This window comes from Mixophyes fleayi, chromosome 5 (genome assembly GCF_038048845.1).
Source record: "Mixophyes fleayi isolate aMixFle1 chromosome 5, aMixFle1.hap1, whole genome shotgun sequence".
Taxonomy (NCBI): Eukaryota; Metazoa; Chordata; class Amphibia; order Anura; family Limnodynastidae; genus Mixophyes; species Mixophyes fleayi.
In genome coordinates this window covers 176,830,294-177,118,651 of record NC_134406.1, presented here as the reverse complement: position 1 = coordinate 177,118,651, position 288,358 = coordinate 176,830,294, and the positions used below count along the sequence as shown (strand labels likewise).

Here is a 288,358-nt window from a genome sequence, read left to right as displayed (position 1 = left end):
CTCCTCTACGCAGTCCAGGTACATTTATTGGTGCGAATCAAACAAGTTGATGGTTTTCTTATTATATATATTGTGGTGACCCACTCCTCTACGCAGTCCAGGTACAATTATTGGTGCGAATCATAAAAGTTCAGGGTTTTTAATATATTGTGGTGACCCACTCCTCTACGCAGTCCAGGTACATTTATTGGTGCGATTCATAAAAGTTCAGGGTTTTTAATATATTGTGGTGACCCACTCCTCTACGCAGTCCAGGTACATTTATTGGTGCGAATCAAACAAGTTGATGGTTTTCTTATTATATATATTGTGGTGACCCACTCCTCTACGCAGTCCAGGTACATTTATTGGTGCGATTCATAAAAGTTCAGGGTTTTTAAGATATTGTGGTGACCCACTCCTCTACGCAGTCCAGGTACAATTATTGGTGCGAATCATAAAAGTTCAGGGTTTTTAATATATTGTGGTGACCCACTCCTCTACGCAGTCCAGGTACATTTATTGGTGCGATTCATAAAAGTTCAGGGTTTTTAATATATTGTGGTGACCCACTCCTCTACGCAGTCCAGGTACATTTATTGGTGCGAATCAAACAAGTTGATGGTTTTCTTATTATATATATTGTGGTGACCCACTCCTCTACGCAGTCCAGGTACAATTATTGGTGCGAATCATAAAAGTTCAGGGTTTTTAATATATTGTGGTGACCCACTCCTCTACGCAGTCCAGGTACATTTATTGGTGCGATTCATAAAAGTTCAGGGTTTTTAATATATTGTGGTGACCCACTCCTCTACGCAGTCCAGGTACATTTATTGGTGCGAATCAAACAAGTTGATGGTTTTCTTATTATATATATTGTGGTGACCCACTCCTCTACGCAGTCCAGGTACATTTATTGGTGCGATTCATAAAAGTTCAGGGTTTTTAAGATATTGTGGTGACCCACTCCTCTACGCAGTCCAGGTACAATTATTGGTGCGATTCATAAAAGTTCAGGGTTTTTAATATATTGTGGTGACCCACTCCTCTACGCAGTCCAGGTACATTTATTGGTGCGAATCAAACAAGTTGATGGTTTTCTTATTATATATATTGTGGTGACCCACTCCTCTACGCAGTCCAGGTACAATTATTGGTGCGAATCATAAAAGTTCAGGGTTTTTAATATATTGTGGTGACCCACTCCTCTACGCAGTCCAGGTACATTTATTGGTGCGATTCATAAAAGTTCAGGGTTTTTAATATATTGTGGTGACCCACTCCTCTACGCAGTCCAGGTACATTTATTGGTGCGAATCAAACAAGTTGATGGTTTTCTTATTATATATATTGTGGTGACCCACTCCTCTACGCAGTCCAGGTACATTTATTGGTGCGATTCATAAAAGTTCAGGGTTTTTAAGATATTGTGGTGACCCACTCCTCTACGCAGTCCAGGTACAATTATTGGTGCGATTCATAAAAGTTCAGGGTTTTTAATATATTGTGGTGACCCACTCCTCTACGCAGTCCAGGTACATTTATTGGTGCGATTCATAAAAGTTCAGGGTTTTTAATATATTGTGGTGACCCACTCCTCTACGCAGTCCAGGTACATTTATTGGTGCGATTCATAAAAGTTCAGGGTTTTTAATATATTGTGGTGACCCACTCCTCTACGCAGTCCAGGTACATTTATTGGTGCGATTCATAAAAGTTCAGGGTTTTTAATATATTGTGGTGACCCACTCCTCTACGCAGTCCAGGTACAATTATTGGTGCGAATCATAAAAGTTCAGGGTTTTTAAGATATTGTGGTGACCCACTCCTCTACGCAGTCCAGAAAGATACCTTTTTGCAACGTTTTGGACTAATAACTATATTGTGAGGTGTTCAGAATACACTGTAAATTAGTGGAAATGCTTGTTATTGAATGTTATTGAGGTTAATAATAGCCTAGGAGTGAAAATAAGCCCAAAAACTTGATTTTTAAACTTTTTATGTTTTTTTCAAAAAAAATCCGAATCCAATACCTTAAATCCGAACCGAGACCTTTCGTCAAGTGTTTTGCGAGACAAATCTGAACCTCAAAAATAACGAAAATCCGGATCCAAAACACAAAACACGAGACCTCAAAAGTCGCCGGTGCACATCCCTAGTTAGAACAGCCATACAATAACATTTTATGAAGCAAATTAATCTAGCTGCTGCAATCAAAACAGGTATTAGGGGTGCAAGTCTGGTTAGGAGAAGAAAGGAGGGAATAGCAATAGTTAATATGTGATTACTGGAGTGCATAAATTAAAGTATTGGCTTGAGTAATATATCTGTCATAGTGAGCTGGTGAAGTAGAGTTTATTGTCATATTTAAAGAAAATTTTTGATTATCTGCATTGCACACAATAAATCTAATGTGGATCTATGTGATCTGTCCATATACAACAGCAGTGTCATATTCTTGTATGGATATTTCAGGAGGTGCATTCCAAGAGTATGACAATGTTATCTGTCATCAGCACTGTATATCATAAAGAAGGGAAAGTCTCTATAATGGGGGCACCCTGCAGGTCCATAATACTCAATTCAAATGTATAATGTTTTATTTCATTTATTTAAAAATATGTCCAAACTAAATAAAATACTTTTTTGATTGTATATTTACTAGCAAAATGTTTAATAGATAGATAAATAGAATTAGAAAAGTGTATTAAAAAATTGTCAATTCAACAATTTATTAGGCTTCTGTTATTGGGTTAAACTGCTATATTCTATGGTGTCACTGTTGTATTCTTAGAATTAGGTGATGTGTTATTCCTCTTAATTCACTATCTATCTGTGTGATGATACTTTTATTATGGATGTAGCTTTGTTGCTGAGAGTATGTATACTTTCTCTCTGATCGTGTCCCTGTTTGCAGGAATTTTTATGGTTGGTTTAAAATTCCATCACCTCTTCTTATTACCAATTTAACCATTTGGTAGAGCAATTTGATAGCCTCATACAACGTCACTGATATTGAGGATTTGTTAGGACACATTTATTTAGCAATATTCTAGCTGTGGCAGTATTAATTTGACAGTGAAACATTTTAATTTAATGCTGTCTCAATGATTTGTTCCATGAATACATGTAAAAGGTTTGTTGTTAAATTACAATTCAGTAGCCATCATTGATTCGATTTATTAACACAGTGGATATTATTAGTATGTATTTCTAATGTTCTCCCATCAATGCTTTTCCCTCTGTTTCTTCTGTCCTTTTGCTTAATGGATTAGAGATATCTTTCTGCCTACAATTAACACTTGTCAGCAGTACCCCAGTTTATTTCTTGCAGGGTATGTTGGCTGTTTTACATGATAGCGATTATGTTTAATTTATTAATTTGGTAATCACCAAATCTGCACTCATTTTATTGCAGTTTGTAATATCAGACTTATATTTGTAGCGCTGGAGCAGCAAGTTTATTTACTGTCAAAGGAATCCCAGTTCATTTCTCACTAATGCCATGCAGTAGCTGTTCTAGTAACTTGTAGAAGAAAGAACGGAATAGGGCGCCAAATAGTGTAGTGTTTTTAGCAGGGCCTGATTAAGGGTTCTGGCCGCCCTAGGCTAATACGGCCGCAGCGCCCCCCCCCCCCCCCTCCTCCGAATATATAGGTGTATAGGAACACTCCTGAATATGAATGTTCAGGTGTATTCTCCAGCATTCAAATTTAGACAGATTGTGCCATTGTCTCTTACCTGTTCTTGCTCTTCTCTCTTGCAACTTTGTTATCCTCTCGCTGGCTTCTGGAAAGTTGGCGGCCTGTTTTGAAAATGCAAAAATGTATTATAATGCAAACCCTGAATGATTAGGCCCTTTAGTTAAAACAAAAGCTAAAAGTACCCCATTGGACAGGCATATATAAGCAATATCTGAATATTTGTTGTCAATCAAATACAAACCTCTACCAGCCCCATCTCACTAATATTTAGTATTCTAGTGATTGCTGAGACCACCCATGTGACCACCACACAATCATGAGAATCTGCCCCCCAAAGCTGCTGTATTTTTTAAATACCCCCTGCAGCCATTTTCCTTAACCACAACCCCCCCACAGCCATTTTCCTTAACCCCTGCTGCAGCCATTTTCTTTACCTCCCACCCTGCATCCATCCCCCTTGCAGCTATTTTCCTTACCTCCACTCTGCTAGCTAGCTATCCCCCCCCCGTCACATCAAAACTCCCCCAGTCACATATATCAGCCCCCCTCCTCTGCCCTCCTTCATACATATCAACCTCTCTCCCTCCCTATAGATTTTCATGGCAGCCCCTCCCTCCCACCCTATAGATTTGTATGACAGTCCCACTCTCCCTCCCTATACATATGCATGACAGTCCCCCCTCTCCCTCCCTATAGATATGCAGGGTAGTCGTCCCCCCTCCCTATAGATATGCAGGGTAGTTCCCCCCTCTCTATAGATATGCAGTGTAGTTCCCCCCCTCCCTATAGATATGCAGGGTAGTTCCCCCCCCTCCCTATAGATATGCAAGGCAGTTCCCCCCCCCCTCCCTATAGATATGCAGGGCAGTTCCCCCCCCTCCCTATAGATATGCAGGGCAGTTCCCCCCCTCCCTATAGATATGCAGGGCAGTTCCCCCCCTCCCTATAGATATGCAGGGCAGTTCCCCCCCTCCCTATAGATATGCAGGGCAGTTCCCCCCTTCAATTACCTGTAGTTGTGCCAGCGTCGCTCCTCTCCTCAGATCAGCAGATAGGAAGTGAAGACATCCTGCTTCCTGTCTGCTGCACAGCAACAGGCAGCCTGGCGATTGGCTGTGTGTTGCTAACCACTGACCATCATTGCTTTTGATTGTCGAGCCCTCCACCCCCCCCCCCCACGCGGCGACCCCCCCCCCCCCGCGGCGACCCCCCCTCCCCGAAAAAAAAAAAAATACCCACAGGGCAGCGCCCCCCGGGACCCAGCGCCCCAGGCTGCAGCCTGGTCAGCCTAGTGGTTGATCAGGCCCTGGTTTTTAGGATGTACTCTCCAGACAAGATGATAATAATATAAGTGTACCGGATTTATGAAAGATTCAGGCACGTCTGTGTGTCAGAACAGGAATGCCCAATCTTTGCCAAGACTCCGTGATATGTAGTGGGACAGAAGAGAAATAACCAGGGATAGTGTATTATCGTTTTATAATGCAAATGTGCACACCATTCCCCACCAATAGTGTTTAAGCATACCAGATATAAATATAAATTGCGCTTTTTGTATGTAAATTGGATGTTTTTACACTTCTTGATATTACTGGGTACCTCAAGTAAAAGGAAATGCAGGAACCATATGGTGTAGTAATTTTTTGAACAATTTTAAATCACAAAACCATGTAGTTAATGCACTCACAATTTTAAAAATACAAAGAGCTTTATCTGCAATGTTATAGATGTAAACAAATGTGTGCTGGGGTCAGATGACAGAGCACACTAGGTTAGTCCCAACCATTGCTGCCGCACAGATGAACAACCAGGGAGAACATCAAATATGGTCAGTTCCAGATAAAGTGATCGTCTCAAAGCATTTCGTCTGCTACACAGACTGAGTCAGACAGTGCTGTTCCTTGGAGTTTAGAAGTTTTCCAGTGGTAGTGGTGCTGGCACAGTGTTGCTGTATGTCCAGCCTAGAAGAAAAGGACTAAGCGCTCCGCAGCCTGTCGTCACTAGTCACTCACGGAACAGCTGTTACCTTCTATACATACAGGCTGATGCCAGGTCTCCCACACCTTCAGTAATTGAGTGCTAATCAAAGTGGTAAAAGGAGACTGCCAGCGATACCTCCCTGCATTAGGGACAAAGTCCTATGTGCAAAATTGTATAATGTAATCCAGGCGGCGGGTCCACCTATTGCCGCTTTAAAACCGGCAATCTCACAGTTGTCATTGTAAGTGACGTCATTTCTTGATGGAGACATTTTACAAAGTTGCATTTTACTACTGGTAGCAATTAAGCGTGGGGGGAATGTTGGCGGTCAGTTATATGGTAAGTCAATATTTACTGATTGTCGGTCTTATAGTATTCGCAATTTGTACATCGCTGAAACATTTGTTGGGATTGTGAAAGCCAAATTAATGACTACCACCACAACTAAGTACTGTAGAATTCAGTGATAAAATGCTGCCATGTTTAAGGAGACAGCAAAAACAAAAAGAGAAAAAGAGTGAAGAAGTAGGTTAAAGCAGTACATGTGAAAGATTAACTTGTAATGTGTGTAAAATGCAAAAGGACTGGATTGACAATGGAGGTGTGTGAAAGGATAAAGTGATAGTAGATGTGAATGTGAAAAAGAAATTACGATGTGGAAAAAGCTGGTGTGAGAATGTGGGGCAATTCAATTTCATATTGGTAATTAGCTGTGAATAAAAGATTTGATTCTAAAAAACGAACCCTTTGGGGTAGTAGGGCCCTGAACTGGAGACCAGACATCAGACCTTGCAGGGACAGTGGGCAGTGGGCTGTGTTGGAACAGGTTGCCAGTTTATAACTGCAGGATAAGGGAGATGTTACGCAACAGGATCCAGGCCTCTCAGTAGGGACATGATATTATTGCAAAGAGAGCTGCAGGGATGGCCTTATAGCAGCTGTCAGTGGCAATTATTGTGTTTTATTGAAACTTATCAGATTATTCAACCTGATTATCAGGGATAATCTCCTCTGGCTGCTCCCTGTTTAGATATCTATAATATAAATGTCAAGTGGCGTGTGTTAGTCTGTCTGTGTGTGGAAAAAATAAAACCAAGCTGCAGCGCCACCTGCTGGGTGGAGTTATACACTGACCTACTAAATTCTTAGTGTGTGTGGAAAAAAAATTCAGAAAGGGCTGAAATTTGGTATACTAAGATGTTTTTAATTTGTTAATTTAATTTGTTATTTGTTAAAAGTGTTTATAAAGATTTAAAATATATATATATATATTTCTTGAAGGAGAAGTGACAGTTGGGAGTGGTTGGTGGTTGCTGGGGGTGACAGTGGGGAGTGGTTGGTGGTTGAGGCCTGGGCTATGGCCCAAATGCATGACAAGAACCTTTTTAACACCTTAAGTAGCTTGATTTGACTAGAATGCATGAGTATCATGCACGGGTTAACTTGTGTTATCATATATTCCAACAATCATACAATATATTACCTCTATTTTGTCAGGAAACTGCTCCTGAACCCCTTTATCTGATACAAATCGCCCTCTGCGCACACGTGACTTGGAAGCTTACTGTAAGGGAACATACAGGATTCCAGCCCAAATCTCGCACTCACCTCTTACTCTAAGGCTACAGATTTACTGGTCATCATCATCATCTATGTATTTATATAGAGCCACTAATTCCGCAGCACTGCACAGAGAACTCATTCACATCAGTCCCTGCTCCATTGGAGCTTACAATCTAAATCCCCTAACATACACACAGACAGACCAAGAGAGACTAAGGGCAATTTAATGGTAGCCAATTAACCTATCAGTATGTTTTTGGAGTGTGGGAGGAAACCGGAGCACCCGGAGTAAACCCACTCAAACAAGGGGGAAAACATACAAAATCCACACAGATAAGTGCTTGGTCAGGAATCGAACGCATGAGCCCAGTGCTGTAAGGCAGAAGTGCTAAACACTAAGCCGCAGTGCTGCATTTCCCAACACAGACACCCACTTCCACACCTCTCTGCCAACTGCCACCAGCTATGTATAAGGCTGGTGCTCTAGTAGCTAAACAGTTAACCCTTCACACTCTGGGTTCTAAAGAGTTAAACCCAGCCATGTCTCTCTTCTAAACCGGCAATGGTTTTGTTTAGAGCAATAAGGACATGAACTATTACATTTTTAGATTTAATATACAAAAAGTACACTGCTTATAGGATAATAAAAAAACAATAAACAATTGACATAACATACACAAGCAAAACAGTTTAAAATAAAAGGGATTGAATTCAGAGTATAACTTACATGAGATGTATAATCTGTGCCATGGGAAATTGGCTTGGAAGATATACAGCTTAACAATGTGGATTGATTTTCCCAAAAGACTAACACATTGTCCCTTCACAACACAGGTTTTTTAAGCAAAATGAAATGGGATGATCTTCACAGGGGCAATATTGATGCTAATGTGGGGGCAGGAAAGTCCCCTGGGTGCCACTATAGTTTGCTCACAAATATTCTAAAATGTTTGACCTTTAGTAATTCTACACAAATTTAACCCAGAGACATAATTCCCTCTTTAATAAACCAGTCATAATCTCCTGCACACTTAAATACCAAACATGTTAGAAGTAAAACTGACATCACTTTCCCAAAGACATGTGATTATAGCTGATCCCTGGTACCGCTATTAAGTATAATTTACAACCCGGGTGTGGGTTTTGCCCCTCAATATGGAGTGGCACACAGGTTTCCCAAAATATGAAATATGAAGGCATTTCCTTTGAAGTTCATATTTCTATATACCTAAACAAAGAGCCTTAAGGTTTTACCTGGGTCTCCAAGACTATCAACTTGGCCTATGGCTCTCTAATTTACACCTAGAGGTTCTTTTGAGTTTGCAATACCTATTGAAAGGAAGTCAATTAGGAAGTTGAATGCATGATCAAAACAATGGATGTCTAGGATCTGCATATCTTAAGCTGCCTCCTCACAAAGGGTCTTCTAAACCTAATTACCTCCTACTGAGCTAATTGACCAAATGTTTTAAAAAGGAAAATCAGGTTCACTTCCATGTATCAATGCAATATTTTATTTAGGCTCTGACATTTAATATTCTATTTCATCCTATCAGATTTCTGCTCTCATCCTGACACTGATTAATGGCAGTACTGTACTTGTTTTTGATGTGTCTCATTGCTAACCTTGGCCTTTATCAGCATATAGTATAATGACCTGTTGTGTAACTATTCTTGTAGTACTAGAACATCCATGAGATACTAATCATTTTTTTTATATATAATCAATGCAGTCTGTATTCCTCACTTTCAGTGCTTGCCACGTGCATCCTTTGTGCAATAGGGTTCATATTTTCCTGCTGGATTAAACATCCCAATAGTTTATTTCTCATAACATTTTTTTATTGGATTTTTTGCTGCCAACATGCATGACTAAAATTAAATACTGATGAAAATGTTGGACAACACTACAGTATAATATATGTAAGTCTAATTATTAACTACAAAACATATATATAGTCTGAACTCATAATTTTGTAATAGTCTGGGTTTAAATAACACAATGTGTAAATAAAAAAGTGGATTACATGGATTATTTTGATTTAAAGAAACAAATACTCTCATAAAAAAAATCAAAGCATTCCTGGCAATGTCCCTCTGTACAACAGTGATCAGGAGCTCAGGACTAGCCAGTATTCCATAAAATTATGGCTTCACTGCCAGTTGTTTTATATGTCTGCAGTTTAGTTGAAACATCTGGAAAGAAATCGTAAAGTGGGATGTGATCAGTGCTGGCATCAGTTACATGGCACATATAACTCTCTCTCTGCAAAACTTACTATGTAATGAAATGTATTACAACAATTTGTAGCGATTTATGCTTAAGGCATTGATATTTCATGTCAGCTATCTGTGTAGTTTCAGAATAAGTTTCTCCATAGATACCTATTGTTGGCTATGTATTAAAATCCCATTTCACTTTTTATTGCATAAAAAAATCTTTATTGATGCAGTTTATCAACATAAATATTGCAGATAATAGTGGGTCTATAGCAGTAAGGGTTAATTAACTACTTTGCTGGGCTAGCAAAAGCACAATGGAATATTTCATTGTTGGTGAGAACTGAGGTAGATGGATTGGTGTATTAGAGGTAAATTTATCAAGCTGCAGGTTTGAATAAATTAAGTTGTTGGCTATAGCAACCAATCAGTTTCTAGCTGTCATTTTGTAGAATGTACTAAATAAATGATAGCTAGAATCTGATTGGTTGCTATAGGCAACATCTCCACTTTTTCAAACCTGCAGCTTGATAAATTTACCCCTTAGTGCTTTAATTGCCTGAAGAAAGTTGTCTTTGAAACTGTAGTGCGATAATAATTGTAACACAAATGTCCAAGTTACCCTGTCAAAGGCTTTCACTTTGTCCAGAGCATGTGCTAAGGAAGAGATTATATTTTTATTAATATAGTGTCTATTATTCTTCTTGTGTTGCCTAATGCTTTTCAAACAGAAAAAACGAAGGCTAGGTACACACTGAAGAATTTTCCGGCCAACGTGTTATCTCAAAGGATTGTACCTACGACTAACGGCCCAATCAGTTTGACGATTCATGCATACTGTCAGAATCACTAGGTGGAATTGTTGATACCTGCCAGCAGTTGGCGCTACTGAGTACTGAGGCGCGGAGTCTAACACACCCCTGGTTTTCACCAGGAACCCCCGCAAGGAGGTATGGACTTCGCTGCAAGGGACGTGCAGGTCGCGGCCCTCAGTATCAGTCAGCTGGCGAGGTAACAATTGAGGTAGCGGTGAAAGCCCACCAGGATGCAGGATGGAAGAGTAGTCAGCAAGCCGGGTCAAAACCAGAGGAACGGATATAGCCAAATCAGAAGCAGGAGAATGGTCAGGAATCCGGGTCAATACCAAATATCAGTCTAAGCCAGAATCAGGAACCAAGGAGAAGTCAGGAACAAGCCGGGGTCAGAATCCAAATAACAGCAACACAGGAACAAACAAACGCTGGAGCAAGGCTGAAGACCAAATACTCTGGCACTAGACATGTGTCAGAGGCTGCCTTATATACCCTAAGGTGCCTCCTGATAGGGTTGGGGAGATTTTGGCGGCAAGACATGCTGGCTGCAGACAGGTGAGCAGAGATAGCGTCCCGCTGCTAGGCAACAGGACGTGGTTGCTTGGAAGGTGCAGTGAGGAGATGGCGCCTGACACATACACACTGACACAATTTACCTTCAGATTTGTGCTCTTCATCTGGTCCTCTAGTCTTCAGAGAATGATAGCACAATATTAATTCATTCATTATTGTCACATTGTCACACTAACTAAAACCACCTTGTTATAGCTATCCACATTTCCTAACAAATTTCGTTCGGTTTTGTGACCCTGAAACAAAACATTCTGTCTCAGAACGAACAAATTAATTATTCCTTCTACAGCACTCTCTACATTTATTCAACTGGAGATTCATTGCTAGCATCTACTATGTAAACTCTATTAAGATTAGGGGTGTGCACCGGGCACTTTTAGTGTTTTGTGTTTTGGGTTTTGGGTTCTGATTAGCTTGAGGTTTTGGGTTCTGATTTGTTTTGCCAAAACACCTGACGAAAGGTTTTGGTTCTGATTTAGGGTTTTAGGTTCTGATTTATTTTTAAGAAAGCATAAAAAGCGCTAAAATACATTATTTTGGTTTTTTTTACACTCCTACGCTATTATTAATCTCAATAACATTCAATAACAATCATTTCCACTAATTTCCAGTCTATTCTGAACACCTCACAATATTCTTTTTAGTCCAAAACGTTGCACCGAGGTAGCTTTCTGGACTGCGTACCCAATTTGGTACCGGGGCCACAATACCTCCTCCAACTGGTCTCAATTCCACTGCACATATGGCTGCTCCTCCATCCTCTGCAGCATATAGAGGGTGGAGTTCTAGCATGTCAATACCTCTTGTTTTCGATCATGACAGTGCATTTTAATTATTTTTGGATTTGCCCCCAACACTTAATGTAGTTTAATATCTGATACGCATGTATCTGGACTGCGTAGTGGAGTGGCCCCGGTACCCAATTTGGTACCGGGGCCACAAAATATCACCCTCAACAGGTCTGAATTCCACTGCACAGATGGCGGACACCGGATGGACATCTAAAACCAACATAGATGTTAAGACCGCAGTTCCTCTTTTTTGGGACTGCACAAACATTTAACGTAGTAATATAAATGGAAGTTACTATTTTTTTGAACTACAGAAAGAAAGAACGTAGCAGTAAAAATGGCAGTTACTCTTTTTTGGAACTACAGAAAGAAAGAACGTAGTAATAAAAATGGCAGTTCCTCTTTTTTGTAACTACAAAAATAAAGAATGTAGTAATAGAAATGGCAGTTCCTCTTTTTTTGAACTACTGAAAGAAAGAAAGTAGTAATAGAATCGTCAGTTACTCCTTTTTGGAACTACAAAAACAAAGAACGTAGTAATAGAAATGGCAGTTCCTCTTTTTTTGAACTTAACAAGAATTATATAATTTTGTTTATTCAGAAATGATGAGTCTCTCTATTAGAGTGTAATGCCCCTTAAAACTCCTTTAAATAAAATAGTACGTATTCTAGGAGACCCTGTTTATACATTTAACTTGGTTCTGCAAAAATATGCATGATGATCACTGGACAGAGATCTGTAATAGAGCAGTGATTAAAGTGCCCTGATTAAAGGTCATGTAAGATCTTAAAGCACTCACAATTATATAGAGACTGTATTCTCATTAAAGAAGCTGCCTAACGTGTCTAAAAGTTGGCACTTATATAGCGCTTGCTTCACTGGGTGATGTGAGCGAGCGGAGTGTGTTAATATGGAGAGACCCTATCTAAACATTAATATGATAGAACAAATTGCAGCGCTGTATACGCTGTGTGTAGGTAAGGTAGGGATCTCAAATACCATGACACTCTGTTTAGCCTAATCCCTAACAATGTAATATCACGGAAAGCCTATTTGCTTATCAAGGGCAATGCCTAGCTTCTGCTAAATCAGACAGAATATGCAGCGCACATCTAACACCAACATAGCTGTGTCGGTGACATGGCCTGCAGGAATATCTCTGATGGAGATAGAACTAAGCCCCAAAGAGCACATAATGCCAAAAAAAGAGTTGCAAGATGGAATTGTCCTTGGGCCCTCCCACCCACCCTGATGTTGCTGAAATAGGACATGCACACTTTAACAAACCAATGATTTCAGCGACAGGGCCTACCAAACTACTGTGGCTGAAATGATTGGTTTGTTTGGGCCCCCACACAAAAAAAGCTATTCATCTCTCCCTGTACAAACTAAACTGGCTCTACTGAGGCAAGATGTCATCCTCATCCTCATCCTCTGATTCCTGGCCCCCTTCAGTGTGTACTTCCTCATCCTCACACATTATCAATTCGTCCCCGCTGGACTCCACAACCACAGGTCCCTCTGTATTATATGGAGGGCAGTGCTGTACTTGATTGAGGAATTGATAATTCATTTTTATGAACATTATTTTTTCAACGTTCTGAGGAAGCAACATCCTTCGCCGCTCACTGACCAGGTTCCCCACTGCACTAAAAACTCTTTCCGAGTACACACTGGAGGGGGGACAACTCAGGTAAAATAGAGCCAATTTGTACAGGGGCTTCCAAACTGCCTTTTTTTCCTGCCAGTAACAATATGGACTGTCTGACATGTCTATTTGGATGGTGTCAGCAAAATAATCCTCCACCATTTTTTCAATTGTGACAGCATCCAATGCAGCGACAGTAGACATGCCTGCAATGGTTGGCAGGTCCTTCAGTCCGGACCAGATGTTCTCAGCATCCCGGCCAGCGGGTCTTTTAGGAAAACTGAGCTTTTTCCTCGCAGCCTTAGGTGTGTAAGAAAATGAAGGTGGAGCTGTTGGCATGTCACGGTCCTCTTCAGAGGACAATTTCCTGACCAGCAGGTCTTTGCACCTCTGTAGACGTGTGTCCGCTGGAAACAGAGACACAATATACGCTTTAAACTAGGGATGAGCGCACTCGGATTTATGAAATCCGAGCCCACCCGAACGTTGCGGATCCGAGTCGGATCCGAGACAGATCCGGGTATTGGCGCCAAATTCAAAAGTGAAACTGAGGCTCTGACTCATAATCCCGTTGTCGGATCTCGCGATACTCGGATCCTATAAATTCCCCGCTAGTCACCGCCATCTTCACTCGGGCATTGATCAGGGTAGAGGGAGGGTGTGTTAGGTGGTCCTCTGTGCTGTTTAGTTCTGTGCTGTTTAGTTCTGTGCTGTTTAGTTCTGTGCTGTTTAGTGCTGTTTAGTGCTGTTTAGTGCTGTGCTGTGCTGTGCTGTGCTGTGTTCTGCAGTATCAGTCCAGTGGTGCTGTGTGCTGTGCTCTGTCCTTCTGAGGTCAGTGGTGCTGCTGGGTCCTGTGCTGTGTCCTGTTCAGTCCAGTGGTGCTGTGTCCTGTGCTCTGTGCTTCTAAGGGCATAGTTATTTCCCCATTATTCCCAAGTTTTTAAAAATAAAAAAAAAGTAAAAAAAAATAAAAAATTTAAAAAAAAAAAAATATATATAATAATTATAACCAAATTTGCAAAACCAATCCAGCAGTATAAGTCCATTGGTACTGCAATATTACCAAGTTCACACATTCTGCAGTATCAGTCCAGTGGTGCTGTGTCCTGTGCTCTGTCCTGCTGAGTTCCGTAGTGCTGCTGGGTCCTGTGCCGTGTCCTGTTCAGTCCAGTGGTGCTGTGTCCTGTGCTCTGTGCTTCTAAGGGCATAGTTATTTCCCCATTATTCCCAAGTTTTTAAAAAATAAAAAAAAAGTAAAAAAAAATAAAAAATTTAAAAAAAAAAAAAAATATATAATAATTATAACCAAATTTGCAAAACCAATCCAGCAGTATAAGTCCATTGGTACTGCAATATTACCAAGTTCACACATTCTGCAGTATCAGTCCAGTGGTGCTGTGTCCTGTGCTCTGTCCTGCTGAGTTCCGTAGTGCTGCTGGGTCCTGTGCCGTGTCCTGTTCAGTCCAGTGGTGCTGTGTCCTGTGCTCTGTGCTTCTAAGGGCATAGTTATTTCCCCATTATTCCCAAGTTTTTAAAAAATAAAAAAAAAGTAAAAAAAAATAAAAAATTTAAAAAAAAAAAAAATATATAATAATTATAACCAAATTTGCAAAACCAATCCAGCAGTATAAGTCCATTGGTACTGCAATATTACCAAGTTCACACATTCTGCAGTATCAGTCCAGTGGTGCTGTGTCCTGTGCTCTGTCCTGCTGAGTTCCGTAGTGCTGCTGGGTCCTGTGCCGTGTCCTGTTCAGTCCAGTGGTGCTGTGTCCTGTGCTCTGTGCTTCTAAGGGCATAGTTATTTCCCCATTATTCCCAAGTTTTTAAAAAATAAAAAAAAAGTAAAAAAAAATAAAAAATTAAAAAAAAAAAAAAAATATATAATAATTATAACCAAATTTGCAAAACCAATCCAGCAGTATAAGTCCATTGGTACTGCAATATTACCAAGTTCACACATTCTGCAGTATCTTGTGCTACATATAATGGAGACCAAAAATTTGGAGGATAAAGTAGGGAAAGATCAAGACCCACTTCCTCCTAATGCTGAAGCTGCTGCCACTAGTCATGACATAGACGATGAAATGCGATCAACGTCATCTTCCAAGCCCGATGCCCAATCTCGTAGTACCGGGCATGTAAAATCCAAAAAGCCCAAGTTAGGAAAAAGTAGCAAAAAGAGAAGTTTTAAATCATCTGAGGAGAAACGTAAAGTTGCCAATATGCCATTTACGACACGGAGTGGCAAGGAACGGCTTAGGCCCTGGCCCGTGTTCATGACTAGTGGTTCAGCTTCACCCACGGATCTTAGCCCTCCTCCTCCTCCCCCCCCCTACAAAAAATTGAAGAGAGTTATGCTGTCAGCAACAAAACAGCAAACAACTCTGCCTTCTAAAGAGAAATTATCACAAATCCCCAAGGCGAGTCCAAGGGTGTTGGTGGTTGTCAAGCCTGACCTTCCCATCACTGTACGGGAAGAGGTGGCTCGGGAGGAGGCTATTGATGATGTAGCTGGCGCTGTGGAGGAACTTGATGATGAGGATGGTGATGTGGTTATTGTAAATGAGGCACCAGGGGGGGAAACAGCTGATGTCCATGGGATGAAAAAGCCCATCGTCATGCCTAGTCAGAAGACCAAAAAATGCACCTCTTCGGTCTGGAGTTATTTTTATCCAAATCCAGACAACCAATGTATGGCCATATGTAGCTTATGTAAAGCTCAAATAAGCAGGGGTAAGGATCTTGCCCACCTAGGAACATCCTCCCTTATACGTCACCTGAATAACCTTCATAGTTCAGTGGTTAGTTCAGGAACTGGGGCTAGGACCCTCATCGGTACAGGGACACCTAAATCCCGTGGTCCAGTTGGATACACACCAGCAACACCCTCCTCGTCAACTTCCTCCACAATCTCCATCAGATTCAGTCCTGCAGCCCAAGTCAGCAGCCAGACTGAGTCCTCCTCAATACGGGATTCATCCGAGGAATCCTGCAGCGGTACGCCTACTACTGCCACTGCTGCTGTTGCTGCTGTTAGTCGGTCATCTTCCCAGAGGGGAAGTCGTAAGACCGCTAAGTCTTTCACAAAACAATTGACCGTCCAACAGTCGTTTGCCATGACCACAAAATACGAAAGTAGTCACCCTATTGCAAAGCGTATAACTGCGGCTGTAACTGCAATGTTGGTGTTAGACGTGCGCCCGGTGTCCGCCATCAGTGGAGTGGGATTTAGAGGGTTGATGGAGGTATTGTGTCCCCAGTACCAAATCCCCTCGAGATTCCACTTCACTAGGCAGGCGATACCAAAAATGTACAGAGAAGTACGATCAAGTGTCCTCAGTGCTCTTAAAAATGCGGTTGTACCCACTGTCCACTTAACCACGGACATGTGGACAAGTGGTTCTGGGCAAACGAAGGACTATATGACTGTGACAGCCCACTGGGTAGATGCATCCCCTTCCGCAGCAACAGCAACAGCTGCATCAGTAGCAGCATCTACAAAATGGCTGCTCATGCAAAGGCAGGCAACATTGTGCATTACAGGCTTTAATAAGAGGCACAACGCTGACAACATATTAGAGAAAATGAGGGAAATTATCTCCCAGTGGCTTACCCCACTTAGACTCTCATGGGGATTTGTGGTGTCAGACAATGCCAGTAACATTGTGCGGGCATTAAATATGGGCAATTTCCAGCACGTCCCATGTTTTGCCCACACCATTAATTTGGTGGTGCAGCATTACCTCAAGAGTGACAGGGGTGTGCAGGAGATGCTTGCGGTGGTGCGCAAAATTGCTGGACACTTTCGGCATTCAGCCAGTGCCTACCGCAGACTAGAGGCACATCAAAAAATCATGAACCTGCCCTGCCATCACCTCAAACAAGAGGTTGTGACGCGCTGGAACTCCACCCTCTATATGCTGCAGAGGATGGAGGAGCAGCAAAAGGCCATTCAGGCCTACACAGCCACCTACGACATAGGCAAAGGAGTGGGGATGCGCCTCAGTCAAGCGCAGTGGAGACTGATTTCCGTGTTGTGCAAGGTTCTGCAGCCATTTGAACTTGCCACACGAGAAGTCAGTTCCGACACTGCCAGCTTGAGTCAGGTCATTCCCCTGATCAGGCTGTTGCAGAAGCAGCTGGAGAAAGTGAGGGAGGAGCTGGTAAGCCATTGCGATTACACCAAGCATGTAGCTCTTGTGGATGTAGCCCTTCGTACGCTTTGCCAGGATCCGAGGGTGGTCACTCTTTTAAAGTCAGAGGAATACATTCTGGCCACCGTGCTCGATCCTCGGTTTAAAGCGTATGTTGTGTCTCTGTTTCCGGCGGACACAAGTCTACAGCGGTGCAAAGACCTGCTGGTCAGGAGATTGTCCTCTGAAGAGGACCGTGACATGCCAACAGCTCCACCCTCATTTTCTTCCACATCTATGGCTGCGAGGAAAAAGCTCAGTTTTCCCAAAAGAGGCACTGGCGGGGATGCTGATAACATCTGGTCCGGACTGAAGGACCTGCCAACCATTGCAGACATGTCTACTCTCGCTGCATTGGATGCTGTCACAATAGAAAAAATTGTGGATGATTACTTTGCTGACACCATCCAAGTAGACATGTCAGACAGTCCATATTGTTACTGGCAGGAAAAAAAGGCAGTTTGGAAGCCCCTGTACAAACTGGCTCTATTTTACCTGAGTTGTCCCCCCTCCAGTGTGTACTCGGAAAGAGTTTTTAGTGCAGCGGGGAACCTGGTCAGTGAGCGGCGAAGGAGGTTGCTTCCTCACAACGTTGAAAAAATGATGTTTATAAAAATGAATAATCAATTCCTCAATGAAGTACAGCACTGCCCTCCAGATACTACAGAGGGACCTGTGGTTGTGGAGTCCAGCGGGGACGAATTGATAATGTGTGATGAGGAGGAAGTACACACTGTAGGGGGAGAGGAATCAGAGGTTGAGGATGAGGACGACATCTTGCCTCAGTAGAGCCTGTTTAGTCTGTACAGGGAGAGATGAATAGCTTTTTTGGTGTGGGGGCCCAAACAAACCAATCATTTCAGCCAAAGTTGTTTGGTAGGCCCTGTCGCTGAAATGATTGGTTTGTTAAAGTGTGCATGTCCTATTTAAACAACATAAGGGTGGGTGTGAGGGCCCAAGGACAATTCCATCTTGGAACTTTTTTTTTTTGCATTATATGACCAATCAACAGTCGTTTGCCATGTTCAAAAAGTAAAACCAAATTTAAAAAAATACAAGAAATTAAACCAAAAGTAAAATGCCGTGTCATAATTTAAAACAAGAGGTATTGACGTGCTCTAAAACTACTGTATTGTTGTTTATATTTTATAAACACTACACTTGACAGCTTGAGTCTTTCAATAAAAAAGTCACTGTCCATTGCACGAATATTTGCAACAGGGACAATTTTAGGGTTAAGAAAGTCAACTAATAACACTTCGACGCTGTCTGTCTTTATAAACACTACACTTGGAAGTTGGAGGAGGTATTGTGGCCCCGGCACCAAATTTACTACCGGGGCCACTCCACTGTGCAGTCCATATTTAGGTGTATCAGATATTAAACAACGGTGACAGTTGATGCCCAATTTTTTAATTATATTGTGGCCTCGGTACCAAATTGTGTACCGGGGCCACCACACTACGCAGTCCAGATACTTGTTTGGTGGAATTCAGACCAGTTGAGGGTTTTATTATTATATTGTGTGGACCACTCTATCTATACCACACTACAACTCTATACCACTCTATTTCATACTTTAATTCTATTTCATACTTTAATTCTATTTCATACTTTAATTCTATTTCATACTTTAATTATATTTCATACTTTAATTCTATTACTAATTACCATAAAGAGGAACAAAATAAACCAATTTTACCAAAAGTATAATATGACTTAGACTTACAAACACTACACTTGAAAGATCGTGCCTTTAAATGAAAAAGTCAGTCTTCATTGCACGACTATGTGCAACAGGGACAGTTTTTTGGGTTTACAAAGTCAAACAATAACACTTTGACCCTGTCTGTCTGGGATCTCAATGACGAATTGTCTGTACCATGTTTGGAGGAGGTATTGTGGCCCCGGTATCAAATTGGGTACCGGGGCCACCCCACTATGCAGTCCAGATACTTGTTTGGTGGAATTCTGACACGTGGAGGGTTTTTTAATTATATTGTGGCCTCGGTACCAAATTGTGTACCGGGGCCACCACACTACGCAGTCAAGATAGATAGATGCGTATTGCGTATCATAGATAAAGTACATTCAGTGGTGTGGGGCAAATTGAAAAATATTCAAAATGCACTGACATTATCAAAAACAAGAGGTTGTCACACGCTAAAACTCCAACATGTATATGATGGAGAGGATGGAGGAGCAGCCGTATGTGTAGTGTAATGCAGATCTGTTGAAGGTTTTTTATATATTTTATTGTGGTGCCCAGTGCCCACTCCTCTACGCAGTCCAGGTACATTTATTGGTGCGAATCATAAAAGTTCAGGGTTTTTAATATATATTGTGGTGACCCACTCCTCTACGCAGTCCAGGTACAATTATTGGTGCGAATCATAAAAGTTCAGGGTTTTTAATATATTGTGGTGACCCACTCCTCTACGCAGTCCAGGTACATTTATTGGTGCGAATCATAAAAGTTCAGGGTTTTTAATATATATTGTGGTGACCCACTCCTCTACGCAGTCCAGGTACATTTATTGGTGCGAATCATAGAAGTTCAGGGTTTTTAAGATATTGTGGTGACCCACTCCTCTACGCAGTCCAGGTACATTTATTGGTGCGAATCATAAAAGTTCAGGGTTTTTAATATATTGTGGTGACCCACTCCTCTACGCAGTCCAGGTACAATTATTGGTGCGAATCATAAAAGTTCAGGGTTTTTAATATATTGTGGTGACCCACTCCTCTACGCAGTCCAGGTACATTTATTGGTGCGAATCATAAAAGTTCAGGGTTTTTAATATATATTGTGGTGACCCACTCCTCTACGCAGTCCAGGTACATTTATTGGTGCGAATCATAAAAGTTCAGGGTTTTTAATATATTGTGGTGACCCACTCCTCTACGCAGTCCAGGTACAATTATTGGTGCGATTCATAAAAGTTCGGGGTTTTTAAGATATTGTGGTGACCCACTCCTCTACGCAGTCCAGGTACATTTATTGGTGCGAATCATAAAAGTTCGGGGTTTTTAAGATATTGTGGTGACCCACTCCTCTACGCAGTCCAGGTACATTTATTGGTGCGATTCATAAAAGTTCAGGGTTTTTAAGATATTGTGGTGACCCACTCCTCTACGCAGTCCAGGGACAATTATTGGTGCGATTCATAAAAGTTCGGGGTTTTTAATATATTGTGGTGACCCACTCCTCTACGCAGTCCAGGTACATTTATTGGTGCGAATCATAAAAGTTCAGGGTTTTTAATATATATTGTGGTGACCCACTCCTCTACGCAGTCCAGGTACATTTATTGGTGCGAATCATAAAAGTTCAGGGTTTTTAATATATTGTGGTGACCCACTCCTCTACGCAGTCCAGGTACAATTATTGGTGCGAATCATAAAAGTTCAGGGTTTTTAATATATTGTGGTGACCCACTCCTCTACGCAGTCCAGGTACAATTATTGGTGCGATTCATAAAAGTTCGGGGGTTTTAAGATATTGTGGTGACCCACTCCTCTACGCAGTCCAGGTACATTTATTGGTGCGATTCATAAAAGTTCAGGGTTTTTAAGATATTGTGGTGACCCACTCCTCTACGCAGTCCAGGTACATTTATTGGTGCGAATCATTAAAGTTCAGGGTTTTTAATATATTGTGGTGACACACTCCTCTACGCAGTCCAGGTACATTTATTGGTGCGAATCATAAAAGTTCAGGGTTTTTAATATATATTGTGGTGACCCACTCCTCTACGCAGTCCAGAAAGATACCTTGTTGCAACGTTTTGGACTAATAACTATATTGTGAGGAGTTCAGAATACACTGTAAATTAGTGGAAATGCTTGTTATTGAATGTTATTGAGGTTAATAATAGCCTAGGAGTGAAAATAAGCCCAAAAACTTGATTTTTAAACTTTTTATGTTTTTTTCAAAAAAAATCCGAATCCAAAACCTTAAATCCGAACCGAGACCTTTCGTCAAGTGTTTTGCGAGACAAATCCGAACCTCAAAAATAACGAAAATCCGGATCCAAAACACAAAACACGAGACCTCAAAAGTCGCCGGTGCACATCCCTACTTTAAACCGAGGATCGAGCACGGTGGCCAGAATGTATTCCTCTGACTTTAAAAGAGTGACCACCCTCGGATCCTGGCAAAGTGTACGAAGGGCTTCATCCACAAGAGCTACATGCTTGGTGGAATTGCAATGGTTTACCAGCTCCTCCCTCACTTTCTCCAGCTGCTTCTGCAACAGCCTGATCAGGGGAATGACCTGACTCAAACTGGCAGTGTCGGAACTGACTTCTCGTGTGACAAGTTCAAGCGGCTGCAGAACCTTGCACAACACGGAAATCAGTCTCCACTGCGCTTGACTCAGGCGCATCCCCACTCCATTTCCTATGTCGTAGGTGGCTGTGTAGGCTTGAATGGCCTTTTGCTGCTCCTCCATCCTCTGCAGCATATAGAGGGTGGAGTTCCAGCGCGTCACAACCTCTTGTTTGAGGTGATGGCAGAGCAATTTCAGACTTTTTTGATGTTGCTCGAGTCTGCGGTAGGCACTGGCAGAATGCCTAAAGTGTCCAGCAATTTTGCGGGCCACCGCAAGCATCTCCTGCACACCCCTGTCACTCTTCAGGTAATGCTGCACCACCAAATTAACGGTGTGGGCAAAACATGGGACGTGCTGGAAATTGCCCATATGTAATGCCCGCACAATGTTACTGGTGTTGTCTGACACCACAAATCCCCAGGATAGTCTAAGTGGGGTAAGCCACTGTGAGATGATTTCCCTCAGTTTCTCTAAGAGGTTGTCAGCGTTGTGCCTCTTATTAAAACCTGTGATACACAATGTTGCCTGCCTTGGCATGAGCAGCCGTTGTGGAGATGCTGCTACTAATGCAGCTCCTGCTGTTGCTGTGGAAGGCGATGCATCTACCCAGTGGGCTGTCACAGTCATATAGTCCTTCGTTTGCCCTGAACCACTTGTCCACATGTTCATGGTTAAGTGGACAGTGGGTACAACCGAATTTTTCAGAGCACTAAGGACACTTGTTTGTACTTCTCTGTACATCTTTGGTATCGCCTGCCTAGTGAAGTGGAATCTCGATGGGATTTGGTACCGGGGACACAATACCTCCATCAACCGTCTAAATCCCACTCCACTGATGGCGGACACCGGACGCACATCTAACACCAACATTGCTGTTATTGACGCAGTTATCCGCTTTGCCATAGGATGACTAGGGTCGTACTTGGTGCTCATGGCAAACGACTGTTGGACCGTCAATTGTTTGGTGAAAGACGTAGCGGTCTTACGACTTCCCCTCTGGGAAGATGACCGACTACCAGCAGCAACAGCAGCAGTGGCAGTAGTAGGCGTACCGCTGCAGGATTCCTCGGATGAATCTCCCGGATTGAAGAGGACTCAGTCTGGCTGGTGACATGGCCTGCAGGACTAAATCTGATGGAGATTGTGGAGGAAGTTGACGAAGGGAGGGTGTTGGTGGTGTGTATACAACAGGACCAAGGGATTTAGGTGTCCCTAGACTGCTGACGGTCCTAGCCCCAGTTCCTGAACTAATCACTGAACTATGAAGGTTATTCAGGTGACGTATAAGGGAGGATGTCCCTAGGTGGCCAAGATCCTTACCCCTGCTTATTAGAGCTTTACATAAGCTACATATGGCCATACATTTGTTATCCGGATTGGGGTAAAAATAACTCCAGACCGAAGAGGTGCATTTCTTGGTCTTCTGACCAGGCATGACGATGGGCTTTTTCATCCCATGGACATCAACTTTTTCCCCCCCTGGTGCCTCATTTAAAATAACCACATCAGCATCCTCCTCGTCAAGTTCCTCCACAACGCCAGCTACATCAATAGCCTCCATGACACCTTGATTATCCAAATCTGGATCTACACTGTGGGTCAGCCTTCCAGCATATGCAGAGGGTGTGCTGCAAATGGTGGATGGAGTCACCTCTTCCCGTACAGTGATGGGAAGGTCAGGCTTCGCAACCACCAACACCCTTGGACTCGCCTTGTGGATTTGTGATGTCATCTCTTTAGAAGGCAGAGTTGTTTGCTGTGTTGTTGCTGACAGTATAACTCTTTCAAATTTTTTGGAGGGGGGGGAGGAGGAGGGCTTAGATCCTTGGGTGAAGCTGAACCACTAGTCCTGAACACGGGCCAGGGCCTAAGCCGTTCCTTGCCACTCCGTGTCGTAAATGGCATATTGGCAAGTTTACGATTCTCCTCAGATGTTTTCAATTTTCTTTTTTTGGTAATTTTATTGAACTTTGGCTTTTTGGATTTTACATGCCCTCTAGGAGATTGGGCATCGCCCTTGCCAGACGACGTTGATAGCATTTCATCGTCTATCTCATGACTAGTGGCAGCAGCTTCAGCATTAGGAGGAAGTGGGTGTTGATCTTTCCCTACTTTATCCTCCAAATTTTTGTACTCCATTATATGCAGCACAAGAGAGCGTACCCCTAAACCACACACACTCGGCAAAGCCTTTACAAATTATCTGCGGCACAGGAGAGTACCACTGGACTGGAGTTATACAGCAGTACCTAGTATTTTTAAAATAATTTTTTTATATTTTTTTACAATTAGTTTTGGATAATTTTTTTATATATTTTTTTTAATTCTTTTTAAAAAAAAATTTATAATTTTTTATTTATTTTTTAAGAACTTTGGGATAATTTTTAAATAACAATGCCCTTAGCAGAACAGAGCACAGGATACAGGCAGCACCACTGGACTCAGCAGGACAGAGCACAGGACACAGCACCACTGGACTCAGCAGGACAAAGCACTGGACAAAGCACCACTGGGCTCAGCAGAACAGAGCACTGGACAAAGCACCACTGGGCTCAGCAGAACAGAGCACTGGGCAAAGCACAAAAGCACCACTAATCTTAAAACAAGGACAGGAGCTCCCTAACTGCAACCTCTCTCACGAGTGATCGCAGCCAGAATGAAGATGGTGGCCGCTAGCGCTGAATTTATGACATCCGAGTTTTGCGAGATCCGACACGAGACTTGGATGTCATAGCCTTGGTTTGGCTCCGTTTGGCGCCCGGAAGTTCCCGAACAGTGCTCGGATCCCGTCGGATCCGCACTGTTCGGGTGGGCTCGGATTTCGGAAATCCGAGCCCGCTCATCTCTAATCAAGATCGTGAGCATGAGTGCATATACACTACATGATGGGTCGGTGGTTGGTCGGAATATATTAAACAGTACGACCAACCAAATGAAACGATGATCTGCACTTTGGGACAACTTTATATCATCGTGTCACTATACACACTCACACAATATCTGACCAAACGGTCGGATGTCGGCTGAATGGAGGTTCCGCATGCAATCATCGGGCCAGTGTGTACCTAGCCTAAGTTGTAGAGAAATTGTGTGCACTAGGACCAATAATAGCAATTATAACAATTAAGATAAAAAAAATTCAAACTTTATTTCTCTCTTAATTAAAACATTTCATTTCATTCTTAGACTGTCTGTGATTAGAGCTGGTGTGTAGTTTTAGCATTTTTTCAGGTATATTAAAACTGTTGAAGTGACGCATATAGTTTAAAAACTATTTCCAATACTATACACCCTCTAAATATTTTAATCAAAAAATTTCACTTAAAACAAAAATTTAAAAATCAGAGACCATGTCTGAGGATAAAATGAAATGTTTTAATAAAGAAAGAAATGTTATTATTTTAATTGTCATATTATCACCTTATTGGTCCTAGTGCTCTGTTCTCTGAAACTTTTTTTTTTCGCTTGCTTAAATTTATTTGAAATAGTTCAGTGGTAGCAGTCGTGTCAATACAGTATGTTGGCAATATTCAATTATAATGGATTACAAATTATATTAAATCCGGTGTAGTAGTACTCCTTCTAGGAACGAATGATATTGCTGGACTCTCGTCAAAGCCAAGCTCATCAAGATGCATGAGGGCCGGTAAAAGTGGATTTATTCTATTGGCCAGAATTTTTACAAATATTATAATTAAGCCATGAAATCAGACGGTAGTTGGTGCAGTCAGAAGGATATTTGTCAGGTTTAGGAATAACTGTGAGTTTGTTTCTGGTGGTTTCAAGATGATAGTACTTGCCTTCTAGGATGCTATCAAAGGTTTGCTTTAGATAGGGAATTACAGTGAGAGCAAATGTGTTATAAATTGACGTAGATTAACCATCAGGGCCCGGAGCTTTTGAAGGGTTTTTGGTATTTTATGCTACAGAGCAGGTGTAGATGCCGGATGATAGTGATGACAGACACGACATTGCCTTTGTTTAATACCTTTCAGACATGCGTCTCAGTAGGTAGAACAGAACAAATTACATACTGTAGATTTATTTCCAATATGCATTGTATGAACTGTACGCATTGCTGAGTTATTTTACAATAATAGATGACATTTAAAAAGAAATAAAAAATATGGCTATTGAAAAAATATATAGTCAAATTTGTTCTTGTGTTTGTTTGTTTTTAGTTGTTTTGTTATTAAATTGTTATCAGTTGTTATTTTCATTTTTGATCTTATAAAAGTGATGCACATTCTGATGTGAATCCATTGTAAATACGCATGTAGTTAACGTAATGCTTTTGCTCCTCAAAACTACATCAGTCCGTATGTGTGTCTGCGCTTACAGAAAATACCCACTGTTTCTACAGAGCGTATTTCCATCCCTATTCAGATCGTAACATATTTTAAGAAAAGTTTGGATTTGAACATGTGCAGAACTACGCAAAAGTTGTGTACTCTTTTTAAACACAGAAATTATGCCCAATTACATTTCAACTTAAGTTTTATTCATTATATATTTATTATTGTTTATTTGCATGGTGCCAATTTATGACACATCACTTTTCAGAGCTTATCGAATCATTCACATCAGCACATTTGGATTTTACAGTCTAAATTCCTTACCACACAAACATACGTAGGTATACTAAGGTTCATCATTTTCAGAAGCCAACTAACCTGCCAGTCTGTTTTTGGACTGTGGGAGTAAACTGGAGCAGAGGTGAGGGGAGCAAGTATAAAGGGGTGAAGGAGAAGGAGAGATTGTGCGTGAGGCAATGAGACAAGAAACAAAGGGTATATTTCATAAAGCTGCAGATAAAAGAGCATGTCCGACTTGTCAGTGGCCATGTCATGTTCAGGGTCACCGAGCTTTCTACATGTCAAAAAATTATAACTCTACCTGGGTGACATCCACTTTGACAAACTCACCTCCCCTACACCTTTCTTCTACTCCCCCCTCCCTCCCCCACTTTGTCCCCTGTGAAGATACAGGGTTAATGTTTAACTCTTTTACCACACCAGCTACTTGGTTAAACATTCTGTCGAGAGGGGAAGCCAAGCGTGCTTAAACTTTATTTTCAATCAGTCTGAAATGCTGATTGCGTCAGACCCCCTCTTTTAGCTATTCCGCTCACCCATTTCCTACTTCTACCCAATATATTCCCGCACCACCTGACTGTCAACAAACACACCAATTTTGTATTTTTTTTTTCTCTCGGTCATATCCTATTATTGGGATGCTGTCATTTTTCCAGCATTGGGGTTATCAAGTCGACATGACAATAGCGGCAGGCTAAATGCCGACACTTCCATTATGGTGACAGTTTCAAAATATGGACTGTGTGATTGTCGACATTCACAATGTCAACAGTCACACTGCCGACATTAAAAGAGCAAGGCTAGTGGGTCCAGTGGCTATATAGCCGCTGCACCTGCTGGCACAAAACAGTTATAAAAAAAAAAAAAAAAAAAAGTTTAAAACTACCCCCCCTTCCCACAACACAGCTAAACCTGTGCTGATTGCACGTATGGTGGCTGTATAGCCGCCGGACCCACCGGCATTGCTCTTATAATGTTGGCAGTGTGACTGTTGACATTGTGAATGCCGTCAATCACACTGTCCACATTTTGAAGCTGTCACCAGAATGGAAGTGTCGGCATTTAGCCTGCCGACATTTTCATGTCGACAGGAGAACTGCCGACATTTCCATTAACTACATTTCGCACCCAACCCCTGTTATCACAGATTGTCCCATTAACCCATTCTATCCTATCTGTATTTGTTTTAGCAAAATGACTTTGTTATTAACAAGAATATTATCACTCACCACTCATCAATTTTTCCTCACACCCAATAGCAGTCTACTCGCTCCACCACAATACCTTTCCTCCGCTTCCTCACTTATCATCTACAAACATTGGTTTCTGTACAACGCTACTCTGACTGTGAAGATTCACCACCTACAAGTAGTCCATGGCTACGGATGACTAATTATAACTTATTTTTTACTAGGTTCACTAGGTGGAAAACAGAGAGATAAGAGAGCACTCTGCTCACAAGATTAAATGCTACATATTGCATATTGGTCCAGCCAGATTGCAAGTGCAAAAAAGTGTGTTGTGGGCTATATGATCCAGTCACACAGCAATGTTAGCTTGGGAGTCAGAGGGTTGTTGGAGTATAAAAAGAGAACACATGTAAGTTTTGTGTGAATTGTGTAGAGAAGTGGTAATTTGGTATAAAAAAATTGAGGGGTGTTAATCAGGTAGACTAGGCTAGGGAGTTTAAGAAGAGGTTGAGGAATCTAATAAGTTTGAGTTAAGATTTTTGCTTGATAGAGTTTTGACAACAGAGGCTAATGTAATGGAGGAGACCTTGCAGGTGATAAGTTGTTGATCCAAGAGGGGGCAATGAGTGTTTAGGAGATCGTAAACTGAGCACTGTATAAAGAAGACAAGATTAACACTGAGCAATCCTGAGAAGAGTGAGTCCAAAAGGCCAAATGTAGGAAGTTAGAGAGAGTAGTTTGGAGGAACAAGAAGAATTTGAATTATCAATGGGGATGTTGAAATAAGCTATGATTATGGTGGGGATGTCAGTGGGTAATTAATGAGGGTGCCACTATATACCTACTATACAATCAGTGTACCAGCATTATGGAATACAGATAAGCTTAATTTGTTTCTACTTATTGTGAGTTTGCATTTTATACCAAATAAATTATCGTTGTCGCAAAATACTACACCACATGGTAATTTTTATTTCCATTTCCCATATTTGGTGAGCGGAGGAGTTTAATTAGAAGAACAGTGGAGCTGTTTGTGAACGACTAAGCAGCTGTTATATAGTGCCATATGCGGTGACCTGTGCTGAATGAGATGGAGACCATACGCAGCTGACTATACAGATAGGCGCTTCTTATTATTATATTTGGTACGCATATTTATGTACACACATCGGGTGACCCTTGGTGACACCTATAAGAACTATATCTTCTGGGTTTTCTATATCACTCATTTGTCATTTGGAGTTCTATACCTCTCATATTATTAAACTGGGAATCCATATGCAAAGTGCAACCTTTCTACAATACTATTTGTGATATATTCCCAAATACCACACCAGAAGGCACCATCCTTCTCTTTCCTCTTCCTTTATATATATATATATATATATATATATATATATATATATATATATATATATATATATATAATGTGTGTGTGTAAATGAATCAGAGTAGTTGATGTGGGCTTCAATGATTGTCCAAGCACCTCGAATATGTAACAAAAGCATAAGAAACTCTGCGGAGCATAAAGAAGAAAAAAACAACTCTCCTCAGGATTCCTGTTAACAGTCCCTTAGGGAGAAATAACCCAAATATGTTGAAATGAACCTTGTAAAACGGATCATAATCTCCACATCAGAGAGTGTATGAAGTGTCCTTAATGAAGTTTCCACACAAACATCTCTTCTTTTCGATTTATTTAAAAATACATCCAGAATCTATAGATAAAAATGGACTTCTTACCGGTTTGAAGTATTTACAAACCCTCCGGAGGGATTAGCAATCAATAGTACAAATAAACCGTGCTTCCAGTGGGTATGATGAGTATAGTAACTTCTCACCACTTGCTATCGCATCCAGTAGGTTTAACCTCTTAGGATTCTGGTGGAAACAAGAAGATGAAGAAAAGTTCCCCTTGAATAAAGGTGCTTGCAATAAAAACATCAGCACCCACAACTCCAATAAACAGCTGACGCGTTTCGTCCCGTCAATCCCAAAACTTTCTCAAAGCTGATGTAAGTTCAAACACAGCCCTTATTTAAAGGGCCTATGGGTGTGGTTTATTCAGACTCAAACATAACATTTAAAGAAACCATCCTTTTCATTGCAAAAAAGTAAAATCCATAAGTAATCATATAAATATTATTACATAGATCAAAATAAAAACAATTAAGAACATATTTTAACACTATAAAAAAATATAATAAACAATTAGTCTGAGAATAAATGAACACAGATAAATTGATATGAAGTATATAGATAAATGTAAAAACATAAAAAACAAGCAAATAAAAAATATTAAAGATCTGTCCCTTGGGAAAGTCTAAATATTAAATATAAGCCAGTCTATACACTTAACACATGAAAATAATTAATCCAACCCGATTCTATAGTCTAACATAGATGTACAATTCTGATAAATTTCAGTTAAAACCTGCCTATCCCCTCATCTACCAAGGCACCTGCCTAGGGTGTGGTGCGTGTCATCGGCTCTGACAAAGCCGACACACTTAACAAGTACAAATTAAGCCCGAAACCAATAATAGTGATAGTATGAGAATATGGACTTACCATATAGCAGGCACTAATTCTGTCCGGCAACTGTAATGATCTACAAATGCAAAAAGAAATAACGTCATTATTAATAGACACAGTGCAAATTCCGCTTTTAAAGCGCCAGTGGCCGGTCCCACCGCCTGTATTACATTATACAGGCAGTGGGGCCGCCGATTGCAGCTTAAGTGTGTAGGCTTTGTCAGAGCCGATGACACAACTACCACCGCCTGTCTATTACCCAAAACCCAAATGGGCCATACACTGGAACTATACACATACAAATAGTCCCATAACCTTCATGTATTATAATCACCTCATTAACTCTTTAGTCTAAACAATTGAAGTCCAAAGCCTTATTCAATCCTCTTGGAAACAATGTAGCAAGCTTTAGTATTCAAGCGGATTCACCAAGACATAATTTTTGTAATCTGTCATCTCTTCTCATAGTGGTTTTAATATGTTCTAGACCAGTCATTCCCAACGTGGGCAATATCGCCCACCAGCCGGTGAATGAAGTTGGATGGGGGGCGATGAAGAGTTAAGATTACTTTGGGGGGGGTGATTTTATATGACTTTGGGTGATAGGTAGACTTTGTATACACACTTTTTTAGAAACGAACGAAATTCAAACAAGAAATATTAAAGAATAATCAAACATTGTATTAAAGTCAATAGACATCTTTTGCTACGGATACGTAAGATAATCCGATACGGAACGAGCAAGTTCAGTACCTACTCTTTCATCTGTTGGGATAATAGCAAAGATAACATTAAAATACTCATTTGTAGATGGCAGAGTTTTCAGTTTATAAAATTCATTATAAGATGGCATACCGTATGCTGTGTTTCTGTCACTTCTGTGAACCCCCGAATAGCCCACGTCATAAGTGTTAGTTGCTTTTTACCAATCCGACAAAGTAAATCCGAGGAAGTAAAGTGAATAAAAAATTACACCTGATTCAATCCCTTTTTTGTTAGAACTCAGTGGCGCACCCAGGGGGGGTTTCTAGTAGCCCAGAAACCCCCAAAATAAAAAGAAAAAAGAAAAAGAAGAGACTTAATACATTAAAACACAGAGGGGCAGCTGCTCTCTGCACTACAGGTGTGTTTATTACTTACAATGTAAGTGTGTTTATTACTTACAATGTAAGTAAGTTTATTACTTACAATGTAAGTAATAAACACATGTAGTGCAGGGAGCAGCTGTCTCTCTGTGTTTTACATGCTAGCTGTATCCTCCGCACCTCCACTGTGTTTCCTGTTTGTTTGTTTTTTTTGTTCAAACTTTATTCTCAGCATGTTTCTTACATGATGTGAATAAAGCATGAAGAGGATAGGGAGAATTGTGTATTGGAAGGCACTCAGCGATCTCCTTGTTAAAAATAAAAAACTGTTACTTTATTAATATACTTAAAATGTAACTCCTAATTGAATAGCGAAATATTTAAGTGACTAAAGTGAATTAAAATAGCAAATTGAATTGCTATGCCCTGCTACTTATTATCAATATATATAAAGATAATCAGTATATAATAGTCACTCCTATTCTAATTATATTTGACTACCTAAGATACCATTACAACTGAAAATGTATGCTGTGTGTACTAAGGTTATCTTGATTGGAACCAGTGGTCATATGATGTGAATAAAGTTTAAACAAGAAAAAAAACCTGCTAGAGCTGCTCCTCGTTGTTCTGCATGGAGACAGCACACAACCTGCACAGCCTGAACAGTTTCTTCTGGGGACTACACGGTGAACCCCCCCTTTCCCTAATATAACCCACATGTATTACATGTGGATTTATTAGGGGGCCTGGAGATGTAGCACACTAAAGCAGTGCGCACTTTTAATGATTTGTACTCTTAATGGGTTGTAGGTAATTATTAGCACATTACAGTATATGTCATTTATCATATATATAGTTTTTGTGCCATATATTAACGCTTTCGTTAACACTTTCGTTCACGGGACAAATAAGCCCCGCCCACAATGACGACATAACCCCATATTTATTATTTCGTTCAGATTCAATGAAAACATTTTTTTTTCAGCTCCAAAAATGGTTGATTTGAAGAAAAAATGTAGACAGTACAGTGTAGTGTACCTAAAATTTGGATTTACTGAGTCGCCTTCCAATAAAACGTTACCAATGTGCCTTTTATGTCACAAAACTTTCAGTAATGAAGCTATGAAGCCGTCTAGATTGCAAGATCACTTAGTTAGGGTGCACGCTGATAAGAAAAACAAGGGATTATTATACTTTCAATCACTCCAGGACCAGTTTTTGAAAAGACCAGTATCCGGTATGTTTTCAACCAGTTCAAAGCGAGACAATGATGGCTTGCAAGCCTCTTACAACATAACTTTATTGGTAGCGAAATCTGGAATGCCACATACTATTGGCAAGGAATTAATTTTGCCATGCATTGCTAAAGTGTTACACACTGTTCTTCACAAATCTCTGTTTGATACATTAAAGAAGATTTCATTGAGTAACAACACATTTCAACGTAGAATAGATGAAATGGCTCAAGATGTCGAACATTCTCTCTGTGAAATTTTGCAATGGTCTCAATTTTCCCTGCTACTAGATGAATCCACATTGCCAGGGAACGAAGCGTTATTGCTAGCTTACATACGCTTTGTAAAAGGGGATTTTTTTTCAGGAATTGTTGTTTGCTAGAACACTGAAAAGTGAAACGAAAGGGGAGTCCATTTTTCACTTTGTGGAGACATTTCAAGAAAAAGCTATACCCTTAACAAACATAGAATCTGTAGCAACAGATGGAGCTCACGCCATGGTATGTCATCGAGAAGTCATAGCGTTCCTGAAGAAGGCTGTTCCAAACGTTCTTGCTGTGCATTCATCAACAGCATTTAGAAGCAAGGCACCTCAGCGAGAATCTTCACCAAACTCTACAATTCGTCATTGCTGCGGTCAATAAAATTAAGTCTAATCCGCTCAACAATAAGATATTCTCGAAACTGTACGAAGAAAATGATGAGGACTACAATATTTTGTTGCTGCACACGGAAGTTCGCTGGCTATCCAGAGGATCTTGCCTAAAAAGCTTTTACACGCTCTTTGATTTTGTGTTGGAATTTCTTGCAACAAAAGATGCAGATTTAAGAGCAAATTTGGTAAACTCCAAAACAAAAATTGCCTATCTGACAGATTTATTCGAAAAATTCAACGAAATGAACTTACAGCAGTAAGGAGATAACTTGAATCTGATCAAAACAAAAACAATAATTTTATGCTTTGTCGTTAAGTTCAAAATGTACAAACAAAATATGGGCAGCTCAGAACTTTCGCAATTTTCAAGATTATCAACCAATGACCTCGCCAATAAGGACCTCGTTTTATTTTGCGAACATTTGGAGGCCCTTTACAAATATTTTCCATCTTGTTTTGAAGATATCCTCACACTAGAAATACCAAATTGGATCTTGGATCCTTTTTCTGCTACAGAAGAAACTGACGTCAACCTGCAAGAGAAACTTATTGAACGGACATCCAATGAAGAGCTGAAATTTTAATTTAAAGATGGTTATCAAATTTTTTGGTTACAAAATCAAATACCTACGTTGTATCCTGAATTATGGAAGGTCGTAAGGAAATATTTTATTGCATTTCCATCGTCCTATTTGGTTGAAAGGAGATTTAGTGCAGTCGCAAATCTTGTGACAAAAAAAAGGAACAAGCTGCACATCACAGAACGTGGCGATCTGCGGTTATTATTGACGTTGATGAAACCAAACATAAAAAAATGGTTGATGACCATCAGGTTCAATCATCACACAAATTTTTTTTGTATTTTGTAATTTCACTAAATAAATTGTAATTGGTAGTCGTACGACATACCCTTTGTAATTTTTTTAATTTCCAGTATTGTGCTTTCCATCTGAAATAAATGATTGATTCAAAGAAGCAACTGTCTTTACCATTGACCAAATAATGTAGCTTTATTTTTGTTTCATCACAGAACCTATGCTTTGAAAAATGTATTTAGTCATATCAGGCACCATAATTAGATAGGTATTTCAAAAAAATCAACTTTGAGATAAATCATAAGGGGCGACTAAAAAACACAACATCTCCTAGGGGGCAATGGGCTCAGAAAGGTTGGGAACCTCTGTTCTAAATCTACCAGAGTTAAACATTCCGGATTCCCTGCATGTTCATTAGAAAAGTGTTTAGAAACACTATGTGTTTGTAATCTATTTAAAATGTTTCGCCTATGCTCACGGAATCTCAACTCAACTCATACACTGTCTGATGTGAAGATTAGGATCTATTTTATAAGGTTCATTAGAACATATTTGGGATATTTCTCCCTAAGGAACTGTTAACAGGAATCCTGAGGAGAATTGTTAATTTCTTCTTTATGTTCTGATGAGTTTCTTATGCTTCTGGTACATATTTAAGGTGCTTGGACAATCATTGAAGTCCACATCATTTACTCTGATTCATTTACACACACACACACACACACACACACACACACACACACACACACACACACACATATATATATGTACATTTCACGTTTTTTGTATTCCATGTGGAGTGTATTTATGTTAGGATTTTAATGGTATATGATTTGTCTATTTTTATTTATACAATCCCTTCATGATAATTTGTGAGGTCCATGTAGGTATATTAGGTTTTATTGTATTATTGTGTTTTTTTGGATTAAATTATTAGTTTCATATCCTTTATATGAGCATTTTGATAGACATTTATTGCATGAACACTGTCATTTTATATGGGGTGTAATTAATCTCACAGCGCTTTTTGTTTTGTTCTTGTATACATTTTTTGAGGGTTGATGGACCCCTTAAGAGCTGCAGTGTAATTGTTACCCCCATATTTATTTTACATATTTATTTTTATACATGTATTTGGTCTTTTGAAATTCTATTTCTTAATAAATCCGCCATCTGCTAGCGCCGAAGGTGTCCCCGTTGGGGTTATAGTATTTAATTATAGCTCTTTTACTTAAAAATATTTCATATATTTGATTGGCTGTATAAAACCATTTTTACATTGGAGTCAGTCTGTAGAAGAGCGTCTGTCTTTTGCTCAGGTTTGCTGCCAAGGTCAAAACTTGTCAGCCCTCCCCTACTTACATCTAATGATATACTTATGTAAGGGGTGAGGTACTGTATTTCCTATATATATATATTCATGTTCCAACTTACGAACTACTTTACCTCTACCTGGCATGGTATAAAATGGGGGAGAGGTGCAAAAGACGAAGAAATAATTTGTTTCTTAAACCACTGGGCTCTCTGCAAAGAGCAAGAAATTAAATGTCAGAACTCTGATTCACGCATGAATCATAGATTCAGGTTTGGAGGCATAAACTCAACTGAGCAAATTTATACATATTTACTGGGACAACGCTATAATTTTATAAATCAAACTACGGGAGATTCACTCATGGACAATCTTTATTCTAAGCAGTGATAAAATAAAACAAAAGAAAATAATACTGAGCTATAGCATGAGAAAGAGGAGATTGGAGAAAGATGTCACAGCAGAATTAGATTCTTCCTTTTGTTTTGTGTTGTTTTAATCTTTATCTCCATTTAGGGCAAACAAGGTTTGTTTAAGCTACCTTTTTTCTTGTCTGTTGTTTTAACTTGCTATTACTTAAGATAATAACACCTTACACATTTTTTGGATTCTATAATTATTTACTGTAGTTCGGAGCTGTTCTGTTAAACAAGTTTGGTGTCGGGTTGCAGGTAATTATAATAATGATCAGATTGGCAGCTGTGCTCACTGTTCTCCTGTGTAATGCTGTCCCTCCTGCAGTAGTAGGTTTAGTAATAACTGCGTAAACTCTCCTGGTGTGGTGAAATGTCAGATCATGCATTAGCTAACTTCTGGCAACTAACCCTTGCCGGCCTACTTCTTCTTGTGCTAAGGGGGCTGGGGAAAATATAAATAGCTTAATGTCAAGGGTTGGAAAGGAAAGCTTAAGCCAGTCCAGTGGTTCTTCTATCCCTCAAAATGGTCCCAATGTTTAAACTCCAGCAGCTTTGAAAAAATAATCCATAAAAAAAAAAAAACATTCCAAAGCAATCTAGTTATAATCTAATGCTCTGTACAAAAAGCAGGAAATCCTGTAAAGAGTCTGTTAATAGGGTTGGACTAGCCTATTGGTAAATAGTGCGCCCAACAACCTAAGGGCCCCACCTTTTACTTTATATCCTAACTCCATTTCATCTGAGAAGGTTGGAGTACAGACTAGTTAAGCACTACTAATACAATCACAGGATGGCCATCTCTCCTCTCTAAACTGGTTACCCCTTTCAGCAATACAGCTATTTTGTGAGCCCCCACTTTCCCCAGTAGGGACTTCATACCCAAGTTTGAGACTATGTCTTATTATCATCTCAGGTCTGATTGCCTAAACACTTTAAACCAAGTATGTTGCCCATACACGGCCAATGCTGCCATTTGGCCTGAGTACTGAGTGACATGATCTCTGTAGAGCTTTGGCGCAAACAAAAATGGTCATGTTGCATAATATCTAACTGTTCAACCCCTGGGCCAAAGGTTGTATTGATTCCAGAATGCATTAGACCCTGCTGGTGCCTATAGCATTCATCTTTCGACTGTATTTTCCAACATGGGGACCACATATATAGCAATATCTGTTTGGGAGCCACACATATTTCTATATATTCAACTAATAGTCCCAGATGTTATGTGATATTGCAGCAAGTGCAGCCAGTTTCAGAGATATGGGAATAGCTTCAGCATTATAACAGTTTTCCCGTTACTTTATTATATGTCAGTTAACCCTTTCACTGCCAATGACGTCTTGTGTTGCCTAACACTTAAAATGCTAATGATATGGAAACTATATGACCTGGCACACACTCCCCCATAAATCTGTGCTGCACCCATAGGTACTCATTCTGCATAAAGACATTGATATATTTGTCATTAAAGTATTGGGTAGTGCATGCTAAAACATGCTATATGATTATTTTATTTAAAATAAAGAAAGTGTTATAAAACAATTAAAAATGTAAATTGAAACATTTTTAAAAAGTAAAACTAATACACAGATAAACACCAAGGGTAGAATTATTGCTGTTGCGGGGAGTGCTATGGCTATAGGCCTCAGATATGATGGGACCCATCGATGGCAGTCCAACCGCTACAACAGTCCCCGCTCTGCTTTCCTGAGTGTACACAGCTAAGCCCTATTTCACCCCTCTTTGGGCTTTTTTTTTTGCTATAGGGTCTAAACCGGCGGTTCCCAAAGTGTGCGCCGCGGCTCCCAGGGGTGCCACGGCGCTGTCACTGGGGTGCTGCGAGCCAGCCATAGGAAAAAACAAAGAGCACATAAACTTACCAATCCGCACGGCGCCGGGACCCAGCAGACTCCTCTCTCCCGCAGCTGTCACCGACGTCGATATTCAGTGACAGCTGCGGGAGAGAGGAGTCTGCTGGGTCCCGGCGCCGCGGGATTGGTAAGTTTATGTGCTCTTTGTTTTTTCCTATGGCTGGCTCGCGGCAGAGGAGTGAGAGGGAGTGTGACAGCGGGGCAGACAGCATGAGAGGGGCAGTGGAGGGGGGACAGCGTGAGAGGGGCAGTGGAAGGGGGGACACAGCGTGAGAGAGGCAGAGGAGGGGGACACAGCGTGAGAGGGGTAGAGGAGGGGGACACAGCGTGAGAGGGGCAGGGGAGGGGGACACGGCGTGATGGTGCAGAGGGGGGGACAGCGTGAGAGAGGGCAGAGGAGGGGGGGGCAGCATGAGAGAGGGCAGAGGAGGGGGGGACAGCGTGAGAGAGGGCAGAGGAGGGGGGACAGCGTGAGAGTGGGCAGAGGAGGGGGGACAGCGTGAGAGAGGGCAGAGGAGGGGGGACAGCGTGAGAGAGGGCAGAGGAGGGGGGGCAGCATGACAGAGGGCAGAGGAGGGGGGACAGCGTGACAGAGAGCAGAGGAGGGGGGACAGCGTGACAGAGGGCAGAGGGGGCAGTGTGTCTGGATGCAGAGGGGGCAGTGTGTCTGGATGCAGAGGGGGCAGAGTGCCTGAGGGCAGAGTGTCTGGATGCAGAGGGGCATTTTTGCATATATATATTATAGCTACCCTACCACCCCTTTCATTTGACCTCCCTCCCTTCTACCCTACTTCTTTATCATCTTATGTATTTCCTATACAACATGTTGTGGAACCATAAATTTTATATTCAATGTTTTAAACTCTATTCCATTTGTTTTTCATTTCTACTCTTTGGAAAATAAAATGTAAAGTTAAAAAATACATATTTATTTTAGAGGGCTGCACAACCTGCAATAGCTTGATAATATAGTAATCATTAACTTTGTAACAGATATATAAATGTATTTAACAAGTTGAATGTTAGTTTATGGTACTATATGTAGGAGAGTATAATTTATGTTGGTCACTATTAACAGGAAACATTCTAAAGTTATCATTGGGGGAAAAAATCAACAAAACATATTTATCAAAATATTAAATACAGTCAAAACAATCCCCATTGCCTTGTTTTGTGACAATTGTAAAATAGAATGTAAACATATATAGAAGAGAACTGTGTCAGCCGCTACCCAAAACCATGGCATCTAAACTTTACCTATCAAAACCAATTTAGTGTACAACTTTTAGGCAATAAATTAAAAAACTTAGAGATGAAAAAAACAATTAATAGTAAAATGTGAGACATACAGTAACACAATACTAAACACTCAGAAATACAATTGTAATGAATCACTTAATTTAAGGATATACATATATCCTTATATAACATTGACTATTTCATAAAGGTAACCAGATCTATAATTAGATCTTTAAAAGATGCAATAAAAACACTTCATAGTACAATAACGTTGTGATGATCAGGACGACAGGTGGCATTGCAGCTACATCTGCAGCATCATCTTATAACTAAAGCATAGTGGATGATGCAACACTCTTAGTCAACATTTGCTGCATACTCAGTACTTCTGCTATAGGTCGGGAGAATCAGGACCAGAAATCCTCACCTGCAGCATCATCACTTTGACAACACAAGCATACTAGATTATGCAACACTCATACATAACCCTAATGGCACACTGAGCACTTCTGTTAAAGATCAAGACAATCAGGGTTAAGAAACCTCAAAATTTATGCAGCCTTTATAAAGCCCTCACTCATACAAAGCTGTGCATGAGCACAGTTTCAAAATATGTTTCTCGGTTGGTGGTTCAGAGAGTATTATTTTGTTTGCCTGTTCATTGACTTCAGCTTCATCATGACTCACAATTCTACCTTCTCCAACCCATTGACTTTAGCTTTCTCCTTACGACTCATCCTCTAAGAACCAAGATGTGGTGTGTCTCCGACAGCTACCTGGCTAGTTTTCTCCTGGGAGCAATGTATTTGAACTCACAAGAATAGTGTTCTTTAATAAGAGCATGTTAGAAATTCAAGGTTGATGCACCCTTCCAGCATATGGCCAGTTGGCGTAGTACTCCAATAACCTTCAGCAAAATTAGGGGACATATTAGAGAATCTAGTGGAACCATTAGAACCCACCTGGAAACATTTAAAAACAGTATAATCACTACTATAAAAATACATATAACTATATACATAGCATTATAACAGTTAGTGGCAAGAGGAATGCGGCTTAATGATTATTTTCAAGAAGCATGGCTGCTCTCACGGAGAAACACATGTATTTTGACCCAGAAGTTTGTCTAGAGAGGACAACTAGCGATGGACGAATCTGTAGTCAACGGGTTGGAAAAAGTAGTACAGCATTGTAGGGTTGGAAATTGTAGATTGTTGATGGCAAAGAAAAGGTCAAAAACATGTTAATACTATGTTAGTCTTTAAACATGGCAATGCTTTAATCCAAACTTTGCTCCGGGAAAGGTAGGATGAGAGTAGAGGATATATATGGTTTACAAAAGATTACAGAAGTGCTGAGATGTGCTTTGCAATCAAGTGTTATTTCTTAACCGCAATCATCAGTTGATTCCTAATAGATTTGGTTCATCTTACTAGGACTTCATCTTGCCACATCAGTGAATTTTAGACTTTAGATTTTTGCACAGTTGCAGAAGTGGTCTTCAGTTTAAAATCTCAAGGTGAAAATCTATACCATGGAAGGGGAACAGTTTGTTGTTCGAAAGGATGTGTGAGCCCTGAATTCCTATGAAGCCCTATTAACTATTATTAAAGAGCACTATTCTACTGAGTTATATATCAGTAATCATTTTCATTACTATTTGTTATGAGCTTTAAATGGTATTGCTCTATAAGGTGTTTAGGTTTTATTGTATGTTCTATAGATCTGGTATAGTTAAAATGCTACATTGGAATATTCAATTATTGTTTAAATCTAATTTTTAAATTGAGTGATTCATTACAACTGTGCTCATGAGTGTGTAATATTTATACATTACCACCTTAATATTTGCAGCACTTACCAATGTAACCATGCTATGTATACTATCTATCTCAGCTATAGACTCGCACCTTACTTCTGTCCTAGTCTTTGGCTACCACACATAATCTGTTTCCATACATATACTTTAACAGCAGGTAGATTTTGTGCTGAGTTGACACTTATAAACATTGATTCAACATGGAAACCTTGTACTGCTGTTAGTCCTCATACCTGTAATTGGTCATATTTAAAAACCCAATGATCCACTGATGTGGCTAGAAACAATTACTCTTTGTTCCTGACCACCCAACCTCTGTACACAACTTTTGCATTTGTAGAGGGAAATCTGATATGTAAATGATTTCCTTGGGTGAGAGGGACACCAGGGAAGACCTGTCTCGGGTTTCTCCTGGCACCTACCACCAACCGATCTTGAGTAACCTGGATCTAACAGAGGCTGTCAAGTTTAATCCAGTTTACAAAGACTTAATCAACCTATCAGTGCTGTGAAAGTCTATATAGACAAGCACAGTCTGCTCCAACTAATAACACATAAATTACAGTACTTTTCTTGTCCATATTGAATACATTTTAACATTCAAAGTTTAAGTTGGAAAAAGGAAAAAGTATGTGAACCCCTAGGCTAATGGGTGTCAGCATTTAGCTAACCTAGAGTCCAGTCAATGAGATTAGATAGCATGTGTTCATTAGAGTTGCCCTACCCTATTAAAAACACTCACAAATTTGAAGTTTGCTGTTCCCTGGAAGCATTGCTTGATGTGAATCATTCCTCGAACAAAATAAAACTCAGAAAACTTAAGATTAAGAATTGTTGACTTGCATAAAGCTGAAAAGGGTTACAAAAGTATCTCTAAAAGCCATTGAGTTCATCAGTCCATTGTAAGACAAATTTAGAAAGTTCAGCACTGTTGCCACTCTCAGTAGGAGCAGCTATTCTGCAAAGATGAATGCAAGAGCACAGCACAGAATGCTCAAAGAGGTTAAGAATAACTCTAGAGTGTCAGCTAAAGACTTACAGAAATCTCTGCAATTTGTAAACATATCTGTTCACAAGTCTACAATATGAACTGAATAAGAATAGTGTTCATGGGAGGACACCACAGAAGAAACCACTGCTGTTCAAAAAACTATAGCTACACATTTGAAGTTTGCTAAAGAACATCTGGATATTCCACAGTGCTACCAGCAAAATGTTCTGTGGACAAATTAAACAAAATTTGAGTTGTTTAGAAGGAAAACACAACACTATGGGTCTAAGTAATTAAGGAGAGCAAAGCAAAAAAAGGAGTAACTTTGCACTTGGGAAAAACCATGTTGGAAGGGGAGGTAAATTTAAAATGTGTGGACAGATTTACAGATGGGGTAGAGCATGTCCTAGATCAAATTAATTTAAATTTAAATTTCAGTGTAAAATTAAAGCTATCATGTATTTGTGTGCCACATGAAAAAACAGCCAGTATTTTCCTTATGTGCAAAATAATAAACAAATTTGCACCCTTTGCATTGTAACATGGTTTGTCCAGGATCACATTTACTCCTTTTTTGCTTGCTCTCCTTAATGACTCAGGCCCTATGTGTGGATAAAAAAAAAGGCACAGAACACCAGCATCAAAACCTCATCTCAACTGTAAAGTATGGTGGAGGCAGCATTATGGTTTTGGGCTGCTTTGCTGCCTCAAGACTTGGACCGCTTGCTCTCATTGATGGATAAATTAATTCCAAAGTTTAACTGTCCACCAACTGAAGCTTAGCAGAAGTTGGGTAATATAACAGGACAATCAACCCAAAATACTCAAGTTAATTATCAACTGAATAGTTCAACAAAAGAAACTTAGGCTTCTGGATTGGCTCCATCAGAGTCCTGACTTCCCGACTGAGATGCTGTGGCATGACCTGAAGAAAGTGGTTCACACCAGAAATCCCAAGAGTATTGCTGAACTGAAACAGTTTTGTAAGGAGAAATAGTCCAAAATTTCTCCTGAATGTTGTGCAGGTCTGATCTGCAATTAAAATATATGCTTGGTTAAGTTTATTGCTGCCAAAACAGGGTCAGACAGTTATTAAATCCAAAGGTTTCCACCCTATACTGTGAATATATACATGGTGCATTCAACAAACACATACGAAGTTAATCCAGATCCAAAAACAAAACACGGGAGTCAATGAACATTTCTATTGCTATGGTTTTTTTTTTCAGGGTTTGGGCTAGGTCTATTATCTCCAGCAAAGGGCAATCTTAATGCTTCAGCATACCAAGTTTCTACAATGCTATGCTTACAACTTTGTGGCAACAGTTTGGGGAAGGCCCTTTTATATTTCAACATGACTGTGCCCCAGTGTACACAGCAAGGACTAATAACACATGGTTTGATGAGTTCGTTGTGGAAGAACTTGACTGGCCTGCATGGAGCCCTGATGAGAGTGCGAGCCAGGCCTTCTTGTAGAACATCAATGCCTAACCTCATAAATGCTCTACAGAATGAATGAGAACAAATTCCCACAGCAACAATCCAAATTATTTTGGAAAACCTTCTAAGAAGAGTGGAAGCTGTTATATCTGCAAAAGAGGGACCAACTCTATATTAAAGTATATGTATTAGAATACTATGTCATTACAGTCCCTGTTGGTGTAATGGTCAAGCGTCCATATACTTTTGTCCAAAATATATATATATATATATATATATATATATATATATATATATATTTAACACACAGCAGATATATAAACAGCGCTAATAACCTCAACGTAACAACCAGTATAAATAACTGGTAGATGGATATACCAAGATATACACAATCAGTCCCGATAAAAGCACATAGCTCGTTTAAGAGCGGCAGCCTTGAGTCACTTGGGTCCAGATGGTTAATCCGGAGGGATGTGGTAACTGCGGATAGATAAACAAGTATGGCGCTCCAATGTGTAGTATTGATAGTAATATGGGAAGATGTAATAAAATGCGTACCATATAGATGAAATCAATGATCGTATGGTAGAAACGGAGTTCCTCTTCTGAGGTAATGTCTCCCCCTCTCCAATAATAGCGATAATGTGGGTCAAAAAATAGAGAAACACAAATAGTGTAATAGAGTTTATGTACTGTATCACCACATGTGATAAACCTCCACCAGGATCAAATGTTAGCCACGCAGTATAAGCTGTTGGTGTTTTGTGGAGGTGTACTCATAAGATTAACCCATTTGGTGCCGGGCTAACATTTGATCCTGGTGGAGGTTTATCATATGTGGTGATACAGTACATAAACTCTATTACACTATTTGTGTTTCTCTATTTTTTAACCCACATTATCGCTATTATTGGAGAGGGGGAGACATTACCTCAGAAGAGGAACTCCGTTTCTACCATACGATCATTGATTTCATCTATATGGTACGCATTTTATTACATCTTCCCATATTACTATCAATACTACACATTGGAGCGCCATACTTGTTTATCTATCCGCATATATATATATATATATATATATATATATATATATACACACACACACACATATACACGCATGGACCCGTTGTAATTTCTGTTCATGAGAGAGGTCAGAGGAGAATGGCCAGACTGGGTAAAGCTGACAGGAAGACGAGAGTAGATCAAAGAACCATTCATTACAGTAGTGGTGAAAATTGAAAAAACATTGCCTGGTCTGACAAATTTTGATTTCTGCTGTGTCATGCAGATGGTAGGGTCAGACTTTGGTGTAAACACCATGAATCCATAAATTCATCCTGCTTTAGGTCAACAGTCCAGGCTGGTGGTGATGGTGTAATGGTGTGGGAAATGTTTTCATTGCACACATTAGGCCCTTTAATACTCATTGAGCATTGTTTAAATGCCACAGCCTACCTGAGTATTGTTGTTGACCATGTGCATCCCTTTATGGCCACAGTCTATCATCTTCTAATTGCTACTTCCAGCAGGATAACGCACCATGTCACAAAGCGCATGTCATCTCAAGCTGGTTCCACGAACATGACAATGGGTTCTGTTTACTCCAACGGCCTCCACAGTGATCAGATCTCAATCCATGAGGAGCACATTTGGGATGTGTTGGAACTGGATATTCTCACTATGAGCAGTCAACAAATCTGCATCAACTGCATGATGCAGGACCAGAATCTCTAAGTAAAGTTTTCAGCACCTTGTATATATAACTGTAGCATAAAAATATATATTTTTTTAAAACAGATGATGCCTTGTTTGTGGGCCCTACAACTGTGTCAAACTGATAATAAAGTACACTTATATATATGACACACCGATTATTATTTTTATTTGGCTCATCAGACCTTATATATTTCTTATCACCTGCTTATTAGGACATTCACAAACCCCTTTAAATCAGGCTTCAAGGCAGTTTTTACATTGAGACACAGTAATTTTCTTTGTTTTATCCCATATGAACAAATAAGCGACTCCTATAATGAAGAATTTCACTCATTTGGCAGCATTATAACTCCAAATAAAATAAATATATTTCTGCAAGTTAAATATACATTATAAGCTTTCCCATATGATTTATAACAAATGCTTCTTTCTAGTGCTAAAGACCACCTCACAAATCTTTACGGAACCATAGATAAAAGATATCATTAACCGCACCCAGCCTGATGCCTTGCTGTCAATCTTGACGTAGGCCTCTGCTTTACTCCTCACATTTAGTCTCTTACCAATCATTTTGCCTCCATGTTATAAAAATTGATCAAATATGCCCTTTTTACCCAATGCAACCAAAACTTCTATCTGTTGTTTCCTCATCTCCCACCTCGATTATTATAACTTCCTTCCACCTGGCATTCCCTTCACCTATTTATCCCCACTTCAGTCCATCCTAGATGATGCTGCAAGACTGATTTTGCACCACTCTGTGACTCCCCATATCCTCTAGACACTCAATCAAATTGCTTAGCCTCATAGAACAAAACCCTCAAAATCATCACCCCTTCATGCAACTCAAACGGATTCTCAAAATACCCTCTCTCACGTCCTCTCTGATCTACCTCTGACTTACACCTTACCATTTCTCTGATAAACTACCCATCACTCCCAGCTACAAAACAAATTGACAACTAATAAGAATAAGAATAATTGACTGAAATCATTAAGAACTTTTAAGAAATAGAAAAATCACTGGGGTTTACTCCGCAGATAGTTTATTTACATTTCTCTTTAACATTAATATAATGTACAGTTTTGTTCAGAATAGCTCAATACATTATTTAATTCCCTTTTGCAATTCATCTTTAATTCATGCAATTGTACCAAATTCTGGGGAAAAAACATGCGCGTATTCTGTTGGGATGCATTTATGAATAGAAACTTAAAAAAATGTAAGTCCTGTCCTTTCTCAGTGATAAAAATACTATATAGATATGTGCCAATAAGGTTGCAATTAAACCAGTTATCAAAGCACATATGGTGCCATTCATCTGAACCAAGCATGATAATTCTATATTCTCCTCAAATACTACTCCTTCTATGCATCAATATCAAGGCAGTAGAAAAGAATTATAGTATTACAGTGAATGCTCCTATCTTGGGTGAATAATTAAACTGATGTTATAATGTTTATGAGTGAGTTGTTTACTAGTCTTATATCAAGGTAATTCTTAAAAAGAAATGGGGATGGGTACCCTTCATGAGTGTCACCTCTTGCTCACCATACTGTTGGTTTGAAGACAAATAAGCAGCAAATAAAACATACTTGGTGATTTAAAAGAGAGAGAGAATAATGTGTTATTCTAGAATATCTGTCCCATGAACTTGACGTGGGTTCTTTATGTGATGTTAACAGATGGAACAAGAAGTTGCAGGTGCTTATGGCAGATGCTGATCTAACAGGCTTAAAAATGAGTGTGGTCAAAGTTGAATCCTAAGAAACCATGTTGAATTCTTACGTTTCTAAACTGAGACTCTGGATATTTCTCTGAAATATGCTGCTCGTGAGTCTACAAACAACAATATCAAGTAAATATTTGCGTAATGTCAGTAATAGAATTCATGCCATTTTATCTATTGTGCTTTTGAAGCTGCTGACGTATATGTGAACCTGGTCTTCATCATGTGGTATTGACACAACAAATAATTCTTTAGATATATATTTTCAGGCTATGCAATTCAAATTTCAGAAATATTTCTTCTTTTGCTCAACTTTATTGCTTCATGGCAGACAATATGTTATTACCTTTGTTTGAGATGAGAAAGGAAAATAATACAATCCTCTTGGTTACATTCATTGCCTCTTTTAAAAAGACTTAATTTAATTTATGGATCTAGTCTATTTTAAATGTTATTGTATTGAACATGAAAGAAGGTATCCACCCAGCAATTAAATATATGTGCTAATTATTAATTAATGCACAGCAATGTTCTGTGCTCACACCCAGTGACACACTTGGAAAACACATTTAATTGAAAAACACAGATTAGGAAATGCACAGAACATGATATTATTTTTGATTAGCTAGTATTATTATTATTATTATCATCATTTATTTGTTGGGCGCCACAAGGTTTCCGCAGCGCCGTACATAGTACAAACAGTAGACCATACAGGGTTAAACAGTACAGAACGATAAACACAAAGTACCAATGCTTCAGTAACTCCAGGACAGCCATATGGAGTAAGGACAGAGCAGAAGAATAGGTATGGAGACACGAGGGAAGAGGGGCCCTGCTCATAAGAGCTTACATCCTAAGGGAGGGTGGACAAATCAGACACGAGAGGGAGCTGGTGATGCCAGGGGAGAGAAGAAGGGGCCAGGGGAGAGAGGGAATAGCGAGCAGAGTAGATGAGGGGTTAAGTGGATGGTTGATAAGCTTTGAGGAACAGGTGAGTTTTAAGTGCTCATTTGAAGGAGCACAGATTGGGAGCGAGATGGATGGAACGAGGGAAGTCATTCCAGTGCAGGGGGGCAGATCGGGAGAAGTCTTGGATTCTGGAGTGGGAAGTGGTAATTAGAGTGGAGGAGAGGCGGCGGTCATTAGCAGAGAACAGGGACCAGGTAGGAGTGTGAATGGTGATGAGGTTGGAGATATAGGGAGCAGTAGACAGGGAGAGAGCCTTGTAAGTGGTGATAAGGAGTTTGAAGAGGATTCTGTAGGGGATGGGGAGCCAGTGTAAGGCATGGCAGAGAGGGGAGGCAGAGGAGGAGCGGCGTGAGAGAAAGATGAGTCTAGCATCCGCATTGAGTACAGAGCGGAGGGGGGCGAGATGTGAGAGGGGGAGGCCAGTGAGGAGAAGGTTGCAGTAGTCGAGGCGGGAGATGATGAGTGAGTGGATGATGATTTTGGTGGCGTCTTGTGAGAGGAAGGGTCGGATGTGGGCGATGTTGCGCAGTTGGAAGCGACAGGCTTGAGCAAGGGATTGGACATGGGGGGCAAAAGAGAGAGAGGAGTCGAGGGTGACACCCAGGCAGCGGAGTTGGGTGACAGAGGAGATGGTGGTGTTATTAACAACGATAGTGAGGTTGTGGTGGGAGGGGAGTCTAGGGGGAGGAAAGACAATGAGTTTGGTTTTAGAGATGTTAATTTTAAGAAAGCGGGAGGACATCCAGGCAGAGATGGCAGAGAGGCAGTCAGATACACGAGAGAGGAGGGAGGAAGAGAGATCAGGAGGAGAAAGTTTAGTACAAACTGAAAAGCTGCCATGGATGGACTGATATGCTGCATCCAGTCATTATATTCAGATATCATTTTAAATCCAAATTGTAAAGCGCTATGGAATTTGCTGGTGCTATGTAAAATAATGTTGATGATGAATTTTGCAGTTCTTAATTTAGTAACAGCAACACTTGTCACATGTTAGCTAAACATGATATGATGTTAAATATTCCCTTTTGCAACTATAAAGCTCCAAATTGCCCAGCTTTTAGAAGAATATTTTGTGTTGAATCAAGACCACTGCATCAGTAATATGACTCTCTGGGATGCTTACAAAGCACTAATCAGAGGGCACTTATTCAGCTTGCCTCCCACAACATATGAGACCGTAATAAGAAAATTCTCGAACGTAATCCTCAACTTCGAGACCTTACACAAATCCATGCATTCCCAACAAATACTTTCACGCCAAGAATCACGTTCTACAGTTATACTCCTGGGTAAGAGATTACTACAGAAGACATCATCCAAGCCATAAAGCACCAGAAGTCCAGTAGAGCGCCAGGTCCTGACAGTTTTTCGTCAGCCTACTACAAGACATTTCCACAGATTCTACTCCCAAATCTCCAAAAACTCTTTAATGAAATTTTGTATGATAAAACCTTTTCCTCGCAAATCTTAGAACCTAAACTATCCCTTATCCATAAACCGGGTAAAGATCCAAATCTCTGTAGTCATTATTGCCCTATTAACCTGATAAATAATGATGTGAAGCTATTCTCACACATTTTGGCTACTAGACTAAATGAAGCACTCCCATCTTTAATCCACAATGACCATCTAGTCTTCATTCCTGAGACAGGCAAGGGACATTACCAGAAGGATTATTTATCTGGTCGAGAGAATAAACAAATGTAAGAAACCCTCCTTGCTCTTGTCCCTGGATGCAGAGAAGGCTTTTGACCGGATATTGTGGCCCTTTATGTTCGCTATTCCATCTAAATTTGGAATCAGTGGGGACTTTCTGAATGGCATTATATGACATTATATGTTAAACCATCGGCTATATTGGCAGTCAATGTCTCAGAGCTTGTCCAAATACGCAATAGTACTAGGCAGGCTGCCCTCTATTTCCTCTCATATTTGCTTTAGTCATAGAACCACTAGCAGATCTCATAAGGCACAATCCAAATATTGGAGGTATAGAGAGCTTATAAATTATTATATTTGCTGATGATATACTGCTCACTTTAACTAACCCACATATCTCCCTCCCAAATGTATTTCCAACTTTTATATCATACTCGTCTATCTAGGGTTAAAAAAATAAACTATTCTAAATCTGAAGCATTGCTGTTAAATATCGCATAAACCGATAAATCTTAACTGTGACAGAACTATCATCTTAATTGGCATTCTAAGAAGATTGGAGATACTTGAGTATCAATTTCACAACCTCCTATTACTCACAGTATAAGGAGAAATTTCTGCAATCTTTTCTGCTGTTCAAAAAGGACTTGGTTTGGACACATTTCTGCATCTGATGAACATCCTCCCTCAGATTATATACAGGTTGCAGTTGATACACTTTTAAACAAGTACAGATTTCCAGCAATAAATTTATTTCGGTGACCAAGCCACCCAGACTTAGTTTTCCACCCTTATCAGATCATCTAAAGACAGAGTTAGAAGTCTTCTGGATATTTCTAAGTACTATTATGCCAGCCATTTGTCTCAACTAGTAGCCTGGTTTTCTCCTTCTTTCACATCTAGATGGCTACAAATTGAAACCCTTATCACTGGTGTAGTTTTCTTTGCCTCAAGTTTAACCTCTACTATACTTTCTAGAATAGTGGTAGACCTTACCAACCCTATTGTTCATTTTACCAGAGCTCTCTGGGTATATGTCACTAAGAAATTTGAACAGCCCTCTCCAATAACCTCACTCTGTGATATTCCTGATTTTCTACCAGGATCTCCCCCCTATGTAACCACCCTTGGAGGAAAGTCACTGGGGGACCTAAACTGCTACATGACTTTATGCATAGAATGAGGTGGAGATATTTGCAATCCCTTTGACAAAAATATGATATATCACATTCCAATGTCTTTCAATAGTCACAATTATGCTCCTATCTGCAGTTTCTTCCAAGGTTACAGGTATTCAGGAACTTTACCCCATTCAAGCGATTATGCTATTATAAACCCTCAAAGATTGGTATGATTCTGATACTCTATCATTTAATTCTATCTCCTACTGCAGAAGCCTTGCTGATACATAAGCTGGAGTAGGAGAAAGATCATGAAGATTTGCCATATGGAGAAACCAATAACCATTAAATCATAATAACCAAGCCAGGTTAACTTTAAAACATGAATTCAGTCGAGATGGTGTGTGGATAAAAAAAGGTATGGCCATCTTCTATACAAAAGACAAACCTACTGAAACAATGAAAATTGAAGGGGCTTTGGTGCCTGTGACTGAGGCTCCACCCTAAATCATATAAGCCAAAGGAAAAGCTACTCTGTGTGGGGCATTTGCCCATATATCTCCTGTCACTGCGCCAGCAACTTGTAACTTGATTTTGGGGGACTCACAACATGAGGTCCCCTCAATTAAACCACAAATATCTAACTATCCCGAGGTACATTACTGTATTTCTGAATATTGACTAACATTGGTTCTGTTAATTGCTTAGAATTAGTTGAGTAGCTGCACATATTACAACATAATTACTATCATCTTACAAAAACAAAGAGCACCTGAACAAGTTTGTAACAAGCTAAACATATGATTTCTCAGGTCTGCAAATTTCATTGTCCTGAATATGTAATTTAATCTTGCATAACATATAATGCATAGAAAGTTATATCTATCAGGTTTAATGTCTTATACAAAACAAGGTTGGTGCTCAGCTGGAATGATTTTAAAGGCATTGAGTCTCATTTATTAAGGGACGTAAATGGCGATTTTGTGTGTATAAACCGCACAATTACTATGCACATACCCAGAACCGACCAATATGCCACAGAACGCATCCAAATTCAATTAATCTTCGAGCACAAAGGACACTTACTACAGACTATGATTTCAGGGAGGGACAGAGCAGGGAAGTGCTGTTTGCCGAATTTATGAATTTGTGAGGACCCGGAGGCTGGATAATCTGCAACCCTTCCTAAAAAACATTATCCAGCTGCCGGGTTCTTGCATTGTCCCCTTATTAGCATCAATGTAATTGTCGCCCTTTAAATTGACGTCAATGTCAGTGACAGTATTTATACTTGCCCTGATTGTTGCCTGCCAGTGTTTTATCAAGTTGGTATTTGCTGCATGTCAACATTAGACCATTCACTATCTTCATGTCGATCAATCTTTTGTTGGAACTAATAGATCACAAAAATAACTACCACTGTCCCCTACAGTTAGACAGAAATGTTGAACCAAAGGGGCAATCCCACAGTAAATGTCAAAATGAACACAACATGTTCCCACACATAGGACAGATAAAACGGTTTCTTCTTCCCATTTTATTTAATCTGAATAGTGTTAAATATACTCTCTGGAGGATGTAGAACTGCATTTGCTGGAGTCTAACAGAGACTGTCAACACCTTCCACTGCTCCCTTCGGAAACCAGTTGTTCCTTCCAGCAAATTTTGATATCATCACCTGGGTACACCTCCTCCAATCATAGTAGATGGTCACCAGGAATTTATTGTCGAGAAAAACCTGGACTCCAAAAAACTGCAGAGTCAAGAACACTTTAGTTCATTGAAAGGGATATGGTCCAGAGGAAAGATCACGGACCCTTCAGAAGCATTTGCATGCTGAAAGACTAAGAAATTAATTGTTCAAACAATTCCCAGGGAAGCCAGGATATAGGTGTTCCTTAATCTCTCCTCAAGGGGAGGGTACTATCAACATCAGCGAAGGAAGAGAAGCGCTCATCTCCCACACCAGCACAGACAACTACAACCATGGAATTGCAGTTGCGCGCCCCAGCTTCCTGTCAACAGCCGGAGTGGAACATGACAGCCTCACTGTCACTACCGTGCTAGCAGCTGTTGCCCAGGAGTCGGGGCATCATGTGCGGTCCTTCGCACCCCAGTTCTTGCCAGGGTAACCAGTAAGGATGTCATGTTCCACTCCAGCTGTTGACAGGAAGCTAGCTTCCTGTCAACAGCTGGAGTGGGCTTCACAACAATAACAGAAACTTGGGCTTCACAACAATAACAATAATCGTAATAATGAAAAACGGTAAACTCTAGATAAAAGAAAATGCAATTAAAAAATAAAAATCAATAAAATGCTTAGGAAAGAAATTAAATGTAAAAAGATATGTTACCAATAGTACAAGATTATGGGCCTGAGTCATTAAGGAGAGCAAAGCATGAAAAATGAGTAACTTTGTACCTGGACAAAACCATATTGCATTGGAAGGGGAGGTAGATTTAAAATGTGGGGACAGATTTATAGTTGGGGTAGGGTATGTTCTAGAGCAACTTTAAATTTCAGTGTAAAACAAAGCAATCAAGTATTTGTGTGCTAGATGAAAACACAGCCAGTATTTAACTTATGTGCAAATTAATAAGCTAATTGGCACCCATTGCATTGTAACATGGTTTTTCCCAGAGAACATTTACTCCTTTTGTTATACCTTGCTCTCCTTAATGACCCAGGCCCTATATGTTTACAATTTGTTTTTCCGACTTTGCTATGGTTGCCTAAAAAAACCTTTTATCATTTAAATTTAGGGGCATAACTTCCAGGCTCTAGGCCCTGCAGCAGGCCAGAACCTGGGCCCCTTATACCTGCCTTCCTTCCTCCAGCTCTTCCAAACATCAAGAGATAGGTGGTTTTCCCATTCTAAATTATCACAACATGGCTGAGAGGTGACATTAGTGCACATTGACCTGCAATATTCTATAAAGGGAAACCCTATATCTACTACACTATGCACACACTAAGCAGTTTAAACATTGTGCACTTACTAAACTTTCCAACTGTCAATGACAGCAAGTGGAAGTCCAGTGATGGCAGAGCATGTAGCAGAGCGATAGTAAAAGGGAGCCACACACTCCTGCCACTGATGCATGTGCCAAGGAAAGGTGGTTCTGTGGGGTGAGGAGGGTGGTAAGGGGAGGGCAGGCCTAGCGCTGCAAATTGCTAAACATGGCTCCAGGGGTTTGACCATGCTCAATTGGGACAGGGCCATGTCCCCTTTCAAAAAGGTTCCGATTTGTTGGGAGGTCTGAAACTGGGTAGTGCAGTACACAATGCCTTGATACTCATTTTGACCTCTATAATCTAATTAAACTGTAGTTGAGAGCAGTGTACTTATGGCTACCAAGCTACTGATGATTGTTTATCACAAGGGAGTAATAAATTAATTTTAGCATTATAGTAATAACATTTTGCATTACACCACACACTCAGAAACTCAATTTGCAATTACCCTAAGACTGCAAATGATGCTATTACCACCAATATTTTCAGTGTTATTACCATTAATGTAACGATGCATGAAAAAAATTTTGACAGTCAGATCCAGGGTACACACTAATCTGTCCATGCACACTCAAATTCACAATCTATTGATCACTCTGACAAAGGCTTTAAATATGTAACAGCTTTAACAAACTCCAGAGTATGGAGACAACAAGCTGCATCCACTGTCTGTCATGTGTTAAAATATCAATGAATCTAGAAACAGCATATGTTATAGTGATCAATACTATTTTGACAAGGTCTGACACTACATTCAGGACTGTATTAGACACTGTCGTTAATTGTGTATGCATTTATTTTGTAATTGCAAAAGCAAAACATTGCAACAAAAAATGCTCATGTTACCAAGACTTCAAATCTGTTGTGACTATTTATTTTACACAGATAGCACCTACAAGACAGCATTATGTGATTCAAAGCTTAACTTCTCGGCTTAACAGTTGTTGGTTACTTCCTGGCATTTGCTAAACAAAGCAGTAACCTGGATATCCTATTGCTCATCTTATAACACTTTCAGCGTTTGCAAACAATACTTCTTCTTCTCTCAACTATTTTTTGTGGCTGCACCCCTGGAGCACTTTTCTTATCTGTCTACACTCTCTCTCTTTTTGTGACTTAGTCACCGCTTCTGGTGTCAGATGTCAAGTCTACACTGATGAGATACAAATGTGCTTTCAACACTTATCTTTACACCTGCATTCTAAAAAAAGACTGAGTACCTTTCCATTTTACATTCAACAGTAAGACATCATTAATTTTATAGATATAACAAATAATGAATCCTAAAGAAGAACTCCACCTGAAATACATATTTTTTAATATAAGCCCCAGCAAGCATAACCAAGGAGCTCACAGACAGGCATGGCCAAAAGATTTGAGAGTGACACAAATATTATTTTTGCACAAAGTCTGCAGTTTTTATGATGGCAATTTGCATATACTCCAGAATGTCATGAAGAGTGATCAGATTAATTGCAATTAAATTTCAAAGTCCCTCTTTGCCATGACTTTATCCCAAAAACAACATTTCCACTGCATTTCAGCCCTGTCACAAAAAGACCAGCTGACATCAGGTTAGTGATTCTCTTGTTAACACATGAGGGAGTGTTGACGAGGACAAGGCTGGAGATCACTCTGTCATGCTGATTGGAATTAGAATAACAGACTGGAAGCTTTAAACGGAAGGTGGTGCTTGAAATCATTGTTCTTCCTCTGTTAACCATGGTTATCTGCAAAGAAACACGTGCAGTCATCATTGCTTTCCACAAAAAGGGTTTCACAGGCAAGGATATTGCTGCTAGTAAGATTGCACCTAAACCATATACTGGATCATCAAGAACTTCAATGGGAGAGGTTCAATAGTTGTGAAGAAGGCTTCAGGGCGCCCAAGAATGTCCAGCAAGCACCAGGACTGTCTCTTAAACTTGATTCAGCTGCGGGATTGGGGCACCACCAGTGCAGAGCTTGCTCAAGAATGGCAGCAGGCAGGTGTGAGTGCATCTGCACGCACAGTGAGGTGAAGACTTTTGGAGGATGGCCTTGTGTCAAGAAGGCTAGCAAAGAAGCCACTTCTCTCCAGGAAAGACATCAGGGACAGACTGATATTCTGCATAAGGTACAGGAATTGGACTGCAGAAGACTGGGGTAAAGTCATTTTCTCCCCTTTCAAATTGTTTGGGACATCTGGAAAAATGCTTGAGAAGGAAAAGTGAGCATCCTGTGTCCATCAGTCCTGTGTCATGCCAACAGTAAAGCAGATTGAGACCATTCATGTGTGGGGTTGCTTCTCAGTCAAGGGAGTGCGCTCACTCACAATTTTGCCTAAGAACACAGCCATGAATAAAGAATTGTACCAAAACATCCTCCAAGAGCAACTTCTCCCAACCAGCCAAGAACAGTTTGGTGATGAACAATGCCTTTTCCAGCATGGTGGAGCATCTATAAGTGGCTTGGGGATCAAAACATCGAAATTTTGGGTCCATGGCCAGGAAACTCCCATTGAGAACTTGTGGTCAATCATCAAGAGGCAGGTGGACAAACAAAAACCCACAAATTCTGACAAACTCCAAGCATTGATTAGCAAGAATAGGAGGCCATCAGTCAGTATGTGGCCCAGAAGTTGATTGACAGCATGCCAGGGCAAATTGCAAAGTTCTTCAAAAAGAAGGGTCAACACTGCAAATATTGGCTCTTTGCATAAACGTAATGTAATTGTCAATAAAAGCCTTTGACACTTATGAAATGCTTGTAATTTTACTTTAGTATACCATAGCAACATTTGACAAAAATGTCTAAAAACACTGAAGCAGCAAACTTTGTAAAAAACCAATACTTGTATTAGACTTGAAACTTTTGCCCATGACTGTACACAGGGCTTCCCCATTTATGTATGTCTGGGTGTCACTATACTTTCAAACATGATTGATTTCACAAGAACTCAATTGTCTGATTTCCCACTTATTTTATTATTGCCACATGCCAAGCATTCTGCACAAAGAAACTGGCTATCATAAACACCATGAGACTTTGTCAATGGAGTCCTGCAACATAGCCATTGCGATTTCCACTACTATTATTCTGGTCTGAATATGGGAAGTGTGTTGGGCATTCCAACTTGGTCAACCAACCATGCATTCACATGCTTGGCTGTCTGGCTGAAGATAGGCTCCCTATTACTCTGTGAACCCCGCACAGTGGGGAGAGAGAAGGCAGGGCTCTATTTGTGTTGACAGGTGGATTAAATAATGAAACTTTTTTTTTTTACAGAGTTTTACTGCCCGTTTACTAAAAACGCCTTTACTATCAATTATTATGTCATGTTACACATTGCAGTTCACAGCAATTGGAAAATAAGTGGGAAAAACAGGTAACTGCTACTGCATACTGTGTGATAATACATTCATATGCTGATTCATGTAATAGTTACCTCATTTGTGTAGGCTCAATTCTAATGTGTACTGAAGGAGGAGACCGCACACAGTCACTGGCTGCTGTGCACGCTACATTCTAAAAGCATTCAATACACTAACTGTCAATATCAATGATTTATGCTGATTTTGGATCACAACTGTTTGTGTAGCTTAAAATCGCTTACGGTTTTATTTTTCTATTAATGTTTTTTTTATTAAAAATGACCATATTATTTGGATAGGGGATTCCCTTGCTGCATGTATGAAATGTTTTACTTTCAATTGAATAAAAAAAAATGGAAATAAAATAATTATATTTGCATATTAGTAGTCAATGGTAACTTTCTGCTATTGTTTTGGATGATTCAGAACTGATGTTATTTTGCACTGGGTTCCTAGAGACAGGGGTTAGGTTTCAAACTTTTGTTGTTCTCTGTGAGGGCCCTTCCTTGGACATATAGAGCAAGCAGTTTTGTAGTAAGGAAGTATGGCACCCAGAGCAAAAACGTACCTTCCACTCACCTCCTGTGCAGTAAGTTATTGTCTGGCCGCTGTAAGCATGGCTAAGTGTGTGGATGATATGAACAGGCTATTATTATTACACTATACAGTAACCCCTAGTAACAAACATACATTGGTAATTTGGTTGATTTTAATATCCATAGAATAAAAACATAAAGAATAATAATTTTAGAATTGTGCAGGTGCAGCTGCTGCATCACACCTTTGAAGAAGAGCTGAAAACCATTCATTGATCTACCCAAAAGCAGTGACTATGGACTTCCAACCCTTACAAATTGCTGATGTCCTGTCCTAATGTTTTATAAATTGCAAGATTGTCCTCATTTAAGCAGCCTGGTCATCCTGCTTATTATTAGTTGTAAATAAACCGGCATGCAACTGATTGCACATGAACTGCATCCCAAGTGGCAGCACTCCCCAAAACTGTCCTCACTACCCAACTCAACGCTTCTATCTGTAGGCCGCCAGCTGGCAGTGTCCCCTCTGCTTGGCACCCAGGGCCATTGACCATATGTTCGCCTTTTCTGGCAGTCCTGCATAACAGACAATACAACCAAAGACAAGTTTGTGTGGTTTTTCAGATAGAGTTATTAAAGGACTCTGAGAATATGACCACTCTAGAGCTGTCAACTCTAGTTCTAACTAAGACAATGAATTTGGTAAATGGGGCCTATCGTCACCAGTCCAGGCACAATAACTCAAAGGCAATGACTAAAAATGCTATTACATTTGTTCTCCCTAGAACAAGTCTTCTTCTAACATTGAAAGGTATTGTCACAAAAACACTGGTTTTAGAGACAATGAGGCCCTAGACATGAATGTGGATGGGGACTTCTACACATTTAATACTTGCAGGTAGCTCGGCCACATTGCACAGACCCTACGATACATAGACCCCAGTACTGCTGTGGATCATATCTGCAATTATTCCTTACTGCCTTCGATGGGTAACTTTGTTATAAGTTTACTGTATCCAGGCCCGGCGCTCCCATTAGGCAAGGTTAGGCACTTGCCTAGGGCGCCGGGCTCTGGAGGGCGATTGGAGGGCGCCACAGAATACTAAATGACTTTAAAACTGTGCGACGACCGCTGACCATACCTTTCACGGCCGCCGCACAGCATTGAGATGCACGGGGGAGGGGGGAAGAGGCTATTTTGTCACCACCGCCGCCTCTCTGCTCCGTCTCCTCCCCTCCACTTACTAGTGTCAGTGAGTGGAGGGGAGTAGACGGAGCAGAGAGGCTTCGGTGGTGAGACAAGGTAAGGAGAGACGGGGTGAGGGGGGAGGAGGGAGCCGATTTTTGCGGGGGGGGGGGGGCGCCGATTTTTTAAAAATGCCTAGGGCGCCATGGATCCTAGCACCTGACTGTATCAGTGCCAACAACATATGCATGCACATCCACATCAAGGTTCAGCTCCAGTTCCATGAACAACTAGTAATATAGGCTCTAAGAGGCACTTACAGTATGATGGCACTAGGAGGGAACAGAGGGGTTCGCTTACTCAGATGGTGGAGTAAGCAACATGCTAACTTTCATTTAGTTACAAAAAAGCTGTACTACTGCATCAGAAACTTGGAGTCATTGCTTAAAATTAAGGCTATGTGCAATTCATCGTTAGCCCCCTCCAAATACCAGGATTGAGTCAACATGGAATGAATTCATGTTGTCCATTGCACCATTCACACCAATGAGATACAATAAAACATTATAAACTCTACTACAGTTACTGCACCTATCACAGGTCCTTATAGACAAAGGCAGCAAATTAAACATAGTGGCTGCAATAAACAATAAATGTTCTAACTCACAAGTTGTGTTGTTTAGTGGATAATTATTTGGAAAATTAGAAATACATATAACGTAGTGCATGTTTTTATATAAATATATATATATATATATATATATATATATATATATATATATGCCAGAATTTACACTTGTTTACTTGGTTGCATCAAAACACTAAATACAATTTTCTTTGAAGACTCAATTAAACAAGCTAAATTCCACTATTATGCATCTAAAGGGCTTAAAAAGGAGAGTAAAGTTTGTTTTATCACCGGCTCTGCCACTGAATTAAACAGGTCTTAACATTTGACCTTGCCAGGCAAAACAAACTTGCTATTACCAAGGAAAACTAAGCAAGCCTAGCTAATTAACTGATCCTGGGCTGGCTTTTCCTTACATGACTGAACTCCAGGAATGCACTGCTTTGCTGCTTCTCACAAACAGGAGGAATTTCAGACCTCCCATGATAGAAAGCTATGGATTTCTTTACCTCTCCGCTCCAATCTTAACATTTTATTTTTATAAAATTACTTTTAACTTTGTATTGTTTTTTTTAGTTACAGGAATGCACATTATGCAATAAAAGTCATTTAGGAATGTGCAAAATGTGTGACTCCTGCAGTGCATATGCACTTACTAACTATATTGTCACAAATGCACCAAACTATGGGAAAAATAGGCTTTTTCCTATTTATCAAAGCCCCTGAGCCAGTGAACTATAGCCGTCAGTAGCCTTTACGGGGCCTCTGGTGAAGCTTACACATGCAGAGCATGGGGAATTCTATTTATCAGAGACATTGGTGGCACAAGTACCACTTCTGTCCTATAGCTATCGCCATCCTAGGATGGTAATAGGCAGGAGTACTATAAGAAAAAATTGTTTTATTAGTACACTTTTTAAATAAAGTCATTTTTATTTTTTCTATTTTTCTTTTTAAACTTTGGGTCATTCCACATCAGATCACCCAAAAAAACATGATTTGTCCACCACCCGTCTCAGATTTTTTTTTAAATTTTTTTAGTTAAGAGAGGATGTCAAAACAACTATTTCTGCCAAATATCTCGACTGTCTGACAATTAGTTGATTATATATTGATTTTTCAATTTATTAAATAATTTACTAATCGCAGCTTCTTTATCCAGTTTATTTTAAGTATTACAGGTGTTTATTAAGGAATCAACACAAAATTTGGATTCCTAAGGTAACTCTTCCTCCCGAATTCAAAAATCCAAACAAAATTACTTTATCTGCCTCATGTTTTGCGTTACGGCAAAAACGCACGTTTTTCGAATATCATTAAAAACGCTAGATTCAATTGAAATTAGGGATCCCATTTTTTTGGGTTGTTTAAAAAAGGTATAAATTATTACCACAAAAAAAATCAGCCGGGTACTCTCTTTCATAGTGGAGAAAAAAAATAATGAAGTTGATGCTCGATTACTGCTGTACAGCATACATAATTTACACATTGTTAAAAACCATACCAAAAAAGTGAACTAAACTGAGGCAATGGGATAAAACTCCCATACAAGGAAATGAAACAAACATAAACTGATGGGAAGGGGATTCCCTTTAGAGAGACCAAAACTAAAACTTTCCAGAGGGAGACACAGAAAGAATCAATTATGGCAGCTGCTCATTTGGTAGTCTTTTACATACGGACTGCCATATTACTATTTACTCAAAAACCATTGGATTATATAGCTGAGACCACTTTACATTTCACATTAGGGATCCCATTTTTTGGGGGGTGTTTAAAAAAGGTATATATTACTACCACACAAAAAATCAGAAGGGTCCTCTGTTTCATAGTGGAGAAAAAAAAATAATGAAGTGGATGCTGATGTTCGATTACTGTTGTACCGCATACATAATTAACACAAGAAATCATGACATTTAAAACCTTTAACATAACTTAAGCCCTTAACTGAAGTTGAGTCAACAATCTCATTATTTTTCCCTTGTTTGGAACTTGCAACGGTCTGTAATTTTCCTTAAAGTGTCAGCAGAAAGTGTATACTGCCTTCCAGTACTTCCTTGGATAGTAGGCATTTCCGTTACACAGAGGACGTGAATAAAAGGAACAAAGCACTTATCTCTTGAAGGCCAGGACAGAACATTTGTTGATTGGTTTCATGAAGTGTATCAGCACATCTTGGGCCTGATTCATTAAGGATCTTAACTTGAGAAACTTCTCATTTCAGTCTCCTGGACAAAACCATGTTACAATGCAAGGGGTGCAAATTAGTATTCTGTTTTGCACATAAGTTAAATACTGACTGTTTTTTCATGTAGCACACAAATACTTGATAGCTTATTTGTAAACTGAAATTTAAAGTTGATATTTGTGTGCTACATGAAAAAACAGGCAGTATTTAACTTATGTGCAAAACAGAATACTAATTTGCACCCCTTGCATTGTAACATGGTTTTGTCCAGGAGACTGAACTAAGAAGTTTCTCAAGTTAGATCCTTAATGAATCAGGCCCCTTGTTCCTCCTCATTACATTGAATGATATACCCAATGTACCAGATGTTATAATACACTGCTGCTATGTATGTTCCAGGTTGCAGATCACTTTTGTCCACATTTTTTGTGACTGTGGTCATAGTGACACTAACTTTGGTTCCTCCTGTCTTTATGTCGTCGGATGACAATCGATATATGTGTAGCTCATCATTACTAATAGGCCGAAATCTGTGATGAGAAAGTGTTCCTGTCACAGTGTTTGCTGTTTCTAGATGGCTATGCAGGTTGGTTTCGCAGTCTTGTATTTTGTTTTGTGACACGTAAAAAAACTTTATGCCATGTACATTTTCATTTGCCCAGGTCCAAAGGCATCAAGATGTGATGGGTTTCCACTGCTTGCAGACTGGTTCGTGTGGCTAGATGTTTAACTGTCCCTCCAATGCCATCACATGGACTCTTACCATGAGATGTGGCAAAAAATTTCATTCTGCTTGAATGTTAAAGTCATCCTTATTGAAGCATAAATTAAAAACGTTTTTACAGTTCTTATATTGTGCACTAGCACCATCACTAAATTCACATACTACAATTTTGACAATAATATCGCTAAGTGTTTCATAGCTACCGTAATGAAGGCATGACCAGTTATAGCTACATGGTCATGGGTCTCGCTAATAACGCACAGGCTCACACAGTTTGAAGTGTCACAATCATCTTGCGTAAAATACACAACAAGCTGACAGTTACCCTATTCTTTGGTCCAGTTCAATGACATAACTTTCAAGCTTTTTCTGGCTCCTTTTTTGTGAGACAAGAAAGGATTACAGCATGTTTTCTGAAATTCTTCATATCTTAGCAGCAGAAGCTTTTCGTGATGGTAGCAAACTGAGGTTTCAGGATCATTGGTTACTGCATTTGAAACTTCAGTTCTCAGAATCAAAAGTTATTTGTCTTCATCTGTAAAGTGGTCCCAGCCAGGCGCGGCGCTCCCATTAGGCAAGGTTAGGCACTTGCCTAGGGCGCCGGGCTCTGGAGGGCGCCACAGAATACTAAATGACTTTAAAACTGTGCGGCGACCGCTGACCATACCTGTCACGGCCGCCGCACAGCATTCAGATGCACGGGGAGGGGGGAAGAGGCTATTTTGTCACCACCGCCGCCTCTCTGCTCCATCTCCTCCCCTCCACTTACTAGTGTCAGTGAGTGGAGGGGAGGAGACGGAGCAGAGAGGCGGCGGTGGTGAGACAAGGTAAGGAGAGATGGGGTGAGGGGGAGGATGGAGCAGGGAGGAGGGCGGCGATTTTTGCGGGGGGTGGGGGGGGCGCCGCTTTTTTAAAAATGCCTAGGGCGCCGTGGACCCTAGCACCGGCCCTGGTCCCAGCTATGTACTTCAATGGTTTTTGAGTAAATAGTAATATGGCAGTCTGTATGTAAAAGACTACCAAATGAGCAGCTGCAATGATTGACTCTTTCTGTGTCTCCCTCTCTCTTTCTCTGGAAAGTTTCAGTTTTGGTCTCTCTAAAGGGAATCCCCTTCCCATCAGTTTGTTTGTTTGTTTCATTTCCTGTATGGGAGGTTTATCCCATTGCCTCAGTTTAGTTCACTTTTTTGGTATGGTTTTTATGTATGCTGTACAGCAGTAATCGAGCATCAACTTCATTATTTTTTTTCTCCACTATGAAAGAGAGTACCCGGCTGATTTTTTTTGTGGTAATAATTTATACCTTTTTTTAAACAACCCCAAAAAAATGGAATCCCTAATTTCAATTGAATCTAGCGTTTTTAATGATATTCGAAAAACGTGCGCTTTTGCCGTAACGCAAAACATGAGGCAGATAAAGTAATTTGGTTTGGATTTTTGGATTCGGGAGGAAGAGTTACCTTAGGGATCCAAATTTTGTGTTGATTCCTTAATAAGCACCCGTAATACTTAAAATAAACTGGATAAAGAAGCTGCGATTAGTAAATTATTTAATAAATTGAAAAATCAATATATAATCAACTAATTGTCAGACAGTCGAGATATTTGGCAGAAATAGTTGCTTTGACATCCTCTCTTAACTAAAAAATTTCAAAAAACTCTGAGACGGGTGGTGGACAAATCATGTTTTTTTGGGTGATCTGATGTGGAATGACCCAAAATTTAAAAATTTAAATAGAAAAAATAAAAATAACTTTATTTAAAAAGTGTACTAATAAAGCAATCCTCTCTTAACTAAAAAGTTTTCGTAGAAATCTGAGATGGGTGGTGGACAACCCTGGTTGAACTGACGTGGAATGACCCACTTATTATTTATGAATCTGGGAATGGAAATCCAAATCTGTGCTTCCAGTTCCAGTGTGCATGCTTGAGCCGGCAGGGACCCTGCACTAGCCTAAGACTCCTCTTACTGCTGCCAGACGGAATCGACCAGGATTCTAAGCTCAGCTGCCCAAGAGACCTTTTCTTGATAAATAGACCCTTTAGCTTTACAGGGCGAGATTTAAAAGAGCTTTAAAGATCACAACGGAACCTGTGATGATAAAAATAAACGATAACAAGAAAAATTTAAAGGGGTGGTTCCTGTTGAGCAGAATGGACCTTGAAGTGATCTTTTCAATCTATCCGCCATGCGCAATTTTGGACAGACTAGTACTCTCGCAGATTGTTGGCGTGCACCTATGAAAGTGTTACGTGGACAAATAGGTGCCTTTGCACATACAGAAAAAGGCCAGTAGATTGCATAATTATTTACACTAAAGAACTTGATATTTACCACTAAAATAAGGTAGCCACACTGGTTTCTACATGCTGAGGGCTCATTTAGCACATAAAACGGTGGCTGTACTCACGCTAAGCAAAATAGTAGTTTTCCTGAATACCATCACTATTCTTGACAGTTGTAGTGGTGCAAGTATAACATCCGATGTTGACTCACATTAGGACGTGTATCTTTGCCTGTCCCACAAGCCTAATGCAAGTTCTAAACTTGATGCTGATGGCCACATTTGTATGCCGGACACATCTATATGCTAGATTTCAAATTGCATATGTCTTCAGCGTGCGCACAAAATTTACACTTTTACATTTAGCTCTAAATTGGGCCCAGTATGTCCATTTTTTTTATTAAAAAAAACACTTTCAATTACAAAATATTCTAAAACTCTTTTTGATTGTTCATAAAAATAACAAGAGTTTGTTATGAGTTAAATAATGCACTTAACATTCACACAAATACATAAAAAATATTAAAAATGTTTATATTTCCATTAAACTTAGCAGATGTACCTTGTCATATTAGTCCCCCAAGGTACTTTATGAAATCTCTAGGGAGAAATACATTAGTTTGCAACTAGTCTATTTCTCCCTCCTATTTGTCCCGATTTTGGTGGAGCACACCATTTGCAGGCTACAAAATTAGTGGATCATAACCAAAGGTGGGTGGAGTTTTAGCTACATTTGTGGGTGGAGTTTGGGTGGAACGGGCAAGGCAATTTTGTCCCAATTTTGTGATTCTAAATGTTGGGAGGGATGGTTAACGATATTGCTTCCATCTTGTACCCGAGGTAAGCACATGTTCAGGTTGCACATGGCAAATTATATATATATATATATATATATATATATATATATATATATATATATATATATATATATATGTTGTTTTTGTAGATTTTAAAACCTCCACCACCATTTCTGAGACAAGTTTGGTTCACAAGTTATTGATAAAATATTCTGTGGAACGGTTTTGAAAATTTTACTCATTTCTATTTATTGCAGTCTATGAATTATATTTCATTTTATCTCGATAAAGAAGCAATATACATTGCCTTCTTATATTAATAAATCAAATTTGAGAAAAAAGCTTCCCTGGGTAATATAATATACACCTTACTACATGTGATATAAAATAAAGTGGAAATAGTCCTGTTTACATACAAGCAATTTTTCCCTTTTAAGCCAAGAAAGGGCTCCAAGGATTATGGTGGAACAGGACGGGACAATGGAGAGATAAAAGAAAAAGTGAAACTTAAAGAAAGAAGAATCAGAGATACCTGAGGATTTACTTGTATTGTTTACCCAGTAAGAAATAAGTTGATCCTCAAAGGTTAAATGCATCTGCCTCTCACCCTCTGAGGTTATGCACTCACGACCCCTCATAAGGTATACAATAACCATTCCATGCTGTTCTTCGTTAGCCTACAACAGTGACGCTAATTAGTAGAGTATATGGTGACATTATTTCATTATTGGCAGGGCAGCACTTGTTATATGTAAACCCAAACAGCTGCTTGTGTTCCACATGAAGGGACGACATTCTTCTAGAATGCATCACAAATTGTCCAGAGACTAGAAATAGAGCATTTGTTTTCAATTAACTTTAGCTACAATTGCTGACATCAAGAGACTCGGACACATTCTTTCGACCCCTTTGCCTGTGATTGACTGGAGAGTGGCATGTGTAGCGAGTCTTGGTGTAGGTAAGCAAGCAGTCATTTGCAGGAGAAATCACAGGAATCAACGGGATAGAACAAATTGTTGGCTGGCCCTACACTGACATAATACATTGGAGAAACACACCTGTAATCCTTTTGATTACCAAGCTATACATAGAGAGTTTCATGCAGTGTTGGACGTATGCCCATTTTCTTACATCCGTATGCAGATATGGCACTTTTGCCTGATTATGCTGGGAGAGGCAGAATGGGGGATGGAAGGTTCATGCAAACACAGACCACATACAATAAAGGTATGTTCGCATAATTGCAAACTGATGTAGTGCTGCACTGAGACGCACAAATATCTGCCATTAGCTGTATAACTAACAGGTGCAGGGCTGCCATGAGAAATCGTGGGGCCCAGTACAATGAAGCAGGCAGGGCCCCCTGATGACCCTGGCCCGTCTTTCCGACTGGGCACGATGGCCAGGTGCCCGGGGGCCCAGGGGGAAAGGGGGCCTAAGACAATGAAAAAAAATCCTGTAGAAAAAGAACCCGAAAAAAAGCCTTACCTATTGTGGTCACGATCCGGCTCCCTCCCTGGTCCCCTCTTCCGTTATGTAAAAAAAAAAAGTGATTATATGTATGTATATATATGAAGACAGCAGTGGAGGCGCCGGGACTGGAGGACAGTGGGCCCCCTGGTGAGCCCGGGCCCGGTACAAGGGTACCCCCTGTACCTTCCTGATGGCGGCCCTGAACAGGTGCCTAAGGAATGGTTCAAATAAATGTTTAAGATCATGATGATCACTAGCCAATTCTGACTGGCTGGTTGCAAATTCACCTCTGAAGGTAATAGATATTGTCTCCATTTATTGTTCATATGCTACATGATTTTTTGAGCATATTTTAAAAAATGTTTTTGCTACTTTCATTTGTACATGAGAAGGTTTTGTTTTTATTGAAATCAAACCTAGGGGTAAATGTATGAATCTCCGGATTCTTCATCTCCGGCGTGTTCAGCCTCTTCAGCGCTTAAATTTAAAGCGGCACTGCATTGTAAAGGGAAGTTTCCCTTTACAATGCAGCGCCGCTTTAAATTTAAGCGCCGAAGAGGCTGAACACGCCGGAGATGAAGAATCCGGAGATTCATACATTTACCCCCTAATAGTGAATGTGATTTTCATAATCAAAGCAAAACTTTTTTTATGACCTGGTTGGGTGTAAGTACACCTTATGTAAACCTGGAGCATATGAGACTGTTGCAGATCTAGATGCACTTTGAGATGCCGTCAACTCAGCATTTGGGAGTAAACACTTTATTTTTGTGTGCAGCAAAATTTCACTTGGCTGGTTACAAGTAGAATTGGGCATAACACCATATATTGCCTGCTAAGCACACACATAATATATCCCATAGATTGTAAGCTTTTTACCTCTGCCTGTATTACCCAGTATAGTTTTATTACTGTGTTTGTTCCCAATTGTACTACAGAATTTGCTGGTGCTATATAAATAAATGTTAATGATGATGTTGATGATAATATAGCATCCCATCCAGGGACTATATAATTAATAGTGTAGTTTCGGGGAACACCAGCATGCCTTCCAAGCCATATAATATATTTACCATCCAGCATAGGTGAATCAAGTACTTCTATTACAGCCACCAGTTGGATCATACCATATCTATATAAAATATCCATCCACTTATGCCAAAAGTAGAATGTATCTGCTTTCTTGAGAGCAAAAAATGTTTCCACTGGTACAAATACTGGAAGTTTGAGTGCATTTCTTTTAGTTTAAAGAGCAAGATGAGGAATCTTTAAGGACAAGTTTGGAACTCAATGCAAGTATGCATTAGGGCTTAGGCTAGGCCTAGAATTAAAAAGATTTAGAACTTGGGCTGAAAGTTGGGGCAAGTATTGAACTTTGCACTTGAATTTGTTACCTTTACACTTCACTTGAATGAATAGACTATTGTCTTCCTAGGAGACCAGGGGGCTGAGGCAGATGATCTTAGGGCCACTCTAATCCTCACTCCTAGTAGGTGTAATGGTGGACCCAGGGCAGTTGCCACTTTTGACCCTTTATTAAAACTGACCCAATGGTATGATAAATGTGTTCCCTTATGCAGCTGATGCATAGATGCATTTGACCTGTGAACAAAGTAATCACCATACCAAGTTAATGTGATGTGAAGAATAATGACAGACAATTTCCCTTTCAGATTTTTTGTCCCAAAAAAACATGCTAAACACAGCTACGACTGGCACCACAATGAATTATAGAATTACTAAAATCAGTTCAGTGTATAAAGTATGTATTCATCTATTCATAAACATTTCCAATGATTCAGCTCTCACTCAAATTGAATACTAGCTGAATGAACAAGCACAAGGATGACTATCAGAGAAGAAAAGACACCAATGCAAAGAACAACAACATAAAGTACAATTTGAAACATCAAGAATAGATTCTGCTTCTTCCGAAGTTAATAAGTCAAAAGCAGAATGCATTACTTCTAGTTTGCAGTGTTCAGAGAACATGTCCTTAGTTCTTGTATAAGCTTTCCTCTCTTACCACCTGCTGTATTCCCACACAAAATTAAGCAAAATGTATAATAAATATAAGTATATGTCAACCTATTTATAATACCACCTTGCTATAACAACAGTGTTACCCCATGTTTTAATCTGGCATTATAATTGGGGAGTACTGGTAATACAGTAGCTTGCCTATTTAGAGATAATAATGGGTATACTTGATAGATAGCAAAACCAGCAGTGGTAGTATTTATATTTTTATATATGAAAGCCGGTGAAAACTAAATGTCACAAATCCTAACATTTAAGTGCTCCCTCACAATTTCTTAATTTTGTACAGCAAACATAATGACTGAATATAATCCCCCTGACACTGGGCACAAGTTGTTTGTTTAACAGAGGGTTATGAAAACAATTTCTATTTTTCTAGACACTTTCTTCCCCTTTTGTCAATTACTGTTTGGCAAACCTTGCAGTGACAAAAGGTTGTGTTAGTTAAATCCAATAGTCAGGCATCATTCCAAAGATTAGAAATGAAAAGCATTTTAGAAAAGGGATTCCAGACCCACACATGGAAAATACATATAATTTAACCCCATCATACAATTCTGCCTGTGTGATAGCTGTTCTCTCCAGGGTAGACTTACAGTTCTTGAGTCATAAACCTGTTTCGGGTATGACATGACTGGGGGTTAAAATATAAAAGGCAAATTGCTGTAACTCACTGTGGGCAAGTACAGGATTGGTTAATTTGCCAGGAAGACAAATCACATCTGCCCATATGCTCTGTCCTAGTGAAGGTATCCTGCTACATAGCAAGGGGTGTCATAATCAGCCAGGCTTGATGTCTCTAGTGTCAGGCTTCAGGGAGCGAGCACTAAATGTAGGGAAACCACTAACCAGTATTAGCGTCACTGAACCAGGAGGTGCAGAGTCTAACATACCCCTGGTGTTCACCAGGGAACCCCGCAAGGAGGTTTGGGCTTCGCTGCACAGGGTATAGAGGTCGCGGTCCTCCAGGACAGTTACCAGTGTAGCGATTGAGAGTGGTCAGAACGGTCCAGGTCAGAAGCCAAATGGAGACAGGCGGTACCAACGGAAGATCCACAGAGAAGTCAGACAGACCAGGGTCAAACCGGAAGGACAAGAAGCGGAATCCAGAAGAATAATCAAACTAGCTGGGGTCACAACAGGAACAGAATCACAATTCAGATGGGAAGTAAGGGAAGCCGGGTCAGAACCAAATACAGGAGCAGGAATACAAATAGCTGGAGAACAGATGATCTGACACTCTGGCACCCTAATGGCGCCAGAGCCAGGTCTCAATAGAGGCTGCCACCCTGGGATAGGAGGAGGACAGGGGCGGTCAGCGTACAGGAAAGTGACCCGTTGCCTAGCAAGGACGAGAAGTACCGGGCGACCGTCCCCGCTTCACAGGGAGACAGCGGGGATGGTGCCTGACATCTAGTACATGATTAAATCAGCTTGGTAGACATCATTTGTGCACTGACCAAATGCCCTAAGCTGTAAATTCCCTTTGTAGTCACACAGGACAATAGTTGAAATGATGCTAAGTCAAGTCCTCATGAACCACATAGGAAATGTATACATCAAAGAAATATTAGGCATAATTCATACATACATCAGACTCTATATGTATTTATACACAGTGCTATAGGCATATGGTATATGTTGAGCTTAGAGATCAGCTAGATAGCAAAGACATAAATTATCTCAAATGTTTAATATGTTATATTCATGTTTGGTATGCACTGTTGTACACGTGTATGCTCTGCACATTGAAGGTAAAATTATGTCTCTATGATGTTCTAAAGAAAATATATTTAATCTCAAAAAGTTTCTGAGTAAACTGCTTGGAACAAAATGATACCTCCAAAGATAATAAAACTCATTCAGCCTATCCACCACACCTCCTCCCATTAGGTCACAAAGAGTAGGGTGGATGGGGGGAAAATTGTGTTTAAAAATGAGAGCATGGCATGAGAGAATTGTCATATCCAGTGATCAACTTGCTGTTGCCGATTTGTCCAATATTTCTGCTTACCCCAGTATAGAAATCAAGAAATTACATGATAATTATGTTTCTTCATTTCTTCTTTTTATTTTAATAGAGACTTGCTTGCATAATTTTATATAACTCTTTTTAATTATGTTATCTTATTTTTTTACACTTTAAGCATTGTGGATAATTTGCTATATTAAATTCCATTTAGTAATGTTCTACCTTTGTGTTCTTCACAAATTCATGTTCTCAACAAATTCATGATAGCTTTATTATAAAAATGCTACTGAAATACAGGGGATTGTTTGAGTAACAATAACTCTGACTAAATGAAGTTGAATTGTAGTGGGATGAGAACTCTAATGGTATTTTGAGTTAAGGGAGGAAGTGGCAATTTAAAGCGGCAATGTCGGGACCCCACAGGTTAAGTGTTTAAACACTTAACCCGACATTGCCGCTTCAAATTAACATTAATAGAAGTCGTGATGACACTAAACTGTAGTGCCGGACAGCTCTGCATTCGAAATCACTTGCGGTCATAATGCTGCTCCATCGGTGATGTGCACAGTCGGTTTTCAGGTAAGTCTATTAATATTTATAGGGGTTTTTAATACATTCATTTTTTATTTGTAGGGCTCATGGGTGTCGGATTTTTTGCAATCTAAAAACCATACCCAACCCATCCCTTCATGTCCTAGCATCACTACATAAAGGATCTTTCTTTGCCTTTCCTACCGGTAGAACAGGTGGTACACATAGATTAATGACATGCATAAAAATACCTCTCCCTTACCAGCAGTCCCTCATGTTTTATTCTGGCCTACCTTCATTAGGATAGATGGATCTTGGAGTCTTCTTTTTAAGTTGTTGCAGGCTGCTGAGAGATCAGTTGTGTGTCCTCTATATACACAATGCAGACACTGTGTTATTTCGTTGGTTTCTAATGATCTTCCAGTGTACCCATCCTTTTTTCCAACCCTATTGGAAATTCATCAGCAGCTGTATTAAGGAGAGAAGGGACTGTAAGTTTGCCATACTTGGACTACTGACTTCCGAAAGCAATATTGGTGTCTCTTTTGGATAACAACTGGCCAGTACTATGAGTCTCTTTCAGAGTCCATGCTTTGAAAAAAACAAACTAGACATTATCTCTTTATCCTTCTAGGTCCAAACAGTTCCTATGATTCCTGATTGAAGTTTCTGTCACTGTCTCTCAGAATGCTCGCCACTCTTAAGGAATGGGTCAGAAATTTAACAACATTGCTGCCAATTATGGTGCTTCAGATTATGGAAATCCTAGGCCTGATTAATTCAACAGGTGTGATTCTGTGGGCAAAGCTTCTACAAGATATCTTCCAAAATAGGACAAAATTATTATTATTATTATTATTATTATTATTATTATCGTAAATTCGTAAGGCTCTGCAGCGTTGTACAGTAGGGAAAACAGTACATCATAAAACTGGGACATACAAGGCAGACAAAATAAATGCAGACATGAAAACAAAGGGTATGGAGGACCCTGCTCAATAGAGAGCTGTCGAAGTCAGCAAATTGGATAAAGTCATTTCAATTGATATCGAGCAAACTTAATCGTCTTTGTCTGAAATTATGCGCAGAGCACGCTACGGCGTGGAAGGGCGTATCCAGCCACAACAAGTGGCAATAACAGTTTTTACACTTTAGTATACATTCGCACCAACACACACATTTGTAAATAGTACACATTAATCGTAGTTGCAACACAGTTATTTATGTCGAAATATAGTAGTGTTTATGTATAATATTATAAGTTATATGCATATTAGTGATACATATGGTTCAGGTTAACAGAAATGTGTCATGTCTAATATCATAATAATCCCCTTTACTTCAGCAGCTGTTCGGTGCATTCGGCGAAGAGATCGCACATTGCATACTCTAGTTATTGATGTTAGGGAATAAACCTTTAATATGATATTAACTGTCAAATGCTAATGGACTTATTGTAATTAGAGTTTGGCGGGAAGAACAGAGCAGTTTGGCGGGAAGAACAGAGCTCATCCCCTGGAGAGACCCCCACCTTTGGATTCCTTAGCTTGAATCAGCCTATGATGTGTAACCCCCTGGACCCTCCTGATGCCTGGACCAATAGAAGCAAGCTATACCACCTGCATTGTTTCACTGTATCTCTGTTTGCATATAAGCAGTAGCTCTCATGTAGTGTTCAGTCACCTGACCACAGATTTCAGGACTGAATGACTGTACACTGGATCTAGAGTGCCTGCGATAAGTAACGGCTGTACTTATTATTATTTCGCTTGAATTATTCTGCTACTTTTCGAGAATAAATATTTGTGCGTGTGGAAACACAAATCGAGATTCGAGATGGATCACTCTAATATATAGAGTGATTAACCTCAGAATTATAGGCTGACCTGTAGCAACTAGCCCACTATTATAAGATTCTCTGCAGGGCGTATTTACTACACTGCTTGGTAAACCTGCTAAATCGAGATGGATTTAAGGAGAATGTTTACTATTACATGCCTTCCTTGACTTATTTCAGCTGGCACACATTAGTCTAGGAATTAACTGAATTAATATATGTTGAAAAAATGCCTTTAAACTCAATTATTTATTTGAGTCTGGGTTAATTAAATTGAAAAATTCAATTGGGAAAATGAGAGTAGCACAATGTGTGCCTTAGTAAATAGGTCATGTCAAAGGTATGACACTATGAATTGTAGGATATATATATATTAGAGTGACCCACTCCAAGGACAGTGGCAGGTGGGACGTTTGACTGGGACTGTACACCTGTCAAACCGTAACGCAGGTTTCATAAGGTGAAACCTCAGGGGAGGCAGAAACATCCCGTGGAGCACAAGGCTTGTCATTTCCTCTGATGGGTCCATTTTGTACTATTCTGACATTTGCAAATGCCCTTCAGGGTGAAGAAAACAGATTGCCCTTTCTACAAAACCCACCGCTATAAGAAAGTCTCTACAAAAAATTAGCTCCAGAAGCAATTGTTTTAAAACAACTTTTATAGTCCCTTTGTTGACTTTATGTATTTTTGCCCACAAAAGAAAATAAATTTGATGTGGTATTATTGTCTGTGGTCATCTTTAATACCTAATTAAAAAATATTGCATTGAACCGCATGCTGGAATCATAGTTTCTAATCATCAGTAAATTTACCAATAGTAAATGTTTTATCTGTCAGTAATGTGTTGGATCAGAATAGGGTTATGAATCTCCTATTTGACACCTTTTTTTTCTCTATATGCTACGATTTTAACTTTTGATATATAACTATATAAATAATGTGTCAGCAAATAATGTTATCCATTAGTCATTTTTAGAAATGTATCAGTAAAAATTGCTTCATGTATTTTAATAGCATTCACATTTTCATATCCAGCTGTATTTATCCACTGCTGTACTACAACTCCTACATTATATTTTGTGACTTTGGCTGTTTGAACTAGCAAAATATAGGAAACACGCTGGGAGCAGTGTGAACTGCTTGATCTGCCTTCACCTGGAGCAACGCCAGGCAGATAGATCATTGTGTTACACAGGCCTAAAAACCTCCTTCTAAAATGGAACCTCGTGGCTAATTGAACCTATCCCCGAAGGTGTCTGGAGACGATCAGTATTTGAAGAATAATAAAAAAATACTTTTTAACAATTTCCGGTGGGGATTCCACTTTCAATATGAATTTTACTAAATCCTCTAAATCCATAGCATTTCAAGACAAATCTCTCCAGCTACAGAGAGAGTGCTGCAGCATCAAAGGTGACCCGCAGAGGTCCTGGCACTTACATACAGTCAGTGACTTTGATCACCTTTGGCGCTGCTCAACTCTTGCTAAATATAGCAAATAGTGAGGGAAAGAGAAAAGATGTTTCATACGTTTAATCACATTTTGCAGATCCAAAATAAAAGATTTCTGATTTAAAAGGACATATTGATCATTTGGACAACAGAATCAGAAGGATTAACCTCAGAATTATAGGCTGACCTGTAGCAACTAGCCCACTATTATAAGATTCTCTGCAAGGCGTATTTACTACACTGCTTGGTAAACCTGCTAATTAGAGATCATTGAGTTCTATGGCCCAAAAAAACAGTCCCATATGTTATGTGCAAAATACATTACTACCAAATTAAAGATTAAAGGGTCTGATTCATTAAGGATCTTACTTGAGAAACTTCTTATTTCAGTCTCCTGGACAAAACCATGTTACAATGAGGGGTGCAAATTAGTATTCTGTTTTGCACATAAGTTACATGCTACATGAAAAAACAGTCAGTATTTAACTTGTGTGCAAAACAGAATACTAATTTGCACCCATTGCATTGTAACATGGCTTTGTCCAGGAGACTGAAATAAGAAGTTTCTCAAGATCCTTAATGAATCAGGCCCTAAATCATAAAGAAAAAGGCGAGAGGAATAAATTGATTTTGATGGCCCTGAACTTCAGATATTTCCAGAGCTTGACATTTATTCTGATCTATGGTATTCTTAGAGTAGGATAGAAATATTAGCACAACAAAGAGTATTACAATTTGCAGTAATGCAATGCAATTGAATTGTTCTTGAATTGGAGTACCATAATTAATATCACTAGTATACTGGTTATTACATTTATTGCCTACTGGCTTCTAATGACTAAGACACATATTAACCCTGGTTTGAGAAATGCTCTATCCTGTTACATTTATTCATTTTCTTTCACAAATGTATAAAAGCGTATCTGTAGAGTCTGTCGCACTTGTTGGTCTGGTGATTATCACTCAGACTTTATGAACACAACGTACTGCAATTTAGTAGTACTGCCCATTCAGGACAGTTGTATATAGCTGCAGAAATTCATAGATTTGTGCACCACGAATAATACTATATTACCACCAGTAAGTTGTTTTTTGGCCCACTGGAGAGTAGCAGCTAACACTCCTATTGCTCACTGTGTGATAATTGCTCTGTGTTCTTGCATTTACTGATTGTCTTTACAAACTCATATAGAAGTGACTGTGGTCTATTGGACTTGCTAGTCTGATCATACTCACTCAGACTGTGTGCACACAGTACAGAGCTATTTAGTAGTACTGCCAATTAAGCACATCTGTATAGCAGCTTAAAATTCATACGCGATCTTGAATTCCTACACTACTATTAATATTATATTCAATTTGACCTTGATATGGTTTATCTAGGAAATTATGACACTGGTTATGCTTTGTCCACTAACCTTTTGATCACTGGCCTATCCAAAATTGCAGAGGGTAATTAGATATTACAAAACATAGATCCCAATTGTAAAATGCTATGCAATTTGCTGGCGCTATATAAATAATGATGATAATTATTATTTGGACAATATTGGAGTCACTGTCCAGTGTTTTAGCACCCTTTTACAATATATTCATTTGTTTGCTTTTTTTTAATAACGCTACTTAACATGCTGAAACATAAAAAGTGTGGCAAAAATGTAGATCCAAAACATTGATGATAAAAATGTAATCAACTAAAGCAACTTTAAACGCAAAGCCAGGATGAGTAGTTATAACAGATATCCATTTAGCATATGAGGTTAATTAAGGAAGATAACTATCAAGCTGAAATGAGCCACAAGTTGCAAGGAATAAGCAGTTTTACCCATCTGTCATATTAAAATATCGAAGAGCCACCTCCTATTTCCCTTAACAGCAGCACCTGAACATCATATGAATATATTGCCCTTATTTAATGTCCTTGTTGATATTGACACGAACTCAGAGGCACCAACAAATGTAGCTGTTGTTCAAAAAGCAAAACATTTATTTACTGGAGTCACTAATGTAGATAAACCACACTTGTCAATAATTGAAAAGATTAAGTGCATTGGCAGCTTAAAGTGTACAATTAACTATTACTCAAAAGCTAATGCAAGGTCCTGCATAATGTAAGGTTCAGTATAATAATGAAGTTAAGGATGAGGCAGAACAAGAGATGGTAGAGATGATAATGGATCGGTTAGTTTTCTCCACATCCCTTATCTTCATGGCAGACATTCTCCCATGTTCTTTCAGCATACACACTCTGTATGTCTCTGTATGTTCTTTCAGCATACACACTCTGTATGTTCTTTCAGCATACACACTCTGTATGTCTCTGTATGTTCTTTCAGCATACACATTCTGTATGTCTCTGTATGTTCTTTCAGCATACAGAACTTCTGCAACCCTCAATGCAGCTTTGCTTGATGTAATGATAATTTAATTTACAATATTTAATATATTCTTTTAGTGTTTATTAATAGTGCTCTTTTGAAAACTGTTTTTCTTATAGTACCTATACCTTTTTATAATTAGGGTATGTTTTCACTATAAAAAGTTATCAAATGTATTTATCCCTTTGGAATATGACATTTTAATTTATTACATCATGGGATAAAATTGGATTGACTATAGCATCTCTATAATAACAACAACAACTTTTTCTTAATTAATTACACTATGGATGTAATAAAGACATGATAATGGATCAGGCTCCTGCAATTTTGTACCAGGTTACTATCCCCAATGCAGGCAGCCACCTTCCCCAATTCACCAAACATACAGTGTTTCAAATGTACTCATTTTGTTAGCACACAAAATCAGTTCTCACTTTAATCGACTCTAAACAGGCACAGGCACATGGCTTGGTACATGTAATTTACACGTTAGGGTAGGAGGATATTTCCATTGTACAAGTTGATAACGGTGGTCCCCACTAGATGAAATAGCACTTTCAATATGCTAGGTTGTGTGCTTGTTGAGCAACGGCAACCCCTCGAATACTACATCATGCACGCATTCAAGTCTGTTGGATAGGGCATAAGGACATTAAATGGATACAGCAGAATTCTAAAATTGTTTATGCAGGTGAACTGGCAATTATTAAAATCGATGTAGTTTTAAATTCTTAAATTAACACTTAGTGCTAGCTTACACCGATCAGCCATAACATTAAAACCATCTGCCTGATATTGTGTAGGTCCCCCTTGTGTCGCCAAAACAGCTCTGACCCATCAAGGCTTGGACTCCACAAGACCTCTGAAGGTTTCTTGTGGTATCTGACACCAAATTCAAAATGTTAGCAGCAGATCCTTTAAGTCCTATAAGTTGCGAGGTGTGGCCTCCATGGCTCAGATTTGTTTTTCCAGCACATCCCACAAATACTCGATCAGATCAAAATCTAGGGAATTTAAAGGCCAAGTAAACACTTTGAACTCTTTGTCATGTTCCGCAAACCATTCCTGAACAATTTTTGCAGTGTGGCAGGGTGCATTATCCTGCAGAAAGAGGCCACTTCCATCAGGGAATACCACTGCCATGAAGAGGTGTACTTGGTCTACATCAATGTTTAGGAAGGTGGTACGAGTGATGCAAGTAACATTCACATGAATGCCAGGACCCAAGTTTTCCCAGCAGAACATTGTCCAAAGCATCAAACTGCCTCCGTCAGCTTGCCTCTCATTATAGTGCATCCTGGTGCCATCTCTTCTCCAAGTAAACAACGTAGACGCACCCAGCCATCCACATGGTGTAAAAGAAGACGTGATTCATCCCACTAGACAAACTTCTTCCATGGTCCAGTTCTGCACTCATGTGCCCATTGTAGACACTCTCAGAAGTGGACATGGGTCAGCAGGGGCACACTGATCCCGGTCTACAGCTACACAGGAAGCTGCAATGCTCTGTGTGTTCTGACACCTTTGTATCACAGAGAGTTGCAAGAAGCTGCAGCACCAATAACTGTTAAGGAGGACTGTGACCTATAACGTAATCAGAGCAAATTACTCATATAAATTTTGGAGATGCTACTACTAAACTAAAATAAATATAAAGGCAAATAACAAAGTTCATTATTGCACTACAATAACAAAACTTTGTTATTTGCCTTTACTGTTATATCACAGCCAGCATTAACTTTTTCAGCAATTTGTGCTACAGTAGCTCTTCTGTGGGACTGGACCTTGATGGGTTAGCCTCCGCTCCCCACACGCATCAATGAGCCTTCAGCATCCATGAGCCTGTCGCCGTTTCACCGGTTGTCCTTTCTTAGTCTACTGTTTGTAAGTACTAACCACTGCATTCTGGGAACAACCTACAAGACCTGCCATTTTGGAGATGCTTCCTTGATCACTTTGCCACCTGGGTCCCTCACTCTCCTCTGACCTGCCCTCCCTCATCTTGGGGGACCTTAATACCCCTATAGACAATGCCTCAGACCCTGCTGCCTCCAAACTTCTCTCTCTCTCCTCTTCCCTTGGTCTCTCTCAATGGACCTCCTCTCCCTCCCACCACAGTGGCCACTCCCTTGATCTGTTTTTTTCACACCTCGGTACTGTCTCCGACCTCATTAATTCACCTTTTCCTCTCTCAGACCACCATCTCATCTCTCGACCCCTCTCGTCATCCCCATCCCCCAAGGTTACTCTCACCAGGCGTAATCTTGACACAGTTGAGCATACCACATTTTCCTCCTCCGTGGGCTCGCTCTTCTCTGCCATCACCACTCTTTCTTGCCCGGATAAGGCTGACTCCTTTTACAATCATACTCTTACCACTGCACTTGACTCTCTCGCCCCGGCTGTCACGATCAAGCTTCACAGGTCCCCGCCTCAACCGTGGCACTCAAAACTTACCCACTATCTTCAAAACTGCTCCCGCAGTGCAATCTTTCTTTAAGGCTCTCCTTTCTTTCCAATCCTCCAACTTCCGTTGGGTTTTTGTCACCATCAACTCCCTCCTCTCCCCCACTCTCTGCTGTCGACTTTGCTACCCACTTCACCTCCAAGATTGAGTCAATACATCATGACATCTCCCAGCAGTCCCTTCTTACCCCACCCTCTCCCCCTTCCCTGCCCACTCTGTCCCCTTGCCACCCTCCTCTGTGGCTGCTATCTCCTTTCTCCCTTTCCCACTTGCTAGCTCACCCGTCTTCTCTTCCTTCACTTCGGTATCTGCAGATGAGGTCCATACCCTTCACTCTTCCTCACCCCCCTCCACTTACCCACAGGACCCAATCCCCACCCATCTCCTCCGCTCCCTCTCTCTTGAGGCCTGCTCCCACCTTGCCCACCTCCTCAACCTATACCTCTCCTCTAGAATCTTCCCCTCCTCTTTTAAACATGCTCTTGTCTCCCCCATACTCAGGAAACCATCCCTTGATCCCAGCCTCTCTATTTAACGCCCTATTTCACTTCTTCCTTTTGCCTCTAAACTCTCAAATCTATAGGGTCTCTGTAACACCGTCCTCCTGGTTTTCCTCTTACCTCACCAACCGCTCCTTCTCTTTTCTACACATAACTCTACCCCCTCTTCCCTTACCTGTTGGTGTTCCCCAAGGTTCCGTTCTTGGCCCCCTGCTTTTCTCCCTCTACACCTCCTCCCTTGGTGTCCTCATCCGCTCCTTTGGCCTCCAGTACCACCTCTATGCTGATGATACCCAAATTTATCTTTCATCCCCTGACCTCTCCCCTTCCCTTTTGTCTCGTGTCTCCTGCTGTCTCTCGGCCATTTCATCTTGGATGTCCCAACGTTTCCTTAAACTCAATATTTCCAAGACTGAACTTATCGTCTTCCCCCCTTTCCAGGACTCTCCCACCTCCACCCCTCTCTATTTCTGTTAATGATATTGACCTCGTTTCTGTCCATCAAGTCCGATGCCTTGGGGTCATCCTTGATTCCTCCGTCTACTTCAAACCTCATATTCTGTCCCTCTCAAAATCCTACTCCTTCCACCTTCGGAAAATATCCAAGATACGCCCCTTTCTCACCACAGAAACCCTTGTTCACTCGCTTGTAATATCTCGCCTTGACTACTGTAACCTCCTTCTCTATAGCCTACCGGATTCTCACCTTGACCCTCTTAAGTCTATACTCAATGCTGCTGCCTGCCTCATTGTTCTCTCCCGCCACTCTATCTCTGCTGTCCCCCTCCAACAGTCATTAGGTTGGCTCCCCATGGCCTATAGAATTAAATTTAAACTCTTCACCTCACCTTTAAAGCTCTTAATCAATCCTACCCTCCCTACATCTCCAATCTCATCTCTACCTACTCTCCTAGCCGCCCCCTTCATTCTGCCTGCGACCGTCGCCTCACTACTTCACTGATCACCTCTTCCCACTCCCGTCTTCAGGATTTGCCCGGGCTGCTCCCCAGGTGTGGAACGATCTTCCACGTTTCATCAGGTTGGCATCTATCTATCAAAGGCTTCAAGCGTGCCCTTAAAACTCATTTCTTTATTCAAGTCTATCAGTCCTCCTCCTAACTCCCGTGTCCCGGCTCTCTTCCCCTGTTAGTACCACCCTATTTGTGTCTCCCCCTTTCCTTTAGGATGTAAGCTCTCAGGAGCAGGGCCCCCTTTCCTTGTGTGCTTATTCTACTATTCCATCACCCTATGTACCTCTTGGCCTGCTTCCCTAACTCTGTTTTCTTAAGCTTCGGCCTACTTCTTGCTGATTTCTACTATCACTTCACTCATTGTCCCAGAAATAATTTGATTTGCATTACCATGTTACCTGTGTCTGTGTGTGCATATTTATATATTTTTGTTCTTCATATTTTGTTCTTTATGTATCATGTTGTGTCATGGGTCTCTGTTTTCTGTATATGTCATGTATGGTGCTGCAGACCTTTTGTGGTGCCTTATAAGTTAAAGCTAATACTAATAATAATAACTGACTTCACTTTCAGTGGTTTTAAAGTTGTAGCTGATTAGTGTATAGGTGTCTGTTATCAGGGTACAACTATAATGATCAGACATCTTTATTGGAATGGAAATGTACAGCAGTAGACTCTATTTGCCTATGATGCGTAGTTTAAATAAATTAAAAATTGATAAATGATCAGAACATGGCAACTGGCAAACGAGCAGGGTGCTTAGAATGAATAAAGATATTAGGGTAGTTTTATCAAATCTTCTAAAATGGAAAAGTGGAGGTATTGCCTATTGTTGCGATTCAGGATCCAGCTAGCATTTATCTATTACATTCTAGAAAAATGATAGCTAGAATCTGATTGATTGCTATGGGTGCAACAACTCCACTTGACTTTTTTATATAAATAAATGAACACAAATTCTAGATTTATTATTCAGGGACAAATGCAGCATTGCGCAAGAGGCATTTTTGTGCCATGTGGCCAGATTTTTGTGCCATGGCCATCATGTAGGGGAGTGGCAATCATTTTAGACAGTGGTAGGCTGCTATTCAATCGCTTCCCTTCAAATACATGGGCAGTGCTGCAAGCACTATTGTTAGATGCATGTAAAAAGTAAATACTATTAACCTTTAATAAATATTTCAATCCAAACAACCCTGATATTAAATGATAAGCTGCATGTGACAATCCTTTGACCTACATGCAGACTACAGTGAAGACTGATGTCACTGGGCATTGCTAGCTGGCAGCATAAGTGATTTACAGTTACAGAATCAAATACTGACCTGGGAACACCAATGTGGCAGTGGATGCTCTGTTAAGATTGCCAGGGAGGTCATATGGAGGAAAGGAGGAAGCTTTGGTCGAAGATCCCGCTCATGAGGTGAAAGGGATGTGCCTCAAAGGGCGAGTGAGCATTCCCCCCTGTAAGAGTGTGCATTAGTTCCCTGTAGGCCACTGAGAAGGCCATTCTGCCATTGTATTGTTGGTTCAACAATCTGGAGATAGGAGCTCCTAACAGCTAAGCTTTGCCCAGCTGAATGCAGATCAACAGAAGGACCCATCCATTGGACCAGTGTGGTGGGCCATGAAGTACAAGCAGAAGTTGCTGAGCAGTGGAGTGAAGAGTGAGGAGATAGCTCTGTTGCTATGGCAGAGGAAATTCCTAGTGGTGAACAAAGGACTACTGTATCGCGAGTCCCAAGGGAAGAATGGAAGATCCCGAGTGCAGTTGGTGTTGCAAAAAACACATCAGGCTATGGCACTTAAGGCTCTGCATTGCGAACATGGTCAGCAAGGCACAGAAAAGACTTCCAGGGCCATTGCAGACAGATTCTAGTGGCTGAGGACAGAGATCTGCTACTCTTGTAAAAACCACCAGTAGTGTGCCACTGGAGCTAATGTGCATTGATTACCTCTCCATCGAACCGGATAAAGGGAACATTCCTAGCATGTTGGTGGTGACTGATAATTACACTCAATATGCCCAAACCAACACCACCAAAGACCAGAGGGCTTATACAGTCACCATGGAATTGTGGGAGAAGTTCTTTGTGAACTACAGACTACCAGTTTGGATCCATTCTGACCAAGGTCAAGTCTTTGAAAGCCGCTTGATCAAGGAGTTGTGAGAAATCTGCAGGATCAAGAAGTCAAGGACCTTTCTACCCACAGGGGAATCCACAGCTGGAGAGATTTAACTGACCCCTTCTCAAAATGGGAAACCTTAAAACCTAGTTGAAATGCAAAATGGGGCAGGCATATATCCCAGTTGGTGCATGCCTACAATTGTATGAAGAATAGACCACAGGGTTTTCCCCTTATACTCTGATGATCGCAAAAAGGCAAAAAAAAAACATAGATATTTGTTTGGGGCTCTCACCAGAAGATACTCCCAGGCCCTCGAGGTTACTATACATAAACAGGCTGAAAGAGAAGTTAAAGGTGGCATATATGTTAGGAACTCCAGCAGCCAATAGCACAAAACCCGGAGTCTGCTCCAAAGGTCTGGTTTTCCCTGTTGCCCCTAGTGGTGGGGACAGACTTGGCTGCAGACAAATGGAGGGTCATGAGATGGGTACTGGCTGAGGAGAACCCAGGAATGAGGAGTAATGGCAGACAGTGAATCCGGTAAACGAGCCAAGGTCAGGGGTCACTTGCAGAGAATAGTCAAAAACACGCCAAAGGGTCAGGGTCACGAGCAGGTCAGCAGAATCCGAAGTAAAGGCCAAAAGATCAGGGACACAGGCAAGAAGGCAAAATCCAGTAAGCAGGCAAATAGTCAAAACAGCAATCCAGCAGAAACAGTGAGCAGGTCAGCACTAGTGCACTACACAGACGCTATAACCGGCAGGGAGGCGAAGCCCTCCCTGCCTTAAGTACTTCATGTGGCCAATCAGAGCCCAGCTCTGATACAATCACCGGCCATTAGCTAGTCCTAAATAATTGCTAATTAGCCCGCAGGCTAGCTAGGGGGGGTTTTGCGCATGCGCCCGGCTTCTTCTCATTGCCAGGAAGCAGCGCTAAAGGCAGAAGCGTCCAACCGTTGTCTGGCCCAGAAGTGACGTCCCGGTCGTCAAGGTGATGGCCGGGACGCAGGGCAAAACGGGAAGTGAGCTGCAGCGGCTGTAAGTACCGCCGCGGCTCATGACAGTACCCCCCCTTGAGGAGGGGTTAGGAAACCCCGATTCCCTGGTTTTCTGGGAAATTGCTTAAATAATTTTTTAATAAGTCTGCCCGCATGAAGGCGGTTTCTTGGAATCCAGGCACGTTCTTCCAAACCACGGTCCTTCCATTGGACTAGAAAGTGAATTTGCCCCTGGACTTTCTTGGAATCCAGTATTTTTTGTACCACAAATTCTCGATGTCCTTCTACATTCACCGAATGAGGCCTCTGAGGGTGGACCCGACTGAATTTACTGGAAAACATTACATGTTTGAGTAAGGAGCAGTGGAACGTATTTTGAATCTTCAAAGAGCGTGGGAGTTTCAACCTAAATGCCACTGTAATACACTTGTTTGATAATGGAAAAAGGACCAATAAACCTAGGACCCAGTTTTTTACATGGTTGCCTGAGCCTGATATTCCGGGTAGAGAGCCACACCTTCTGCCCAACTTTGAAAGAACAGCTCCTACGGTGTTGGTCCGAAAAAAAATTTGATCGAAATGAGGCTTGTTCTAAGGCAGCATGAAATTTTTTCCAAATGCTCTTCAGTGCAGTAGCTGTGGAATGTATGCCAGGAAGCCCAGAAGAATTAAGAACAGCCAGGGAGTTAGATCTGGGATGAAAACAGAGATTACAGTAAAATGGTGAAACACAAGTGGAGGAATGGCAGGAATTGTTGTATGCAAATTCCGCCCAGAGTAATAATGCTGACCAGTTGTTGTGAAACTCAGAAGTACATAGATGTAAGAATTGTTCCAGGGACTGATTGACCCTCTCAGTTTGTCCATTGCGGATGATATGCTGAGGAGAGGCTGATATTTGTTCCAAGGAGAGAACAAAAGGATCTCCAGAATTGAGCCACAAACTGAGAACCACGGTCAGAAACACTATCTACCGGTAAGCCATGGAGTCGGAAAATCTTTCCAGATGCCCCAAACAATCTGAAAGGGGATTCATCAAATAAAATGACTTTACCAGAGTACCCAGCAGTCCAATCCCTGTACCTTTTGCAGAATATCAGTCTGTCCCTGATGTTTTTCCTGGATAAAAGTGGCTTCTTAGCTGGCCTTCTTGACACCAAGCCATTCTCTAAAAACACCTGCCTGCTGTCATTCCTGAGCAAGCTCTGCACTGGTGGTGCCCCGATCCCACAGCTGAATCAACTTTAGGAGATGGTTCTGGCGCTTGCTGGAAGTTCTTTGGCACCCTGAAGCCTTCTTAACAACTATTGAACCTCTCTCCTTAAAGTTCTTGATGAACCGATAAATGGTTGATTTAGGTGCAATCTTATTAGCAGCAATATCCTTGCCTGTGAAGTCCTTTTTGTGCAAAGCAATGATGATTCATTCTCGAAACTTTTGGCCATGACTGTAGACTGGCAGAGCAGTCAGCAAGGATGTTGGGAGAGAGAAACAAGGCCTATTATGACCAGCAAGTGAGAGAGCATAAACTCCAAACAGGTGACAGAGTACTCATTTGCCACCTAGGCATACCCAGAAAACAAATTTGACACCCCATGTGGCAGTGAAGTTGGTGTTCCTTATCAAATGAGACCAGAAGAGACACCTGGGACAATAAAAACCTATCATCGTCAGCCCTCTGTCATTGAGACCATTGAGAAGAGTGGGAACAACATCCTCTCACAAAGAGTGGGAGTTTGATGTGGAGGTTCATTCCCCGGAGGAGTTAAGGCAGTTTCATAGGAGAGCTCTTAGAGGCATCAGGAGGAAAGAACCAGCAGTTCAAGAGGAACAATCCATTCCTGAAGCAGTGGTGGTGGAGTTTCAGCTTGTAGAAGTATCAGGGCATATGGAGGCTCAAGTCATGCCAGAGAGGGTGCAGACCAAATCACCAGGGGGAGATGAGGGGGTTCTTGATGCCTGTACCCAACCAAGAAGGTAAATTAGACCGCCCATACTTACATTGATACATACTTACGAGTCCCGAGGTAACATTGTTGAGGTACTAAGAGTAATCTACCCTGATTTAGTATATCCTTGGCCATACTACAATATGTACAACCCTTGTGCGAGTGTGGCTGGTCCTGTAGGAAGACAGGATGTATTAACTCATCCTCGCTTTTTAGGTGGTGTACCAGCACAAAGTTATTATTGTCCTGTGCTAGAGCACCAGGGGGAGAGTATAAGACCGAGTGTGCCAGGAAACTGAGACATCAGAGCTATTAAAAGATATGCTGAGTATTTGCAGAGGAAAGTCTTGCGTCTAGATTATTGTAGAAATTCAGCTATCGAGCAGACTGTGGAAGATTACACAGCAAACTGTGCCTGTGTGTGGAGAGGGAGATTCCCGCTATTAACAAATTGCATATTAGATGAGAGAGACAGATAGCAAGATCAGGCTTGGCGATAGTCCACGAACCAAGAGTGGCTGAGCCCTTTATCTTCATCCAGAGGGCTAGAGATAAGTAATAGCTCACCAAACACTGACACCGTTATTGCTGCATTAACAAAAGAACACTATACCTCTACTTTCACAAGTTAGACGACCTAACATTATTCTGTACATACATCAGAGTCTGTATTACCTGTCAAAGAGACAACATTTCACCACCCCTTTCAGAGTGCTAGGTAAAGGGGTGTTACATTTATTTATTCAGTGATCGTCTGGGGGTGCGCTCTTGTCTATCCTTTATACTCCTTCTCATAATTCTTCTGATGTTTTCCCTCCTCACAGTTCTCACTTCTTCTTACACTTTTTCTGATGTTTCTCTCTCTTCTTCATCATCATCATCATCATTTAATTATATAGCACCAGCAGATTCTGCAGCGTTTTACAATTGGGAACAAACAGTAATAAAATACATACATACACTGGGTAATACATACATACAGAGATGTAAGAGAGCCCTGTTCGCAAACTTACAATCTATAGGACAATGGTTTGATACACAAGAGTAAGTGCTACATCATATTGAATATTTGTCCAGCTAGAATGTAAAGATTACAAAGTATTTAATGGCTGTATGCTCAGTCACACAACTATGTTGGTCAGAGGGTTGTTGTCATGTGTTAGATGTGTAGAGGGTGGTAATAGGGTAACCTAGGGAGATTAAGAGGATGGTAGAGGAATATTATAAGCTTGTCTGAAGTTGGTTTTCAGAAAATGCTTGAAGGTTTGAAGACCAGCGGAAAGTCTTATTGTGCAAGGGAGGGATATCCACAAAGTGGGTGCAGCGTGAAAAAAGTCCTGTAACCGGGAATGGGAGGATGTGATGAGAGTGAAAGAGAGAGACGCAGATCTTGTACAGAACGGAGATGTCGAGTAGGGAGATATTTTGAGACAAGTGAGGAGATGTATGTTGGTGAAAACTTGTTGATGGACTTGCAGGTTAGTAGAAGAATTTTATATTGGATTCGTTGAAATACAGGCAACCAATGTAGAGACAGAGTGGTTCAGCAGACGAAGGTCGATTTGCAAGGAAAATCAATCTAGCCACTGCGTCCAAATAGATTGTAGGGGGTTGAGGCTGATTTTGGGAAGACCAGTAAGGAGGGAATTACAATAGTCGATGCGGGAGATGAGTGCATGAATTAAAGATTTGCAGTGTCCTGTGTGAGATATGTACATTTTTTTGGAAATGTTTTTTTAACTGTATGGTGCATAATGTAAATATAGAGTTGATGGGTGGAAGAATGGATAGTTGTAAGTCAAGGATTACACTTAGGCAACGAGCTTACGGGGTCAGATTTATGGTCGTGTTATCAACAGAAATAGAAATGTCAGGCAAGACACTTTTGTTGGTGGGTGGGAATATTATTAATTCTATTTTTAAAAGATTGAGTTTGAGTTGGCGAGAAGACATCCAAGATGAAATCGTAGAAAAGACAGTAAGTAACACGGGACACAGATGGTGAGAGATCATGAGAGGATAAATTTGTGTATCATCTGTATAGAGATTATACTGAAATCCAAAGGAGCGTATTAGTTTTCAAGAGAAGTGGTGTAGAAAGAGAATAGCAGAGGACCTAGGACTGAGCCTTGTGGTACTCCAACTGATAAAGGAAACGAAGTGGAGGTTGTTCCAGAGAAATTAACACTGAAAGAGCGATTTAGATAGGTAGGATGAGAACCAGAATAGGACAGTGTCTTGAAGACCTATGGATTGTAGCGTCTGTATGAGTGGTCAACAATGTTGAATGCAGCAGAGAGATCCAGGAGAATTAGAAGAAAGTAATCGCCTTTAGTTTTAGCTGTGATCAGATCACTGACAACCTTGGTCACCACAGTCTCTGTGGAGTGTTGAGAGTGAAAGCCTGACTGAAGAGGATCCAATAGGTTGTTTGCAGAAAGGAAACATGTGAGGTAAGTGTAGGCAATTCTCTTGATTAGTTTGGAGGGGCATGAAGGCTAAGAGATGGTGCGGTAATTTGTGAGAAAGTTTGGGTCAGAATTTTGGGGATTTTTTAGAATAGGAGTGATCACTGCATGCTTGATTATTGATGGAAAGATACCAGTAGAGAGAGAGATTACAGATTTTAGTTAGAGGTGAAATGAGCACACAAGACAAGGACTTACCAATTTGTGAGGGCATGAGATCAAGACAGTAGGTAGAATAGGAAGATAAGGAGAGAGTAGAAACTTCCTCTTTATTTGTGGGATCAAATGGAGAGGGTGTCAGAGGATGCTGGGAAGGAATTGAGCCGATTGCTAGTCGAGGGAGATGATATAATTTCAAGTCTGATCTTATCAATCTTGTCCTTGAAATAGGGAGCAAGATCCTGGTCACTGATCGGAGGGTTTAGGGTGGGAGGATTGGGAAGAGATTTAAATGTGTTAAAAAGTTGTTTGGGGTTAGAAACCTGAGCATAGATGAGATATTGAAAGTATGCTTGTTTAGCAGTGTCCAGAGCATTTCGATAGGAATGGTAGATAGCAGTAAATGCGCTGAAATCATTAGACATACAAGATTTACGCCAGTGACGTTTAGCGTTTCAAGAAAGTTTTTGTAGATTTCGTGTTACTTTAGTGTACCACGGCTGACAACAAAGTCTATGCGGAGTATGAAGAGTCGCTGGAGCCACTTGATCAAGGGCAGTTGCTAGGGTATGGTGAAAATGTGAAACTGCCAGATCAGGGGAGGAGAATGTAGAAATTGGGGAGAAAAGGTGTTGGAGAGAGAGGTGGAAAATTGTTGAAATTCAATATAGTTAACATCCATGCGGGTAGAAGGAGGCTTGGAAGAGTTTGACAGCAGGGAGGTTAAAGAACTGGGAGGATTTAGAATTAGAAACTGAGCATAGTCTAGAGCAGTTTTGGCTAACCTGTGTCACTCCAGGTGTTGTGAAACTACAAGTCCCAGCATACCCTTCAGCAATAAGATGCTATATATTGGCAAAGCATGCTGGGACTTGTAGTTTCACAGGTTAGCCAACACTGGTCTAGAGAAAACAAGATCAAGACAGTCGCCATCCTAATGAGTAGAGCAGTTTTGAAGCAGCATTGGAATGTGGATTAGCAATTAGGATGGTAAAATCAGCCATGATGGTGGTGGGGATGTCAGAAGATAAGAAGTGAGAAAGCCATGCAGAGAAATGTTCAAGAAATTGTTGATGAGATCACAACAATACGCATAGAGAATGGCTTAAAAATCCTCACAGTATGAACTTCAAAAGATGTGAACGTGAGTAATGGGACATTTGGTAGAACTGTGAACGTGCACTGTGGGGAGAGAAGTAGTCCAACCCCACCCCCTTGTCTGCCTCCAGGTCTGGGAGTGTGGGTGAAATGAAGGCCAAAATGTGAAAGGGCTGCAGGTGAGTCAGTGTCTGATTGCGTGAGCCATGTTTCTATTATTGCCATAAGGTTGAGGTTGTTTGAGAGGAAGAGGTCGTGTATGGAGGTAAGTTTGTTACAAACAGAGCGTGCATTCCAAAGCGCCCATTTAAAGGACTTTGGAAAAAAGGGTAGACAAGTGATGTGTTTGAGGTTTCCCAGATTTCAGTAGTGTTCAGATATATGTGTGTAGGAGAAGTGTGGGGTCGTGGATTAGGCGATATATCACCAGCTAATAGAAGCAGGGAGGAAGAAAGATAGGAAAGATGATTGTAATATGTGTGTCCTTTTAGTTTCTGGCGACAGGGAGAGGCTGTTATAACTATCGACTTTAAATAGGACAACAGTTCATGAGTGTTAACTAGAGGTGAGTGATGTAATGAAGGGGCAATGTCGACAGAGGTGTATGTTACAGGATTGGTGAAGGAAGATATAATTCTAAAGATAATGCCATAAAAGGAAAGCAATAAAAATAATTTGGCAAACATTGGTATTTAGGAGGAAAATAGCAACAAATGCGGGAATTAAAATAATTTAGTTGTAACGTCCTTTGCAATCAGAAGTAGCAGATTAAGGCTGCAGCAGATGTAGATTATTTCTAGATGTTTTCAATTGTTGTTCAATGTTTGTTTAACTGTCTTGTTAACTGTATTTTCTAAACATTTTGTGAGATAAACACGTAGTCCAGACTAAATGGTAAATTATAATGAGGCCAATTAAAAAATAAATTACATCTGTGCTAATTGGAAAGCTGATCAGAGAAGGAGGAGGAGAACTTTTGGGCTTACTCAGGCGATATGAGAGCCAGGGCAGTCATAAAATTGGTTCAATGAGCAGCAACTAAACACAAGTTAAGCAAGTAACAAAGTCCCATTACATACTTTAATATTTTTTTAAATGTCCCTCCCCTTCTCACGCTATTTGTAACAATTTATGGGATGTTTCTCCCTCCTCACACATTTTCTCCCACTCTAACATTTTGGGGTAAATTTATCAAGCTGCAGGTCTGAAAAGTAGAGATGATGCCTATAGCAACCAGTCAGATTTTAGCTATCATTTTGTAGAATGTACTAAAAAAATGATAACTAGAATCTCATTGGTTGCTATAGACAACATCTCCACTTTTCATACCCACCAGAAACTCACAACCTGATAAATTTACCCCTTTGTCTTTGTTCATTTAAACAATTTCTCATATGTCTCTCACTACTCCTCACACATACACTCATCGATTTTCATTCCTTCTCCCTCTGTTTTTCAGTCTCTTTGTACAAAGCAACCTTTCATCCTGTATTCTGTACTTCGGATCACAAACACAACACGTCATGATGCAGGAAAGCTAGACCAAAACCAATATGAGAAAAAACTGTGTGGAAATGCCAAACATGTTTTGAAGCAAAGCTTTAACATTACTGCTTTTAGAACACTTTATACAACTGTAGTTAGTTAGTATGCCATAAATTGTAGAAATAGTTCATTTTCTACTTACACATCCTATTTTAGTCATATTTTGCCAGGAAAAATTAATAGAGAAGTGAAACTTAGTTAAAACTGGTGAAGGATGAAATACATCTATTTTAGTAAAAAATTCCTCTTGAAAAATATTTCATAATCATATTGAGCAAAACGTTGCATAATAAAACGTGTCGATTACTACCAGAAATGAGGATTCATTATTACTGTACATCTACCCACTCTTTTCTCCCTTCCGTTTCAATTATATTATCGATAATTAGAAAATAATTTACATTTTTGATTTGTCAGCCTAAAACTTTCTTGGTTGAAGACAAATCACTCATATATTACTTTGAAGCCAGCAGAGTGGGTCAGTGATTCTTATGACTTGAGTGGGGAAAGGGTGGGTGGGGTCAGGGAGTGTTTTGACAAGCGATATTAAGCTGTATAATTTATAATCTTCTCAGTTTCAAGTTCAAGTGTTTTTATAGTGCAATGTTAAATAATCATAATTTTATAAAACATTCAGCAAGAAAATTAGCAAATATTTACCATTCATCATCATTTATTTATATAGCGCCACTAATTCTGCAGCGCTGTACAGAGAACTCATTCACATCAGTCCCTGCCCCATTGGAGCTTACAGTCTAAATTCCCTAATATAGACACACACTCACACACAGACAGACATACAGAGAGGGAGACAGAGACTAGGATCAATTTTTGATAGCAGCCAATTAACCTACCAGTATGTTTTTGGAGTGTGGGAGGAAACCAGAGCAAACCCACGCAAACACAGGGAGAACATACAAACTCCACAAAGATAAGGCCATGGTCGTGAACCGAACACTTGACCCCAGTGCTGTGAGGCAGAAGTGCTAACCACTAGGCCACTGTGCTGCCCACATTATAAACTTGATGAAGCAAATGCCACTGAGATCATACGACTAGTAAAAATGGACAGGTCATTGCACTGTGTGAATTTATAATACTAATATAATAATTGAAATAATAAACTATTGTGTTAGAAATACCGTATTTCCCCATGTATAAGACGCAACTTTTTCCACAAAATTTTGGGTCTAAAAACTGGGTTAGTCTTATACAGTGGTAGTAGCGCTTACCTGTCAGATGCTTCCTCTGTCCCGTAAAGTCTTTTTTCTTCTGTCTATTCTGATCCTGATGCTGGAAAGTTGCTTACCGTCCTCTTCACGATGACCGGATGTAGTGCGTGAACCGCAGTTGGAAGGCACACTTCCAGTTTCTGCTTTTGGCGTTTTGTCCAATCAGGACTTTGTCAAAGTCCTGATTGGATATCCGGTCATCGCGAAGAGGACGATAAGCAACTTTCCAGCATCAGGATCAGAATGGACAGAAGAAAGAAGACTTTACGGGACAGAGGAAGCATCTGACAGGGTAAGGCAGAACTAGCAAGAGCATCTCCTCTCTGTACCCGCTGCACAATTACTCTGTGAAAAAATTAAGGATAATGTTTTTTGAGTCACCAATTACTCTGCAAAAGACTATAAACATTATCCTCAATTTTTTCACATGATTTATACAGGTGCTTCTTATACAGGGGAGCGTCTTATACATGGGGAAATAGGGTAAGTTGTCCCAAATAGTAAATGAGATGTGGGAGATGATGTGCTTGTAAATATTACTAGATTATATGGAAAGAAATGAGCGCTTATGCAGGAATTTAATTGGGGAAAGTGCTAAGTAAATCACTTTAATTAATACTGTGAAACAACTGTGTTAACATTGTTAATATTGAGCATTGGGGTGTGTGGAACATATCCCCTTGCCTAGAATAACTACCTTCCACACATATACTGTATATCTGAGAGGTAGTTAAGAAGACTAATATTCCCAAGAATGGATACCATACTGGAATGGTAGTTTAATATAAAACTATTTTGTAGAGGTATCTGCTGCTGCCGAAGGGAACTGTAACTGTATAAAAACACGTGAAGTAATAAGCAACGTATTTTAATAGGTTGCAAAGCTTTTCAAAAATACTACTTGACTTGACAAACTGCTTTACCATCTGACCAGTGGTGTATTCACCTTGTCAAATGCTTTATTCTGATCCTCTCTTTTTGTTAGTGTAATTGTGGGCATTTCTAATGTAGTTTAAAACTTACAATTATTATTAACATTGTATTAACAGTTAAGGAACAAACAAGGTAATAAAACAAGACTGGGTATTACAAACAGACAGAGAGGTAAGAGGGCCCTGCCTGCAAGCTTACAATCTACAGGGCAATAGGAGTTTAATACATAAGGTTAAGTGCTACAAATAGCATACTGACCCAGCCAGCTTTCTAGGGGAAAAGGTGCTTAGTGGGCTGTATGATCCAGTCACACAGCAATGTTGGTAAAGAGGTCAGAGGGTTGTGTATAGAAAGAACTCATGTAAGTCTTGTGTGAACTCTGTAGATGGGTGGTAATAGGGCAGAATAGTCTAGGGGGATTAAGAGAGTGGTAAAGGAACTTGATAAATTTGCCTGAAGAGGTGTTTGTTTTTTCTACAGAATGCTTGAAGGTTTGAAAGCTAGGAGAAAGTATTGTTCTGCAAGGGAGGGCATATCACAGAATGGGTGCAACCTGAAAAAAAGTCTGTACTGGCAATGGGAGCAGTTAGAGTGAGTGGACAGGAGATACAGATCGTGCGCAGAACAGAGGGATCTATTTGGGAGATATTTTGAGACAAGTGATGAGATGTATCTTTGTGCAGTTTTGTTGACGGTCTTCTATGTTATTGGTCAAAGAGAGGGAAAGAAATGGGGCACTCAAATGGACAAAATATAATATAAATAAATTCTAAATTCTGTTAAATACTCCTTTATTATATTTAAAACATTCTAATAGCGAAATATAAAAATTGAATAATGGATCAAACTGATTGAGAAATAAAACTGATAAAATGGACAGTATTAATTGTCCAACCGCGATACTACTCCTTTGACTACTGGACTATCTTTATTTCCATAAATAATCATAGGATTAGTTCCAGTGGTTATTCGATTCCCTGGTCGTTTTATTTTTTAACAATGCCTTGCAATTAACCTCTTATAATTGGAAAGTTTAATAGGACTTCTCTCCTTGCTTATTATAAAACCAGTGCCATATATGTGACAAGACCAAATGGATTAAGTTTTGAGAAGCCCTCTTGTCCAAATATCTTAGAGCCCCAATGTTATCAGAATAGGAGCCCTATGGTTGTTGTAGAGATTGGCCCTGCAAGATGTATGAGCGTATAGTGCAACTGCCGGAGGAACTATACCTCCAACCTTAATAAAATATTATTGTTCCAATAGCTGCACTGAGTTGGCTTGATTCTCAAGCAGCATTTATGTGAAACCATACTGACTAAGTCTGCAATACCCCTCATACAGGCATGATCAGTATCACTTATTCCCTCTTAATATATCAGGACTGAAATTATAACATACTCTGAATGCCTAGGAGACATTGTTGGTAATTGCAGTGTGGTTCTTATGGGTTATTTTCATATATCCTGTTCCACATAACAAAGGAAAAATTGATTTTGTAACCAGGGTATAGATTATTGCCCTGTGAGCGGCACTAAAAGAGATGAAAACCATGCGTGGCTACATTCATACTATGATTCATACAGCGCTATCAATACCCTGTATGGATCTGTACAGGCTGCATTGGAGGAGTCTGCACTATTAATATCTATAGAGAGGTTGCACAGGCTATCTAAATGAAACTGCCAGAGGATAATTGTATTAAGGAGTAGTAAACGCGGCCTCTGCAGACGCGCGTTTCGCTAGGTGCTTTCACTAGGCAAAGTGAAAGCACCTTGTCAGTGCAATAGGGGCTAGCCATATGTTCAACAAAGTGGTCTGAGAACAGGACCAGTGCAAGGTAGAAGGCAGGCAAAGGAATCAATGTAAAAAACACTAAAGTATTGCTAGTTCTGGAATAAGGCTTCGGGGGGCACAGGGCACATAAGACAGGGTTATCATTTAAGAGAAACAGGCAAAACTGTAAGCACTACTGTTAGGTACACGCAGCTCTGCCTTCATCAGCAGTACAGTGTGAAATAGGACATACCTAACTGTCCATTCAGTCGGAACCAAATCATGACTAAACAAGACAGTCACCCAAATGTGGGACTGCCCCACTAGATTCAGGATACTTGGCAGACTGTCCTGCTCTCTCCCACCTGGGTACATGAAATTTAGAAAACTCCAACCATCCCTGGCATTTAATCACTAGCTTTATCACCCAGATTTATGCAGTGGCCTCCCTCCAGCCCCAACATTAAAGAAATAGTATTCCAAATAAATAAATAAACCTATTTCCCTCCCTACAAACAGCCCAGCAATAAATTAATAGCATTTCCGTTTAATAGAATCATTTTCCACAAACATCCGCGGCATTAAATAATTAAAATTCACATTTAATAAATAGCCCTTGCCCCCCAAACTTAGCCCCACATTCAATTTATTTACTTCCTTCATATCACACAATATATTAAGAACCTCCAATTCCACACTTTAGCAGCCCCCCTCCTATCCTACACACACTTTAGTAGCCCCCCCTCTCACACACACACTTTAGCAGACACACAGACTTCAGCAGACATACACTTACCTTGTTCCTGTTGCACACTCCCCTCACTGCACACATGGGACAGCAGCTGTCATGTGACACGTCCCATGTGACCTGTGTATGGAGACTGCAGCCACAGAGATAGGAGGAGGGAGAGACCGATCAGTAGAGGGATCTGCGGCCACAATTAACCTAGTACCACACTGAAACCCCCCCTCCCCCTGCTGGCACCCGGTCTGGTGGAGGAGCGCTACACGTAATTTTTTTTTTTTTTTTAAAAACTGTAAAAAGATACTAGTCGGCCTCCTGAGGCAATCAGCCTACCAGGAAAAGTCCCGGTAGGTTACATTGCCAATCCGTCCCTGGTTGCAGAGATGGCAAAGGATGTTATGCCATGAGTAAAAAAGCAATTGGCATATATTAGGACTTAAGAATAAAGGGCAAGCAACTATGGAAAATAAACTTGCAAATAAAATGCAAATAGGAAAATAAAAAAATCTAATTACAATATCCAGGGCAGTTAGAGAAGAAGTGCTGTGTCAGGCTATAGTAGATGAAGATTATTTCTGGATGTCTTCAGAGGTTGTTCAATTGTTATGTAACTCAAGAAATTATGTTAGACCTTTTCCAGATTTAATATAACCCTGCAAACAACAAAATTCAAGTGCAAAACAAATAGACAATTTTTAGGAAAAAGTAGTGAAAAAAACCCTCAAAAACCTACAATATCCCAGTTACATAAGTGCACATGCCCCTAAACTAACTTTGTGAAGCACCTTTTGCTTTTATTATAAAGGAATTGTATCTATGAACTACGCAAACCCGGACTTTGCAAGTCTCTCACACTCTTTGCTACAAAAAGGTTCAAGGACCATCAAATTGTAGAAGGATCTCTGGATGCAGCCAATAAAACTTTAAGGAAATCATATAAGAACAGCTAATCTTTATTTTGGGGTTAATTACAATTATTTTCACTGCTTGCAGGTCTTTGCTAATTTTGAAAAGGTTTTTGAATGTCATCAACTATGAAAACAGCTACAGTCCCATTATGAAAGGGTGTGCACACTTATGCAACTATTTGACCTAAAAATGTATTTTTTCACATTTGTTGGTTGTAAGGTCACAATAATTGTAGGAAAACACCTGCAATTTAATACGGGTGTGTAGGCTTTTTATAATCAACTGTAGATGGGCTGAATAGTGAAATAATAATTTCTGAACCAATAAAAACCTCCTGTGTTCAAGGAGGGATATATTAAAAGTATGCAGAGTTAGTGCTTGCAAAGGATCTGGCTTGTAACCTAAAATAATTATCATGGGATCGTTATGTTCCAGTGCGAGGGGAAGTGGAGAAACATTTTCATAAATGCTGAAATGAAACAATGATTTGCAACATGCATCCACTTCCACATTAGATCTGTATGCAGCAGTACGGGTAATAATTGCAGGTCATAATCCTCTGTGATAAGAGATATTTAGTAAAATATATTAAGTGCAAAACTTTCTTGGATGGTAAATAACTTTCATTCCAGTACCTCAACATTTATAAACAAATCAGCAGAAAATTAACGTCAAAATACAACTTTAATATATTGTAAAAATAAATAAGTCAACTTTGTAGAATGTTTCTTTAAAGAAAAATATATAGTTTTATTATATTTGTTTTGTTATTATTCTTCTTCTAAGTGCTTTGGTTAATAAGTTTATATACCCTGTATGCATCACTTTAGCTACTCATTTGCATGAAGAAGGCTAAGACTTAGCACAATCTCTTTGGCAGAAGCACCTTGAAAGTGGTGGACATCTTAAACTTTATGCATTATTATTAGTTTCACCTTTTGCTGGTTATACAGTGATTGAGCAACTTTCATTTTTGTCCTTTTATGAGGAGGCTATGTCACTGACTTAAAGGGCTCCGGAGAAAGAAACATATTAATGACAGAGTGCATCAAAATAAAACACTCAATATTTTTGAAGCTAGGTTAGCTTTTCCAATTAAATTACAATATTGAGTCATATTTAATTCAACACAGTACATTAAAATGCCTCCTATTGACCATTTTCTTTAAAAAAAAAATTAAATGTACTTTTTAAAATTACACAACACACAGTACAACAAAAAGTAAAGTCAGTAATAAAAATTTTACTGGAACATATGTTAACACAGAATTTCTGTTTTTAAGTGTAAAGCTACCGTCTTGCACACAAAGATGGACAGAACCATTTTCCAAGACTAATATGGACACAATAAATATGGAGTTTTACATACAAGATCTGTACACAAAGTTGCCCCACGTCCATAAAAAATTACATTTAACAGTGCAACATATACATATATCATTTTATAATTTAATTATTTTACTCAACATGAGATATGAACATACGTACTAAACACAAGCAACTACCTTGGTTATGTACATATATAATATTTATAAGTATTTATACTTTATTCACTGATATGTACATATTTATACACAGAAAATTCAGAAAGGCACAATTGTCTATACAACATGTACAAAAATGACGGGAGCAGACAAAAACAAAAAATGACAATTATTGGTCGAGAGTTAATGATTGCACAAGTGTAAGTAATGTTTAAGAAAAAATGTGCTTTAAAGTAAGGTTTTTAAATAAACCTTGAAGTGTCTCTTCATATCCACCACCCGCAAAAAAGTAAAAAAAAAAAAAAAAAAAAAATGGAACCAAAGGTGAAAATGATAAGTTACTAGGTTGCTATAACCAGTTTGCCTTCATCATCACTACTGCTGGAATCGCTGAACTTCATTGTGGTCTGTCTTGAGATCAGCTCCGTTCTCTTCTGATGTCGAAGGGGTGGAAGAGTATGACCAACAGGAGACCTGTTTGAAGTTTTAGAATGAACCTTTAAATAAACATCTGATTTGGCAGCTGTTTTCATTTGACTGGAATTGATGTTAAGATTAGATTGTAGCTGTCTTTCTCTCTCACAATTCAGGTTGCAGGTTGCGCCTCTCACTTCAGCAACAGCAGCATTGCTTGATGATTTTGGGGCTTCCTGCATTTGTGATGATTCAGATTGCTTTATATTTTGTACATCTGCCCCTGGGAGGTTGACTGGACTCTGGACAGATGCTGGAGATTTATCAGGAACTACTTGGGCATCAACGGATAATGGGCTGATAGATGGGATTAAAGTAGGCAATGCTATGTTCAGAATTTGGAGGCTTGGAATGTGAGCTTGTGGACTAGGGTTGCTCTGAGGAGCAGGACTTGTTGTTAAAACTTGCAAACCAACCGCATTTAGAGTAAGTCCTGAAGGATGAATCTGTGAAGCAATGCTTGTGTTTGAAAGACCTAATATATTGACGGTTTCCATGCCGAGTGACTGAATGGGTTGTAAGCCTGATGCACTAAGACCAGGCATGTTAACTTGACCAATTGGAATACATGGTACGACACCATTGACTTCAGCTACTCCTATCTGGCTTTGGGTGCTGGGTACTTCTGCCGGCTTATCACCATGAATACTTGCAGTTCTATGAATTACCCCCACAGCTGGTATAGTGAGTTGCACTTGTGTAGCCGGGAAGGGCAGAAATGTGGAGTATGCAGTTAATCCAGCTGGAACAAGCTGAATACCTCCTACTGGAATCATACTGTAGGGTGACCTTACAGGCTGCTGTGAATGCAAAGGCAAATGGCTAAATAGATGTGTTTGAGCTGCTGATATCTGACTGAACTGTTGAGTTAAGTTGGGTGATTTTTGCTGGTGAATGTCTCCGTCCATTACAGATGACTCCATTGTCTGTGTGCTCCGGTCTACTGGGGAAGATGGTGTGTTTACCGACGACAAGACCTGTAACAAGCAGGACAAGAAAAAGAGTTGATAAAGTGCACTTGTTAAATCATCAGAGATATCACAGCTTATATCATCACAATGATGGTTAAAAGTTCAAATAAAAATAACCAACCTGAAACCATATGCATGAGGCCTACATTAGGAAAAACAAGTCAAACAAGTCAGATGTATGAACCTTGTTTCATACAGAAAGGCATTTCAATCAAATCCTGTAGAGAATCACTCTTGTAACATGGTAACAACCAATACTGTATCGGCACTCCTCAAATTAAAACTCCCTCCTTCGGGACGCCTTGGAAATGTGCATTTCTTTTTATTCTGAGTTGGAATCATCGGGAATATATTTTCTATTTTGAGGTCTATACACGGGCACATATAGGCTTTGGTAGTTACAGGACCAGGAAAAATTGTATGATTTTTTTTCCCCTAAGCTAAAGGAGACACCATGCGGTTACAATTGGTCTTCCCTATTTGCAATACACATTATATCTAATATTAACTAGTACAATTATTACTATTTCACATGCATCCACATTGTTTAACATGGAAGGTCTGATCCAGGTCTTCCAGGCGTTTAACAGGACCTTTCCACTCTGCACAGAAATCCATGTCTCTTCTTGCAAATGTAGAAGTGCATAGCAGTTTGACATTTAACACATGAACTTTGGGCGCGTTGGGGTTTATGTGTCAAGGCAAGTATGGGTAAAAGAGCAGTGCATTTCCAATCCTTTCTCAACATCTATATCTGGATGACCATCCTTTAAGTGCATGGTGGGTGGAGGAGTCAGGGCAGAACGTGGTCACATGATAATGAGAATAATCACCATCAGGTGCAGTGTTGTATAACACCCTGAGCCTTATTCTCCTTCACCTCAGCTCCATTTTTGAGCAGAGTTGTGTTATATGTAATCATAGATTTGTAAATATGGCGCCACTCAGTCCCAAAAAGGGAGTATTTAGTGCTCTACAAAATATATGTTAGAACATAGCAACCCATACGTGCAATGATCATGGGGACAGGAAGAGCAACCATGGTTATTGCAATTTATAGCAGTACTAGCTGAAGTACCCGGCATTGCCCGGGTTTAAATCTTCAAGTTATTAAGTTAATCAATGAGGTGGATGTAACGGTCAACCTTTTAAAAATAATCAGCTTTTCCAATACACCCATGAGGTGGCTAACCAATGTCGATTGTTTTTTATATTAAATGTCATCCAAATCCATCCAGTAGAAGGCCCAGAACAGGCTTCAAATGTCAAAGTTCTGCTCAGCATCTGATCAGAACTCTAAACCCCCCCCCCCCCCCCTAAAAACTGGGCAGGTTCCCACTGGATCACCTCGCATTGGTTTCCTCCCAATCAGTGCAGGGGTGTCCGAATGCAGGCTCAAAACAGACTCCCCGGGTCAAAGTTCTGCCCAGAGTACACCAACGGGAGGGTCTGACCAGGGCCTTGTCACCAGATGTCTGTGGATTACCCCCTAAAGCCTGGCCAGGATCCAATTGGATCACCTCATATTGGTTCATCCCAATCGGTGCAAGGGTGTCCGAATACAGGCTCAGGGCAGGCTCCCTGGGTCCAAGTTTTGTCCAGGGTACACCAACGAGAGGTCCAACCGGGACCCTAACTCCCCTAAAACCTGACCAGGATCAAATTGGATGTTCATTTCATCCCAATCGGTGCACGGGTGCCCGAATGCATAGCTGGACAGACAACCAATGATTTTACATATAAGATGAGTACAAGAGTCTGTTAACCTGTTGCTGTCTGCCACCTTTATATATATATATGTACGGTGGGTGTCAGCCATAAGATGTGATGTTATCTTTTATGTGTGTGACAGCCTGTAAATCTGACTCCAGCTTTTAATAGCAGGCATGGAATACAGTGGTGATAACCATACCGAGTTACTTGCCCCACGATCAAAGTGAACACTGTGTGTTAAATGCCAAAGTGTGATGTACTTCTTAATTTGTAAGATTAAATCTGTTGATGTCCTAGGGATTACCTTGCAGAGTACACAGACTCAGCTAACTGCATGGTAGACCTGAATCCGGCCTCCCATATAAATGATTACTAAAAGACCCATGCAAAATGGGCCTAATGCTTCATATTACATATAGGAGCCAATGTGCATTGGATCCATTAGTACTGAAAATAGGGTAGACCTATTGGAGGCTTAAGTGAGTGTCACGGTGGAAAAAGCGTACCTCAAACCTTGATAAAAGTACCTAAACCTAAATATTAATAAAACGGATATTAATGAGAAATAAAAGACATATAAGCTCTGAATAATAAAAGACTTGTAAATGGTTGCAAATCAATAAAATAATCAATAAAAGGTTGAAGTAGATACATTTAAAAAAAAAAAAAATATTCTAAATATCATATGAGGGACCCAAGACAAATGAGCAGTCCACAAAACCTGTAATGAAAATTAATTGCTCAACATCATGTTAAAGCAATAATGAAGATAATTCAGAGACTGATTTGGTTCTACTCTATTGCTCATTAGGCCAAGAATAAATCTGGTGGTAAGATAGTAGTTCGTAAACCTATGGCTCAATAATATGTCCAGAGGTTAAATGACAATTAAAGTCCCACCAAAATGACGTACACAAATTAAAGGTCATCAATGCCCATGATTCTGGGGTTGCACATATTCAATAAATGTTACTATGGGAAGAATTCAGGAAGTCTTTATTTCTATGTAAACCACAAAAAGTAGAAGTATATTTAATCCAATATGCTAACAAATAAAAAACCCTATTACAATTTGTTTACTTAGACTGAAATAAAGACATTAAAAAGTATTTTTGTCCAGCCACTGCAGCATAAAAAAGGCAAAAATTGTTCTGGCGACTAAGCGGCAAACTACCTTTGGTTACGTCGTTGTTACAGTTGTATAAAGCAGTGTGCAGGGTCAGGGTAACTTTTACCTCAATGCAAAAGCAAGCTCAAAGTTCACATAACACTTGAATTTTATAGTTATAACATTTTATTCTAAGCTCATGTTAATGAAATAAAAGCTTACAGACCCCAGATGGATGCATTTTCCAGCACAGGAGTAACTTTATGAGAGTGGAGTGGTAGAGAGAGGAGATGTAACTGTAAATGGTGATGCCCTCATTTACCACTTCCATATCACAGAGAACTGAAATAATTTATGTTACTTTACACACTGAGTTACATAATACTTGTCATGCCCAGTTCCTAGAAGAATAATTACATTATTTAAAAAGGCCTTATAATCAAAATTGTGCATCCCTTATATGTATGTGCCTTTTGTTTCATTACTCGCATAGGCTGTGTATTCTAGTGAGCAGGGTTCACTCCTATTTAATTAAATGCTCCCATTTTGTCATTGCATGTTCAAGTATCCATGTATGTAAAGAGCCGAGGAATATGTTGAATTTGAAACTAGATAAATAATGCATAATATGTATGCTGCAAAATATGACCAAATTGTTTTCTATTTGTGTAAAAACAACTTTACTTTATATATATATATATATATATATATATATATATATATATATATATATATATATATATATATATATATAAAAAATTGGCCATTGAAAAATGCAGTTCTTACTTTAGCTTTTCTTCTTTAACCCAATGGGTTTTGATGCCCAGTGTGGTGCAAAACAAGAGATGCCGTAGCTGTATAGTCACCAATTAGATGAGTGTGTTATCTGTAGCCTAAAGAGCCTATACACAGAACAATCTGTCTGCTTGGCCTGAAAATTAGGACACAAACAACCTAAATGGCCTGTGAATTTGCAGGTTGCATGGATGCCTTAGAGCTGCCTTTAAGGTATCCATGCAAACTGCAATTTCACAGGCCATTTGGGTTGGCTACACCATTCAGCCACTCTTCTCGGGGCTCAGTGGTTTGTGTCACAGCTTCAGCTAAAAACATGGATTGTGTGACACTGGGGAGTGGACAAGAGGAATAGAATCAAGTCAATCATATCCAATTGTTTTCAAGCTTTCACACACCCTCTGCAGCCATTTTAAAGTGGTGAACGAAAATATTCTGCCACTTAGGTGGTAATGCATCTTTAAGCCAAGCTAGTTAAGGAAATAAAGCAAGCTACATCACCAAAACCTAACCGCTTCACTAGAGACTTAATGGCTGTCATACCAAGTCCGTAAGTAAAAAAAATAACCACTTTACTGAATATGGGATGCTATTGTAAAAGCCAATGTGTCATTCATAGTTTAATTTAGATGTATTTATATTTATTTACCAACCACTTACAAAAAGGAGAAACTGTTCTTGTTGATGCACTCTCCCTAATTGGATGCATTTACCATTTTCTAAAATGTTAGCATTGTTCAATTGCCAATTCAGACACATGCCACTAATGCTATTTCCAGGACATGCAAAAAAAATGTAATGAAAAAGCATGGAGACTGTCAGGGCGATATAATCTGGATATCCTCTAGTTACAAATACAAACTGTAACTGTCAAAATAGTACATTCAGTTTTTGCAAAGCTAATCTCATACTTTAGCAAGAGAGCTGTAAGGGCAAGAAACATTCTCAGCGACAATGTATCATTCACTAATAATGCCCAAATAATTTCCCAACAGTGAGTTCTTAATAACCTTGTAAAGGTCTGCCTATTTTCTCTCCATGGGACATTTACAATTTCAGTAGCTTAAGCGATACTAACAAATAATTTTACAAGCCCTTGACAGAAAAGGTTTTCTAACATTAGTTGATATTATTAAAAACAGGCAACCTGCAACCTTAATCACTTAATGGACTGACATCTCCATGGGATCTTTTTATATTACAATTGGTAAAGTGATATTTATTTCCTAAGAGGTAAAAAAACTTTTAATTGTGCAAATTTAAAAAAAGAAGTGTTGATTCCTGCATATTGTGCAAGATCACAATACTGCATAGACATCTTCACATTTGCACTAACTTGAAGCAAATCTTTATCTTTGATCTTTTAGAAAATCATGTCCAAACAAAAAGATGAAAGAAATGATAAATTGCAAGGACTTGGTGTTTGCATAACCTTGTCTTATTATATATTGAAATGTTTTCCTTATTACATTTAAAACTATGTAACTTACATGTGATACGGTCAGATTTTTTCCTTCTACCGAGCCATCCAGACCCTCTTCAGCATCTGGATAATCCACAGACATCTGGTGACACAGGGATTTAGGAGATGATGTTTTGCTTAGAGGAGGTGTGGTCTTTTGCACCAAAACCTCATCACCTTTCTCCTCGTAATTCAGTGGTTTGCAAATAGTTGAAGTGGTCAGTGCCGTCATTCTGGTGATCAATGCCTTGGGAAGAATATCCATTGAGTTAGCTTGAGCAAAACAATGTGGAATTCGAACATCTTCATCGGTGCTGGATGCTTCTTGCTGGTTTCGAAAGGGGTAATGCTGGGGGCTTGCAGTAACGGATGGGGTAGCTGAAAGAACTGACTCTGCTTGGCTGTCTTCATCTTCATCCTCATTATCATTGTCATCGTCCTCTGCACCATCTGAGTCATCTCCATCGAATCCTGACCGCTCACCAGTATACCTTTGCCTTTCACCTGCAAAAATAATAATAACAATTGTTAAGTCTACAAACATTTAGAAGAGAATATATTTTCAGGAAGGGCCTATTTTTTTTTTGTAGCTTCTAGGTATCATTTAATGTTTCTAAGGGCATGTTCCACCAACATGTAGGACTAGACATGGCTCATGCATAAAGTACTTTTTTGGCAAAGATTACATATTAATAGATATGAATCTATCTTTTAACTTTCACACAGTTGGCTTTCTTTTGTAATACATGCTCCAAATTTCAGCCCACAATTTGCTGATGCCAAAGACGTATTTGCACAGTGCTTTGTTTGCATATGATGTAATGTAGATTTTGTTAATCATATTTTTATGTAATGTTTGCAGAAGAGAATGGACGAAATATAAAGAAATAGGGTTTGATGAAGCAATAAATGGGTTGTACACCTTTAGATAGGCACCATTACCTGAAGCTGGAACACACTTTATGGGAATGTTGTTGCTGTAGCTTTGTATTCTGCTCTTTGAAATCAGACTGGACAGGCTGAGCTCACCTGTTTCTGAAGCAGCAGCTACATTCATATGAACCATATGTTCCACTTTCAGGCATCATTTAGGGTCCCCAGGGAGGAATCATCCTCACTATTTACTATATGGGAGATATGGGGTTGTCCAAAACAACTACTTTAAGCAACAAGTTTACTTTCTGCATTCATAGCACAATTAAAAGGTTGTATATGAATGTGTATATGAAGGTGGGAATGATGTAGCATAGTTGCCATGAGTGTTACATGGCATGTGTAGATGGTGAGAAAGGTTAATATAATATCACATATAAATGAAAAAACTGATTACTAAATCGGAATAAGTGCATACTGTTCAAATCAAACAATTCGACAACAATCCTAGAATGCATATGCACGGCAAATGACTTACAATCAGATTTAAAAAGAGTGAATTGTAACGTGTGGGCCTCAATTGTGTAATGATGTGATTGTACTGAAATGCAATTGTTTATTAAAAGGTGTGGACAGATTTAGTGAATGCGTGTTTCACATGAAGGGAGCCATTACTTATCAGACAGGAAGTTACTCCTTGCAGAGCAGCTGCTGTCTAGAGAAACTGTGAGAGAACTTTTATACAAATGTAATGTTTTGTATCTTTATCATCATAGCCTTACCTCATTTGCATTTAGCAGTCACTTACTACATTTTCGGTATATTAATATAGACTATGGATATCTAAACAAATTCTTGGACTACATAGGAACCCTTTCACAAGCAACACTATCGGCAATGAAACATGCAATCTGTTAGAAAATAAAGAAGACTATAAATAAATCAGGATAGGAGAACTGCCAGTACTAGTATGCAGTGCAACTTTAGCAATAGACTTTGATTACAATTAGCAGTATGGGACCACACAGGTAATAGCCTTTATCAGAATATAACGCTTGATAAAAAAAAAAAAAAAGATTTCTCTAAACTGCATATAGCACTATAACACTTCCTATTATATTTCTCTTCTGTTAGGTAAACTGATACTTGACAACCCAGATCAACAATCATAAGAGCACCCACATTGCAACTCTAGATTAACAGTGTATGTGTGAAGATCTATTGCAGAGTAACGGAAGCAATGCATATTGCATTGCGGTTTGCCATCAGCCAAATCATGTTACAAAAACAAAATGGCTCATTGTATGTTCACTAAAGACCAGTAAACATAATAAAGATTAATAGATCATTGGCAATTCATCATTCTTCACCCATACTGTCAATGTGCTAAATCTCCTTCAGTTTTATATATATATAATAAAAGTTCTTCCACAGCTCTTAAAAAATACTTATTTTTAGATCTGAGGAAGCACCAGTTCCTGGGAAATTAATGCGGTCATATGCTTAAAAAATGAAAAACTTCCTAACAACAAGTATTTATATAAATTCAGGATGATGTAACATGTATCACTACATCTCCAAAACATTCAAATAAATCAAAGATCATTTGTTCACAGAACAATTAAAAAGTATTCTGGCTTCTGACATATCATAAAATAAAAACTGCATACTGCAATAAATTGTTAAGCACAGAACGCAAAGCAAATTTAATTTGGAACCCTCTAATTTAAAAATAAAATACAAAAATATTAAAAACCAACTATTAGTGCAGTACAAAGTCTCAAATCCAATTCAATGTCTTGTCTGTCCTCACATGCGTTACTGGGATTTTCAGCTTACAAGGACCTCAGGGGGGTGTAACAACTGGAGCAGTAGAGATTGTAAAGTAGCACATCAACCATACAATGACAAGTAGGAATGCAACACTAGTAGACAAATACTATCACTAATTGTTTAGCTTTGCACTACATTGTAACACAAAAGACACAGAGACTGAAGCTTAGTTTAGCACTGCTACCTACCACTGAAAAAAAAATGTTTAAAGATGCATAAACTCCTATAAAGTAATATCTGTATAAACAGTGAGTTCTGGTGTCATCACTTCAGTGTTTATTAGTAGACCTTGTTAATTATAAGCAAGGCTTTATGTAACACACACACACTTTTAGGGGCTTCCTGGTAATTTGGTTAAAACAAACAAAAAAACTCCTGAAATCTTCATCACACGGATTTGAATGCTGGTTTCATTGACCCCATCAGCCAAACGCAACTTAAGTTCTCCCTGCGATACGTTCTTTGATCCATACACAACCCAAGAACTGGTATTGGCGAGGGCCCTTTCTGCACTGCTGCCGATACAGGAGCTGTTGGATGCTGCACCGTCAGGGCTGAAGAGTCCTTCAAGCTGTGGCACTGCAGTCCAGTTAGTACCTGTATCATGGAATGGTGTGTATCTCACCCTCTCTACTGCGATTCTGTCACCCTCCCGTCTCACCCAAACCCCAAGCACAGTTCTCTATCTACTGCAACCTTGTTCCATGGGACCCTCTTTCATGTAACCCTTCACTCTTTAAAATAAAAATAAAAGTAAACACCCAGTTATATCAGAGTTTTCCATCTTTTATGGTTTATTTCAAGAACAATGAAAAAATATACATATATCTTTTGTGAAAAAAAAGAAAAACAGACACAGAATTCTCCAAAAACAAACACTGAAAATACACCCCCTTTGTAAAATATTATGATTAGATACCACCACCTTGGATTTCTGCGACCCCGTGCTTTTATAAGGTCACAGAATTGTTCAGTTATTTCTAATATCCATAGAATTTAATATAGGTGCATTATCCCATGTATTTGAGATCACAGTGTTTACTCTGCTACTGTGGTTTATGATCTGAAAGAAAGTGCTCACTGATAAGGAAGTTGCCTCCCCACAGGCACACGTGACCTTCAGTCTTCCTGCTGTTACTGAATTTCATAGCGCATGATACACAATGCATACATAATCCATACACGGAGTTAGTGTCTGCCCTTCAACTGTCTGATAAGTTTACATTTTTCAAATGCACAGGATTTAGCAACACCTTCTCTCCACTAGAAAAAACAATATTCTGTATACTTTCCTTTGAAGTCTAATTTATTGTAATATTAAATATATTGTAGCATATGGTAATTACATTAAATTCCTGTTATTCAAGATTATTCTGCAAAATGTTGACATGTAGTAAATGTAGACTATTAGGGGCATATTCAATTGTTGGCGAAAATGCCGAAAATCTCGCGGCGTGCGCACTACTACCGTTATTACGGTAATAGTAAGCTGGATTTCAGCTCGAGGCTCAGGGAGCTGCGAGCTGAAATCCAGCGAGAAAACTACCGTAATAACGTTTTTTACACGCACTATTACTGTAATAATGGTAATAGTGCACGCGCCGCAAGATTTTTAGCTGTAACGCCAAGAATTGAATATGCCCTTTATAGTGAGACTTGAACAGTGTTCAAAGAATAATATGGAAAAAAAACCCACTGGAAAACAGAGGATGTAGCAAGAGAATGATAGTTGCCTTAGTTAAAACTACAAAATTAGCCTTTTATGTGATTCATAGCTTTTTGAAATGGGCTACTTGTTCAAGTTATGTCTATGGAATGGCACTGAGCAAATAGCCTGTGACAAATCCTCCCCTCCCAATCGCTTCTGCTCCCCTGAAGCAGCACAGCTGCCTATGTTTGTGGACAAAGCTAATCTTAAAAATAATTCTCTCTTTGATCCATGGCACCAAGTAAAACTAAATAGGCCTTTGGTTCTGGGTGACTGGCAGCAGACAGTTGCTCACTGCACATCCCTTTCAAGTCAGCTTTCAGATTGTACATACTGCTTGTCATCCCAGGCCTCAATCTCACAGGGAAAGGACTTGCTTCCTTCAGCGAATCAAGCATGAAAAGTTCAACATAAAAGTAGCTCTACCTCTTTATATCACCTATCACCTTGCCACTAGCACACCCATTCCTAATGTTGCACAAACAATAAGACGGACACTTTCAACTAGGTGAACTAATGACAAACAAATTGTTTAAAGCCTGCAATGTCACGTTTCAGGCAGACACATAGTTTAATGAATTGGAGGTAAAAGCTTATCAAGGAGGTAAATGTAAAATAAATAATACTAATAATAATAAAAATAATAATAGAAAAGAAGATATATATATAATTTTCCAATGAAGAATTGCCATAGCTTGACCTGTAAACATACAAAATAGCTAATCTCCCAGATGATATCACACTGTATCAGTATGGGGTGTCATTTTCTTCTATCTTAAATACTGACCAAATGTATAAACCTCAATCATGCCCAGAAATCCCCCACATTACATATTTCCATAATTGCTTGTGAAAGAGGAGCTGTCAACAAGGAGAGCCACAGGTTTCCGAACTGAAAAGTGATAATCAACTGTGTTGCAGCTCTGCAAAAATAATACAATTAAATAAAAAAAACAACTAAAACACATAGCAATAAAAAGTCATACCAAGGTCTCATTAGGCTCCCCATCACTATCTTGAAATACACTGTGTTTGTTTTTACTTCTTTATGTGAGGAAAAGTGTTAATCTTTTGTGTTGTCTGGGTTGTCATTTGGCTTCTGTGCAAACTGACCTCTAGCATTTCCTTTCTTTTAACTTATTCAGCTTCAGTGACCTCACAGCCCTCTTCAACAAACAGAGCCGTGAACTCTGACCCATACAAACCCATTGGTACTAATTACAACTTAATCTCCTTGAACTGGTAGCATATTCAGAGGTGAAATACATCTTGCCAATGACAATGACAAAAAGACAATATTGCTGTTAATTTGCTGTGTTTCCATGTATTTCTACAAGCTTGCATATTATAATTATTTATCATTTGTATACCTTCACCATATTATGCCGTTCTTTACAGAGCTTTTTTTGAGTTTTCGGTCTAAACATGCCAATATGTTTTTGGACTGTGGGAGGGAGCACACAGAGGAAACTCACGCAAACATGGGGTGAACATACAAACTCCACATAGAAAGTGCTCAAGTCAGAACCCTTAGCCCCAATGCTGAGTAAGCAATGCTAACCACTGTGCAACAACACTGCCTAGAGCTTCACAGGTGAAAAAATTATAGCCTTCTTTATGCACACAAAATGCAAATATTAGGCATATTTTAAAATTACAATGTGCTGTTTACAACTGTACATGAATCCTACAGCTGCGGTCTGTTTTCTCAGTAGAGTCTATTTGGAAACTTTGTTCTGACCATTTATTTGGTGGATTTGATGAGGGAATCAAGCGAGCATATTGTAAATGTGTTGCGCATTATGTTTTTTAATATTAACCATGCACATAATTATAAATGTGTTCTGCAAAATAAGCAAAATAAAATTGATTAAAGTATGCAGTTGAATCACCAGCAGTTTAATCAACTTTTGATTCTACATAAATCCACTCATTTATGAATATAACATTTACATGAGAGACTGATACAAGCAAACTGCAGATTGGTTTCAATGGCTAAGGGCAAATTTTGCACCTAAATGAAATATTAGTAAAATGGCCTACTGTGTATATGAGTGATTTGTGCTTTGTATTATAAATATAGGGCCTGAGTCATTAAGGAGAGCAAAGCAAAAATAAAGCTATCAAGTATTTGTGTGGTACATGAACAAGAAACTAGTATTTTGCTTTCATGCAATAAATTCATTTGCACCCTTTGCATTGCAACATGGTTTGTCCAGGATCAAATTTACTCCTTTTTTTTCGCCTTGCTCTCCTTAATGGCTCGTGCCCACACTCTCCAAATGAGTTATTGAACAAGGTGCTGGACCTGTTTAATAAATTAATATGAACAGATAGGTAAGGCAAACACAATGTACAACTTTTGCTTTGGGAAAAATGCACCTAAAAAGTCTGCCAAAATATACACTGTAAGTTACTACAATTTTAAATTAAAATGGAATTACAAGAAATGTAAACAGAGTTATTTGGCAAGTTTAAACGTATTGCAGGTGAAACTCGCAGAAGGGAATTCCCAAAAGTTACTCCTGAAGTCTACTGCAATTGCCTTTATGAGTCTGTAGAAAATGCATCTTGATTGTTGCATCTAAGAAACCACGATATTGGGGGGAAAAAAATCATATGTCTGAACATGTTGAATATTGCATTTTCATACCAAGACCAATTACGGTTAATAACCAAACATGAGAGACATTTCAGCAATTCCATTCAAAGTGAATGAAAGGAAGCAAAGGGTAATCCATCTTGAGTAACTATATAAATGCAAAGGTTGTGCTCAACTTTAGCTGCTACAAGTTTATTTTTTTTATTATACTTGGGGATAAATGTATTAAGTAATGAGATCTACAAGTCGACAGATATCGGCGATTTTGCAGGGGATATTTAAAACAGCAATCCCTTTCAAGGCAGTTTTGCCTTGTAAGCCATTGCCGCTTTAAAATTTCATGTACAAAATCGCCAATACTTGACGACTTGCAGAAACTGATGCTTAATACATTTACCCCTTGGACTAATTCACCAAAGAGAAGGAAAGAGGTGTATTCATCACACTGAGCTGTACAGCGAGTGGCCATTCAAATATTTTTTCCACTTTATCGGTTTCTAGTAAACCCTGAATAGTACAGACCATTCATTAGGAAGTAAAAGTCTAAAACTCTGCAGCAAACATCAAGATGGCAATGACTATGTTTTTACCCATCAGGAGATGTGGATTTTTTTCACTTAAAAATCCATTTGGCAAAAATGTTGCAAAATGAATATATAAGGACTGTCACTACAGCTGTAGACAAAAGTTATTCAGAGATAAACAAGTTTTCATCTTTCCCCTATAATCGGGTTGGGTACGCTTTACCGATGTCCACTACTCCGACATGGAGAAGGCCTACAAAGAAAATCTGAAATTATGAAAAACCGATTGGAAAATAAACAGACTTCTCTCTAACACCGCGCTGGAGATCTCCGATGGGAGCACCATGCTGACAGCAAGTGATTCCGATTGGAGAAATGTTCAGCACTGCAGGCTGACGTCATCGCGACTTCTGTCAATAGAACTTTAAAGCGGCAATGTCGGGTTAAGTGTTTAAACACTCAACTTTAGGGCTCCCTACATTGCAGCTTTAAATTTCTATTGACAGACGCTGCGATGATGCCAGCCTGCAGTGCCGAACAATTCTCCAATTGGAATTACTTGCTGTCAGCATGGTGCTCCCATCGGAGCTCTCTAGCGTCGGGTTGAAGGGAAGTCTGTTTGTTTTCCAATCGATTTTTCATCATTTCGGATTTTCTTTGTAGGGCTTCTCTATGTCGGAATAGTGGTAATCGTAAAAACGATTACCACCACCTAAAATCGGCATGGGAATAGTTTAAGTATATTTATTGCTGTCAGTACATCCTACACAAATGCAATGTGGTTACAGGTGCTTTTATTATCAAGATAAAGGTCCAACTATTTCACTCAATATCTCAATGAGAAGACATTCAAATGAATAAGATACAAAGAACAATGTTCCACACAAATCAGTTATGAAATAACTGCAAAGAAATGTGAAGCGTCCTGTTTGAAATAGTGAAGGTGTCAGAAAAGTAATGTATTAGGGTGATTAACTGTTTCTGTTTGTAGACTTCAGAGCATGATTTAAACATAGTTTGAGGTCCATCTTTTTTGGAATCTGAGGTGCTAACTTATGCACGCCAGACGCGAATCGCCATCTAGGAAACAGTTTGACCACATGCCTGTTATGTAGCCTTGAAATATCATTATCTGTATAGTGACTTGCTGAAGTTTCTACTTGCAGGTTAATGTGTTTCATTTATTGATTTACAGAAAATCTCATGTCAGACAGCAATGCGTCCAGCTGGAGCTCAGGATTATGAAGCACACTATCTACAAGTTGAATCAAGTGTCTATAAATTCCATGACACATAGAAATAAAGCATGCAACATGGTAAAATACCTATGCATGGTGTTCAGTTTTTCACCATATAATGCTACTTTACCAGAGTATTAAAACTTCTAGGGAGTTTACCGTTAACCACATTTCTACAAAAACATTCGCTTAAAAGGTGCCCTGCAGGCCTCTAAGAAAAGCCTTTGAAGCATACACACAGGACACGCGGGTTTTGATCTTACATGGTTCAAAAAACACACAAGTACATATAATCAAACTTCAGGAAACGATCCGAATTTAGCTTGACAGCAGAAGTGACATATTTTACCAAGCACTGATATTTCTTTCCTTTCTTCATATCCAAAATAAAAACATGCTAAGAACCGTTCTACAAAGTTGTCAATAACTCACTTGAGTGGTAGATAAACACATCCAAAAGTAAGAACATCTTTATAAATACATTCCCAACAAGTAAAATCATGTAATGTTTTGTGATTCGTACTGTTAAATGCACACTTGTGCATAAGCCAACAGTCAAGCTATAGACCTGCAATAATTTAATTTAAATAAACTAGTTGGACTACCAATAAATGTACGGTGGTTGGCACGCATGGCAGTTTTGCAGCGTTTGAGAACAGAAATACCCTGAGTTCTGCCAGTATTCTATCACAGTTGTCTAGGTTGTTTTTCCTAAACTGCTGAAGCCTTAGCTTCAGGCCACATGTCTGCAGCTACAAATAATGACTTGATTGTGTGCCAGTGTGGATGCAATAAGAGCTGCAAGAAGTAAATAGTTTAACTCAGCAAAAGCACTAAAATAATTGAGATTTATGAATTTGTCCTTTAAAGCAAAGTTGCTAATTTAAATAATATGAAAAACAAAACTTTACAAATAAATGACACACTTTGGCTACTGCGAAAAAGCATGGTAAAAAAAGACAGCACTGTCCCGTGATTAAGGGATAGGATGCTGTGGTTCACTCCATACTCATTATTGGCAAAGGGTGCCACCTGCTGGGATAGTTAGAGAATGAGAGTCCGAGATCCGTTTGTGTGTTCTTGTGACTCCTCTCAGCATACATCAAATCGAACAACAATAATGATTCATGCAAACGGAGGGTCCAGAAAATTAGTGTGGAAAATAAACTTTAGTATGACTAAATGTAAATGATTACAGTTATGAAAGCATGGCACTCTGTCACTACTTCTATATACACATACAAATGGCCCCAGTGTTTCCCCATACTGACATCTCCCGTCCTTTAGCAGTTCTCCTCACAGTGACTGTAGGAAGAGGCATTTTGTTATAATGTCTGAGTGCATTATACGATCACTGAATAGCAGGATTTACCCTTTTCCCATTCTAGTGTTTGAATAAGAGATCTCATACCTTTATGTTCAGGGAATCCTTTACAGCCTACCCCTTGTCTGTAAAAGCAAATAAACGTTTAATTTCTTTTTCTTATGGGAAAAGAACATATCTACTTATAAATATGCACTACTTCAAACTCATAACTACACTTTGTGAATTGCCCCAAGCTTTCGGTAAAAGTCAATTTAAATACGAAAAACTACTGGCTCTTTCAAGCTATTCTGTACTGTATACTGGTGGTGCTGTATAAATCAATGACATATATTTCCTCTGCATTTTGAATATCACATTTGCAGTAAGTGTTTTTTTTTTTTTTTCAACACAAACATTTATATCTTTTGTCAAATTTCAGTTGCTCTTTGATATGAAAGAGCACACAATATATTAGGATATACCAAGTGCAATAATACTGGATCTCTGAATTTAAAGTAAAAATAAAAAATAGAAAAAAGGAGTATGCTCATTCGTTATATATTGGCTTTATAAAGCTGTTCATCTACCCACACAAAATGCGCAAAAGCCACTTCCCAGCATCAGTTATAGTCACTTAGCAGATGAGGCTGGGGTACAAACCACGAAACTAGATAGTCACAGTTGCATTTTGTCATGCTAAATGGATCACCTGGCCTGACAGTTTAATTCATATATTAACATTCCTCACATTGCAACCCTGTACTTTGGTGACACAAGCATCAGAAGATGTGTAGCAGATAGCCATGGGCATGATTCCACACACAAAAGGTGAAAGCATACAACTATTTACTAATGCCCAACAATGACAAATCCAAACACAAAGAACACGGCAATAAGTAGCCTAGATCCTGATAATCATGTCCTAGCCCCACATTTGTTCCTTTTCTTTTTTTTAGAAAAAATTGGCCCATCTCTTCAAATAAAGGTACTTAAACCCTTTTACACAACTGAATGAATTTGATTGCACTGAATTATTGCAGTCAAAAATCACTCATATCCATCCATCTACTAAAATGTCAATAAGCCTAAAAAATAAGCGGACTTAATATCATAAGATGTATGATAATGTCCCACATTGACAGAAAACAGCTAGTTGTGCAAGATTCTATGGCCTGGAGCTGAGAAATTTGTTTAAAACTATTCTGTCTTACTCTCTGTCCCATAATTCGTTAATAGATACATTACTACCTACAGTGATTAAACCTCTTTCCCTCACATCAATTAATACATTAGTCTAGGATGGGGGGCCTTACCTCATTTTTCTGTATCTTATGTGTCTTGCTAAATGTAAACAAAGCTTAATCATCTCCCTTTAAATCATAGTTGTCACCTGTCCCTTATTTTTAGGGACAGGCCTAAGTTTTAAAGATTTGTCCCTGTAAATGTTGCTCTTTACCAGTATGGGCAAACTGCACAGTAGAAATCATGTTTTTCTTACTTCCTGGTGGTACTTGTTTAATATTTATAGGAGTATTTAAAATGCAAAACAGCTCAGCTACATCTCGTGATGGACTTTGTAGTGTCTAAAGGTCCACCCAGACGGTACCACTAGTCATGTACTTAGACACATCTTCAATGTTGGCATCTGTGGTACAGCAGGACCTGGATTGCCTAGTAGCCGTACCTCTGTCACTGTCCTTGTTCATCAAACCCTGTGTGCATTCATTTAGATTTTCTTAATAGTCTTAAAATAAAAATGGTCTCTCCATGGAACAAAAATGATTTCTTAATCTCAGTAAGAAGTTAACGAAACAGTCACCCATCTGTAATAACATATCAGCAGGCATTCTAACAACTGTTACAAGCTATAACAAACACATCTGACAATAAAGCAGGAAGTGCTGGGGCCGAAGGTGAAGGTTCAGTGTCGCTTATGAAAATGTAAGAGGACCTATCGCCATCTTGTTAATGTGTCACAGCTCTTGCAGTGCTGGCTTTATAAAGGGTTCTGATCCTAGTATGGCAACGAGCCTACTCTCAAGCTCAGAGTAGAAGGTTGATTACAGCAGTATACTTTTGGACATTTGGATCCAAAATGTTACATATGTCTGTGTAGACTGAGCCACACTCTAGCTCATTGTTAATATTAACAGCAACCATGAGTGAAAATGTTAAAATGTTCATTACCCACCCAAAACTCAAGTCATAACTTTACAGTCAAATGTTGACATATACCGCTTACACTATAATGAGAAATGCTTTCTATTTTCGATCAAATTTATGTTGCAACTTCTGGCATGATGTGAAATTGAATCTAGGTATGGTTCAATGAAAAGTTTTCCTGAAACAAGTTGGATGTATGACCTTTGTTTCATATAGAAGTGTATTTGACACCAATATCTTCTTGCACCAGTTTTACAGAAATACTTCAAATTAAAACTTTCATGCCATTAGCATATAGATGCCTGGTTTAGCAACATTATGACATCATCCACTTCAAATTTACCTACACATGAACATGTGTTGGCAGAGTTAACATACTCTGTACTGCTCTTAACAGCCACACTTAAAACTGGTTACACACAAATGTGCAGGAGATGAAGAATTAAAAAAGCAGTTACTCTGACCCTAGTAAAAAAAACACATTCATATATCATGTGTAAAAGTGAGCTGGACTCCAAACTGAAAAAAAAAATATTTCTGACCTATGACCCTAAAGACACTGTAACTTTAAAATAGTTATCACTTAATTCTGGTTAGCACAGATACATGTATATATCACTTTATGCTATTCTATTGTGCAGGCTGCAAACAAACTCAGGGGCTTAGGTCTGCACCCACTTTGCCTGCTTTTTGGCCTTGCCATGCTCTTAATTATATCACACCCCATCCCCAATGTCGCCATACACAATCCTTACCACTAGATCAAACTCACAACATATTATATTGTGGAGGTGATTATCACATTTTCATAACAAGTCACAAGAGACCTCTTGGAGAAAATCAGGGGATTATAGTGAAGACAAAGGAAAAATAGACAATGGCAACTGTACAGAATTGTGAAAGCACTATACTTACTAGGACTGATATAGAAAAATATATCAAGTTTTATAACAGGAATATTTTATGCAACTTCCTTAATATATATATATTAGACAAAATAAAATTGGTTATTTAAGGGTTGAACTCTAGTGCTACATCCACTCACACAACGATAGTAACCATTTCTTGCTCCAAACATATCTTAAAATATTAAATTAATTTACATTCTGTCAAGTACAGCTATCCCAAAAAAACATCACTCATGAAATGAAAAGTATAGCACAGTAATTGATTACGTTACTCATGAAAATGTACATACTGTGAACTGCATGTAGCCATAAAAAAAGCATAATTTATCATAAAATGAAATTATTTCATTACATATTTGTTTTAATAATCCTTTCAACTAGCAATATTTGTGAAAAAAAATCTTTTAGATTCATTACATTATACCTACATGAAGCAGGAAGGAGCTGGGGGCCACAGGTGTATGTTTGGAGAGTCACATGTTGTCAATCATAAACTCTACCAAGCTAGGCCACTCACACAATACAAATACTGAACTTTATGTAGGGGTAAATAATAAAGTGTTACAAATAAGTATTTTGATATGGACCCCCTATATAAGCCAACGATAACATATGCCTGGAAATAGAATTGCTCCCACGTGGCCTATCAGCGTATGACCCTCTCTATACGACAGTGGTTTAATGCTTCCCAACCTAGTCTTCTACCAGAAGGCCTGTGTATTCACTCACCTTAGAAAATGGACTCTCCCCATAACACTAAACCATGGATGGACCTGGAATGAGCCTTGTTCCCGACCCACCCCATAATAGGCTTGCTGTGGACCCTTAGGAATGCCCACCCACCTCCCACTTACAGATCCCACTTGCGGATCTGGGATAGATTAATATGTTGACATGAGGATATGGCACTCCCTACTCGTCATCTTTCCCTTCAAGTCCTCTCCAAACTCATTCCTGGACCTTAAACTCAATACTTTGTGCACTAAGGGACTGACCTCTCAAAGACTTATATGTTTTGCCCTTCTCCAGGATTGTTTTGATATCCCTTCCAAAAATGTGTTTAAATACAACCAAATTTGCCACTGTGTAGGGTCAGTCATTAAGCCCCCTCGCTAACTGTCTTTACCTCTGCCCCAAGTGCTTGACAGGCTGATGAAGGGTACCAATAGGGGAGGGATAACTTTCGGGTACCAGTATCTCCAATGTCTCAGACCACCACTTAAGGCCCCTCTTAGACATGTTGGTAGTTAGACCTTAAACGAACCGTCAGCAGTAGACGACTATACATACTACTTTCCATCGTTTATCTTAAAAGTATCATACCATACTGAGAAGCACGTCAAACTAGTTAACAGGCTATATCTCACCCAGGCCAGGTTCGATATCATCTGGCCCTCCCAAACAAAAGTTTGTTACTGTCAGTGCGTTCAAGTGGCTGATATATTTCATGACTTTTGGACATGCCCACTTATACAACTACTGTGGTGGGAGGTGTTTGATCTCATATCTATAATTTTAGGGTGATCCATTGACCTAGACCCAGCCGTGGAGCTGCTTCATCTCTATTCCTCCTCTGTCCCTAAACATGACCGCTATCTACTGGGACATATCCTGATGGCGACTGAATTGGAAGACTCCCTACGCCCTCCCCCCACACACCCTGATCAAATTCATCTCAAAATCCAGTACAGCTTTCAAATGGAGACAATAGATATGCCCTACTCCACCTCTGCTTCAGCCCCCATCATGAAATGGTTCAAGTGGCACAAGAATATCATGGATAGTGCAGGTGCAACTAGAGGGGCCTCACAAACTCCTTCGCCCTTAGCCTTGCTTGAATCCCCCCGAGATGACAAGTAACCCTCCTACAGATATCTCTATGAAGATCTGCAGTATTGAAACCTGCACTACAATGTTTATGTACTTTTCACTCTTGTCTACTTAATGTCTTGTATACTATGAATGTTTATATGTTGTAATACTCACTGAACAACTATTCCAACCCCCCTGCTGCGAAGACTTCCCCCTGTGTACCTCCCTTTGTTTGATTCCCTATTATCTTCTGTATCCTCCAATTTACCTGCAAAATTTTCTAATCACATTATTGATGGAAAAAAAATAAAAATACGTATTTTGCTTTAGAATAAAAGGCAATGTCATGAATACAATATCTCATCCACTGACATTTTTAGCCCTATTGACTAATGTATCGTCAATAGTGCAAAAAAATAACCCTCTACAATCATGTAGCATGTCTCAACTGTGTAGTAAATGTTGCATATCTGTATACTGTAAAATTTTTATATCTTTTATTTTTGTTATGCACGTTTATTAATATATTTTGGCAATGACTTCTTTCTCTGATGGTTGATTTTGCCCCAACAAAAACGAAGAAGCTCTGCAAGATAATTTTTTTTGACAAAAAATACTAATTGCCCCCTGTTCTTTGACTTAATATATTTACAGCTTTCCATCTTCCACCCAACCACCTCTCCTTGGACCAGTTATTTTACTTTCACGTTGCAGTTAATTTTTGAAGTTCCACTGTTGTAATGTGCAAATTAAAATGTAAGGTTACTAGCAGCAAGCTCTTCGTTAAATTGAAAAAAAAATACAAAAAGCAGCTTTCCCACTCTACGGTATGATAAGCTGTACTTACTAGAATCGTCTGTATCCTGATCGTCTCCTGGACCAATTACTATTCCCATATCCATACACTTCTTGCTGTGAGCCTTGGATTTCATATGTTTTGTCAAATTGCCTAAAACAGAAAAGTTATATTCATTACTTAATGGACAGGATTTTTGTCATCGACTTTATATGCCACAGTTCAAAACACTATTATAACGTTAAATAAGCAGATACATTGACTGAAGAGGGGCAAAGTGGGAGATGGCTAGGCCACAGAGGAGGGCTATATAGTAAGCAAGGCGAGAGATTATAAGAGAGTGAATAAGAGTTTTGGTAGTTTTCATGGTGAGAAAGGGACATATCTTGGATATATTCTGGAGGTGGAAGCAGCAGGATTTGGAGAAGGACTGATTATGAGGTTTGAACGAAATATTAAGTTTAAGTTTAAGAAAGTGTTGGAACATTCAAGTAGAGATGACAAAGAGACCGCAGGAGACAAGACAGTTGAGGGAAGGGGAGAGGTCAGGGGAAGAAAGATAGATTTGGGTGTCATACACCTACTGAAGGCCAAAGTAGCCGATAAGGTCACCAAAAGAGGAAGCGTAGAGGAAGAAGAGCAGGGTGCCAAGAACAGATCCAAGGAGAACTCTGACAGGTAAGAGAAAAGTGAAGATGTGGAGTCAGGAGACTGAAAAGGTATGGTTGGCAAGAACTGAAGAGTTTGAGCAAGGAGGTGTATTGAGGACAGCAGAGAGGTCAAGAAGGATGAGAAGGGAGTAGTGTCATTTAGATTAAGCAGAAGTAACACTCTGTCAGCATTAATAGTACTGCATACAATTGGTAGCTATGTTTTCACTAGATAGCTGATAATACAATGGTCTAGCTGGACTGATGTTGGCCTATTAAATAATTAAAACAAGACAGATCAACAAGTGAAACCTATCAGCTGCAGAAGGCTGTTATAGACACAAGGGTATTGCCAAATAGAGTGAAACAGATCAATAAGACAGTGAGAACTTGACTTTCTATTTTTTTTGTATCACTGATTACAGGACACAGCCTTCTATTCAAGTACAGGACAAAATAATAAAAGCAAACATTTATTTGATGTTGGTATGCCTTTAACTTCCGTAAAGTAAATACAGAGAGGATTGCATACCTTTTGTTTTGAAGGAGAAGTTACAGTAGTTACAGTGGTATGGTCTGACATCTGTGTGTGTACGAATATGTTTCTTTAACATGCTAGGCTTTTTGCATCTTATTCCACACTCTTCACAAATATATTTTCCTCTTCCTCTGCCCCGAACATAAACATACTCTTCATTCGATTTGTACCTAGTAAGAAATAATAACATTCTTATTAACATTTAAAAAAAAACAAAAAAACCAAAACCCTATGAAAACCCAAAAAACATACTATGATATAGGTCCCTGATCGTGGTAGCTGCTGGCTCATACAGGTTTCTTCCTGACTGCTCACCCTTCCTCTTTCTTCAACTTTTTTCAATTCAAAAAACATCTAAAAATTAATCCCACACCTCATTTACAATTGTCAAATGTACAATAACAAACATATTAACCCATTCATATAATAAATCTAAGCAATGTTAAAGGACTTTAGGAGCATTTTTTTCCTCTTCGAATCACACACTTGCCTTTTCTACCAGAATGTCCACTGTCCAGGAGGGTCCCAGATTTCAGATGGCAGGGGGAGGGGGTATGGTGACACAATTGTTCGCAAGTATATAGAATCATAAAATAGCCTGTATTCTGTTTTTGGTTGTTTTATATTGTCCGTCTCTAAAATTCTACACTAAAAAAATTACAGAAATACTTTTTGCACTCATTTATGTGTTTTTAAAGATTTACATTATGTGTTGATGCTCTCTCTATATTTTTTGACTTTCTAGATTTTCTGCAAACAAATGTTCTAAAGAGTAGAAGCTGCCTACTACATATATGAAATTAAGTATACTTTATTTTCCACGTTTTTACATATTGGTGTTTCACCTAGTGCCAATTGCCTCATTGCGTTGGCTAATTATATATATATATATATATATATATATATACACACATTGCAGACTTCATTCTACCTGCAAAACTTGCTAGTAAACTTAATATGTAAAGATAATTCAATTCATATTTGTATTGGAATTACGCTATGAATGTTTTTGCAGTATATCTGTATGGTTATTTATTACAATATCAATTATTGTGGGTGATTCTGACAACTAGGTTACACAAGTAAGGCAAATCCTAACACCAAATATGCATTAAAAAAGTACCTACCCTCCATCAAATATTTTTACTCTTCTTGGCTCACGATTTTGAAAAGATTCCTTATCCTGATCAGTACTTGTCTCCAAACTTTTTTGGCAATCCAGCTGAGATGAGCGAGATGACTACCATGAAGAAAACAAAACATCAAGCTTATTGTAGCAAATACATGATCTCTTGATTTTAAATACACTATAGCAATTATAGTGACAGTCAGGAATATAGTTCTTGTGCTGTAATGTTTATTTAGAGGATTATCACAAGTCTGTAGAAATTAATAGCCTCACTGTCACAGCAACCATGTCTAGCATTAGAAAATTAAAAATAAAAAATAAAAAACATCACAATCTGTTATGAAAAATATGTATTTGGGAAAATAGGTTGTTTACAAGACAATTAATACCTCTAAAAAGCCTGTTGGTGGCGCTGTGTATTACAGAGACCATTTAAAATTAGGTAAAGCTTTGAGTGACTACAGTATCTGTTTTTGAAGCCATGGGGGTTCTTGTTAGAGATACTTAAAAAGAGTCAATGTGAAAGCCTTGAAAATTGTACTATTAACTTGTTGAGTTGGTCCATGTCAGATCTATACAAATCACTTTGAAGATAAAGAATATTTGTGAAAAAGTGTATACGAAACCTGTCATTATTTGTGATATCATTTGTTCTTAACACATAGTGATCTAAGGCTTCATACAAATGGGTGAAAGTTAAAAAGTTTAAAGGAACATACTTAAAGACAATGAAATGAGCTTTTACACTGAAATTTCCCCCAAAAATAATAGAAGCTGAATGGACACAATGCACAAGCGTTCAGACAAGAGTTTGCACAGTGTCAATTTCGACACAGCCCGCAGCATTTAGAGGTATTAACCTAAATATGTGGAGTTCTTTAGAAATTTATGTACATAGATCACTATGCTGAAGATAAGCTTGTGAAATATTAATGAACATGCTTCAAATGCTGTATTAGTGAAAAAAAAGTACAAGGCTTTTGTCCGACTATTAACTAGCGCCGATTTCAACGCCCATCAATGTCATATGCTGGTTCAAACATACAGATGAAACGGACATGAAATTAGGCAGAAAGAAAGAGATCATATAAAAGCCCAACACTGCAATCTTTCAACACAAGTATGATATAATATAAAGGAAAGAAAATGTACATTTGCATTCAAAGACTTAATTTTTGCTCTAAGAAACCCAAGCTTTAAGGAAGTACTAACAATTCAACACATCCCTCTCAATGGCATGTACAGTGAACAAAAACTAAAAGACCATCATGACACAGTGCCTTGTCACAACCAAAATCCAAGTCTCCTAAACATAGCTAGTCAGATGCTAATGTGTTTGTAGCACTGATATAACAAAATTATACTGCTAATCCGATGTTATGTCACTGCCCATCCCATTTCAATGTTTAGTCAAATAGAATGCAGCAATACTAAGTAATCTTATATCTAAATTATGCCTTTATAAATTACAAGAAAAGATGAAGGAGTGAAATTGAAACACACAAAGAATGTATTTATTTGTTCTTTTCAGTAAATTTACTGGTAATAAAGTCTATTTGTGCTTTTATACTTTCCGGTTTTTATTTTCCTGGTGAAAAGAATACGCTTCATATAACTATGGTATTTCAACCTTTTTAGTATATTGGAGAAGTCATTAATTACAGTTTTACAGATGTATTTCTAAGGATTTTTTTTATAAGAAATACTGCACTATGATCTGTTTGTATAAGAAATACTGCACTATGATCGGTTGTTTCTTTTTTTGTCCACATATGACACGCTGATTCACGAAAGGAGGATTCACATGTTTATAAGAGAAAGAACTTTTTCTGGAAAATATCGCCCTACAGAACAGAGAAAAATTGAAGGTAGTTTATATATTTTTATTGCTATATAAGGACATATCATTTAGCTTCATTCTCCATCATATTTTTGTGTTTGTTTGTGATTAGAGAATCAGCGTGTCCCCAAGTGAGACAGACGGAACTAGCCGTCAGAGGTGTACATATGTACTGAGTAATACAGTCGTGTTCCTTTGGAGTGAGAGACATTGGAGAGCCTGCTAATCAGATTACATCTGCAGCAGAAACGAGAATTTGGATTGAACTGCTTTAAATTTAATATTATACTTCTGGAGTAACTTATTTCGGCTCCAATTAAGGAACTGTGCCAGGATCTGGGTAAGGAGTGAATGCCAATACATACATTTACTCACTTATACTAAAGAGGACATAATTTATTTTGAATCTTATTATCCCAAAACTCGGGTAAAACAATAACAGCCACTATTTGAATTATTTGGATTTTTGATTTGTAAGGATTAGATTCATTATATTGTTGTGAACATCTGAATCAGTACTAGACTTTTATTTCTAGAACTGATATTCCTAAACGCATGTGTGTGTGGCTTATGGTTTTCTTTTATTAGTAATTAAGCAACATTTTAGTATTATTTTCTTAGGTCTTCAAAAGGCTTAGTTTTTATTATGTGTTCTAATTGTAAATAAATTGATATATTTGTGAAATACTTCTACTGTTTGTGGCTTCCGTTTCTTGCCATCTGTGTTCCAATTTTTTACTGATGTTTAGTAGGCTGCTATAGCTTTAGTTTTTGGAGTAGTCTCCGTTTGAGAGACCTATTGGTGGTCTCTTTATTAGCAGCAGCCTGAATGTTCCGTTATTACTTCATTTTTCAATTAGATCTTTTTACTGATATTTTATTTAGCTTTCTACAGATCCAGTCTGCGCCTGACTATTAGTTTTAGCACATTTGGCAGAAGCTTCTAAGAGCAGGAGGTAAATGTATCATCCTCCGATTTCTGCAAGTCGCCGTGAATCGGAAAAAGGCATGTTTGTCTTTACAAGCCATCGCCGCTTTAAATTTTCACTGCAAAGTTGACGATTTCCGGCAGAAATCAGAGGGTGAAACATTTACTCCCAGGACACCTCAACTTCCTAATGGTTTCACAAGCCACAGTGTCTATTGGTAAGATCAGCATAGAACGTCAAGAAAAAAATCAACATGAGCAACAGTGGGCGGAAGTGCATACACCGGGATTGCAATATTCTTGCATTACTTCTAAGTTCAAGATAAAACCAGTGGCGGATCCAGGGGGGGGGGGCGATAGGGGCGATCGCCCCCCCTAGCAGACACTTGCTGCCGACGGCTGCACAGTATGTGCAGGTCCGTCCAGCCGTGACAGTGTGCTGCCCGACTGCTCTGACTGTGTTTAAAACACAATCAGAGCAGCCGGGCAGCACACTGTCACGGCTGGACGGACCTGCACATAGTGTGCAGCCGTCGGCAGCCTAAGATTTTAGAAAGGGGCGGGGCCTAAATCGCCCACCCCTAAATCGCCCCGGGTACAGTACTTTTCTAGATCCGCCCCTGGATAAAACAGACGAGTAACTGCAGATAAACGGACTGCAAACTTCAACCTGAGTCGGAAGCAACCAGTTTATTAAAAAAAACGAAAAAAACAAAACGGTCTGATAAGAAATTCACAGACCAGGACATAATAGTTGTGTTGTAGTGTATAAAACTACTCATCAGACTTTGCAGAGAACGTTTGCGAGTTAAGTGGTGCAAAGAGTGCAAGCAATGGATTACTGAGCAGTAGAGGAAGGAGTTATGTTCAGTTAAATCATCCCTTACCATGTTCTTGACAAATGGATGGGTGCATGTGTGGCTCCAAAGTAAAAAATGCTATAGCCCTGAATGCTTGCTCCAACAGTGGTGTGTTCTGGGGGTTTTTAATGTTGCAGACATCCCCACTGAAGGCAAGGCTAAATCTTAGTGCTGCTTAATGGTAATCATCTTTACCCAAGGTTGCAGCATTTTTTTGCTGATGGGAGGAGTGTATTTCAGGATAACAATGTCCCCATCTACAATATTTGTGTGTTTACTCAATTGTTTGAAGAGCATGATATCTATATGTCATGGCCTTCTAATCAGATCTAAATCCAATCAAGCATTCATGGGATATTCTGGAATGACTACAGAGACAGAGTTTTCACCCACCATCACCCAGGTGGTAATTGAGTGACTTTTTTGTAGAAGAATGGTGCTGCATCCTGCCTATACAATTCCAGACATTGGTAATACCAATGCCATGGTGCATACAGATCATAGAGTGGTTGACATTTGTGAACAGACCAGACTTCCAGAGCTGCAAGGCTCATCCAGAATGTTTGATTATGGAACACATAAGGATTCCTAACAGTTAAAGATCTTATAGAAGAAATCCCTATGAAATCAATGTACAACATTTACAAAAGAAACCAAACTGGTGAAGTAAATCGACCAAAGAAGTTCTATTGCCTCCATGCATACATCTATCCAGATAAAAATTAGACAATGACTTTCCTACTACCCTGTTTAATACACCTGAGGATTGGTTGACGCCAAGGTTACTTTTTGAGGTTCAACAAAAGCCTTCCAGATTGTGATGAATATATTGGACACTAAAAGAAATATCTGTTTCCTGGAAAGAAACAACAAAGCTAAGGCTTCTACAAAGAGTAACAAAATGATGAACCCAACTTCAGCATGGTCCAACACAAAATGTACATGTTATGACTGTATGGAGCAAACATTATGGAAATGTCTGCAGACTTGTAGGTCTCCACTCTATCAAGCTACATGTAGTGCTTAGACACCAATGGATGGAGGAAATCAAAACAATTTGTGTAGGCAAATTAGGAGATGCCATTACAGAAACTTGAGTACTCAAGGATGTCAGAATATTATTCAACTGGGTTGACAGAAAATAATTTATTATATATTAAGCAACATATTTTAATTTATATTGCTTAATCTCCTGTTTCCTGGTCCATTCTGCCAGATCCTGGTGAGACAGGGCTGACACAGGGATATAGCTAGATCTATGACCTGTGCAAACTACGGACCTGTGTGAAGAAATGGACCCTCTGTGCTTCTGGAATTGGTTCTGTTGGGAGTCTATTGGCCCTCTTGATTTTTTATCAAACGACCGTACAATGGTACTTGGGACTCCACTGAAATAGGACCACAGGTCCCACCCCAAAAAAAAATCTTACCAAGAGACTGGTAATTAACAAACACGCAATGTCATAACAAAAGATGGCTAAAAGAGAATGAATAGAACAAAAACAACCCAAAGACAGTGGTGCCCAATACAAGACTATTCTTTGGACATTTGCCATGGTACTTTTCATAACAGAAAGGAAATGGAATTGGAACCTTCCCTATGACTACATTGAATAGTAACATGGCTATGCCTATTAATTGGTCTGGTGTATGAATCTGCATGGACAAACTCCTCCAAGTGCTCTCAAAAGTGTCATTTTGGCTCAGACTTTAATAATACCATCCACAATGTATAATGTGTTTACAGCAAGCTGTGGTTTATGGCCATTTGTATTGGAAAGTCTACAAAAGGTGCACACATGTGCCTCTTTAGCAATTTATATTTTTGGTGTGTACAAGTAATGTACAACACAGGATTAACAAGGTGCCTCTGTGCTGCTCACAACTGTGTAGTACAAAAAAGGAACCTTACATAACAAAAGGCATATTAATCTTAATTTAAACTTTACTAGCAGAAATACTAATTGTAAATAATATAGTTTGGTCAGGTCTGCATATAAACATACATTGATTGACAGGTCCCAGATTCTTGTATGACCATTTACTTGTACATTCCCCCGAACGTCAAAAATTGTCAGCCCAACAAAGAAGTCCATAACAGTAAAACATATGTTTTAATGAGTTCTCAGATACCTGCTGTTTGTCTCCACCAATTTATGCATGCCCTCACAAGTCATATAATCTCCCACAATTAGAAAGCATATTTTTAATGCATAAACAATTACCTTTTTTGCATTGTTTTTCCATTTGCTCGAATATACCACAATGTCACTCTTTGATTGTGAGGTTTTCACCAATGTAAAGATGAACTTCTCACACTTCTGTTTAGAATTCAGCAGAGAAAGTGCCACTTTGGTGGGTAAACAAAGTGGATTTGGGTTATTAGAACTAACGGTCCAGGAAGCATAGGCAGAAGTCTTTTGGTCATGCTGAGGAAGGGGCATGGGCTTTCGCTTCAAAAGGTAACACCATGTAAAACTCGTTGAAGTCTTGAGACTTGGAAAGGATAATCGATGCATGTCACCTGCATTAACCACAGATATTGCTGCTCCAAGTTTTACTTGACCTTGAATATGAACGGTTTTAGCAGTAAGAGGGGACAGTCTCTCTTGACTATTGTATGCAGACATTAAAGAACATGTCTGAGTGTTTACAGGAGAAGGTTCTGGTGACATTCTTACAGTGGGACATAGTGGTTCTGGAGATTTGTTTCTTTCATATTCTACTACCTCTTTCTCATCAGAAGCTGATGAGGAATGGTTGGTCAGCTGTGCTCTACAAGAATGATTTTCAGGACTATATTTCTCTGGGGAAACATTGTATTCTAAGCTTTCGCCTGGATCTGTAGTGCAGTACTGTCTTACTAGCATTGGCTTTCTTTGTTTTCCAGGTTCTATAGTCTTCAAACCCAACAAATGTACTTGTTGACTACTAGTATTGCATGCAGCTCCGCTTTCATCTTTAACACGCTTTTGTTGTTTTTCCATTGCAATATCAAGGCTGTTTGCAGGTGATAGCATTCGCTTACTTGAGGCAGAAGTCTCTTGCTGAGGAACAAGGCCAGTTACGGACACCTTTTGCAGTATAGATCGTGGAAGACTATTTTTCACAGAGTTTGGCAGAGGCCTGCTGGGCTCCTCTTGAGACTTTGGTAATGGGTCTCTAGTAGCTGTGACAGGGACTGAATTTGCTTTGCAAACAATCTGATTTCCTTGATCTTGTGTCACTAAAATCTCAGGGAGAGATGAAAGTGCAGAAAACCCATAATATAAAGAGTTGCTATAGTTATGTACTGGCACAACTACTGAATGAGAGGTTTGATAATTATTATATAATTTGTGTTGCTTTTGTGCAGCTGTACAAATATTGGACATACTATCTGTAACATCAGCCTTTAAATTTCTAGATGTGCTACTAAGGATATTGTCGGCAGAACAACTACTTGGCAAAATTATAGTAATAGGTTTAGTAGAACTGAATTGGTTCTCTTGGATTTTTTGACATTCTAGTTGATATTTTGGAGCAAACATAGCTTTATTTTCATACTTATTTTTGGGCACATTTTTCTCTATATCTTCTCCTTTTGTTGTATTTTTCATACTAGAAGGGAAATCACTGTTAAATAAGGTGGTGGTAGTTATGTTTACTGAAACTGTACTGTCAGTAAGCTGAATATTTGCAAACTTTGAATTTTCAACTGAAAAGGGTTGGTCAGTTACAGGTCTTTGTCTTGTGATCTCTGTAGGGCATAAGTTAACTTCTGTCAAAGATCGGTTTATAGCATGTAAACTTTGCTGTGACAACACAGAATTTTCTGACTGAAGAATTTTGGATTTAGCTGTGCAAACACTGGTTTCTGAAATATTTAAAGATATTTGTTTAACAAGGGGCCCTCTCCTCCTTTCTAACAGAGGAACATGTCCACTATGTGTGCTACAGGCAAGAGATGATCTTGAAGTCATTGTATTAGTAGGTGACATAGATCTTGATCGAGACATACTTCCACAGTCAAAAGATTTACTTCTAGAGTCCATGACATCCATAGAAGGTTGTGTACAGTTTATTTGCTCTGAGGCAGCTCTTCTCATTTCCCTAGGAACACCAAATGCATTTAAACCAGTTGGGATTGTAAGAAACTCAGGTTTGTTTATGGTATTAGTTTTTGAGAAACCGTCAGACATTGAAAATTCTTCTTTTTCAAATGAAGCTGAAAAACTTGAAGCACGGGATAAACTGCTCTCACGACTCAAGCTTCTTGAAAGTGATGACTCAAAACTTGATTCAGCAGATGAGTTGTCAAGGTCAGCCAGCCGAATCCGTTTCTTTTTCGGAGGAAGTTTTTCTGTCGGTAGACTGGAAAGGCTTCCACTGCGCTGTGGCCAAGTAAACTTTTCTTGCAGTTCTTGATCACTTATTTGAATCTCTGGATCTTTATCTGGTTCTTCTGTAACCAAGATCTCTGGAACCTGAATATTATGTTGCCGTATAAGACGAGATTGTGAGATTGTAGTTCTTTCTGTAAGTACCCCAAGCTGGCTTTCTTGGACCTCCGTTTTAGATACTTCAACTGATCCACTTGATGAACTTTGAGAAGCAAAAGGAGATCTTTCTTCATGAATGATACCAACTACATTCAAAGGACTCTTCACATTACTTTTTTGAAGTTCATATAATGGTACATGTAAAACTTTTTCAACTGAATCTGCTTTCTCAAATGAATTGGGCCTGCTCAATGAATTTGTATGCTGAATTACAGATATTCCAGTCCCCTGACATTTCAGTTCAACCTTTTCCTTTGAAACCAAGTTTGTGTTTTTCTCCACTAAAGGTATCTTAATATCAGTACTATTTTCAGTGCCCCGTGATACTAACTGCATTTGAGGACTTAGTGTTGAAATAGTACATGATTGTGAACCCAATATTGTAATAGTGGATGAAGTTTTTACACTGGCTAAACTCTTAAGAGGTTCCTTATTTTCGGGAACAGGATGGCATTCACTTTGTTGAGGTTCGTCGTCATCACCAACACTTTTCATCTTTCTCCGTTTCCTTATTAAAAGAGGCTGTTCCAAAGTTCCTGTCGAACTAGCAACTCTGTAATGAAGAATTTGAGGTTGAGAGCTGCTTAATGGTGTGCTATGTTCTGTTTCACGAGTCACTGTTTTGCTCTTTGGTCCATGCAATTCAGAACAGTAAAACTTCTTATGATTTTCAAAGTTTTCTAACTTCCTATATCTGTTTCTACATGTTTCACATTCAAACATCGTGCCTCGGCCTTGATGTGTTTTTTTAATCTTGTCTAAACTAGACCCTTGCGCAAAAGATTTACTTCTAGGCAGCAACACATCCTGTAAAGATTTGTTTGCCGGATAACTTTCATCAACTGACCGTGCAGGTCCTAGGCCACAGGGTTCGTTGGCTGAGGAATCTTCAACGGCAGCTTGCCTAACAAGTGTGCGAGGATGAACCGCTTGATTAGGTGTAGATGGACCTGAAACAAACACATCATCATAAAGTGAACCTATTTTCTCATCAAATGATTGACTGCCTCTAAGAGGATGAGAGGCTGGAATTACTGGGGGAATGGCTGAATACCCTGTTGTGGGCATTGAATTGCTTCTGGTAATTGGCAAACAGTCAATAGAAGGATATTGTGATGGAACAGAAAGAAAGAAAACTTGCTTGGATTTTTCGGTTGGTGTGAATGGGGACTTTGGTATGTCAGAACTAGAGCTAGTGCGCCTTCCTACAGGTTTCAGGTCAAATTGGAAGGAATCCTTAAATATGTAAGACTTTGGTGAATCTATGCTGCCTCTTCTAGACAATGAAGTTCGCCTTGGCTTTACACTGTCTAGTTGCTTGTCATCAAATACTGCTTCATTGTCTGATATTAATTTTGAAATGCGTTCTTCAAGAGTTTTTGTTCCCAATGGTGGGCGCATTATCCCTGTCGCTATAGGTGGTTTTTCAACACACGAATGTCCCATAATTGTCCCGGTTACACCTGTATGTGACAGAGAGCTTGCATTTTTTAGGAAGTCTTTTTCAGAGGAGGGCAAAAGTTTTATGAAAGGGGAGGGTGAGGCCATTGCTTGATCTGCACTCTCTGACCGGGAGAAATAACCAGAGTCAGTGCTCCCTAAGCTTCTAGGGCTCAAAAGACATTTGCTCTGCTGCTCTTGGGCACAATCGGTAGCTTGTTGCCTCTGCAGCTGTGCATGAGCATTTAAATTCGTTGGCAGTTTACTTTCAACATGATTTAGTTCACACATGTTATGAGAGGATTGCTCTACTTCACTTAATGAACACATTCGCAAGACATTTGAAGACTTATTTTTTATTTTTAGATCTGTCATTTGTGCTATGAAATGCTCAGAAGTAGACTCTAAGACTTTTGGACTATCAGCTCTTAAAGGAGAAACATTAACTGGATAAACAACAACTTTTGGCAATCCTGTTGGTTTTGCTTCTGTATGTTTATCATGCACAGAATTGTCTTGCAACATAGCGACAGGGCTATTGGAGGAAGACCTTCTTCCTTCTTGTGTTAAGGTGTCAGTCTCTGATGCCATTTTTACAGTTTCTGGGAATTCCAGACTAGGAACATTTTGATCCTCTTGTCTTTCTTCTGATGTATACTCCTCATCACTTTCTCCACTTTCGTCTACATCTGAACTAATAAAAAGTGCTTTATCTGAATCCTGTGGAAGAAGCATACCTCCTGAATCTGGCCGCAAGCCTAGTCCAAGCTTAATGGCATGTGCGTGAGACTTTTTGTGCTTGTACAGATTACTTTTTGTTTTGAATGAAAATCCACATGTCACACAAGGGTATGGACGCTCTCCAGTATGTGAGCGAATGTGCTTTAGGAGGACGCTGGGTTTTGCACAAGCCCTGTTACAATACTCACAAATATATTTACCTTGCTTTTTAGGTTTTTGATCCTTTAAAACAATATTGCACATTTGCTCCCCAGTAAAAAGTGAAGCCACTTGGGCTACACTATATGTGGAGTTTAAAGTCAGATTTGAAGGATTAGATAAAGGAGAATTTCCTGGCAACGAAAGAACCTGAGTTACTGAAGAAGATGAAGAATTAACTATTGAAGACGTTACAGCTACATGGTAAACTTGTTGGTTTTTAATAACATCTAGAGCGCTAGAGTAAGTGGGACAAGTAGGAGGTTGCTGCTTTTGACATTGTTCTTCCTCACTACCTGTATGGACCTGGGTATGCGGGCTACCTTTTGCTGATGTGCAAGGCTGACCACTTTGAGCACTACGATGGTAATGGAAATATTTAGCACTTGATTCCCGTTGAGAAGACGATGACGAACTTGAATTTTCAGTATATGTTACTGAGGGTGCTGGAATCTTCTGCCCTTGTTTTTCAGTTTGGGTACCACAAGGAGCCCGGGATTGGTTCAAAGTGTTGAGCTCTGGCTCCATAGCTTTCAATAAAACATCAAATGCTGAATTTGCACATGAATACTGCTTACTGGTATTTTCACATTTCATATTTACACTTTTCTGATTGCTTGGTATATAACTGGAAGTAGAACTTTCCTTCGATAAAGTCATTTTGCCACCAAAATCATAACCTATGCTTCTCCCGTTGCATAAGTCTGGTGGAACGGACAGATTTTTTGCCTGCATTGAAATGCCAGACTTCACAGATCGAGCAGTGACCTCAGCACTTGTCCCTTTGCTTTGCTTGGTGTTTTGCTTTCGGATTTGAATTGGCAAAAGGTCCTTATCTTTTGAGTGACCAGATCCTGAAGAAGTAGTGCTGGGAGAAGTGTAGACTTCTATATCATGTCTTTGCTTCTCCTTAGAAACATTCCTTAGTGGTGACTTCGGTATTTTCTTTAAGTGATTTTCTATTACAATTTTTTTCCTCTTAACACCTTTAACGTTATCAGAGCAACCTCGGGAACCAACAGCAACAATTTCTGCAAGTTGAGAAAAAAAAGTTACTGTTTGTAAAAGATTTTGCCAGCAAATAACTGTTAAAACTTTAGGCAAGAAAATAGATATCTGGTTGTTTTTTTTTCTCAAGTTGGCTTTATGAGATTTGTAACAAAGAATTAGGTGAAGATTCAATTGCAGGTGATGTGCTACATTGCCAGCCATTATGGTAGGAATATCTGCTCAATTTTCTGCACATCTCTACAGGGTGCAAGGAAAAATGAGCAGAGACTCCTGTCATAACATCAGCAACATGTGTCTCCATGAACATTCCAGAGACACAAGTCACACTGAATTGAATCTTTCCCCAAGAGTAAAAACAAAAAGAAAATAATATGTGTTTTAAACTAATAGTATACACAACCCCCTTTCAGAAGCATCATAAAACAGAAAGCACACTATGGGCCTGAGTCATAATATAGCATTTACATGAGAGACTGATGCAAGCAAATTGCAGATTGGTTTCAATGGATAAGGGCAAATTTTGGACCTAAATGAAATATTAGTAAAATGGCCTACTGTGTATATGAGTGATTTGTGCTTTGTATTATACATACAGGGCCTGAGTCATTAAGGAGAGTAAAGCAAAAAAAAGAAAAAGAAGTAACTTTGCACGTTGGCAAAACCATGTTGCATTGGAGGGGGAGGTAAATTTAAAATGTGGGGACAGATTTATAGTTGGGATGAGACATGTCCTAGATCAAATTTTAATTTCAGTGTAAAAATAAAGCAGATGCTCCCCATGGCCGGTCCCATAATGGGCTACTTTGGGCCGTGTCACCTGCATTTTTTTCCCTTTAAAATGTTCCTAATATGCTGCTGAGTTGATTCTTACCCCCTGGGCTAAAAGCAGCCAGTATTTTCCTTACATGCAAAATAATAAACTAATTTGCATCCCTTGCATTGTAACATGGTTTGTCCAGGATCAAATGTATTCCCTTTTTTGCCTTGCTCTCCTTAATGACTCAGGCCCTATGTGTCACCATACCATTTAATGCTTATCAAATACCTAGGATACATATATTTCATTGTATTGACAAATAACACATGTTCGTATATAATAACGATTAGGAACCATAAATAAAACCTGAATGAATAAACAGACACTTGTTAGATGGTTGCATTATAATAAATACAGCAATTCTGTACAACTTTTACAAGGTCAACACCAACAGTACATGGAAGAGAATAGTTGAATTTATTCTAGGTTAATGTATCAAATTGGTTGAAATCAGTGATTAATACTAATGTGCTCCTTTGGTGTAATCCAAACAACACTGTTGGCTGCCTGAGAGTTTAGGTTTGAAAACCATTAATCTACCATCAAGGACCAGATTAAAACAGAAAGATGTAGCCCATGCAATGGAAAAGATACTTCAGTATGTGCTAATTAGATGGGTAAATTCTCTGCTGCTCTAATTTTTTTTTTTCCTCACAGACACACAATACATTTTTTTGAACCCATCCTCCATCCGTACGCTGCCCACCTCATTTATGAGGCCCTTAAAAATATGACAAGCAGGGGCAGAGCTCTCCAGGGAACAAGAGGATCATAGATCAGCTATTGGTAGGGTATCTGGCCTCCTGGCTTACTCATTAATCAGATAACCAAATCCCTGGAATTTCAGGGCAGGCGGCTCCTCCATTTTAGGTGCTCCCATATAAATAACAAGTACCGATACTTCTAAGTATGTACACTTTTCCGTCATAAAGCTCCGATGGACACCACTCAAATGTCAAATGAGGCCTGTGTATAAATTTGTTGATTTGATCTTTATTCAATATATCCACATATTAAGCTCAACAAACCAAAGAGAGGAGGAATAGAGTACCATAATGAAACCAAAATAAGTAAAAAAAAAAAGCAAATCAGCTAAGGAATATATAAAGAAGAGATTTGATTTCTGGTTGATTTTGGAAAGGCACGAGTAATATGGCAAAGGGGACATTTAAAGACAGGAGATGTTGTTAGAGATGAGCGAGTGATGAGAAAAGTGAAATAAATAACAAAAATAGCTAGTGAAAGAGAAGAGACTTAAGATCATTAAGCTGAATGGAGACCTGTGGAATAAAGTCTAATTTTGTCTTGGTGTTTGTCAATCTGTTTGATTGGTGTCCACAAGGAAAATCATTATTTACATCAGTAAGGTAAGTGGAAACAACCCAAAAGTGAAAACCCATTAACAACTTCCAAGTCACAAAAATATATTCCAGAGATATTGCTTTCTCACTCTTGCCGATTCTTTAAAAAGATCCCATGAATATGGTGATGTAGATTTCACAGCAGACCTAGCCTAACATAGGACATGTGAATTAATTAAAACTAGCTTTAAAGTTTAGTTCTTTCATAGGCAAGGATATATGCCTAAACTTGAGTTTTACTGTATGCACTTAAAGTTTCTAGATTAAAGTCCATTCCTATGGGTTAATGTATAATTGCCTTTAAACTATAACATAATATGGAATACTTCAAAGGGGACCAATCTAGATCAAATATGTGACTTTGAAAATGGTGATGATGGGACTTTCAATATGGCCTCAATTGAGCAGTTATCTAAGGCACTGTACTCCACCCAAATCACAATTTAACAGCCATCATTGCATACAGAATTTAAAGTCTCGTCTCTTGGTATTGAGAACAACAAGATTCTTCTAGCTGGTAGAATTACATATAAATTTGATGCCCACCCCCTTCCATAAATAAAGACACAGCCAACCAAAAAAGTTTTAAAAACATGATTGCAATAAAATAGAAGGAGCTGGGAAAGCAGGAAGGAAAGAATGCAATAGTCTAGTATAGACAACAAAGAACTAAATGCTTGCAGGAATTATGTATCCATTATAAAACACCACCAGCACATTTTATGTGGAGCATCTGCATGAAATGGCATATTGTGCATTCTAAATACATACAATAAAATCCACAATAAAAAGCTAAACAGGGACTCTAACATTGAGGGTTGGAAATAAATTTGATCATAAAAGTCATACATAATGAATTGTTTATACACAAACACGTCAGTAGATTTTTAGACTGTCACTAGACCTTCTTTCTGTGGGAGTTTATCCATGAGTTACTAATTACTTATTTTTTGCTTATATGTGGATATCTTTTATGAAACTAAAACAAATTATTAAAATAGAAAGACAATAGAGTCTTATTTGCTTCCTACCAGAAACATATTAGCATAAACTATACTATCTACCTAAACTGCTTAGATCAATAAAGAAAAATATTCTGTATTAAAAAACAGCATTCTGTATTCAAATGAGAAATGTCATTTTTGTGGAAATACAATGCAGCTAATTTGTCAGCAATGTCTATTTTGAAATATCCTTATTTTCACGATATCGGTAAACATTCCTTGAATGTAGGCACAATATTTTTATTGATCAGAATACTATTTCTGTAAGGGAAACTAGACCATTAATTTTAATTCATAAAACGGCATCCTAATGGAGAAGCTTTGCATTTTTCTTCTGTTACATTAAAGGAAAAGCAGATTGCTAAGCAAGCAGATACAAAAGCAATATTCAATGTATACACACAAAGAAAATATAAGCATGCTCTGTGATTTCAGTGTATTATGTAACGTTCCAAAGCCATATTATATATTTATGCAATAAATAGAAAATACCTGTTCTGCTCAGGTTCAGATTCCTTCACGAATTCTCAGTGCTTCCAGTACTAGCTTACTCAAACCCACGCATTATTATAACAGCTACCTTCTTCCTTACCAATGCTCCCATCTCTTGTTCGTTTTTTAATGAATCTCAGCATTGAACATAATGAAACAGAGCAATAAACAGCTGCACTAAACTACAAACAAAGAAGCTGTTGTTTAAAAGAATAGGTTTGTGGTATAATAAGCAAATAGGGGAAAAAAAAGTCTTTAAACACAAATATCACAAAAATACAACACACTGAAAAAAAAAACCCCATGGCAATGTATAGCAGCTGCTTCCATTTTTTTTATTTTGTTATTTTTGTAAGTCGTGTAGAAGATGAAATATGTTCCTTTTGGTACTAAATCATACGGTGAACAAATAATCCAAAAAATTAAGCATGAAGATGCAGGTGCATTAAACTCAATGTGCATTTCAAAGGCAAAATAGGACAAGTAATTCACTTTTGTGTAGAAGATTTGGGCAAAAATGCTATAGAACTTGCAGTATACGGTTATCCAGCGCTTGCAACATTGAATTATAGTTTCTCATACAGAAAATATGTACAGAATAATGATCCAAAGCATGCAAGCATATATATATATATATATATATATATATATATATATATATATATATATATATATATATATATATATATATATATATATATATATTATTTACATTACAGGGACATGTTCTATTTAAAGCAAGTAATTCATATTGCATATAACATTTATTTTATTGAGTATATGATGGCAAGGCAACATTTTTTGAATTATTATTTTACACTACATTTGAAATCTTCAGATTATTGAACATTATGTGTAAATTATCTTAGCCATTAGCCACAGACTCCTTCTGAACAGCAGTTCTCCCAGATGGACCAATAACGTAAAGAGACAGGTTGGCTGCCGCTTCCAGATTAATATAGGTTAATACAATGGTTGGCCCATAGATTGAGTTTTGCTTTGTTTATTTTCTATTGATTAATTCAGGGGCCAGCTCCTCTGTGAAAACATCACAAAATTTTGGAACTATGTGGGGGGGCATGTGTAGAGGGGCCTTTCCTGTTCGAAGAGGGCTTGAAGAACGGCACCCCAGAGCACCTTTTTGTGTTTTAGAGTACTTTTTTGAAGCATTGGTGGTATCTGAGAGCACTTGTCCAGTGCTTTCAAGAAATTGCTAAATTATTAAAATGAATAATATAAAAACAACAAGAACAAAAGTAAAAAAAAAAGAACACACAAAAAAAAGTAATTCGTTGGTTTTAGTCTAAGCAAATATATTGGTAAAACACTCCATAACGTAAACATATAAAACAGCGCTTTTTTCAAATCGCCTATATCCGGGCGAAAATGTCTTGACAGGCAAGTTTTGCCTGTCAAGACATTGCCATTTAAATACATTCAACCACATATGTTAGTTGTTAGGAGGTAAAAATAATGTAGCATCTGGGTATAGCAATATTTGGGTTCTATGAAATAACTAGTGTAATTAGTGTACCCATACGTTTCAAGTTTGTCTGTTCCACAAGCTTTGTACATTCATATCTGACGCTAAGCTGTTGCACTATGTTTGATTATGTGGATGTCCAGGGACCAAATAATAATAACCTGCATGTCATTTCATAGGTTTGTATGTGTATTTGTACATAAAATATTAGACTTATCATTTTACAAATTTAAACAGATAAAAAAAATCAACGGGAAAAGAAAATATGGCAAAATATTACCTTTTTGTGGTTCTTCTGGACTAGACAGCTTTTTTTGTGCTTCCTCTATTTTATCTACAATAAAGCAAAAGTATTAAATGTTAAATTTAAGGCTGCAAAGTACTGGGAAAAATAATATTGGCAAAACATGACAAGATATAGACACATACATTTAAACAAATAAGGAAATAGTAACTGGCACATGGTTATTAAGCTTAAAACTCTCCATAAACGAAACGTTCGAGCTGAAGGTTTGTAAATCAGCAAGGGTAAAAGGAAGCGTCAACACTAGTATTTCATTGCTGTAGGCCATCATTTCAAACAAATCTTGTAATTGACTATTTATAAGGGACACACTTTATAGCAGCGGTGGACAACAGGCAGCCCTCCTAGCCTTCACCTGAGTACCCGGAGGAAACCCACGCAAACACGGGGAGAACATACAAACTCCACACAGATAAGGCCATGGTCGGGAATTGAACTCATAACCCCAGTGCTGTAAGGCAGAAGTGCTAACCACTACACCACCGTGCTGCCCAATATGTCTGAAAAACAGGACCCATTCTTTCCAATGTCACCATACCCATCCATGTTTTTACTAGTCTTTGGGAAAGTACATACAATACATATATATGCAATGTATGTGTATTGCAGTGACTTCCCAATGCTAACAAAAATGCATATTTCACTTGCGGTTTTATTAGCGTTAAAAAATGCAAATGTTGTGACAGTGGTTACCTGGCTAATGTGTGCACAAAGGATAATGTTTTTACCATAGTGACCAGTATTGAACTCCTGGCAGATAAATTGTAAGTTTGAAAATTGTAGTACAACAAATACACAGAAATTATATTTTGCATAACTTTATAATTGACTCTATTTTATTTATTTCTACCAAAGTTAAATTGTTTATCTTGCTATAATGTTCCTGAAGGAATGAAGATTCCATTTCTACATTTCATTTCTTACATTCAGGGTGCACATTTTATCCAGACTCCAAAGATTTTCAAATGATTAGAGATGGTCTTAAACATGTGATCAAGAGTAGCCAGTAGGTGGCAGTCCAGTGAGTAGTTGATTGTAAGTAGTTTTCTCAAAAACAGCATTAAGCTGGATAGACTTACTGTAAACTCAAGTGTATCAAATTTCTATAGCACATTAAATACCAATATGTACCAATAATTTTTCACAGTAATACTAAACTGTACACAATCTGTATGTTCATCTGTAAATAAATGCAGGTAATACTGCAAAGTTTACTGAATTACTTACAGCGTGTAGATATAAAGATAAATATATGTTAATATATGTTTTGCTAAATTTCTGTAAGCAAATATTTTTGCTCTGCATTTACACTATTCTCAAAGTAGATCAGAGATTAGGGTGTCTTCACCCTAAACTAAGCTGTTCTGGAACGGATAATGTTAAAAAATGTAATTGTTTGGGAAAGTCTGTTGTGCAGGGGGACATGGATTAGCAATGTTTTTATTAGATTAAATTTACACGTAGAGCTCCATGCTAATGCAGATTACTAAAGTGCCCTTATCATCATGACTTAACATTTTCTGATCTAATCATTATAAAAAATAAACTTGTGTTTCACGCTTACTACTTGTCCCAAAAATGGTTTATCTTTTACGCTACAAATCCTGTTTCACTCCTTTTCTAACTATACACCTTGTGTAAAACCAATGACTGCTGTCTACAAATATAGGAGTCGTCATATAACATTTGCATTTTCACAGTGTAAAATATTAGACCTCTGTGATTTGAGAAGACAATTTAAAAGCCAAATACACAACCAGTACTGTATACCACAGTCACCTACATATCTTTAGTTTAGTTTTAAATACCCAATACAATACTATAAGCTGATAACAGATCCACATTCAAGATTTTGTCCCCTATAGAAGTAGGCCTTTTATCAATACCTAACAAAAAGTACGTCTAATTGTCTACTAGCCCAAGAGTCTCTCCAAACAATCATCAATATATGAGGGTGTGTGTATACCGAAGTGCATGTAAGAAAAAGAGGGTTTCCCTTACTTAGCTCAACTAACTGCGGTCAAGTAAAGTTGTGAAGACAAACTCTGAAAATTGCTAGATTCATGACAGGATTGAGTTATATAACTCACATGTATTCAAAAATATTAAGCTGCAGAAATCCGTCACACCTCACAAAAACCCATCTGGCATCAGCACTGAACAAAACAAAAAAACCTTTCTATTTGGCAAATCAGACTGTCCTTAGGTGACTGCAAAATAAACACCAACCGATAGATTCTCATACTCATTTAATATTCAAGAATCTGTAATTACTTAGCAGGGAACTTTTTAAATATAAAGTGCTGTCAGTTTTTAAATAAGTGATGTTATGTTTTAAGAATGCAGTGGAATAGCAAAAATATTTTTGTGGCAAAGGGGAATGTTGATTTAATAGCAATCAACCTGTCTCTAAACAATGTGGGAATGTATATAAAACAAAGCAGTACCATAAGAAAAAAAAAAAACAAGGATAACTTTTCTCTCACACCTACTACAGTTAATATTCTTACACGTCTAACATGAGACGGACTGGATTAAGACCCCATTAGCCCCCGTCCCCCTACATCTCTTCTAATCTGTCCATGTCAAAATGCCTTTCCCATGACATTCCCTGACTCCTTTACACCATACCACTCTATTTACAATACTTACCCCTAAACATTATTTCTCCTGTTTCCTCCTCTTATTCAACATGACCCATATATAGCTATAAAAGTATAGTCCTTCAAACAGCTAGCATTCCGCCCACTCATGCACCCCCCCCCCCCCACACACACATAAGCATAGAACTCTCTCGCTGCCCTCATCCAATGCACAGAAACAGTGTCACTTACAAATAAAAGAGAAAAAAATTCCCTGCTGCCCCTGTTGCATTTGGACATCATCATATTCCCAAAGAGAACTCACCAGCCCCATTTCATAATTATGCCTCCTTCAACCCAACAAGCCCTGACATTAAAGTAACATAAATCACATTTAACAAAACAGGCCCATTTCCCCCTCAACGAGCCCCAATCTCAACTTGATAGCCTTCACATTTAATAAATCAATCTACTTCCCCCCATAAGCTCAAACATTAAAATAGCCCCACATTAATCAATAATAAAGATCCTGAATTGCATTAACAGCCCCTAAAATATTGTAATAGCATCTCTAACCCCACATTACATTAATAGCCCCAACATTTAATAAAGAACCACGTCATAACTAATTCACTTGCCAACATAACATTAATAACCAACTCCCATGTAAGTTTAATACCCCTCCACAACAGCCCCCACTTAACATTAATAATCCATCGCCACATAACATTAATATCCAATACACCAATACCCACATACGATTCCAACACATAAGATTATTACCCCTCACACATATTACTACCAGCAACATCCACACATATGAACTCTGCCAACACAGTTGCCTATTCTTGAAAAACTGTAGGTGACAAAATTGTATGCAGAGAGGAGGCAAGAATGAGTCTACACATTCACACATGAGGAATATAGTGTTTTAGTATTAGTGACAGGCAGAGAGTGTAACTGCTCAAGGCCTAACAGCCACCTGTTCAGCACCAGCAAAAACACAATTGTTATTCCGCTACCTTATGTATCATGATGAGTATTACACACTTCTTAGATTGTAAGCTCATTTGGGAATGGGCATATTTACCCTCTGTTTCATGTCATTGCATGTAATGTATTTGTGTCATGTCATGATCCCCTCAATGTACAGTGCTGTGTAACATATCAGAGCGAAGGTGAAGAAGAAGAAGAAGAAGAAGGCGAACAAGAAGATTGTGCTATGCTGACTCTATCCCTTAGAGAAGATTACAAACAACTGAAATCGTGTTGATCATTTCTGAAGTTGAGGAATAAAAGCAATAAAGCACCGTCAGCAAAGTGGCACAGTATTAAGAATTGCTGCACCGCAGTGCTGGGGCCTATTCCGACCAGGGCGCACTCTGTACGCAGTTTATACGTTCTGCTTGTGCTTGTGTTGATTCCTTACAGGGGCTCTGGCTTACTCCTACAGTCCAAAAACGTAATGGCAGGTTAATGTTAGTGTGTTAAGAGAATTTATACTAACCTCCATGGGGGCAGAAATTGATGTGACTGGTTAATCAATTCTCTGTAATGTGCTGCATTGTATATTGGTGCATTCTAAGCAAAGATTAATAAATCATTGCTCAGATTATTTTAACCACAAAGATCAAAGGAAATTTGGAGTGCTGTACCAACAAGTTTATTGGTCGTTTGCGGACCACAAAATAAATATAAACTACTGATGCCTGCAGAAAGTTAATCTGTAACAGAGTAGTTGCAATAATGGACAATGTCACACACACTAATATATATATATATATATATATATATATATATATATATATATATATCTCTATCTATATCTCCATAGATAAGTAAAAGTATGCAATGCTAAACTGTACACTAAATGCACATACATACTAACTATATCTTCCTGAGATGTGGATAAATCTCATAATAAATAGCAGGCAGCATAATTATTAAATATATGTAAAAAAGAGGACAAAATGTAATATTACAGACCATATATTGCATTACAGTGTGTTATTTCCTCTGCTGTGACGGTAAGGTATTGCCTCAGTAAAGATCCTATAATCTCACTCTAGCTCCTAAGCACAAAATATGGAAAAAAATAACTGACACAGTACTAGCACGTAGCATAGGTTCTCCTCTACTACAGTCGACAGGATTACAATCATATTATAAATATATGCAGGGCAGGAGCGAGCACTGTATTTCTTACTGCTGAAATATCTTAGAAAGAAAAATGTGTAAAGTGGCATTATCGGAAAGGTCTGGCCTATACAACATGGCTAGCTGCCACATCTATTGTGATGACACAAAGGAGCAGAACTGAAGAAAGTAAGGACTGACAGTGCTGTATTATATTTCCACACCTGGTAAAGGCTGGTGCAGTAGTGCTTATGTGCAAAGCATATGAGGTCACCCTGTGTGCACACAGATTAGTACTGAATATACTGCAAGCAGTCATGCTGATGCTAATCTCATTGCAAAGCCTAGACAGCCACTTAATGGTTTTTTTTTTTCAGAGCAGCTCTTCTAGCCAACAGAGGATGCTGGATTCTAGGAAATACGAATGAGTCACCCTTCTAAATTATTTTCCCCTTAAATTATTAGTCCAGAAAATAGCAATTGCAGCAAAAATGAAGATTTAGTAAATTCCTGAAGTGCATTTGTATTGGGCTGCAAAGTTATGAGAAAGGTCAAACAGCAGCTAACTACTCTGCTTCTGATATGAACGAGGTCATAGGAAAATAATTTACACGCTTGTTTCTTTGTGCCAAACTGGGCACACAAACACCACACATAAAAGTGCTCTACATATTTCTGAACATGCAAGTGCACTAGCATCCCTCATCACTGCTGGCCAGTCCTGAACTAATAGTATTATTATTGTATAGTGCACCCATATCATGCAGCACAGTACAGAGAATATTTATCATTCACACCAGTCCCTGTCCCATTGGAGCTGACAGTTAGAATTCACTAATACCACTTTCATACTGCCGCCCCGGCAATATCCCAAGTTGTTAACCCGGGATATTGCCGGGGCACAGGGCAGTATAGATAAGAAGATTCCTGGGTCGGGCGGGTTCATACTGCACCTGCCCGACCCGGGTTTTAGAAGAAAAAAAAAGTGTAAAAAAATGTTTTAATTAAAAAAAAAATACATAACAAATGTTTACTTAACTTATTTTCAGCCAGCGGTGTCTCCGGTGCGTTGCCGGCTGTCAGGGGGACCTCTGGGTACTAAATTGACGTCATTTCTAGTCCGTTAGAAATTACGTCATTCTAGTACCCAGAGGTCCCCCTGACAGCCGGCAACGCACCGGAGACACCGCTGGCTGAAAATAAGTTAAGTAAACATTTGTTATGTATTTTTTATTAATTAAAATCATTTTTTTTACTTTGCCATTTTTTTTTTTTACAGTATGAAAGGTGAGACCCGGGAATTACACGGGTTGCACCATTCATACTGCAGGCGAGCGGGGTCCAACCCGGGAATTACCCCTTGCAAAATCCCGGGTCTAAGTCCCGGGATTTTAGACCCAGGATTTTGTGGTTGGACTATTCATACTGCACCAAGACCCGGGTTTTTCAGCGTGCCTCTGCAAAAACCCGGGTTTTTGGTGCAGTATGAATGGGGTATAATACACACTAGGTTCATTTTAGTCACCAACCAATTAACCTTTCAGTATGTTTTTGGGCTTTGGGAGGAACCTGGAGCAACTGGGAGAAAACCCAAGCAAACACGGGGAGAACATACAAACTCTACACACATAGGGCCCTGGTTGGAATCAAACCTATGACCACAGCACTGTGAAGCTGCATTACTAACCACTGTGTGACAATGCTGCCCCAACATTTATTCCTGTAAACTTTGGTGAACTGTAGTATTTACAGCATTTACCGAGCTCTGGCTCCCCATCCCCTTGCGGCTGTGATCTATGCTATCACAGCAGAGCCTTCTCTCTTGCATAATGTTTATGCAAATACTGTTCTTCAATGAAAAAATGTGTGTTACAGACTTACTGGACAGCAATATGCAGTGTTGCCAACATCCCCTGCTAATTAAGGACATTTAATACGTACAGGTTCTGAGGCTGATCGGAGCAGGTTTTAAATAACAGAACATGTAGGATTTACATATGTCAATAATCAGAGTGAGAAGTTGGCAATCCTGGCAATAAAAGGCAATCCATACTTAGTTTCTTTGGACCTAATTTCTGACATCTCTACAAGACCAACTGATGTTAGGCTAAACACATTCTTGGACTAGTTTCAAAACAATGATGTCAGTTTTATATGCCTCAGATGTAACATGCACTATGAGCATGCATTTAATCATATCTATATTCTATAATAGTTTTAAAAGAGAAAGTAAATTACATCCAATAGCTGCATTTTCATTTCTCTGCTTAGCTAGTTACTTGTGGGTGTGTTCAGCTAAAGGCAACCTTAATTCTCACCCAACTCTAAGTATTTAGATAAAAATACATAAAAAACACTAGACTAGACCATACTTGCCAACTCTCGGAAACAAGTTTCCAGGAGAGGAGGCGTGACTGGAGGGCGGGACGAGGCCAAACGTGTCATTTTGGTCCCGCCCCCCGCAAAAACGTAATTTACGTCGCGGGGCCAAAATGACACGATTGGCCTTGTCCCGCCCTCCAAAATGGCGTCAATCACTGAGAATCGCGTGAAATCCAGGATGCGGGAGAAATGCCATTCCTGGAGAGTTGGCAAGTATGGACTAGACCAAAAAGTTAAAATGAAGCCTTACCCCATTCATATGCATGAACAGACAAATAACTTTTGCATCCCTTAGTCAGCACAAATACAATCTTAAAAAGTGCTTTTGTGGACTTGTGGAGACAGGCATACGCCTTGGATTGACACATTTCCCATCACCTGGTGGCTGGGGACCAGTGACTGAGAAGGAAAGCAGAAAAGTGAGCTCAGCCATAGCACTAACGACAAGTAAAAACTGCTGAAATTGGGAATCCCATTGCACTAGAAATCCCACCGTGGCAGGAGCATAACATATGTGCAGATAGAGCAGATTGGAGGCCAGCCTCCTGCGAAACATCACTCCACAAGAAGACCGGTGTGCAAAATACAAATATTTAATTCGCTTATATCCAAGTATCAGAGCTTATTGCAAACGTTAAGTCCTCATGTTCTGCTAAAGCAGAGCATGAGAACCATGAGATGTGTTATTGATGATACCAATTTTTTGTGCCTTAACCCCATCACCACTGAGGATATTCTCACCCCTGTCCTGAGCTTATTTTGGAGCTTTTTGGGCTGGTCACATTTCAATATCAATATCAGTCATTTGTTTATGTAGTACCAACACAAATTATTCCTTGTTTCTTTTCATTAGTCTTTGAAGTTTCAGAAAATACCATTTATTTGCTTATACCTCTTGATAAGAGGCGGTATTGCCAGAATGTGAACAGAAAACAGGATTCTACATACGTTTTCATAATAAAATATTAACTTGAGAATGGTCGTGATTTTTTTTTTTGCTAGTTTGCACATGAATGAAATGCATAGAATTTGTAGGAATAACATGGGCAGCCCATTTCTAAAAATAAGAAAACCTACTGTATCAATTGAGGGTAACCCTGACTTTGTTGAAACCACTGGACTTCTTAACACTTTTTGCAGTGTAGGATGTTGTGATCAACAGGAACATTATTTTAAAGAAGACACTATCCTCTTATAAATAAGGGGTCCTCATAGCTTCTAAGAGCCCTTACCACATGCCTTGGCTGCTTAGCATTTTCTGCACTGTAGGGTGCTATTGTCTGGTGATCAACGTGTGACCACCAAACAATAACTAAGGGGCCACATATGCACCACTGCAGATAGAGGCCACAATGTTATAAACAGAGATAGAAATAGTTATTGTCCCTAGTGTATCCACTTGGTAGGGAATATAGATTGTAAGCTCCACCGGAAATGATGTGAATGATTATTCTCTGCAGGCGCCATATAAATAACTATTAATAAATAGAATAGTTGTTTAGATTATGCGGTGTCAAGCCAATAACCACAATGGTCACAGTTATCTGCTAGCACACTACAGTTGCATACTTTTTGTGTTCACTACATTTCACATTAGAACCCCATATTGTAGGAGTGGTTCCATTACGTATTTATGGCCAGTAGGTACATCAGTTTGCATACTGCACACTATTGCTTTGCCTTATTTATACATTTATAATATCCATTAAATGCACTGTATTGCTTTTTCCCCATTTAACACTTGTGATGTTCATTGTGCCACAGGTGGAACAGACAGGGGCTTTCCCAGGTAACCTTAAAAAGGTGAAGAACACATTCATTCCCTGTGAAAGTCCATTTAAGACTGATCCAAGTGGAGACACTAAAGACAAAAAATCATAAGTGAATCTACAGTCTGTGCAGAAAGCGCCTCATTTAGAGAATGGTGGCTTTAGCAAATTCAAACATACACCTAAAAATTCACAAAAATGGGACTTGTGTGTATGTTGAGTCACATATTTCACAAGATATGTCAAACCCAAAACACAGCAATATTTCTATGTCAAGCCTAAAAATGCATATACTGCTGCCTAACGAAAAACGAGGTGCGGCTTCACCGTGTTATAAATGCAAAAGTCGCATACGCAATTAAAATATAATGTAATGAGGATCAAATGCAAAAGAGATAATAAAAATAGTGCCTTTACAGTGTTATTTCAATTTTTTTATATAAAATGTAGTAGAATACAAATATGCTAATATCTGTTGCTTACCACTTTCTAAATCCAATAGGAATCTTCTCTCATGCAGTTATCCCAAATAGCCAATAAGAAATCAGAATAGAGGGCCTCAACATAATATCTAACAGCATCACTAATGAGCTGCAGGAGTCGAAACACAAACTGAAAAAGCGGCTAGATATTGCTTCTGGTATAGTCAGCATCACATATCTTTACAACAGGTATTCAGTACAGAACTTGAGCATAATCCCGCTCATATTCAAATCCGAGTGGATCTCCGAGATGTATTTTGGTTTGAATCTGGGTGTAAAGTATGTTCTGCCTAAACGTTACTGGCCTATGATAAACACAATAGAATTGAGGATATACACCTGCATGTGTGCAACATAAATTCATATCAGAATGCATGCAAAATAAAGTTTTGGGAAATACATGAACTCTTAATATAATAATAATAATAAATAATAATTATGTGTTTTAAAAAAACATTGTGTTTTTCACATTAAATACATAAATCAGGATGTTCATAATGTATACTACACATACAATGAGTTTTTAGTCTCTTACTTGCATACACATTTGCCTTGCTATCTAGTGGCACACATGTGTAGTTTTCCAAACAAAGACTATGCCGTACCAGTCACTACTATCAGTCGGCACATACACCTGCCCTGTAGCGGGTGCAAATGATACGGTTAAAAGAAGCGCGCTTAAGAGAAATCCAAGTCTTTAATCAGCCGCTTCCTCTGAACTCCCTTGCTTTTGTGTGCAGATATGATATTGCATGCAATTGCATTCAATGGCATAAGTTCCATATTGGAGTATGCGCAGAGTGAATTCACACAAGATATGTAATGCAAATAGACTAATGTCCCAAAATTAATCAGGCCTGTTGAAGTCGTATAATTGGATGAACGAAAGTATATTGGTTTAATATTGGTTTGCCGTGCGTATTGCACGGTAAAATACACACGCACACACTCGCATTACAACAGTTAGTTATATAATTTCATATTGGTTCTGTTACACTGTAATTCAGGAGCAGATAGTATTCGGTTTATTATTAGTCTATATATATATATATATATAGTGATTATATGTACATTGTAGTGTTATTAAAGGTTTAGGTAATAGGAAAGGTGTCATGCCTGATATCATATTGAAGCCCTAATCATCAGCAGCTGTCCGGTGCAGTCGGCGAAGAGATCGCACATTGCATACTTTAGTTATTGATATTAGAGAGTAAACCTTTGTATGATACTGGCTATGAAAAGGAGCAGACCCCCTGGAGAGAAGACCCCCACCTTTGGATTCCTTAGATTGAATCAACCTATTACCTGTCTGGCCTGGACCCACCCAACGTCTGGACCTATAGAAACAATCTACGTCATCTCTATTGTTTACAATGAAACACTGACTGTATATATATTAGCTGCATCTCACTGGGGCCTCAGTCAACTCTGACACAATATTCTATACAGAATATTGTCCATCGGGTCCCGTGGGTGCGCAGCGTGCGCAAGCGATTGCATTGGTATGTACTTATCTTTTGGTATTGGCTGTGCTGTACTGTACTTTATCATAATATAATAATGTATTGAATTGTTGACTATTTACATCTGCTAAAATAAATTACTTTGTGCTTTGGACACACATTCAATTGATTGGGCAATGCTTATTTTAAAACGATAAAATTACTTTAATAGGCCTTATATTTCAAGGGTACACTGCCATATTTATCTTCTCCAAACAAGGGCAGAGGGGTAGAAAGGCGAACACAAATATGCAAAAAAAGAAAAGTTCAGTAAATGACAAAAACAAAATGTAACCATAATTTTACCAGTTCATTTAGTGCACTCTGCAACACATAACAGCTTTGTATTATGTCCATTTAGCAGGTTATCTAACAATGCATATTGTTTATGGCTTGCTTTGTTTCTAGCAACCTATGATCACAAAATGCATCCTTTGGCTGGGAAATCTCTGCATCTGCAGATCAGCTGCTGCTATGACAGGCTGTCAAGGAACATCTAATAAAAGAGACAGCTGTGACTCCTAAGCATTGTCCTTAAGCCCTAGAATTCCAGATATGTCACAAGCAAACAACAATCCTGATTCTGATATTCAGAGATAAGCCTTAGAGACATCTATAGCAGCAGCACAAAAGTTGCCAGTTTCTATGAAGTCATTTAATTTTTTATAGTACTTAAACTTAAAATCACAATGCAGAGATCTCTACTAAATTTACAATACACATGAATAGTTTTTTTTTTCTTTTGGCATCTAAATGTAAAGTAAAATAAATAAAAAACAAATGTAACCATATCTTGTGGAAAATCTAGACTGTTTAAGACCATAACTAATGTGCTAAAATGTTGTGAATACAGTCATAGTTTTTACTTGTCCAAGAGTGTATTTCAAACTAATTTAATAAGTGTAAGCGGGTATGGGCTTTTTACTCCTCTAAGTAAAATACTTAAAACACCTGGGTGAACGGCTTATATTTTTGCACTGATACACAGGCAAATATTTGCAAAGCGACCTGGTACATTCTAGTAACTCTACCACATAAAGTAACTGTACATCTACTGAGAATCTTATACAATTTCCAGCTCTTCCTGCATGGGAAAGACCAGCGAAGTGCATATATGTGTAACTACTATGTAGCTACCTCCAAATTAACTCTATGGAGTTCTTCTGGTCAACAGAGGTTCATTATATTTTCTAACTGAGTGTTGAATCCTTCCTTTGTAAATTTCCCATGCATGTGAATGAGAAGTTTAGAAATCAGCAACATTTGCTTGGCCTGGTGATTAGTTAGAGAAGGACATCACGTGATAGCTACATGAATTGGAGACACTGACAGATCAGGCCAACGGTGCATATGCAGAAATATGTATAACTTACACTTTTATTTTATCTCCGTGAACGCCCCCCAATACTTTTTATGTTTTACTTTTGGGTGGAGTTCTTTAAGCTCAACAGCTTTTTGTTAGCAAAGATTATATTGTCACATGGGTGTTTGAGAAACGTTCTGCATTGTGAAGCTCCTATTGTGTCAGTAATTGGAGATTTTGCTAGTGTAGTATCTCATCCATCCAGAGGTACAAGCTGTTTCCTGGATTTTTGCTACGTCATCAGTTTTATAGTTAAACAGTCCTGCTTTATTCACCAACAATTAACAAGCTGAACCTTTTAGTTCATCTTCATAATTCTGACTCTCCCTACAATCAGTGCCCGATTATTATAGATACCAATGCTGGGTATTCTATTACAGTTGTAGTTCCTGTGATCCAGCCCCATTCTGTTCCTGGTCTTACTACCAGTGTGCAATCCTGTGTTCTAATGGCGTTGCTACTAGTGTGTAATCCCATGTTTCTGTCCTGTTCCTATGTATAGTTCATATGAGCAGAGTAGTTCATTCCTCTATTTCCATCCTATCCAGTGGCAGATATTGCTTTCAATTTCCTGCCTCTACCCTGTTAAAAGACTGTTCACAGATTTGCTTCTAAAGCCGCAGCCGAAGAATTCCCAAACCACTGTCAAAATGAATTACTGCATGATTTCTAGATTATTAAAGAATTCTGCATGTTCATGTGAGTCGGACTCCCTTCACGACATGACCTGGCCCAACATGAAGTCCAGTTTCCTGGGCCATATGCTCTTTCCAGATACTGTACCAGAGTCATATCATGTTATGCCGTCACAGACATCACCAACTTCTGTTAAATTTTCTAAGAAATTTTCGTGTGACAGACTGCAGATTCAGCAGACTTTCCTGCAGCAAAGCAACAGATTGTCAGGAGAGTGCCCTCTGGAGTTTCCAACTGAAAAGATATGATGGGCTTCATGGACTTGTGCTTAAGAGGTAATGCTAAAGTATGGGCAGTCTCAGCGATTCATGCACGAATGGACTACAAGTGTTATCCACCAAGACTTTAAAGTCGAGGTGGTTTTCTACAGACTTTAGTTTAGAAATTTGGACTTTATTTAGTCAACCTGTTCGCTTCATCCATGAGAATTCTCCTATCCTCACTTTTATTCCAAGCAGACCTGCTTGTATCAAAAAGAACAAGAGGAAGAGAAAGTCACTGCAGACCAGTGCACTGGCGTTTAATTCATTGCAGAAAGAGGATAATGCTTGTAACATACAGAATTCTTCTAATTCCTATACCTGCAGATGTTACATGACTGTTCTAGATCTTAAAATTAATCAAAAACTATCAGTCCCTGAGCAACTGGCATCTATTCAAGGTCTGGTAAAGCAGCCTTTGGTCCTAGTCTTTGAGGAACAGGTGTCAACTCCGACTTGGGGTATATTTACTAATCTGCGTATTTGAAAAAGTGGAGCTGTTGCCTATAGCAACCAGATTCTAATGATCATTTATTTAGTACATTCCACACAATGACAGCTAAAAATCGGATTGGTTGCTATAGGCAACATCTCCACTTTTTCAAGCTCGCATGTTTAGTAAATATACCCTTTGAGCGCACCATTATTCACCTGGTCTCCTGTAGAACTCCTTTTGCTTGGGCAAACCCGGCAACAACTTATGCTAACTCAGTCTCCTACTTAGCTGTTGCCCAAACAACATTAAAGGTTTGTGACACATGGTGGCAGGTGTTTCACAGTCAGCATGAAAGTGCCTCAGTTGTATGCAGCTTTCTCAAAGCTGAAGTGTTTAAAACAGAAGTTGCCTCATATAACAGAATTCTGATGCTTGTGGCACCATGGGAATTTCAAAATGCCACAGTTTTTTAAAATGTACTAAATGGTTTCAAAAGCTTGTGGCTGGCTGTAAAAAACTGCTGAATAAAATAAAGAAGAGAAGGGAATGTCAAAGAAAAGATTAGTACCTCTTCAAATGCAATATTAATGAACATTTTAAAAACAACAACAAAACCGCCCAAAAGGGGGCGTTTCCTTTTATACTAATTCCCACTGGCATGAAGGACATATTAGCACCATTTTATCAGAGTTTTGCTCACTACTGCTTCAAACAGAAATAAATGACTTTGGCTGCGTAACAGCAAAAATGACACTTGATTGGACCTTCCTTTTTTATTTTACATTCTGTTGGGTACAAGGGGGATAACCTTTAGTTTAGCAAACTGAATTCAATATGCTTTTTTTGAATACACAAGGTTTCCTTTCATAACATAGGCATCAACATATTTCATATTTTGTACACGTTATAGCATACTTGCCAACTCTCCCGAAATGTCCGGGAGACTCCCGAAATCCAGGTCAATCTCCCAGGAGAGCAGGCAAGTCTCCCGCATCCTGCAATTCCCTGGCCAAAATAATGCAATTTGCGGTGAATCACGTCATTTTGGCCCCGCCCCCACGACAAAACACCATTTTCCCGCTGGGGCAGGGCCAAAATGACGCGATTGACCGCACCTCGCCCCCTCCAGCCCTCTAGTCACGCCCCCTGACAGGGATCTCCCGGACATCACTGCCTGAAAGTAGGCAAGTATGCGTTATAGAAAAGAAAAAAATGCAAAGATCTTTGATTTAGATTATAATTTCATCAGCTACTTCGTTATAGACACGTCGAATTCTGATGCTGGCCTAAATTTAAGCCCACGCATAGATTAGAAAGTGAAAGCAACCTCTCAAGTTTTTATTTTTGTTTTATATACAGTAGAGACCTTGGTGGGAATAGATGTGTTTCTCTGACTGCAGGCACAAACAGATTACTGTATATGAGATCTATGAGTAGATGACATATCTATTATATTTAGTGTAGGCAGTACTTTTCATAAAGGGATTTCTTGGTAATACAACAATTGTGACATTACTGGTAGGCCGACATGTGGTAACTGGACTGATAAAAACTGCATTCATTAGGAACCAAATCAGTGAATTCACTAGTCAAAGCATGTAGCCACTATATTTAATGGATTTTTGTTACTGCTTATTAGGATTTATGGCACTTTTTACATTTACATTTAAATGACGCCATTCAGATAGTATTTCTTTTAGCCATAAACATTTGTTTTTACAAGATATCACAGACGAGCAATTTTGATACATATGTGTATATTTATTTTAATTACTATTGTTTTAGAGGCAACATAAGCTTTCCCCAAGAAAAAAAAATGTAATGTCTGAGCTCATTATTCCATTTCCTGTGCTAAATTGCAATGGTGAGCAAGTCAGTCCTCAAACTTTATATTAGAGCAGGAATCTATGGAATCACATGAGAACAATCAGTGGATGAGTCACTGTAACAAAATAATTATGGATTTATAGATTGTTCCTATTGATCCTGTGCTTAGAGGACAAAGTATTGGAAATTTGCACTCAATTGGGAAAGACTTTGTTCATTCCTGGTTTTTGATATAAATGACAAATTTATGTATTTCTACATGAAAGATTGAATGGTACTTACACTTTCAAACAAGTGATTTCCTTTAAATATATTAGGCCCAAGTGTACATATTTGCAGCACAACTTGTTACATGTATTAATTTAGAAGAGACGGCAAAGACTGGCCTTCAGTGGAGTAATACTGTCTAGCTTGGTTGAAATACCTTCTTTAACAAGTGTTGGCTGTGACCATGATTCTAGCTGATATAACCACCATAACAACACCACCACCACCACCGATGACATATGGCAGGATAGATCAATAGATTCATGTTGTTTACGCCACATGTCTCTACCATTTGCAGATGGCAGCAGAAATCAAGATTTGTCAGACCAGAAGACATTGTTCCACTTTCCATCTCTCCAGTTTTGGCGAGCCTGTGCCCACTGTAGCATTAGTTTTCGGTTGTTAGCCGACAGGAGTGGAACCTAATGTGGTCTTCTGCTACTCTAGCTCATCAACTTCAAGGCTCAACGTGCCACATTTAACAGATTTAACAGTAACTGCTATTTTAATTACAATTAGATCTAGTTTGCTTCATGGATCTATATTTGTGATAGAAAAAAAGTGGTTATTTATTCTCTGGTGCCTTGTTAAAGTCTCACCTGATATTTCTGTGGGATGTGGTCAGACGTCTAGCCTTCGCTATAACCCTATCGCCAGTTCACCGGTTGTCCTTCCTTTGACCTCTTTTGGTAGGTACTAACCACTGCATACTGGGAACGCTCCACAAGACTTGCCGTTTTGGAGATGCTATGACCTAGTCATCAAGCCATCACAATGTAGCCCTTGTGAAAGTTGCTCAAATGCTTACGCTTGCCCATTGTTTCTGTTTCCAACATATCAACTACAAAAACTGACTGTTCACCTACTGCCTAATATATCCCACCCCTTGACAGGTGTCATACCTTGAAAAATCATACTTTCTTCCTCTGGGATCTATAATAATTATATGTTGTGGAACATCTAAATACAAAACCTTTTAGAAGTTCCATGCAAATCTATACAGATTTAAAAGCTCCGATTTATTTTACGTTACACGGGTATATATGATAACACAATGCGCAAGGGCATTTTAAGCTATTCCAAACGTAAGCTTTTTTCCCCCTCTATATATGGGGGGGGGGGGGGGCGGGGGAGGAAACACGACATGAAAAACCATACCAACTCACACATCTATTTTTAGATGTCTGCTGAATATTACCATAGTAGGCATTTAAATCTGCACAGATAAGCAGATTTAATATATATATAATAAAAATATACACACAGTGATTATCCCTGGATCTATTAGCTGGAATTGCCTTTGACGTGAATTTCCACATAAGGGTCCCCCCTATAATTTGGAGTACCATGGCTAACATATAATAAATTACACTTAAAAACAATTCCTTCCCCCACACTGCTCCTGGCATTCCCCTTGTCAATACTTTGTTTAGCAGTGCTTGTCACAGTGACTGTAGGAGAAAGGAATGATCACTAACTTGTATAGAGCAACCATATTATGCAGCGCTTCCCAGAGAATACTGAATCATCACACTAGCCCCTGTCCCATTGGTTGGAGCTTACAGTTGAAATTCTCTACCACACAAACACACACACACATTGAGGTCCATTGTCAGCCACTTAACCCATCAGTATGTTTTTGGACTGTAGTAGGAAAACTGGAGTATCTGGAGGAAACCCACACAAACATGGAGAGAACATAGAAATGCCATAGATAGGCATTGGTTGGAATTGAACGGAACCCATGGCTCCAGTACTGAGAGACAACAATGCTAACCACTGTGCCACTATGCTGGTGATATGTACGAGTGTATGACACAATTGCTAAACAGCAGCAATTGTTTTCTTTATCCTCCTACCTTCCAAAAGTGTTTGAGTTCTAGATCCCCAAACCTTCAAATCATATATATCAAATGACTAAACTAATATGTATGATAGATGGTAGTAGATCAAAAATGAAACAAGGAATATATCTACTTATGAGCAGCTTATATTTCCCTCTGGTGACTCTTGATAAAAACAAATAAAAATCTGGTGTAAAAGTATGGAGCGCATATAGATTAACAACAAGAAAGATCGAAACTAAATACAAATAAATTAGAATTGTTTCTACGCGGACGCAACAAATAAAAGAACACACTGTGATTTATAGTAAAGAAACCAATCTAATTTAAACAGATTGGTCAGTCAGGTCCTGTGACCTCCTTATAGATTTTACTGGAAAACGTACATCGCATACAAAACAAAATCAATATTAGTATTTAAAATAAAGAAGCCATTAGCAAGATACAACTTCACTAACTAGCCATGATTTGTCACCTTTCTATATGCAACAGTAATTTTTATGGGACATGTCAACTACAGGTTTATCAGCCAATTCAGCTTATAATTTATGGAAGGTCTTGATTACTGTGCATTATTCCACTCTCAAAACATATCCAAATAACTACTGTGACCAAGACACCTTATTGTTTTCAACAAAAATGGCAAAATCTCGGAATTTAAATAGACGTTACTTGTACACACTTAGCACGTACCAGACTTTTCTTTGCACAGCCTGGCACTAAAGGCTGCCCACAGGCAATAAAAGGACATCACAGTGGCTATATGTGTGGCTAGATCACAGTGCAAACAAACGTTCTTGTCTTTTGTTTAATTTCTGGTGAGTTTTAGCGAGCTACATCATGACCTGTGTAACCAAACTCTCTGTTTTGTTTGTTCAAATGTCACTGCCTGCCTGTACATAATGTGGAATATGGCTGGGTTTTAGAAGTGAAGGATAATAATAATCACAACATGTATGAACAAAGATTTCAATAAATGTATAACATAAAATATCCACCCAAATTCTACCGGTGAGCCCTTTTCACATTGATAATCAGAAAAGTGGCTTTTCCAAATAGCTTTCCAGAAACATTGCACAAAAAAATTAAAACCAGATTATTATTATTTATCAATTATTGTGAGTTTTCTATTTGGAATAAAGCTGTTAAAACTAGATTTTCATACGGGTTGCAAATGTGCAACAGATGCTAAAGTTAACATTATTTGCACATATCATTTAGGTAAAAATAAGCTCATCTTAGACTGGGAGATTTCAAATCAGCATACAGTCAGAGCAATAAACAATGTGTTTGTGGATGTATGTATGTATGTATGTATGTATGTATGTATACCAAGCAGTGACTTTTAAACCAAAGATGAGTAACATCACAGAGGCTGATTATGATGTAGGTCAGTCACATGATCAGCCTAGACAGCTGTTACATCTTAACCTGCCTGCATTTCACCACAGAATGCAAGGACTTGCATGCTTCCTTATAGGGGACATAATGAATACTCTGTAGAATTAAACCTAACTCCAATCAAGGGGCCTAAGTCATTAAGGAGAGTAAAGCATAACAAAGTAGTAACTGTGCACCTGGGCAAAACCATGTTCCATTGGAGAGGGGTAAATTTAAAATGTGAGGACAGATTTATAGCTGGGGTAGGACATGTCCTACCTAGATCAACTTTAAATTTCAGTGTAAAATTAAAGCCAGCAAGTATTTGTGTGTTACATGAAATAAACAGCCAGTATTTAACTTATGTTGAAAATAATAAACTAATTTGCACCCCTTGTATTGCTTTGTTCCAGAGAATATTTACTCCTTTTTTTTTTTGCCTTACTTTCCTTAATGACTCAGGCCGAAGGTGTTCAAGATTTTTACCACATTTCAACCTTCTAGGTTCTTCCGGAATATTGTGTGTATGAAGGAAGAGGGGAGTCTCTAATATTGTGGAAAAAAATAACAAACTATTTTGTCTTTCCTATTTCATAAGTTCATAAACTAATTGAGTGGTAGAAAGTAAACACCCTTTCTAGGTAGATTTCAGGTACTTTCTTATGGTTAGTTTTTTGTTGTGGGAACCTAACTCCTTCCAGCCTCCTGTGATTACTGCAGAAGGCAAATGTGAAATAGATTAAGTAGGTGATAGATTTAAGACAAATGATCTCTTTAAACTTCTTAGAGCTGACTGATGCACACAGGTCGCTAATTACAGAACCAATATGGGAGTTGTGCTACATGCAAAGCTATAGAAACACAGTCACTCTATATAGTTCATTTAAGTTTTCTTAGCTTTCTATTAGATCTGTGCAACAACTCAACAATGACAACAGTAACAATGAACAAGTGCACATAAAGGTTCTTAACTTTGTGCAAAACAAATGTTAGCTATTGCCATGACAACGTGTAGTCTTACGTTTTAAATTAATTAAGGGAATAAATCATTAATATATCCTTTGCAGAAAACTAAATTGAAAAGTTTTATTTACTGTTTTCACCAAGTACCAGAATTAAAATAAAGCTATGTACAATCTATTCTTGTCATCTACATTGTTACAGGCAAAGTGTAGATTCTGGCATTGCAACGGATGCCTGGACTGTTTTGAGGCAGCCTATGAAAAGCTATTACATGAAAATCATTATCCCTTATCGCTCCTTGGTGCACTCAGGAGACAGGTAGTAGTTTGCCCCTGAGCATTGCTGTCGGTCACTCTACAAAATAAATACATACAATTTTTTTATTTGAAAAAGTCATTAGGGATTGAGTACGAGTTTTACTTAAGCTTTAGAAAGGCTATAGTTATGGCACCTCTAACCCTACCTTAATCGATCACCCCAATTCAAAACAATGAAAAAACTGTAAACACTAGCCCAATGATAAACAAATTTCAGGGGCTGCATGGCCATTCACTGTCTTAGCCCAACTCTAACCTTAAGTGAAACCTTGGCATTTACCAAAATAACCTGTTATCCCATAAATGTAAATGTGATAGACAGCATAGCTCAGGAGCATACAGCCTGTGTCCACAGTGCTCCAGGGGATGAAACATTTCATATAACAGCCTTGTATTTCACAGAATATGTCACTTTCACACTGTGCCCAAAAACAGTCCAGACAAACTGTATAATATATATATATTTATTTATTTATTATTAGTTCACCAATATTATTTCACAACTATTAACTACTTCAATTAAATTTATGTTGTTACACATTTCTAAGTGGTTTTAGCATCAGAGACTTTTCTTTACATGTTGGAAAAATTAAGTGACTATAGGTGCAGGACTTTAAAGACCAAAAAAGTATTTTTGGTACATAACACCCTCTATCTATGTTACTTTGAGGATTCATCAACAGCACGAACACATGTTCAGTTTACAAGACAAACATTTCATTGTGAAGTGTTTTGCCTGTCACTTTGCTTGATGAAATGAAGAATGTATGGGATGGAGAGAATTGTCAATGCTGATGAAATAAAAGATACGTACAAACAATCAAGAGGCTGTTGGCATGTACCACGCAAACACTAAGAAAATACACATTACAAAGACAACATGACAAGTTTAGACAAGTATCACATGCAGAACCACTTTACTAAAGTTGCCTCGTGAATAAAAAACGTGTAAGAACTCTCCCACCAGAAATGAGAATGTATACTACAGAGGATAAACAACTCTCTTCCGATACACCTACAGCATGTAACAGGAACACCAAGCATATGCTTCTTCATTTTTTTATTTTTTATTTGAAATTCATGCCCAGTTGCACACTGCCTGCCTGAAGATGAGGGGGCGGCAGGGGCTGCGTGGGAGAAAACCACAGCAAGCTGCCACGTACTCTCACACAGAGCTCTATTTTGCATTTGGAAAACAACAATTAGGTTTACTGGGAACATCAAAAGGTGAGAATCCAAAACCAAACAACTGGAGCTCAACCAACAGATCACAGAATGTGCATATTAAGTGTAAATATCATACAGTGCCTCTCAATTGAAATATTCATACAGTCACATAAAATGAATAACTGCATTCGCTTATAGAAGTTTATGAGCATTAGGCGTTCCAGCAGGTCTTTTAACTTTTATAAATGTATTGTTTTCCTGCACATTCAGCAGTGGAGTATTTAAAGACTGATGTGTGATCGGTAAAACAAAGTATCAATGTGAGAACGAAAAATGAATTTTCAGGGCTTAACTATGATATTTATTTACATTGTTGTTATGTAAATACATTTTAAAAGAAAAACAATACAGCTAAAGAGGTATTTATTTATTATCGGAATTAATGGCAGGATGGCAACACCAGTATAGGCGCTCAATCTCGGTTTAATCCTAAAACTGAAACGTGGGTTCTCTGGTTATGATCAGAGGTATGGGGCATAATCTGCGCTCAGTTTGCCACGTTAGCTTGTTGACCTATATCGGAAAAATATGTATATTTTATGTAGCTAAATGTGCTAGCCAGTCTGTGTTATCTTGTGTGTAACTGACAATCGGAAGAGTTCATTTACGCCGATGAGCAACTGAGGAATAAACAGAGGTAAGTGTGTGATGGTATTTCCTCAGTTGAACTACTGACAGACAATTGTGTCTGTAGCATATAGTAATAGCCTCTTGTGTGACATGGTTAATCAGTCTCCTTCCGTGATCGTGGATGTAGCCAGAAATTCCTGAAGTGTTTGCCTTCTTGATTTGCGTGTTTATGTGTGTATCTAATTACCTTAATTAGGCGTTATGTCTCGCTCGTGTGGAATTCTCAAGTTACTGTCCTTTGCAGGATCTGAATATCGAAGGCAGCTTCAAAAAGTAACCACGTTGTTCCAATTTCTTCCGCTAGGTCCTTCTTAGGACAAGAGGATAAAAGAGAAACGCAACAGGCATAATGAAGTTCTGCATACATTTAATATTCATACAATATGAAGTTACACTTGCATTTTAGCAGTGAATGTCAAACATAACAGAATGTGCAACACTGTGTCCGATTGGATACCTGGTTACTTGGTTTTGCTCCAAAGGAGTTCATTTGTAGATACTTTTAACAATGTAGTAATAGGATTTACTTTGTAAGATACAGATTGCTTGCTCTCTATAAACCAACGCGTTTCATCCTTGGCAACAAACTTTCTAAAGGGATTCTCAATCACAAAACTTTGAGAAAGTCCGTTGCCAAGCACACTGTATCTTACAAAGCTAATCTTTTTAGTATTGTCAGGATTCCCAATATGAAGACCACTGAGAGAGAGTAAGTGGTTTATTAATAACACAGGTACACAGGTTTAGGATGCAATAAACGGTAAGGCAACAAGGACAGAAGGGCATGGCAGTTAAAGCACGGATAACTCAGGAAGCCACAGATGTAGAGAATGGACAATAATAATATAGTTCAAAGAGTAAGTGCTGAGAAGCCGGATGACAAGTTCTGGTTCAGAGGCTGAAGAAGCAGAATAAACCATGGTTGTCAGGATACCTCAATAACCAAAGAGGCATGAGGCACCAGATGAACCATGAATGATAGGACTCAGGTTACTCAGGAGACATGAGGCACCAGATGAGTCATGGGTGTTAGGACTCAGGTTACTCGGGAGGCATCGGATGTGTCACAGGTGTCAGGACTCCAGGATTTTCAGGAGGCACGAGGTAGCAGATGATCAGCAGACAGATAAAGTGTAGTGGTCGGCAAGGCTGAGTACTCGGAGGTCCAGGTAGTCAGACAGCCAGGAGACTGGATCAGACACGGAGGTGTAACAACTACAGGCACAGGATCTAGATAGCTGCTACAGGCTGTAAGTGCTGGATTGCTAGTGAAGCATTACACTGCAGACACAGTAACACAGGAGAGTCAAACAAGCCAGGGATCAAAGACAGATGGTCCACCACAATACTAGTGAGAAGGTAGGGGCGAAGTCACAACAATGCCGGGTCAGGGGACACAGTATGAGGTGCCAAAACGAGAGAGACAAGCAGAGGTTAATGCCAAGAAAGACTGCTGGGAGAAATAGTCTTTTAAAGGTTAGAGACAGGTGCTTAGCATTCCAGAGTAACGAGATTAGCTCTAGAATGGAGAACAATCCAAGTACCACAATACTGCAGGCTGGATACATATAATGGCACAGTCCAACAAAGTTCTTGGCAGACAGGAGCTGCAGGAGGCAAGCATCATCCTAATGGAAGATACTGCAGAGCAGCCGGAGGCAGATCGCGACAAGTATATTGTTAAAAGTATCAACAAACAAACTATGTTGAAGCAAAACCAAGTAACCAGGGAGCCGATTGAAGATAGTGTTGCAAATTCAGTTATGCTTGACATTCACTGGTAAAATGTAAGTGGAACTTCATATCGTATGAACATTAAATGTATGCAGAACTTCACTATGCCTGTTGCGTCTCTCTTTATCCTCTCTTTAGGAGGACCTAACGGATGAAATTGGAACAACCGTGACCAACGTAATTTGATACACACATACACCCACAATCCAAGAAGTTAAAAACTCCAGAAAATCCTGTCTACATCCACGATCACGGAAGGAGACTATTTTACCATTTTACACAAGAGACCATTACTATATGCTTAGGAGACATGAAAGGAGCTACATCACTGTTACAAGCAACAATTCTCTGCCAACAGTTCAACTGAGGAATTACCATCACCTCTGTTTAGTCATCAATTTCTCATCTTCCGATTGTCTGCACAAGATAACACACATGGCTAGCACATTCAGCTATATAAAATATCCATTTATCTTATATATGTCAACAAGCTAACATGGCAACATGAGAGCAGAATATACCCCTTATCTCTTTATTATGCCCACATCTGCAACTTTCAGATGCAGCATTTTTGAAATGTTGTTTACGATGGTGAATTGTATGAAAAAGCATTTCCTCGATTTTCAGAACAGCTTGGTTTACTCTGAAAACTATTCATGAGTTGCTCACTACATGCTGCCATCATTAAATGTTCTTTACTTTTAATATTTGCAACACTGTACTGCACAAGAAATATGGCAGCTGCCAGTCAGCAAAAGGCTAAGTTTTATAGGACAACTGTAATCCAATATAAAGTACCTATTCCTCACACTTAAATAAATTATTTAAATAAATAAAAGGTGTTCAACTGCAAAGTTGGCCGTACACAGACGCAGCTGCTCTATCCAAGCACTACAAGACAATGAACTCACACATGATCAGGTGCAGTCAGAGTGAATTTGTGATTCTTCTCTATCAGATGATAACAGGTGTCCCAGTCTTTTTATACCTCCACACGCTGTAAGTTACGGCTAAATATGTCTATAATGGCCTGTCAGTATAGTAACGTAAATGGGCACCTTTAGGTTATAGTTGCACCTCTGTACATCTCAATTAAGATGGCTTGTATACTTAAGCCCTTGGACTGTACTGTACAATCTTGTTTTCATTCTAAATCAAGAATCTGCATTTATTTCAGTCTGAAAACCCAGATTTGTAAACAGAAGTAAATATAGAAGTGTTAAAAAGAAGAGATTTACAGGTACAGGAACGTTAAAACTGGAAGAAGTCTAAAGAAATGTCATAATTGTTTAACTACCTATGGTCACATTTCTTGCCATTGTAGATGTTGAAGCATTGCTAAAACTGTAAAATCATAGTTGCCTACTCTCCCTGAATGTCTGCGAGAATCCCGAATTTCTGGGAGTCCTTCCGGACTCCCGAGAGAGCAAAGAAACCTCCCCGATCCTGCAGACTTTGTTGGTAAAGTGGGTGGGGCTTAGTGATGCGATTAACGCGTTATTGTGGCCCGCCCCTTTATTGTAATAGGCTAACATTTTAATGTCCATATAGGGACTCGATTCGCCGGGGTTCGCCCACACACGCCCACCTCACCATGGATCTCCCGGACTTTACAAGTGTATGTAAAATATCTTAATATAATTGCTGCCATGTAAAAATGAATGCAAGTTCAATGTTTAAACAGTGGCGTCACATACAATAGTTAATTTATATTAGGTTTGCAATGGTAGCAAAACATTTTTTTTTCCTTTCAGCCAAGAACAGCAGAACTGTTTTAGTCTAAAGTATTTACATGAGCCATTTATACAGATACCAAAGTCTTTCTTTCAGTGTCCCTATACAAACATATATAGTAAGGAACGCATGGACATCCTCACACACATATACACATACATTCAATATCCCAAACATAGGTATGGTATGTAATTAGCAGAGGATTATGAGCCTTGCCTTTGTGCGCTGTGTGCCTAGTAAGTTCAATGGCTAGACAGCTGTGTAACAAGCACATTAAGCACTGTTAAAAAGCGCCCTTTGAGAAGATTGCATACTGCTAATTGTAAGATTTTTCTTACAGTAATCACATAATGTTCAAATTGTATGCAGGCGATCCAAGATTTACTCAAATTGATATCTGATTTTACTCAGTAGTGGAGAAATTAAACAAATTAAGGACAAAAGTTATGGAACTAGCAGGTATTTGTTCACTTGAAGGAGAAGCCACATGCAACTGTTCACAAAGAAAAATAAATAAGGTTTTAGCGATATCTATGCTCTACATGCTTACGTTGAAAAAAAATTGAAATAAAAGCAAAATGTACATAGTACATCAAAAAGCATTCTCAGATTGTGATAACAAAAGAAGATCTAAAATAGGACATAAAAAAACTTTCACTCACTCAGTTTTAAAAATATTGGCTATATTAAAATACATTGGGAAACATAAGCTGCTTTATAAGAGTAGCAATACTAATAGAGATCAGGAACCCACCAAACAGCTAATATTCCAATAAGACTGTACCCACATGCTGTCACATCGCTGGAGATATCAGGCAACTGGTCCGATATTATAATATTTTTCGGATTTTTCGTCTCAAAAATTAGAAAGTGTGATGTCCAATAATTAATCCTACCAAAGTCAGTCTGGTTATCCTCAGGCATGATGGAAAATACATTTAGATGGGCAATAGGCAGCAGCATAGGAGAAGCCTTGTAGGTGGGAGTGTGAGGTGGTGTCAGAGTGCAGGCGAAGCCAGTAAAGATCTAAAAGAATGGAGGGAGAATATTTTGTGACAGGTTTTCTGATGTATGAATGGTTGTGTTGGTTTTTTTGTGACGGATTCTTATGTGGGGGTGAATACTTTGAATCGGTTTCTAAAGGATATGAAGAGCCAGTGTAGAATTTGCAGGGTGGTGTGGCAGATATGAAGTGGCGAGTGAGGAAGATCAGCCTTGCTTCGGCACTTAGTGTAGACTGAAGCAAGGACGAATCAGTGAGAAAAGTGCCAGATAGGAGAAGGTTGCAGTGGTTGAAGCGGGAGGTGATGTGAGAATGGATAAGAGTTTTGGTCATATCTAGAAATATTTTGAATTTCCCATGTGCAGAGCAGCAAAATCAGCTCTATGTGGCAACCTTAAGAAGTATGTGTCACTGTTATGCATACTTCTGGCAGTTTTGCATGTCTTTTATATAGTTTTCTTTTTTATTTACAAAAAAACCCCCAAACAAACAATAGTGACTAAAACAATAGTGACTGAACCAATAGCTGTGGTGAACTCTATTCAAATAATATATGTTTACATTATGTTGTAATTTTACGAGGATCTTGGTTATTGGGGTGGAGGAATGAGGCATTTACATTAGACAGAGTGGTGGGAAGCACTTAGGCATTTTTTTTTAAAACAGTCTCTTCATGTTAAGATCCTTAATATTGGGATATAAAACAATATCCAGGAAGTTTTAGTAACCGTAGGTTAATTTGTTGCTTCATTTAGTTGATTTCTGCTTATATAGTTGGTCTTCTACTAAGTCTCATATTCAAGTCCAAATTTATAATAGCCAACATATTCAAAAGAGAGGAAGCAATGTCCAGAGTCCATCAGGTGTAATATTGTAATGTTAAATGGACCAAGTACAATGAGTTTAAATGTCTTATTTAATAAAGTACTGGAGCCTGGTACAAACTATAACTACAGAATTGTTATTTACATTATATTGTGCTCTTCCATTCCCTGTAAACATGCTCTATTTAAATTACCTATTTCTTATCTTGTATTTTACTAGCATATAGTGCCGTAAAATATCCCCAAAAGCACAATTATTGCAAATCCTGTACTATCCAAAACAAAATAAGATATCCACCTTGCTTTTTTAGGTCTATCATTATAGTCACTCCTACCCCATCCAGTTCAGTTTATCTGTTCATTTCCAATATTCAATAAGATAATGGCAGAGCAGTGGCCTGGCAGCCATTCTACTTGCACATGTTGTCTGTTTCTCCAATCAGACTTGGAAAATCCCACATCTGGTTTTCCACAAGCTATTCACGGTATCCTCTCTTGGAATTGTACCCCACATTGCTACAGTCATGCACTGGACCCCGTGCCGCCTGAATCACAGCCCAGATGGAGCACTTTCCTTTTCAGGCCATCGAGTGGTTCCACTTGCTCTCCCAGTCAGTGCTGCACACATACGGGACCCCTGCCTTCCAATTTCGTTTGGCCTACCTCTGTTATTGTACCGGATAGCATCCTGGTTCCCGACTGCACATATGTGGACTTCTCTGCAATCAGATTCCCTAAATGGTACCCTCACAGTTCCACTGCTGGCGCCCACTCCTGCAGACTGTCAATGAGACTGTCACTCATGCCGATTCCACTCCACAGGCAATTGGAGGGTCTGCGACTTGGCTCCACAGGCCTGTCATTTACTGACCGTTCACCTACACAATTGTTGGTTTGACCACACACACCGCCCGGATACGCTTATAAGGGACCCACCAGTTATTGTTTCTCACATATTTCTCTACTGATGAAACTTCTACAATTACAAGGGAATAGTAGGGCAACAAAGGTAACAAAGGAATAAGGTGCGCCATTTTGACTTTTTTATATCTCAGGTCTCAATTTGTCAAGTTTTGATTCTACATCTTGCGGGCATCGTGGGCATGTGGCTGGAACACTAAGAAATAACTTATTGTATAAATTTATTTCAAATAGTGGCGCAGTGTACCACTGTATATCATTGCAGATGTTCTGATTTTTCTATTGGAAATGTATTTATTTATGAGACAGTATGTCATGTTGATTGAAATTCGTTTTGTAATTTTTCTAAAGGAAGTTCCATGCTAATTAGACCTTTTCATCTGAGTGACCAACACATCTTTTTGGCTTGAATGCACAGGAGGGGATCGATAACCTTTCATCCTGTGTCTTTGAGAGATAGGAATCCTATTTGAATAATGTAAAAGCAAGTAATTTAGGAAATTACAGATTGATGTGATTTTGGTTAAGTTTAAATTGCGCTAAATCCATATTTAGAGAACATATTACATACTGATGCTAAATATTGAATATCTCGGACCTTGTGGTGCCAGGTAGAAAATGGGAATTGGTTTACCCCCTGCCAAAATGTGTCTCAGAAACAGTATATAAAGCTGTATTTTGTATTTTAAATGTAGTATACCATCTGAACTTCTGGAGATCACTAGTACCTCTAACTAGTGTGTAAAGGTTCACATCAGGACCCTTGAGCAATAAACATCACTGCTTGAAGATTCTGCCCAACGCCTATTGCCTGCTGTATCCTGTGATCAACAGATAAGGGCTTACACTCTGATCTGTTCCCCAAATATCTTGTGTTGAACCCAGTGTCTCCGAGTGAACATTCTGCCCACTACACAGCAGTCCTGATCTATAGGTATGGTTAGAAGGTGTGAGTCAAACAACAGCATAGAGGCATTCTAGCACTACACAGCAGCCCTTAGATTGTACGCTCCTTTGAGCAGGGTCATCTCTCCTCCTGTCTTCACCACTTTTAACTCTGCTCTCCAGCTACCTTGCCCTCCTCCTCTAGGACCTTCTTCTCCCCGTTCCCTCTTGCTCCCTCCTCTCCACTCTGGGGGTTTCCCTGTCATCCGTGCCCTCCCTCTTGGGCTCCGCCGTATGCAGGAACTTCCCCTCTCCCCTCCCTCTCTAGCTGTGCTTTGAGCTCACTGAGTTACTGTGCGTTTTGTTTACTGTATTGTGCTGTCTCACCTTTGTATTGTAGTTTTGTTTGTCCCTGTACTGCGCTACGGATACCTAGTGACGCCCTATGAATAAAAATTAATAATAAAAATAATAATAGCAGCTATACCAGCTACCTAGAAGTAAGCGGTTCTAGGTTTCGTGAAGGAACCTAGTGGGAGCAGCAAGATTCTCCTACAACTATTGCACAGTTGGCATTCACAGTCGGTGAGTGTATGGTGGCAAGGTGACACCAGTAGGAGTTGTCAGTAACAGGAGGTTACTGATGGTGAGAAAGAAACCCAGATAAACCTTGTAAGAAGAACATTTCGCAACAGACCGTGTGGCAAAATAAGCCCATACAGTCACAGGCCACCATCATATTCATAATACACAATGTGATTTTTTTCCAGTTTTGCCCATTATGCTTATTTCTCCAGTGCCCATGTTTTCTATGCCCTCAAACTCAATAGCATCATCTGCTTCTATTGCAATGCCATCTGGTGGTCATTGTTTATACTGCAGACTATATTTTACCAATCTATTTTGAAATGAACTTTCTCTTGCATGTTCAATAGATGTTTTTGCACCACTACCAATAAGCCACTGATCTGGTCCAGCTCTATGGCTGCATAAACTTTCAAATGGGGGAATGTGACCAGTGACAACCTCCAGTACTACAATACATCTTTATAAATCAGCATTAACTCCTGATTGTACTTAGTTATGTAATTTTTCTCTTCTTAAATGGGCAGTCAAGAAAAGTTTCTCCAAAAGAAATCTGGGGAAACTGGAAGATACTACCCAATGCCCTGACCTCAGACAATTCTTGAATATCTCCACTTCCTCTATCACGATTGAAGACAATCTCCCCATCTCATTCACCGTCCTCTAACATGTCTGCTCCTGCGGAAGCTCAAGCTCTCCACCCTGTAACTCAGGGAAACCGAAAACATTGGTGCTGTCCTCAAAATCCTACCAACAAAACAGGAGCTCCCTACGAAACAAGACTTTGAACTGTTGGAAGCCAAACTTAAGGAGGCTGTTCACAAAAAGCTTGCAAGCTGACTTTGCCCACCTTGCTTCCAGGTTGTTGGTCCAGGAGGAACATAAGGCATCGGAGGAGCAACATAATCAACTTCAAGACTCCTTGTTGCAACAGGCAAAATAAGTAAAACAGTTACAAAATAAGGTCAATGACCTCGATAACAGAGGGTGCCAGAATAATGTATGCATCAGGGGCATTCCGTAAGATATCCCAACACAAGGGCTGATTGACTATCTCACAAAAATCTTTAACGAAATCTTGAATCAGAATCCAAATGAGTTCATAACATTTGACAGAGCCCACAGAGCCCTAAAACCTTGAGGCTCCCCGACAGAGACCCAGAGATGTAATATGTCGCTTGCACTACTATGTTCAAAAGAGATTCTTAAGAGAATGAGACATCTAGATGGAATATACTATGAGTGTCAAAAAATCCAAATATTTCAGGACCACTCCAGGCACACTCTCCAGCTACGCCGCATGCTTAGGCCATTGACTGTTTTGCAAGCATATCAAGCACAGATGGGGGTTCCCATTTAACCACCATGTCACACACAATAGGAAAACAGATGCTTCAAGATCCATCGGATCTAGCTCCCATCTCTTCAGCCCATGATGTACAGAAAGTTCATCTCCCGGAGAAGCAGGACCATATTACCCACTTCCATCCTCAGGAAGACGAGTCATGGCAAATTGCAGGGATCTCCAAAAAATCTGCAAAGAGGTGACAAACGTCTCTTTGTGATCGAAACACATCAAGTTCCTGTTTCTTGACAGCACTTGAAGAGACTTCCCTTTTATTGCTCTCTCCCACTTTTGTTTTTCACGCACTGAAGGTGGATGAGATCACACTCCTATCGAGACTGTTGCTTGACAGATGGTCTGGCTGTTTTATTGTTGTATGTATTTGCATTTTATCCCTGTCCCCTGAAGCCAGACTCAGTAGAGGATGTATATCTCCTTGTATTACTTTGGATAATAATAGTTAAACCTTTCAGGTTGTCACTGTCGCCAACCCTAGTGACAACACCCCCCCCCTCCCCCTATCCCCCTATTCTTCTCTCCAGGCAACTTTTTTTTGTAAAAACACAGATTTCGTTTGGAGAGAGGGCACTACTACGATCTGTGTTTTTCAACAAAATTGCGATACAAGTCTCCACTCTAACAAAAAGGTATGATGGTTGTGGGAGATCTCAACTGGGCTTTATATCCTGAGCGTGGTGTCCAGACATCGCTGCACTTACTTGTGTAAGGTAAGACACCCCCCATACATGAGCACCAGCTGGTCTACATATTGGAGGCTCAAACACCCTACTGAGCGAGGCTACACTTTCTTCTCACACCCACACAGAGTCTACTCTAGAATAATTATCTATTTCTGTGCCACAGATGCCTTCACCTGGCTTCTGCAACCACTATAGGGCAGGCAACATGGTTGGATCATGCCATTTCCTTAACTCTACACCTAAATTAACCCTATGGTAAACATTAACTATGTAGAATCTGCTATTGATGACTATATTGAACGCAATAACACTCTTGAGGTCTCTAAGGTGTCTATATGGAAAGCTTATAAATATGTACTACGGGGTAAGCTTATAGGTATAGCTTAAGCTCCTGTATGGAAAGCCCAGGGTCCCACCTGTTTTTCAATTTCTTACAACAAAGCGTACAAAGATAAGTTGATTCCCCTGCTGGTTCTAACCTTTAAACGCCATCTCTAACGACACCATCTTTTCGAAGCAGGCATTGAAAGCAGACATTGCGGTCATACCGAAGAAAAGGAAGGACCCGTCCCAATGTTCTATTCATAGGCCAATATCACTGCTTAAAGTGGATGTAAAGCTATTTGCAACACTCATTGGGAATAGATTAAAACATATGGCACCAAGAGTGATCTATTCATACTAGGTTGGGTTTTCCCGGGTCGCTGGGTTAGGGACAACATAACAAAGGTCACTGATTTACTCCATATAGCTACCTGCTTCGCTATCCCCTCTATGTTACTGTCCACAAATGCTGAAAAATCTTTCGACAGAATAGATTAGACATTTATGCAGTGCCTTTTGGTACACTTGGGACTAGGCGAGATAGCGCTCTATAGGATTTTTGCTATCTATAAACACCCTATTGCTCTGATTAAAATTAATGGCGCTCTAATGGATCAAGTGACGATTGCTAATGGTACCAGATATCAGTGGGGAGGGTGGACACCCCTCATTGTACTCTGTATGGAAGCGCTGGACAGATCCTTCAGGGCAAATCCTAACATCTCTGGTGTATGGGTGGGCGATATTGATCACAACTAGCAATTTTCACGGATTACAATTTACCTGTGGTCACCAACTCTATAGTCCCTATGCCAAACTTTGTTAGATAATTTTAGAAATTGGGTACAATCTCCAATTTCAAAATCAATTATTGGAAGTTTGTGCCGCTCAATGTCTTCTCTCCCCCCACCACAGTGGAAGGTCTCCAACTTGCATTGGCTTCTAAATGGCATCCAACCCATCTTAAATGCATAGAAATACTTAGGTGTAGTCATCCATAAGGATATCCCTCAACTGTATGGTGCCAACTTCCAACCCCTTTTGAACAAAGTTTGTAATGATCTGAGAGATTAACGGAATAAAAACTTCTCCGGGTTTGGGAGAAACAATATTGCCAAAATTAATATCCTTCCAAGAATTTGTTACCTTAACCTACAGATCTTCCCCATTGACATTCCTCGTTGTTGGTTCCTAGACCGACAACATTTGATAAGAGACTTTGTGTAGGGTGAGAAGAGACATTGCTTTAAACACGACACCCTATTCAGAAGCAGACACTTGGGTGGACTTCAGCTGCCTATTTTCTTACTTACTATATTATTTTGGGTAGGATCCTACAGTGGACAAGATCGAAATCTGACAAGCAGTGGGTGGCGATCGAGGAATATTCTCTTCACTCCCACGTAGCGATTTCAACTTGGCTTTGTAATTTACCGTCTATAAAGACATCCAAAAATTGGTCCTACCATCGCTAGGTGGGTTAAACTCTGACCACAAAAATATATTTCCTCCCCAAACTCACCCTTGACTCCATGGTTTGCCAATCTTGCACTCCAGGATAACCTGATGGTGCCTTTAAATTGTGGTCTCCTGAAGGAATCACACGTGCAGGCCAGTTGGTAAGCTCTTTGGGTGTGTCTTCTTACTGTGATTTCCAGACTTAACGTGGACTACCTGATTCCAAAATCTGGAGCTATCTTCACATTAAACAATTCCTGACCACAGGAAACACTTGTAGGTAAATCAGTAGAAACCTAATGTTTGAATGGATGTGTTCATCTCCAACCTGCCCTCCCCACCTCCTGTCCAGCATATATAAAAGTTACATAAATAAAATCTCTGTACCTAAATTTAGGGATTGGGAGAGAGACTTAGGTCAGTTTTCTCTAGAGATGGACACTGACCCCCGTGTTTTGGTTTTGTTTTTGAATCTGGATTACCTTTGTGTTATTGTTTTGCAAAACCGCCATTGCGTGTTTTGGTTTTGTTTTGCTATTTTTGAAAAAAAAATAAAAATTGGTCTAAAATAACCTAATTTAGTGCTCCACCAGTTTCTTAGATAAGTGAGGTAATTCTAAAGCTAATAAATTATGAAAAAAACAGTTTAATCCCTGGTAGGCCGTCCTTAATTCGTACACTTGTCTGCAAATTATACAGACAAACCTGTTGTCTACCTCCTCCATCTTTGATTATATGCAATGTAGCCATCGTCTTTGGGTGTATATTACACCCTCCACTTGTAGTTGAATATAAAAAAAGCAGCCTGCATAGGCTGTGGAACTAGAAATTCGAATATACAAAGAAATGGACAAAGGCAGTTTGGTATCTGTCTGCATCAGATTCCCTCTCCACTAGGAGTAAAATAGAAAACTATTCAGCCGTTCTATAATCTAGAATATAAATAGAAATTGAGAAAGGCAATTTGGTATCTGTCTGCATCATAATCATCAACATCCTCATTAGCGCCCTCGTCACCTCCACAAATCTCCCCCTCATCTTCTTCTATTTTCAAAGTGGCATCCTCAATTTGTGTATCACCGGCTACACTCGGGCTGTTCAGGTACACATCAGCAGAACTGCTGAAAGGGCCCTTCTTTATGGGTACACTAACAGAATGCTCACGATTAGACATACCACTGTTGGATGGACTCTCCACAGGGATTGGTGTCATTTGTGAATCAGAGCAAACATTATCCTCTAATGCCTTACTGTTATCTTGCAGCTCGGCTTTGACATGTAACAGTAGTTGTGCACCAATTGTAGGCTCGGTAACTTTTTGGGATCTGCCACTAATAGCCAAAGGTGAAGGCCTCATTCTCTCTTTGCCACTGCGTGTGTAGAATGGCATGTTGGCAAAAAAAAATTTAGCGGCACTTAACTTTTGCTCAGTAACACTTCTTTTTTGCTTCAACACAGTGATTTTTTTTTTTGTTTTTGGGACTGATTTCGAAACACTGTGTAGTTTGACATCGCCTTGCCCAGATGACATACTGGGAACACTAACATCAAGACTGGTGACAGAACCTGGTTGCTCATTCTGCTCACATGTGGACTGCTTTGAATCCATTCTGAGCGCAAAGCACTTGTAGTGCTAAAAATTATTTGGTAGATACTGCTGACAGATAGTAATTTTGACAGCCAGAAATATTTAGGCAAAATAATGGGGGACACCCAAAAAGCACTTTGAGTGCCAAATATTTAAAAAAACACAAAAAAACCTTCTATCCTCCTCTCTTCTCTAGCAATTTTTGGTAGCTCAATTGGAATCAGAATATTGTATTCTCTGTCCCTACTCTAATCAGCCTGTGACTACACCCTGCTCTCTCCCTCTGTCAAATGGCGATGGATTGCTGTGGGGGCGTGTATTTATAATCTTCAAGTATCGCGAGAACCGAGCCCCGACGACGTCACAATGACGTTCGGCCTCGATTTGGATTCCAAACGGGCGGGAGAGTCGGATACCCAAAGTTCGGGTGGGTTCGGTTCTCGGGGAACCGAGCCCGCCCATCTCTAGTTTTCTCTAACCAGGCCACCTAATATTTTTCAGAAGATTCAAGCTTGTTCCTTTAGGGTGGCTGTAACAGAGACCTATTATAAAATCTTATCCAGATGGTATTAATGTCCTGACCACCTAGCAAAAAATTACCAGGGGATTTCTAACTCAAGCTGGAGATGTAATCACTCTTTGGGGACTCCCCTTCACATTTGGTGTGACTGCTCCAAGATCCGTCCATTTTAGGATCAGGCAATTTCCACTTCAAAAGACATTCTGGGTGATTAGGTCCCAGGCAGCCCATGTTTTTGGCTCTTTAACATGACAAATGTTCAGATTTAAAAAAAAGTCACAAGTACAGTGTCTAAACTTAGCAGCTAAAGCCATTATTCTGGTCCATTGGAGAACTCGCTCCCCTTCAACCTTAAGAGAATGGTTTACTAGGTTGGAATTCTATAGAATAATAGATGAACTTATCCTGTCCAATGCAAACAAATTTGAGGAATATTACACTATCTGGGGTTGTTGGCTGGAATTTCTCTCAAACTCAAGAGAAATATACATTTTTTAATACTTCCCTCCCCTGTTAAAGAACTGAACTTTCAGTGCTCTCTATTTCACCACAACATTCCCCTTGGATTCTCTTCTTTAGAGACTGGACCCTATGCCTCTTCTGTCCTCTCCCCTTCCCCCCTGCACCTCTATTCCTCCCTCTTGCTTTCCCCTGCATTCCTGGAACCCCCTTTTTTTTTTTCTTTTATAACGGACTTGATTTGTGCCGAGACTTTTTTGTTTTAGACTTTGAAATGATCGACTACAATGTCCAGCGTGATTTATCAATTAAAGTTTAAACAACTGTGTCATTTCACTATTGAGAGTTCTGCCTACTAATTGTGATGTTGCTTATATGTACTATTTTTTATGGACTCTCATTGTTCTTTGCTTTTCTTCTGACATTTTGACACTTGTTCTTTTATTTTTTGTTGTTTGTGTTGTGATCATTATAACTTACCAAAAAAAAAAAAAAAGAGAAATGACTGAACTCTTTAGAGGCACAATAAATGTATGCAAAGATTCATGACACAAAGAAACAACTAATTCACTATTGGTTTCTACTTGTAGAGAACCTCTTAATACATGAAACTCAGATTTACATTAATGGAACATTCATTTTCCCTGTTGAAAGATCTGTCTATGCTACTGTCAATAATCAGTCTATGCTTTTACAGCATTGGGTCTTGGCCAAGTAACCACGTGATAAAGGCAGAAAATTAACAGGAAGGAATTGATGAAGCAGAAAATCGAGGAGTCACAGTGTACCCATTTTTATGGCGCACAAAAGCAACAAATAAATTAATCTCAAAGACTCCATTGGGCAAATTTATCAAGCTGCGGGTTTGAAAAAGTGGAGATGTTGCTTATAGCAACCAATCAGATTCTAGTTGTCATTTTGTAGAATGTACTAAATAAATAACTAGAATCTGATTGGTTGCCGTAGGAAATATCTCCACTTTTTCAAATCCGCAGCTTGATAAATTTACACCCATAAGTGCTAAAATTTATGCCCTTCAAGAGTTCTTCAACTCCTAACAACTTTAGTTTATTGGCCTCAAACGTGTTCCCCTAAAGCTTTTACTAAATATATTGCTTAACCCTTCTGCATTCCCTCTGTTCTTCAGCAACATTTTACTATCATTTAGAGCTGTTGTATACAGTTCTGCAGTGTGCTCGCTGCATTGGATACAGATGTAGATAAGCTTTGCGTTCTATCCATTCTTCCTGATTAGATGGATAGACCATACATTTATAAAAGTTACAGGAAAGCACATTGAAGCCAAAATATGAATCTGAAGGTGGAAACTCCCTTTAACTCCTTCAGTGCTAAGGACAAGTGGGACTTCTCCACCACATATACCTCAAAAGTGCCAAGAACAAGTTCCACTCATCTTCAGCACCAAAAAAAACCTACTTAACCACTATGATTTATTGCTGGTGGGTGCCGGGTAAGGAGGGTACTTGATGACATCACTGAAGGGGTTAAGCTAGGTCACTGCACTACAGAAAAAATCTGTAGTGCAGTGGAGGAGGTAAGGACTCTAAAAGTGTCTTATCTCTTGATCATGGCACCTACACACAAGGGCACCCTTGTTTGAAAGGGGCGAGTCCCATCTTTCAAATAATGTAGCCCATTAGATGTTATTGTCTGCTGATTAGTGTGATCACCAGACAATAACCCTTGCACTATCAAATCATTAAGTCCAGAAATAGGGGAGGATCTCCCCATCCTGGCTTCAATGAACTCAGGAGCGCGCTCATTTAAGAGGGATGTCATAAAACATTAAGGAGCTCAGTATGGGAGGAGATTTGGGCATTGCAAAACCTCTGAGCTCCTTAATGTTTTCTGTAGTGTAAGTGGCTATTGTATAGTGATCCCCAAACAATAACTACTAAGGGTCCACATCATTTTAAAGTGTAAACATCCTTTCCCCTTGTCCTTGGCACTGAAGGGGTTAAGGGTAGTTTCCACCTTCAGATTCATCTATTGGCTCTAAGAAAATATGGGGACACAAAATTTTAAAAGGATAGCCCCCTCTTTCAAATGATGTGCCCCCTTAGTATATATTGTCCAGTGACAGTAACAACCTAAAGCAGCGGCTCCCAAAGGGTGCCGCGGACAGATAGAGAAACTAAAAAAAAAACAAAAAAAAAACCCAACATCCTCCCGCCTCACTGAATGTTGGGCGTAACGTCATCACACTCGACATTCAGTGACAAGCGGCAGGAGTGAGGAAGATGCTGGGTCCCGGGTGTCGCCGGATTGGTAAGTTGTTGTTTTTTTTTCCCCTCTTCCTGGCCCCCGCAATGCAGAGGGGGCACAGAGTGTGAGAGCGGAGGCTGCAGAGGGGGCACAGAGTGTGAGAGCGGAGGCTGCAGAGGGGGCACAGAGTGTGAGAGCGGAGGCTGCAGAGGGGGCACAGAGTGTGAGAGCGGAGGCTGCAGAGGGGGCACAGTGTGAGAGAGCGGAGGCTGCAGAGGGGGCACAGTGTGAGAGAGCGGAGGCTGCAGAGGGGGCACAGTGTGAGAGAGCGGAGGCTGCAGAGGGGGCACAGTGTGTGAAAGCGGAGGCTGCAGAGGGGGCACAGAGTGTGAGAAAGGAGGCTGCAGAGGGGGCACAGAGTGTGAGAAAGGAGGCTGCAGAGGGGGCACAGAGTGTGAGAAAGGAGGCTGCAGAGGGGGCACAGAGTGTGAGAAAGGAGGCTGCAGAGGGGGCACAGAGTGTGTGGTGAAGGAGGGCACAGTGTGATGTAGCTGTAAATTATTCTTTGACAGAAATATAATTGAAAAAAAATATATAAAAAAATATTCTTTTCCCTTGGATTTATGTGTATTATTTTTGCATACAACTAAATAAGTATTTCTGTCCTGACCTAAATACTTAATATGTTTTTCTGACCAAACTACTTAGAAAACGGGACTGCTCGGTAATTATTTTGGACGGGTGCCTTGAAAAAATTATGAAGACTCTAAGGGTACCGCGAACTGAAAAAGTTTGAGAACCACTGACCTACAGTACAGAAAGCATCAAGAAGTTCAGGGATGGGGAGGATGTAAAGGCCAAGATCACCCCCATCCTGGCTTCAACAAACACAGGTTACCCTCAATTAATATGTTAGGTTGTTTACCAATAGGCTACCAAAAGGGAGGATCTTTATATCATATATGTGGCAATGTCCCCGTATCTCCACGTTTTGGAACCAAATTGTTGTATTAAGTGAAAGGATCGTAGGCTAGCTTGTAACTCCAAATCCCCTTGTTATGTTACTCTATTATCTCGTGAAAAATCTCTCCAAGCCAACTAATTCAACATATTTACAATGCAACGTGACTCCAGATAGCTAAAGATTGAAATAATTCACGTTCACCATGTAGCTTAGCCGTTATGCCTCGTGTCTGGTATATAGTCTCCAGGCATATTACCTGCCTATCCTATAATCGAGTTGGCAAAAGTGTATGGGAATCATGGTACCCCTTTCATAATTCCCCCTTACCAGGGTCCCTATAAATTTCCAATTTTTAGATTTTCTTTCCCAGATAATTGCGAACTCCGCCTTCGGGTTCTAATTTTTTGCATTGCAGGCTGCTCAGAGGATTAGTTTTCCCGCTTCCCCTTCTCCACCCTTCTTTCACTTCACCATAAACTAAAAAACATTTCAACAGATAATGTCTGTAGACCTTATATTTTCTAGATTATCATCTGTAGTGCTGCCAGCGTATTGTTTGATGGTTTGTTTTCTCAAATTTGTGATCTAGAACCATGTTTTTACTAATTTTATTTATAAACAACGAGTACAAAAGATGAAGATTTATAAAAAAAAAAAAAAAATGTGCTACCAATATTACCAATATTTCATTCAAAAATTTTTATCATTATATTCAAGTACAGATTTTATATGACAACCCAGGCATAGAATCCTGCTTTTTGCCATTTTGGAAAGGTGGATTGATGACAAAGCAAGGACCACAAAAGTAGTTCAAGATGGCGTTTAGAACAACAACAAAAACAACAAAAAAAAACCCACACAATTGCTTTTTCAACTAAAAAAAACAAAAAACACTTTGTTGCCATTTTTGGTAGTTTCTTTTTGCAGTGGTAGGGTGTATAAGCAGACTTCGTTGTTTTTTTTTTTTAGAAAATATAAAAAAAAGACTGCTATAAAAAGAAAAAGGAATAAGTTGTGTAGTTACCGCAGAAAAAAAAATTCTGCTATTGATGTTGGAATGTGACCAGCCCAAAAAGTTCCAAAATAGGCTCAGCACAGGGGTGAGAAAAGTCTCAGCAGTGAAGGGGTTAATTATATGAGCACAAATATTGCAGTACCTAGGAGTTTTCACATGCCACTAACTTTAAGCAGAACAAAATACATTGAAATTTTAGCAATTATGCTTAACAATAATCATATGGATTTATCAGCCTGTGGATTTTCATCAATTTAGCACACAAAGATGGTAATCTCAGTAGACTAAACAAAGCACTGTTTTAGGAAAACATGTGTACACTTTATTAATCCCTCCAATACATTAGGTCAGCTTGGTGTCACCTCCATTTGCAGTAAACTGTAGACAGCTGTATTATTAATAAGACAGTCTCCATCTATTTCAGTAAAACAAGCTGTTGACAACATTTGTATTCTGGATTAATGTGCAGAGATCCAGTTAATGCATACCAATAAATTGAAGTGCAAAGACACATCTGCAGGTATCACTGAATTACATTATTGTATCTGAGATAATCTTTCAAGAATAATTCAATCTCAATATAGACAGAGCTTTTTAACATGTTTTAAATTTGTGTTATTTCGATTTGAATGCATGTTGTTAAGAAGACACATTTGAGAGAATTAGTAGGGTTTATTTATCTTTACATGTCCGTGTTCAGGGAAATTTATTGACATATTGTTGAAAAAAACCTGGCTCAACACGCTTGGATGGTCAATTTGAAGTATTTATTGTTCCTGTACAACAATGAAACCGTGTAAATAAATTGAACAATTTACACCAGTGTTGGCTAACCTGTGACATTCCAGATGTTTGTGAAACTACAAGTCCCAGCATGCTTTGCCAATATATAGCAGGTTATTGCTGGAAGGGTATGCTGGGACTTGTAGTTTCACAACACCTGAAGTGTCACAGGTTAGCCAACACTGATTTACAATTTTGGGGGGAATTAACAAGTACCAAAAAGCTGAGACATTGGGGTTATTAGCCAACAAAAAGTCTATGCCCCTTTACATGTGCATCAAATGTGCTCTGATGCTGAGAGCCCTAAAAATAATGTGAATAAATGGACCTATACACACACACAGAGCTCGCTTTGCGCCAATTTCGTTGTTCTTTTGCAGCACTTCAAAGCTTCAACTAAAATATCAATGGAGATCTATGGGAAAGCGCCTGCCAAAGAATCGAAAGTCCAACACCGACTGTCGCCTTGCCTGCCACCAACAAAAACGCTCAGTTCAAGAGAGGAAAACACCAAAGTAAGTTGTCCCGAAAAAGTGAAAATGGATATTCTGATCCCCAACCTTGGAGATTGTGCAAGTATTGGGGACACGCAGAATCAGCTCAAGGAGCATCAGTAAAATATATTACATTATAATGTAAGTTATAATGCAGTAAGAGAATGGTTACATGTCCCATGTCGGAAGAAGTTTAATTATAAACCTCAGAAATTTGCCATTTGAATACTGTTTTGCCCATTCTGCAAGAATGCAATCAAGGGTTTGTCACTAGCTACCAACAACACCATCATATAACAATTAAACACTAGCATTATACCATCACCCACATCACAGATATGCACCAACCCCCACCCCCTACAACACATGTATAGTACACAAAACTTAGATCATCATATATCCCTCTCCACTTCTAGCTCCTACTCAACAGTCTTGGAATATAGACCTACAAACATACATCTATCCATCTTTCTTCGATATCATCATAATCTTTCAGGTTAAGATTTTGTAAAAAGAGTGTGTTGATTTTAATTGTTACATAGTTATTTTTTGCTAATTAGTGTTAATGTTTGTTAACTTTTCTATACAATACCTAGGAGTACACAAAACAGAGTTTGCAATCAAGGGAGTTGTTTAATACAAAGTTTCAACTTTCATTTATTTTTACTAAACAATTACAAAAGATCAATATTTAAACAAATGTATAACAATATTTTTAAAGTAACATATTTGATGAATCAATTTTGTTATACTATCAGGGTAGTTCCTCAGGAGAGAAAAATATTGGATAAAATTTGTCGTTTATTACAAGTCCTTGATTCCTAGCAGCCGTCAATTTCTTGCAGAAAATACGCCCACATTTTTTTCCCTCTCTTTGGTGTACAAAGTGACATCTCAAAGTTTATCAACAAGGGAAGGAGCTAGTTGTATAACAATACTACATACTATTTACTTGAGTATGTCGAATGCACATTCTACTAAACAAGGTGCATGGCTTAAATGTTTATTAAATACATAAAATCCTATTTAGGATATGGCTGAATTATACCTGCAGATACAAATCAAGCCTCATCCAACACAATTCCACAATGTTTCTCTTCCATCAGGAAGTGGCTTTGGGCTTGAAATATTTAACTTTCGTGCATTATTGTGTTATCCATTGGCAAGATAAATGCCAGAAGCTCCTACTTTAATGGCAATAAAATTACGAAAGCCACAAACAATTGCCATTAATACAATCTGACATAATGTCTTGTAGTTTTAAAATGTTTAACAACTTCCAGATGGATCTGCTTGCCATCCAATCTGCCAAGGAAATTTGGGAATGGTGTTGCGCTCTCCACACATCCTCCATGGGCTCTGACATTTCTGTTTTTCATGTATGGGGCAGCATGGTGGCTTAGTGGCTAGCAATTCTGCCTCACAGCGCTGGGGTCATCGATTTGATTCCCGAACAAGGCCATATCTGTGTGGAGTTTGTATGTTCTCCCTGTGTTTGCGTGGGTTTTCTCCGGATGCTGCGGTTTCCTTCCACACTCCAAAAACATACTGGTAGGTTAATTGGCTGCTATCAAAATTGACATTAGTCTATGTATATGTTAGGGAATTTAGACTGCAAGCTCCAATGTGGAAGGGACTGATGTGAGTACTCTTTACAGTACTGTGAATTAGTGGTGCTATATAAATAAATGATGATGAACCTACATGGTAATGTGACAAGTCTTGTCATATTCGCAGAGTGAAAATAGAGGGTAGTAAATCTTTCTCCAGTAGCCAGATATATAAATTGAAAAAGTAATAATTCTTTCAAGACCAGTATTTCAGTATTTAAAATACTCAATCTTTATATGATCGAGTGTTTTAATGCAAATCACAGAAATCTCCATTGGTTTCTAATATTATTTTATTCTCCTGTAGGAAGATTATAATATGTATTTTACATACACATTACAATAATATGGGTAATAAAGGTTATAATATTAAACTACCCTAAGGTGACAATGGCCTAATTTTCAATAGATGTAGTAGTTTTCTTGATGCTATTTTTATTGAGGTTTGGTTGTACAATCTCCAGCAGGTCATCAAAAGTGACAAGAGACATCTGAGTATAATCATGAAATTTTCCATAAAGCTAAGAGCCAAGGGTTCCTTGCTGAGGCATTGAGACCAAATTTGTGAACCCAGTGCTCCAGGGATCTTGTGTGCTCAAAAACCAAACTTCACTGCAGTCAAATATAGCATAAAAAAGGTGTAAAAATAAATCTTCCAATGCCCAGGAAAATACTCACTATACTCCCCACAACAGTAAACCCCTTCCTAGTACCCACAATTCCACATCCTGATTTTTGAAGGAAGTAGGGGCCTGATTCATTAAGGATCTTAACTTGAGAAACTTCTTATTTCAGTCTCCTGGACAAAACCATGTTACAAAGCAAGGGGTGCAAATTAGTATTCCGTTTTGCACATAAGTTAAATACTGACTGTTTTTTCATGTAGCACACAAATACTTGATAGCTTATTTGTACACTGAATTTTAAAGTTGATATTTGTGTGCTACATGGAAAAACAGTCAGTATTTAACTTATGTGCAAAACAGAATATTAATTTGCACCCCTTGCATTGTAACATGGTTTTGTCCAGGAGACTGAAATAAGAAGTTTCTTAAGTTAAGATTCTTAATGAATCAGGCCCTAGGTCTTTAAACCGAACGTTTGCCACATGATGTATGTACTTTACCTTGGACTATTTTCTAAGATCTTTGTACACTATGCTGCAGGGAAGCTTTGAGATGCATTATTGAACGCTATTTGAACACATTATGAACAACCAATAAACTCACTATTTAAGCAAATTTCCGCACTTTAACTAGTGCTGTTTTTCAACGCATATGGGTACAAACCCTAAAAGACATGTGACCTATGTCTAGGCAATGATAAAAAGTCATATGAATTTGTCTGCAGTAAGCATCTTACCACTGTGTGTCACCAATCACTTCAGAAAGATACAGAAAAAGTCACAACCCAAAACATTTTTTGGTAAAAAAAAAAAAATCCCCGTGGCTTTCTATCATGAGAGCAAAAATGTAAAAACAGAAATGATCTATTTCAAGAGTCTATACATTTCAGAGAGGGTGTCAAAATGCACACTGTTTGTGGTTTTATTGCACGTTATAAGAGAAATATACCCTATGCACATAAGTTTTACTTTTTAAACAAAGAATAGCGTATAAGAAAAAAATGGCAAGTTGCGTTTTCAAGAACCACACGGCTAACAATCGTCCACAAATGTATTTGAAAACTATATAATACAACAATGAAATTCTGTATACAAATTGGTTATACCACATTCATTGCATTAAAAGAATAGCTGATATATACACATAGGACTGATAAGACTATGTTCGCCAGAAAACGACATTGACCTGTTAAACATTCAAACTGCTTATTTTATTACTTTTAAGCAATGCTGAACATAAAACATAGCAGCAGGAAAGATTGTAGCATTCCAATGTAACATCTTCACAGACAATCCTACTACTTATCTTTTTCAACATCTAGAATATATCTTGATTTATACGTTTTGACAAAGGAATGACAGCAAACATCTAGAGCGAATCACACAACATACTGAAATGGTAAAATAAAGAGTAATTTATGGCATTCATTGTTTCTTTTATTATAAATATTTCACTCATTTACTATTCATTTTTGCTGGTGCCAGTTTATACAAATGTTACTAATTTTTTGCAAGTGTTAAAAAGGAATCTAAACAGATTAATGCAGAGGTGGACAAAATAAAGCAAACTATATGAGCTAGCCAGTCAAATCTTCCCTGGCTCTTTCAAATATCATGCTGGAACCTAGATGTGCATCTTTCATTTCAATAACAATCTATGAGCCCGCGGACATCACTGCAATGTTCAGCTGCACTCATTTCAGAGTACTATGGTACCCAATCATTGTGGATTTTCCTGCATACCTATATGTGGTGCGAAGAAAAATCTTCCATATTTCCATCGCCGCGGACTGCCTTTGCGTCCATTCCAGAACCATCCGTGGCACATTACAGAGAATTAAATCCCCCCCTAGGACATCAATAAATATGAGTTGACACTAGTAATAATAGGATACCTAGCTATTGGAATTTGTTCAGCCCTGGATTAAAGTAAAAATAATACCTAATTTATTGTTTATGCATATGGGTAAAGTCTACCTACTGTCTGCAGCAACACACATATGCTGTATACCACTACATTAATTTGTATTTTCAAAAACTATAGACGAACACAAGAGAAGGATTAAACAAGAATTTAGTCACAACAATTTAGAGTCTCTATAAAAAGGATCACCCTTGAGGTTGTAAATATTTGAAATGTAAATAGCAGTGTTGCATAACCATGTAATTTTTCAATCAAATTGTGGGCACTCATTTCCCCAGGAAACACAAATGCCAAGCCAATAAGGAACTTCTATTTTATGTGGTTTAGTGGTTTGCCAAGATAATTGTCATTACATGCTTGCTTCATGTTATAAAACGAAGAATTACAGAAATGCAAACATAAGACCACAAGTGTGCATGCCAAAAGATGTATTATGAACACAAAATGCTTGTAATGAAAAATAATACGTCTCCAATATCCTGTGCTCAAAAGTCTGTCGTATACCCAGGAAGCAAAATATTGGTCCATCTGTTAAAAAGCAGCTGCTTGTTTCTTGAAAATACGTGTGGATTAAAACTTCCTTCTTTAAACATGAACACAGAATGAAGGTGCAGCTACTTTAAATAATATTTTTCAGTTTGCCTGATCCATCAAGCACTGCAGCAAACTAATGTTTAACAGAAAATCAAGAAAAGAATATCACACAAGGTTTATATTATAGCAATGAAATTCCATAAACTGTATAACTGCATTTATTTATATTGTACAATACATTAACACAAGTTAGTGAGGTACGTATGGTATACAATATTTTTAAACTCTGCCACCTTGTTAAAAAAAAATGAGATAATCTGACCAAAGTACATTGCACTCTACAATTCACACTGCCAATCCCAATCAAAACATTGAGATGGTGACATAATTTACTGCATGTCCATCATATGCTGATGCATACATACCATACAGACCAGTCAAGTTAGAGGTGTACATGCCACGTTCCGGACAGGAAAGCAGTCCGAATACAACAGCACTGACAATGTGTACACTGCACAGTTTACACAGAGAACTGTCAGAATCATATGTTTACAAAGAAAACAATATAAACGCCGACACAATAGCAATAATTTTTGCTTTGTTCTTGGAAAGATTACCACATGCATAAAAACTCAAGTGACTATTATACCTTGTTATTCAAAGCTCTATTGCGATATCTCTATAGAGAAAGACAAATGTTCTCTATATATTTGAATCATTTAATCCTATAAGTGCCCCACGAGAAAGTAGACATCATATTCTAAGTGAACAACTATCCGTTATCCTAAAAGTTCACAAAAAAGACAATACAACAGGCATGTGCTTTAGATCTTATGATCATGGCAATATGAAAGTGAAGTTTCAGAGATGATTTCCTGCACAGACCATTAGAGAGGTTGTGGGACCTGCCAAATTGAAGGATGGAGACATAGGTGGTCAGATTTTGTTATTTGATTGATCTTGGCTCATGCCAACCAAAGCCATTTGTTTACATTTGGATGAAGTTAGCTTTCAAGAGTAAGCAATCGCTATAGCAACAGCAAGCGTAGGAACTAGAACTTTACAAACAAGTGGCCCGAGTATAAAAATATATGATAGGTGTGACAAAGTGAACTACATTATCCCCAAAACATTGTGTTTGCACCTTAATAATCTAAAAGTAATTTGAAGTTGAAACTGTGAATCCCTGAATCTTACCTTCACTTCATTTTTAAATATATTTTAGTAAAATGATCATATTAAGGAATATTTATGCTGTTGAAAAGCATAACTGCATTGATGTCCATAGCAACCAGATGTCTGATAGCTTTAAGGTGTTTTGGACTAGGGACTTATTATGTACACTGTGTATTAGCCAATCACCTCCACCTAAGAATGAAAATTATGTATACAGCATTTGACAGCAGAAAATAACCTATGGACCTATTGAGCCTGCTAGTTTTTTTTAAGCATTTATTTTACTGAATTTGTCAAATTTGCCAATGAAACAAATAGGAACATACAAACCCCCTCCCCCCCCAAAAAATTAATCAGTCTCCTAGAGGAAACAACATAGAAAAACCACAATTCCAAGATGCATATCAAATGCAAAAGAGCCACTGGCTCAATTACGGCTAACCAAAACAATGCAGGCAAATAGTCATCAACAGATTACACATTATAAATGCAGGGCTGAAAGCAAAATGAAATCAAAATCACATGAGAAAATCAATATATATATATATATATATATATATATATATATATATATATATATATATATATATATATATATATAGATAGAACATCATAACTAGATGAATACACACAATGATTATATATATATATATATATATATACACATGGGTGAAGAGAAAGTTATTTTTTCTTCCTAATATAGTCCATCTAAGTCTTAACAAGTTTCAGCCCTCCCTCTTGTTCAAGAAATATTCAAGAAATCATCTTATTTTAAAAAATTAAGAGGTGTCTTCCTGAACTCTATTAATACTTTATATCATTTAATTTATATCATATCACCAAGTTTTGTTATGTAGCCCATGCACCATTTTAGTGGTCCTTCTCCAATTTCTTTTTATTGCATTATTTTATTTTTTGGGAGATAAGGCCTCCAGAACTATATAAAGGTGGCAATATAAAGCAAAGCAACTGGGCTTTCACACTTCTACACTACACTGCTTAATTACCTTCATATCATCTTAAACTACAACTTCAAGGGGGGTATTAAATTGTCACCTTTACCCGCAATTCAATTCCATTTTTAACGCTACGTTTTTTTTCTCATCAAATGGTCCTCTAGCTCCAGTAGAAGGTCTATTGAAAGTATAGGGTGTGCGAGAGGCAGCCGCGTTAAAAGCTATTCAATTGTTTTTTTAACGCTGTCGGTAAAACAGGCAAATATGCTGTTTTATCTCGCACCTCCTTGGGGTGTGTTAAAAATAAAAAACCTCTGAAAAGTATTGGAAATCATGTAAAAAATGTGGAAAGAAAGTTAAACTTATGTTTATCATTAATGCCATACTTGTGTAAGTTGCTTTTCTTGTGAAAAAATATGGAAATAAAAAAAAAAAATATATATCACTATTTAATTAGATTTATGTATGTTTTTGGTACAAAATAGAATGTAGTAATGTGTTTTGACATGGTATAGATGATTGTATGGTAAAAAAAATAGTTCAATAAAAGAATATGCTAAAAGAAAATACTATGATGTAGATATTATCAATATGTATCAATATGTGTAATGCAATCTATTGTATGGAAATGTGTGCAAAACCTTTTAACTGTGTAATACATGACAGCGTTAAAACTCCCCTTCACTCCCCTAAAATCTCGCAAACACAATTTTTAACGCGTGGGGGCAGCGTTCCCTCTTTTTTAATTTAATTGCACAAGTTTTCCCGCTGCGCTAACTCAAACTGGTTGCCATTGCCGGCAAGATTTCATACTTTAGTCCAATTCTTTTTTTCTTTAAATCACTATAAACACTTATTTCACACCTTCTGGTATATCAACAGTGTTATAAACTTTGAACATCTGTAAAAAGACATACCTTACCTTGTAGACTAATATTACTGATGAATATATTACACAGAATATGACTCAGGACTGTTCCTTGAGGTACTCCGCTAGTTACACAATTGGCTGCAACATTCTGGGGCTGATGTAGAAATGGTAGCAAAATGGGAGTAACTAAAGAAAAAATAAAAGCACTGAAAACAAGTGCACGCGCTCACATGCAGAGCCATACACATACTGAGATGCTTCTGCCTCTGCATCAGCAGCATATGTGCCTGGTTTATGATAAGCCATCTTCATCAGTAAGTATTTGCACCTGCCATACAGCAGGTTGAAAGGATACGCCTCCTAACAGGCAGCACGGTGGCTTAGTGGTTAGCACTTCTGTCTCACAGCACTAGGGTTATGAGTTCAATTCCCGACCATGGCCTTATCTGTGTGGAGTTTGTATGTTTGTCCCGTGTTTGCGTGGGTTTCCTCCGGGTGCTCTGGTTTCCTCCCACTCCAAAAAATACAAACCATACTAGTAGGTTACTTTGGCTGCTATTAAATTGCCCTTAGTCTTTCTCGGTCTGTGTGTGTGTATGTTAGGGGATTTAGACTGTAAGCTCCAATGGGGCAGAGACTGATGTAAGCGAGTTCTCTGTACAGTGCTGCGGAATTGGCGCTATATAAATAGATGATGATGATGTGTGTGTGTTTCAGCATGTATGCATGAGACTCATTAGAGTAAACATACATTAACTGCACTCTGACAACCTTAGAATGTTTTAATGTGCATATTATACACACACGTGTGGAAAAACACACAGAGAACCACCCAATACTCACAAGCCTTCCCCCCTTCGGCCTATGCCTGCTCCCACTGGCTCTCGAACAATACAATACAATGTAAGAGACAGCTACAGTTTGAAGCACCACATTTTGTATTCAAATATGACTGTACAAAATAATTAAATTGTCCAGGGACAATTTAACTCTGTTCCTCTCCACCTGACTGCTGTTAGGTCTCCCTTGGATTCCAGCATGCATGACAAACATCTAATAGGGGAGGTTATATCAACTACTATTAGATCAAGTTTACACTACACACATATATAAACAACTTCTTATGACTGTGTGTATATCCTTATACTAGTTTCATTTTCTGGGTTTTACAGATTGCAAAAAAGCTTTTTCAGAATAGCCTGTTTCCCTATCGAACGCACATAAGACAATTACAAAATTACTTTTACAATACTAAAGATCAAAGAAAATTGTATTTGTCCTGAAAAACTAATGAAAGAAAATCACCAGGGTAGAAAGATAAATGTTATTCGCAAAGGAAATTGATGCATAACTGGTCTAGCTATCAAGGTAAAAAACAGAACTGAAGGCTTTAAATGTATGATGTCATAAAAATTCTTGAATGTACACATTATATATAAATAAATATAATAGCAATAATGTATCCCCCTACTATGAAATAAGGATATCAGAAGTTACAGAGTTCTGTAACCATATAAAAGCAGGAGTCTGCAGGTCATTGAACTTTGAGAACTTCTAATATCCTCTTTATTTTACTGTACTGTTCACTCCTAATACATTAGTCTCAATTTGAAAGAAAGCAATAAGCTTGTATGAAGCAATCTTCACAGGCAGGTTCCCTTTACATTCAATGACAGGTATATACACTGCAAATGAGTCAGATGACGCGAGGGAAAACACATCACTGCCCAGCAAATAATTTCCATGTATCTGAGAAACTGCCTGCAGCCCATATTGTAAACAGATACAGAACTAGGAATAGTTTTGCCTTCACATTACTTGGGTAAAAAAATGCAATACGAATCTTGTCCTTTGCACGTTAAATGGTTTGCAGAAAAATAACACACACGGTTTTAAAAAGAAAGAACATTTATATAGCACTGATACCTCGCTATTCATTTACTTTGGATAAAGTGCCAACATCCAGCAATGACAGTGTTAACCCGTGCTCAGCCCTGGGACTCCACGCAAGTGTTTCCTCATATAACTGCAGAGGACTTTCCAAACTCTTTCACAATATCACAGAGCCAGCTCTTACTTCCGCATAAGCCATGTACCGAGGAGAGCCAGCTGAGAGCAGCCCGAGAAGCAGCGGTACACGGCGGTAATAAGCCGGCAGCGGAGGCAGAGACCTCGCATGGCAGCCGGCTGCTGTCACACACGGGAAGTAACTAATCACATTGTAGTTTCCTCCACACACACACACTGACAGGTGAGGGGAAATAATGTCACATTACTAGTAATAACAAGTCATATTACCGAGCAGCTGAGGACTGGTCATCCCCCTCTATCTGTGACACGACACCCCGGGATTGCTTTGCCACATCGTATTAGGATCGGCGTGTGAAAGCCTCAGACGTAATCTCTCTCAGGCTTAGGGAACCTAGGAATCCACCCCCGCTATCTCTCCATAGCAACTGTAGCTACACCAGGGCCACCCCCTGCCTGACGAAAGCAGCAAGAACATGGGAGTCAGCCAGGAGGACACAAATGTCAGCAGTCAAAACAAGTCCCCTTTCCTTCCCTCCACCCCTTTCTCTCTGCAACCTTAACCCATGACTAGACCAAACCAGCTAGCAAAACACACACACACTAAAACAGTGACACTCATTTTATTTATTTTTTTGTAATCTTTATTTTTCATTTTCAAAACTGACATTACATAGTAAGGAAATATCAACTGGCCAAATATAACAATCAAAGAAACAATTATTTTCCCTTATACACTACTTCCAAGTCATTGTAATTAAGGTAGTACAAAAAAGATCATCATCATCACCATCACCATTTATTTATATTGTAATGGAATAAATTATTACAATATAGCACCACTAATTCCGCAGCGCTGTACAGAGAACTCACTCATATCAGTCCCTGCCGAATTGGGGCTTACAGTCTAAATTCCCTAACATACAGACAGACACAGACTAGGGTCAATTTGTTAGCAGCCAATTAACCTACCAGTATGTTCTTGGAGTGTAGGAGGAAACATGTAAAACAAAAATGACAAAGGGTATATGGTGTAAAACATTGTGTTAGGAAGGGAAAGATCCACGGGGGGGGGGGGGGGGGGTAATGTTCCAGGAGCGTAATGTACCTTGTTTTACAGTCTCAAAGAGATTAGCATAGCACTATAGCCTCTTAAACATAATAAAGTCATCTTAGGATCAGCACAAAAAAAGGGAGGGACTGCGTATGTGTTTTTTACTGGCAATATGATTGTAAGTGGAAGCTTCTCTAAACTACAGCCACTGAAACCACAGGTTTCGTTTATTGTTATAAGTTTGGACCCAAAAGGGGCATATTCAATTGTCCGGATTCCCCGCCGCGTTAGAACTACTACCGTTATTACGGTAATAGCTGGATTTCAGCTCGTGGCTCAGGGAGCTGCGAGCTGAAATCCAGAGAGAAAACTACCGCAATAACGTTTTTCCGCACACTATTACCATAATAACTAATAGTGCGCAGAGAGCGAGGTTTTCGGCGTTTCCGCCGACAATTGAATATGCCTCAAAGTGTCAGTGATACTCCGTTCACACTGCCTCAAAAACCCGGGTTGTTTACTGGGCAAGCTTCGACGACCTGGGTCAAGGCTGAGTGTGAACGGGTCCCCTGCCAATCCAGGAATTAGACCTGGGTCTTTTTGAGGGTTATTCCCGGGTCCGTGCCAGGTAGCCTCCAGTCTGAACCTATTGAAAACATTAAAAAAGAAAAAAAAAAAAACTTGCATCACAAGAGGAGCCAATCAAAGTTCCTCTTGTGATGGAGCCAATCAAAGCTCCTCTTGTGATGGAGCCATGGAGACCTGGGTTCAGTGTGAACCCGGTCGACCCAGTGAGGCTCTGTCCCTGGTCAATATCCTGGGTTCATATACCTGGGATATTGCCAAGGGGGCAATGTGAAAGTGGTATGAAACGGTACTGGTTCCAACCCACAGGTTGTACACCTCTGTAGTAGTACATACTCACTGTAGCGAAAAGGCATATATTTATTATGTGTTAAATAAACCATCTATTAACCCATCCAAAAAAGTGTCTTACTCCCCCCTTCATTATAAATACTCCCCGTTTGCATTGCTTTAGGTGAGAAGTCCTGCTAGGGCAGGAGTTGGCAACCCCTGGCATGCGTGCCAGACGTGGCACGCATACCACTTTTAGCTGACATGCTGAAGTTCCGCAACTGCAGCCAAAGATGGCGAAATGGAGCAGCTGCGCATGCACAGCAGCTCAGTTTCAGTAATCTTGGCTGCTTTAGTGAAGCAGCTCCAAGGTTTCCTTGAGGAATGAAGACTTTGAGACTTTATATGAACTGGGGGCACATCTATGTTGCATAATGTGAATTGGGGGCACAACTAGGCGGCATAATATGAATGTCTATTTGTTGGTCCCATTAATATTAATACTAGCATGATAAAATAAGAAATTATATATATATATATATATATATATATATATATATATATATATATATATGTGTGAATGGAATTTGATAGTTTTACAATCAAAGCAGTAGAAGAAGTGGTGATATAGAATACCGCTGTATACCAGCCCACTTTGACCACTGTGTCCATCTACCTATCTATATCTGGCACATCGGGGCTTGAAAAGATTTTTTCCCAGCACACTGATAGAAAAAGGACACCCCCATGCTATGGCAACATTCTTATCCCCACAGCAACAGGGGATGCCATCTGCGGCTGGACTGCCAGGCAGGCTACCACCAGCTAGGCTGAATATTGTGGAATTCTTGATGCTATTCTGGTCTTTGGGGGATCATGGCTGCAACAGTATAGGACTTCTCTGATGGAGTCCTGCAGTGTTTAATTATAGCCGCATGACAAACGCAGAGGAGTCCTATAGCGAATGGAATCCACGTCACCCTGCTTTCAGTCTAAAAAGACAGAGGGACAGCATTGACAACCTAGTCAACCAAATGTGTACTCACAACCGTGGCTTTCCAGCCAAACATGGACCATTTGTTTCTGTAAGTACTAGTAAAGCCATCAAGTAATTCACTAAGATACCCTTTCACCTGCTATACCATACACATCATTACACATGATTACATCTCCAACACACTGTTAGGGCCCTGCTTATTTGGGCGCACCATGTCTAGATAAAATAGGCTTTACATTACAATACGTGTCAAATGTTTGCCTAATAACTAAATCTCAATCTCCCTTTTTTACCACCATTCAATAAATGGGCATTTTTTTGTATATAATGTATTTGTATATACAATGCAACATGCATTCAGACATATTAACAAAATAGACATTGAAGATGTTGTCTGGCTTATATTATTTATCTTCGCCAAGTTTCTTAGTTATTGCTGATAATGATAAATGATCACTAAATAGATACTTCTATTTTTATTTTATTCTTTTAAATCAAAGTATAGATTCTTCAATTTTAACATAAGTTTAACCTTCACTGTCAATAATCACACAAGGAAAACATGCATTATGAGGTTCTAACAGAATTAATGACAGCAACAAATTCCTCTCAGAGTATAATAAACACTATTTTTGTGTAATTTCCTAAAACCATTCACATGTGACTGAACAAATTGTGACAGCTCTGAGTCTTCTTGTGGAACAACAACAGATCAACAACAGCTGTTGGTGGATTCTTCTTGGACTTCCCTCCTCCTGCAACATATGCAATGCACATACTGTGAAGCTTTATTTCAACCTTTACAAAGTATTGTTGTGTCTGCCATAGGTTAACAATCTTTTCAGGATATTGCGCTAAATCTCTGCAATCCGTAATTACCTGCTCAAACTTTGCATGATGTTACACCTATACAGACAAAACACAGGGTATTATAATCATGTGTGTCACTGTCAAAATAATGGGTGTCATCTAGAGAGCAAAATAATAGTATTGCACATAGCAAACATTTTTTTCTGTTGTAACATCACGCGACTACTCTGCATTCACTGTGCATCGTTTAACGAAGCTGCAGTATGGACCGTACAGCAAGACGAAGTCTGTTGCACAGAAGTAATTTTTGGGTGGACGAATGTTTCAGGGTTGGGTGTTCCCTATACAAAACAGTTTACTTGCAATGATTTGTGTGCCTGTATCCCTGTATTATGTTCACAAGATACTTACAAGAGGAAGGGAAAAGTGTAAACTTGAATTTGTCTCAATACAAGTGGATATTAGCCCTAAAAGGTGCATTTTGTAAGCCAGACAAATATGTATACTGTTCATGCACTGACATAATATACACAATTTGTAATTGTATCTGCTAGGTTTTGTTTGTTTTTTTTGGCACTTTATTTAATCCTAAGAATCACCACTCCAGATTTTTCCTGATGGCACATCTCATTTGTTAATGTGCTTTGGGTGGAGAAAACTTCCAGAGACGGAGTAAAACCAAGTGGTATTGCCAAGAAAAGTATATTCAGGAAGACCTTTGCCTGATAAATTGTATAATCAGACAATCCACACAATTCTTTATTGGCAATTAACATCTAAATGTATAAACAGAAGCAAAAGAAATCAGAATGTACAGTCAAACAAAAACAAGAAGATTGTGTGTTCCAGACATTCTTATTTGCATTGTGTGGCAGTCCCCCCTTCTTCAACCAACAAATAACAAGAAAACTGTTTATCTGTATATTAGGCACACACTGTGCATTGTGCATATGCAAAAAGTATGCATAAACAGAAAGCATATACCCAGTGGTCTACCAGGGTGTGAGGTGGCCTGGCTCAATAGACTGCCGGCGGTCACTGTTTATCATGACCGGAGAACAGCAGTGTTAAAGATCTCCCTTCCACCAGCTTTGCACAGATTCAGGAGTCCCAGGAGGCCAAGTACTCCAGCGGAGCTCACTGGACTGTGCCCCTGAAATTTGGCCCCAAACCTCGTGGAGCCATATTCAGCTCAGAGTTGTCAAAAGCAATATATTCTTGTTGTATGTATCTGCTTAAAGGGACAGCTCTTCTAATAGCTAACTGAGCTAATAAACACTATTAACGTTAAAGACCTGCTTGTTTATGTGGCCAACAGATCATAAAGCACAATTCAATTCATCCCCCTGCTACCCAGCATTGAGTCCATCGTTCCTGAGTCATCACTCTGTGAGCTAGCCAGCAGTCCCGATCCAAAGCAAAAGGTCAGGAGGGATTCAGCCAGAGCAGCCAGCAAAGAGGTGCTGTAGCAGCTACATATTGACCAAGTAGCCCGAGTGGCTCCATGCACCGGTGAAACCAATTATTCTCTTTACAAATGGGGACACTATGGTGGTGTGCAGACGACACTCACAGTGTGCTTGGCCAAGCGGCACCCATAGGTGTAGTCAGTGATTTACTGGAAACCAGAAAAACCTCATAAGTCTGGTGGTGTGGGCTGGCAAAGCAAGACCATTTTGTCACACATAGCTACAGCAAGAATAGTTTTAAGTTTTGTATGATTACGTCTTCTCTTACAATGTTGCTCACTAATTTTCTGTATTTTAAATTGCACTATATTTTTCTACAAATGTTCTATAAATCTTAGGTTTCCCATGGAACATATTACTTGTCTTGACAATTACAGTGACCTTTAGGTAAGTTTTGCTCTCAAATTCTCACTCCCTATATGACCAAATATTAGTTAGGGCTATTCGATTGGTAGAGACAACTTCATAGCTGTGGCTGGCTTACATGTTAGTAATTATATTCAAGTAAAGCTGGCCACAGATGCTTCAATGTCAGCATTCTGGACTGATATTGGTGTGTGTGTCCATAAACTTACCAAGATCTCCTAAAGTGATACAATCAAAATCAAGCAGATAATTTCAGGCTTCCCCAGAAATCCAGAGGACAGATTAACACCATCTGATAAATTTTACAGGCAAATGCTATGATCTAGTTTCTTATCCGATTTGGTTGCTCATGTATGTTGTCAGATTGAAAATGAATACAGTGGCTGGAGACTTTGGCTAAGTATTAAGTTCGAACTAGTGTGTAAGTGTTGCTTTCTCTATTTTCTGTTTGACATAGCAATGCAACAAATCTGTTAGAGCAAATAAAAAATGATAGGTATTAAATAGCTATTTATTGGCATATAACATTCATAGTTGAGCATTAGTATAATTATCCTTATTGCCAACATTTATTCAATAGTTCCTCTCGCAGTCTTGATACCTCCTCCTCCTCTGCAACAGTGCTAAAATACACTCCATCACTCAGGAAGTAACTAAAACTCTGGTCCACTTATAATATACCAAACTCCTCACTGGCCTCATCCTGAATGTTGGCTACACTAACCTTCCTCTTCCATCTCTCCTTATCCTCTCCAGCACTACTGCCTACCCTACCCCCTTCTTGGGCCCTTACACCCACTCCCTCTACTGCCTCCATCCACCAGAACAACTCTTATCCTATGTGCACCTTTTGTAGCTCCGTACCCCCTCCTGCTAGTATGTAACTGCTCACAGGCAGGGTCCTCTCTACCCTATGTCTCATATTTATTCACCGCATACGACACTCATGTCATGTCTAAAGCTGAATCTTCTGCTAACCGTTCACTCACACTCCTGGAATTCATGCAGCTATGTAATCCAGTCACACAGCAGTGTAGGTTTGGGGGTTAGAGGGTTTCAGCATAGGAGAATAAACATTTTCAGAATAGCCTAAGGAGTTTAAAAAGTTGATTTGGGAGTTTGGAAAGCATTACGTGGGTTCCCAGGGAGCGTGTGAAAATTGGAAGGGTAAGGGAAAGTCCTGGTGTATGAGGGTTGGAATTACACAGATGCAGCCCAAGAAAAGTCCTGTATCCGGGAATGGGAGCAGTTAATGAGCGTAGATGAGGCGCGCAAATAGTGGGCAGAGTGGAGGGGTCGCGTTGGGAGATATTTTGAACAAAGAGAGGAGATGTATGTTGGTTTTTATAGCTTGGTATGTTAGTAGAAGTGTTTTAAATTGGATTTGGTTAATTCCAGGCAACCAATGTAAACACTGACAGGATGGAGCTGCAGTAAAAGAACGTTTTGCAAGGAAAATAATGCAAGTTACGTATTTGTTTGTTCTTATTTAACAGTTTTCAACCACTATTCTCAAACACACTTACTATCATATTACACATCAATGATATCTATGTAAAGAATATTTGTAGAATATCAGAACGCACCGAATATACCTCCTCAAATGCCATACTTACAGTAGATTGATCACAAATGCTAAAAATGCTGTGACCCCCTATGATGCTGTGCCTTGCTCTGCATGACTCAACTGGGAAACATGTCAATGTGTCTTAGTCAGAGAGGCTCACACTCTGCGTATCACAGTGTGACATGCAGAGCACACTGCAAATTTCCAACTTGTCAGCAGACAGAGCTCAGACCGTAGATAGTATCAGCAGCCAATTTATAGGCAGCTGAGATAGGGGGATATAAATTAAAGGCAAAATGGTGAGTTTTGGAGTTTGGGGCAAGGCACAGTGTATAATAAAACCCAAGTGAAGTGGTTGTCTGTCTGGGGAAGTGTGTGTCCAAGTAGATTTCTTTGTTTTTTTTGGTAGTAGATCAGTTATTTCTGATACACTAAATACAACCACCTGTGGACCTCATTCACAACAGAAATGGCATGCGCTGTGCAAAATACCTTAGTTTGGACCACTGAACTGCAACAAAGGCGCAAAATGCATCCCAATATATTGATAGGATGATACCCCATCTCCAGAAGGTCAGAGCTGGTGCCCAAATCAAGTGGTTTTGTACTGTGTGTGTCCAGCAAAGAACACTTTTAAAATGAGCCCCCCTTTCCTTTTATCTCATATCAATAATTCCACTCCATAAAATCAAATGTCATTGTTATACTGCTCACTAAAACTAGGCAGAGCAGTGCATATACTTACACTTTACCATACTCCTTCCATCAACCAATGTAAGCCTCTGCTTCTCTGCCAACACAGCCATCTTACTCCATCATAACCATGGCCGTTAGCGGGAATCTAGGCACACCCGTGCAAATCGTTGTGCACACTACCACCAAAGAGGACTTTTGCTGTGTCGCACTGCTTTTCATTATGTAGGAACTTTTTATAGTACCATTGAATAACCATGTCCAATAGTCAAGTTGAGGCCACTTATCTGCTTAAAGTACAGTGCATATGATATGTATAGATACACCTAATCAGCAGCGGAATACTCCTTACTGCATCTGGAAAGGTTTAAATATGTGTCTAGAATTTACACCATTACTTTACAGTATATAATAATGAATGTAGCTAGAATGTCAAGTTAATGTATAATAATCTGCATACAAAATCCCTTGAAAATTTAGAGTTTGTGTCAAAAAATGAATTCTAAGTGTTCTTTTGGGCTGCTATCACTTGTGTTTATATTTCTAAATTGCAGAAATACAAACTGCTATATTTTGAATTTACCCTAATACACAGTTGCCTACTCTCCTGGAATGTCCGGGACACTCCCATATTCTAGGAGTTCTTCTGGTATTCCAGTCGAACTAGTGCAGCCTTCCGCATCCCACCCACTTTCCTAGTGAAGTGGGTGGGGGCGGGACTTGATGTCACTATACACAGTGAATTGCATCATCCTGGCCCCGCCACCACATTGTGGTGCCGCAATTCGCAGCATTGTACAGTGAGAGACAGGCCCATAATGATGTGATTCACACGACCACAAGCCCTGAAGTGATATGGAGACATAAGGTAATCCACTCTAAATGCAAACCTACTGTATATGTCTTTGTATTATGACCCATTTCACTTAATATACATGGTCTGCTTCACTTGTTATTTATTTCTCAACTTCAGTTACATGGGCTAGATTTGAAAATAGATGTTAAAGAACGCACAGGAAATTGCATCTAAAAAATGTAAATAGAATACATCAGGTGAAATGTGTCATGCTGGAAAGAATGAAACTTTGGCTATGACTGTCTAAATATAAACAAGGCAAAAAGAAAGCGTCCTCACCACTTTGCAACAAACATACAGTATATGTGTATGCAGCAAGACCCTAGTTCCACTTGTAAGCAATTTTGAAAGACTTCACGTCTTGTGGGAAAGCACAACATACCTAGCAGCAGGTTGGCTCATCACACGCACTACCATATCATGCTTTATTTGCTTGGAAAGTACCTAGAGATCATGCATTAAGTCATAGTGAAACAGTAAGCTAGTTTCTCCTTTTAGTCAGCTGTGATAACTGAAAGTAAAGTTTAGAAACACGTTTCAAACACTTAAATAGGCTTGTCAACTCCTAGAGCAACAGAACAGCAAAACAGTGGAAGGTTAAAAGCACCAACTTATCAGATTCTACCTAGTTATGAGGATATTTCAACAATTTAACCAACTTTTGAGAGGTTTAAGAGAACTTCGTATATATTATTTGTTATAAACACCACCACCCCTAAACAAGCAGAACTATGATTTACTTATGACTATGATTCTAGTCGCCACAGCTGCAGTTTGTTCAATCAGTTCAATTTTTCCGTTGTGGACGCCCCATAAACTGCCATTGGTTGCCCCCACAACTGGTAAAACTGCAGTTACAAGCAACATGGGAGGGGGTCCTGGGCATTTTTTCCTGTGGTTGTGCAGTTTTGTGGAAGTTTGATTAACAAAAAATAATATGGCAATAGAAATTTATGGTTCTCCTTTAAACCCCTTTTAGGAACACAGCTGAAAATAGTTAGAACATCTAATAATGGAATTATAGATTATACGTATATATAACATTATAATTGTTAAAATGGAGCTTCTCTCCCATCTTGATAGTGGTGTCCCCTGAGATCTAGAGGAGACAGGAACTGGGGCAGCCTCCAGCTGTTCGCATCGCTCTACTGAGCATGCACAGACAGGAAGTTAGGCTCTCAGCAGGTTCTTCCAGTGACAGTTAAACTGTAAAAGACATCATAACTGGAGTTGCATCCCTTTTGTGTTAACTTACTTCTATAAAGATATATAAAGTGATCAGAGGCACAAAATATATATGAGCAACATGTTCTCCGACATTACGCACAATATAAGTTTACCATCTGCATATATTAATGTACTATAAAAGTGTTAAGTACATTAACTGCATAAGCTTGTCATACTACCTATCTGTGCAGTCAGTATCAAGTGTGAGCAACTGTATATGTGTATATATCATCAATAAGTTCTGAAATAAAACCAACAAATGGGTTAAGTCTAAAAGCTTATTGTGGTTTAACACCTATAGTCATGACCAAAAGTTTTGAGAATGACAAGTATTGGTTATCACAAAGTTTGCTGCTTCAGTGTTTTCAGACCTTTTTGTCAGATGTTGCTATGGTATACTGAAGTAAAATTACAAGCATTTCATAAGTGTCAAAGGCTTTTATTGACAATTACATTAAGTTTATGCAAAGAGTCAATATTTGCAGTGTTGACCCTTCTTTTTGAAAAACTCTGCATTTACGCTGGCATGCTGTCAATCAACTTCTGAGCCACATACTGACTGATGGCTGCCCATTCTTGCCTAATCAATGCTTGCAGTTTGTCAGAATTTGTGGGTTTTTGTTTGTCCACCACTCTTGAGGGTTGACAGCAAGTTATCAATGGGATTAAGGTCTTGGGAGTTTTCTGTCCATGGACCTAAAATTTCGATGTTTTGATCTCCGAGCCACTTAGTTATCACTTTTGCCTTATGGCCAAGTGCTCCATCATGCTGGAAAAGGCACTGTTCATAACCAAAATGTTTTTGGATGGCTGGGAGAAGTTGCTCTTAGAGGATGTTTTGGTACCATTCTTTATTCATGGCTGTGTTCTTAGGCAAAATTGTGAGTTCATCCACTCCCTTGGCTGACAAGCAACCCCACACATGAATGGTCTCAGGATGCTTTACTGTTGGCATGACAGGACTGATGGTAGCGCTCACCTTTCCTTCTCTGGTCAAGAGTTATTCCAGATGCTCCAAACAATCTGAAAGGGGATTCATCAGAAAAAAAATTACTTTACCCCAGTCCTCAGCTGCCCAATCGCTGTACCTTTTGCAGAATATCAGTCTGTCCCTGATGTTTTTCCTGGAGAGAAGTGGCTTCATTGCTGGCCTTCTTGACACCAGGCAATCCTCCAAAAGTCTTCGCCTTACTGTGCGTGCAGATGCACTCACACCTGCCTGCTGCCATTCCTGAGCAGCCTCTGCACTGGTGGTGCCCCGATCCCGCAGCAGAGTCAACTTTAGGAGACGGTCCTGGCACTTACTGGATGTTCTTGGGCGCCCTGAGGCCTTCTTCACAACTATTGAACCTCTCTCCTTGAATTTCTTAATGATCTGATAAATGGTTAATTTAGGTGCAATCTTACTAGCAGCAATATCCTTGCCTGTAAAGCCCTTTTTGTGCAAAGCAATGATGACTGTTAACATTGGTTACCTGCAAGGAAACATGTGCAGAGGAAGAACAATGATTTCAAGCACCACCTTTCTTATAAAGCTTCCATTCTGTTATTCTAACTCAATCAGCATGACAGAGTGATCTCCAGCCTTGTCCTCGTCAACACTCTCGCCTGTGTTAATGAGAGAATCACTGACCTGATGTCAGCTGGTCTTTTTGTGGCAGGGCTAAAATGCAGTGGAAATGTTGTATTGGGATAAAGTTCATTGTCATGGCAAAGAGGGACTTTGAAATTAATTGCAAGTCATCTGATCACTCTAAAAACTGAGGCAGCAGACTTTGTGAAAAATAATATGTGTCATTCTCACAACTTTTTTAGCCATGACTATACCACCAACGCTGCCGACGCCTATACATATAACAGGACAAGTGTCCCAATAACAGGTTCCTGCCAATAATAATTGCTGCCAAATCGTCTTCTTTGAATGAATATTTCTAGCTAAGTAATGTTTAAACTGTCACTATACAGTATTGCAATGGGTTAGTTAAAACAATTGACAACGGTTCATACTATGCACAAATGAAGTCAATTTAACAAAGTTGTTATCTGCCATAGCCAAGCTACATCTTATTAAAGTACTCTTTGTGCTTCATTTACTTATCATGCAGAGCAATGTTCAGCTGCAAATGAGTAGGAAGGGGGTGCTTAAGACGGACATAAAATCTATAAAGTAAAGCAAGATCTTAAAATGTGTAAAATCTGAACACCATTCAAGTAGGGGATTGGCTAATAGGAACTTTTCATTTGGAAGCAATGGGCTATGCTACCTTAAAGAGAAGTGGTTTTAACTATATAGTAATTAGATTAAAAGAGACAGCACTCAATTTTAATTTACATTTACCCATTCATATCTAGAAGGATTTCATCTCTTCATGACCAGACACATTTTTATATTTTGGTGATCTGCCAATTACACTGGGGATAGCTAATTTTTATTCCGTAGTATACAAGTAAATTTCCAGGTTTTGATTTTACATGTATGTTTATATAACTTTTACATTTGATATTGTATTTCCAGCACATTGAAGGTAAATTTTGATAGATCTCACATGGACATTAAGGTGATTAGAATGGGTGCTCTCTGAATCTCACAGCATAATTTTAAGAAAAGTGAAATCCGTTGTGGACGCCCCATAAACTGCCATTAGTTGCCCCCACAACACAGGGATTTCCTTGCAATGATTTCTACTGATCATACATGTAAAAAACATTATATCTGATTTGTTTCCACTTAAAAATATTTCAAAAACCTGCACAGAAGACAAAGCCAAACTAAAAGTGTAATTAGAAGTAAAATTGTAGAATATATTCTAAAAACAGGAAAAACGATAAATATGTTAATATAATGTTTAATGCTGACTCCTATTGGTCTTTCCAGAAAACAAAGGTACCATAGTTACCCTATATTACATATAAGAAGATGGCAGAACCATGTGCATCCTATAGATTGTAAGCTTGCGATCAGGGTTCTCTTACCTCTCTGTCTGTATGTATTACCCAGTATTGTCTTATCAATGTTTGTTCCCAATTGTAAAGCGCTACGGAATTTGCTGGCGCTATATAAATGTTGATGATGATGATCTGCAGGGAGAACTATGCCCGTGTATTTGCCCTGTCCCACATTACACCAGGTCTCACTGTGGCTGCTGGAGTGTGGACTCAGACACACTGTCATTCACCAGTCAGACAGTCTGGCAGTGAATCAAAGAATCAGCTGCACTAAGATTTGCTGCAGACTGTCACATACGTACTGCATTGCTGCCAATCTTGCGAGCGAGACATGATTCAAGTCAATCAAGTTTCATGGCCACGGCCTGGGAGCCACCACATTCAACACAGGAGACAAGAAAGTATCTAGTGTGTGTTGGGGAATTAGCAATCATACTGGGGGAAGAGAATGAGATATCAGGGGAAGGATATGCCATGATGTAGGAGACAATCAATTGGGCGTTTGGGGAAGGAGAGGATAATCATGATTATGTCAATTAGTCCCCTTCTGCTGCTGCAAGATTTTATAGCATTTAACCAGGGGACACAATCAGACTACAAACCAGAAATCAGCATAGGCATGTGGACACCTATGGTATCTGTGATTTTCGACTATATTTTTCCAGTCATTAATTTCCAGAAATTGAATTAAGGCTTCCCAGAGTATCTTTCCATATAAAGGGGCTCTTCAAATTCTAGTCTGCAAAAACATTTGTATTCAAATAAGATTACGATTACACAATCTCAGTGGGTAGTTAGATATATGAAGTGATGTGTCTTTAAATTAGGCTTGAAGTCCATGCTTGAGTTTTAAATAAAAGTATCACTTATGCAAAATAAACAGGTTGTTGGGTTCTATCAGCAGATTATAACATTGAAAGGGAGAAGGTAATGGCAAGCAAGGCGTGTATTCTGCAATCTCCAGAATGGACAAGCTTGATAGGCAAAACAGCACCAAAACATTTCAAAAAAGAAAAACAAAAACAATATAGTATAAAATGTCCAATGATGATGCCTTCTCAATCTTAATCTTATAAATTAACTCATTTATAAGGCTATAGGGTAAAGTTGTAATATTGCAGATGCTCTATATATTCTCTTTCTTCTAAAGTATTCAGGATTCTTTCTGGGAAGTATACAGTTGCATGATTATATCCCCTCTAGTTATTTTATTAACGATGAACCAGGGGTCTAAAATAAAATCAATTTTCAGTTCATAGAATTCCAGAAAAAAAAACAAAACAGATTGGTCCTGGGAAGCATGCAACCTGTAATGCCTACACATTTATATTTTTACTAAACGTTTCCAATAAAAGGTTTGAGGCATATTGGCACTACCCACTCACATACGAGGCCTGATGCCAAGAGGAAATTACACCAGTTTGCATAACGTAAATTCCGAAAAACATGCACTGTCAGGCATGCAAAGAAAAGCGCGCACATGCAAACTTGTGCGCATTTGACACTAGCACCACCTTACGACTGGAGTGGCGAAACAGGGGAGGAAAGTGGTGGTCTAACAAAGACCAAGTTCAGTAAAGGAGGTGACAGGAGTAGTATCATTTGCACATGGTAGAAAGCAGGTGCACATAGACGCTGATGAGGACGACTATTTTTTAAACTATGATGGCTAATCTGCAAAATGGCAGGTCTTGTGGGGTGTTCTTGTATGCAGTGGTCAGTACATACCAAAAGTGGTCCAAGAAAGGACAACAATCATGGGCGCCCAAAGATCATTGATGCATGTGGGGAGTGAAGACTAGACCGTCTGGTCCAATCCCACAAAAGAGCTACTGTAACATAAATTTCTAAAAAAGATAATGCTGGCTATGATAGAAAGGTTACAGAAGACACAGTGCATCGCAGCTTGCTGCATATGGGGCTGCGTAGCAGCTGACCAGTCATAGTTCCCATGTCGACCCCTGTCCACCATAAAAAGCACCTACAATAGGCACATGAGCGCCAGAACTGGACCATAAAGCAATGGAAGAAGGTGGCCTGGTCTAATGAATCGTGCTTCCTTTTACATCATGTGGACATCCGGGAGCATGTGCGTCGTTTACCTGGGAAAGCGACCACACCAGGGTGCACTATGGGAAACCTTAGGTCCTGCCGTTCCTGTGGATGTTACTTTGACACATACCACCTGCCAAAAAATTGCTGCAGACCAAGTACACCCCTCATGGCAACGGTATTCCCTGATGGCAGGGCCCTCTTTCAACAGGATAATGTGCCCTGCCACACTGCAAAAATTGTGTAGGAATGGTGTGAGGAATATGGCAGAAAGCTCAAAGTGTTGACTTGGCCTCTAAATTTCCCAGATCTCAATCCGATCGAGCATCTATGGGATGTGCTAGAAAAAAAAAGTATACGTCTTGGAGGCACCCACTTAGAAGCAAATCCCTTAAGTCCTATAAGTTGCAAACGTCTTAGTTCCAGATACCACAGGACACCTTCAGAGGTCTTGTGGAGTCCATGGCACGAAGGGTCAGAGCTGTTTTGACAGCACGAGTGAGACCTACAGAATATAAGGCAAGTGGTTTTAATGTTGTAGCTGATATATATATATATATATCTTAGTAAATACACAGCATTTCAAATAGTGTATTTGCTTGCTCTTTGCATAAACACATCAGAACCCTATCCCAATCAGCATGAAGACCCATTTCCACAGAACTGTTAGGATGCCAGTAGGTGTGTATGCAGGTGCAAAATGTTTCATATCCTTGGAAAAAGGTTTACTTGGAACTGCACTGCCTTAAAAGTAATATTTTAGTTACAGTTGCCAAATGATATTTTGGCAAAACCAGATTGAACAGAATGGCTAGATTACTACATTTTCAGGAACATTAAAGGAAACACAACAAAACCACATTTTACTATATTATATAAATATTGCCTATGTGGGTCTACACGTGTTAGACATATTTGAGCATATTAATCATTCCTTTCCCAGAGACAGAGTTTTAGCAAATTCACATATTTGTAAATAATTTGACATTCCTGAACTAAAGATATGTTTTTTTAATCCAATAAAGATTTGAAGATCCTTTCATCAAGTAAAACAAATAACAGATACTCCCATGCATGAGATATATCAAGCTTAAATATGTATCTCTTGCAGATATATAAACCATCTACTCATTACAGATGAATTATCAGCAGACATTGGTAAAGCAATCAATATGTCAGTTCCCACTCATTATTACATGCAAATGTATATAACCCTTCTGTGTATATGTCCATGTGGTAGGGAATATAGATTGTAAATTCCAGTGGGGAGAATAAAGGAAATGCAAACAACCTTGCCTGTAAGTGAAATATATTTTCTGCTTAATTCATTTCACTGAGTCTTTTCGGTTGATCCTTGAGATATTTCATTGAAATCGTACTAATCCCCAATGTGACCAAAAAAAAAAAATGTATGAAGGCATCGGATTAACCTTCTTGTACATTGTGTATTTTGCAACTGTAAAAGTTATTTTGTTTTTAATTTATTACAAATGTTAAGTTAAATAAGTACATACAGAATGCACTGGAGAAAGCGATAATCTGTAGATATTATGTTTAATTATCTTTAAAGACAAAAGAAAGGTTCTCAAGATGCATTGTTTTTTAATTACATTATTTATATTTATGTAATGATGTTGCTTTTTACTGCAGTATATGAATAGTAATGTGTCGATCTATGTAGAGGTTTGTAAAATTCAAATTGTTTGAAATGTGCAAATATCTTGCTAGTGTATATATTAGTTTTTAACTCTACAGTAGCTCCTGCCATTTTCCGTGGTCCGACTGTACCAAATCTTCTGTCTACAGCCGCCCCTCTCAACCACTTCATCTTGCCAACGTCATTAGCTTTGAACAGAGTAGCGCAAAAATCTATTTGGCCTACTTGGTTCAAATACAATATAATCAGGTTTGTGATGTGGCCATAGATAATTCACTACAGCCAGCCCACCGAATCTGGCAAGAGATGCTATATACACTTTACTAGATGTACTAGACGGTTACATTTGTAAAAGGTTTTCTTGCCCTGGGCAGAGGCACGAGGCAGGGTTGTCCCATGTCTCCCACCCTCTTTGCCTTGGCCATTGAACCGTTGGCCTGTGCTATTAGAGCACAGGCGGATATAAGTGGACTGATGGTGGGTTGCAGGACAGACACGACACGATTGCCCTTTATGCAGATGATATGTTACTATTCTGTCACGTCCCGGTAGATCTTTACCTGCACTTCTTTGTGTGGTCACTGTTTTTGGCTTTTATTTGGGACTTTTGATCAATTGGGACAAGTCTAGTGTGACCCCGGTGGGGGGAACTTGCCCGATAGGTCAAGTCTTTCAGACCCCCTCTTAAATGGGCTCCTGTATTTAAATATTTGGATTTCTAGTGATATGAGTCAATAGTTTCAGCACAATCTCCAACCTCAGGTCGAGTATCTTAAAGGCCAGGTTCAGGCGTGGAAGCAGTTGCCATTGACAGTTACAGGTAGAATTAATCTAGTCGAAATGATAATTCAGCCAAAATTTTTGCATGTCTTGCAGCAGTCGCCAATTTATATTACTCATAGTCTATTTTGATCTGTTGACCGTCTCATATCTTCAATGGTGTGGGCGGACAGGAGAGCACGTGTCAAGTTCACAACTCTGTTTTGCTCCTGGGGGTCGGGGATCTGGCTCTGCAGCTCTACTGTTTTAACTCAAAAGGAGGGAAAAACCGCACCGGGTGGTTCATATACTTCCTCAATAATATATCAATCCTGTCTAATGGCATCATCCATAAAGATTGAGGATCGGTGCACCCGATCATTAATACATTGTAAATCAAGAAACAAGGGAAAGAAAAGAAATGATCAAATGGGGCACTCAAAATGAACCCTAAGTTAGGATTATAATGTATGTATATTGATTACTGTAAAATACTTCTTTATTGATATTCATTAAAACATTCTCATAGCGAAATATAAAAGGTGATAAATGGATGAAACTGGTATAATACAACAACTGATAAAAAGACAAACTGAAATTTGTCTTGCCGCGTTGCTGCTCTCTCGTACCACTGGACTATTATAGGTTATAATGTATATTATCAATATTACATCTCCGTGGTTGATGTATTCCTGGATATTAGATATTAAGTGATGCTAAATATCCAACCTCTAATAATAAGAGTATAAATTAATGTAATACCCCCTAGATAATAGAACAGATATATACCAAGAGTTTAATAAAACTGGTATGATTGACATATACCAGTTAGTTGAAATAGGTACAACCCAATAGTTATCTCATATAAACCATATATTAGGTGTAAAAATTATAATTTAAACCATTGGGACATATAATAAATCTCCTGGAAAATACCTCCAATCTATGTAGAGGTTGGGTTATTATACAACATATACTATAATGGTTGTAGCTTGAAGGTATTGATATGCACTGTATTAAACCTTTTTACAATGCCCTAAATGTAGGTATATTCATAGGTTCTTATCCCCTCTTATTTATGCGGGTTTGGGACTGCAACATACTCAAAGTTTATTGGTCCTCTTAATTATATCAGGACCACAATTAGATAGAATCAACTGAACAGGTTATATATTCATAATTATAATTTAATCCATTGTCCTGCTATCTTCCCTATTTCCCCATATATAAAAGGATCTATCTATCTAGTATGTAGATGGTACTATGATACTGAGAACATCTAATCAGCTATTTATGTGAAATGTTAAGGCATAATCTTAAACATGAATAAACTGGATTTAAACGGAATCGCTACATCGGTAGGTATACTTCAATACAGAAGTGTTGGATTCAATGCTCTCTTCAATCCTGGCAGTTTGAATAGATAGTTTAACCTCTAATAGTAAACAGATCTGATCACATATACTATAAAACTTTAAGCAGCCTAATGAGATCTTTGTGCACGCTGCAGTCCTGATATTGAGAACGTTCACACTGGTTAATTAAATTTGCAGCCTGACACAGCTGTGGCAAACTCAGTATCATAGTACCATCTACATACTAGATAGATAGATCCTTTTATATATGGGGAAATAGGGAAGATAGCAGGACAATGGATTAAATTATAATTATGAATATATAACCTGTTCAGTTGATTCTATCTAATTGTGGTCCTGATATAATTAAGAGGACCAATAAACTTTGAGTATGTTGCAGTCCCAAACCCGCATAAATAAGAGGGGATAAGAACCTATGAATATACCTACATTTAGGGCATTGTAAAAAGGTTTAATACAGTGCATATCAATACCTTCAAGCTACAACCATTATAGTATATGTTGTATAATAACCCAACCTCTACATAGATTGGAGGTATTTTCCAGGAGATTTATTATATGTCCCAATGGTTTAAATTATAATTTTTACACCTAATATATGGTTTATATGAGATAACTATTGGGTTGTACCTATTTCAACTAACTGGTATATGTCAATCATACCAGTTTTATTAAACTCTTGGTATATATCTGTTCTATTATCTAGGGGGTATTATATTAATTTATACTCTTATTATTAGAGGTTGGATATTTAGCATCACTTAATATCTAATATCCAGGAATACATCAACCACGGAGATGTAATATTGATAATATACATTATAACCTATAATAGTCCAGTGGTACGAGAGAGCAGCAACGCGGCAAGACAAATTTCAGTTTGTCTTTTTATCAGTTGTTGTATTATACCAGTTTCATCCATTTATCACCTTTTATATTTCGCTATGAGAATGTTTTAATGAATATCAATAAAGAAGTATTTTACAGTAATCAATATACATACATTATAATCCTAACTTAGGGTTCATTTTGAGTGCCCCATTTGATCATTTCTTTTCTTTCCCTTGTTTCTAGCTCTACTGTTTTGCCTCCCAGCTGGCACATATTGGCGCATAGCTGCGGTCTCGGGTGGGCTCGGTTCTTCGTGACCTCTTAGTTTCTATGACCGGGTCTAGACATTCACGGACGGAGTTCCTCCTGGCAGGTAAAAGGTCTAGGGGTGATCCCCCCCCCCCCTGGACTTTGGTGAACTTGTGAAGATGGGGGGAGCTGGAGTACCTATACTATCTTACATATTGGGCAGTTGTATGGGGATGGGATATTGTACTCCTTTGAACAGCTATGGCGGCTCTACGAGCTGCCTAGAAGTAATTTCTTCAGGTATTTGCAACTGAGGCATGCTTTGGCCTCGCAGTTTCGGGGAGTCGTACTGAATTTCAGTACGGACCCTTTACGGGTGCAGCTGTAGCGGTTGGGCTCGAGGCATCAAATTTCATTCATATATTCAATTCTGTTGGAGGGAGCTGGTGCAGGCGGCTTGCCGGGCTGTGACACCTATGGGAAGTTGATCTTGGGGAAATTGATGACAAGACTTGGCGTATTATTTTAAACAGTCCGGGTCGTGTCATTGCCTCTATTAAATTTCATCAGATCCAGGTTTTCCTTTTACATAGAGCATATTTTACTCCCCTTCAGCTCTCTAAGTTTAGTGGGGGTCAACTGGTCCTGTGTCCTAAGTGTGGAAGTGAAAAGGGGGACTTTTGGCACATGCCTCAGAAATGCCCATTGGTTTCTTCATTTTGGGGAGATGTAGGTGCCTGTATAATTTGATTGGGAGTGGGAGTATCCGCCATCACACCAAGACTTCGTATATTTGGTCTGGGCCTGAACAAGAACACCCATAAACTTATTAGAATACTCATTACTACTATACTTATGTTGGCAAAGGTGGTCATTGCAAGGAGGTAGATGGCTCCGGAGGGTCCGGCCTTGAAGGACTGGATCGATCTGGTGAAAAACACAGTAGGTCATGAGCGATTCATGTATACTAGCAGAAATTTACTACATAAGTATGAGAAGATCTGGTATATATGGAGAATATCTCCATATGTTATAGAGGGATTGAGGGAGGTGGACCTCTCTTAGAAAAATTATGCCGGGGGTAGACACCCAGCCACTGTTATTATTGTTACTACTATTATTATTTCAATACCTCATTTATTGCAGTACTTAGGCAGGCTATACGGACTGCCTATATTTTCAATGCCTTTATGATACTGCTTTTACACATGCGTGGGTTTAGTTTTATTTGTTACAGCCCAATGTTGTGGGCTTATGTGGTAAAGAGGGAAAACATTTTAAAAACAAAATAAAAAAAAATCTGATTTTAAAAAAAACAGCCATACTTGACTGCAAACACCCCAAAAAAAATCCATCAAAGAGATAACGGGAACCAAATCAACAGTTTTATACACAAGGGACTGTGTATAAAAATGGTTGCAATTCCTAAACAATTCATACAATTGCACACCTCTTCAACCTATCACTCTCCTCTGGCGTTGTCCCATCCTCATTCAAACATGCTCTTATCTCCCCTATCCTTAAGAAACCCAATCTCGACCCCACCTCTCTTGCTAACTACCGCCCTATCTCTCTTCTCCCATATGCCTCCAAATTACTTGAGCGGATTGTCTGCAGCCGCCTCACCAGACACCTCTCTGACAACTCCCTCCTTGACCCTCTCCAATCCGGCTACCGCCCCCTCCACTCCACTGAAACAGCCCTGGCTAAAGTTACTGATGATCTCCTATCAGCCAAATCCAAGGGTCACTACTCCATACTCATCCTCCTTGATCTCTCCGCAGCCTTCGACACCGTGGACCATTCCCTCCTACTGCAAACTCTTCTTTCACTCGGCCTCTCTGGCTCTGTCCATGCCTGGTTCACCTCATACCTTGCTAATCGCTCCTTCTCCGTATCCACGTCTGGTTCTTCCTCCACCCCCTCCCCTCTCCCTGTTGGAGTCCCTCAGGGCTCTGTTCTTGGCCCTTTACTCTTTTCGCTCTATACTTCCTCCCTTGGGGCTCTCATCTCCTCTTTCGGTCTTCAGTATCACCTATATGCTGATGATATTCAACTCTACATCTCTTCTCCTGATCTTTCCTCCTCCCTCCTCTCTCGTGTAACTGACTGCCTATCAGCCATCTCATCCTGGATGTCCTCTCGCTTTCTTAAAATTAACATCTCCAAAACCGAACTCATTGTCTTTCCCCCACCCAGGCTCCCTTCTCACCATGACCTCTCTATCGTTGTTAACAACTCCACTATCTCCTCTGTCACCCAACTCCGCTGCCTAGGTGTCACTCTCGACTCCTCTCTCTCTTTTGCCCCCCACATTCAATCCCTTGCCCAAGCCTGTCGCTTCCAACTCCGTAACATTGCCCGCATCTGTCCCTTCCTCTCTCAAGATGCCACCAAAACTATCATCCATGCTCTCATCATCTCCCGTCTCGACTACTGCAACCTCCTCCTTTCTGGCCTCCCCTGCTCCCACCTTGCCCCCCTCCGCTCTATACTCAATGCGGCTGCGAGACTCATCTTCCTCTCACGCCGCTCCTCCTCTGCCTCCCCTCTCTGTCTTTCCTTACACTGGCTCCCCTTCCCCTACAGAATCCTTCTCAAACTCCTCACCACCACTTACAAGGCTCTCTCTCAGTCTACTGCCCCTTACATCTCTAACCTCCTCTCCATTCACACTCCCGCCCGCTCCCTGCGCTCGGCCAATGATCGCCGCCTCTCCTCCACTCTGATCACCTCTTCCCACTCTAGAATCCAAGACTTCTCCCGTGCTGCCCCCCTTCACTGGAACGACCTCCCTCGCTCCATTCGTCTCTCACCCAATCTGTGCTCCTTCAAGCGGGCTCTTAAAACTCACCTGTTCCTTAAGGCCTACCAACCATCCACTTAACCTCTCACCTCTTCTGGTTCTCCCCTGCCCCCTTTCTCTCTCCCCGTTGCTTCACTGGCTCCCTTTTGTGCCTGACTTTGTTTACCCTCCCTTAGGATGTAAGCTCGAATGAGCAGGGCCCTCTTCCCTCCTGTCTCCATACCTGTTCTTCTGCTCCGTCTCTACTCTATCTGCCTGGAGTTTCTGAAGTACTGGTACTTTGTGTTTATTGTCCTGTACTGTTTTACCCTGTATAGTCTACTGTTTGTACCATGTACGGCGCTGCGGAAACCTTGTGGCGCCTAACAAATAAACGATAATAATAATAATACTACAAAATTTTTGTTCTACCATTTGAATTAAAGCTGAAAGCCTGCACTTCAATTGCATCTCCATTGTTTAATTTCAAATCCATTGTGGTAGCATACACAGCAACAATTATGAAAATTGTGCCTCTGTCCAAATATTTCCCGTCCTACCTGTATTAGTAGCAGGCATGTCTGATAGTATTAGATCGCTACCACAAGTGATATGCTGAATGGAAGAAGGGAATTTTAGAATTAAAATGGTCTCTCTCTTTCTCCAGAACCCTGATCTTTCCAATAAATTGTTTCCTTTCTCCAAGACACTGAAATGTATGCTTTGCACTCATGTAAAAATATGTAATGTTATTAATATTAGTGGCGGCTGTCGCTGCCCACCAAGCTAGTTGCCTAGTAACGGGAAACAATTTCTCAGACCTCTGAGGCGGCATCAGACGCTGCCTCGTTCTGAGTTGGTCGCCAAGTAACGGCAACCAGCATCTTTTCTCGATGTACTGCCAGCATCTAGCTGCTTACAAGGCAGCAGCGGCTGCCTAGCTGATCTTTATTATTAGAGCCTGCTGCACTTGTGCAGCTAATCAGGCTGGGCTTTTCCTATTGGTCCCTCAGTGAATAAAAACCTCTACCTGTATTACCTGTGCTGGTGAGAGTTTATACTGAACTAGTGTGCGGTGCATAAACCCAAAATAAATATGTAAAGCAGAGAGCGCTCCTTTTTCAGATAGCTGCCTTGGCATTTTAAGGAAGCTTTCGCCCACAACTCAATTCAAAGTATGTATATATAAATAAACATATCCGTAAATAAACATATATACAACCATTGGCCAATGGTTGTATATATGTTTATTAGTGTGCGGTGCATATTGATCTGAATTGACGTATTGTTGTGCCCATTACCGTACCTTGGACTTTATGGTTTTCTCCTGCTTTTGACCACTGCTTGTTTTCTGGATCTGCTATTAATCATATCCTGCCCTGACTATAGTCTGCTAACTGGATTTAGCCCTCAAATCTGCCAGTCCTGACCTCAGCCTATACTACTGTTTACTCTACTGTACGCAGCCAGTCCTGACTTTAGATTGTTTTGTTTTTTTATTAGGCAAGGTACACACTGAAGAATTTTCCAACCGACGTGTTATTTCAAACGAATGCAACTACGACTGAAAGTCCGATCAGTCTAACGATTCATGCATACACACTGACAAAATTTACCTTCAGGTCTGTGATCTTCATCTGGTCCTCTAGTCTTCAGCGAATGACAGCACAATATTCATTCATTCATTATTGTCACACTGATTAAAACTGCCATGTTATAGCTATCCACATTTCCTAACGAATTGTGTTAGTTCTGTGACTCTGAAACAAAACATTCTGGCTCAGAATGAACAAATGAATTATTTCTTCTACAGCACTCTCAACATTTATTCACTGGGACATTCATTGCTAGCATCAGCTGAAAAGAACATGACTCTGTAAACGCTATGGAGATCATGAGCACAAGCGCATACACCACTACATGATTGGTCGGTGCTTGGTTGGAAAATATTAAACAGAACGACCAAAAAAATGAGCCGACAATTTCCACTTTGGAACGACTTTCGACCATCGTGTCACTATACACACTAACCCGACTTCCGACCTGTCGGCTGATTTGCCCAATTATTGGACGAAAACGCTCCAGTGTGTACCTAGCCTTACATTGCTTCAGAACTCAGTCTGCCCTTACCTTAGGTCTGTATTTTGGACCTTATCACTCTGCTCTTGCTGCTGTGTTACCTCGTTCCGTGTCCTCTTCACTCCAAAAGCAATATCATGTTTAATAAACCCCTACTACCACAAGTTAAGACCTGGGGCAACAGAGTACTTTTGGAACATATTGTGTTCCTTGAAAAGGAAGACCTTATAAAGCAGGTTCAAGGGGTTTATAATCTCATCCGATATTGCTTCACATACTATATATATGCGGACCGAAACACTCAAGAAAAGGTGCCATGACCTTCATTTTAGTTCAATTTCTCCCTGCTATTGCTACTTATGCCCACCATAAGGATGAGTGTTTTGCATTCATGTTTTGTAGTTATATACCTCAAGTGAAAAGAAAGCTTCCAAAACTGAAATGTATACCTTTATACAATATGTGACGCCGTTATAGGGCCCAATATCCACACCACCAATACTCTAGGCAGTTAAATATTGGATACATTTCTGAACTTGCACTAATTAGGGCAGCACGGTGGCGTACTGGTTAGCACATCTGCCTTGCAGCACTGGGGTCATGAGTTCAATTCCCGACCATAGCCTTATCTATGAGGAGTTTGTATGTTCTCCCTGTGTTTGCGTGGGTTTCCTCCGGGTGCTCCGGTTTCGTCCGACACTCCAAAAAACATACTGGTAGGTTAATTGGCTGCTAACAAATTGACCCTAGTCTGTGTCTTTCTGTCTGTCTGTGTGTGTGTGCGCGTCTCTCTCTGTCTGTCTGTGTGTGTATGTTAGGGAATTTAGACTGTAAGCTCCAATGGGCAGGGACTGATGTGAATGAGTTCTCTGTACAGCGCTGCGGAATTAGTGGCGCTATATAAATAAATGGCGCTGAAAGCAGCTTTGAGAAGAATCCTCTTTTTGCCCATTTCTCTTAGGTTCCCAAAGTGTGCGCCGCGGCTCCCAGAGGTGTCGCAGCCGGGGGAAGAGAAAAAAACCCAAACCCACATATTTACCAATCCGGCCGCGAAGAAGAAGAAAACAAAAAAACAGCAAAAAAAACTTGCCAATCCGACGGCGCCTGGGACCCAGCATCCTCCTCACTGAATGTTGGACGTGACGTCATCACGCCCAACATTCAGTGACAAGTGGCAGGAGAGAGGAGGATGCTGGGTCCCAGGCGCCGTCGGATTGGCAAGTTTTTTTTGCTGTTTTTTTGTTTTCTTCTTCCTGGCCCCCGGGATGCAGAGGGGGCACAGAGTCAGTGAAGATGCAGAGGGGGCACAGTGTGAGCGGAGATGCAGAGGGGGCACAGTGTGAGCAGAGATGCAGATGGGGCACAGTGTGAGCAGAGATGCAGATGGGGCACAGTGTGAGCAGAGATGCAGATGGGGCACAGTGTGAGCAGAGATGCAGATGGCGCACAGTGTGAGCAGAGATGCAGATGGCGCACAGTGTGAGCAGAGATGCAGATGGGGCATCCCAGCATCCTCCTCACTGAATGTTGGACGTGACGTCATCACGCCCAACATTCAGTGACAAGTGGCAGGAGAGAGGAGGATGCTGGGTCCCAGGCGCCGTCGGATTGGCAAGTTTTTTTTGCTGTTTTTTTGTTTTCTTCTTCCTGGCCCCCGGGATGCAGAGGGGGCACAGAGTCAGGGAAGATGCAGAGGGGGCACAGTGTGAGCGGAGATGCAGAGGGGGCACAGTGTGAGCAGAGATGCAGAGGGGGCACAGTGTGAGCAGAGATGCAGAGGGGGCACAGTGTGAGCAGAGATGCAGAGGGGGCACAGTGTGAGCAGAGATGCAGATGGGGCACAGTGTGAGCAGAGATGCAGATGGGGCACAGTGTGAGCAGAGATGCAGATGGGGCACAGTGTGAGCAGAGATGCATAGGGGGCACAGTGTGAGCAGAGATGCATAGGGGGCACAGTGTGAGCGGAGATGCAGAGGGGGCACAGTGTGAGCGGAGATGCAGAGGGGGCACAGTGTGAGCGGAGATGCAGAGGGGGCACAGTGTGAGCGAAGATGCAGAGGGGGCACAGTGTGAGCGGAGATGCAGAGGGGGCACAGTGTGAGCGGAGATGCAGAGGGGGCACAGTGTGAGCGGAGATGCAGAGGGGGCACAGTGTGAGCGGAGATGCAGAGGGGGCACAGTGTGAGCGGAGATGCAGAGGGGGCACAGTGTGAGCGGAGATGCAGAGGGGGCACAGTGTGAGCGGAGATGCAGAGGGGGCACAGTGTGAGCGGAGATGCAGAGGGGGCACAGTGTGAGCGGAGATGCAGAGGGGGCACAGTGTGAGCGGAGATGCAGAGGGGGCACAGTGTGAGCGGAGATGCAGAGGGGGCACAGTGTGAGCGGAGATGCAGAGGGGGCACAGTGTGAGCGGAGATGCAGAGGGGGCACAGTGTGAGCGGAGATGCAGAGGGGGCACAGTGTGAGCGGAGATGCAGAGGGGGCACAGTGTGAGCGGAGATGCAGAGGGGGCACAGTGTGAGCGGAGATGCAGAGGGGGCACAGTGTGAGCGGAGATGCAGAGGGGGCACAGTGTGAGCGGAGATGCAGAGGGGGCACAGTGTGAGCGGAGATGCAGAGGGGGCACAGTGTGAGCGGAGATGCAGAGGGGGCACAGTGTGAGCGGAGATGCAGAGGGGGCACAGTGTGAGCGGAGATGCAGAGGGGGCACAGTGTGAGCGGAGATGCAGAGGGGGCACAGTGTGAGCGGAGATGCAGAGGGGGCACAGTGTGAGCGGAGATGCAGAGGGGGCACAGTGTGAGCGGAGATGCAGAGGGGGCACAGTGTGAGCGGAGATGCAGAGGGGGCACAGTGTGAGCGGAGATGCAGAGGGGGCACAGTGTGAGCGGAGATGCAGAGGGGGCACAGTGTGAACGGAGATGCAGAGGGGGCACAGTGTGAGCGGAGATGCAGAGGGGGCACAGTGTGAGCGGAGATGCAGAGGGGGCACAGTGTGAGCGGAGATGCAGAGGGGGCACAGTGTGAGCGGAGATGCAGAGGGGGCACAGTGTGAGCGGAGATGCAGAGGGGGCACAGTGTGAGCGGAGATGCAGAGGGGGCACAGTGTGAGCGGAGATGCAGAGGGGGCACAGTGTGAGCGGAGATGCAGAGGGGGCACAGTGTGAGCGGAGATGCAGAGGGGGCACAGTGTGAGTTAGCTGGAAATTATTATTTGACAGGAATATAACTAAAAAAAAATAATTTAAAAATATTATTTTCCCTTAGATTTATGTTTATTATTTTTGCATACAACTAAATAAGTATTTCTGTATTGAACTAAATACGTATTATGTTTTTTTGCCCCAACTGCTTATAAAACGGGACTGCACGGTTATAATTTTGGAGGGGTGCCTTGAAAAAATTATGGAGACTCTAAGGGTGCCGCTAACTGCAAAAGTTTGGGATCCACTGCTCTATAGACTAAAACAAATGCATCTCCAAAACATCACATTTGGTCTGGTCATGAAGGTGTGAAAACCCTCTGTCAAGCAATTAGTTAACAATGCCTGATGCAAGCAAAAGGCATTTATTAAAGCAAATATTATATATGTTTTTCAGTAGACCTATATTCTGTTCTTCAGACATAGAACACCAAAAGACAGAACAGCCTACTCAGTGAGAACCAAATAGGCACAATCCCAAAAGTCCAGTGGAAAAAGGTGGTGCCTGGAAGGTGGTGCCCTGTGTGATTGTACATTACCAAAGTTCACACTGCTAGAAATCACAGACCATTACATTAAGCATGTTTATGAATCCAAGAGCTATAAAGAGACTGAAAAGGTCAGACTATATAAACTGTTATTTGTTTACCAAGAAAGCTTCATGGAAGGTTTGACCTGTACAGTCACTCGAAGGACAGTGAAAAAAGTGCTGTAACTAAACCCTTTCAGCACTCCAATGTAATGCAGGAATATTCTGCTTTATGGCACACCTTACATTCATTTCCGAAAATTCACAAGCATTCAGATCAGAAGCATCAGGATTGCCAAGGTAAACAGGTAAAATAGCACTTGGCAGAGCTACACACTAGCACGTTACATAAACTATTTCATGTGTAAATCACATTTATCATTTTCTCCCATCAAGCAGCTTTATAACAGCATTTTTAGCAAGAAGTATTCAAACGTAAAAGGAAACATTGGTATAAAAAGATTTACATTAAATGTTTTACATTTCCTTGATAAAATAGGTTACAGCATATGAAGGTGGATGGAATTACAGAAAATGCCATGTTGACGAGATCAAATTCTGTAAAGTGTTGAAATAGTATAGGGAATACTCCATTCATAAAACAGGCTTTTGCACTAGATCCCTACCTATCCCAATAAAATGCATGTTAGGCTTTGTGCTGTCATTAGCTAACGAGTGACATTTAGTTTCTAGATCTATTTGTTAATTCTGCCATAACAAACAAGGTCAAGTTCAGTACAGATCTTGTTGTCTGGCCGAATCCGTGACTAACTAGATCTCCTCCAAATGGCCAAGGGCTAAATTTACTAAGCTGCGGGTTTGAAAAAGTGGGGATGTTGTTTATAGCAACCAATCAGATTCTAGCTTTCATTTTGTAGAAGGTACTAAATAAATGAAAGCTAGAATCTGATTGGTTGCTATAGGCAACATCCCCACTTTTTCAAACCCGCAGCTTAGTAAATCTAGCCCCAAGTGTGGCTAGCGTAAGTAGTCTAGATTTTTTAAACAGAACACATTTGTCCAGTATGTAAAACAGGCAGTACTTCTGAAACTGCCCTACTCCTCGATAAAATGGTACACAGATCATAAGCACATTCCATTGCACTACCAAGCATTTCTTCCCAACACTTTGCCAAGCATTATTTGGGAGGCTTGCCTCATACTTAACACAACCTTCAGTATAGGACAAATGCATTAGTTCTTCAACTTGTTTCAAAGACAAACAAATTAGATCCAGTGAGGGAGATGCTCAGAAAAGGATAGGCCCAAACAAGGCACAGCATATGAACATGAAGACAATACGATATAATACAGTTAAACATACCTGTAGACACAGTGATAGATATGGGGTGGTGTAGAATGTGCACATTGAATGCTAGTACTTTTCCAGCTAGATAAGTGCTAGTTGGAAAAGTAGTACTCAAATCTATCTGTGCTGATGCATTGATTGACTGGGGAAACAAAATGACATCTGGCATGCAGTGGTAACACAGAAAGCAATGATTGTAAAGTGCAGAAGGACAATTACAACCACTTAATTATTTCAGATATTCAAACAAAATTGATTATACAAACCTGAGTAAACACAAAATAGTTTTTGAATGGTCATTTCATTTATTGAAGGAAAAAGAGTTATCCAACACCAACTTGGTCAGTGTTCAATAATAATTTCCCCTTTAGTTACTCATTCAACCAGTGAACCAAACTGGAGTGATAATTGGGTTCAATTAGACTAGACACAATCAGGCTTGATTACTGCCAGCCCTGTAGAATCTAAATACCACTTCAATAGAACCTTTCCAGCAATGTGAAGTTAGCTAAAAGGTCTCAACAAGCAGTACAGTACGCCATAATCACAAGAAATTCCAGAAGAGATGAGAAAGAAGAGGATTTAAAAATATATCAGTCTGGAAAGAGCTACAAAGCCATTCTAATCTCTGGGACACCAGTGAACCACAGTGAGAGAGTTATCTCCAAATGGACAAAACTTGGAACAGTGGTAAATCTTCCCAGAAGTGGCCAGCCTACTACATTTTCTCCAATAGAACATCAACGACTCATCCAGGAAGTCACAAAAGAACATCTAAGAAATTGCAGGCCCCGCTCACCTCAATTAATGCCAGCATTAGGGATTCCACCATAAGAAAGAGACTGGGCAAAAATGGCATCCATGGGAGAGTTGCAGGGTGAAAACCATTGAAACACCATAAAAAGAGGAACATAAAAAGATTTGCCAAAAAACACATTGATGACCCCCAAGCCTTTTGGGCTAATGTTCTGTGGACTGAATAGTCCAAAATTAAACTTTTTGGAAGACATTGGTCCCGTTGCATCTAGAGTCAAGCTAACAAAACATTTCCCAATAATAATATAATTTCAACAGTCAAACATGATGGTAGTATGATGGGTGTAGTGTTGCTTTGCCTTTACAGGATTTGGACGACCTGCCATTATTGACGGAATTATGAATTCTACTCTCTACCATAAAATTCTGAGGGAGAACATCTGGTAATCAGTCCGTGATCTGAAGCTCGAGCACAATTGAGTTATGCAGCAAGACAACAATACATAGCAGAAGAGCAAGTCCACCTCTGAATGGCTCAAAAGAAACAAAATTAAGGATATGGAGTGGCCTGGTCAAAGTCCTTACTTGAGTCCAGTTTAGATGCTATGGTAGGACCTTAAACGGCAAGTTAATGAAAACCCTCCAATCTTGTTGAATTAAAGTACTTCTGCAATTATGAGTGGGCCAAAATTCCTCCACAGTGATGTGATAGACTGATCTCCATATATCAGATCTGTTTGGTTTCAGTAGTTGTTGCTGCTGAACGTGCACAACCAGTTATTAACTTTGGATGGAGGGGGGTGATTTTCATATGGGTGAAACCTATTTCCTTCAATTAATGAAATTATTATTTAAAAACTGTATATTGTGTTTACATAGGTTGTCTTTGTCTTATATTAAATTTTGTTTGATGATCTGAAACTATTAAATGTGACAAATCATAAAAATTAGAATAATTCAGAAAGAAGGCAAAAACTTTTTCACACCACTAATTTACCTATTTACAAAAAGTATAGTCAAGGCCAAATTTTGAGAATGACACAAATATTATTCAAAAAGTCTGCTGACTCAGATAAATTGCAATTAATTTCAAAGTCCCTCTTTCCCATGACAAAGAACTATATCCCAAAAACAACATTTCCACTGCATTTCAGCCCTGCCACAAAAGGACCAACTGGCATCAAGTGAGTGATATTCTCGTTAACACAGGTGAGAGTGTTGACAAGGCTGGAGATCACTCTGTCATGCTGACTGAGTTAGAATAACTGACTGGAAGCTTTAAAAGGAGGGTGGTGCTTGAAAATATTGTTCTTCCTCTGTTAACCATGCTTAACTGCAAGGAAACACATGCAATCATCATTGCTTTGCACAAAACGGGCTTCACAGGCAATGATATTGCTGCAAGTAAGATTGCACTAAAATCAATCATTTATCGTCATCAAGATCTTCAAGGAGAGAGGTTCAATAGTTGTGAAGAAGGCTTCAGGACACCCAAGAACGTCCAGCAAGCGCCAGGACCATCTCCTAAGTTTGATTCAGCTGCGGGATCGGGGCACTACCAGTGTAGAGCTTGCTCGGGTATGGCAGCAGGCAGGTGTGAGTGCATCTACACGCACAGTGAGGCGAAGACTTTTGAAAGATGGCTGGGTGTCAAGAAGTCCAGTAAAGAAGCCACTTCTTTACAGAAACAACATCAGGGACAGACTGATATTCTGCAAAAGGTACAGCGATTGAACTGCCAAGGAATGGGGTAGAGTCATTTTCTATGATGAATCCCCTTTTAGATTGTCTGGGCATCTGGAAAAACCCTCCTCCGGAGAAGGAAAGGTGAGTGCTACCTGTGTCATGCCAACAGTAAAGCATACTGAGACCATTCATGTGTGGGGTTATTTCTCACTCAAGGGAGTGGGCGAACTCACAATTTTGCATAAGAATACAGCCATGATAAAGAATCGTACCAAAACAACCTCCAAGAACTTCTACTTCTCCCAACCAACAAAAACAGTTTGGTGACCCCTTTGAAAGCTGGAGGCCCTCCACCTGTTTCACATTGCCCCTCACTGATACAGAAGATAGCAGGATAAGATATTAGATTAGCAAAAAGGGTAAATCCATTGAGATTTTCATTGCACTAAACTTTTATAGGACAAACTAATCCCCAAAGAATAACAATTTTCATATATGTTAATATGTGAATAATGCTCAGTTATAACCTAAGTTTCCACCATTTTTCTGTATTACTCAAATGTTAAGGGAACAGAAATGATGTCAACATTTATTAGTGTGTAACCTTTACTCTTGATGATACTGTAGAATACAAATGGAAAAAATGGCAACACGAGGTGTATCTTGGCAAGTATAATAAATCCAATCATGCAGAAGCCAGCATGTATCAACAAAATAACAATTTATTAAATAGAAAGTAACAAAGATTGCTTTTAATACATATCAAACGTTGTAATTTTTTAAAATATGGACAAATATAGCCAATGTGCACATAGCATCTAAAAATAATACAATCTCTAAAAATGCCACAAATCTTGGAAAATAATCCCAATTCGAATCTAATGAATCATTGGTGTTTGTTTAATTGAATAACATATATCCCAAAACGTAATTTCCATTCACAGAAATAGTTAATGTAAGAAAGCACTATTAATACAAATCAGCGACTGGCAAAACAATACAAATCAGCGACTGGCACAACCTGATTTAGCAAAAGATCCAACCTGAATGTCTTATAATAAATTGAGCTTCCAGTAGATATTATACATGAACTCACATTCTCCGTAATGTTTTAGCCTCTATCAGGATTTCTACTTTCAGCCTAATTTAATGTACATGGAAGTCCTGGGTGCCTACCTGTTCTCAAATGACAAGTGTTTTGTACAAATAAGTCGGCAAATGAACTGGATATCCCCCTGTCAATATCGAAGCTGGATGGAGTTGCAGCGACAGGGGCTAATATTATCTGTCCTGATGTAAGTGAGCCGCTTGAGTGTTTCGCAATCTCCAGCCAGACGGATAGCTGTAATATTCAATCTAAAGAAGTGAACCGATGTAGACGAGACGTTTAAAATCTCCAGTCTCCAGCCAAACAGGTAGCTGTGTGGATGCTAAGCTCCTTAACATTGGACACTACAAAGTCTGCTGGTATGGGGCAAGCAATAGCGGTCCCGCTTCAGAACGCATTGCCAGCAAATGCATAATCAGACCTCAAATGTAGACCAAAGGCACTCAGGCATTAGATTACAATAAGCCCATTCTAGCAGTTTCATATACCCAATATAGTCCTTGATGCGTTTCTCCGTTCAAGCCAATGGTTTCATCAGAAGGAATATTGTTCCTCTCCAAAATTTAAATAAAACTATGTATATCCACAATGAGCATTAGGTGCCGTTTTGCATGAGTACATGTGTATGTATTGCGCCTTCTTCCAATGCAATTATTTTATTTTAAGTATTACATATTCCTGTTCTTTGCTTTTTGTGCCAGCAATTGAAATGAGATATGTTCCAATACATCTAGATTGGCAAGATCCATCAAATTAAAAGGAAAACCAATTTTAGATTTTGGCAGCTTGGATGTCCCAAATCTTACTCAATATTTTCACGCCTTCCAGTTTGTTTGAATTCAACAGTACAAGTCTCAAGACCCCCCCTGGTGCTATTGAGAATAACGTGAGACAATAGACTTCCTAGTGTGTACACACACTTTGGAAAATCTTTTACTTATTTGAACTAAAAACAGTGCCTAATACATTTAGTTTAAGCAGTCCTCAAAGATGAGAAAGTAGGTAGGCTCCCATGCCTAATATTTCCCCCTCTCCACCCCACAAACAAGAACGATGCCCACAGAAAAGATGCCAGGTCTGTTCAAAAAACAGATATGAAAAGACGTAAAGATTTGCAGCTCCAGTTCAGATTAAAAACCCCAAATCTTTATATTGTTGTTGTCCACCTTAATTTTATTTGCTTTCCCGACTGATCATCATCAACATCATTTATTTATATAGCACCAGCAGATTACTTAGCGCTTTACAATTGTTAACAAACTATATATTATCCAGTATTGTTTTATTACTGAGAGGTAAGAGGGCCCTGCTCGCAAACTTACAATCTATGGGACAATGGTTTGATAGACAATGGTAAGTGCTACATCATATTGCATATTTGTCGAGCTAGAATGAAAAGGCTACAAAGTATTTAGGGGGCTGTATGCTCAGTCACACAGCAATGTTGGTCAAAGGGCTGTTGTCTTGTGTTAGCTGTGTAGAGGATGGTAGTAGGGTAAACTAGGGAGATTAAGAGGGTGGTTGAGGAATATTATAAGCTTGTCTAAGAGGTGGGTTTTCAGAGAATGCTTGAAGACTAGAGGAAAGTCTTATTGCGTGAGGGAGTTAATTCCACAAAGTGGGTGTAGACTGAAAAAAGTCCTATAACTTAGGATGGAAGGATCTGATGAGAGTGGAAGAGAGCCGCAGATCTTGTGCAAAAAGGAGGTGTCGAGTTGGGAGATATTTTGAGACAAGTGAAGAGATGTATGTTGGTGCACTTTGTTGACTGCCTTGTATGTTAGTAGAAGAATCTTATATTGAATTCGTTGAAAAACAGGCAACCAATGTAGAGACTGACAGAGTGGTCAGCAGAGGAAGAACGATTTGCAAGGAAAATCAATCTAGCCACTGCATTCAAAATAGATTGTAGGGACTAGAGTCTTAATTTGGGAAGACCAGTAAGGAGGGAATTGCAATAGTCGTTGCGGGAGATGATGAGTGCATGTTTTTGCAGAGTCTTGTGTGAGATATATGTATTCTGGAAATGTTTTTTAGATGTATGTAACATGATGTAAATAAAGAGTTGATGCGGGAAACAGAGGATAGTTGCGAGTCAAAACTTACACCTAGGCAGTGAGCTTGGCAGAAAGATAGTCAGTAACGCTAGACAACAGACATGGTGAGAGATCAGGAGAAGATAGATAAATTTGGGTATTATCTGCATAGAGATGCTAGTGAGAAGTGCTGTAGCTAGAGAATAGCAGAGGACCTAGGACTGAGCCTTGTGGTACTCCAACTGATAAAGGAAGCAGAGTGGAGGTTGTTCCAGAGAAATTAACACAGAAAGACCGATTAGATAGATAGGATGAGAACCAAAATAGGACAACATCTTGAAGACTTAGAGATTGTAGCGTTTGTATGAGGAGAGACTGGTCAACTGTGTCAAATGCAGCAAAGAGATCCAGGAGTATTAGAAGAGAGTAATGGCCTTTAGTTTTTGCTGTGATCAAATCATTGACAACCTTGGTCAGCACAGTCTCTGTGGAGTGTTGAGATCGAAAGCCTGACTGAAGAAGTTCCAACAGGTTGTTTGCAGAAAGAAAGTGTGTGAGGCGAGTGTAGGCAATTCTCTCGAGAAGTTTGGAGGGGCATGGGAGCTGAGAGATGGGGCGGTAATTTGAGAGTGATTTTGGGAGAGAATTGTGTTTTTTCAGAATAAGAGTAATCACTCTGTTTTTTGGCCGATTTTTCTATTCTTATCATGGCTAAAAGTTGGATTTTTAACATGGCACGTTAGAAAACTGCAGAAAAGCCAACATTTTCAATCAGGTTTTCCTTTCCCCCACATCTCACTTTGAAAGTTACATTGTGCAGGGTCTGGAAAAACACACTGCAGTGCACCATAGAAACCCATTTACTATGTTTTTCAGGCATTCTGAAACATAAAATATTAACAAATTGTCGACATTCCCCAGTTTACAGGTTTTAGTGCTGTGGTCTCAGACTAAGCAAACCGAGAAGTAATTGGGCAAATTGGGGATGTGGCCAATATTCCTGCCAATTTTTTCTTCTTAACTATTGAGAGGTGTTGTGTTTGTACAATAAGCTGGGTTTTATGCAAATGTGTGTGGTAATGTATGCCTCCATTGACATCTTGAAGATAGTTGTTTGGCATCACCTACATAATGCGCTTCATCTAGAATTGCATTATACTTTTAAATGCCTTAAAGTAATCCTGTAACTGCAAATGTTTACCAAGTACTCCCTTACACCTAAACATACTCATACTTACCAAGTAAACCCCCAATACTTGTAAACACTTTTCTCTTATAAGTGTAGACCTATTTCCCCATATATGTGCGAAGGCTTACCAAGTATGGTAGGCTCCACACCTACTAACCTTAATTTTCTGTATTTACTACTGTATTAACGCTTGTACAAAGCATGACTTCACACCCACTCATTTTTATTAGCGTGCCGGTGAATTACGCTGGCTTTTTTCCGAACGCATCCTGTGACGTTCACGTGTGTTTACTGCAAGTAAACACACTAGGGAAACCTCACATGCCAGTAAAAATGATAGTAACAAACACACGGGAATAGTGTTTCCATCTTGACATGAATTTTTTTTTTTAAAAGCAAAAAAAACGCCAGTGGGTATGAGGCCTTACGATTGTAATCAATTGCAGGAAACTGTTACTTAGGGGCCTATTAGTAATAAAGTAATCACAGCGATAACTTTTTTTTTTTTTTTTAATCACATAAAAATACATCTAGCCCTCATTTATTTAATATAAATAAAATAAATATTACAACATAGTTGAGCGTTGCTCAGTTGTACTGGCGATATTAACCCGGATAAATAATAGTTAACTTACCTTTTCACCAGGCCAGTATTTGTCGCTACTCGCATGCATGAGTCGGACTGCACATATGAATGGAATTGGAAGATGTGCCTTAACTTTTTTTTTTTTTTTTCCTACTTAATTATTTACACACAAACATTATATATAATATACTGTAATTTTTTTACATTAATTAAAATAAAAATGTTCCTATAGACGAAAACACTTCAACGCAGATGTGTGGGCCTCTGTAAAATTACACTTACCTACAAAAAGTTAATATTCTCTCTGCTATGCCGACCAATAGTAGTTAGGTGGGAGTGTCCTGGATTTTCTATATAGGTCCTCTCTGGCTGTATAGACTGCCTCATTCTTCTTCATAAGATCCTGTGGGAAGAACCTGTTTTGGAGCAAGAAAGGATTCTTATTACCTAATGGTTTTCTGTCTTGTGATTGCATTTTATTTTATCTTTCTCCCTTACTCTCCCCTGTTATTCCATCCTCCTTTTGCTCCCTCTCTTATTTCTTTGCCTTTTCCGCTCTTTATTTCTTTCTTTCTCTGCCTCCTACCCCCCTTTTTGACAAAAAATTGCCATGTCCCAACCGAGGAGTGCAGCCTCCCACCTTTTGCGGTTGAGGGTCGCTCCCTACTGCCTCCCTGAGGCCATTTTGCAAAAATCCCTATTTCATCCAGTGGCAGCTTTCCCAGTGCCATCTACCGATCATTCTTGCCCCCATACACTCTCCCAGCCCTCTTACCTGCCAGAGCGAACCGGAGGAGGGGGTCCCTGTCGCGCGGCCCAGCGGGTCACACTGACCACACACCCCAGAGCAGGCAAGAACGTAGCCCAGCTCTGGCACGGTAGTGCAGAGGAACAGAGGGGGCAATCTGGATAGCTGCAGCAAAGTGAATAGTTAAGAACGCAGTCGACCAGGGAAGATGTTCAAAAGTTTTCAAGCACACAGGAGTCTGTAGTGCCATTAACTTCTCCTTTCCCATCCAGATTTGACAGTTGCGAGCTGTCCCGCAATGCATCAGTTGTATTTTCCTCCCAGTCCTTTTCTCCTAAATAATCCCAAAAGGATCTGCCTGGGGAGCTCGGTTCTATAATGACCCCCTGCAGCACGAAGATCACTTTGTCTGCTGAGGGTTGAGGACGATAGAGAAGTCCGTTCTCATAGAGGGGGGGGGGGGGGGGGGGACCTACTTTCACCAACAACAACCTTCCTATTTCACACAACCAACTATCCATTTCACACAACCCCACCACCCACCAGGCCCGTGCCCCTTATGGCTCAGTCAATCAGGGGCCAGGACCCCCCTATTTTCCCAATCGCCAGAAAGACTTGAGCCCTCTAGATCCAGTTTTCAGGGATCTCATCCTTTATACCATAATTTACCACCATTTCCCTTACTCGGTATAGGCCCATGTCTGGCCCCCCAATAGACCTAGTCGTTGATTATCATCACACATGTTCAGGCAATATATCTCAGTTACCTTTTCCGCCAGCTATCTTTGGAAGGGGTCCCCTCACACGTGACCATGAAGCATACCCGGTTCTATCTACCCAGTGAGGTGCAGATATTCCACGCTAGAGCGTCTTGGCTCCTAGCCCCCTCCACCATCCTCCGATAGCCTTTGGCGGAGCAACACCCCCACTCCAGTGGCCGGTATTTCAGCCCCACAAGACACAACCACGCTAGATTTAGTCACTCAAGCCCGGCGGTACGTACCCCCATATGCCCTTGATGCCAGGCCAGTTGACAGCCACTTGAGCCAATTAGCTTCAACCTCCCATGCCTCAAGCAGGCACAAATGAGGTGATTAGTCATGTTGCATTGGATATTAATATGCCTTGTTTCAGATTATCAGAGCCAACCAAGCATTCCTAACGCCAGACACCCTCAACAGACAGTCGGTCGGAAGCATGAATCGGCTGGCAACAAGACAAGTACCAACGGGAGACACGATTGAGCCAAGCGGAGCTTCCATTTCCGGTGAGGATCTATTACCTATTGGACACCTTACATGTAACACTAGCCTTCCAATTGCTAGCACTAGTGAGGACTCCTCGGACACAGGCCAGGGTTCGTGCAAGCTGATAAATCTATTGCAGACGCAGTTGTTAGTAAAGCCAACAGCTAAGACTAATCTAGTGTTAGGGCCTCAATTAGGAGAATGCGCAGATGACATGGGATTAGGGAATTAGACCCACTGTTTGGGGGAGGGGGGGGAAAAAAAAAAAAAAAAAAAAAAAGCATTTTCTTGGACATGTTCACAATTACGAACATGGGCAAAAAGAATCTGGCGGCTGCCCACAAGAAAAACGGCATGGATAAATAAGCATGCCAGTCCATTACAAATTGGGTGAATGGGTACGGTGTTTTTCTCATTGAATATATTGAATATTGGCCAGATGAACGTACGGACTGTGGCGCGATTTAAACATAATTAATGATATGTTCATAAAGGACGACATCACAATAATGCAAACATACAATGTCATGATTAGACAAAAGATGAGCGGTCAGGCCAGTCTTCCATTAGGTTTCAAGAATATTGACACCTGGATGGAGTTGATGCAGAATAATAGCCAAGAGGTCACAACTTCAGTGGATCAGAAAACGATTTCACCATCATTCCTCCCGCACAAAAACAAATGTTATGCTTTTAACACTGGATCCTGCTTGAGGGACACTGCGTACAAATACCACCTTTGTGCTCCACATTCCCGGCCTCGGGATGCCCCAGGCCCGGCGCTAATACAGGTAAAGAACGAAGCTCTCTGGCAGCAGCTACACGCCAAAGCCTCTTTTACCAATTGACCTGACTGATTGCTTATCCCAACACTTTCTCCAGACCAGGAATAGACTGTCTTCTTGAAAAATGGCTTCCATTTAAGATTCAAATCCCAGTTCATAAGACTTTAAACCCCCTCCCATTCTTCGGAACTTAAAATCAGCATACGTCTTCCCCAAAGTACTGGCTGAAAAATATTTAAAGAAAACAAGTTAGGTCGCATGTTGGGCCTGTCAAATACCCGCCCCATCCCAACCTATTGGTCTCCTAATAGGGGTGGTTCTCAAAAAGACTGGGGGCAAATTTCAGCTAATCCAACATCTATCGTACCCAGGTGGAGGCTCGGTGACCAATGGTATAGACCCCCTCCACAGCACAATGAATTATCAGTCATTTGAATCCACACTGGCTCTAGTACAGGACTACGGTCTCGGTGCTCTACTAGCCAAGCTAGACATCGAATCGGCATTCCGTCTGCTGCAGTTACATCCAGAGTCCTTTAGATTCATGGGTTTCAGACATTGCGGTGGGTTTTACATTGACCGTTGCCTACCCATGGATTGTTCAATTTCCTGTGCATACTTTGAGAGGTTCAGTTCATTCCTCCATTGGTGCATTAAAACAGGAACTGGACATCACGGAATAGCCCATTATTTGGATGACTTCCTGATAATAGAGCTAGCGGGTTTCCCGCAGTGTGGTAACATTCTAACAGCTGTACAAGTGTTATTTGTTGTATTAGATGTGCACCAATCTCCTGCTGGTCTTTCTTGGGGATAGAAATAGACACCATAGCAGGTTGTTGTTCTCTTCTCCAAGAGAAAATACAAAAAATGATGGAATCCATAGTGGATATTCAAAGTGCACATTCAACAAAATTACACAGTACAATTCCTTTAATTTTGCATGTTGGGTCATCCCCAAGGCCCAAGTTTTCTGCAAAAAGCCAAGGCAGGTAGGACCAGGACACATGCAACAGTGCGTTTAACTCTCAAAATCAAAGACGACCTACAGGTATGGCTAAGGTTTATCAGAGAATTTAATGGCAAGCGCATCTGGTCCACACCCCCTACCCCCACGGAGGCTTCAGAAGTCCAAGGCTTTGGCGCTCACCTGAACGGCGAATGGTGCACCGCAAACTGGGCAGAATTCTGGCATCAGTGTGGCATAGTTTCAGTTTTCAAGCTCTTCCAAATAATCATCTTAAATCGAGCTATGTGTTTCGATTTTAGGCAGTTGCCACATCGTTTTCTGATGCAACATTCTGGGTGTTGTTCAATTGATCAACAGAGCGCAGTGTTCCCTTATGCTGCTGCCCTGCTGCGTCACCTTGTACTGCACTGCACTGCTTTGAACATGACATCTTGTTTAATGCGCGGCACAATCCAGGGATCAAGAACGCCATTATAGCATTTTCAATGGCGTTGCTTTAGTGCATTGGCTTTCATGTTTGGCAAAACATCGAGCTGGCATAACAGGACTTGCGGAATGATCATTGGCCCAATCTTCAAGACGAGCATATTGGGCTACATGGCAAATTGCTGCCATTTTCCTGAACTCTAAGGACTCCAGAATCAGGTCAGAGTGATGCCATTGTAGCCTTCAAAGTGAGAATGATATATGGAGGGAGAATCCAAGAAAGTTATGGCCGCTATCCACACAGATATATCATTCATGGCACGCCTGAACGGCCCCACAGAAGTTACAAAGAGCTTTATAATAGCTAAAGCTCTAAAGGTTTGGTCATGGGATAGACCAGTTCCGGAAAATACAAGATGACCCATAGACCTACAGCTGTTGCGCCAATTAGTTCAGACCCTGCAATCTGTGATACATATTAAGTACGAACTATTGCTGTTTCGCACAGCATTTACTTTTTTGGGGGCTTTTAGAATTTCAGATCTATAGCAAAATTTTTCTTAGGCCAGGTGGTGACGATCTGTTGGTCTCTTAAGAACGCCAGCAGTGGTAGGAAGGCACACAAGGCGCTATCGCTGATTGGCCACAGGTTACTGTCCCCTTTGCGGTAACGTGATTCTTGGTCCTTTAGTGTGGATGATCCCTTGACCTGCTTCATAAGGGCACCTCATTGTGAGTCTAGAGGAGGTGTAATCACTCGGACACCAGATTTAGTGCTGGCCAAGCAGTAAGGGTTTAGTTCCTGGTGTCAAGTGGATTCAGGGCCTTTCACCATCCACGCTTGTTTCGGATAGTCAGTTGGTTCTCTGTCCCGCAGTGCACTTTCTCCACCACCAAGTTTCAATAGTAATAAACTGACTTATTTAGGCACTTTATACTGTCTCTTTGTCTTTACATTAGATAAGATATGGCAATAGAAGGTTATTGTGAAGGGGAAGAAAAGGCATCCGTGATATGTAGTTTAATGCTTTGGTTCTAGTAACACCATTCTAAGATTGTACCCACTTGTACCTCTGCGATACTTGTCAAATAAGCTCCCTTATGCATAAGTCCTTTGACATATAGGGTAATGCAAAAGCAAGCCATATCGCCAGTATGTTTGCTGGCAGTTGGGATCCTCTTTCTCCATTGATAAATAAACCCCTTAGTTACTTCGATTTGGTAAACTGAGTAAGAGTTTTGAGAACGCTGGGTAAAACTTGACGGTAGCTGCTTTTCTACCCTGCATTCTCAAAATCTAGATTAGCAATAAAAAAAAGTGGGGGGGAGGGGTGGGGAGGAGATACAGTACAAAACAGTAAATTAAATAAAAAACAAAACAAAAAAACAACTCAATAAAATATAGCCCACTTTGTAAACACTCCTTGTGACTTCAGGAAAGCATTTGGCCTATTGTTTTGCTAGGAACACAACACATTGTGTATTTGATCTATCTACACTATCGCATACTTGCCAACTCTCGGAAACAAGTTTCCGGGAGAAGGGGCGTGACTGGAGGAGCGCCCCCCACAAAAACGTAATTTACGTTGCGGGGGGGGGGGGGGGGGGCAAAATGATGCGATTGGCCTCGTCCCGCCCTCCAAAATGGCGTCAATCACCGAGAATCGCGTCAAATCGTTTCTCGGTGAAATTCAGGATGCGGGAGAAATGCCGGGAGACTGAACCGAATTTCGGGAGTCTCCCGGACATTCCGGGAGAGTTGGCAAGTATGCACTATCTACCAATAACAGTGCTTACTTTGTGCAAGAATTTTCAGGTCCACTCTGAAAGTAACTCAGAGAGGTAGATGCAGATTGCAAATCTAATAAAAAGTATGAATTATGCACTACTTAAAAGGGGGGGGGGGGGGGGGGGGGGGGAGTATACAGTATTTACTAGAACGCTTTATACAGAATCTATACACAGTATGAATATAGTAGTACGAGACCTCACCAATTTGTTTGCTGCTCTTCTCTATGTATTCTATGTAATACTGAGCAGTATGCAGCTCTCTGGTTAGCAATTTGCACAATAATAAATCAGACTAAACCAGAAAAACAAGATATTTATTTTTGCTGCAACTGTTCTTTCTACATTTAAACAGAGGATGATGTTTACACACTTACAAACCCTGTGAACAATATTTGTTACAAATATATATGTACACACATTTTTTTCCCTTTTTGATAGAATCAATAGGTGTCACACTATAAAAACTCCTAAGTATAGAAACATAGTAAGACTGAATCTGCTTGGTGGAATTTGTGGTTCGTTAAACTGGAGAAAATCTGATTGTCCGTATATAAGCAGGTGCAAATTAATGCATGTACCTTACATGCAAGAATAAATTATCACTAGTTTTCATTTTTTAGAATAACTACACCCAACATTGGACATTAAGATATACTGTACAAAAATTTTAAAACACCTGAGTAGTCCTTAGTAAAAAAAAATAATAATAAATAAATAAATAGTTTACACTTAAAAAGTAATCCCACCTAAAAGGCAATACAACAGATTGCTGGTTTACTAGAGAAGAAATGTCAAAGAACATTGTTCAGTTCTCACATTACTGATGAGCTGGAGCTTATTCTAACCAATGGCATTCTGCTTCTCACATAAGGAGAACACTGGACCCTTACAAAATCTCTGTGTTGAGAAATAGCGATCTGTGGTACTCTAACTAATGTTGTTATTGCACCTTTGTTTTGGAAGCGTAACGCACTGTAGGCTGTCACACACAAAGCAGCAAATAGCTATTAAAGTATAAAAGTAGAGTTTTCCTACATACCTGTGCTGTACAGACATATTGAAACATGAAGGGGGGTATTTGTCTACCTTGCACTACTGTAGGCAATGGAGAAGCCTGACAAGTCTGAATTAGTCACTTGCAGTCCTCTCTTTAAAAGAAATGGTCTGTACTGTTGCAGACTGATTTATTGATGCATGGGACATTACCAGTGGCATACTATTATTTATCTTTTTGTCTTATATCAGATCCACTTTCCACATGGTCTAGGAGATATAGAATATGGGGAAAAACACAAATATGAGTGACATAGCCATCAATTGTTCCATAGTTAAATTTATCTTTATTCTAAATGCTTATTGTCTAGCTTAAGGATGTATTCTTGTCATTCATTAACTTGTGTTTTCATTCTGTAGGGATACTTCATGATTTTACAATAGATAGACTGAATAACGTGTGCCACATTTAATAGTTCTTCAAAAATTATGGTATTGTGTTGACCATTTGTTCTATAAAAACGAACCCACTAAGATGTAAGAGAAATTAGATACATCCTGCAGTAGGACATGCTTGAAACATTCCATGAGGAAATATACACAAAATGCCAGTTTATCTAAAAACACAAACTTTTTTACAGAAGCAGGTTGGCATGTCTAGGTATATATTGTATTTTTTTTTTTTTCATTTCAAGTCATTGATTCATTTATTAGCACTTTGTTTTTAAACACATATATTAACTGTGGTTTAACCCCTTTAAAACCAGTTGCATGTAAAAAAAATGGGTCTGGTTTTAAAGAGGAATATTGCCAGGAGAATGATTTATTGAGGTTTGGAGGAGTGAGGAGTCATACAAGGTTTTCATTTGGTAACGTAACAGAACCGATTGCTTTTTATTTTACAGGCATTAGTTATGGAAAAGAACACGGCTATATCACAAAACAAAAATCCTGTTATTGCTCTACATATGTAAAAGTAATTGTAGAAAATTACCATGAAATGTATAATATATATATATATATATATATATATATATATATATATAAACATAACATAACATACAATAGAAATACCAAATAGATTTCACAGAGTTATAGAAATATCCTGACGCTTCTGCACTTGTACAAACAACAATCATATTTGGACACAAATATTACAGGGTCAGGAACAAATTGGTTCCTAGCCCTAACGCTGGAATCACTGGATCAATGAAAGCCGGGGACCAAAAATGGTGCATGTGCAGGAGAACATATACTCCATCCCTAGAACGACATTTATAGAAGTCATATTGCATTAGGGGGAAATAGAAGATTACTGCTATGTGTGTTTCTGTGAGACTAATTGTACTGGTTCAATGCCAGGCGGCATTTTAGCAATAAATGACTTGCCTACAACAGAGTATTCTACATATGGTCTTTAGTTATTAGTGCCTGAAATATGCCGAATGCCAGCAGTAAAGAACCATGATGCATGGATATTCAATAGTATATTCTTTTTGCTTTTGGTGCAGAAAGTGTGGAATAATTGTTTATTATCACTGGCACACGTGTTCTATTTTGCAACTGTAGCATATAATAAGGGAAACATTGATAAAAAGCAGACTATTCAACCCTATTCCTTGTACGAGATATACATGTTCAACAGCCCTACACTGAAATCACATAAGAAATGATCATGAAAAAGTATTCTAACGTTTTACACAGTAAAAAACAGCCGACCCTGAAAATGTGAAAACTGGTCTGGCCATGAAGCTGTGAAAACCCTCCAAATATGAAGTAATTAATGTTTTGAGAGATAAAAAAAAAGATGCTGGGCAGGAAGGGGTTACAACTATTTGGATATTTGCCATTTTAAAAATGTCTATGGAATCTAAAATACTAATCGATCAAATATGAAACGTTTTTTTACAATACATAAAAGAATGTAGGATATCTGATAAATTGTGGTGTGGTGAATAAAAATAAATTGTCTTCTGTTATACTCCGTAAGAAACTACAAGCACCTTTCTGTTAAAGTATAGAATTCAAGTGGGAATTACAGTATTGCATAGAAACGCCTGGTTTGCACAGAAGAATCTTACATTTTCAGTTCTGTCAAGTTCCTGAAAACTTTTATATAAATTTGCATTATAAAGCAATTTGAATTTTCAATTCAAAAAGAACATATGATTATTGGGGTAGGTGTATTTATTTTAATAGATTGGATTAGAAGTCTAAAAAAGAAAAAAACAATATCCAGACATTACAGCGTCTGACACACAACTTGCTCTCTTAAAAATCTGCAAATAAAGATCACCATTGTTAATTGGTTGTAGAGGGGATGTGTGAGTGGGAGGAACAATTTCACTACTGATTGTAGCTTGCAATTGATCCTCCCGCTCACCCCTCTCAGACCCTCCCCTCCATCCAGTTTCCATTCAGGACTTTCAGAGAAACACTAGGGGGGAGGGGCCACTTAGGAAATAATTTTCCTAGTGGTAATGCAACTTTAAATAACCGCTGCCCCAATGGTTATTTTACCTCAATTTCCAACAGTATTCAAATATATGCATGTATTATATACACCAATCAGCCACAACATTAAAACTACTGACAAGGGGTGATATATATGAGGCAGCAAGTGAACAGTCAGATCATGAAGTTGACGTGTTGGAAGCAGGAAAAATGGGCAAGAATAAGGATCAGTTCAACTTTGTTAAAGGCCAAATTGTGAAGCTCACCAACTGGGTCAGTGCATCTAAAAAACGACAGGTCTTGTGGGGTGTTCCCGGTATGCAGTGCAGGGCCGTAACTAGGGCTGTGCGTCAGGGGCGACCGCCCAGGGCACAACGCTGAAGGGGGGGCGGAATATTTTAGGTTCATTTAGTTAAAATTGAGGGCTAGGGGGCGGCATTTGTCTTTCTCGCCCCAGGCGCTAGAATTCCAAGTTACGGCTCTGATGCAGTGGTTAGTACCTACCAAAAGGTGTCCAAGTAAGGACAACCAGTGAACTGGTGACAGGGTCATGGGTGCCCAAGGATCATTTAGGCGCATGTGAGGGTTGAATGCTACCCCATCTGGTCCAATCCCACAGAAGAGCAATTGTAGCACAAATTGCTGAAAAAGTTAATGCTGGGTAAGATAGAAAGGTATGGCCCAAATATATGGGACTCTCATTGTTTAGAGTAGGACCACCCTATTAGCAAAAGCACCTTGGCGTGGTGGGTGGTTTCAACATACATTTGCAAATGTGTGCAACTGAGACTTTTGCATTTTTATCTACAGTAGAAATAGCAGATCTGTTGCTGGCTATAGCAGTGTGCTGGGGGAATTTGTCTCTGTTTTTTCCTTTTAGGATAACCCCACCCTTTCATGCACCTGTTATAGCCTATAAATTGATTTGAGCAACTACCAGTTCTGTATCTGTAAGATAGAAAGGTGCCAGAACACACAGTGAATCACAGCTTGCTGTGTATGGGGCTGCATAGCAACAAACTGGATGGAGTGCCCATGCTGACCCCTGTCCACCACCAAAAACACCTACAATGGGCACATGAATGCCAGAACTGGACCATGGAGCAATGAAAGGAGGTGGCCTGGTCTGATGAACCACATCATGTGGATGGCCAGGTGCATGTGCTTTGTTTACCTGAGAAAGAGATGGCACCAGAATGCACTATTGGAAGAAGGTAAGCTGGCGGAAGCAGTGTGATGCTCTGGGCAATGTTCTGCTGGAAACCTGCAGTCCTGGCATTCATGTGGATCTTACTTTGACATGTACCACTTACTTAAACATTATTGCAGACAAGTACATCACCTTTATGGCAACGGTATTACCTGATGGCAGTGGCTTCTTTCAGCAGGATAATGCGTCCTGCCACACTGCAAATATTGTTCAGGAATGGTTTGAGGACCATGACAAAGAGTTGAAGGTGCTGTCTTCCCCTTCAAATCCCCAGATTTCAATCCAATTGAGCATATGTGGGATGAGCTGGAAATACAATTCCAAGCCATGGAGATCTCACCTCGCAACTTACAGGACTTAAAAGGATCTGCTGCCACGTCTTGGTACCAGGTATAATAGGATACCTTCAGAGGTCTTGTGGAGTCCAAGTCTCAACAGGCCATGGTTGTTTTGCTGTTACAAGGGGGACCTACATAATGTTAGGCAGGAGGATTTAATGTTGTGGCTGATCAATGTATGGCAGTACCAAATACCTTCAAATGACAAACATTTTGCATGAGCATGGGGTAGAAAGTCTCATAATTCTTAAATAGCACCAGTACTTAACATTTGTTCTCTACCTCCAACGCTATACCCTTACTTATTCAAACCCTAAAGGCTTCTAAGCACAAGGTACTATTTACCCAGGTGTGGTCGTGGAATGCCAATGAAGGGTGGGATGTGACTTTTGAAACCAAAATGTTACAATAACAATATTTGATCTGGAAGAAAGGTAGAAAAAGACTAGCTGAGCTTCATGATGCGACGCATGGCAAAAAGTGGATGGCAAACACGTCATCAAGGCCTGCCCAGTTTAGTGCTCACACAATATTTGCAAGTCTCCTGAACGTTCTAGAATAGGCAATTATGGTAACATAGTTGTTAGAAAATTCCTAATTTCCAGGGTTAATCTCGGTTCTAAAGATTTATAACTAGAAATGTATATTTTTAGTACTGACCAACTGCAGAAACAATGCCCCTTTTTTCTGCATATTACATGCAATTATCACCAGCTATAATTTTCTAGGCTGTATATATTTTTACTATGGTGCAACAGGCTTTCAGTCTTTAAAGCTGTCCATACATGCTGCAAATGCAACAGTCAATTAGGTGATTTTCTTTCTAACAGGCCACAAGCGAATGCATGTATAGGCCAAAAAACACCATCAATGCCGATCAACACCCAAATGATATCTCATAGAATCCAATCAGGTCTCACAGAAAATGCAGTCAGACACAACCATTATTTTACAGTTGGGGGTATGTTTGGTCATTGTTCAACTAATTGTGCTCTATATAGTCTAAGGATTTATCCTGAGCTTTGATTCTCATTTTATGTGGCCATCCACTCATGTGAGTATCCTCTTGTGCCAAGCAACCACATCAGCCCATGTATGGGCACCTTACACCTATTAAAGGACACTGTGGTCAGCCCTTCAGTCGGCAAGGGTTGGTAACAGAGAACAAAGTGTGCATATTTCCATACAACATATGTAAACATAAAACAATTACGTTCTCTCAAAATATGGCTCTTATACATATAAACTTGTGTATGAGAAAAGATGCTTGTGTTTTAGGCTTAGTTGCCCTTTTAACTGTTTAGCTGCACATGAAATGGCCATAAAGCTGATGGATCAAAAAAAAACAATCAAAGTTTTTTTGTGCTTTGTTTTTTTTAGTGTAGCATTTCTGAAAACTGTTCTATCCAAAATGTGTAACTTGCAGACACTCTCAAGGTCAAAGCCGACACTGAGATTCAAACTATATTCACTCAATATAGAAAGAGAATTTCCAAACCTGCTATCTGCCAAAGCCTTATCTTATCCAAGACTATTTGGAGGCGTTAGGGATGTTTGAATGTGTATACAAGAATCAGGACTTTGCAATCTACAGTGGGAAACATAGTGAAAAGGACTGTGAGAAAGGCAAAGTACCACTTGTTGGAATCAATGTGTCCAATAGAACAAAAAATGTACAATTGTCAAGAAAGATGCTCATTTAAAACCACATAACTATACTTTATATATTACTAATTGTTTCTTTTTCACCAGTACAAAAGAATACATTTTACAGTTGCATAAAATTGCACTTATACTATTTTGATATATATCTATAAAAAAAGCATCTTAATCATTATCATATATTAAATAATCACAAGGCAACTCTAGTTGGCAGATTTGTTCTGTATCTGCATAATTACAAATATAAAATGTCCTTGTTGTGTTTGCACACAGAAAATGTGCTTGGAGTAGGCCAATTTGTACAGAGTTATAAACACATAAATATATCTTATTGCAATCTGTAGATGACTAACAGCAACCACACTTCACAACGCTGAGCGTAATACCATTTGACAGACACTAGCACTTGAAATGATGCCAGTTGTTAGTCCTTTTCACAAAGAAATGATTGGCATACATGTTGTCCCTGGATTAAAACAATATACTCTTAAAAATGAATCATTCCATCTATTCCTATATTACTATAATGAAGTTATCAGGCTTGACATCAGCTGTGTGACCCTTTCCCCTGTGTTGACCTTAATTTTCATACCTTTGCTTGTGAATGAGGCCTGCACCTTAGAACTAGAGGTTATGCTGTAGGCCCTGACAATAGTGAAGGGGTGATTTGTTTTTCTAACAGCACTATTAATTCATAACAGTATTTATGTGCGTGTTTAATAAATAGGTTTTGCTTAAAACTTATAGTTTACTGTGAGTTAGCCCAGCCTAGCAAAACTGACATGTAATCCGTCTGTAGACAGCATAGACAAAGGATACTCCATGCTAAATCTCTGGGGGTCATTTTATACTTTGCCATCTTCAGTCCTAGCCAAGAAGCTGTACAAGCTTGAAATGATATCACCAATAGATGAAGCTTTACCATTACTCTATTCAGGACAAGATTCCCAGTCACCAAACAATGACATGCTGCAGAGCATCAACCTCCCTCGCCAGCACTGCCACCTAGATTAGGTAAACAGCTGGATGGATCCCTCCAAAACAAGCACACAATCAAAACAGAGAAACCATTTGCTAACCTCTTAGGTTTCTGGGGTGGATCTGTTTTGTCCGAGGCATGATCCTCCTCCTTCTGGAGCCTGTTTTTTCCTTCTCAAAAATGGAGAGCAGTGCTGGCGGAGAGAAGCCTCCATATAACCGCCAAGTGCATCAGTTAATCCAGCAGCTGAACAAGGGAAAGAGAAAAACAACATGAGGGAAGACAAGACTAAGGGGGGAGCCTAGATGCACTGGTCTGGGACTCCACTCCCCTCCCACACCCCCTGAAATATACAAACACTGCATGTGATCAGCACAAATAATAAAAGAACAAAAAAAGAATGGAAAGTAATTGTCCAGTGTTAGAAAAATAATAAAAGAAGGGGGCTCTAAAGAATGCTAGATCAGCCTTACACACGTATACAGTACACACACCTCCTTCAGGGCATTGCAAAACAAAACAGCATCATCCTGCACATGAAAATCTCGCTGGCTGCTCGCCTCTGGATCATTCATGGTTTTATGAATCACATGCAATGTGCACAGCCCACCAATGTGCCTGCTTTACAAATCGGGATGCCTTGTCGTCCTATTGCAACACTGCAAGCAAGTATAATGGGGAGGGAAAGAGAAGGAGGCAGAGAGAAAGAGCGAAAGGAGGAGGGAAAGGGGTAGGGAGACAAGAGGTGACAGAGGAGAGAGAGATAACACTTGCTAGTCTGTGAATGAATGCTCACATGCAGATATTCAAAAGGCATCATTTGTACCTTCACACAGACAAGGGACCCTTCCAAGCTCAGCAGCTGAAGTGGAATTGTTAGTGGTTAAGGGGGAGGGAGCCAATTAGATCATCATTACCACACTGAAATGTGACCTTCATGGTACTCGGTTGTGTAATTCATTACTTTGCCCAATTATTTGTTTATATGGCAGTAGAGGAACTTCTGTGATAAAATGATGTGGCATGTTGCGACAAGTTTGATTGATGGACTGAAGAGCATGTCTGTGCAAAAGCACAGAAATTTAGACACCCTGTATGCAAAGTGAAAGGTGATAGACAATAGAATGAGGTGAAGTGCTGTTTATTGCATAAACTGTGACAAATTAAGGATTTTCCACTTCAAGCATCAAATTGCAGCAGCTATTTGCATGTAGGCATTACATAAACTAAAAGGTAATGCACGGGTTAAAAAACACACTGGTAGAGAGATGAAGAGTTATGTGTTAGTGCTGAGAAAAGGCAGGGTGCCATGAATGCAGTCTGGCAGCACGAAAGAGGGTGGGCTTTTACTTGTACTGGGGACATTAATGGAATGAGCGGGTTGGATCTAGCAAGGCAGAGATCAAGCAGGTTGTCAGTTTGGAAAAGACAAGGGGCGATACAGGATGGCTGAATAATGTGCAGCATAAGAGGGAAGGAACGAACAGTGAGAAAATATGAATGAATCTGGGAGGAGGAGCTTGGGGAAACCCCTATGCAACATAGAGCGCCTTACAGGAACCCAAGAGGATTAGAGCTGCTGCAGGAGAGACTCTCCACTACATGCTGCAAACCAGGGCCTCTTAGTCATACAAATACTGGAACGGTTAACTCTTACAGCCAACATGCAGGATTCAAGACAAAAAACACATTTATGCTGTTTTCAGCTTGACTATCATATTAGGCAAAGGTTTAGCAGACCTCACATAGAGAATGCCATTTAGATTTGAAGAAAGGCTATTAGAAGGAATTCCATTGGGGCGCTAGTTATGTTGGAGCTTTGTGCAGTGAAGGCACTCTGACAAAACAGGGCAGACAGCATGGTACAATGTAAGGGAAAACTCCTGCTGTGATGGCATCCATGACATGGGCCAAGAAAACCAACAACTTTCTTGCTGGATGCAGCATCAATTTTTAACAAAGGAATAGCAAGCTGAATAATAATAATACTGTAAATTCCCCTATTGAATCTGATTTGACAGGTATATACAATTACCCCACCCTTTTGTTTTATTTAATCTATTTTGTAAAATTTTGGATCCTAGTCAATTGCAAACAAAATATTTTGTTTGTTTTCCGTTGTATCCCTTAAATCCTAAATAAAAAAGTTATAATAACAAAAAAATCAAACACCTGAAACATCAAGTTGTTTTCTATGGTCACTTTGGTGCATAGGTCGATAATGTTGAAATGATGTCATTTCATTCAATTGCGAGCAGTTTATATTTAGTTACAAAAGAAGTTAGCAGTTGTTAAACATTTCCAGTAACCAGCGAGAAATATAACTAACATTGTGCCATTAAATGTAAAAAGACCTTATGCAATGACCATTTGCGTCCATCATTAAGACAAGGTAAGAGGAGAGGAACAGGGTAAGTATTTGCACTAGGTTAGGGATGCATTAACAGGGGTTTTCTGAAAGAAAAAATGTCACACCCAATGGGTGCAGGCACTGCAAGTATCAGTAACAATGGGTTATCAGCAGTAAATAAATGTTTAGAACATTTGACAATTGTTTTTCTAATCTACATAATTGATTTACAAAACATAAGTGTTAAATCAAACAGCATAAGATTCCATCAAATGAAAGCATTTTGCACTTTTTGCATATAAAAATCATGAACTTTTAACCAATACCTGTAAAATGACAAAAACATACTTTACCAGTGCTGACTAGCACAGCTGCCCCAAAGAAATCTTGCTAAATATATTTACACAATACTTGACTACACTCCAAGAATATCCTGGGGACTCACAAATGTTGGCGAGTTCTCCCAGAATTCCAGGAGAGTATACCACCCTCCAGACTATACATACGCTCTCATGGCTCACACTGTGTGATGCTGCAAATTGCATTCTTGCACAGCAAGGATGGGACATTGATGATGCAAATTTCCATGCACCCTGCACTTGTTCCTCGGACCTCCCCTATGGGATACTCTGAATTGGAGTTTCAAAAAGTGGGCAAGTATGATTTAACGACAATGTTGCCATTTAATTATTTGCATAGTAATCTCAAACAAACAAAAAACTCACACAACTATAGCTACACTGTACCTAAGAAGTTACTAATTTTTTGAAGGTAGTTTTTCAGGATTATTAATAAGGTTTAAACCCGTATATTGTACTGTACAATGCTTGAATGTGTAATGGTGCACCCTGGATGTGGAATAGAGTTGTAGACCTGCACTCAAGATGTAAACAACCTGTGGTATACTAATGCAGTCTTTTGCACAAGTCCACTAATGTGTTGTGTTGATAGACTTCTATACAGTACAGTTTCTCCAGCACAGTCAAATATTTTACCAGTAGAACATTTTACCATTAAATGCTTATTTATGTAGAATGCAAGCTGTAGATTAGAAGAAATAGGTTCCTTTAAAAGTTACAAATTGTGGCTTTGATGGACTAAGCAAACTTCCATGGCATTAGGTATGTCATTTTACATATTTCCTGCTTTTGACGACTATTATTGGATCATCAGAACATGATTTGTTCTGTTACCACTTTATGCTACAGTGTTTATTTTATTTTTCCTTTTTTTTTTTTATTTGCTGGTTGATGTGATGAATTCAAAGATTAAGCAATTTTCTTGAATTAGTAATTTCTGCAGATTATTTTTGTACCATGATATTATATATTTATATATGTTTTGTGTATTTTTATACACACTTTACAGATTTAGATTATAGATTTTTTCATATACAATTTTTAGGAACATTATCCAGCACTGTTCGAATTTTGGAATTTTTTTGGTTCCATTGTCGAGAGAGAATTGGCATTATTCCCAAGAATGGTGGCTTGTGATTTGTTTTCTCTTTTATATACACTTATTTCTATAGTTATTTGAGTTGGCGCCCCAAATATCTGTAATAACATATCAGCAGACATTTAAAAAAAAAAAAAAAAAAAAAAAAGTTACAAGCTATAACAAACAATTCTAACAATAAAGCAAGAAAGAGTTGCTCTAGTGAAATAGCTGGCTCCGTGCAAACTTTTTTGTTACAAACAAAGCGACCATAAATGTGCATCGATACAAAAGGCAGAATACATAAAATTTCCAGGACATTGACTAAACAAAAACAAAGAAAAAGCACATATCATTGTGCCCGAGAAACATTTGAGAACTCCAAAACACAAAATCAGTCTCAGACGTCACCTATCTACTTACGTTCAGGGATGTACTCCTCTTTTACCAGAACACCTAAAGTAATCAGAGTTTTATCAGGCAACGATGAGAAAGGAAAAAGGACTTACCAGTTACATGCCCAGGCCTATTAGCTCATCTACACTCCATCAACTAGAGAAAGCCAAATGTTAAATAGCTTTATTGTAATAGGATTGAGCCAATATGGCTGATATTCCATCTACTACTACTACACACACACACACGAATTGTCTATTCTTTATCATTCATTTATATAGCACCAGCAAATTCTGTAGCACTTTACAATTTGGGACAAACACAGTAATAAACAATACTCAGTAATACAAAGAGGTTTGAAGGTCCTGCTTGCAAGCTTACAATCTATGGGACAATGGGAGTTTGATACAGGAGTTTAAGTCTACATATTGCATTTCGGTCCAGCCAGATTACAAAGGTAAAAAGTGATTAGTATGCTATATGATATAGTCGCACAGCAATGTTGGTCAGGGGGTCAGAAGGTTGTAGTCTTGTGTGAATTGTGTAAAGTGTGGTCATAAGGTAACCTAGTGATGTTATGAGGGTGGTTGAGGAATATATTATGAGATTGCCTGAAGAGTTGGGTTTTCAAAGACCGTTTGAATGTTTGTAGACCAGAGGAGAGTCTTATTGTGCGAGGAGGGGAATTCCATAGAGTGGGTGCAGCTCGAAAAAAGTCCTGTAACTGGGAATGGCAGCATGTAATAAGAGTGGATGAGAGAAGCAGATCTTGTGCAGAACGGAGTTGTCAAGCTGGGAGATAATTTAGTGAGAAGATGTATGTTTTGTTGATGGCCTTTTAGGTTAATAGAGGTATTTTATATTGGATTTGGTAACAAACAGGCAACCAATGTAGACACTGACAGAGTGGTTCAGCAGAGGAAGAACAATTTGCAAGGAAAATAAATCAAACGCACCTTGACAATATAAAGAATAGATGTAGGAGCAACAATACCAGGCTTATGGAAATCACTGATACAATCTCCCCTACAAAGCTACATGAATCATTACAGGCCATATTCAAATTCTCCTGGTGCTGAAGTTCCACCAGAATTCTGGATAGACTAAGCACACAGAGCATTATGTCTTAGATGAAAGGCAAGTGACCAACCTAGGAATGTTAAATGTTGCTTACATCATTTCATGGTGAAAGAACACTTAATATATAACCTAAAAATTGGTAACGTAAGAGGCAAAATGATATACTCTGCAGATCTCTCTCTATATCAAGATGTTTCTCATCTGACTCTGCATATGTGCCATGCTTTATACCCATTTAGGTTCCAACTATGAGACAAAAAATATGCCGCAGTCCCTCTCACCTATTCCCCTGCACCATCTTCTCCTCTGTCCCCCTCACCTATCCCCCTGCATCTTCTTCTCCCCGGCCCCTCTCACCTATTCTCCTGCACCAAATTCTCCCCTGTCCCTCTCACCTATTCCCCTGCACCATCTTCTCCCCTGTCCCTCTCACCTATTCTCCTGCACCATCTTCTTCCCTGTTCCTCTTATTTGTCTTCCTGTAGCTTTCTTCCCTCTTACTCATTAATGTTCCCTTTTCTGCATCACTACTGTTCTCTCTTATGATATTCCTACTCTCAATTGCTTCTCAGCTGCTCACCTCTTTCTTCATTAATTACCTATATACCCCTCTTACTTGTGCCTCACTCGGCGAGTGAGCAGGATGTAGTATGTAATGAGAATGTGCCACTGCACTGCTGGAGGGGGGAAGGTGTGCGTGTGATCTTGGCCGCACTCCTGGGGGCGATCACAGCCATACTGCTAGCAGGAACGATCACAGCTGCACTGTTGGGGGTGTCAAAGTCAGCAAATTGGATAAAGTCATTTCAATTAATATCAAGCAAACTTGATTGTCTTTGTCTGAAATTATGCGTAGAGCACGCTACGGCGTGGAAGGGCGTATCCAGCTGCACACATGGCAATAACAGTTTTTACACTTTTGTATACAGTCGCACAAACACACACATTTGTAAATAGTACATATCAATCGTAGTCGCAACACATAGTTATTTATGTCAAAATATAGTAGTGTTTATACGTAATAATATAAGTTATATGCATATTAGTGATACATATGGTTCAGGTTAAAGGAAACGTGTCATGTCTGATATCATATTGATCCCCTTTACATCAGCAGCTGTCCGGTGCATTCGGCGAAGAGATCGCACATTGCATACTCTAGTTATTGATGTTAGGGAATAAACCTTTAATATGATGCTGACTGTAAAATGCTAATGGACTGGTTGTAATTGGAGTTGTGGCGGGAAGAACAGAGCTCATCCCCTGGAGAGATGACCCCCACCTTTGTATTCCTTAGATTGAACCAGTCTATGATCTGCAACCCCCTGGACCTTCCTGAAGCCTGGACCAATAGAAGCAAGCCATACCATCTGCATTGTTTCACTGTATTTCTGTTTGCATATAAGCAGGAGCTTTTCATCCAGTGATCAGACATCTTGTCCACAGACTTCAGAACTGAATGACTGTTCACTGGATCCAGAGCGCCTGCGATAAATAAAGGCTGTACTTACTATTATTCCGCTTGAATTATTCTGCTACTTTTTGAGAATAAATATTTGTGTGTTGGAAACACAAATCGAGATTCGACAATCGTTATTGGATAGCGACAAAACGTGCATAACAGGGGAGAGGGTGCAATTGTATCCACTCTGCTAAGCTGCATACTGTGATGTGGAGATAGATGCTGGGGCAGTAGATACATCAGGAGACTGCTGGTCCAGATGGCAATACAAGCACACGGAGAAGGAGAGGCTAAAGGGAACAAAGGATAACTGATCAGTCCTTTTAAAAGCAGTGGTAGAATAGGCAGTATGGCATACCATTGTATACCAGCCCACTTCCAGCCCACTTCGAGCACTGCACTGTACAGTGCTGTGTTATATCATAGGCAATATAAAACTAAACAATATATAACATATACCGTACATACATTTGTTCATATGCTATCTGCCCTATTTTTCGAAAAGGCAAATATATTTCTGTAAATAATCATTTGTTATTAGTTTACTATTGTTGCCAACTGTTAATGTTGCACTACAACACACCACGTAAGCCTTCCACTATGGGATGACCATGGTATTACTCCCCATCTCTTGATGTTGGACATTGCCTTAATCCATCACTTAATACATAATTGTGGCTTTGGCATTGCACAGCTGCTCTCAGCTTACCACCCTCGATGACTGGCTGATGATTCAGGGTCAAATACTTAGAAAGATTTCCCCAATTAACTTTAGCGGATATGGCTAAGCCAGGAAATCTACTGAAAATGTATTCAGTAAAAGCTAAAGATCTCAAACATCCCTGAAAAGTCCTTCTGTACATTACACCTCCTTATGAAGCCCACATACATATTACCTACTCACAAGAAACTAATCTACGTGAGGGTGGGTTACCAAAACTATATCACATCACATTATAGCATAGTACAGTTCTTACAAGAATAGTACGTCTAGAGATGTAGCAAATCAGTTGGCTAAAAATGTTCGATTTGATATAACTAAAATACTTTTAGATCAGAGTCGCAGGTTTATGTGTGCTAAAGTTCATAGATAACACAGCTGTTACACTTGCCAGACAGGTCAGATCTTAAAGAATCTTTTCAGGATTATGTCCTCCTTGAAAGTAGAGACTTTAATTTAGTTTGGAAGCACTCACTAGACTCTTCTACTCACTGCTCACACAATCCAATATACTCCCTATTATGGCTTAAATACCAGCTTCATTGTTGCGATCGATAATTGAAGGACCTTCTTACAGAACTTACAGAAGATTCCCCTAACATGCCCATGTAGTGGTAACTCCTAAACCTGGACAGGACAAAAGGGTTTGCTCCAGCTACCAATCCTTCCACAACAAAAATTGTACACCAAACTTGATTACTTCCTTAAACCACAGCTACCAAGTCTTATTCATTAAGACCAAGTAAGGTTTATTCCTGCAAAAGGAGGTTATAACAACACAGTACAATAAAATAGCTTGATACATTTCTCTCAGTGGTGTTCAATTTCTGCCTTCTGGTATTACAAACCAGCAAAGGAAAAGAATTTGACAAAATCAATTGGACCTTACTTCATAGAACTCAGCCTGCAGGTGGATTTACTCTATAAGATGATGGAATTATATCAGAGCCCAGTGGCGTGGATCAAAGTAAATGGCCAGCATTCTCAAACAATTAAAATAGCCAACGTCATTATACTGGGCTGACTCCTCCGTCATACTCATTTTTATCATGTGAAATGGAGGTGCTTGATTTACACATCAGAACATTAGATATAACCTGAAGTTCAGGGTCTAACAATGAAAAAAGACGAGCATAAGTTGACAGTGTATTTTGATGTTGTTTTACCACGTAACAGTTCTGAATTTACAGATGTTTTCGACATACTCTCTGGCCCATTTTTAACTCAATACAAATAAATATGATGCTATAAACATGTCTCTTGGAGCCTTCAATACAGAGGTTAAGAAAAAAAAAATATAAATAAAAAGTTTGGCTACAATCTACACTTAATTAAAAAAAAAAATATTGAAATCATGTGCATTTATATACTGTAGTACATAAGGATCTAGTCTACTGAAGAAAATCTCATCTTTCATAAATGTAATGTCCTCCTCAGTCTCCTATTCTTTTTTACAAACCATCCCAGACAACATCCCTCTACAGCACTGACGGCGTCTGGGAAGTCCCATAGCGGCTCAGTGTTTAGCACTTCTGCCTAACAGCGCTAGGGTCATGAGCTAAATTTCCAGGGCATGTGTGGAGTTTGTATGTTGTACCCTTGTTTGCATAGGTTTACCTATGGGTGTTCTGGTTTCATTCCACACAAAAAACAAAAACAAAATTGGTAAATTGTCTGCTGACAAAATTAGCATGTGCGTGTGTGTATGTCAGTGACCTTCAATGGGAGAGGGACTGATGTGCTGAAGAATTGGTGGCGCTATATAAAAATCAACAAAATATGCTACCCGCTCTGCTCCGAGGAGGTTAGAGAATCCCATACTAAAATCAGGCCTCATTAATATGCCAATTTGGAGATTTGACATACTTTCCACATACTTCATCTCCTTCCCTCGATAACCAGGTACAGCTGACTTCTATATTTTTATTCTACAATGCGCCTATGTTGTAGACTTGAAGATGGCTCTCCAGTGTTCTCCTCTTACATCACTCCTTAAAAACCCAACTTTCTCTCCTGGTCTGGAAAGTAAAAATCCCCATAAATGGGCTGGGAAATGGCAGAGGAGATTTACACAATTAACAGATAAAGGAAATATGAAGACATTTATTACCATCTTTCACCTTTGATTTTTGGAAATACAGAAAAATGTGTAGCTTTCTGACAAATCTATAACAGTCCCATAAACTGGACATTTTCAACTACTAATGTCCTTCAAGCATCTTATGACGCTTGAAGGATAGCAACTTGTGACACCAATCCCTCAAACAGACCACTCCAGCAGTTGTTAAATAGAAATCAGACCATGGTATTCAAAACTCCCCAAGATATGCAGCTTTAGTCATTGAAGCTCACAGAACTGAAAAACCTGCCCCAATACAACTAAAACACACATAACCTATCCCCTCTGTTGGAGATTTCAGGTACATGAGATCACTTTTATTCATTTGGTGAATGCTGCAATCATTATAACCCACTTTTACTGGTGCAAACATATGTATCAACGGTCAGAGACTGGGCTTGAAAAGTGGAAGAGACTCTAAAGGTTCTCCCTCTTTGTATTGTCCCTTATTTTTTCTTCACCCATATGTTACTTGAACCTATTTGCCAATATAGAACTTCAATGTATACATTGTATGGTGTGTCCCATTCCATCCCTTATTCCCCTAACATTCTTTTATTTTAAAATGTATTGTTTATATTGGTTTATTATTCATTTATTAGATTATGTCACATTTTTTTTGTAATATGTACTTTAGCATGGTTTTCCTTTGTTCCACTGTTTGTCTGTGTTCCCACACAGACTACATAGTATTTACATATGATTTGTGAAATGTGTACGGACAACCATTTCCCCTCTTTTCCTGCAGGTTATGGGGACTTAAAAGTTGCATTCATTGTGAGAAAACACGGACCATGAATCTGTGTGTCTCTTTCTCTCCGCTGTAAAGATGTTTTTCAAGGACAATGCGAGGAGACAGCCTCATTCCCACCTCTCTGCACTGACTGTCGAGAATGGGAGGGACAGTTTGTAGTAGCAGGCATTAACACACTATCTTCTGGTGTGCTAGATGTTATGAAGGCTGTGACAGGTCACTGGAGCTTATCTCAAGCAATTTATTCTTTTGCAACCTACAGAAATAATTTAAACAGGACATTCTCATCATTATGGTTGAGAGGAAGATAAAGGCCTTACTTGTTTATTTGCACTCATTTGTGCAAGAGTTAGCCTAGTGGACCATGGACAGGATTTGCTCAGTTTACTGAACACAGTATCCACCGATATGATTTCTCTGAACTCATGACGTAATTTTGATACCCAAACAATAGCAGAAGAAAATAACTCCGTAAAAAAAAAAAAAAAAATAGGTGCACCAGACACAAATGACAAGCACTGTGTAGGTAGAGAGCAGCAGGACAAAAGTGACTGAATGGCAGAGACCTTTAAAGCACACATGTAACATACACACAATTCTACACTAAACAGATTTTTGAATAGACTATGTATAAAATCACATGTGTTACAGCCATATTTTGCCTCCTTTGCACAATTTGCATGAAGATAACGAACAGGGACATTCTCAGAACAGAAGATTTAGTTCACATTGATTATACCTTCAAATACAGTGCTAAAAAATAAAAAAAAAAACTTTCCTAAAAGCACTGGTAACATACAGCATACCTATTGATAAAGTATATATATATCCTGCTGTAAAAAGAATATTTACTAACCCACCTGTAGTGAATGCAAGCCGCTAGAATAAAAATACTGATATTGACACTCATGGGGGTAAATTTATCAAGCTGCAGGTTTGAAAAAGTGGAGATGTTGCCTACAGCAACCAATCAGATTGTAGTTATCATTTATTTAGTACATTCTACAAAATGGCAGCTAGAATCTGATTGGTTGCTATAGGCTACATCTCCACTCTTTGAAACCAGCAGATTGACATATTTACCCCTTAGTGTCATCATACTTATGGCCCAGGACAGCAGCTAATATACCACCCCCCCCCCCCCCACCAATCCATCAACACTATCTGTCCAGGTCCTGTTCTTCTATGAGTTGTGTTTTTACATACCACAGAACATACCTACTTAACCTCTTCAGTGCCAAGGACGAGTTCTACTCATCCTTGGCACTGAAGGAGTTCACATGATTAAAAATCCTACTTAGTCCCCCACCAGCATTTACTACCAGTGAGGGCTGGGGGAGGAGGCAGCAGAATGATGCACGATAATGTAACTGAGGGGGCAGGGCTAAGCCCCTGCATTAGAGAAAATTATCTTGAGTGCAGGGGATGTTGGGAAGGCACTAGAAATGCCATAACTCCCCCTTCCTGGCACCTACATATGCCTTCCACAAAAAGTCACTCGAGGTCTGGCCAAATGGATGACTAATGAACTGTACCCTCTGGAATTTGGGGACCTTCACCATTATGCTAATCAGATGGAGAGACATTGGAAAAAAATAACTAGAAATGGATATGTGCTGTTAGTACATTTATGAGGCAAAGAAAAATCAGCAATTTTGGAGGAATTTAAAAACTAAGCAGATTTGGGCAAGAGCAATAGCTTTTTGGTGGGGGGTGGGGGTGTAATGGAGCCCTATTCGAACACTTATCCTTATTAACCTCTATTTATATAGAGGGCCAACATATTACAACACACTTAAAGAATGTTTAATCCACATCAATACCTGTCCCAGTAGTTTACATTGTCTACCACATACACAACCCAAGTTGCAGTAATGCTAATCCCTGTACCACCATTATGTTTAAGTGTCAACCAATGAGGCACTAATTACAGAGTTAGTAAAACTTCTAAACGTTTCTCTTAACAATATAGAACACAACTGTGGAAATTGAATGTTCCCTAAACATGTCTGCAAGTTATTGTTGCTTGTGAATTTATCATTTTGCACTGCTTTCACTCCAGTGACACTGATATACGAGTTTTGAAAATATACTGACAAATACACATATAGCCAAAGAGAATACTGCTGACACTGTGCTACAGAGAAACATGTAGGAGGCGAATTACGTGACTGATGACTACAAAAGAAAACGTGTAAACTCCAACACAACTAAATTATCTACACACTAAGCAGTAAAACAATAACAAAATAAGTGGTCTTGTCAAGGCCAGTGGGAGTTTTCGAGTTACAGGGAAATCATGACAAATACAACAATGAACTAGTCATTTCATAATAAAAACTATAATAATTGATACACTGTATGAGTCCCCCCTCAAATGATTCTCATCTTTTTACGTGGAAGGATACAGAAAAATTAGATTTGCATGTGAGAAATTAAAGTGTTGTTCACATCTATCCATCTATACGACAATGCGTGTAGACAATGCAAAATTAGATAGAGGGATAAAAGATCACTTATCACAGCTTCTCCCTTTCTGCAGATATAGAATTTGTAAAAATACAGATTACACCAATATCAAAATAATCTGCAGACTGTTTGTGTTGGCAATGGTGACAAAGGGTCATTTAACAATTTGAAGAGGCAAGCAAGAAGCACTTTCATATGCATATATTTGGTTACAAATGGAATTTCAATGGTTGGAACAAAAAAAAAAAAAACACATCTGATATTTTCTTGTATGAAACAGGAATTTAAAATTCAATGTACAGTGCCTTCCCACTGCAGTTTCTTCTTTAGAAATGAATATTTTGTAAAAATTCAACATCAACATTGGAAAACAAAAATGGGTCAAACTTTCACACAGAATACTTACTTTAAATTATGTTAGGAAATAGGTGCTCTGTTTGTTTGATCTATCATCTGTGCAATTACTGTTACTACCTGCAGTTCATGGATTCAGCAGGTTGCTTGGCAAATAGTTACAGACTTCATTCAGCTCTCAGTCTGGGAGCCTCGGGTGTACAATCACCTACCACACTCATGCAGCTAAATATCCTGCAGTTATCATTGGTGCTGCTGTCTTTATAAACCTCTTCCTGGCATCATACCAATGCTGGTGATAGTTTCTGCTTGACCTAGTGTACCTTGTACCCTGACCTGTTCGGCTATCATGGTTTGACCCGGATTGTTTATAGGAATTGTTGTCTTCTCTACTCCTGACTCTTGGCTTTGTTAAACAGTTTGCTCTCATATTTCTACCTGCCCCGATCTCTGGCTTGTTTATGGCTTGTTTAAAGGATTCTGCTGCCTTTTCTATTCCACATTAATCCTTGCCAGTCTGGCTCAGAGTTCTGCTAATATATCCTGGTTTATCATTACCTCCTACTGTGTCCTGTTCTATCCACCGGGCAGGTGCTAGATCAAAAACTACTACTACCTGAGCCTAAGTCCTGGGTGCAACTGAGTACTCTGGAACATAACAAGCTCCTCAGAAAGGGGGCTGCTAAAGGTAAACATCTCACAAAGCAATTCTAGCAGTTGAGGATCTCACGCTACTCTGCCCTTAACACTTCAGATTTGAAATGTTATTTAGCATTGCTTTGTACTAGATAATTTTTTTAGGCCACCACAAACAGATTCTGGTGTGAAGAGCGTATCTCTTATTTCTGTCCCCAGAATGAAATCAGGTCTGGAGAGACCTTTGTTGGCCTTCTCATTTCTCAGTGATTTATCAATGGAAAATGTCTACAACACAATATTCAGCAAGTATGATATATTCAGTTCAATGGGGAACATATATATTTGCACTAACCTTAGCCAAATCATTTTGAAGCCCCTTCTATCCTCAATATAGGACACCACAATTTGATCAGTCTAGACCTGGCACATTTTATTATTGTCTAGTGGGCTTAGAGGTAATTCATTGGTAAACAACTCATTATCAAGGAAGAAAGGCAACCTATGGAAACATAACAAGTCTGGCAAAAAGCCAATCTCTGCCATGACCACATGTGGGCCTTCTGTTTTGGTAATAGAGCGTGTAGTTGTGGCAGGCTCTTTATTTTGACTGGCTTAAAGGCTTTCAGGATCTTTTATTCTGACTGATCATTAAAGGATGGTTACAAGATCCCCTATTCCACCATAGAATTACCTGCTTTCCTGCCTTGACATGCAAAGAAATGGTAGGGCCCTCAACTGTGAGAAAGGTTCCTTCACACCCAAGAGATTCTATCTGATCCAGAAGTCCACTGGGTTCCCAGTGGATAGCAGTACTTGCCAGTACTCAATCTCAAAGCACTCATCCAGATCATCTCTTATACGAGATCAAAGTAGAGTTGCTTCACTTCTGAATCTGCAGAAATCATTGCTGCACTTGCCCAACCACTCCTATACATTCTTGAGTTTTAATGTCTGATCACAATTTATCTGATGCCTTTACTTTCAGATGTTTGGCCAAAAAGTTAGCATGGAAAGGCAATAAAGAATATAATTATACTGTGGGATAGGGTTTCTTGTAACCATCGTTCGTGATCCGAAGGACCCAAAGATCCAGGACCCAGTGAGCCACTGAGACTTCACTCTATCAATGCTCAAATTTAATATCCCTTTTTCACGAAACAAAGTTTATATCCAAGGGACACACAGAAATCACGAAAAATAAAATACTTTCACATTCTCAGAGATTTATCTAGATATCTTTTGTATAATCATTACTGAAAGATATTTTTGTAAATTTTGTTTTTCACTGTAAAAAAAAAAAAAAAAAAAAAAAGCCATCAGAGGAAAAGGGTACTTTATCACCAATAGGTACATGAAGTAAACTGTACCCGATACTAAATTAGAAGCTAATAGTAGATCTATATTACCATAGATCTATGCATGAAATAGACGGTTCAGTTATCCATGCAAGAACCCAGGACAGCGATAATCAAACTATAGCATTCTGAATGGGTTAATATAATTGTTGCTGTGTAATTGTTTAGGTTGGTTTGAGAGAAGAAATGTTTCCTATTTAGATCTTGAATATAATGCTAAGAATCCAGACCTGCTTTTCAGTAAGAAGCCTGGGGTGAGGTCACTGGAAATTCCCACTATAATATGGAAATGCTCTGAAGCCACTGTACTGTACCATTCAGCCTTCCTACACATCTCTGCACATCCAGAACAAAAAAAGTGCCACAGCTGAGATCCATAGATAGTAGAAGGAGCAAGAGAGCAATGCTTCCATCTCTCAAATGACATCAATATGCTCTGCAGCAAAGCCAGATAGGACTTATATAAGCATCATATTGGTTGAACAAGTTAAGTAAACCAAGTTGATCAGGTGGAGGTGATATTATACAGCAAAAGATGGGTTTTTATTTTGTATGTTAGGGCTTTCCCGAATCCTGCATAAGCTTTTAGAACAGGAGCAGAAGTTTTCACCTATAGCAGTCACCGTTCCCGTAGAGATGGATATTCTCACAGGTACTCTGATGCGCACATGACTAACACTCAGAGTGGAACAAGATTACACGGAGGGACGGGGAGCAAAGAGTAGGAGGCTGGAGCGCAGCTCTAGGGGCTCTAGGGGTGAGTGCGGGGAGTAAACAACAAGCCAAAAGACCGAGGGTCAGAAGCAAACAAGCAGAGCCTAAGTTCAGTCCAAAAGGTCGGGGCTGGCAACAAGCAATAATAGTCCAGGTATAAAGCCAAAGGGTCAAAGGCAGGTAGCAAACGTGAGTGGTACAGGAAACAAAGCCAAAAGGGCCAGGTAACAGGTGATCAAAATAGCAGGGAATCGGACTGCAACTGCATTATATCAAAGATCTAGATAGGAAACATTTCTTCTTTGAAACCAACCTAAACAATTACTACCTTTTAAACAATTGAAGACCGATCAGAAGGGGGAAGAGGTCACACCCCCAGATTACCATGGACTTCAGTCATGTGATTGCAATCTCAATCACATGAACCAGCTGCCTGTCAGATGGCTGAGGCCAAATAATGTAACTTAGTCAATCTCCAACTGATAGAGGAAAATAGATACATACACATATAATTATTTATATATATATATATATATATATATATATATATATATATATATATACATACATACACATATACATACATATACACACACACTCTCATGAGCAGGGCCCTCTTTTCTTGTGTGCTTCTTCTGCTATTCCTTCACCCTCAGTACCTCTTGGCCTGCTTCTCTAGCCCTGTTTTCCCTGCTTTTTAAGCTTCGACATACTTCTCGCTGATTTCTATCATCCCTTTCACTATCTGTCCCAGAAATAATTTGATTTGCTTTACCCTGTCACCTGTGTTTGTATATATTTTGTTATTTCTGTATCATGTTGTGTCTTGGTTCTCTGTATATGTAATGTACGGCGCTGTGGACCCTTTGTGGCGCCTTATAAGTCAAAGATAATAATAATAATATTCTAATAAATAATAAAATATCAGGTGGAATTCAAACAAGTACAGTATCAGCACAAGAACACACAAAAACGGTTCTCTATACTATAATACTTTTTTACACATGGAAATAACAATAGAAGTATATCGTCAGCAGACTAGACTCTGGATTAAACCCGATATAATATGCATCATGTGCGCATAATGCGACCAGAATTGTTTGCATTAAATTGTTAAAATGATATGCACGTAATGCAGTCTTCCTAACATGTAATTAGAATTAGTTGATATTTGGCCGTTTGTAATAAAAACAGTCAGAGTATTGTTGGATCCTTACTCCGAATTAAAATGTCAAGTTAAATATATACTGTATATCTTCAAGTAGCTACTCGTATCAAAAGAGAGGCTGGTTCCAGAAATGGTCTGTTCACACACTGGTAGTAATCGTTACTGTTAGTTTTAAACACAAGTATAAATGAATAGTGTGTCAAATCTCTGATATTAAAATGGACAAGTACTGATATTAAATGGACAAGCAGGTTCTTAAGTAGCAATATCAGTGCTATTGCACGGATTTTCCACTCATCGTCGTCCATGCACAGTTGTTACTGCCAGGTGCTGGAAGCGATAGTTTTACCTGCTTCCTTTGTTGTTGGACTGAGGATTATTAGTGCAGGCTCCTTGATAGTGGTATTATGCTGTTGCGATGATTTTCCTCTCACCGTTGTCAGAACACGATTGTAGCCGCCGGGAAGTAGGAGCGATGGTTCACATGGTAGCTGATCGAATGGAAAGAGGATATCCATTAAGAACCGGAGTGTAGACCTGCAAACTTGTGTATCCTATTCACTGACGCGTTTCGTCTGAGTTTCTCAAATTTTTTCAAAGACAATGAAAGGATCTTTATTTGTAGTTCCTTATATAGCAAATCGGTTCCACCCTGAAGATTACTTAAGTGGAATCAGCATAAATTAGCTGATACTTAAAGGACAGCAATCTCAACATCAATAGGTCTCATATCGAATACATACAGTTTATCACATACACAGCAGATGCCCAAACCGTGCTAGATCCCACAAATGGATCTCATCTGTACATATACTAGCTCACCATAAATAATAATCAAATGTCATCATATCAGTATGCAACTTGTATATACCCATAACAACACAAAATTAGCAAATATAATATATATATATATATATATATATATATATATATATATATATATATATATATATACACACAAAATATAAAGTCCAAATAGGCATAAAAAAAGAGAACTGCTTTCGATATATTAACCACCTAAATATTATGTCTATATGTACACACATACATACACCTATATGTATAACTCATAATTAAGCGTGCACATGTATGCGAGTACACGTGTGCGCAACCACACAGAACGCTCATACGTGCATACACACATATACAAGCACACCCCTATAGTACCAAAATAATAAACCTAGCATCCCAAATGACAGGTATGTAAAGGAATTTTAGAATGAACTAAAAGTCTATAAAATTAAATAGCTTCATTGAGGCCATCTAAAGTTAATGTGTGCATTCTGATAATCCACATGGTTTCTGCCTCACAGAGGCGTCAATATCTATCACCTGTTATAGTCTTGCTTAGATGTTCAATGCTAAACAATCTCAAACCACTATCATTCTGATTATGTGCATGAAATAAAATGTATAGATAAACTGTGTGTTTGGAGAACAATTCTTATATTGCGTTCATTTTCTCTAAGCCAAATTTTTAATGACCTAATGGTCCTCTCAATATATTTACGTACACTACATATGTTGTTTTGCAATTAATAAAATGTCTAATAGGAAATATAATATTGGTTACCATCAATTTCACTTCTTTCGCTTTATTGACTATAAAGTTACATGTTAATTAATCTTGTTTATTAGTTATAGCATCCTAAAGGTTTCAATGGAACCAATTAGTAGTTGTTTGTGATGAAGTAAAGTATTCACTTGTCTAAAATAACTGGGTGCTAGTATGTTTTGTAGGCTATTTTTTCATAAAACAACTTTAAGGGGCCCATTCAATTCTGCCAAGAATAGCGCGGCATTAGCAGTTCTACCGTTAATACGGTAAAACTGCGCATAATTACCCTTAATACAGTAATTTCAACGGTGGATTTTTACTCTCGGCTCCCTGAGCTGCGAGATAATACGGTAATTTTAACCTGGATTTTAACGGTAATACTGTTAACGCCGCGCTATTCGCGGCAGAATTGAATTGTCCCCTAAGCTTCTCATCTAAAAATGGTTCCAATAGTGGCTCCACTTTCAAAATATCAGAATTATTAATAATAGTTGTACTAATTGTTAATAATTTACTACTGAATTTAGATAAAAATTTCAGAGAATCTTGATTATATTTGCCTCATATCGCCTTTCTTTAGTTTTTTCCGGAGATTGGTACCTGTAATTCGATCACATGCGATGTTGGGTGTGTGTTATATTTTACCACAGAAGTGCATTCTTTACTTGGTCCTAAATCTATTGCATCTTGTACAAGATTATTAGTGTAGCCTCATCGTATAAAACTCAGACAAATCTGCTGCCTGTATTAAAGAATCTTTTTTAAAGTACAGTTTTGAGTTAGCCGATTCATTTGGCTTTTCAGGACATTCTTAACCCATGGACTGTGAGGACTACTAGAAAAACTGTGAGGACTACTAGAAAAATGTAAAACATTAGTATTATTAGGCTTGGTATAATTCTTTCAAATGATTTTATTATCGAAGACTGATAAAGTGACATCCAAGAAAATTACCTCTTGTGAATCAAAAGAATGTGTGAAAGTAAGATTGTGTTAGTGTTGAGAAATTAAACAAATTGTGGTGCCAATTCAGAACCCTCTTTTCAAATAATAAATAAATCATCTATGTATCGGCCATAATATACAAGGTTCACCACAAAAGAGCGGCTCCAGAGGAAGGATTCCTCTAGGTGGCCCATATAGATGTTAGCAAAGCTCGGAGCGAACCTGGTACCCATGGTCGTGCCCAGTGTATTGTTGTAAAAAATAGTGTCAAAAAGAAAATATTTGTGAGTAAGGATAAATAACAGAATATAAAATAAATGAACATATGTTGTACAGCTTTCATATGCGGAATATTTGTATTTAGAGTGTGTACTTCTAGCATGTGGAAGGCATAATCAGGTTCCCAATTTATTGATTCTAATTTGGACAAAAAATATGTAGTATCTCGGATATAGAATCTCAAGGTCAAAACATGGGGTTGTAAAAAGTGATCAACAAAAAAAAGATTAGACGTAATAGAACTAATCCCAGAATCTACTCTGCTATATACATTTATTCTTGTTATTTTCATGTGTAATAAAGTATTATAGCATAGAAAACTGTTTGTGTATGTTCTTACACCAATACTGTACTTGACTGGATTGCACCTGATATTTTATCATTTACTAGTATATTTATTTTTTTCATCTATTTTACGCTATAAATTGGAGAATGATTAATTTACTTTATTTTAGCTATTGTCAGTTCTATATAACCCCCAAAACACCTTTATCATTTACATGTTGAGAGGAGGAGCCTCAGAGGGAATGAGTATTGGAGACATTTTGTCATGCAAGTGCTGTTACCGAGAGCTAGACAGCTGCAGACTATTAAAGTGTGCTGACAGCCATAATACTGCATGTGCAAAGACTTCATTATAGTGGCTACATAGAGGCTGTCACTAAAGACAAGAGCGGACACCAGTGATGGTGAAGATGGAGCCGAAAACTATCTACACAACAGAAAACAGGTCTGTGTAATCAAACTGACTATGCATTCTCCGTCACTTTACAGTACATCTTACATTTAAGAGCTGTGAGCTAAATTAACAGAGACATTTGCTTAACAAGTGAAAAGCATTACACAACCTCCTACTACTACACACAGCATGACCCCCAGAAATACTTGAATTGTAAATTTAAATCACCAGTGCCCACTTTGAAAGTAAATGGTAAGTGAAGCATCCTGCAGCCTATCATAAACTAAACATACTAATCAAAGAACAGCATCACAGCTGACTTCTTCCTGCAAGATCAGATTAAAGCACCGTGATAATCAGATGCGGTCACAATTCAGATAGTGGAAATGTCGTCAATTAACCTGTCTTACACTTCCCATTGCGGGGACAGCTTGAAAATGTCGACAGTTTGATAGCCGCTGACATTGGTCTTTTAATGTCAGCATTGTGAATGTCGACAATCAAACTGTTGACATTTTCAAGCTGTTCCCACAATGGAAGTGTAAGCATTTAGCCTGCTGACATTTTCATGTTGACTTGTTAACTGTCGTCATTTCCACTGTCGGAATTTAGTACCCTACCCGTGATAATAGCCCGGTCAACACACTGCATTGTGTTATACCTGAGACAGTTAACTTTTGTTTTTGATTGCTGTACTGAAGTTACAAGATTGCCATTAGAATTGTGTGCCTCCATTATAATAAAAGTGCCTCCTGTCCGGTTCTAACAGGTACACTTACAAAAGTCTAGCAAGTTAAAACATTTATTCTAATTAGCTCTGCGGAGCAAGTATTCATTAAAGAGAATTCATTGACTGTGATATCATTTGCTAGTGGTGCATTGTTGGAAATGAATGTTCTTGGTGTTAGGGACTAGAACTGTATTACTGGATTCTTAGACCATTTATATGACCTCATATTCCAGGATTAGAGTATTACGGCTGCAGCGTAGAACGCTGTTGAGTCTCCGGACATGTGATGGCTATCAAAAGGTACTGTGAAGCATTGCTGTAACCAAACTGTTACATTATAAAAGTATTGACATATAGGAATTTTGTAATTGCCTTTGTTATTCTGAAAGTAATGCTGAAAGTAATGCCCGATAGTGCTACCCATAGCAACGGCCAAGATAAATGCACTATAAAGTACAGTAACTGACATCTCTATTAGCTCAGGCCTGTGAACACCGTATTCAGAGTTTACGTATTGCTAATCATTCTTTGTGCAGAAATATTTTATTGACGTTTTGTTTCTGCATAATAAATCGGACGTCACTTCCTTCATTTGGTGTCCTACATATACTGGGGGCTCATGGGTTCTCTGTCCCACTGCCGTGACCGAAAGAAGAGCATCCAGGGACCAGGTACGATCCTCTCAACACCTGCCTCTAGGGCAGTCACAGCTAGAACAATGTCATTAAAATTTACCCTAAAATGTAACCAGCTACTCAGGGTCGGACTGGCCCGCCGGGGGACCGGTCTATCCCCCGGTAGGCCCCGACCCTGATCGCTCCCCTCTTCGTTGGTGGGGGAGCGAGTAACTGAAGACAAAAAAAAACAAAAAAAACCTTGCGTGTCTGCGGCGCTGGCTCCGTGCGCACTGAATGCCGGGCGTGACGTCATCACGCCCGACATTCAGTGAGGAGCGCCGCAGACAGAAGACAGAAGACAGAAGAGAATAAAGAATCAGATAGAAAAGGTAAGTGAGGGAATGGAAGAAAGAAGAGAGCATGAAGGCAGAGCATGAAGGCAGAGCGTGAAGGGGGAGCATGAAGGGGGAGCATGAAGGGGGAGCATGAAGGGGGAGCATGAAGGCAGAGTGGAGGGGGAGCATGATGGCAGAGTATGAAGGCAGAATGAAGGGGGAGCATGAAGGCAGAGCATGAAGACAGAGTGGAGGGGTAGCATGAAGGGGGAGCATGAAGGGGGAGCATGAAGGCAGAGTATGATGGCAGAGTGGAGGGGGAGCATGAAGGCAGAGCATGAAGGCAGAGTGGAGGGGGAGCATGATGGCAGAGCATGAAGGGGGAGCATGATGGGAGAGCATGATGGCAGAGTGAAGGGGGAGCATGATGGCAGAGTGGAGGGGGAGCATGATGGCAGAGCATGAAGGGGGAGCATGATGGGAGAGCATGAAGGCAGAGTGAAGGGGGAGCATGATGGCAGAGTGGAGGGGGAGCGTGAAGGGGGAGCATGAAGGGGGAGCATGATGGCAGAGTGGAGGGGGAGCATGATGGCAGAGTGGAGGGGGAGCATGAAGGCAGAGTGGAGGGGGAGCATGAAGGCAGAGTGGAGGGGGAGCATGAAGGCAGAGTGGAGGGGGAGCATGAAGGCAGAGTGGAGGGGGAGCATGAAGGCAGAGTGAAGGGGGAGCATGATGGCAGAGTTAAGGGGGGCCAGGAGAAGGGGGAAACAAAAGCAGCATGACACAGGGTGATGAAGGGGGGGCAAAAACAGCATGGAGGGCGCAGTCTGATCATAAGGAGGCCCAGCATGGTGATTAAGGGGCACAGTAATGTGTGTGTGATGGCACAGCGGGCTTGTGGCAATGTAATGTGTGTGTGGTAGGTGGTAGCTAAATAATGGGTGCTATTTTCTTTGTAGGGTGAAGGTGGGACAATTTAATTTAAGATGGGGTGGTTTGGGGGCTTTTAATTAAATGTGAATATGAATTATTTAATGGCAGTGACGGTTGCGGGAAATAGGTATATTTATTATACGTATTATACATAAATGCGATTTATTGCAGGGGCTGTCTGGGGGGAGGGAAATAGGTTTATTAAATGGGAATACTATAACTTTAATGTTGTGGCTGGAGGAAGGCCTAAGTATTAATTGTTGGTCCTATTGATTTAATGCCAGGGCTGGTTGGAATCTTCTAAATGTACCCATTATTTTTTCCAAATAGGGCCCTCAACATTCCAAGATCCAGACAAGCAGCAACTAAAGAAACCAGCAGCTGCAGGTGGTAAAAGTGACAACAACAGGTAGGACAGTCTGTCAAAAATTCTGAGTCTAGTGCAGGCTTGGCTAACCTGTGGCACTCCAGGTGTTGTGAAACTACAAGTCTCAGCACACCCTTCCAGCAATAAGCTGCTATATATTGGCAAAGCATGCTGGGGCTTGTAGTTTCACAACACCTGGAGTGCCACAGGTTAGCCAAGCCTGGTCTAGTGGGACAATACCGATTTATGGTGACTGTTCTGCCCAATCTAAGGGGCAGGTCAGACTGTGTACTCTTTATACACACACTGCATTCTTTATATACTACACTATGGTGCTAGCTGTCCTTCGTGGGCTGACCACTCCCCCTCTTGCGTCTAGTCTCGCCTCTATGATGACTGGCCACACCCCCTCTGGTGGGCCCCTAGCATTGCAGTTCCCCGGTGGGCCCTTCATGCCCCAGTCCGACACTGCAGCTACTGCTTCAGAGTAATTCAAGACTACCAAGTATTGCAGGTCGATTACATTTTTCCAAATTTAAAATCCTTTAAATTGAAAGTGTAAACACATTTTCCTTTCAATAATCCCCTTCACTAAAATAGAACCACATACATTTTCAATTTGTAAGCTGAATAGAACACAGGTGGTCAGGAACTAAACTATACAATCCGTATACATTTATATACAGAATTTTAGGATATATATGATGCATATTAAGAGGTAAAACATTAATAACCAAGGGGTTTATTTGCCATTAGATCATGGCAATAAGACAGATTTTTTTGGGTGCAATGAAAAAAAAATAATCAACCAAAAAAATAAATCGCTCGGCCGGTCTGTACAGATGTGCGCATGCTTAAGCTGAGGCTTCCAGCTCCACTAAAGTGGAGGAGAAAAAATATTAAAAATATTTTAAAAAAACATTAAAAGTGCTTTATTCAAAGAATAAACCATCCTTAGAATGCTCTTGTTCTAATATCGCTATCATGAGATGTCGATAACAGAACAGGTATTGTGCTGGTACAAGTTCTGCTTGTTAAATATGCTTCCCCATGCAAAAGCAAATAACGCTCTTCCATAGCACATATCAAATTTCTCCAGTTTACTGGGATGCCAAAAATGTATAATTTACTAAGGCGTAGGGCCAGAACAGAGTGTGTGTCTTTCCTTTTTTATTAAACAGTTCAGTGTCAGCAATGTGAGGATGTACACTGGAACACTGTACAACATAGAATTAGATCTATAAAAGAAAATATCTGTGTGCGCAAGAGAGTACCTCCAATTTTCAGACTGATATATTCAGCTGCAATTCCAGTGGGTTGACAAGCAGAGGCAGTTTATATCTTATAGCAGCTGCACAAACACAATGAAGACATTAAATTCACATACACTATAATTTGTAACTGTACAATGTAATTCAGATAGAAGTTTTCATGGAGGTGTTGGTGATGCACTCATTAAGTAAAGGGGCATATTATTATTGGTATGGTTTTCACACAGAGCACACTATAGCTGCAGCATCATTAAAGTCTTATGAATCATTGCCCTTGAGTGTAAGTGTCCGTGTAGTACCTGTACAATTGAATAAAAACGGGATTAGGGGCAAAAAGATTTAAGAAAAGAAAAAAAACAAAACGAAAAAACAACAAAACATAAACCATGAAGAATTTGTATTTATTGTAAAAGTGCACCTGCCCATATATAGAAGTCTAAGGGACAGATTCAATTCCCCGCGTTGTTCTTTGGGATAACGCAGGGCGCACATTATTACCGTTACTACAGTAATTTTAGCACAGATTTTTGCTCGTGGCTCACAGAGCTGTGTGCAAAAGTCAGCGTTGAAATTACCGTAATAATGCACAGCTATTCCTGTAGTAACGGCAATAGTGTGTGGGCCCTCTAAAGAACAACGCAGTTGCCCTGTTCGTTTTCAATGCACCAATTACAGATTAATTAACAGGGCAATTTATTAGTGAGGTCATAAAGGTACAGTGTATCCGATAGAAGACTGTCCCTGCGATGACTTCTGTCTAACGTTAACTCCTGACTCTGACCAAGAGTGTTTACTGCGCATGCAAGATATCTCCTGTGTTAAGCTTTTTTTTTAAATTTAATATTTTACTTACAAAATGCCTAAACCATGCGGAAAAAACCCCAGTTTCAGCATGGTTTAGGGCTTCATAAGTACGCACCTATTCACACCTACCAGCTTTTGTGCAGTTAACACATGAAATGCGCATTAAAAATAGGATATAATAAGAGTCAAAAGATGCCGCATCCACCATTACAGTGTTAAATCCCAGTACGCCTTATTTTCCTTATTAGCTGTACAATAGATTGTATTGTAAAAAACACAACACATGAAGGGCCTGATTTATCCAGGGACACATACTGAGTGCAATGTGCGTTTGTGTTAAAACGCACATAATACGGGTATACGTATGCCCGAATTCGACAAGGAGCATACCAGTGCTTCTGAATACGCTTGTAGGTCTGCTCTGCTCTACTAAACAAGATATATAGAGCTATAAATTCTCAAAAGAATGCACATAAAAGAAAAAAACTATTCAATTAATGTCACCTGTTAATAATATAGGCTTTAATGACAAAACATTATTATCGTAGATTTGTAAGGTGCCACACTGCTATGCAGCGCCGTACAGTAGGGAAAACAGTACATACATAAAACAGGGACATACAAGGTAGATAAAATAAATGCAGACATAAAAACAAAGGGTATGAAGGACCCTGCTCATTAGAGAGCTTACATTCTAAGTGGAAGAGGGCACAGCTGAAATAAGAATAGTAAATCTGTTTCAGAGGGGAGATTGGGATAGTGGTTTGGGTGCATTAGTGTGAATAGTGTTATTGAGGATAAGGTCACCTCTAAAAAAAAAAAAAAAAAAAAAAGAAAAGGGTTTTCAAAAAGCATCTAAAGATTTGAAGGCTGTGGGAAAGTCCGATTGAGCGTGGTAGGGAATTCCATAAGTGGAGAGCAGCACAGGAGAAGTCTTGTAGGCGGGAGTGAGAGGTGGTTACCAGAGACAAGACAAGGCAAAGGTCAGAGGTAGATCTAAGAGGGCGGGAGGGAGAGTATTTTGATATAAGATTAGAGATGTATGCAGGGGTAGTGTTGTTGAGGGCTTTGTAGGCAAGGGTGAGTAATTAGAATTTGATTCTGGAGGGCACCAGGAGCCAGTGTAGGGATTTGCAAAGTAGTGCAGCAGGATGTGGAGTGGTGAGAGAGGAAGATCAGTCTTGCATCAGCATTTAGGATGGATTGAAGTGTGGATATATGGGTGTCAGGAAAGCAGGAGGTTGCAATAGTCACGATGGGAGATAATGAGAGAATGGTGAAAAGTTTTGGTAGTATGATGAGCAAGAAAAGGGCATATTTTGGAGAGGGTCTTGATGTGAGGAATAAAGCAGAGGGCGGAGTCAAGTGTGACACAAAGGCAGCAGGCTTGGGAAACTGAGGAAATTGTGGTGTTATTGACAGTAAGGGAGATTTGAGGGCAGGTGGTTACTCTGGCAGGAGGGAAGATAATAAGCTCTGTTTTGGACATGTTGAGCTTTAGGTAGCCTTGGGACATCCATGTGGAGATAGCAGAAAGAAAGTTGGTTACACAAAATAGTACAGAAAGAGGTCGGGGGAGGAGATATAGATTTGGGTGTTATCAGCGTAGAGGTGGTATTGAAGGCCGAATGAGCGAATTAGTGCCCCACGAGCAGAGGTGTAAAATGAAAAAAGTAAAGGGCCAAGAACAGAGCCTTGTGGGACCCCAACAGATAGTGGGAATGGAGGGGAGGATGTGCCAGAGGTAGAAACACTAAAGGAGCGGTTCGATAGGTAGGAAGTGAACAAGAAAAGAACTGTGTCACGAAGGCCAATGGTCGAGTAGGAGAAGAGGGCGATCAACAATATCAAAAGTAGCAGAGAGGTCCAGGAGAACGAGTATGGAGAAATTACCATTAAACTTTGCAGTAAGTAGATCATTGGTCACTTTTGTGAGAGCAGTTTCAGTAGAATGTTGGGGGCGGAAGCCTGTTTGCAGTCGAGAATGGAATGAAAGGAAAGAATTGAGAGACAGGTGTTTTTACACTAATCGCTCAATTAGTTTGGAGGCAAAGGGGAGGAGAGAAATAAGGCAGTAGTTGGAGACAGAGGCTGGATCGAGAGATGGTTTCTTTAGAGTAGGTGAGATGAGCGCATGCTTAAAGGAGAATGGAAATGTGCTAATGAAAAGAGACAGGTTGAAGAAGTGAGTTAGAGGTAGGCATGCAGTGGAGGAGGGGGAGCGTAGCAGTTAAAACATTACAAAATAAAAACAATATATTTATTAGGATGTTTTCAATGTCTACTGTGCATAACATTCATTTTTACAGTTGTTACTGATTGCATACTCCTGTTATAGCATGCATACACAGCCATCATCATTAGTAAGCAGCACTTAAACCAGACTTGTACTTGGAGGAAGAAATACAAATTTCTGCACATAGCTATTGTAAACATGATTAAGTTATATGAATTACTTGGAGAGATACATTGGGCCCGAGTCATTAAGGCACGCATACTGAACGCATCGGGCCCGAGTCATTAAGGCACGCATACTGAACGCATCGGGCCCGAGTCATTAAGGCACGCATACTAAACGCATCGGGCCCGAGTCATTAAGGCACGCATACTGAACGCATCGGGCCCGAGTCATTAAGGCACGCATACTGAACGCATCGGGCCCGAGTCATTAAGGCACGCATACTGAACGCATCGGGCCCGAGTCATTAAGGCACGCATACTGAACGCATCGGGCCCGAGTCATTAAGGCACGCATACTGAACCCATCGGGCCCGAGTCATTAAGGCACGCATACTGAACGCATCGGGGCCGAGTCATTAAGGCACGCATACTGAACGCATTGGGCCCGAGTCATTAAGGCACGCATACTGAACGCATCGGGGCCGAGTCATTAAGGCACGCATACTGAACGCATTGGGCCCGAATCATTAAGGCACGCATACTGAACGCATCGGGGCCGAGTCATTAAGGCACGCATACTGAACGCATTGGCCCCGAGTCATTAAGGAAAGTAAGGCAAGAAAAAGGAGTAAATGTTCTCTGGGACAAACCATGTTACAATGGAAGGGGTGCAAATTAATTTATTTTGCACATAAGATAAATACTGGCTGTTTTTTCATCTAGCATACAAATACTTGATAGCTTTATTTTTACACTGAAATTTAAAGTTGAACTAGGACATGCCCTACCCCAACTATAAATATGTGCCTACATTTTAAGTTTAACTTCCCCCTCCAATGCAACATGGTTTTGTCCAGATTCAAAGTTACTCCTTTTTTTATGCTTTGCTTGATGACTCCGGTCCATCGTGCGTTTGTTTTAAACCACAAGCAAATCGGCTCAACATACTCTCAAAGTCAAGGAACGGACCTGAAGATACGCGAGGTGATGACTACAGGTGTAGGTCTGCTCTGCTCTACTAGAACGGACACTGCAGGATACGTGCAATGCCTACGTAAAACATAAAATTTCAAAAGAATGTCGATAAAAAAAAAAAAAAATATTAAGCAATTAATGTTACCTGTCAATAAATATAAGTATTTATGATTATACATGGGAATGTTTTAAAAAATTGTTTTGTTTTTTTTGAAATATATATTTTTTTCCTTTGGAAAAACATTAGGCTGTCATTAATGTCTACTGTACATAAAATACATTTTTACAGTTGCACCTAGCAAACACGTTGTCACATACATACATACATATTCAGCCATCAGCACCAGTATTCGGAACTTAAACTAGCCTCCCAGTTGGAGCAAAAGATATGGCAGAAAATCAGTGTACTTCTGTGTGCGATTGAGTTTGATTTGGACGTGGCTGCAAGGGAACGCCCTTACTGTATATTGCCTATGTGAATCTGCCCAATCCCCACCCCGTTCACTCCCCTAAATCGTTGACTGTAATAAGAGTCTTCACTCTGTGGTTCTAAGCATGCACAGTGTATATTGTGCTGATGATACGCACACATTCGCAGGATATGCTCCTGAATGACTCAGGATCATTATCTCTATACTTTCCTTATGGGGCTAGTTTCACTGGTTATAAATTTGTATAGAGATCTCCACAAACATGGATTATTAAAACAATTGATTTTAATGTATTCTTCCCTTAGGGAATGTGACTGCACTTAGTGGGTTCTCCAATCTATTACCATCCGTGGTCTGGGAAACAAACTATAGTTCCCATAAATTGTAAGCTTGTGAGCAGGGCCTTCTTACCTCTCTGTATGTCTGCATTACTCAGTATTGTTTTATTACGGTGTGCGGAATTTGTTGGCCCTATATAAATAAATGTTGATGATGATAGTTGACTGTCCACTTGTGACATCAGGCATCTCTGAATAAACAAACCAAACTAGCCAACAAAAAACAGGCTTCAGAAGTATACTTGAACATACAATAACTCCTTGTTTACTTAAACACAGTGACTTGCTGGTAGCAATGTTCTAAAACAACTCATATTTTTTGGATGTGATCATGGCCACATTTATAAATTATTTTCCTAAATATCCTGATTAGGCCATAATCATGGCACGCTACTTTATTTCAGTGAAATTGTTTACTGGCAGTCAGTAGTTTTAAAGGTTCCCTAAAAACATTACTTTTCAAAAACCATGGTTTAAATTCCTGTATAGTTCGGTAGCTAACTCATCAACAATTTTCAGCATTTGGCAGCGTTCCTACGTGCAAAGCTTTTTCAAAGTATCTTCCTATATTGTTAGTGTGCATATCTGTGTGTCTGCTTTGTCTCCCTAAGCATTTGCTTTTCAGAAAGTGCTATGCTGCATTCCAAATGGAAAGCGAAAAGGAATATATCACTGCTGGCTTGGGATATATTGATTTCTATGCCATGCTGCACTTACATATTGTCCATGTCAACATGAATGAATTATGTGCCATCGTAATAACTGTTTGAAAAGACCCTTGTCTGGGTGAATCCATATTATATATAGAGCAGGTGCATATGCTAGCACTTTCTAAATAAATTAAAATAGTTCCACATTTGCAAATAAAAGGAAAACTAAGGTACTGAGACCATAATATATATTTTTATTTGTAAATGAATTTCCCAAGTACAATAAAGTTTGTTTTTACAGTTTTAATAAGAAAATATTCCTATGCTTTGGAACTTGTTCCCAACTGCATTCTAAACTATAGGTTCTTTATCAAAATTACTGAGTTGATCTCAAGCCTACCTTTGTTGCTTGAACCAGACTCTTGCGGAAGTACAGTGGACTCCACAAAGAGCAACTACGAATCAATACAATCTTCAGACAAACCATTAAACTGAACACGTTTGTAACAATGTCTACAAGATGCTACCTTGTATGTAGAAGCATAAACTATAATAAAACAACACTTTTTTTTCACAGGCATGTCTTTTTAAATACATTTAGTAATGTTACATTATCAAGAAATATTAAATAATATTAATATTGGGAAGCCATTTCCAGTAGCACATATATTTGACATGTTTTGAAAGGACATTTAAAGTTTTGCAAAATAGCTTGCTTCAGAGAAAAGTAAAATTGCATGCAAGGTTGTCCATATTAGTGACCTTGCTCTGTAATGACACCAAATCTAGAAGCATTGTGTTTGTGCTGGGGGAGGTGGGGAAACGACTGCATTTGCAGTCTGACACTATGAAAGCTTTTGGCAGGGATTCAGTCATGTGATTCGGTGGTGGTGGGGGCTGTCAGGGGATCTGTCTGGCCCTGCCCACTGTCTATTAAGCTTTCGGAGATGTCATTGGGCATCCCCCTCCCCTCTGTGCACTCCTAGCATTGCTTCCCCTAACCTGACGCTCTGAACTGAGGGGCCTATAGAGGGGGGATTTCAAGGGTCACGCAATTCATGTTTTTGTTTGAAATAAGGTTACATTTTCTGAAGAATAATGATCCCAACACAAATATTTATAAGTCTTTTGAGTCTATACCGTTAAGTGGAAACAATTTGCAAAAGAAATTGCATGTCCATGGCAGAGGGTTTTTTTTTTATCTCTTATTCAGCAACACATTTAAACAAACTAGAAGGCATTTGTGACTCATATCAATAAGAATTAGGAACATGAATGCAAACCTCTGCTTTCTAGCAAAAACTGGCATCAATTAGAGATGTTTCTGGATTCTAGGAATAGTCCCGGCTATTAGATGACCCTGGATAGATATACGCAGGCCCAAACTGTCCTAACAACAATTTTACTATTAACAATAGTCTCCACAATGAGTGGGGCTTATTCAGTGGCTGCCTGTATCATCATCAATATCTATTTATATAGCGCCAACATATTCCGCAGCGCTCTGCAATGGGGAACAAACACAGTAATAAACATCACTAGGTAAATGAGAGGTAAGAAGGTCCTGCTCTGAATGACACTTAGCATGAATTAACTGCCCCAGACAACACTATGGGGCATATTCAATTAGCTTTCCGGTTCGCGGGATCGCGCCGGAACGGGCTGCGAAGTCAATCCGCGGTACCGCAATAACGTGGATTTTCGTTCGCAGCCCATAGGGTTGCGTACGAAAATCCGCGTTATTGCGGTACCGTATTACCGGCAATACTGCGCAGGTTTTCTCGGTAACGCGCGTTGCCGCGAACCGGAAAGCTAATTGAATATGCCCCTATATTTTACGAATGAAATGCATTTTACTAACATGGGAAATTATTATATATCGTTAAGTTGTAAGGATCAAGCTGATGTTAAGCTTAACAAAACATGAGGATACTGTAAGAAGACTGAGGTATTACTATAGTACTACAGTAATGAGGGCAGTGCAATCACCTAGGGTGCAAGCCCGAAGAGGTGCAACTGCTGCCCACTATATGTCTAAGCTATAGAAAATAGAGGGGTAGGGAAAAGGGGCAGAAGAGATCAGGGGGGGGGGGGGGGGAGGAGGGAGGAAGAGGGGGCTGAAGAGAACAGAGGGGGGCTGAGAGATGAGAGAGGGGAAAGGGGCTGAATGAAGTGAACAGAGGCGACAGAGGGAGGGAGAAGGGGCTGAAGAGAACAGGGTGGGGGGGCAGAGGGAGGGATAAGGGGCTGAAGAGAACAGAGGGGGACAGAGGCAGGGCACTTGTAACGGGCTAGACACATCCCCACCATAGGATGTCTCCCACCAAGATGCAGGAGGGGGAGGGACCAGAGTTCTCTCTTGCCCAAGGCACTACAATGTCTAGTGAGAGCTCTGCTAAGTACTCAGACCTTTTAACACGGATAGCCCAAAAAATAATGTAAGTGAATGGACCTGTACACAACACAAACAAAATTTCTGACAAACTTTAATGGGGACTAAGTACACAATACTGCAGAAATGCTTTAAAATAAAAAGCATGGAACGCTCTGTTAAAGTTGAGTAAAAGGTTTTGTCTTTTTTTTTTTAAAAAAAAAGCATGTGCAGCAGGGTAAAGGAGCCAGAAGGGGAGATGGTGTTTAACAGGTTGAAAGCCATGCATTCAGAGGTGCATGTGTCATTATTAGGTGTAGTGATCTTACCTTTCCCATCACTCCATTAGAAATTTAATATAGTTTCTAATTATGGCTTCGCCAAAAAGTCATATTTAAAAAGAAAATACAGTACTTAAAATTACAAATAGATAGAAGATACACCATCATAAAATCTTCACAATAGTAATTTGTCTACTTCCAAAGAGTGATGACTATATCTATTGTAGAATACAGAACAACGTAAATTCTGTATGAAGAGGGCTTTTAATATCTAAGGCAGCTAATGGAAGAAGCAGCACAGAGTAGTGATGTGAGGCTTCTGATGAATTGGTACAGGAAGACTGTGGATTCAAACGGGCCTATGTAAGAAACAAAGTTCATGCATACAACCTTTTCTGCACACATACATTGTTGTGCAGAATCTGTAAATAGAATACCACAATATCTGGATATAGAATCTAATTTTATACGTGAACAACTGGGATACGGAATGATTTCGCAACACATGTGGATGGTCAAATTGCATTGATCTGTTTGGCACCTGAAAAGCATGACTGCCTTGCTGTATGGCTGGCTACATTGTTGTACGGTGACCCCACAAACTCGACAATGGAGGTCATCATTCTACCTATTTTGTTAACCATACAAATATGCATTGGAAAGATTGTACCCATTATTCATCATTTTAAAATAAATGCCTCCAAGTACAAGGCCTTACTCTCAAGACCAATAGCGAAGAACACAAAAAAAATGCATATCTTCTCCTACAAATAGCAACCAGCTCTGTGCTGACAATCACAAGGGCTCTTCTCAGCTTGCCCTGCTTCAGGTGGGGAGTCAGAGTAATGGAAGTGCCAACTCTGTACCATACCGTAGGCAAAGGTTTACCTTCTGACTCAACTTTTTCCACCAACTGTTAGTTGATTTTTAAACAGAATTAGTTACTAGGTCCAACCAATCACATACAAGGGATTGCGCTCCAAATATGAGTGGCAACATTTGCACAAGAAAAATGTGGGAAAATGTTAATGTTTCACCTAAACTTTATATAAAGCAATACTCATTAAAGTAAAACATATAATAGACTAGGGGGTATATTTACTAAACTGCAGGAGATGTTGCCTATAGCAACCAATCAGATGTTAGCTGTCATTTTATAGAATGTACTAAATAAATGATAGCTGGAATCTGATTGGTTGCTATAGGCAACATCTCCACTTTTTCCAACCCACAGTTCAGTAAATATACCCCTAGTTCTTTTCTCCAGCAAGGACATAATGAAAAAAACATTTTGTGCTTTAATTGAGTAAAATTGTCAAGATGGCTATCAAGCAAACACAATACCACTTACAAAAATGCACCATGATAACTTGAAACAATTGTATGTTGCGTTATGTGTGCATTCTTTATCATATGGGAATCAAGTACTGTAAGTGACCAGTGTTAGGAAGGCATTGTTGGGACTCAGAGAGCTTAAAGGAGTCATATGTCCAAAAACTAATTAGTATCAATCAAGTGCTGCTGTTGATGATACATTTCAACCTAAACTAACAAGGTAAAATGTATAAAAAGATATTTCATCAACACTGCACTGGCATAAATAGTCAAAATTACAAGTAAATTAGGATAGTTTACAAGCAATGCAAATAAGACAGTTGCCAACTGCCTGTAATTTCCAAAGACAGATCCATGATTCCAAGGTTTGCCCCTGGAAATGTCTTTCCCTGAAAATATCCTCACTTTCAAATATTTCAATCACTACAATCGCTATTTGTTTTTATTTAATGGAGCTTCTACGTTAATATTTATTAAAGCAAAAAAAATAGAATACATAACAGTAGAGTATAACAATGATTAGTAAACATGATTGGAGCTGCAGCGCATGAAGATCCACTTAGACTGTACGGTGTGGACAATGCTTACATGAACTTTCCCACTAGCAAGTGTCCCAAGAACTTATTTTCAAATGTTGGCAACTATGCATACGGTGTAATGAGCTGTGGTGTGCACAGGGGTCAGAGAAGCCGGACATCATCACTAGTTGCTAGGAGACAAGTGGATAGTTACGTGGAAGCCTTTTCTCCCCAAGGATGTGGACAGTATGGTCAACACTGATGTGCTTTTCTTAAACCTGAGCCACTTCTATTCCATTTCCTGGAAAAGCATTTCACGCCAGAGTTGAGATGTATATTTCCATAAGGGCAAAGGCACATTAGTAATTTTGCCATGACTTTTCTGTGCTTTGTTAAGGTACACAAGGGGGGCATGGACCAACCATATGTTAGTACTGTTATTACGGTAGTTAGAACGCCGGCTTTTTGCTCGCAGCTCCCTGGGCTATGAAAAATAAAGCTGGGTTAAACTTACCGTAATAACGGTAATAGTTTTAACGGTGCTGTACTTTGGGGGGGTATTGAATTCCCCCCAATGCATTGTTTTTCATGTTTTATGCTGTGAATAAAATGGTTATCCTATTAACATGCTCTTAATGTTAATCTACTGATTAACATGTACAACATTCTTACACCCCAGCTAGACTGGATTTAAGGGGGTCATGTTTCCGGTGGTGCTCCACAGAAGCCATTTGACATGGTTCCAAAGCAAACGTCCATTAAAAAATAGCAACTAATATAAACGGTATGTTACCGAATGCAGTAGGAGCCTGCTTAAAGTAGGGTTTCTGTATAAGCAAGCCCTCAAGAATGGCAGGGCATTAGTTATTGTTAGCTGGCATGTGTCACACAAATGATTTTACAATGCCAAAGCGACTGTGCGACCTGAAATAGGTTCCTTAGCACTTCTAGAAAAAAAAAAATGTTACAGATTGAATTTTGCTAACCCTTTTTTCCCCCTAGCAGGAAAACTTGTACAAGAGTTCTGTGGTCCTTCTTACAGCACTGGCCAAAAAACAGGACTGTGTAACACTGCAGGGGTGAGGTGGGAGAGGAGAGGGTGATCAGGAGTACCACTCAGAAGCTGCAATCAAGGAATCTTCTGATTGGCTATTCCTCTGAAACCCCCTTGCACAGCAATGTACCATTTCTAAATCACAAAAATGGCAAAGTCCCTGTAAAACAGCTGCTGAGCAGACACCAGGGTCCGACTAGGGTAAGGAGCAAATTTGCAAAATGTATTGAAGTAGGTGGTAGTATAGCTTTAATTAAAAAGAATCAAATAAATAAGAAAAAAAAAAAAAAAAAAGGAGTATATATATATTTATAAAAATGAATAAAAAATTTGACAGATCCCCTCCCCCACTAATTCCCCAGCACAAGTCTTTGTCACCCACATACAAAAATGAATGAATGTGAAACAGACTGTTGTTCCAAACTTAAAAATGGCAACAATCCCCTAAATTCTGTACAGCCTCTACTGGCCATCTAGCCCCTGACTCCCACCTATGAGCAATCAAATCATACCGTATGTCAAAAAATAATTTAAAATTAAACTATGTTCCTGTTCTTACAACACTGTCAATTGTTGTCTAAAAGTACAAATATTTATACCCAGGAGAGCAAACGCGTTATACTTTTGGGGGAATTTTTCTGGGGATGCTCTAATTTTGTGAAAACATAACACTGGGAATCAATGTGAAACGTGTAGGGTGTTTCCATAAATTTTTTGGTGTTTCTTTTTTCATATCCAGAAAACAAGTTGTTAGCCCCCCAATAAAGCAATTTCTAGCTCCTGGAAATCAATATAAAATTCACTCATGTAGATTACAAAATTAAATAAAAACATTTTATGAAATAAAAAAGTTTCATGGGGAAACTGGCATATGCAATAGTAACATGGGGCAGATTCAATTAGCCGCAATATTCCTCAGAACATCGTGTTGCGCACTTTTACCGTAATAACGATGAAAATATCCGCTCATTTTTCCCTGCATCTCTATAGGGAACGAGGAAAAATGAGCGGATATTTCTGCAAAAATATCGTCCGGAAAGTGACTCTTGAATGGGTCAGAGACACTTTGCAGCTAACTGAATCTGCCCCTAAATCTGATCATTAAAGAACAAGTACCCTAAGGGGGTTAAGGATGTTCCCATATACAGGTGTCCCTTCTATAAACTGATTCCTATACACGTTGCATCGCTGTACCACTTTTCCAATACAGTCACACCAGTTGTCAGCAGATAAATTTAGACTGGTCAAACAATACAATAAGTGGCCTTTCTAAAACCCTTTTGTGAATAAAATAATATGCAAGTATGGTGTTCAGTGGCTATTTATAAAGGAGGATGTGTAGGAAATGTTAAATTTGAAGTCTCAGCACAGGAAAAAAAAAAGGCATTGGTTCTCCTGAAAGGAGCTTATCAGGTGCAATATTTATAAAAAAAACATTAAGTACAAATTGCCAAAAAAAAGCTGGATCAGTTCCTGCGCCAGGTCACATCTGGTGCAGAACAAGCGCAAGTTACCATTTGGTGGATATTTCTACCAAAACAAAACAAACGGTCAGCAGTTTAAATAAATGAAAATAATTATTGCACACTTGCAAAGAATCTGTTTTTTTGCACAATATTTCCGTGAGACAATTTTTACCAATGTTTCAAAATTTTCACTAAAAAAATAAAAAGTACATTATAATACGTCATCTACTTCTGTTAGATCAGCATTACCAAATTATCCCTTTGTCATTTGTTTTTAATGCAAAATTCAGAAAAGTAATAGATTCCGTTTTAGAGATGGGTGAAACTATAATGTAGTTACAACAACAAAAATCTCACAAGCAAGAAAAAAAAAAAAGTTACTTTTTTCCTGTCACTGCAGAAAGTCCCTGTGTGGAGACGTATGTCGGAAATCCCTTTATTGGGCACAGACTCTCGTGTGCCCTCCCTCACAGCCCTGCTACACATCCTCATTAGGGCAGCCGGAGATCCCGGAGGTTCCTCTCTGACCATGTACCCTCTAATGCTGCGCTCTGTCCTTGCACTATTAGTACCAGCAACCCTAATGTCTAACACCCCGCGGGCCACAACACACACCGCTGGTGGAGAGCACGCTGCTTCTGGTGGGGCACAGAAAGGGTTACATTACCGTTTTGGAGTTTAAGGGAAAAAAAAACAATCCAACATACTCACCAGAAGTTGCATGGTCTCTTAGGACAGACCCTCATAGGGTGGACGGGAAGGAACTATGGGGGCCCCCTCCCCTTTTTCTACAAACTTGAATATGTCCGGGGCTAGGGGCAGGAAATGCAAGCTGAAAAAAGTCTGCTAAACATTCCCCTCTGTGCCTCAGTTCCCGACTAGCGGTTACGGTGTATCCTTTTCATTGGGTTTTCTCTGTTTCATTATTTGTTTTTAATGGTTAGTGAGAGGAGGGATCAGTGGCTGATGACTGCTGCTGAGGGATTCATGGGGTGGAGCAAGGGGCAGGATCACCCGGCCGCATCACAGGTTCAATGTGCACTGACTGCTAAGGAATCCCCTCACCACGTTGCTACAATACAGTGGGATATTAAACATACTTTCTGGGTGGGTTCTCCTTAGTGAGACACTTTATCACATTATTACTAAATGTATATGGAGAATTGAACAGTCATGTTTGTCTTTTAAATACAGCACTGCTTTTAGTCAGTATTAAACTCATACTTACCAGCAAGACATTCCTGATTTTAATATGATGTTCAGGCAGTCAGGCATTTTACCCCAACAACTGGAATGTTGAAAGGTATGTCCTGTGCAACACTATAAGGGTGTTCAGCAAGGCCTGGGTCTTTTGGAGCGGAGGGGGCTTTCATCATCATCACCATTTATTTAAATAGCGACCCTAATTCCGCATCGCAGTACAGAGAACTCACATCAGTCCCTGCCCCACTGGGGCTTACAGTCTAAATTCCCTAACACACACACACAGATTAGGGTCAATTTATTAGCAGCCAATTAACCTACCAGTATGTTTTTGGAGTGTGGGAGGAAACCGGAGCACCCGGAGAAAACCCACGCAAACACGGGGAGAACATACAGACTCCTCACAGATAAGGCCATGGTTGGGATTTGAACTCATGACCCCAGTGTTGAAGTGCTAACCACTTAGCCACCGTGCTGCCCCACCTAGCGTTGCAAAAGCACTAGAAACACTCCGAAGAATGTGTCACTCTGCTCAAAGTGATGTGACAAGTACCCCTTTTGTGTAGGATACATGGCATTGATTAAAATCCAAAACACTTAAATTTGAGAGGCATGACAACCTGATAAGCAGGGCCACTGACTAGTGGCTAACATAAAAATTAGAATTTGCTGTAGTGACTAATATATAAATCAAACCTCCCAATCTGGTGGCTCATGTGCAACAGACCTCTCAATCTAGTAGCTAGTGTACAGCAAACCTCCCATCCTGATGACTAGTCTATAAACCTTTTGGCTAGTGTAGAGCACACCTCCCAATCTGGTAGCAATGATATAACAGACCCCCTAATCTGCTAGTGAATAATATACCCACCCATTCTGCTGACTATTCTATAGCAGACCTATGGATCTGTTAGCTAGTGTATAGCAATCCATTCAATCTGCTGACTAGTCTTTAGCAGACCTCCCAATCTGGTGGCTAGTGTATAGAACATGCCTACTTTTTAAACTTCTCCCAGAGATCTTGGAGGAGAGGTCATGTGACATGGGATGGGAGGGGGGTGACACCATTGTGTCACCGTAGCCCCACCCCCTGCTAGGTAAAGCCGAAATTCACAGCATTTTGTAGCGGGGACGGGGCTTAGTGACGCAAAGTCACATCATTAAGCCCCGCCTCCCTCATATCTGGAAGGATTCTTACTCTTCCGGAAATTCTTGGAGAATAGGCAAGTATGGTATAAAAGACAGCTCAATCTAGTAGCTAGTATATAGCAGACCTCCCATTCTCGTGAGTAGTCTATAGCAGAGCTCTTAATATGTTGGCTAGTGTATAGTAAGCCCTCTAATCTGATGATTAGTTTATAGCAGACCTACCAATCTGGTAGCTAGTGTATAGCATAGATGTCATTCTGTTTATCAGTGTATAACATTCCTTTCAGTCTCATACCGACCTGGCAGTCTGTTATACACTCACACACTTCATCAACATCATCATTAACATTTCTATAGTACCCGCAATTTCTGCAACGCTTTACAGTTGACAACAAACACAGTAATAAAACGATACTGGGTAATACATACAGACAGAGAGGCAAGAAGGCCCTGCTTGCAGGCTTACAATCTATGGTGTTATGCATTTAGCTACATGTGAATTCTCAGGGGTATATTTAAAAGGCCAATGTCTACTATAGGGCTTGGAGACACTTTTTCTCGCGCTTGATATCTTGTTTTACGACAGTTGTAACAGTGACTGTAGATGTATGAAAACTCTCAATTCTATGTTAATTTTTGTCGGTGTTTCAGTGTTTTTTTTAATAAAAAAAATATTTTTATATTATTAAATAAATAAACTAATAAATTAATTGTGGTTAATTTATCTGTTATTCGAGTGGTGTCTGGACCATGTCTATAGGGGCTGAAGAGTCAGGGATAGATGGGTGGGCAGGTAAACGTGTGCAAAGTTTTTGTTTAATCAGCATTTGAGCTTGTACCACAATGTGATCCCTCTGGTGTTAAATTAAAGTTGTGGAATAACAAGTCCCAGGTTTAAGCAAGGATACAAGCTGAGGATTTTACAGTTGTTGCTACAGGAAGGTTTGCAAACTGTGACTGTTGTATCTTGCTGCAAGTGTTTGAAAGACCCATAAAAGCCGCAAACTGGACACATGCTGCATCTATGCCATGCTGGCATCCAAAAAGAAGGGCCACAGCTTGCAATACACTGCTCCATCTGTGTGGTGTGTTTGCGTGCTGCCAGTGTATGTGTTCGGGAGTATATTGTATAGATATAAGTAAATATATATACATTTACCCCTTGAGATAATTCCCTGTACTAGGAGTCAGTAAGGTTAGCATCTGTTATGTTGATCCAGTGTATAAAGTTGTGACAATTAATGTTTATGTCTTATGCTGTTGGTATTATTGCTTTATTGAGAGTTATTGTGCTAAGCGAACCTGTTGTTCATAGTAAGAGTTGGTGCTCTACTTTCAATCACACTGTCTTATTATTGTGTTGTTTACACTATTATTTTAAAATATGCCAAAGTATATTTTTCTATAAAATCACAAAAGCTGCGTTTAGTGGTTCCAGTTCAATAAATGTGCCTGGCTGACTTCTGCAGCACACAGTGGGCTAGATTTACTAAGCTGTGGGTTTGAAAAATTGGGGATGTTGCCTATAGCAACCAATCAGATTCTAGCTTTCATTTATTTAGTACCTTCTACAAAATGACAGCTAGAATCTGATTGGTTGCCATAGGCAACATCCCCACTTTCTCAAACCCGCAGCTTAGTAAATCTAGCCCAGTGTGTCACAGCGTCTTAGTATTGGGCAGGAGGTTTCCCCGAATCTCTCTCTGGTGTATTTCAAGAACACCCCCCAGAAGAGAAAGCGGTGATTCAGGTGGAGGCACTGAAAGCCAAGCACAGAGGTGAGAAGCATCTACATCATTTTATATATATATACATATATATATATATATATATATATATATACCCTCACAGCGCATAATATAGAAGGGGGTGTCACATATATATTTGATTCCAGCGAGTGATGATTTTACTATAGGTATAGATAAAGCACAGTAGCAATGTAATCTATAAATTGCAAACAATTTATTACTACTTAAATAAATACAACTTGATTATTTTAATATTGATTTTTTAATTGAATCTTGGCTGCTGAGTACGCATCACTTTCCACGGTGAACAGACCTAATTTTGCCAAAGCTCACCTTCATTTGTTGTTTCCCCTGCATGGAGATGATTGTCAGGGTGAGGGTTTGACTCCAAGCTTTTGTGTCTTGCATTAATGGAACTGACCCATGATCACTTTGATGATGACTCAGTACTTCAACCGCCAACATTTTTTTTAATGCTCTTCTGAGTCATGAATGGCTGCTACTAACAGGCTGGGACTCTGAGGAACAGGGTAGGAGGAGAGGACCTGAAATTGAAGGGGTGGCCTCTATACTGCCTGCATGTTCCATGTCATTGACAGTGGCTGCAGTGCAGAGAGGTATTGGGGGAGAGGAGAGGTTTGGAGGCTTATCAGAAGAACCTTCCTGGCTGTCAGTTATCTGCAGGCAGTGACATGGAACATGCAGGCAGTGTATAGGCCACCCCTGCTTCTCCCCAGGTTCTCTCCTCAGTCTGTCAGTCACACAAACTCCACCCCCAGACTAAGCAATCATGTGTGTGTTACTGTACATGTATTATATGTCTGCATCATGTGTGTGTTTCTGTGTGTATATGTATATGTATTTATATATATATATATATATATATATATATATATATATATATATATATATATATATATATATATATATATATCTGCTGGTGAAACATGGAATATTTAGCGGCCAAATGTGGAAAGGGGGCAAATATTTTGAGGAGAAGTTTTGAAAATTTCACTCATCTCTGTTTTAAGGCAATTACTTCATCCCCAGAAATATAACCTCAAATATATTATCCTATTTTTAATATGTGTAGTTTTCTTTTGTTTAGGGAAAGTTATAGTGAGGCTGTGGTTTTATTTATTTATTTATTTATTTTTTAAAAACATGTTTACTTTTGCTTTAAGTTTTTGTTATTATTTTTTATTATTGTCAGAGCTACAACAAATAGGTAGGGTGAATTATAAACTGGTATTAAAACACTTTAAACATTTATTATTTAATTCAGGTTATTGTACTTGGAAAATAAGTCAGAAAAGTATGAGTAGAATATTATCACTCTGTGATATGGCTTAGGTTGGCTGTCAAGGATTTGACAGGTCTTGGCTCATAATGGAGGGGTTTCTTAACACAAATCAGTTCCAAAAACAAGTGCATTGAGTAATGAAAAAAACCTCTTGGGAATTAACAAATAGAATTGTTCTATAGCAAGAACTTGTAAATTTCCCAGGACAGTAATTGTTTTGCATATCATAACCCCCAAAATTTATCCTACCACTTGCTGATTCCATCCAGCCAGATCTCAAGTGCCTGTAGAACAGAGATGGACAACCTAAAACTCTTGAGGGCCGCATGATGAGAACCTCCAACCTTCAAAAGGGCTTCACCTTACCCTTGATATCAGTAATAAGTTAAAACAATAAATGTAATCAAAGACACTTATCTGTAATAAATAACATCAGTCATTTTAAACAAGTGTTACAAACTATAATAAATAAATCTGACAATAAAGCAAGATGGAGCTGGGGGCCTGTGAAGGCTCGGATTCTGTAGGTATCCATCATTTTCTCAATAACATTTGTCTACTATATGGAGAGCATTGTCAAATCAGCTGACAGGCCAAAGTTCATAGACATAGATGTCAGGGTGCTTGGCCGTAACATATGATCTGCATTCAAAAAAAGTGGATTTATGTTATTATTTCTTCCTATGTTTGTATGCCATGGCTGTTTGTTGAGTATACTTGCACTAACTTACAGTACAATTAGAAATTAGGGAAAAAAATAATAAAGCTATGTAGAAGACATTAACAACAAAATTTTCCAGTCACCCTTTACAAATACGTGGAAACTCACCTATAGACACATTACCTGTTTGTGTGGCAAGATTTGCTCACAGGAATTACAATTTTAAATTTAGATTGTGGAAACCCCAAGTACTCCTTTAGGGTCTCATTTAAAGTTGGAGGGTTTTTTTAAAAATAAGATACACAGTTCCATACTGTTTATGCATACCAAAAATGTGCACACAAATGTCCATATTTACATTTCCCTACATCTGAAGAAACTCAATCATTCAGGGGCAGGGAAGTGTTGGTAGAGTACAATAAGGATGTGTACATATCATTGCGACCAGTGATGGAAGTGGAAATTTAGATGTTTCATTATGAAAAATGTAATAGGAATGTAAGTGAATGAAATTTGATAGTATTACAATGAAGGCAGTAAGAGAAGTGGCGGAGAGGCATACCACCATATACACCCCCACTTCGACCACTGATTGTGGCACAATTAAACATGGATGCATCCCCTTTAGGTGGCGTATCTCTTATGGGTGCTGGAGGCTAGATGCAACAATATGCAATGATGTTGATGACTATGACCAGCATTTTCTAGCCGATTCTGATTGGCTGATCATGGCATGACCCCTCCAGCTGTTTAGCACTTAAATCTTTAGCATATTTGCTATATTATATGAAGTTGCAGCCGTCTATTAATTGATGTTTCCATTTGGACTAAAGCAGGAAAGAAGATTCCTATTTAATTTGAAAAGAGAAAACAACAGATGTTTGTGTTTAATTTAATTTGTATTTAAGTTTGTATTAAATTACATTTTATATTGAAAATGCCACTTTCACATTAATTTATGTGTCCAGACACTATTCTCTGTTGTGTATATGACCCTTCATTATATTATTATTTTGAGTACAAACAGGCTAATGCAACTTTACAATTTACTACTAACACTGTCAAGCCGCATCTCTACACTATTGTGATGTGCAAGTATGCACATTCGAATCCCTGACATGTGTCTGATGCAAATGCTACTGTTTTACAACTGAGAGGCGTCTATCTAAAGATATGCATTTAAATGCGCTTTTTCTTGCTTGTGGCTTCCCCTAGTAGGCTCATGGTGTGAATGCAATCAGCTCTAAATCATCCTTTTAGTAGTTATTCATTCATAATTGAATATGTAGCTCTGAACAGGTGTGTACCACAAGATCACCAGGCCCCATAGCAAAATTTGGAGGGGGGCTTTGCAATGAGTGCCCATCCGCGCTTCTGAGTATGCGTGGAGCATACTTGCTGTCACGGGCACTAGGAGTCTTTACCCAGGGATCACCAGATGATAGGCTTACCAGAGCAGTATAGTTGGTAATATGGTACTCTGGTAGCGGGGTGATCACGGAACAGGAGACAGCAGGTGATAAGAGAATGCTCGAGGAAAGTCTATGACTAGCAGCACTGGTAATAGGTAGATAACTGTACACAAGGAACTGGATGGACAAGGAAACGTGAGGGTAGTCAGTGGTCTGCATATAGCAAGTTGTACCACTGCTATAGTGAGGAGGAATGTCCAGGAGTAACGAGGAGGTGATGAGAGTCAGCGGTCTGCGTATAGCAAGTTGTACCGCTGTCTGGGTGAAGGAATGGAATCCAGGTGAAGGTATCCGGTGAGTCAGTGGTCTGCGTTAGCAAGTTGTACCACTGCTATGTGAAAGGATACTGGAAACTGGTGACTCAGAAAACAGGGAACAGTGGTCTGCCTCTAGCAAGTTGTACCACTGAAATATATAAGTGAGGAGAAGCACGGGGAGATAAATGCAATGCAGAATATACACGGGCACACTGAACTTGATCCCACGATGATATGCACACAATAATAATAACTGAGCAGCACTGCACAAATATACAAAGTCACTAGAACTATCCAGGCTAAAAGGTAACACAGTCAAATGATAGCAATAGTCCCAGTGGATAGGAAACTCCGGAGGAGAACAACTCAGTCCAGCTAGATATGCAATACACCAGCACAGTCAATGAGAAGTATGCATACCGTGGTTCAGGAGAGCAGGCTGTCAGAGAGAGGTGCAGGGATACCTGAACGGCTGGAGGCCGGCAGGATGCGAAGTCCCAGGAGGGTGGTAGTGGTAACCAAGTAGGTGCAGCGCACGGTAGATAGACCAGTAAGGATGTAAACAATACTCAGGAAGCAGTAGTATATAGAACTGGACACCTGGAGAACACGGGAGCGTTGAGGCGGTCTAGCTGAGATGAAAGCAGCGGAGCGTTGATCCGATGCAGACAGGCGAGTTGACACAAGCAGGAACACTGTAGAAGCACGGAGACAGCGGATCGGCTGGCTGCAGACACGATGAGTACTGGAGGGTTGCGATGAGCAGGACACTGCAGATACACGGAGGCAGCGGATAGGAATCAGCTGGTGCAGTCACGATGAAACACGGAAGAGCTGAGGTGAGCAGGATACTGTAGAAGCACGGAGGCAGCGGATAGGAATCAGCTGGTGCAGTCACGATGAAACACAGGAGAGTTGAAGTGGTTTGGAAACTGTAGAAGCACGGAGGCAGCGGATAGGAATCAGCTGGTGCAGTCACGATGAAACACAGGAGAGTTGAAGTGGTTTGGAAACTGTAGAAGCACGGAGGCAGCGGATAGGAATCAGCTGGTGCAGTCACGATGAAACACAGGAGAGTTGAAGTGGTTTGGAAACTAGAAGCACGGAGGCAGCGGATAGGAATCAGCTGCTGCAGTCACGATGAAACACAGGAGAGTTGAAGTGGTTTGGAAACTGTAGAAGCATGGAGGCAGCGGATATGAATCAGCTGGTGCAGTCACGATGAAACACAGGAGAGTTGAAGTGGTATGGAAACCACAAACGAGCAACAGGAATCAGCAGGAGCTGAATACACGAGGAAACACAGTAACACCTTCAGAGGCTCATGGGGAATGAGACTCCAAGATCAGGCCACGAGGTATTGACCACAGGTGCTTTAAATAGGGAGTGTTGCCTGATCAGCCAATTAACTAAAAGGAACATGTAATGAAGGGTTGAAAGGGCTGCACATGCGCAGACCCTCAGGATGGTGGACGGCCACGGTTCCTAAACACACGAGAAGTAGCACTCACAGTCCGGTGAGTGACAGTACCCCCCCTTTTAAAGGTGGGCACAGAACACCTGGAACCGGGTTTGTCCGGAAACTTGAAATAAAACTTCTTAAGAAGAGCTGGAGCGTTGAGATCTTCAGCC

At 39.5% G+C, this 288,358-nt stretch overlaps 1 protein-coding gene across 3 annotated transcripts; it reads right to left on the bottom strand.

The window, feature by feature from the left end:
- Positions 1–97,713: 97,713 nt before the first annotated feature.
- HIVEP1 (HIVEP zinc finger 1) lies at positions 97,714–279,903 on the bottom strand. Of its 3 annotated transcripts, none has more exons than XM_075213076.1 (9): positions 279,645–279,903; positions 241,679–241,824; positions 139,574–139,627; positions 128,431–134,156; positions 122,576–122,688; positions 121,443–121,618; positions 120,312–120,413; positions 104,526–105,001; positions 97,714–99,425 (listed from the first exon to the last, which is right to left on the bottom strand). In XM_075213076.1, the coding sequence occupies exons 2-9, from the start codon at positions 241,716–241,718 to the stop codon at positions 98,316–98,318; spliced, it is 7,797 nt and encodes a 2,598-aa protein (XP_075069177.1). In that variant the 5' UTR covers positions 241,719–241,824; positions 279,645–279,903; the 3' UTR covers positions 97,714–98,315. The 3 variants fall into 3 exon arrangements, with proteins under 3 accessions (XP_075069177.1, XP_075069176.1, XP_075069178.1); XM_075213075.1 differs by lacking the exon at positions 279,645–279,903 and adding an exon at positions 242,073–242,285; XM_075213077.1 differs by lacking the exons at positions 241,679–241,824; positions 279,645–279,903 and adding an exon at positions 191,218–191,542.
- Between the last annotated feature and the right edge of the window lie 8,455 nt (positions 279,904–288,358).

Excerpts from the sequence above, each read along its gene's own strand:
- HIVEP1 (XM_075213076.1), bottom strand. The coding sequence starts at position 241,718 with ATGCCTCGGACAAAACAGATCCACCCCAGAAACCTAAGAG. Across the intron at positions 139,628-241,678 it reads CCACCCCAGAAACCTAAGAG|ATAAAATAGAGGAAGCACAA; the intron begins GTTAGCAAATGG and ends GCTTTATTGTAG. Across the intron at positions 99,426-104,525 it reads AAAATCTGACCGTATCACAT|GTCTTGTCGTCGGTAAACAC; the intron begins GTAAGTTACATA and ends TGCTTGTTACAG.